The sequence below is a fragment of the Ursus americanus genome, chromosome 28, assembly GCF_024610735.1.
Source record: "Ursus americanus isolate L20-20 chromosome 28, mUrsAme1.1.p, whole genome shotgun sequence".
In the NCBI taxonomy this organism is placed as follows: Eukaryota; Metazoa; Chordata; class Mammalia; order Carnivora; family Ursidae; genus Ursus; species Ursus americanus.
Genome location: NC_142154.1, coordinates 3974039 through 4237535, shown reverse-complemented (window position 1 = coordinate 4237535; position 263497 = coordinate 3974039). Strand labels below are relative to the sequence as shown.

General features: G+C 47.0%; 5 protein-coding genes, 1 long non-coding RNA gene and 1 other non-coding gene across 20 annotated transcripts; 3 read left to right on the top strand and 4 right to left on the bottom strand.

The window, feature by feature from the left end:
- Positions 1-23998: 23998 nt before the first annotated feature.
- RPS17 (ribosomal protein S17) lies at positions 23999-26768 on the bottom strand. Its single transcript, XM_045813146.2, is given in 6 exon segments — positions 23999-24124; positions 25322-25387; positions 25895-26000; positions 26189-26340; positions 26603-26615; positions 26617-26768. Coding segments are annotated over 6 exon segments (570 nt in total). The 3' UTR covers positions 23999-24043.
- Positions 26769-28457: 1689 nt separating this feature from the next.
- CPEB1 (cytoplasmic polyadenylation element binding protein 1) lies at positions 28458-120835 on the bottom strand. Of its 6 annotated transcripts, none has more exons than XM_087856604.1 (12): positions 120736-120835; positions 102799-102973; positions 53440-53631; positions 41595-41821; positions 39597-39849; positions 37647-37760; positions 37247-37351; positions 36219-36355; positions 33200-33398; positions 31895-31989; positions 31278-31358; positions 28458-29908 (listed from the first exon to the last, which is right to left on the bottom strand). In XM_087856604.1, the coding sequence occupies exons 3-12, from the start codon at positions 53591-53593 to the stop codon at positions 29798-29800; spliced, it is 1476 nt and encodes a 491-aa protein (XP_087712730.1). In that variant the 5' UTR covers positions 53594-53631; positions 102799-102973; positions 120736-120835; the 3' UTR covers positions 28458-29797. The 6 variants fall into 6 exon arrangements, with proteins under 6 accessions (XP_087712730.1, XP_087712726.1, XP_087712728.1 ...); XM_087856600.1 differs by lacking the exon at positions 120736-120835 and adding an exon at positions 120306-120412; XM_087856602.1 differs by lacking the exon at positions 120736-120835 and adding an exon at positions 120306-120412 and having other exon boundaries at positions 37262-37351.
- An 8653-nt stretch (positions 120836-129488) lies between these two features.
- Positions 129489-190546, bottom strand: AP3B2 (adaptor related protein complex 3 subunit beta 2). 5 transcript variants are annotated; one of them, XM_045812996.2, is made up of 29 exons: positions 190460-190513; positions 189879-189941; positions 166752-166873; positions 164787-164804; positions 152481-152556; positions 152264-152338; positions 151865-151960; positions 147603-147763; positions 147259-147325; positions 146977-147159; positions 146603-146886; positions 145943-145997; positions 145552-145623; positions 144180-144242; positions 143710-143842; positions 143346-143455; positions 142314-142490; positions 137250-137436; positions 136188-136306; positions 135674-135782; positions 135273-135390; positions 134711-134894; positions 134472-134532; positions 134048-134154; positions 133622-133850; positions 133145-133229; positions 132831-132928; positions 130038-130176; positions 129489-129933 (listed from the first exon to the last, which is right to left on the bottom strand). In XM_045812996.2, the coding sequence occupies exons 5-29, from the start codon at positions 152535-152537 to the stop codon at positions 129783-129785; spliced, it is 3120 nt and encodes a 1039-aa protein (XP_045668952.1). In that variant the 5' UTR covers positions 152538-152556; positions 164787-164804; positions 166752-166873; positions 189879-189941; positions 190460-190513; the 3' UTR covers positions 129489-129782. The 5 variants fall into 5 exon arrangements, with proteins under 5 accessions (XP_045668952.1, XP_087712721.1, XP_045668951.1 ...); XM_087856595.1 differs by lacking the exon at positions 189879-189941 and having other exon boundaries at positions 190460-190546; XM_045812995.2 differs by lacking the exons at positions 164787-164804; positions 166752-166873; positions 189879-189941; positions 190460-190513 and adding an exon at positions 160895-161121.
- On the bottom strand, positions 183399-236743 carry FSD2 (fibronectin type III and SPRY domain containing 2). 4 transcript variants are annotated; one of them, XM_087856596.1, is made up of 16 exons: positions 236586-236743; positions 219831-220477; positions 219599-219694; positions 217810-218040; positions 215664-215686; positions 214550-214671; positions 212318-212473; positions 209933-210067; positions 209118-209268; positions 206581-206714; positions 204356-204485; positions 199943-200119; positions 192977-197967; positions 190460-190872; positions 189828-189941; positions 183399-187670 (listed from the first exon to the last, which is right to left on the bottom strand). In XM_087856596.1, the coding sequence occupies exons 2-13, from the start codon at positions 220419-220421 to the stop codon at positions 197715-197717; spliced, it is 2199 nt and encodes a 732-aa protein (XP_087712722.1). In that variant the 5' UTR covers positions 220422-220477; positions 236586-236743; the 3' UTR covers positions 183399-187670; positions 189828-189941; positions 190460-190872; positions 192977-197714. The 4 variants fall into 4 exon arrangements, with proteins under 4 accessions (XP_087712722.1, XP_087712723.1, XP_087712724.1 ...); XM_087856597.1 differs by having other exon boundaries at positions 189879-189941; XM_087856598.1 differs by having other exon boundaries at positions 183399-185431; positions 189879-189941.
- Positions 190625-195711, top strand: LOC123802362 (uncharacterized). Of its 2 annotated transcripts, XR_015722080.1 has the most exons (4): positions 190625-190753; positions 191688-192231; positions 192987-193132; positions 195389-195711. It is a non-coding gene; the product is annotated as an uncharacterized LOC123802362 (long non-coding RNA). The 2 variants fall into 2 exon arrangements; XR_015722079.1 differs by lacking the exon at positions 190625-190753 and having other exon boundaries at positions 190864-192231.
- Positions 194425-194551, top strand: LOC123802482 (small Cajal body-specific RNA 15). Its single transcript, XR_006782556.1, has one exon.
- A 3831-nt stretch (positions 236744-240574) lies between the features above and the next one.
- Positions 240575-258492, top strand: WHAMM (WASP homolog associated with actin, golgi membranes and microtubules). Its single transcript, XM_045813005.2, has 10 exons — positions 240575-241280; positions 242424-242597; positions 244782-244932; positions 246314-246483; positions 247376-247541; positions 250316-250503; positions 251537-251623; positions 251873-251968; positions 255865-256297; positions 257676-258492. The coding sequence occupies exons 1-10, from the start codon at positions 240681-240683 to the stop codon at positions 257972-257974; spliced, it is 2364 nt and encodes a 787-aa protein (XP_045668961.2). The 5' UTR covers positions 240575-240680; the 3' UTR covers positions 257975-258492.
- The last annotated feature ends 5005 nt before the right edge of the window (positions 258493-263497 follow it).

The following is a 263497-nucleotide window of genomic DNA, read 5'->3' as shown; positions in this document are numbered from 1 at the left end:
ATCCAGTAATTCCAGTACTATTTACCCAAAGAAATAAAAAACACTAATTTGAAAAGATATATGCAGCCTTATGCTTACTGCCGCATCATTTACAAACACCAAGATATGGAAGCAACCTAAGGGTCCATCAGTAGATGAATAAAGAAAAGGTGATACACACGCACACGAATATCAGGCACAAAAAAATCCTGAGTTGGGAGCACCTGGGTGGCTCACTGGTTAAGTGTCTGCCTTCAGCTCAGATCATGATCTCGGTCCTGGGATGGAGCCCCCAAGTGGGGCTCTGTGCTCAGCGGGGAGTCTGCTTCTCCCTCTGCCCCTCCCCTGGCTCCTATTCTCTCTCTCTCGTTCTCTCTCTCTCTCTCGTGTTCTCTCTCTCTCTCGTGTTCTCTCTCTCTCGTGTTCGTTCTCTCTCTCTCCCTCTCTCTCAAATAAATAAAATCTTTAAAAAACACACATTAACAAAATCCTGACCACCGTTTGTGACAACATGGACGGACCTGGAGTGCATCGTGCTAAGTGAAATACGTCAGACAGAGACAAACATCATATGGTTCCATTCTGTGGAATCTCCAAAACCAAACAAGCGAACAGAAACTCCGGGAACGGAGTTCTCTTAAATACGGAGAGCCGGCGGTTGCCAGAGAGGGAGGGGCAAATAGAGTAAAGGCATCAAGAGGTGAAAACTTCCACTCATAAAATAAATAATTCATGGAGATGAAAAGCGGGGCATGGGGAATAGAGACACCAGCACAGCAAGGCCAGTGCCTTGGGCGGTGGGCGCACTCACACCGAGCGCCGTGTAGAACGGCCGGATTAACGTGCTGTGCGCTGAATCCGAGATGACGCTGTACGTTAATTACACTTCAGTTTAAAAATAAAAAAACTAAAATGAACAATAAGCATAGGAATAGAAGAAACCATGAAGAAAGTGTCCTTACCATCTCACAGTGGGAAAGACACAGCGGAAGAGGCAGAGATCATCAAAAGAAAGTGAATTGCCAATTTCACCTGTAAGAGACAAGACAACGTGCCCAGACCCTTACGGGCGGGGGGCGGGGCCTGGGGGAGGGAAAGGGCGAGGCTGGCTGGGTGGGGCACAGGGGCGGGGCTGGCTGGGGAGGGGTGGGGCTAGCAAGGGGCGGGGCCTGGCACACAGCACGAGGCAGCAGGTGGGCGACACGCGGTACTCTCCCAGGCACTCTCTGCCTCCGTGTCTCTGAGGTTGAACAATTAGAAGCCACCAAAAACGCCCACAGCAGGTGACTGTCTTTAAGAAGCAAAGTTTCCTGTGATTCCAAATAGAGTTCTTTGCAGCCACTAAAAATGATTTAGAAAATTATTCGGTGAAACTGGACACCAAGACTGCGTTGTTAAGTGAAAACAGGTTGAAGAACAGTGTACATGGAATGACCCATTTTGGGGGAAAGGGGCAGATTCGCGTGAGACACGTGGGCCACTTACAGCGCGAATCTCCGCATTTCCGGAGGCTAAGGCTCCCCCTGGAGCTTTCGCACCTGCCTGTGCTTCTCCGGCGGTCCCACGAACTTGCCTCATTGGATTGCTTTTGCAATTGCAAAGTCCTGAGGTCTGACATCTGAACAACAGACTAGATTTGAGTCACCGAATTAGAGAAAGGGGAGACGCAGCCGACTGGCCGGGACAGACGACCAGTGCAAATTCTGCCCCGGGTCTGAGGGCCCGTGGACACAGAGCCGGGCAGCCAGCCAGAAACTGACGCAGGACTCCATATGGAGCCCATGCCAGGTTAGCTCCATGGACAGGACACAAGGCTTGAAGTAGTCAAGGGTGAGGTGGGGAGGGGACAGTGGAAGGGCATTAGGGTCCCTGGCTGCTGGGGTTCACGTGGCGGCCGTGGACCAGGACTGGGACCCCTGGGGACGTCTAGGACAGGAGAACAGCAGAGCCAGGCGCATGTTCCAGATCTCCCGCCTCCGGCCTGAGCAGCCTCACAGAGCACAGAGCTCCCCCGGGGAAGGACAGTGAGTGGCCCGCGAGCCTGGCTAGTGTGCCCCTCGGTAAGAGAGAGAGGCCCACCAATTAAATTTTAAATAGAAGCCAAAGTTACCAACCTGGACAAAGACCAAGTTCTGTCTGCCCACCTCACTCGAGCTGAACCTTCCCCTAAGGGAGAGGAAAAGGTCACATGATCGTAGGAAACAGTTTTGCTCTCCCATTTCTTCAAAGAAATCACTGATATGGAAGAAGAGGCTTCTGAGTCACAAGGAAGCCTTTCCCCCAAGGATTGGCATTGGAAACAATGGGGAAAGGAATTATTCAAGCCATCAGCTCACAACGGGCTCAGGAAGAAGCTGAATAAACTTTGAACAGTTTGTCTCATCCTGCTAGAAGAGGAGGAAATTTCAGGAAGCCGAGAACGCTCGTGTGCAGTCACACGCCCTTCCAGTCCGCGGATAGGGTCTCGCGTCACGAGAGAGGAACGTGCCTGCGGGTGGGAGGACAGTGCCCGCAGCCCCTGGCTTCTCCGTGGGCACATGCAGACCCCACCCACCACTGCCCCAGAACCAGCATTCTAGCAGCCTCCAGCGGGTCTGTGTGATGGGGACTTTGCTAATTGCCTATTCTAACTGGAAGCCTTCCTGATAACATCAACAGTTAACACTTATTTTATACATTGTATTCTTACAATAAAGCAAGCTAGAGAAAATATTAAAACAATCCCAAGGAAAAGAAAACACATTTACAGTTCTGTATGGTAAAAATCTCCATATAAGGGGACCCACACTGTTCAAACCTGTGTTGTTGAAGGGTCAACTGTATTTACACTTTAAAAGGGCAAATTTTTGCACTACTGGATATTTACCCCAAAGATACAGATGTAGTGAAGGGCCATACGCACCCCAATGTTCATAGCAGCTCTGTCCACAATAGCTAAATCGTGGAAGGAACCAAGATGACCTTCAACAGATGACTGGATTAAGAAGTTGTGGTCCATATATACAATGGAATATTACTCAGCTATCAGAAAGAATGAGTTCTCAACATTTACTGCAACATGGACGGCACTGGAGGAGATAATGCTAAGTGAAATAAGTCAAGCAGAGAAAGACAATTATAATATGGTTTCTCTCATCTATGGAACATAAGAACTAGGAAGATCGGTAGGGGAAGAAAGGGATAAAGAAAGGGGGGTAATCAGAAGGGGGAATGAAGCATGAGAGACTATGGACTCTGAGAAACAAACTGAGGGCCTCAGAGGGGAGGGGGGTGGGGGAATGGGATAGGCTGGTGATGGGTAGTGAGGAGGGCACGTATTGCATGGTGCACTGGGTGTTATACGCAACTAATGAATCATCGAGCCTTACATCGGAAACCGGGGATGTACTGTATGGTGACTAACATAACAAAAAATAAATAAATAAATAGGCAAATTTTATGGTATGTGAATTTTATCTCCATTAAAAAAAAGTAAGTTGTGCTGGGCTGCAGTCTGCCGGAAGCTTGACTGGGGCTGGGGGTGCACTTCCAAAAGGACTTTCTCACATTGCTCTCACCAGGAGGCCTCAGCTCCTCACCAGAGGGACCTCTCAAAACACTGCTCAAGTGTCTTAGCAACAGGGCAGCTGGCTTCTATCAGAGCCAGTGATTTGAGAGAGAAAGGAGAAAGTCACAAAGCATTTTTACGACCTTGGCACAGAAGTTACAGCGGTCAGGTTCTAGGAGCTCTAAGTGAGCCATCAAGTCCAGCCCATTCTCAAGGGGAGGGAAGCAAGCTCCGGCCCTTGAAGGAAGGGGGTACGACATAACGTAGGGACACACTTTCAAACCCACAACATGTACATGTAACATCTCCAGGCTACACGAGAAACTGACGACAGGGTTCCTCTGTGCAGAAAGGGGGACCAGGGGGCTCAAGGTCAGGAGCTGGAGGGAGGCACGCCCCGCAAGCTCATTTGCATGGTTGGAATGGTGAACCGTGCGAATGTGCGGTTTGTTTGAATGGTTCAAAACAATTCTGAAAGTTAAAAAGAAGCAAATTTGCATTCCTTTAAGAAGGGAAATAGTTTTAACCTGTAACATGCTTTGCTAGCTGAATTTGTTGGGTGAAAGTCCAAAATTGTACTTTAATGAATCCATATAAGTTTTAAGTATTTATATCCATCCATCTGTCCATCCATTCATACATACTTTCTCACTCCTTAGCTCCTAGCAGTCAATTTTTAACCAAAGGAAAAACTGGAATCTTCTTGGGGCTCTAAAAGCTGTTTTTGTATATTCTTATGTACCCATTATGCTTTAGTTTCGAGGTTTGTGAAACCTTGTGATAGAAAATTACAAAATACCCCAAACTCTAGCAAGCATGAAAATTGAGAGATCACAAATTGTATCGCTGAGTGGATGGATTCAGTCCTAAGCTCCGCAGTGTCCTCTCTTGGACCTGATGTTTCCTACAGCTGTTACTTCTACTTCTAACTCCTGGGGGAGAGCATCATTTCACTGTCAGTTTCATTGACAACATCTGTCCACCAGATCCCTGCACCCTAAATTCAATGCGACACGGCTTTGTCTTTTCTTTGACTGTTATTTGCAGCTGGAAGTTTCTGACCGCTTCGCCTCAGAGGCAGTGGTGCCTGCGGGCTAAGCGGGGCTGGGCGTTTGCCGCAGTTCAAGCACCGACTGGTTGTATGGCGACGTAGGAAAACCCCGAGCTCTCGCGGACTCCGCGGACCGAATCTACACTTACTCACAGAGCGAGTTCTCCTGAGGGGCTGTGGGCGGATCGAACAGCTTCTGTACAACAGAGAGACCACACAGAGAACAGCACAAGAGACAGAGACACGGTACCGAAGGGAACACCCCCCCCCACTGCCAGCTGCGGGGGGAGGGACAGGTCTAAGGGACTGTGAGCAGTTTCGTCTGCCCTGAGGCACAGGGGGAAAAAAAAGCCGTGGAAGGGGCACCCGGGTGGCTCTGTCAGTTAAGAGTCTGCCTTCTGCTCAGGTCATGATCTCAGGGTCCTGGGATCAAGTCCCACACTGGGCTCCCTGCTCAGCAGGGAGGCTGCTTCTCCCTCTGCCTGCCGCTCCCCATTTGTGCTCTCTCTTTGACAAATAAATAAAATCTTAAAAATAAAATCCTTAAAAAGCAAACAAAATAAATAGAATAGAAATAATCAAACCCCAACACTCCACCAAATGGCCAGGGAGCTGCTGGAACTCTCCCCTGGCTGGAGGGGCTGGTGAGCACCGTGGTTTATGTCCCCCTCCACTTTGACAGCACAGACACGAGCAGGGTCTGGGAACCCTAACTGGCTTACTGCCTCAGTGAGCCCCAGACACCTAGCCCACACCAGCCACAGCCACCCCGCCGAGGCTGCCCCAGCATGGTACACACCAGGACATCCCTGGTCAGTGCTCACGGCAGCTATATCCCACCAAGGTCACGCAAGCACAAAGTACCCCAGAACACGCCAGGCCCACACCACTTCAGCTCCAGGTGACTTGCCAGGGGCCCCCAAGGCAGAGTGCCCTGGAACAACCCACTTCAGCTTCGGTTGGCCTGCCCGGGTGCCCTCTGTATGAAAAGCCCCGGAATCAACCTGGACCATGCCCACTTCAGCTCCTGCCGTCCCACCAGGGCAGCCCCAGCACAGAATTCCCTGGGCCCTCCAGCCAATACCAGCCACAGCATTAGCAAGCCAGCCGAAGTCACCAGGTACACGCAGTCCATACAGGGGACAACCTTACACAAAACCTTATCTTCAGTTTTAAGGGAAGTAGCTGTTCTGCCTAATTTATAGACACAATAAAGTCAAGCAAAATGAGGAATATCCTCCAAACAAAAGAACATGACAAAACCTCAGAAAAAGATGACATGAAATGGAGATAAGCAATCTACGTGATAAAGAATTCAAAGTCATGGTCATTAAGATGCTCACTGGAGAGAAGAGTGGATGAACCCAGGAAGAATGTCAACAAAGAGGAAATATTTTTAAGAACCAGAGTAGAAGAAATGAAAAATACACTAGAGGGAATCGACAATAGATTAGAGGATGCAGAAGAACAGACCAGCAATCTGAAGGGGAGAGTAATGAAAAGCACCCAAGCTGAACAGCAAAAACTAAAAAGAATTTTTAAAAATGAGGATAGGTTAAGGGAGCTCTTGGACACCATAAAGCAAGCAAACATTCAGAGAGGGGTGGGGTGGGGGGGGGACAGAAAAAACTATTTGAAAAAATAATAGCTGGAAATTTCCCCACGCTGGGGGAGGAAACAGACATTCAGATCCAGGAAGCACAGAGAGCTCCAAACAAGGTAAACCCAAGGAGGTCTCACCATGACACATAATAATTAAACCACCAAAGATTAAAAGATGAAAAAGAGAATTTCCAAAGCACCAGGAGAGAACAACTTATGTACAAGGGTTATGTACAAGGGAAACCCCATACGGTCATCAGCTGATTTTTCACCACAAACTTTGCAGGCCAGACAGGAGTGGCATGATATATTCACAGTGCTGAAAGGGAAAAACCTACAGCCATGAACACTCTACCTGACAAGGTCATCATTCAGAACGGAAGGAGAGATACAGAGCTTCCCAGACAAAAGTTGGAAGAGTTCAACTCTTATAAAAAATGTGAAAGTGACTTCTTTAAAAGGAAAAAGAGAAGGCCATAATTAGATGAAAATTATGAAAGGAAAATACTTTGTGAGTAAAAGCAAACCTACAGTAAAGGGAGCAGATCACTTATAAAGCTAATATAAAGGATAAAATACAAAAGCAGTAAAATCAATTATATCCAAAAAGTTAGTAAAATGATGTAAATTATGAGAACATATACATAAAATGTGGAAGAAGAGGTAAAAATGTAGTTTCTTTACTATGTGTTCAAATTTAAATGACCATCAACTTAATATAGACTGCTGTATACTTAGGCTGTTATTTGGGAACCTCATGGTAACCACAGCCAAAAACCTATAATAGAAACACAAGAAATAGAGAGAGTAAGCCACGCATAACACTAAAGAAAGTCCTCAATCACAAGGAAAGAGAAGAGCTACAAAAACAACAGAGCAGCAGTAAGTGCACCATTCAATCATTACTTTGAATGTAAATGGTCTAAATGCTCCAATCAAAACATAGCTAACTGAATGGATTAAAAACAACAAGAACACAAGACCCATCTGTATGCTGCATACAAGAGACTCGCTTCAGACCTAAAGACATATATAGACCAAGAGTGAAGGGATGGAGAAAGAGATTCTGTGCAAATGGAAGTGGGGGGGAAAAAGCCTTGGTAGCAATACTTGTATCCAACAATATCCACTTTAAAACAGACTGTAACAAGAGACAAAGAAGGGCATTAGGTAATGATGAAGGGATCAACCCTACGAGAGGATATAGCAGTTGCAAATAGCTATGCACCCCACATAGGAGCATCTCAATACATAAAAGGAAATATTAACAAACATAAAATGAGAAATTGACAGTAATACAATTAGGAGAATTTACATACCACCGTACAGAAATACAAGGAGCATTTAATACCACACATGTATCAATGGACAGATCATCCAGATAAAAATTATCAAAAAAAAATATATATATATAGTGCCTTGAGGAGCGCTTGGGTGGCTCAGTCAGTTAATTGTCTGCTGCTCACAAGTGCGCTCCTTAATCCCCATCACCTACCCCCATCCCCCACCCACCTCCCCTCCAGTATCCCTGTTTGGTCTCTATAGTTAAGAGTCATTTCTTAGTTTCTCTCCTTTTTCCCTTGCTTCTTTGTTTTGTTTCTTAAATTTCACATGAGTGAAATCTTATGGTATTTGTCTTTCGCTGACTTATTTCACTTCACATTATAAGCTCCATCCATGTTGTTGCAAATGGTGAGATGATACTCCATTGTACGTATACACCACATCTTCTTCATCCATTCATCAGTCAGTGGATACTTGGGCTGTTTCCATAACTTGACTATTGTAGATATTGCTGCTATAAATGTAGGGGTGCATGTATCCCTTTGAATTAGTGTTTTCGTATTCTTTGGGTAAATACCCACTGTGATTGCTGTATCATGGGGTAGTTCTATTTTTGGCTTTGAGGAACCTCCATACTGTTTTCCAGAGTGGCTGCACAGTTTGTATTCCCACCAACAGTGTAGGAGGGTTTCCCTTTCTTCACATCCTCGCCAACATCGTTGTTTCTTGTGTTGTTGATTTTAGCCATTCTGACAGATATGAGGTGATATCTACCAAACATTTAAAGAAGATTAATAGCTATTCTTCTCAAACTATGCCAAAAATAGAAGGAAAACTTCCAAATTCATTCTATGAGATCAACATCACCCTGATATAAAAACCAAAGACAGCACAGAAAAGACAATTACTGGCCAATAGCTCTGATGAACATAGATGCAAAAATCCTCAAGAAAAGCAAGATAAACTCAACAACACATTAAAAAATCATCTTCAGGGTACCTGGCTGGCTCAGTTGGTAGAACATGTGACTCTTGATCTTGGGGTTGTGAATTCAAGCCCACATTGGGCATAGAGATTACTTACTTACTTACATACATACATAGAATAAAAAATAAAAACCATGATCATCTCAATAGATGCAGAAAAGCACTGGACAAAATTCAACATCTGTTCATGATGAAAACTCTTAAAGTGTATCTAGAGGAAACATACCTCAATGTAATAAAGGTCATATATGTAAACCCACAGCTACCATCATACTCGATGGGCAAAAAACAAAACTTTTCCTCCAAGAACAGGAACAAAACAAGAATGTTCATTCTTACCACTTTTATTCAACATTGTACTAGAAGTCCTAGCCACAGAAATCAGTCAAGAAAAAGAAAAGGCATCCAAATTGGTAAGAAAGAAGTAAAACTGTCACTATTTGCAGATGATATGATACTAGAAATCCTAAAGACTCCACAAAAAACTATTAGAACTGATAAGCGAATTCAGTAAAGTTGCAGAATACAAAATTAGTATACAGAACTTTGTGTTTCTATACATTAATACCAAAGTGGCAGAAAGAAATTGAGAAAACGATGCCATTTATAGCTGCATCAAAAAGAACTAAATACCTAGAAATAAATTTAACCAAGGATGTAATGTACTGTAAAAAATATGAAACACCGATGAAAGAAATTAAGGATGACACAAACAAATGGAAAGAAAAACCGTACTAGAGCAAAACGGTACGGAGCTGGCACAAAAATATAGATCGGTGGAGCAGAGAGTCCAGAAATAAACCATGTTTATATGGTCAATTAATCCACGACAAAGGAGGCAATAATATACAATGGGGAAAAGACAGGCTCTTCAATACATGGTGTTGGGAAAACTGGACAGCTTCATGCAGAATGAGACCAGACCACTTTCTTACACCAACACAGAAATAAACTCAAAATGGATGAAAGATCTAAAGGTGAGACCTGAAACCATAAAACTTCTAAAAACAAAAACACCACAAGCAGCAACTTCTTTGACATCGACCTTAGCAACATATTTATGGATCTGTCTCCTCAGACAAGGGAAACAGAAGCAAAAATAAATTATTGGGGCTACATCAAACCAAACTTTTCACAGTGAAGGAAACCATCAACAAAATGAAAAGACGACCTACTGTATGGGAGAAGATATCTGTAAATGATATATCTGATAAGGGGTTAATATCTGAAATACATAAGGAATTTATACAACTCAACACCAAAAAAGCAAATAATCTGATTAAAAATGGGCAGAGGATCTGAATAGACATTTTCCCAAAGACGACATCCAGATGGCCAACAGACACACGAAAAGATGTCCAACATCACTCATCATCAGGGAAACGCAAATGAAAACTACAAGGAGATATCACCTCACATCAGTCAGAATGGCTAGAAGCAAAAAGATAAGAAACAACAAGCGTGGGCGAGGATGTGGAGAAAAGGGAGCCCTCCTGCACAGTTGGTGGGGATGTGAGTTGGTGCAGCCAGTGTGGAAAACAGTATGGAGGCCCCTCCGAAAATTAAAAACAGAACTACCACACAATCCAGTAATTCCAAAGTATTGGTATTTACCCAAAGAAATCAAACACACTAATTTGAAGAGCTACATGCAGCCTTATGCTTACTGCCGCCTGATTTACAACAGCCAAGATACGGACGCAGCCTAAGGGTCCGTCAATAGCTGACTGGATAAAGAAAATGCGGTACATATACAACGTAGTATTTCTCAGCCATGATGAGATCTTGCCATTTGTGACATGGATGGACCTGGAGAGTATTACGCTAAGTGAGAGAAGTCAGAGAAAGACAAATACCATATGATTTCACTTATATGTGGAATCTAAAGAAACAAATGAACACAGAAAGAAAAGAAACAAAGAAAAATAAATACAGAGAACAAAATGGTAGTTGCCAGAGGGAAGGGGGCCGGGGAAAGCAACGGGTGAAGAGGATCGGGAGGTCCAGGCTCCCAGGTATGGAATGAGTGAGTCGCGGGGTGAGAGGGACAGCACAGGGACTAGGGCCAACGGTATTGTAATAGTGCTGCATGGGGACAGACGGGCGCTGGGCTTGCGGTGAGCTCAGCGTAGCACACACAGTTGTGGGATCGCTATGTGGTGCACCCAACACTCATCTAACATTGTGTGTCCACTATACTTCAGTAAGGAGTAAATACTAGTAGTTTGTGGTGAGGATCAGAGGACAGGAGGTGCAGAGATCACGCGGGAGCAGGCCCAGCATCGTAGCTGCTCGGTAAATACACGCTCGTCGTCAGCCGGACCGCGTTCCCAGGGCCTCGACCTTGGGAAGCAAGAGTTGAATGAATCATCACAGCTTTAGGTAAAATGAAAACGTCTTCTTCGGAGAGGCCTGCCTTGGCTGATACACGAAGAGCCCCCAGGCAGACGCAGAGTCTGACGTGCAAAGTCAGACACCCCTGAGAAACGGCCTTTGACTCCCTCTTCCAGGAAGTCTCCGGGCAAGTACAGGGGTTGTGCAGGGAGAGGGGTCCCGGGAGGGGAGTGAGCAACAAGGGGACGCTCACTCATCGGACACCTGCGTGCACTCAGCGGCTCTTACCCTTGCATCCCACGTGACAATCGGCGCAGCCAGCTCCCAGCCCTTAAACAGGAAAAAATGCACTTGTTCCCTTCGCTGGGGGCACTGCAGTCTTTCAGGCAATCTCTCCTGCTTTAGGACCAGCTTCTAGCTCACTTTCTGAAAACACTCTCACAGCTCTGATGCACACGGAAACAACACAATTCTGGGAGGTTCAGAGACGCTGCGAGGCCATTGTTGCACAGGAAGGTTGTGGGGTCCAAGGACAGCGGGCAGAAAGGAACACTTTGCAAAGATTCTACCAACCCAAGGAAGCGCTGCGCCCTGGAGCTAGAATTCCAAAACACCAGGGACCGTCCTTCAGACGACGACTGGACGGCTACGATGAACGGAGAACAAAAGAACACAGCTATTTTGAGCTAACCCAACAGACTACACGTCATTACAATGAGGAAACTTCAACTTCTATTTACAAAGTATTCACTGTGTTTAGATCGTATTTGAAATATTGAAACCATAGGTCCTGAAACCTAAAGAATGCCCCAGAGGTTTTCAACCAAAAATAAAGTTATTAAACTAAACAAGAGAGGGGCGCCTGGGTGGCTCAGTCGGTGAAGCCTCTGCCTTCACACAGCTCAGGTCATGATCTCAGGGTCCTGGAACCAAGCCCCGAGTCGGGAGGGGCTCCCTGCTCGGCGGGGAGTCTGCTTCTCCCCCTGTCTCTGCCCCTCCCCCCACTCATTTTCTCTCTCTCAAATCAATAAAATCTTTAAAAAAAAGATTGAAAGCTTTTCCTATAATTTCACAAATGAGACAATGATGCCTGCTTTCACCACTGCTTTGTAACACAGCCTGGCGTTCCAGCCAGAACAACTAGACAAGAAATAGAAGGCATCCAAATTGGAAATGAAAAAGTAAAAATCTATTTGCAGGTGACATAATCCTATACATAGAAAATCCCAAGGAATGCACAGGAAAGCTACGAGAGCTAATAAACAAATTCAGGAAAATTGTGGAGTAAAAGATCATCACACAATCAGTTGCATTTCTATAGACCATTTATGAACAGTTTTTTAAAAGAAATTAAGAATGCAATGCTATTTATAGTAACACGTATGTGTGGGTTTTCCACACTCACCAATTCTCCGCAGGTAACGACTGGGTGTTGTACAATTTTATTCAGTCCTGACACGAACCACTCAGAGTTAGCAGACACCACGGGTGAAAAGCTCAGTCCCATAAGGTTTCCCCAACTTCAGATGCCAATCACACGTAGTGGGGTCCCAAGTTACCCACACTTCTGTCTACCTTGGCTATAAATTGGGGCCTCCCACGATCCCCTCCCTAGGTTCAATAATTTGCTGTAACGGTTCCTATAACTTGGAGAAAAAAACCTTTACTAAAACTGGTTTATTATAAAGGGTGCAAATGAACAGCCAGAGGAAGAGGTACATCGGCTGAGGTGTGTAGGGTCCCGAGTAGGGTCCTGGGAGCTTCTGTCCCAGAGTTTGGTATGTGCCACCCTCCCACCACATAGTCACCAAGCTCTTCCAACCACATCACTTAATGTTTATGGCCATTCAATTCTGTAGGCACAGTTGATCAAATCATTGACGGGACTGTTGGTGATAAACACAATCTCCAGTCCCTCTTCCCTCCCCAGAGATCGGGGGTGGGGAGGAATGCTGCAATTTCCAAATCACAGGATTTGTTGCTCTAGCAACCAGCCCCTAACTATCTATGAGCCCAAGAGTGACCTCATCAGCATAAACTCAGGTAAGGGTGAAAGAGGCTTATAATGAATAACAGAATGTGGTCCTTCCACCCCTACCACTCAGGAAATTTCAAGTGTCTTAGAAACTTTTGTACCAAGAATTGGGGACAAAAACCAAATATATATTTCTTATTCCATCACAGTATCACAACCTAAAAGAATAAAATACCTCGGAATAAATATAAACAATGAGTAGAAGACTTGTTGCCTGAAAATTAAAAAAACACTTCTGAAAAAAAATGCTTTTAAAGACTTGAATAAATGGAAAGATATCCCATGCTCATCAATTGGAAGACTTGTGTACTACCCAAATCCATGTACAGATTCAGTGCACTCCTATTAAAATTCCAAAGCCATTTTTTCCCCCAGAAATAGAAAAGCTGATCCTCAAATTCATATGGAATTGCATGGAATCCATGTCTTGGGCTCAGCTGTGTTCCCCAGAATTCGCATGTTGAAGTCCTAAACCCCCAGTACCTCAAAAATGTGACCATATTTGGAGATAGGGCCTTTAAAAAGGTAACTAAATTGCAATGAGGCCTGTAGGGTGGGCCCTAGTCTACTAGGACTGGTGTCCTTATAACAGGTTTGGACAGACGGCAGGACACCAGGGAGGCACAGGCTCAGAGAGAGACTGTGTGAGGACAGTCCTCTGCAAGCCAAGGAGAGAGTTCTTAGGAGAAACCAAACCTGCCAACCCTTGGATCTGGGACTTCCAGCCACCAGATACGCAAGGAAATTAGTATCTGTTTAATCCCCTCCTCCCCAGTCTTTAGTATTTTGTTATGGCAGCCCTAGCAAAGTAATACAACCCAAGCAGCCAATCAATCAATCAGAAAAAAATGAAGCTGGAAGACTCATACTTCAAAGCTTACTACAAAGCTACGGTAATCAAAATACTGTGGTACTAGCCTACAGACAAGTGATAGACCAATGGAATAGAACTGAGAGTTATGAAATAAATCCATACGTTTATGGCCAAATGATTTTTGACAAGGGTGCCAAGTCCACTCAATGGGGAAAGCACAGTTTCTTCAACAGATGATGCTGTCACAATTGGATTTCCACATGCAAGAGAATTAAGTTGATCCCCTACCTCATACACAAAAATTAACAAATGATCAAAGACCTAAATATAAGAGCTAAAAACCATCAAACTCCTGAAAGAAAACATAGGGATGATTCTTCGTGACCTTGGATTTGGCAAAGGATTCTTAGATGTGACACCAAAAGCATAGGCAACAAAAGGAAAAAAATAGGGGCATCTGGGTGGCACAGCAGTTAAGCATCTGCCTTCGGCTCAGGGTGTGATCCCGGCGTTATGGGATCGAGCCCCACATCAGGCTCTTCCACTATGAGCCTGCTTCTTCCTCTCCCACTCCCCCTGCTTGTGTTCCCTCTCTCTAGCTCTGTCGAATAAATAAAATCTTAAAAAAAAAAAAAAACCAACAAACTTCTGTGTATTAAAGGACACAATCGAGAGAGAAAAGGCCACCCACAGAATGGGTGAAAATATGTGTAAATCATATCTGATAAAGGACTAATACCCAGAATATACAAACTACTATAACAAAAAACCAATCCAGTTTAAAAAAATGGACAAAGGACCAAAGAAGATACACAAATGGACAACAGATACATGAAAAGATCCTTGACATCACTAATTATAGAAATGAAAATCAAAACTATAATGAGGGGCATCTGGGTGGCTCGGTCAGTTGAGCAGCGCACCCTTGAGTTCAGCTCAGGTCATGATCTCAGGGTCCTGGGATCCAGTCCTGCACAGGGGCTCCAGGGCTCTGTGCTTAGTGGGAAGTCTGCTGGAGATTCTCTCTCTCTCTCCCTCTGCCACTCTCCTTGCTTGCTCTCTCTCAAATAAATAAATCTCAAACACAACACAACACAACAAAACTAAACTATGAGGGATGCCTGGGTGGTTCAGTCAGCTAAGTGTCTGCCTTTAGCTCAGGTCATGATCCCAGGATCGAGTCTGGCATCGGGCACCTTGCTCAGCGGGGAACCTGCTTCTCCCTCTGTCTAGCACTCCCCCTGCTTATATGCTCCTGCTCTCTGACAAATAAATAAAATCTTAAAAAAACTATAATGAGATACCACTTCAAACCCATGAGAATGGCTATTATAAAAAAACAAAACAAAACCCAGCAACCCAGAAAATCACAAGTGTTGGTAAGGATGTGGAGAAATTAGAACTCGTATGCATTGCTGGTAAGAACGTAAAATGAAGCAGTGGCTACAGAAAACAGTCATGCATTTCCTCAACAGATTAAACAAAGAATTACCACATGATCTCACAATTCCAATCTTTGGTATATACTCAAAAGAATGGAAAGCAGGAGTTTAAACAGATGCCTGTACACCCATGTTCACGGCAGCATTATTCACAATAACCAAAAAGCAGAAGCAACTCAAATGTCCATCAACAAAGAGAAAAAATATATATACACATTCTGTTTATCCATATATCATTTAGATAAATTTAGATAAATCATTTGATGGATAAAGACGATGAGGTACATACACACAGTGGAATATTACGGAGCCATAAAAAATGAAATCTTGCCATTTGCAGCATGGATGGATCTAGTGAGTATAACGCTAAGTGAAATTAATTAAAGAAAGATAGATACCATATGATTTCACTCCTTTGTGGACTTCAAGAAACAACACAAACAAGCAGAGGAGGGAAAAAGAGAGAGAGAGAGAGAGAGAGAGAGATAATCCAAGAACCAGACTCTTAACTATAGAGAACACATGGCTGGTGACCAGAGGGGAGATCAGTGGGGCACAAGGGAAACAAGTGATGGGGATGGAGGAGGGCACTTGTCATGAAGAGCACCGGGTGATGTGTGGAAGTGTGGAATCACAATAGTGCACACCTGAAACTAATATTACACTGTATGCCAACTGGAATTAAAATAAAAACTTAAAAAAAAAAAAAAAGAACCTGCCAAGAGGCTTTTGTAATTGAAGATTCAGCCCTTTTGGTAGGTTCCTACTTACCTGGTTAGGGATAAAATAAATGAGTCTATGATCAGGAACTTCTCCTTAATTCATAAAGTTATTGCACAATCTGCTGTTTCAACTCTCTGACCAAAGCTGTTCTTGAGAATAGAATAGTTCTTGTGCTCATCTTTTAGCTATGCAAGGAGGCATCTGCTGTGGCCGACACCACCTGCCGTACCTGGATTAATTTCCAGGGATGTTGAAACTCAATTATATAAGATTACAAAACAAGCTGCTTGGCTTAAAAAGGGGACTTCTTCCACGTGGACTTTCTTTGACTTATTTGATTTTGATTGATTTGGGTCTTGGGGACGATGGCTTCAAGGTGCACTCCAAACACTGGACATTATCCTGCTTAGACTGATCATAATAATCTCCCTGCTGCCTTATACCCTATGAAAAACCTTAAATGCATGTTTGTAGCCGCTAACCACCAGGCAAACTCCGGAAGACTGGAATGCCAGAAAAGGAAGAAAGAGGATGACTGACCTGAAGCCGTAACCTGTAAATACCACCAAGCGTACAGAAGCATGACCAGCGGCCACCATGCAGAGGATCAGTGCAAGCTGCAAGAACTAGACCCTTCACCCTGCAGGCTGCAACCACAGAACCTAAGAAGGTAGAGAAAATTTCATCTCCCCCACAGTTATCCTGAGGAGGATAGGGTATTGCTGGCTGGGACAGTATACTCACTTCAGAGGCTGCAGCTGAGATCTTGGGGACATTTGAGAAAAGCCAACGAAACATTCCTAAGACACAGGCCCTCTCTACATGGAGGCAGAGCACCCACGAACAAGCCCTATTCACCAGGCCCTCTATCACTGTACATTGTTGTGACACTTTAAATCCCGCCATACTACTACCTCTCCCCGACGAGGGAGAGCCCCACTCCATTCCAAGGCTGCCATGCAACTACAGAAATGGTTTCAAAGCCATAAGATCTCTCACATATCCCTTCAGACAACCCAAACTTACTTCAACTTTATGATGGCTTTTTTTTTTTTTTAAGATTTATTTGAGAGAGAGTGCACACACGAGTGAGCAGGGGGAGGGGCAGAGGGAGAAGCCGACTCCTCGCTGAGCAGGGAGCCCAGTGTGGGGCTCAATCCCAGGACCCTGGGATCTTGACCTGAGCCGAAGGCAGACACTCAACTGACTGAGCTACCAAAGTGCCCCTGATGGCTCTTTCAGACAAAATCCCGGGAAAATGTAACTGTTATACCACAGTTTCCCCACTTGACCCACTGAAGGCGTGCTCTGCATCCACGTAACATCAGCCCAGGCCACTGAACCCACAGCTGCCACTAGAGCTTGCACACTGGCAAAAGGGAACAGTGCCCCCATTTACAATGACACCAGGTATGCCTTTGGAGTCTACCACATTGTGGGCACAACCTGGAAACCCCGAGGATTCTCAACCTCTCTTGAGCTACTGTTGCCGATGAGCACCTGTTACCTTATTACAGTCCAGTCATCTTGCTACCAAAATTACTATTGTTCATGGTGCAGCCCATACTAAGGAGACTGATACTATGTCACTGGGAACAGTAGGGCTGACAAGACTGATAACTGCTCAGCTGCAAATGGGCCCACTCTCCTTTCTCTACCAATTTATGAACATGCTTTTATCCCCAGATGATGTTATTGACTATCAGGCAAATATCTTCCAATCTGAAAAAGACAAACTGATATAAAGAGTGACATTTAAGTCAGAATGGCAAAAATGGACAAGGCAAGAAACAACAAATGTTGGAAAGGATGTGGAGAAAGGGGATCCCTCTTACACTGTTGGTGGGAATAGAGGTTGGTATAGCCACTTTGGAAAACAGTGTGGAGGTCCCTCAAAAAATTAAAAATAGAGCTACCCTATGATACAGCAATTGCACTACTGTGTATTTACCCCAAAGACACAGATGTAGTGAAAAGAAGGGCCATACACACCCCAATGTTCATAGCAGCAATGTCCACAATAGTCAAACTGTGGAAGGAGCTGAGATGCCCTTTAACAGACGAATGGATAAAGAAGATGTGGTCCATATATACAATGGAATATTACTCAGCCATCAGAAAGAACAATTACCCAACATTTGCAGCAACATGGACGGGACTGGAGGAGATAATGCTAAGTGAAATAAGTCAAGCAGAGAAAGACAATTATCTTATGGTTTCACTCATTTGTGGAACATAAGGAATAGCAGGGAGATCGGTAGGAGAAGGAAGGGAAGAATGAAGGGGGGGGGGTAAACAGAAGTGGGAATGAACCATGACAGACTATGGACTCTGGGAAACAAACTGAGGGCTTCAGAGGGGAGGGGGGTGGGGGATTGGGATAGGCCGGTGATGGGTATTAAGGAGGGCACGTATTGCATGGAGCACTGGGTGTTATATGCAAACAATGACTGCTGGAACACTACACCAAAAACTAGTGAAGTACTGTATGGAGACTAACGTAATAAAAAATAAAAAAACAAAAGAGTGGCATTTACCAGATAGAGTGTGCATTGGGCCAAATAAACATCCTGTACCCTCCTTTCGGCTTGCTCTTACCTCCCATTAGATGGGGCATCTGTACAGATGAGAAAACATTAAGGAACCCAAGGACAGTTTGTCCTCCAAGGCTCGCCCTGGGCCCAGCAGCACTCCAAATGGATTTTAAAGATTTCCCACCAGCTTCAGGCTAATTCTACTGAGTGGTTATTGTCTGCACAACTAGTGGACGGATGGAATGCTATGCAACTAGACATCCTGATGCCAAACACTGGTAAAGAAATTAGTATTTTTTGTCTTAACCTTCCTTTATGGACTAAATCAGACCACAGAACTCATTTTATAGCAGGAACAAACTACTTGCTTACAAGAACTCTGAGGTACTCGTTACAATTTCATCCCTCACACCATTCTCCATCATAAAGGCAAGTGCAATGTAAAAATCTAGGACATTAGAAAAACCTGCAAAGAAAGGACTTAAATGGTCAGAAGCAGGACCTCTGTCCTCTGTAAAAATCCAGAATACTCTCAATAGGAGACATGGATTAACCCCTTTTGAAATAGTTTTTCATCATCCTAGGCCTACTGGTATCTCTAAAATTTCTGTTCCTAGATTGAGAGAACATCATAGGGACAACTTAATGCTGTGATCAGCTATATACAAGAACTACAAAGTCATCAACAGGTAAGAAAAAGACATGGCCTCCACTGACAAGCCTTCTATCCCTTTCAACCAGGAGACTGGGTGTACATGAAGATTTTTAGAGGGATGAGCTGTCATCGTCCTGGGAAAGAACTTAAAAACAAACAAACAAACAAAAAACTTGCTAACCTACCCTGCCATTAAATTAAGGAAAAGTCCTCAGGGATTCACATGAGCCACACCAAGCAAGACTCAGATCATTCCTCTCAGCACAAGTGGATGATCGCAAAGTAAGAATGTCCAGAGCCAGTTCCCAGTCTCTGGAAACAGCACCACAAGGTAGATACAACCCAAGATCAGGTCTTAAAAACCTTTGCCTCCACCTACATTTTCCTCCTTTTAAGCGTCTGTTCTCCCTGGCAGAGGGGGGGGATCATTTAAATCACCTCTCTTGCTGTTTACTGAAAGACTGACTGCTGGTTTAACGCCTCGACAGCATTACAGAACCTGAGCTAGTGTTTATGGTTACCAATGTGAGCACCTGGTGGACGAGGAGAAGATGGAAGAAAGCGGAGGACCTCCATGACCAGAAGGACAAGCCCACTCTTCTTCTCCTTGAGGAGTCAACTGGGCTCGGAGAAACCTTTATGGAAACTCAAGGACTGCCCCTTACTCAGGTACAGATATCGGAGGAAACAGACCTAGCTCTCGTTAGCCATACCTAGGTGACATACCAAAATAATACAGCAATCAGACTCTGTGGTTTGATCCTCAACTCCCTTCGCAGAGGTCCTAAGTGTTTCAAGCACAGCCTTTAAGGCACAAATATTTGTCAAGTCATCATGTTTCAGCTGGTTCACAGGCCATCCTCAAAAAACAACCACAAAATTAGTGTGGGTGTACCATGCTTAGTATGGTAAGCCAGTCACCAAAAAGACAAATACTATATGGATCTGCTGATGTGAGGAAGCTAGAATACGCAAATTCATAGAAACAGAAAGCACAATGAAGGTAACCAGGGGCTGGGGCTCAGGAAATGGGAAGTTACTGTTTGATGGGTAGAGTTCCTGCTAGAATCGATGAAAAAGTTTTGGAGACAGTTATGGTGGTCACTGTAACGTTGCAAATGTATTTATGCCACTGATTTGTACACTTTCGAGTGGTTAAAATGATAAATATTATTTGTTACCATAATTAAAAACAAAATTCATGGAACTCATGATGGTCAAGTCTATGAGAGCAAATGAAATGTATTAAGAGTACTGATTCAAGTATTGTAAGATATTTCCTGCAAAATACCTACTGATGAATGAGGTTTTAAACATTTACATTTTTGCAAGCTTTGAAATTTGTCCAAAGAAGCCGTTTTCTGCCCCACATAGATTTCTACCACCACCAGTTTTAACATGAGCTCAGCTGATTCCCACTTTCAGGTTATATTGAATTACTTCTCATCTTTAAAAATATTCTCACCTGTAGTCCTTCTAGAAGGACTATCCCGAGGCTAATCCCTCAGTCTCTTCAAACTCAGCATCGACTCCTGCATGAACACCTGAGTGGTATTGATAAAATTTTTGACTTCTTAAGAGCCAAAGAAAAGCATTCAAAATCATTTGCCTTGTTTTTAAATTCTCTGTCCCTCCCAGTGTTCTCAACTCTTCAAGCTACCATTTGCACTCAAAGGCTAATAGTTAAGTAAGTCTATATTCTCCAGACATATTTCTTCCAGAGAAATTCATTCACCATTGATAAGAACCTTTCCTTGCTTGGCTCACCAATGAGCCCTCATACCTTGAAAGTGCAACACTCAAAGCCCAGTTTTTTCAATGTTGAGTATGCACTAATAATTTTCAGAAAATAACATGTCACGACATGGTGATAGGTATGACCCTCAAAGCACTACTGGTTATAAATGTGTAAGTGCAATTTGTCCCGCAAAGTGCTGAATACCCCGTACTGAGTCACAACGATTTAAATTCAGCCATTATTAACAGGGAAACGGGCATATATATAATATGTAAAGGAATGTGGCTGTGTCCGATAAAACGTACGGACACATGAATTTCATATAGTTTTCAGGGCTCACATTATTGTCCTCCTGTGGTTATTTTCAGCCACTTAGAAATGTAAAAACCACTCCTCACCATTCCTGGCTCACACACAGGCTGCCAGCCACGGTTTGCTGACCCCTGCCGTGGAAAGAGAAAATGGGCTTTGTTCACATCCCTCACAACTGAATCGGGCTGTTTGGGGTCTCCCCCCCCCCATATCTAATGCGAAAAAGACGCAACCTCATCTAAAGTAGGAAGAAGGGTTTTTTTGAAACTATGATAAATAAAATAGTCAAACGTCTGACAAGTTTAACTTAGCAAAGAAGGAAAACACAACATTTAAAATGATATCAGATGGGTTTTTTTTCTAATTTCAAGAGAAAACCATGGACTATATTAATAACTATGGACTATACTAACAAAGTTGAAAGTCCTGATGGCAAAGACGACACAGAAGAAGTATGAGTTTTCAGAAAAAGAGGGGAAATTTCTGTTTCAATGCAAAGCTGCGGGTTGTGAGAAGCAACAACCCTCTGGCTTCTGCCTGGGGTTCCAGGCGCGCTGCCCACTCTTCCTGGCCGTGTGGCTTACGGCTCCCTCACTTGCAAATACCTGAGAGCAAGCCAAGAATCCTTATCTACAGACGCGCAAATACATAAATTCTGTTGGGTTGAGAGTCAGTTGACTTCCTGCGGGAAAAAAAATCAGTTTCGCGTCCATTTATAAATTCATTTCAACATTCCTTGACTCCACATTCGTCCTGTGACTTCTCCTTTGTACTGATAATGACAAGTTCTCAGTTACCTCACTGAGTTTAAGAAAACAAGCCTTAAGTTGTGTTCATTTGATACCTATCTGCAGGAGAGTCATTTCCCTTTTTCGTGCATGCTGTAAATTACCCTCTAACACCCAAGGACGACGTAGAGAAATAAGGAAAAAATTACCTCCAAAGGCTTCTGGAGCACTGTCCAATCGTGAAGGAGCAGAGCCTGCCTGACACGCGAGGCGGAAGGCTGTCCAGCGTGTTTATGCCGACAGCACCGTCGGACCCCAGCCCTGAGGAGACCCGCAGCCAGCCTGGCTCCCGCCGCCCGAGGAGCGCGCGGGTTACACCTGCGTCGGCCCCGCCCTCCTGCGAAAGCGCCAATCCCAGCCCCCGGGGGCGGGGCCCGGCCACCTGCTCCCCACACGTGCCGCACGGAGTTGGGAGAAGCACCTTCCTCCTCCACAGAGGAGGGTACTGAGGCCTAGCAAGCTTCTCGGCGGCGCTGCGGAGCCTCAAGCAGCTTCTGCGAGCCGCCCCGCTCCCCTGTGAGCCCCGAGCGGAGTTACCTAGACTGGCCCCAGGCCTGGGGATGCAGGGACACCGCCTCCCAATGGGGGAGCGCGGCAAGCGTCACAGCGAGCTGCCCGGCTACTGGCTACACGTGTTACCCTTTCCTTAACGACCTCTCCTCCCGCCCCCGCCCCGGGGAGATCCCAACCCTCTCCTGGCCGCTGACCAAAACCAAGGCGCGAGGGGCGGCTCCAGGCTCGGTCGTGTTCAGAAGGCAAGAGTGGCTGAGAACGTCCGACCCCACACCAAAGGATGGAAACAAAAGTTTGCTGTTTAGTAAATGAGACAGAGCTTCTCCGTGGAGTTAAAATACTGATCTCCTCACAAGTTTACAATTACTAAGTGATAAAACTCACAATGGAGAGACTTGACAGGTGCGCCTTAACGTAAACATCACAAATGCGACCAGCTGATGCCCCAAGGACAGTGTCACTTCTGCGGTCTTCACTAAATCTGAGGAAACATGAAACCACCCAACTGCAAGGACATTCTACAACGTCAGACAATCCTTTTCAAAAATGACATGAAAAGACATGGAAAGGAGGCTGGAAGGACATGAGCACACGTGCATCGGATCCTGGACCAGGGAAAAGAACTGACTATAAAACATATTATTGGGAAATGGGCAAAAATTGATAATGGTTTTATCAACGTTAAGTTTCCTGATTTTGAACATTGTACTGTGGTTTTGTAAAAGAATTTCCTTGTTCCTAGGAAACAGACACTGAAATATTTGGGGCAAAAGGGCATGCCTCTAACTTATCTCAATAGACCAGAAATTCATATGCATACGGGCACGTGCACGCGCGCACACAGACACACACTCGAGTATAAAGCGACTAGGGCAAAATTAACAATTGGTAGATCTGAGTATTTGAAGTTTCTTGTATTTGCAACCTTCTCTGAAATGTTTTTCTATCAACATTGTTACGTATTTTTACATTGTTTGCTGTATCTATCTGCCTCACAGCAGCAGACCGGCAAGGCTTCTACCACCTCCTTGCAGAGATCTCAACACCCACGCTTGCCCAGCTCCGCCGGGGACAGAAAAGCAAACCTGTGGACCACCAACTTAGCAACAGCTCCGTCTTCTCATTACTCAAGAGCAGGCACCAGCCCTGCCCTCTCTCTGACCCACAGCCTCAGCAGACAAGCTCAGAGCCATGTATCCAGGATCCAGCCAGCAAGCATCCCAGTTGCATCGACCCTCCTCACCTCCACTCAAACTTGCATCTCCTGTGTTCCAGGTACCGGGCAGACACCACCCATCCTATCTCCCACCCACAAAGCCCAACGCTCAAACAGGTGAGGAGTGTTAGTTACCCTTTCAAGACAGGCTCATTAGCCCAGATTGTATGTAACTGGGAAAGGCTGAGGATCAAACACCCAGGCATGCGGGGCGAGGAGGAAAGCATCTCCCAACTTCCACCTGAAGCCAAGGTGAGAGCTCAGTGCCTGCCAGGATGAGGCAGGGTGGCTCAACTCTCCAACACACCCACTGTCTGTATGGGCACTGCCAAGAGGCCACTTACAATTGCTCACACTGCAGAGCGCTCCTCAGGATCTCTCCCTTGAGAAAGAACTCCTGCCCTTAGCACTACTGGCACCCAACCCACACAGGACACAGGCAAGGTTGTTGTCCAAGGTTTATTGAAGATATTACAGCACAGCAGAAAGATTAAACGGCTCCACGCGGTGTTTTGAAATTCATCCCAACTGTAGGCTGAGTGACCTGCAGGTTGGACAGACTGCCGAAGTCCTAGAAAAACAACAAAATAGGTTCAGTTCAGGAGCTCTGTGATGAAAGTCCCAGGAGCACTGGCAGGCCATGCCTGTCAGCCTCCCCTGGCTTGGGCTCCGGTTGGTGGGACCCTGCAGAAACCCAACAGGGGCCTTCTCCCTGCCCCAGAGCATTAACTCACAAGGGAGCCTACCTGCGATCTGAAGGCACATGCACCCCAACACCCAGGGTGTTGTCCTGCACACTGCAGGATTTGTAGCGGCATCCCTGGCCTCTATCCACTAATGTCTGCTAGTATTCCCCAGCTCTGACAACCTAACGTGTCCAGACAGTACCAAATGCCCTGAAGGTCAAATCTATTCCTTTGAGAATCACTGCTCTAGGCCACATACAGTGCCATTTCCTTTCCAGGGCCTGACACTTAATGTCCCTCTCATTTTATTCTCAAAAACCAATTTTATATTTGAAACTACAAAGTCGCATTCGGGACAGAGGTTATTTCTGGAGAAAATGATCCACGGCAGACTTCAGCTATACTGGTCATGTTTTTCTGAAACTGCCTGGTGGGTACACTGAAGTTCATTACCTTCCTGAATCAAATATTTCATGATCATAAAGAAGAAAAAACGAAGTTGCTTCAGGTCACTGCGTACTGGGCTCTGAAGCCATGCTGCCTTCACCAAACTATGCACAACTACGGAGAGAAGCCACATGAAGACAGCTCAACAATCTGGTGAGTACGGGGAAGGAGAGCACAGTTCTTCAGAGTGGTCAGCATACAGACGCACACGCAGTGAAGTCCCCGAGGGAAGGCACAAAGAATGAAATGAAAAGACAACCAGAGCTGGAACCAGGGAGGCAAATGTGAGCAGCAGCCACAGAGGCAGGCAGGACACACGAACAGGAGAGGAGGGAGGACGGGTGTCCTGAAAGTCCTGGGGGAATGGCCACTGGCTCTAGGAACTCCTCCTGTGGAGGGCCATCTCCACCTTGAATAACAGGGTAACCCCATTTTGGAGGCAGCCTGTCCAATGGTAGCAGTGTAGACAGAACTCCCAACCCTGCCACCCACTAATCTTCAAGTTACCATTTCCTCAGGTAGTAAAGGTAGGTAACAGGATGGGCCTCTTGGGACATGGCGAGGACAGAGGAAAAGCTACGGATGGTCCTCGGCCAGGGATAAAGTCCTCCTTTAGTTAGTCGGCCAACACTTACCAAGAGTTTCAACATTTCCTTAGTGTCAGGATCTACTTCAATGATTTCCTGATCCAGGGCTGAGACCTAGAAGGAACAGGGCAGGCCCCCAAACAATCAGTGGGTCATCATCTCTCACTCTCCCCACCGTTTCTCCAGGATTCTTCAACGAGGGGGGGGGGGGGGTAGGGGCCGGCACCCTCCAAGGTGAGCAGTCTGCTTAAGGATTCCAGGTCCCAGGGATCCGCTTTTCTGCTTCTACCTTTGTAATTCCCTCGCTAACATCCAACCGGTTTGCAGAAAACCTCCGGAGGAGGCAACAGCTCAGGAATGAGATGCTAAGGCAAACCATGAAACGCACAGCATCAAGGGCTCTGCTGGGAAGAAGCCGGAGGGCCTAAAGGGCCCCAGCACGGAAGAACAGGGCTACCACACCGGCACATGACTTTGGGCACCTACAGCTGGCCGGGGGCGGGGGGAGAGGTCTATGGATAAGAGACCCCTTGCTCAGACTCGCCGGAGGACCCCTCTGCAGGTTCTCAGCAACCTGCCCCACCTCTGAGGATGAGCCGGAGGCAGACCCCGCAAGTTTACCTCGGGCACGTAATTATCCCTCCTTTCTCGCTCCTCCTCCTGCAGCTTGATGGAGATGCCCCTGACGGGGCCCCTCTGAATCCGCTTCATCAGGTGTGTGACATAGCTGCGAAGGGACACATGCCCAGCAGCACCGTGAGGCCGCCGACGCCGCAGCGACGAGGGCCGGGGCCCCGCCCGCGCCTTCAGACCCGCCAGCTCGAATCCTCACGACCGCCCGGGGCCCTGCCCCGGACGACCACCCCAAAGCGAAGCCCGCCCGCGCCCCGCCCGCGCTCCTCGCCGCCAGCTCACCCTGCGATCTTGTTGCGGAGCTTCTTGCTGGGGATGATGGCGATCTCCTCGCACACGCGCTTGTTGGTGTGGAAGTCGTTGCCCAAGCGCGTGTAGTACTTCTCAATGATGACCCGGGCCGCCTTCTTCACGGTTTTGGTGCGGACGCGGCCCTGCGAGTGGGAGAACACAGCGTCACCCGCGAGCCAGGACAGCCCTCCGACGGCAGCGGGGTTCGCGGGCTGCGGCAGAGCCCGGGACGGGAGAAGGGCCGGCCGGGCACCGCCGGAGCGCGCGGCTCAGCGCGGAGGCCAGCGGCCCGCGGAGGCTGGGGCCTGGCGGGGCCCCGCGCCCTTCCTCGAGGGCTGGGGGCCGCGGAAAGCAGCGGATGGAGGACGATTGTAGGGAGCCGGGGCCTCGGGCCAAGATACCTACCATGTTGGCGGGTATAGTAAAAGAGGAAACAGGAAGCACAAGCGAGGCCTATAAAGCGCCGGCCAGAAAGGCGCTTCCGGCTAACCCGGGACTCGCAGAGTCGACTCGGATGCTCCACAGCGACCCCCGGCGCGGCGGGGCGGAAATGCAGGCGGCCCGCGGCCATCTGGTGGGCGGGGCGAATGTCTGGCCCGCCCCCTACCCCCCGTGGGCGCGGCTCCCGCTTCCGCTCCCGCTCCCCGCCCCTCCTACGGTTCTGTTCGCCCGCTTCTTCTGCTCCTTGGTTCTGAGATAGGATCGTTTGCTGTGCCCTAGACAGAGGGCGTGCATGTCTTCTGCACGTGCCCACGAGACGGGGGGAGGCTTTAGCATCCTTGGGACGGCATTCGGGAGCGTGGAAAGGTAAGGAGGTAGGGATGGCGCCCCGCCCAGGACCCTCAGCCTCGGGGACTTGCCTTTTCTAGCCTGGGGGAGAGGCGTGCCACGGGGAGAGTCTTGCCACTGGGAGAGGCTTGCCACTGGGAGAGGCTTATCCCGTTTTTTCTAAGTCTTTGGTCAAGCGTCACCTTATCAGAGGGGCTTTCCCCCTTTATCCTTTTGTAGCATCACCGTCCTTTTTAAGCTGCTTGTCATGGTGACTTGTCTTAGTTTCCTCAGCTAAGGGTGAGCTCCACGACAGTAAGGGTCGTTTTGCTTCCCTAGTCCCCAGTGCCCCCCACAAAGCAAGCCCTCAAACGTGGAAGCAGAGGGCCCAGTTCGCCTGCAGTGCTCCCAACCAGACGCACCTCCTCCAACCAGCACGGTTTGCTGCCGACCCGTCCCCAAGCCTGCCCCCTCCCTCCAGCTCTGCTCCCCCCAACGCTGCTGAAGCAAGTCCCAGGCCCCCACCTGACTTCAGGAAAGGCTGGGCTGGCCAGGTTGCAGGAGTTAAGGGGCACCGGGCTGGGCCTCATCCCTCAACTCCCTTCCGGTCACCTTGGCCAGTGCCCGCGGACTTTGGACTGACTGGGAATGGAAGGCCGGAGGACAGGAAGCTCTCTCCCTGAAAGTGGCAGCTGCACAAGACGGGGATGGAGGGGAGAGATGCCTCTTCGGGAAAAGGAGAAAAAGCGGAGACCAAAAGGGCGGTCAGGCTCCTCTGAAGAAGTTGCAGGAGCTTACTTTACCAGCAAACGTCCTGTGAAGCAGCTGCCAGCCGGGCCTCCAAAGACGAGGCCGCTCCTTCTCGCCGAAGGACTCCCCACCCCGTCCGACCGCGAGTTCTTGCCCCTCTCAGCAGACGGATGCTTGGCTGTGTCAGGTTCCCTCTACTTCAGCCTACAGCGGAATCCAAAGATCAGTCCAGGCGCTGGGCCCAGGCACAACCTACCTGGAAAACTCATCCGCGGACCCTCTCACAAATCCCGGAGCCTGGGACAGAGTCCGAATTAACAGGGCTCTCAACAACAGCAGGAGGGAAAGTTCTCCCTCTCCGAAAGGACTGGGCGAGCACCGGTCAGTCCAAGGCGATGGAAAGCCTTCCCGGAAGGCCTGGGAGAGCTTGAGAACACGTGGCCAGAGCAGCCGTGCCTCCGGTTTCTCCAGGCTGGGTCTGGGGCTTTGAGAAGTGTACGCGCGAGGGCTTCTTATGCTTGGACTAAAGCTACCCACCCGCCAGAGAGGCGTCTCCGAGGTGCATTTGACCGCGGAAGTGACCAAGAAGTACTTGCAGGGGCAGGTCTCCCCGTGACCCCACTGCCAACCTGGGCTGGAATCCCATCACAGAAAATCCAAGGAAACACGAAGTTTTACTCTCAAGCCTTATTACCCTATTGCCCCTCGGCTCCCACACCTCAGACACAGAGACAACGAGAACTCTGCTGCAACGTGTTTATTATGTGCCAAAAAAACTACACCACAGCTTACTCCACACATCCGTAGGAGAGTGCAGTCTTGCCTGCATATACTACAATGAGGTAGAGACTTCACACACAGCTTCACAAAACCCACAGAGTAGCTGGGATATGCAGCAACGCAACATCAGCTCAGCAGGAGGGAGGGGTTATGACACTGGTTCTTTGGCACACAGCTTCCCAAAGAGGGGCAAGTAGGTTTTTTGTTTTTTTTTTTTTAAAAAAAGAAGAAAGAAAAAGTCAAGTTTTCAAATTCCAGTAGCATTTCCGTGACTGCAACTGTTGCTTCATACACTTCTCAAATAAAAGAAATAAGGGAAGGGTACTTGTCCCCTCTGAGAGAAAGGGCTCCTGTGAGCCTTCATCTGCCCCCACCAAAAAGCAGCCCTTTTTTAGCTCAGTTACAAAAGAAAAAAGTCCTGTGACTTTGTGATTAAAAACTTCTATCAACCCTCCCCCCACATAAGTGCAACTTAGGAAGGTGCAATAAACCATTTAAAACTATATACAGCAGCCGCTCAAATACCGTTTATCCGGTCCAGTTTCAAATCCAAAAAAAATTTTTTTATTCTTGGTTGCAAATGCCTTGATTTGCAACTGTGAGAAACAGTGACCAGCAGTCCCCCAGACACAAATTTGCTATAATGTTAAAAGCTGCCAGGAAAGAAAAAAAATCTCTTGTTCCAAACGACTTAAAAACTGTTTTAAGGAGTGTAAAAAGGAACCGGTAAAAACCCTCGAGCGTAAAATATGAAATATGATTTTGGTTTAAATGAAGAGCAAAGTCTCCTTGTTGTTTACAGTAAAAAACACCAGCTGAACACTCAGTTTATGCCGTTCAGGTGGGGGTTAAATAAATGGAAAGGCACTGTATGGCAACTGCGAGAATGAAACCAACGAGACCTGCGCATCACCACCATCAGTATTGCAAGGAATGTAAAAAAGCGCTTTTAATAAATAAACCTAGATGTAGGCATCGTGTCAATACCTTCCGGACACGTAGTTCTTTTTTGCTTTTCATCGGCAAAATGAGGAACTAAAATCTGGGAAAACTACAGAGTCGCTTGGAGGGTGAGCCAGAAGGTCCTTGCCCCGGCGCACCCCCTGAAAACAAAACCCGACAGAACTCATTGTGCATTAATTAGTGCAGAAACAAAGACAGATTCAGCAAGTGCAAAGGTGACTACGATTTTCCCTTGTCCTTGGGAAGCCAGCTCCCTGGTCGCCAGGGGCAGGAAGGTGCAGGCAGCTGCCTGACCTGCCAGCCTTGGGCGCCACAGGCCACCGGGCACGGCCAGCCCCTCTAGCTGGCATCTCGGTTCTTCTGGTTCCGCATCAGGGGGCTGTGGTGGCGCAGGCCCTCCATGCTGTGCCGCCAGTGCCAGCAGCTCCGGCAGAAGTATTTGAAGCACACCTGGTGGGGGAGAAGGAGGAGAGACGCCGTGCCCGCGTCAGCACCAGTGAGGGGCTGCTGCGGGAGCTGCCTGCCTGCCCTGCTGGAGAGGGAGCAGGGATTCCTGGTGGCCTCTGTGCGGTTAGAAGACATGGTCTTGGGGAACATTTTCACCCCTAACAGAGGCCTGACCAACTGCGGTAAACCCACTAAGTGCCCAACTCAAGCAAACGTGCTGTGCTCCTACTGTGTGCGGAGAGGGCGCCAGCTCCCCGCAGTCCCTCCCACCCCCGGGGCTGCTCTTCAGGTCCCCTGCCCTTCCCACCTCCTACAGAGCAGCTGCATCATATGGCTGATAATTTGGGAGAACACTCAAAGACAGCGGCTCCATGTCCTAATGCTAGGCAACAGGCCTTCCTCTTCACACTAAGTGGAGAGGCGATGGGGTATGCACCACAGGCCTGGTCCTAGCTCTGGCCAGCCGTGCAACCTCAGCCAACCCACCAACCTCTGAACAGTGACCTGAAGATGGGGGTCAGCTGTGAATGATACGGACATACAGAAGTCTGCTAGAGGAGGCTCCTCAGAGAGATACATGTTCTGACCCTTACTCAATAACCCAAATTTACTCACACCCTCCCTCTGGAGCCTCCGGGTTAACTTTGACCTACCTGGAACCTCTGACCTGAGCAATAAGCACCATGCAAAAACCCAAGCAGGGCTGCCTGCTTGTGTGTGAACAAGCCCCAAACCTCCCCTAACTCCTGTCCAAGTGTGGTACCAGGCCAGCCACACTGACACCACCTGGAAACTTGTCAGAAATAAAGAATCTCACATTCCACTCCAAACCCAAGTCGGAATCTGCATTTAAACAAGATCCTCAAATGTGTGCTCATTAACATAAGAGAAACACTGCCCTAACGCACCCAGAGCCCTGCTCCTGCCACCCAGGAGCATTCAACAGAAAGCTGCCCACTCTGACAACTGTGGATAGAAGCCAGGTACAAATATCAAGAGTCCAGAGGCTCACAAGTGAAGAAGGGGTCCTTGAGCAGGGGAAGATCAATGGAGAAAGGCCTGAGTTAGAACTATTGTACTCGGCTTACAGGTGCTACTGACCATACCCACTCAGGTTCCTTTCATGCACAAAGATGTCCTGTTGGTGGTCGTGCCACAGGCAAGGGGAGGGCCAAGGTGTTAAGACTCAACTCAACAAGCTTTCCCAAGGGCTTGTTTCCCTGGTCTGACCATCAGAGAACATGACCGCTGTCTCCTTTGTGTGTTCTTAGACAACTACAAGAGCACCAACTTTCTAGGGACAAATGTGGCATGACAATTTTTAATTGAGGGCAGGGACTTCCTAGACATCTCAAGTGCCCTGGGGACTCACCTGATCTCGACAGAAGAAGGGACCAGGCTGAGAACTGCAGATATGACACAGAGAATCTTCTAGGTAGGGGTCAATCTGAACCTGCACAAAGCAAGAATGGGAGAGTGAGTGGCTCTTCTCTCCAGGAGGCCAAAGGGGCCAGAAAAGAAGGGGCATTACTGAGCTATACACAGGAGTGCAGGAGGTCTCGTTTTAAAGGAGAGGATTACGGGCAGAGTAAGACCCTAGAGGACAGATCCACACAGCACAGAAGGCCAGGCCGGCAGGCTCCAACACACACCACTGCATCTGCATGGGTTTCTTAGCAAATCTGACGCCACCATTCGATCACCCAGCAAAAAGTAAGTGTTCAGAGGACTCAGGTCAGGTTGGAGAATAGGAAGCCAGGCTGCCCAAGCAACATTGGTCAAACACCCAGTGAGCGGAGACACCTCACATGTTGAAGAGACTCCACGGTCCCAGCTCCCCTCCCTCCGGAGCCTGCCATGGCCAGGCCACGCCCAACCCAAACCTCACTTGGCCCACTCCCTGGGCACCCCAGCACACAAACGGCTCCAGGCTCAGGCCTGCCGTGGGTAGTGAAGACCCAGACTAAAGGTACAGACCAGCACACTCACCTTCTTGGTGAACTTGGTGGTTTTGATTTCCACGAAAGCAGCGCTGACCGCTTTCAGGTAACTACGTTGGTTATTGAAAGTCACACGACCAGACCCTAGGAATAAGAGAACAAACTTACCTTCTAACCAAATTCTCCCAAATGCTACTTGTCAACACTCAGGAAACCCTGTTTCTAGACCAGGGGTGTCAGACAGAAATATAATGTGAGATACTTATGTAATTTTAAGTCTTCAAGTAGCCACGTTTAAGTGAAAAAAAAGTGGTGGAATTAATTTTTATAATATAATTTATTTAACCCAATTTATCCCAGATACTATCATTTGAACACATGACACTGGCCGTATTTTAAGCATTCAGCAACCCCATTTATTGAACAGTGTAGTCATGCAGACTGCTAGCACAGGGGAAGGACGTGCTGCCTGAGACGGGGGCCGGCAGAGACGCCTCTGGTCCTGGCAGAAGCACAGGCAGGGGTAGGAGTGGGAACCAAGATGCAGAGAGAACACATCTCTGAAGGGAGGGCGGCCCGCAAACCCCTCCTGGCCTGGAGGCACTCCGGAGATGGAGCAGGGAAGCCACAAGACGACCCATCCTGCCAAATGCTGCCGCGGCCCCACAGCCTCTCTGGTCCCCGTGCCCCGTGTGCGGTGCAGCAGGGATCAGCAGGCGGTGCTCCCTCCCCGCCAGACTCAGTGTGGGTGGGCAGAGTAAGCATTCGGGGAGGTGGCTTAGCCATGTCTTGATCACAAAGTCCAGGCTCTGCTCCACCTCCAAACCCCACCACCAAGATTACTCTGCTATGGTTGAGAAATGAACCTCCTTTCTCAGGGGGGCTGATAAAAAACTCCCCTCAGCGAGGACAGCACAGGCCATGACTACACTCTGCTGCCTGAGTCACCTGGTATCGTCCTTCATTGGTCTCTGCCCCTGGAGACAAGGCCACTTTTCAAGAACTCTTAAAAAAACAGGCAAGTTCAGGGAGGTCCTGCTTTTTAATATACCTGTTCTTGTCGCAGACTGGTTTGGCTATGAGCTCTGAGCTTCCAACCAAAGTTCTGGTCCCACTTTCACCTCCTATGATCTCCTACCACTCTCCCCCCGTTCGTGGGAGGTGGAGGGAGAGGGGTGGGTGCAAGAGGCAGGACTGATGGCTTCTCTAGAGAACGACGCTATGCTGCTGGTAGGAACTCATCTGCAGACCTGGGTCAGGCCTCCCTCTCCACTCCCGTGGGAAGTATCACAATCTCGGTCTAGCAAGGTCCCAGGGGCCACCAAGCTTTCCCACACAGAAGTGGGACACTTACCAATGGGATACTTGTGCTTATCTGTGTCAATCCCAGCGTACACCACTCCACCAAATAGGTCGTTCAAGATGGCTGCCAGGGCCTCGGCGTTGAGCATCCCGTGCAGAGCACCAACAAACACTGTCCTGCTGGGGTCGAGTCTCTGAGAGGGGCTCCGGACAAAGTTGCTGTCAGCCAAGACCCAGGGGATCACCTGCACCTGGAAACCACCCAAAGATGTGTGAGCCCTGGCAGGGAGCCGGAGACACGGGCCCTCGTGCCGCGAGGCACATGCTCGGGAGGCACTCCAGCTGGGGTTCCGAGGCCCATCCAGTGGGGGCGCAGAGTACCGCCCAGTCCCGGGCACACAGGCACTCAGCAGCCACCTCACCCCCACTAGAGCTGGGTTTCGATGAGTCTGTGTGTCCAAAATGGGGGAAACAAGTGGAACAGCAACCAGTCATCCTGGAGAGCAAGCGAAACAGTCCCAGCTGTCACACCCAGCAACCTAGCCCTCTGTCACTACCGTCAACTGTATGGTTCCAGCAGAGGACCGCAGAGCCACAGAGAGCACGACGTCCCTGGGGCAGAAGGGACTCACACTGAAGGGTAAGACCTGGAAGGACAGAGGGTGGGGATGCTCGCGGTCCCACTATGAGACGGCTGCTGGCCCAATGTGTGCAGGATCGGGCGTGTGCCAGGGACAGGGAGTAACTGGAGAGAGGCAGGGTGGATGGCTTACAGGGCAGGAGGTGACCATGTCCTTTGCCCCTGAGTTCCCTGAGCCTAGAACAAAATCTGGCATAGCAGGCAGAAGACTCCACAGGAAGTGAGCTGACAGATGACTGGTGTTTTTGGAAAGTTAATCTGTGACGATCCAACAACACCAACAGCAAAAAGTCTTGAAGCAGGAAGAGATCTGAGGTGGAAACCACAGCTGAAAGGATGGGTGATGAGGACCTGGAGGTCCTGGTGGCGCTGGGCACAGAACAGGCCAAGGCCAAGAAGATTCTTCCACAGAGGAGGCTGTACAGGTGAGACGCCTGGGCCTGGTGGGAGAATGAGGAGTCGGGGCTGAAGGGGTCCAGGCCTAGAAGACCGTGAGATGAGCGCCTGATGGCAGGTACCGGGACAATCTCATTTCATGGGAAGATGAAAAAGTCTGTTTTGCTTTTTCCACCCCCGTGGAGAAGTATCACCATCTTGGTCTATATCCCAGGGGCCAGCAAGCTTTCCAAGCTTTTTCTTACACTAAGCGCAAGAATCTAGATTACAGGACATCCTCAAGAAAGGCCCCACAGGAAGGCAGGGCTCAAGGAGGATGTGAGGCTGGAGAGGGGAGTGTGGGTCTGAAAGCGAGAGCAGAGCCACAGGAGCGACTGAAGTGACGGGGAGAGAAGAGAGTCCAATTCTGAGTGCACTGGTGGCAGAGAAGAGCCTGAGAGGAAGGAGAACCAGGACAGCCGAGAGTCAGTGCGTCAAAGGCGGGGAATCACTGCAAGGTGACGAGGCGGGGACAGGAGATGGGGAGGTGCCAGCAGGGGCACTGAGGAGGGCCGGGGGTCTGTGGTGTGGCCGTGGCAGCCTCTCGCTGTGAAAGCAGGGAACAGGGACGACGGAGCAGGTTAACCAAGTCCTAGAGTGTAAGGAGGTGGGAGAGCTGTGTGAGCCCCACGCAGCGGGAAAGGGCAGCCGCGAGACCAACTTACCCTGCCACTAAGACAGAATGTGAATTAGCACCAGGAAACATCTATAAAATAAAGAGCCAGCTTTGTTACTTGGATTATTTTATTTTAAACCCAATGTGACCATCTCGGTTTTTTCCCCCTTTACCCTACAGATTTTAACTGACTTGACTTCCTAGAGCAGTTTTAAGTTCACAGAGAAGCTGAGCTAAGAGCAGAGTTCCCATGTTCTCCGTGATCTGAGGCATGCGCCCCCCCCCCACACGGTGCCTGTGCTACGATCGGGGGACCTGCACCAATACCTCGTCACCCCCAAAAGTGGTGGTTTCCCCACGGTTCAGGCTCGGTGTCTGTGTACATTCTGTGAGTCTAGACAAATGTGTAAGGACATGATCCCACCACTGCAGTATCACACCGAGTAGTCTCCCCACCCTAAACCCCCCGTGCTCCAGCTATGCGTCCCTCCCTCCTCCATAACCCCTGGCAACTGCTGATCTTCCTACCACAATAGGCATTTCAAGTCCCCATTTTATAGATGAGGAAATGAAGGTTCAGATATATTATGTAGCTAGTCCAGTATCACAGTGTTCTCTGGAACCAGGTTTTTAAAAAAAACAACACTGATTCCTGAGCGCAGAACTTCCTTTGACAAGCGGTTCTCGAACATCACCCACTAGAACCATTCGTGGAGCTTGGTCCAAAGTGGAGATTCTTACACTCCTCCCAAACTGACTCAGTAAGTCTGAGACGGGACCCAGGAAGGGCCCTGGCAGCCCCAGCAGTGAGGGTCGCAGGTGCAGTAACACTGCTAGAGACCCATGATGCTAAGGGCACAGGCACACGAGGCCGTGAGCAGAGAAGGCGTCAAGACAGAGAAGCATATGGAGGAACGCACATAGTGAGCAAGCCCTGAATGGGAGCCAAGAGGTGCTCCACGGATGGTGTGGGCTAAGGAGGAACTGACCCGCCACAGACTGGGAGGTCGGAGGCACAGCCTGAGGGCAGGACTAGCAAGACACAGCTGCAGATTATCAGTTAATTCCAAGTAGAGAAAGCTGCTGTTTTCAATTTCATTTCTAAGACCAGACGTTTGGGGCAGAGGTGTTGGCTAGAATAAGGGCCGGGACACAGTCTAACCTCTACAGGCAGGAGCACACAGACACGAGGAAGGCCCAGAGGTTTTTTGTTTTTCTACTGTAAGGGAGTATTTTGCTGTCCTTCCCGTAACACAGGAGGAGCAGCCTTCTTGTCTCAGTAGGAACGCTCGCCCGCCGCCCGCGTACTCACCCACCCCAGGAAATCCATGCCTCACACACGAAGCACCCTGACCGAGAGAGGACGTCGTGCTAACTCACCTCCTTGCAGCGCATCCTCCGGCTGGACATCTTGAAATAATATTCACTCAGACCATCTGGGCTCAGTGGATCATGAGAGCAAGCCTGAAGCAAGGCCCGGACAGACTTCTCTAGTTCAAAGACCAGATACACATACCCTATTTCCGATAAAGGGAGAAACAGCATTAACATCCCTGGGGTGGTTACTCCTCAGGCTTGGTTTTGCAGTAGGGGGTTTCTTCCAAGAGAAATGGCTTCATGTGTAAGATACATGTTTGTCCTACTCCTGGAATGTCTTTCTGAATGGAAGCACTTGCCGGGTCAGATGGCTGGACCAAGTGAGGGAGAAGCACACCATCTCCCACCCGAGGGAGGGAAAGGACAAGGTGGGACACAGGATCCCATCATAACCACACAGCTCTTCATCCCAGAACACAGCATGTTCCGGTCAGCAGAGCCAGGCTGTCCTGGGGCAGGGAGGATGGGAGGTCTGTGGCCCGTCTGCTGGGGCACGGAGGTATTGCTTTAAAAGCCTAGTTAGACCACTGGTTCAGTTCATCGGAACATTTTCAGTGAAGATGGAGCAGAGTGAAAATAGCACCTGCTCCTTTCTACAGGGAAGGGATCTCATTTCAGACCAGTGAGGAATCAGATGCTTGGTCCTCATTCCTGCCAACTCCAAAGGGATCTCAGAATTAGGTCAGGCAACAATGTAACTGGGCAAGAAAGGCAGGCAAAGGAAAGCTTTTTGAATGCCTCATTTTGAGAGGAAAGTAGCTGCCAGGGTTCAGGTTTGGAGGGAAGTGCACAAGGAACTGCACACAGCAAGATTCACAGGCACCTCCAACCGCAGTGTAGGTGTAGACAGAGAACATTAGCTCAAGGAAGCCGAGGGACGTGCTGGGCTGGAGGGAGTGCCGACAGCGGAAAGTTCTGTGCTCTCGAGTGCCCAAACCAAGTTACCGGCATGCAGCTGGGACAGCCCAGCACCCTCAGTGCAATTACGTAGTAGGGAGGGGAAAAAAAAGCTCCTACCATGTCTGTATTACCTTTAGGCATATTACCTTTGGGAGGACACCGGGGGTGCTTGCCATCCTTACCAGGCCACTCCACACTCAGAGAGCCAAAAACACGGAAGGTGTTAACCAATCCAGCTGCAGGGAGATGGAAAAGAATGGCAGAAACTGACGGGTCCCCCTCCCCAGGAAGGCGCAAGCACAGGAGCCCAGTGCTCCTCTCCCAGACTTCTCTCCCTTGACAAACAACTCAGAATTGACCTTGGGTCTCTGGTAATAGACACAGAAACAATACGGGTGTCTAAAAATGCACCCCCGCCCTCACTCACTCCTGTACTACCCTGTGCTTGGGCCCAGGTTCAGCCCTGGCCTCGAGTCCAGGTTCAGTGCTCTTGAGAGAGACGCCCCACCTTCAGTGCTCGAAGCAGCTCACCTTCCGTAATATCCCAAGGAACACCTCCTAGGAACACCTTGCAAGAGTAGATGGGGTTCTTGTAGTTCCGGGGAGGAAGCTGGCCACTCCAGGTACAGGTGGCTTCATTCACAGCTTTGGTAGACGACAAAGAGAGAAATGGGTCAGAGGATCAACAAAGTCACTGCTCTTTTTTGGGATGAACTTATCCAGAAAGAACCAGACAGGCCATGGTCCCAGCCTGGCTGCCTGGGAGGACATCCATGAGGATTCCGAAAGGCAAGAAACCTTACACCTCATCAAACCAGTCAGCCCAGTGTGACGAATCCCTAATTCTGTCTCCACTAGAACAGACGGGAAGAGCAAGCAGTTATGCGGGTAAAAGTGATCCCAACCCAAGCTATTTTCAAACATGTGACTGAGAAGCCAACCACAAAGTCGTTTAATCTAGTCATGGCTTACAGTACTAATTAAATTTCTAATTACTTTAAAACCAACAAAGCAATTTTGTATACAATGTCCTACAGGCTAACTGGCCCAAATTGGCCTTCTCCCCAGATGTTCAAACAAGGAACATTCTACTGTTCCCTGGTCTTCACTCTGAACTCAGTCACAGAAGTCAGGACAGTGCCAGTAAAAACCACCAGTAGCAACCCAACAAGACAAGAATGTCCCCACCACTCCCCTATGCAGAACCATGTCCCCTCACTGCCAGAGCTGCCTTCACAGCACCTGCACAGACACGGGCCTTCCTTGATGCCAATACTGTAGGATAAAGGATTTTCCCCCAACCACCCCGCTTTCTATTTATACCAAATGCAAGTTTGTCTAAACCCATTGAAGTTTCTCTGACTCAAACACCTCGTTAAGAAACCCTTCTTGCTGTACAGAGGAGAAACCATCTTGTTTGGCCTGTTCTGAAAAGTTCTAGAGGCCTCTCTGTTCTCGGTGACCACTTTGCCCTTCAACCCGTCTCAGTCTGTGCCTTTCCAGATCAGTGGGGACTGGCTAGTCCTTGCCCGTTTTAGTCCTTCAGCACTGGGGCAGAGAGCCAATGAAACCAACCATCACGTCCGCCCAGGACAATGACATGGAAGCTCATTCCTTAAAAGGCACAGGCCCAATGTGTTGCTACACCAAGAACTTGGGTACTATCAGCAATATTTTGCAAACAAAAACATAAATCAATACAATGGCCTCATCCAAAAGCAAGGTAATGTCATTTCATAGGCAAACAATGGCACTAGTACAAACACGGGTTGCCAAAACCATTAAGTGAACAGGGCAGCAGAAACACCAGGGGAGAATGAGATCAGGTCCAGCTCTGTGGTGGGAAAGATAGACATACTGAAGCCTACAGAAGCAAATGGATGGAGAACTGAACATTCACTTAGTCTCAACTCCAGAACCTTAGAAGAGCGGTCAGTGAGCATCTACCTCCCTGAAGCTTTGGTGAGCAACTTACTGAGACTCCTCTACTTCCAAGTACCGGTGTAAGAGGAGGGACAGATTCAATACGTGTTTGAACTCAGATGACAGAGCCTAAGGGTTCCTGGGAGACGAGGCTGACACATGGACCACCTACCCCACAGTGCATCCCTGAGCATACCCATCAGAAAGCCTCGGGAAGAAAGCTCCAGCATGGGCTATGTCTGACAGGGCTCGGAATTAGAAAGGGGAGAGGTAGACGAAATCCTGGGCATCACTTCCAGGGTTTCTCCTGAACACACCCACCCCTGAAGAGCACGACGGAGAGGTGGGTCCAACCCCACAGGGGCGCAGCCTCCTTCCTCTCTGCTCAGCCTCAGAGAAGTCCCTGAGTTTGTCCCATTCGCACTTACGCCACAAAACACACCAGAGACTTCACCACACAACCAGGGCCCCTTCTGAACAGTTCACCAGTCTGTGAACTAAGGCCACTTACTCCCTGTGCCCAGAACAGGCTCCAGGCCTGGCCACGGCCACACTCACCTGCAGCTTGCCGGTGCAGCCTGGCCTCTCTCTCGATGCTGAAGGGGTCTTTGGGGGCTTCGAGGAGGTCCCAGGACGGCCACACAGAAGCTCCTGGCCATCTCTTGGATGCACTGGTTGGGGAGGGGCTGACCGCAGCGAGAGCAGCTTGCTCTTGGTCCATCCGGGACCCAACCCCCATCTTTAAAGGGTCTCTGGGACCACCCCCCGTCAGAGACAGGAAGGGCAGGGGAGGGGAAATGCGAAGGCTTGACTAGGGGAGGAAAAAGGAAGACACGGGTTTTTAAAGGACAGTTTTGTTATAAAAGTAGTAATCATACTCTATATAGAAATTATACCATTTAGCTCTGATATTTTCTTTTAGACTTTCTTCCTATGCATTTTTTTATTAGTTGTCCTTACACTAAAATTTAAATAAATCCTGTTCTCCCCAACTCAACATTTTTTTCATATCCCCAGGCAAGTCTTCATAGTCATTTTTAATTAATTTATGATAATCTATTTAGGGAAAAAGCTAAATTTCACTAACCTATTCCCCTGTTAAATATTTAGACACATTCCAAGTTTTCAGGATTATGAACACAAACTTTAAGGTATAGCTTCTTCTTGCTTTGTGTGGTTTTTTTTGGGTCCAATTCCTAGATGTAAAATCCCAAAATGCTTTCTAGGAGGGTTCTGCTTTCTATCAAAAACGTATGAGAGTGTGGGTTTCACTCTAAGCTTGTATCAAGGCTCTAAATTTTACTAACTTAAGTGGGTAAAAATGATACCACATTATCAAAAAAACACAAACTAATTACTCAGAATATTTCCTATAAGTATGAATACTGCCTCTATTTCCTCCTTCTGTGGGCTGTCTACCCACAACTCTTCATCAATTAACCCTTGGGATTGGGTATCTGAGAAAGTTCTTTCAACAAAATCCCAAAATATCAAAGCTAGTTATGAGGTAAATTCCCAAGACTGAGCACCATCTGAATTAACATAAGCAGAACCAGAAGCATCTAACCCTATTTTGTAGGGGAGTAAACTACAGCCCAGAGAAATCAAAGGGACCTGCTGTGGTTACCCTTCTGGAAACATGGACTAAACAGAGAAAACCAACAAGCAGGGGGAACACCAATGCCAGCTTTCGTATTCTAGGGCAGGCCAACAGGAGACCAGGTGGGTCTTAAAAGGTCAGGCAATGGATGGGAAACTAACCACATCCAGCGCTACCAGAGCTGGATGGAGAAAAGGGTGGGGAAAGAAGCCTTCGTAGTCACTGAACAGTCAGCTGAGGGGATCTGGCAGTAGAGAAAGTCAGGCTCAGAAAGCACCTGAAATTGTATTTTATCTAAGGATGATTCCTCACTGCCATTCCCATGTATTTACCTCTCACGTCCCCTGTCCCTCATCTACTCTAATCCACCCGCCAATTCTACTTAGCTCAGGTGCCACTCCTGTCACGCACCGCTGTGGAGAAGGGGCATGTGGTACACAGATTAACTCTGAGGCCACAGTTCATAGGTTCATCATGGCCTCACACGGAGGTGGCATGGGTCAGTAACGAGAACAGAGGAGCTACAGTCAGCCTGATCTGGATTAAAATCCTCGCTCTGATAATTACTAACGTGTGACTTTTAAAATCTTCACCTAGAAATTCTGAGATAACATACGTAAAGGTATGTAAACGGTTCTGTTTCAAGGCTCAAGAAAACAACCGAGCAGGTCAAGAAAGAGAACAATGCAGGACCTCTCATATTAACTTTCGAAATTAACTATTTCTCAGAGCCCTTGAAGTAACTTGTAAGAGGAGAGTCCGCTGCTTGGGTCCTGAAATGTGCTGCTCAATGAGTGTACAAGGCATTGTCTCCTCTGTGGAGGATGAAGGTTCTCTACACGTCCACAGTGGCCTCCCCGATTCCGTCATTCCCCCTCCCGCCTGCACGCTGGTGGACACGCTTCCACGGCACGCTCGCTCGCCCTGCCCACCCCACTCCCCGACAAGTGACATACGATCAAGTCTGAGAGATGATCTGATCCCGAACTGAAGCCACTCGTGTCTGAGTCAGAGGGGCTGCTAGAACGGGAGTCCAAGATGGGCCGGGTGTCCAGGCGGGATCCTCTAACTGACGGTGCTGGAAACTTGTCCACCAAGTCAGATCCAAGCGGGTCCAGAGGCAGGAAGCTCAAGGGGGGTTTCCCCAGGACGTTGCCCAGTGGGTTGTGGAGCATGCTCAGTACTAGGAAGAGAACAGAATAAAGAAGTCTTAGGACCTCTTTGTTTCCTTCCTGAACAACAGTCCTTCCCTTTTCTCCCACAGCCGCTGGAGAAGATGCACGAAGGCACAACCACCGAAGCACGGCAGAGCCACGGTGAGCTCAACGAGCAGACAGACATCCAGCACCGACAATGGCCAACAAGGGCCCGTCAGAGGCAGTTCCAGAAGCACGTCAGGACCACGGTGAGAGCAACGAGCAGACAGACGTCCAACACCGACAATGGCCAACAAGGGCCCGTCAGAGGCAGTTCCAGGACGGCTTTCTGAAGACCAGAGTTCTTGCTGCAACAGCGGAAGAACTGCTCTCCGCCGCCCAGACTCAAGGGTCAGTGCCAGTATTTGGGACACTGTGCCAGGAGGAACCCTGGTCACAGCTGCTAGTAATGTCTGGATACACACGTCATGCTGCTGTAGAAGACACCTTTGGCACAATTAGGAAGCCCAAACCACACTCCTTCCTTACTGCCTGCCAACATATTTATTCAAAGAATTCCCACTTTTCTAACACTATATAGCTACATTACTGAATTTTATGCCATGCCCCACAAGTCTGGTTCAACATGAGCACACCATCTCCTCTGCAAAGCCCCCTCATGCAAAGTTCTTGCATGAACAGACTCTCTATTCACCCCTGAACCTCAGACCCTGAGGACGGAAGCAGAAGGACAGTGTGGTTAAGCCCACTCTGGCTTAGGATAAACCTAGGCTAGAACCCTAGGTCCGACACCCCTCCCCGTAGCTGTGTGCTTTGTGAAGCCTGTGGAGTCCCCATGTTCTCATGACATCTTGAGCGGAATATCAATGGTTTCATAGATTTGTTGGGAGGGTTCAATAATTAAGACAGCAGATGGAAAGTGCTCAACGGAGCAGTGCCCAGCACACAATATTTAAATACCAAGCATCAAAAAAGAGTGAAGCAAAGGCCAGAAGAGGTAAAGTGGACAGAAGGGGACATCTTTCCACCCTTAGCCTTGAAGACATAAGGAATCCAAAGGAAAACACGCCTTTTATCCATGAGGATGAGGAATAGAAGGGCTTTGCCACGGAGCACGGTGGCATGAATGCCAGGGACGAAATGTTCATCTGAGAATGTTCTCATCTGAAGACAGGGGAAGTGTCCACCTCAAAATGGTGGGGTTAAACCAAAGTAACGTGTGTGTGTGTCTGTGTGCATGCAGGTGTGCAGGTGTCCAGTAAGTGGTGGCCGTGCCTGGGCCCTCCCCTGGTCACTGGGTGACACACAGGTTGCTAGAGCTGGTCTCCTCTCAGGTTCCACGTCTGTCTGAACGCCGGCTGGGGGCTGTGCTGGGTCCCAAGAAGCAGGAATGAACCTCTCCAGACACACAGTGGCAGTGAAAGCATGTTCTCAGGGCAGCACGCACACAGACCGTTCACGGCAGCACGCGTGAGCCATGGGAGACCAGCCCACTCTCCTGTGGCCCAGAGATGAAGATAAGGTGGGTGTATCTTTAACTTTTTACATGCAGGGGATACTGTGGATGTGTATGTTTATTTTATTCTGGTAAATAGATCCTGAATTCTTAAAGAAACGGTCACACCGGTTTCCCAAGGGGATGTACCACTTTGCATTCCTGCTGGCACTGAAGAGCGTTTCAGTCCCTCCACGTCCCGGCCACCACCTGGCACACCTGGGCTGTTTCATTCTGGCCAGTGTGACGTGCGTGCGCTGGGGTGGGGGCTGCATCACCTACAGTGAGGATTCTGTTAGCTTATTACCTTGTTTTTTAAGAAAACATTCTTTTAACTAGGCCTTTGAAAGCCGTTTCCTAAGCACAGCCCGTAACCGCATGCTCAAAGTAAGCGTCTCTCAGTGCTTGGATTCTGACATCCACCAGAAATAATCCTTGTCAAACTTCTCAAATACTCTTGACAAGCCCCTGCCTCAGTGAAGCACAAAATCCAAGCCCCTGAGCTCATGCCCTGAGAAGCCAGGAGGTGTGAAGATTTATTCCAGGCTCCTTCCTGGTGCTGCAAAACCTGGCGTAACAGCGCCGTGAAAGCTAGCGGATCGCACATATCGGCCTTGAAATGGTACCAATGCCCTGAAGGGCCTCCTCTTTCTTCACATTTTACAGAATAAATGTAGGGTGCCGAACAGCAAGGTAACAACCGAATCCTACAGAGCTGAGAAAACCGAGTTCACTGTGAAGGTACGAGGCCGACACTGAAGAGCTGCTGTGGGGGTGGCAGAGGTGGCTGGCAGGAAGGCCCTCACTGCACCTGGGGCCCGGCGGAGAGAGCCCGTGTCTACACTCGACAGCCCACTCTCTCCACACGGGACCCATACAGGGCTGTGAAGGAGGAACTAGGACAAGAGCTGATGGAGACAGCTGCAGGGGAGGTGAAGGACGGGTCATGCAGCACAGGTGAAGGACAGAAGCGGGTCAACAGGGGATGCAGATGCAAACCAGCCATTTTGATGCGCTGACAGCTGCAAGAGGGACAGAGGAGCAGACAGAAGAAACAGGAGGTGGTGGGACGGTGAACACTGAGCTTTGAGGATGGCAAGACACAGGATGTGTGACCAGCGGTGGGCTGACACGGAATGTCTGAGAGGCTGGACAGGTCATACGTGAGGATATTAAAGGGGCCCATGGTGATAACTGGGCCTGGGGTTAAAACAAACAAACACTGAGAGCTTCAGAGAAGGAACGGGGAAACTGGAAGGAAGAACAAATGGAAAGGCCCTGAGGTAAGTGGTAGACGAGGCTTGGAAGAACATGTATCTCCCGCCTGACAAGGTGGCACCGTCGAGGAAACCCCCCCGGCAAACGCACAAGTTAGAGGGAGCGTTCCCCAGGGAAAGACCAGACACGGGCTGCGTGTCAATCCTAGAAAAAGGTACGGCCCTGTAGGGAGCCCCAGGAGTTGTCATGGGAAACAGCATAAAGCAGCAGAAAAAAGCTCAAGAGAAGATGGGTGGCCCAAGGGGCTTGAATTGGGGGCATCAAGGACCATAAATATGGGCTAGAGTAACTGTGTCTTCACCCAAGGTTTTCAAAAAAAGTGCATTTGGAAGAATCAAAATGCAAAACGGGTGCCCCTGCAGACTACTTTTCTCATTTGCATCAGCTTCTATTCACTACCGTGTTCGTACTTCTATTCTACCAGCCACAAATCCATCTACCTCAACTAACATGTAATTTTTTTTTACCATGCCCACAAAGATATCCTGAGTCTCTGTCAAATTCCTGTGTCAAAACTAAGAATTATGTCTATAGCACTCCTCTCAATGTGATAACAAGCCTATCTAAAAAGAAAATGGCATGACAACCCACGTGGGCCACTAATGAACTCACTTCCTTAAGTGCCCATGGTTCCTGGTCAGTCACCTGTTCTACAGTCTGGACCAGGTTCACTCAAGCTCCTACCATTCAGTAACAGCAGCCTCCACTTACTGCACAGAGAGCAGGTGCCAGACGCTTTGTTAGAAGTACTTTAGGTTAGTAGTAATCTTCACTAAAGCCTAAGCAGTGAGTACCATTACCCCATCTTAACAAAGGAGAACCCAAGGCTCAAAGGGCAAGCGTTGGCAGAAGTAACAGCTAGTGAGAGACAGGATGCAACCCAATTCTTTGTGATTCTGAGCTGTATGTACTGGAAGGCACCGTTCACTAGCGACTTTTTTTTTTTCTTTTAGTACTCAGGACTTTACATCTTTTCATCTTCCTGTTCTTGACACCTCTCTTTTGTTCAAATTCCTTTAAGACCATCAACTCCTGAGGAAGCTGTCTCGCCCACCAAAGGCCAGTGCCCTGGGATCTAAATCATCCAGGCCTTGAAACTTCTCTAGGGCCTTCCCACTGTAGGAACTCATTAAAAATGCATCGTGGGCCCTACTCCAGACCCACTCGATCAGAACCTGCATTTTGAACAAGATCCCCAGGAGGTTTGTGTGAGCATTAAAGTTTGAGAAGCACTCATCTAGAAAAGCCTGAGGCTTGCTACGTCAAGCTTGTCATCAGTTCCCCTCACCACACCCCAAAAACCCTTCATGTCATTATTTCCCTTGACTTAAAAACTGTAGGTTAAACACAGCTCTTACAGCATAATAGCAACTAATACCTAAAATACCAAAAGCACGGTGGTTATACAGGACATTTCCCAAAGAGTGTGATCTCTGAAAACACTGATGGGACGCACCGTGGGGAGTACGGAGGTGAGACGGAGGGTGACAGTAACCAGGAGCAAAGAATACACAAGAGTGGTACACACTGTGGTAACAGTTTTGGGAAAGATGCTGACTGGAGCAAGCTAAATGTCACAAGTATACAAGACAACCGAAAGACTCTAAGCTCATGTGGGCAAAAACAGAGGGAGCTAGGGCCTACTGCTTGGAGCAGACACCTGTTAAGAGAGAAGGAAAAGTGCCACGAAGGACACTACTGGGTCACGTGACAAAACTGGACTACAGACAACAGTTTAATGAAAGTACTGTATCAACTTTACATCGACTGGTACTGAGAACGGCTCTGTTACGTAAGAACATCTCTGTTCTTAACAGTTCAGGAAGAACTTATGTAGAGACAGAGAGAGAGAAGAACATGGAAACGATGAAGGTGAACGTCAACAACAGGAGAGTCCAGATAAAAGAAATACAAGTGTTCCTTGTATAACTTTATAACTTCAGTAAACTGAAATTATTCCCAAACAGAAAGGGTTTTTTTTAAATGACACGAAGGAAAACTAGTCAATTCCCACTGGACTTTCTCTGCCTCTTTCAAGGTAACTGGATCTAGCCTGAAAAGGAGAATCAAGCACAAGTAATAGGGCCTAGAATCCCCAGCGGGGATGGTGGGGGAAGGAGGGGGATGAGAAGTACCTTCCGAGCCTCTGTCTGTAAGAAGAAATAATCTTCTTTTAAACTTTTTAAAACCTCAAAAACATTTATATGAATATTTGCAGGCACACATGTGGACCAAGTTCTGCCTTCTCAACCAAGCATGCCAACCCACTCCAACAGTAATTAGCTCAACATCGGGCAGAGAGCAGGTGATCAGTATCTGCTGAATAATACTGGAAGGAAGGAGACACCAAAACCCTTAGAGCCAGTACTCTCACTGAGGCCACACCCTACTGATCAAGGTTGTTCATCTTAAGGACACAATACTGACCTAGAGGCAACTCGGAACTAGGGGAAAAAATTTTTTAGTTCATCCCAACCCAGCCCATCACCAAAACAGGGGTTGAGAGAAGTAGTTACTTGCCACATCCATTTTGTGACAATACTCCTTCCGCTGGTTTCAAATACTTTCTTCAAAGAGAACTAAACACATACAGGAGGCAGAGAGCTACTCTGCTCGAGGAAGGGCAGAGTATCTGTTGGATACACACTTCCATATTCAAGTACGAAGAGCGGAAAGAGTGCTTCACTGAGCACCATCCCAACCACACAGAGGAACAGGGGCAAGGGGCTTAGACTGATGGCTCAGAAAAGGACAATGCCATCTAGCAGATCAGGGTGTCCCGGGATTAACACGCCTGGGTCACATGAGCACCTCCATGCAGTTTCCTGCAAATACTACAGTGGAAGGGGCCAAGGATACAGGAGGAGTTTGACTAGAAGATACGGGGAAGACAAGAAAATCTAGTATGAACAGGCCTAGAATTTTCCAGGTATTTTGAGATTTCCTTCAACCCACAGAAGGAGCCAGGTTTCTAGAAACTGTCACCCGTGGTCAGATGCCCCAGAGTGATCTCACTGTCCCTATATAGTCAACTCACAAAGGGCCTGGCCAGGTAGTTCTTTGAATAACTACAGATCAAAGGGAACAGCTTCTGGGGAAGGTGGGACCTCATTTCAAGAGTGGAACCTGTCTTGCTCCCGGCTCAGGCCATAAGACCATACTTCCCTTGGCGTAAGGTTGCTGGGTGGCCAGCACTGATTCTTACCAGCTGAGAATCAGGAGGGAAGGAACCAAACAGCCAGCAACTGACAGGTTTCCCTCTTCCTAACTTGAAGTAGGAAGTATATTTACTGGAAAGGCACACTCTTTAAGCTACATAAACTAAATCCAGTGGAAGTGATAGGTCACTTATGCTGCAGGCCAGTAACTAATCTCAAAGTCCACTTCCCATCGCAGGGCACAGAGCTTCACCAAGGCCAGATGTCAAGTATTAACCCAGATGGCTTGGAGTGTGGGAAGTGTGGGAGAGAAGTCCATAGTCACCCTTCAACGGGAGCCAAGGCCCTGACCTCTGTGCTCGATTCCTGAACTCCACAACTCAGGGACCATAGGAAGTCTGAGCTTTACTAAGTCTCTCCAGCCCTGGTGGCCAAGCGTATGGCACTTGTATCTTCCAAAAGTGACTAAGAAAAGCAGTGTGCTCTTCCTGGAGCAGACACACTCATCCCCACTCACATGCTGGCAAGAATCAGCATCAGCTACAGACAGCTCTCAGAGAAGTCACGGGGAGGAGAGGACCTGGCAGAGGGTTCCAGCTCATTAAGGCTACCTCAGAGGGTACAGGAGACCAAATCAGCAGTAATATTTTTAGACCGATTGTTAACTTTCTCCACTTTCACCCTTCTATGCCAGCTCCTGTGGGTTTTACAGCTGAGTCACTGTTCGAATTTTCTGAAACCTTCCCCAAGAGTACAGAGTCACCCAGAGTCTGATGGTGGCAGCAATAATGGCAGCAAGAGCTTGGCACTGGATGTGGGTATTGCAAGACACTGTCTGAGTTTGAGCTCAGCTTGGGGAGAGACTAGGCCCAAGACATCATAGTCAGATGCCTGCTATCCACTGGGAGTACTCACGGAGAAAACCCAGACCAGGGGCCATTATTTCTAGCTTGAGATTTAGGGCCACATACCTGGAACCCTTCCTTCCCTATCCCAACCCTTAGCTCTAGGCTGCTTGCTCAAAATCCATCTGAAGGCATAGAGGTAAGAAGGGGGAGGGCAGCACTCATTCCAGGTGTAACAACAGACTGCTTTTTGCCTGTAACTCCAAAGCTGCAACCCTACACCATAGCTCGACCCCGCACCGTAGCTCGACTCAGGGGCAGTCTTCTGAGTGTCAACTGCCTCCACTGACTACGGATCCCATAGGTCCAAGGTGGTACCCAAGCCTTTCTCCCCTGTCTTGCTCACTGGACAAGTTTCCTTACTTGAAGAAATGACATACCCAAGTCCTATGTAAGGTTGGCACACATGCTCTCCTACCCAAATTCTTTCTCACCTAGGAAGCGCCCTATTGTTCATTGCTTCCCAGGCCCTCCCTTCTCCCTGCACTGCAAGCTATCCCTTAGTAGACTACCTGACTCCATGAGAGCATTCACGTTCCAGTGTACGACAACATTTTCTGTAAATGCATGTTCATGCCTTAGAAAATGTGGAGGTTCAGAGATACTGATCTTTGAAGAAATCTATCCATCCAGCTGATCAAAACAAGTAGGAGGCAGAAGAATGGGAGAGACCCTGACCGAATTCTACAGTTCAACGCTCCCCAGAATTGACAACATGGTGGCTTGGCATTCATCGTTCATTCAATAGATCCTTATAAAAAGCCATGAACCAGGCCCTGTGCTACGTGCTGGGGACAGAGCAGTGGCGAACTGAAGCACGGAGTTAGATTTGCAGAACTTGGTCGGGCCCAGGAAGTGCATGTTCTACAGATGAAGAGCCCAACTCTGTTTTGAATGTCACCTCAGAAAGGCTGTTTGGAAGGACAGCAGCAGCAGAAGCAAAATGGCGAGGGCTCCCCTCTCATCCCAGGCTGATCCAGCCTGCCCACCAATGGGAAGCCTGCAAGTAACACAGTACGGGGAACATACCATTCATAACGTGATTGGTTAGCAGTCAGGGCAGAAACCAGAGAAGGTCGACAGGTTAATCCCTGAGGGACTTCTAAAGACAGTGGGAGAAAACAAGACATGGCCTCCAGAATCCTCAGACTGAACATCTGGTCTACCCGCTGGGCTTCAGTACAATGCATTCATTAGGAGTCCCTGGCTTCCAGGCCTCCCCGAAGCAGATTCTCAGTCACCCCCCATCCTGCTGAGTAACGCTGTATACAAGAGTACCCGGGGGGAGTCAGCAAGACTGATCCATCCGGTGGTGCTGCTGATGAGTGGAGACTCAGGGAGGGGAGTCACAACTGTCCACGGCACACCCTGGCCTTGAGGGGCCTCAGCAAGGGAACACACCACCTCTGGCCGGACAGCCGCAGGGCTGTATGTGGAGATACCTTAACAGAAGGGTTCTTGTCCAACCTGTTTGAGTTCTGCTTACAGGAACACAGGTGCAACAGAAAGCGCAAGAGTTTTGGAATCAAAGAGACCTGGGTAGAAATGTGGCTGGTGTATAATTTCTGGTACTTCACTACTTCTGTGAGCCTATCTCCTCATCTTTACAATAGAAGTAATGCCTGTGCCCACTTCACAGGACTGTGCAAGCATTAAAATCACATGATGGACTTCGCATAGGAGGCAGTCGGTAACTAGTGGTGTTTAGTCATTCCATCCCCCACCCTTAGCTATCAGAGCCCTGCTGCTTTCAGAGACCCGCTGTTCCATTACAGGACTTAAGACACTGCCAGGAAGACAAAGGTAGTGCTGGACACATGTCCTGGGGTCTAAGGGAAACACCCACTTCTAACATTAAAAGGGCTTCCTTCCCAGCAAGAGGTGAGGCTTCAGGGTAGGCACAGTCTAGAGAAAGGGACCCCACAAAGTGCCATATCCAAACCAATACTGGCCTTGTGGCCACTAATCTCAAAACCAGATTCCACTCCAGTGTCTTCCAGCAGGGCTCTGAGGCTAATGGAACCCAAGTAGCAGAAGGACCCTAGTCCCTTGAGAAAGGTCTCCATGTACCAGCCTCATGCTGAGAGCCCAATGAAAGGTTGTCCCTATGCAAAAAAAAAAAAAAAAAAAAAACCAAAACAACAACAACAACAAAACCCGTAGGGGAAGAAATGGAAGCGCCCATCGTAGCGACTATCATGCTGCATTTCGTGTACCTTCTCACCTGTTTTCCCTTGATAGTCATGGAGGTTTTATTCACTGATGAATAACCTAGTACTTGGCACACAGCCAGGGCTCAAGCTTGTTGAATAAATTTAGCCAAGATTTTCAGTCAAGAGCCCCACTATCTCTACCCTTGCCCCAAACATGCTAAATACTTCACAGTGGCAGAAGAGGGTCAAACATAAAGCCATAGCTGCCTGGGGCAACAGATCACCAAGCAGGGCACAAGGAATAAGCTTGCCCCTGGTGTTCTACACAGACCGCCTGGTACCATGCTATCTGCCAGGTCAACTCCCAGACTGTCCAGAGCTGTTTAAATACCTCCTCCCCCTGAAGAAAGTGAGCTAGTTGGTCTTCAGATGGGAAGGCAGTGTAGGCACTGGAATGTGGGCTGCATGTTCCCGCATTGCTGGCAAGGGTGCCCGATCTGGCACTGCAGCTGGCGGGTGGGAGGGCTACACCCTACTCCAGTAGGCAGTACCCTCATGTGGGCTTTCCGAGAAGGGCCCGAGCTCAGAGAAAGAAGAGGGATGGCCATCACTAAAGCTTCAGAAATCGAGGACATCATGGGTGTTAGGGATGAGTGTGTCCTTAACCCTCAGAAAGGAAGACACAGCCACACCAACCCTGCCCATAGCCAGATTGTACCCCTGGGGCAGCCCTGTGGTCCCTGTGAATGCTAGGGCCACAGACTGCAGTACCCTCCCTGATCCACAGAATCATGTAATATTTATCACTACAGTGCCTGAGATGAAAGGTGGAGAAATAAATCCATCCCCACTTTGGAAACAAATAGCTGTAAGCATAGGACATTCAGGTAGCAGGGAAGCCGGAGAAATTTTGGCTGGGTCCAAGCTATGTTTTATAGCCCAATTTCACAGTAACTTTCAGGCCATGTTCTCCAAGGCCCAAGTTGGGTCCTCCTGCAATTCTATGTGCTATAATAGTTTTCTAAAGGACCCTTATAGCTAAGACAGACCAGAGCCAAAGAAGGGCCACGCCCCAACCTGGTGTCAGTGAAAGACAGTGCAGTCAAACATGGATCACACAGATAGGTGCCTACCTCCTCTGTGAGCTCTTCTGTCTTTTGCTCAGATACCGTGGGAGTGAGGACAAGGTCAGCTTCATAGACCATCCAGGTCGACTTCAGGGTACCACATAAAAGAAGCGACCATGGCCTCCTAGCCAAGATCTCCAGGCACAAGGATACCACACTTGCTTGCCCAGGGGAACAGGGCACCTACCAACCTTTCTGGAAAAACCTGAGTCAGCTGAAGTCCAGTACTTCAAGAAATTCTACCCCTTACCCAGAGGTAGTTACTTAGGGCAAATCTCTTCCCCATCTTCAATCAAATTAAAACAAAAAACAAAAAACAAAACCCTACCCCCAATCAAATGGGATTTTGCTGAAACAACTGGCCATTAAAACGCCAACAGACACAACAGTCCCAGGCTCTGCAAAGCATTCTAAAAAAAGACCTGCGCCAAATAGGGTGGAGGCCAGAGAAATCAACAAGACAGTACCTTGCTGCCTTGACTGCCAGTTTCTGGAGCGGGGGAGGCGAGGGAAGGATGGCAGGCTCAGTGAATCCCACGGTCAGCACCAACAGCAAATGGCTGCCCCACCCCCACTACCTTTCCATCTTCCCCAAGTATCTTCTGCTGATACTCTTTTTATTTAGACACAATTTACATAAAGCAAAATACGTGGATTTTAAGTTACTTATCATATTTCCTAAGTTTCCATTTCTTCCTGAATACTCCAAGACCTGGGTCTGGCCAACCCTCCCCCACCGCGTACCACAAGAGGGAGATAAACAGGCACTGGGAAGGTCTCACCAGAAGCAGCTCAAGGGGTTGCCAAGAAGCCCCTTCAATCTGTCCCCATCAAATCCTCCCAAGGCAACAAGGGGTCCTAAAGGGGAGTGGCTCTTCTCCATCCATTTGGTTACCCTTCACACAAAGAAAAACAAAGCCTCCGCAGCTCAGAGTTACTCCACCCCACTGACCCTGCCTACACCTTGCTAGGGTCAATGCTCTTACCCATATGTTAAGCCAATTCCAATACCCTAGTGCCACCCAGCCTCACCTGAGGTTAAAATTATTCCCTTGCCATGATTCAGGGACCACCTATCCTCATATACAGGTCCCTAGTTCTAAAAACCACTTAGAAACAGAATCTGGACATCCAGTGATCAGCCCCTTAGGTCCCCTCCCCCACCTAAAAGTGTTTTGCTTCATCATCTCCAAGACAGGCCTGGGCACTAGGGGGTTAGCGGGATCTTTTCTGCATAAGACTGTCACCTTGGGGACCCTTCTCAGTGCCACCCCAGGTGCAGACTAACAACTCCAGGGAATTTATCAGGGTAAGTGGAAAAGCCATGCCTGCCTTTACGAGCAACCATCTGTTCTGCCACACTCACAGCCAGCATTTCCATCTCTTGCAAAACAGCTCCATGTTGTATGGCGGGGGGGGGGGGGGGGCGGTGATGCAAAGGGGAAGAGAACAACTGTTGCTGTGGATATCTTCGCTCGCCACCCCATGCGTCCCCCCTCCCCCAGCCAACTCATTTTCTGGCACTCACCCGAGTGTGTGCTGCTCTGGGCTGAGGAATCCGAGTCCTGGGTGCTCCAGGGTCGGTCCCAGCCTGTGAGACTGAGGGACTGCAGGCCAAGGCACAAGTCATTTGCATCTGGGAGGCCCCGGGAAGAATCTTGCGCAGAGGTGGGGAAAAGCATCCTGCTTGCAACTGTTTCTTCAGAGTCCTGGAAGTCTGCTTTGGACAGGAGGACAGCAGAAACCCCAGAGTTAAGGGCTGTTTTTGCCAGTATTATCAACGATAAATATTATTAATAGTAGTTTCCCCAAGCCCAAGGAGCAGACATCCAAGCTGGCTGGATGCTGCAGCCGCTGCCTCTGCACTTTTGGGGGCGTTAGAGCAAGAGCAGTTGCCATACAGCCCCCTCCCCACATACACACCCCTATCCCGTCTGCATCACAGACGGGCCAGCATGTGATCAGGCTGCTGATGCCTCCCGCTGCCAGTGACATCAGCCGGCTGAGCCGTGCAACAGAGCGCGGCATCATCCCTCACAGAACGGGGGAGGAGCAGGAGGGGACGACGGGGAGGAGACTTGCCTCCCCGGGAAAAGACAGCACAACAGCTACTTGGAACAGTCCGAGTGCAGGGCCGGTAAGTCAGGGTTCTGAGGCAGCGCCCTCCGGTCTCCAGCAATGGTGGCCAAGCGGCCCTCAGGCACGACTGAAGTCCTCTCTGCTGACAGCAACGCCAAAGCAGCCGACTGCCTGCTTGTGTAGCTCTGCCCTCCTGCCCCTCCCTTCCCCTCCCTCTGCTCTCCACCCCCAAACCCAAAAACACTCTAGTCCTGGACTCTCTCCAGCTGCTTGCTCAAGCCCTGGTTTTGCAGCCCAATGCAAAGCTTCACAATCCTGCTAGCGAAAACCTATGTGCTCCAAGTGGCCCCTGAGCAGCACCCTGACACAGCAGTGTTTACCACGGAGGAACAGGGTCACCTTCAGAAAGACATGCACACTTGCACCTTGGGGAACAACACCTGGTGCCCCGGGCTTGTCTGGAGCAGTTTATCAGACAGAAAAGGGGTCAGCTGTGACAGAGGGAAGGGCATCACTGGGCTGCTCAGGTGTGCCCCACAACCCCCATGCCAGGGTAAGCCCTGCCCTGACCAGGACAATCTCTGTCCCCAGGGTTCCCTCACCCCAACAGGATGGGCAGGAGTCATAGCAGACAGGTCAGGTCCAGCTCCCCTACCCTCCAGCAACCTTAGGGACAGACTGGGGCAACGCTGCTTAAACACAGGCAGAGACACGGAAAGAGGAGAAACGGTCCCAGTCGTATTCTGCCTCATCAGAAATCCCGTGTTCCGGAGCTCCCCCCACCCGGCTCTGTTGACGCTCTTTCTCTGGCCTTCCAGGAGCACTCACAGCTACACTGGCCAGCTGGGAGGCTCACGGATGCCTCACTCAGGGGTGCTGCCCGGGACCCAGGCCCTACTTCTGTGACCACTCACAGCTCCAGCAACAGGGTCCAGCTCTGCCGCGAGATTGTGGAACCTCCGCCATTTCCTCTTTGCCAATGTGCTCTCCCCCATCAGTCCTTTTCTGTCATGACCTGTAGTCACAAGGCTTCCTCCCTCAGAAAAGAAGGTAGAGCCAAGTCCCAGCCTCGGCAGACAGGCCGCTCACACCTAGACCAGGCTGGCAGCACTCCCCCTTGCTTGTTCTCCTGTGTTCCACGAGGAGTAACCAGATACAGGAAGCAGGCCCACCTGGGACTGCCCGTGACAGGGTCCCAGGTGGGCAGAGGCAGGGGTAATGCTGTTAGCCGCAGGAGAAGCCAGCCACAGCCACCTGCATATACCCATACGTCCTCAGCCACTCAGGCATAGCCGATAGGGGAGAAATGACCAGTCCATGGGAGGGACTCCTCCCCTTGGAGGTGGGTTTTTTTTTTCCTTTTTTTTTTTTCTTTTTTTCTTTTCTTTTTCTTTTTTTTTTTTAGAGCTTTGCTGCTGTGTCATCCAACCACGTTATTCCTGTCTGGCTGTAGATACTCTGCTTGCTCCCTGTCTGTGTTTGTTAAAGCCCAGTTCACCACTGCACCATGGTGGTGCTGTCCTCACCCCAGAACACTCCCTCCTGCTTCTCTATGTCCACACGCCACACAACCGAAGGGTATACTTAAAAATAATCTGTATGTACTAATTACAAACATGTAATGCTACCTTTAAAAACATCCATATTTAAGTACCCGTTCCCCCCTAAACCAGCTATCCATATAGTCCCTTCCACACCACGGTGAGCCCACCTATGCCTAGAAGCAACCGTCCCCCCCCCCAACCTCTAAAATGAGGGTTTTGTGTACATGACTACCCCATGCCCTTGGCAAAGAGAACTTAATCACTAACTGTACTCTTGCTGCCCCAAGTCTAGTGTGGCAGACCAGCAGTATCAGTACTACCGGGAGCTTGTCACAAATACAGAATCTCAGCGCCCCCCCTCCCGAGACCTACAGAAGTGATCTACATTTTAACAAGATTCCCAGTTGATATGTATGCACATAAAAGTTTGAGCGATACTATCCATACAACTTCCACAACCTTCCCACCCCAAGCTGACAGACCCAGCCCAAGCAGTGGGGCTGTTAAGGACACTGATGGCTACACGGATCCAGAAGGTCCAGGATCTAAATACACCTGACCTTCACACCCAGCGTCCCCACTACAGGCATCACCTCTATCCTCATCCAGACATTCTCCATTCCACGGTTTCTTTCAGAGAAAGGCTTTCACTACCACTGCAGGATTCCTTCACTAGATCCTAAAATCAATGGAGCCCATACCCATTAAATGCTTAATGTAGCAGGCCAGGAAAAATTAAATAGCTGTAAAAGTCTGATAGATCTTGCTTTGCTCACCAGGTCTGTCACTGTGTGATCTTAGCCAAGTTACTCAGCCTTTCTGAACTTCTTTTTATCTGTAAAGTGGCAATCGCAGGTGCCTTCCAGGACCACATAAAGCGTCTGGTACGCTGCCTGACACAAAGTATTTTATCAGTATTTTATTTTCAGTAGGGTAACCATATAATTTATCATCCAGACCAAAGCATTTTTGATAGAGAAAGGGGGCAAATTTTAATAATCATACCAGGACAAACATCCAGTTTTGAAGTAAGTCACAGAGATGACAAGTACAGCATCAGGTAAACAGTTAATAATACTATAGTAACGTATGGGGACAGACGGTGCCACGACTTAATGTGCTGAACACGGAGTAACATACAGAACTGTCCAATCACTAGGCTGCACACCTGAAACTAACATCATGCTCGATGTTAATGACACTTCAGTTAAAACAAAATCCTACCAGGAGAGCAGGCTTAAAAAGAGACTGTAGGTGAACCGGTAGGCATGGCCTCTATCTGCAGCCCGTTGTGTTCAGAAACATTTTACTCAAGAAACAGACTCTTTTTCTTTTCTTTTCTTTCTTTCTTTTTTTTTTTTTTTTAAGTGATCCCTATACCCAACGTGGAGCTCAAACTCACAACCCCAAGATCAAGAGTCACACGCTAGGGGCGCCTGGGTGGTGCAGTCGTTAGGTGTCTGCCTTTGGCTCAGGGCGTGATCCCGGTGTTATGGGATCGAGCCCCACATCGGGCTCCTCCGTTAGGAGGCTGCTTCTTCCTCTCCCACTCCCCCTGCTTGTGTTCCCTCTCTCGCTGGCTGTCTCTATCTCTCTCAAATAAATAAATAAAATTAAAAAAAAAAAAAAAAAGAGTCACACGCTATACCGACTATACCGGCCAGGTGCCCCTCCAGAAACCTTTTACGCAAAAAGCCTCCTTTCCAATGGCTGCTGAATCCCATCTCTCCAAACTTACCATTCTGCTCCACCTCTTTCCTCTGTATTTAAAGAAAGTTTGAGAAGTACACTGTCAACCAGGCTAACATGCAGTGAGGGAAGAGGTCTGAAAGGCAAAGGCTAATTTCACTGAGCAAAAGCTCTTCTTTGCTTCTCAAACTCACAGCGGATGCTGGATGGGGACTTGCCCCTTTTTACTGGATGCTATTCTTCATAATCTTTTGCCAAACAAGCACCAGCTATGCACTCTGAAGTACTAAAAGCCGGTAACCAGAGCAAGATGAAGTGAAAATTCTCATTCTAAGGCAATCTATTGAACAATGTCTCTCTTAAATTTTTTTTCCTACAATTTCCTTTACCATACCTAGACAAAGCTTCTGATTTAAATTTCTTAATTTGGTTCAAAATTTTATTTATTTTTGAGATTTTATTTATTTATTTGACAGAGAGAGAGAGACAGCCAGTGAGAGAGGGAACACAAGCAGGGGGAGTGGGAGAGGAGAAGCAGGCTCCCAGTGGAGGAGCCTGATGTGGGGCTCGATCCCAGGACACTGGGCTCACACCCTGAGCCGAAGGCAGACGCTTAATAACTGAGCCACCCAGGCACCCCTGGTTCAAAATTTTAAAATCATTTCTCTTTGAAGAAATATCAGTTATCTTCTTTACAGTTAATCTTCCAAATTTCTTAGCAGCCAAACAACTCAGGGAAATAAATAAACTGACCCAAAGTTTAAAGTTTGCCACAATCTAAAATACAGCATCTCCTGGCAGACTCAAAATGCAGAGGTGAACCAGGGACCCTGGCTCCGGGGCTTGGAGTAGCCTCAACTCTGATCTTTTCCATCTTCGTAAGAGCCTGTCTGTTCTCTGATGACTCCTCTGCTGGCAGAACTTAGCACAAAATTGCTCGGCGTCCACTGCAGCCACCATTCCTGACATCTGGTGAGTAGGGGAAGGAAGACGAGAGCAGTGCCAGGAGGCCCTCACTTGTGAAACCATGAAGGCAGGCGCCATAGTACAAAGGCAGATGGTGATTGCAAAAAGTTGGTTGAGGCCCATGGGACACCTGAGTTGGCTTCAGAGAACAGATATATCACAAGATGATCCTAGGAAAGCAGAGACCTAACTTTGAGGAGGTAACAGGGAACAAGGTAAGCAAGGTATGTTAGCATGAGCCGAGCCACGGGAGAACGGAGGCTGGAATGTCAACATGATGCTCAGCCAAGCAGTGAGGAGTGTCTGTGAACTCTTAAACAGGAAGTAATGTGCAAAAGGCCCACGATGAACCAGACATCAGAGCTAGGGAGGCCAGGGATGAGAGGGAGAGGAGGGGGTGGAAGAACCGCTGGATACGAAGAAAATACACCAAATGGCATAAGCAGACTGCAAAGTTGCGTTTAAACCATGACTAGAACAATGTGACAATTCTGCGCACTGATGGAAATTTTGGTTAAAGAACATAGAAAAATACGAACAGCGAATGTGTGAGGTTAGCAGGCTGCTCATGGATTTTCTTTAGGTAACCACACAATTACAACAATGCAAAAATAAGATCTGTCCTCTCCTTTCTTTTCCCTCTTTTGACCTTAAAGCAGCACACTGTTATAGTTTGTTTGGCAACCACAGTTGAGCTCTTTTACAAAAGTCTCAACTTCATCCTCAGATCCCAGTCCCTGGGAACAGCAGAGGACGCTGCGTTTGTCCCCATTAGATTCTTTCAAATGACTAACTTTATAGTCAGCCGGGTCTACTTAAGTCAATGATTTATGATTCTAAGGTTTTAACAAGCCTTACATAAAGTAGCATTTCTAAGAATGTATTTATAAAAAGACTGTCTGAAAGACAAGTTTCTCACCCAAAAATCCAGAAAACCAAAATGATGATTTTGAAAATCCATTTTGGCAACTTAAAGAGAAAGAACAAATGTGCAAGGAGTCAGACGTCCATCGAGATCATTTCAACTCTGCTGTTTGCACTATGGCCCTTAACCCCTCACAAGAGCAGGACCCCTCAAACTTGAACGGGCAGACGAATGACCAGGGAATCTTTCTGAAACACGGATTCAGATTCAGTGGGTCTGCGTCAAGCCCAGAACTTGCAATCCGAACTCCCAAATGATGTCAACACGCCTGGTATGCTGGCCACACTCTGAGGAACACAAGCTTTAAAGGGTTTTTCTGCCCCAGATCCCCTCTTCCAGGTACACCCCATTCTTACTCAACCCCACTTCCTTCACAGTGTTCTTTCCACTAAACAAGTACCTTCTAAGGCTCCCTGTCGCCTCTCCGATCAAAGCCAGTCTTTGGGCCCCGGCTTACTGATTAACTTTCTCTTACACTATTCACCAAGCATGAAAGGTTAAGCTTGAGTGAATCACAACTCCCCGGAAGTTCACACTCTAGAGAATAATTTATTGTTAATCTGCGTGCTGGTAAGTGAAACAATACTTTAGATGAGAGCGCCTGCGTGATGGCTAAGACATTCAGGGAAAGCTTACATATGATGTTAGCTATACGCTGAATCACGTTACAGATTAAGGTAGGAGAGACAAACTGATTCACTTTCTATGTCCCACCGTAAAAGTGGGATCCTTGTATTAACTGCTTTTAATAATCTTCAAATAAAGTCCACAAATTTCCATGTTATAGTGATTTTTATATTTCTTAAAATGAATATTAACAATGTTTAGATTCTAAAGTGTCATACACCATGTTCATACATTGAAGGATTAAATATTGTTAAAAAGTTAATTCCCACCCAATTGATCTATGTGGTCAGTGCAAGCCCAATAATATACCTGGCCTTTGAGCAACACAGTGGGGACAGACCCTTTAACAAACAGTGCTGAAACCACCACATATCCACATGGGGAAAAAAATGCACCTTGACCTCCACTTTCCACCATATAGGAACATTAATTCAATAGGGATCAAAGAGACCTAAAAAGTTAAAACTAAAGCTTCTCTAAGAAAACACAGACTTTCTGTGACTTGGGGTGGGGGAATGCACAGACACAAAGGGTACCTACGGAGGACACAGAAAGATATGATCATTAGAAAAAACTTTTGAGGCACCTGGGTGGCTCAGTCAATTAAACGTCTGCCTTCAGCTCAGGTCATGATCTCAGGGTCCTGGGAATGAGCCCGGCGTTGGGCTCCCTGCTCAATGGAGAGTCTGCTTCTCCCTCTCCCTTTGCCCCTTCCCCCTGTAGAGTTCACTTTGCCCTCTGCCCCATACCTCACTCGCGCTCTCTCTCAGATAAATAAAATCTTTTTAAAAAATCGAAGAAAAAAAACTTTTGATAAACTGAACTTATCAAAGTTAAAAACTTCTGTTCATCAAGACACCATTGAGAAAATAATCGGGCAAGCTACAAAGTGGGAGAAAATATCTGCAACCCTATCTGATAAATGGCTAGTATACAGAGTGTATAAGAAACCTTAATTCAAAAGTAAAAGAAAAAAATATTTTTCAAAAGGGCACAAGATATGGAAAAGGTATTTCACAAAGATATATAACTGGTCAGTAAGCACTTGAAAACATCATTAGTCCAAGAAATGCAAACTGGACCACAAGGAACTACCACGCGCCCAGCAGACGGCCACAATTAGAAACACTGGTTCCACGTTTTGCCAACATTTAGTGCTGCCGATCGGAACTTCCACGCATTATACGCAGTACAATCACTTTCAAAAAAGGTCTGCAAATTTCTTATTCAACTCAACAGAACACGAGTCTATGACCCAGCAAATCCACTCCTAGGTATTCAACCAAGAGGAATGAAGAAAGTGTGGGTTTACAAACAGGTCTGTTCGTGAACAGCGACAGTAGCTTTATTCGTAATCACCAAAACCCAGAGACAGCCCAAGCGACCATCAAGACAGGAATAAAATGCGGCGTATGTATTGACTGGAATAGGACTCAGCGGTCGAAAGGAATAAACTTGATAGACGCAACATGGAGGAATCAAAGTAATTACCGAAAGTAGCTTTACATAAATGGAGTCATGTGTACATACTCTTGCTCGAAGTTCTAGAATAGGAAAGCTAATATATGATGAAAAGAAATCTAGTGGCTGCCTCTGTGGGAGACGGGGTGGGGAGGGGAGGGAGCTAACAGGAAGAGGCAGGAGGAACCTTTCTGAGGGAAGGTAATATGCTGCATTTTGATGGGAACTGGGTTTGGGCGTGCACATCTAGTGATCCACACAGGATTTGTGCCTTTCACTGTGTAGAAACTGTACCTCAAAAATTGTAAGCAAATATTGAATATTAGTTAACGATATGCATACTGAAGTGTTTAGGGGTGAATTACATCCCCGTCTGCAACTCATTTTGAAGCGGATTATGAAAGTAAGATGAACTGATAAATGGTCAAGGGGATAGATAAATGGGTATATGGTAAAGCAAACGGACAACATGTTGACCGTAGAGTTTAGGTGGCAGGTAGGATGGGTGTTCGTACTTCAGCTTTTCTGTATGTTGGGAAACGTTCATAATAAAATGTTGGGGGAAATTTAAGTCAGACTTTTTCTGACAAAACGCAGGTCTGATTGAACTAATTGGTTTGACAGTAAGAACTGACTTCATTAGATTTTATGGTTGACATTTTCCGTAAGTACAGCGAGTTAGAATCTATAGACCCAAGGTTTTGACAGTACATACTTAAAGTGAATGGTAAGATAAAAAGCATTTTAAGATACTTTCTTGGCAAAGATGTATTTTTAAATTAACAGTAATTTTCTCAACCCTTTAGGTAAACAGAGGTAAACAAAGCGTCTAAGTCAAGAAATGATAGACACAGTAGTTATCTAAAACCTTCATAGAACACTCTTGGTACACTTCCAAAAAACTGAGAAATTCAGTAACTGATGACTTAGGTAACAAATCTTTTCACAAATTAGATGGTTTCCAGTTCCTGCTTTGTCACAAATATGAAGGAGTGAATGGAACTGTCAGCAAGTACAAGACTAAAAATAATGACAGATGTCTGATTTTTTGCATAGAACTCGAGGAGTTCAAACAACTGAGAGACGTGGCTGTAACCACTCCTTCATTTCCCATCTATTTATTTATGCGAATAAGTTTACTCAGAGCACGGATCTATAAAAACAAAAAATAGGAATATATTTGGAGTTGAAAACCCTGAGTCATTCCAGCAATAAGTGAGTCATCCAAAATTACATGGGTTTTTAAAATGTCTCATCTATCTCATTAAGAAGCACTTCCAATAAACAATTATTAAAGAAAATTTTATGAAAATTTGTAACACTGAGATTGTCTTAATCAATTGTCATAGCAATCAAAGGCCACAGCAACCCAGAACACTTCCACCCTTTTAGTCACAGAAAATAATTTAAAACTTCAATTTATGTACTGTTTTTGTTGCAGAGAAGTATAACATATGATCAACAAAAGACCCATAAGTGTAAAATATTACACTGGGATAGAGTTCCACGGGAGAAGTAGACTAGAAATATGAGGAAATATGAGGAAAGAAGAGGAACAATGAAAAACAGCCTACTGTTAAAGAATGGGTTTACATATTTTTCAAACAGGTAATAGGTATAAAATTTTTTATTCCACTGGACACATTTTCACTTATGATTATTTAGATATAAAATTAGATATGCAAGAAATACACTATTTTTTTTAAAAAATTTATTGTGGTAAACTATACATAAAATTTTACCATTCTGGCCATTTTTAAGCATACAATTCAGAGGCATTAAGTACATTCACATTTTTGGGCACCTACCGCCACTATGTATGGCCAGAACTTTTTCATCTCAAATTGAAACTCTGTGCCTGTTAGACACTAACTTCCCACAAGCCCCATCTCCAGTCCCCGGTAACCACTTTCTGTCTCTATGAATTCAACTACTTCAGGACCCTCACAGAAGTAGACTCGTACATTATCTGGGCTTTGTGTCCAACTTAGTTCACTTTGTGGGATGTTCCAGGTTCACCCACATGGTAGCTTATATCAGAATGTCCTTCCTGCCTTAAGGCTGAATAATATTCACCGTATGAATACACCACATTTTGTTTACCCACTCAACTGTCAGTAGACATTTGGGTTATTTTTACCTGTTGGCTATTGTGAACAGTACTGCCGTGAACACTGGTGTACAAATATGCGTTCAATTCCTTTGCGTATATACCTAGAAGTAGAACTGATGGTAATTCTACATTTAATGTTTAATTTTTGGGAAACACCATACTGCTTTCCACAGTGACAGCACCATTTTACATTCCGCAATGCACATGTGTTCTAAATCCTCCATGTCCTCACCCACACTCCTTCCTATTGTTTTGACAATGACCATCCTAATGGGTGTGGACTCATTGTGGGTTATATTGGTTTTTTTTTTTTTTTAATCAATGGGATGTATACAAACAAATGTGTGAAGACTGCTGGTGCCCCATTCATGAATCTCCTAGACCTTGTTTTTAAAAATCTTCCACACACCAGGATTTCTTTGAACTGTTATTCTTCTTATGGCATCCAATGGTCCCTAAGTGCAAATGCCATCTTCCTGCAGGATTCTGCTTCACTGATCGCAGTGATAGTCCACAGGTAAATATGGGACCCAACCTGGGCTAGAAGAACCCATTCCTAGGACTACAGAGACCAGTCCAGGTATGGGCACAACTCACACCAAGCTAACTGGGATTCCTCTTTGAGATTTTTCTAATTAGATACAATGGAGGAAGAACCATTTCTTGGTTTCATGATGCTAGAGAATGTGAACATATCCCCTTCCTCAGGTAAGGGGGCAATTGTGCAAAAGGAGAAAATGAAACCCATCCTTGGGGAGAGGCTGCAAAGAGACAAGATCTTGACAAAATTCAAGGCCCTGGATTCAGCATCCTTGCTTAGTTTTCTGGCCATTTCTTCCTGTTCTGTGAAGTATATACCAAGAGCCTTCCAACACATCTTACATTTTGCTAAGGTTAATTCCAATCAGGTGTTTGGTCATTTGCCAATAACAGTGTTCTGCATAATTCAGGCCCTTTAGAAAGGACTGACCAAACAAGTAATCACTACCAGTGGGATGAGAATCTCTGGGACAAAAGTCCCTAATGCCCCGCCGCCAGATGAGTGTCAGCCACAGAGAAAATCAGGAAAGGATCTAAAAGACCACTTAGTTAAATCTTTTTCCTCCCACGAGAGAGCAAACAAGGCCCAGAGAGAGGGCCAAAGTGACAAAGCTACTAAGTGGCAGGGGTGGGATCCAAATCCAGGGACCAAGCTGTTCCTCCTCTCTCCTACCCTGGGGCTCTTCCTTAGGCCAAGTCTGTCTCATACATGTCCCAACTCAGGCTTGTTTTATCAGTAAATTATTAGTGGATTCTCTTTTTCCCACGTAGGTCCCCATGCAGCATTGTACTGAACCCATCCCACCCTACCAAGAGTTCAATTCTTAACACTCGTCTCTCTCCCCTCTTATCTTCCCCCCAGTCTCCCACTTCTTCAGCGAAATGTCAAGTTCACATTCTGGTGTTTCCAAGATTCCAATGCCACGTGCGTGTGTTATTTTTGAAAGTGACAATTTAACTTCTTCCCCATGGAAAGCAAGAGAGGACTGCTGATTGAGCCCAGCTCCACCTAATCCAGGTTTTGAAGACTCTGGTCCAGGGTCCCAGCATACAATATGCTGCCAGAGCTGTGCCTGAGTGCTACGTAAAACCAGTGTGATCTAAACACAATGAAGTGTGAGGCTCTACTCAAATCTGGGATTTGCACAAGTTCCTTACACATGACACCAAATTGGAGACCCCTTACAGTGCCAAACCACAGCAGATCCAGAGAATAGAAAAGCCAGGGATTTTTTAAAAGACTGGGTGCTTTCATATACTATGGAAAGACGAATCTGGTACATTTCTGGAAGGTGATCGGACATTTCCACTCAAAGCTTTGAAAGATACTTATTTGATAAAGAATCTTACTTCTAGAGATTTATTCTATATCCAGATACCACAGATGTAGCCGAAGTTTAACTTTAGGTACTTTCTACTAGTGTTTATTTTATTTTATTTTTTTAAAGATTTATTTATTGACAGAGCGAGAGAGACAGCCAGCGAGAGAGAGAACACAAGCAGGGGGAGTGGGAGAGGAAGAAGCAGGCTCCCAGAAGAGGAGCTTGATGTGGGGCTCGATCCCAGAACGCCGGGATCACGCCCTGAGCCGAAGGCAGACGCTTAACCGCTGTGCCACCCAGGCGCCCCTCTACTAGTGTTTAAAACAGACACCTATGTAAGCATATGATCTCCAATAGTTTGAAATTCTTAACTTTTTAAACTATCAACAATTTGGCAGTCTGCTAAAGCCTATTGATACCTTCTAAGAATAATGTTGTTAAATACGTAAAATAGTGATAATTTGGGTTTTTAAAAAGATTTTATTTGAGAGAGAGCACATGACTGGGGGGTGGTGCAGAGAGAGAGAGGGAGAAGTAGACTCCCTGCTGAGCGGGGGAGCCCAAAGTGGGGCTAGAACCAGGACCCTGGGATCATGACCTGGGCTGAAGGCAGATGCTTAATGGACTGAGCCACCCAGGCTCCCCAAATTTTTAAAGATTTGGGGGGAGCAAACAAGTGAGGGGTAGGAGCAGAGGGAGAGGGACAAGCCGACTTCACACTGAGCAGAGCCAGACACGGAGCTCGATCTCACAACCCTGAGATCACTACCTGAGCCGAAACCAAGAGTCGGACGCTTAACTGACTGCGCCCCCCAGACGCCCCAGTGATAATTTTGAAGTAATGGTGAGTACAGACAACATTTCAAAATACATGCAATGACTGTAAAGAAAGCAGACACAAAATGTCTGACCATCCTACTGACAATGAGGATTATTGCCAAAGTATTAGGCCCTATTATTGTGATTTATTGCCAACATTTACAATAGAAAGAAATGCTACATTTCAGGTAAACATGGGTGAAAATAAAAATCTCTTCACCTGTCTAAGTTCCTAGACTCCCTGAACTCTATCCATGGATCCAGGTTGAGAATACCATACTGTGTCTATTTACACAGTAAAATGCTATGTAACTTTGACAGAGACATAGAAAGTCAATGACTCTAAAAGATAAAAGGAAGAGAAAGAGCCAAATCACTATGTAGCGTATTCAGAAAGCTTTCACTTTAATAAATACGTGTGTGCGTGTGTGTGTGTGTATTAGAAAAATACTGGATATGCTAAAATGTTAGTTATCCCTGAGTAGTGGGACTACATAGGACTCTTTTCCTTTTGTCTGTTTTACAATGAACATATTGAAACAATAAAAACATACAGGTTATTAAACAGGACAACTAAGATTTAATATCCCCTACCATAAACTCGAAAAAATTTCTAAAGATTTTTACAAAGAAAAATCCATATTAAAAGATTTTAATTTGGGGGCACCTGGGTGGCACAGCGGTTAAGCGTCTGCCTTCGGCTCAGGGCGTGATCCCGGCGTTATGGGATCGAGCCCCACGTCAGGCTCCTCCGCTGTGAGCCTGCTTCTTCCTCTCCCACTCCCCCTGCTTGTGTTCCCTCTCTCACTGGCTGTCTCTATCTCTGTCGAATAAATAAATAAAATCTTTAAAAAAAAAGATTTTAATTTGACATTAAGAGTTCAATAATACAAAATTAGGATTATAATTTAATACAATAAACCACAGAATATTAAAAATAGAAGGAACTTTGGAGTCCACTTAGTCCAAGCCCCTCACTTCACAGCAGAATCACCTTCCCTGCTGTGGATTCTGGCTTTAACCCTTGACTTCTGCACGGTTCCCCTCCTCCATTATTGTACTCATTTCTTCAGTCAAAAATAAAAACACCTACATTTAGAAGTTGGAATGCATACACTGCAGAGGGAGTAATCCTACCTGTGATCCAAACATCATCAAGCCTTAGCTCTGAGTGGCAAAGCCCTGACATTCCAGCAGATGGGGATGGTACCACACAGACCAAGGATTTTCGAAATTAAACACCACATTCCCTACTTTATAAAGTGAGAAAAAGAGCAGAGTCCATGGATAGGCTCTAGAATAACCAGATAAGATGCATTTCCTTCCACGGACTGGAGTCTCAGGGTTGGTTCTCCCTCCCACTTTCTACCACAGCTCCTCTACGCTGTACTCTTCTCCTCAAGTCCAAGTGCTTCTGTCGCCCTCTCTAGACACAACCTCACTTGGTGCTGGGCTGAGAAAGTCAAAGAGGATGAGGTCAGCAGAGCTGGACACAGTGAAGGACAGACACGAAGATGCTGGCATCCAGCTCGTGCTTGCCCTCCTCCACTCCACATCTGTGATTCCGCCCTACAACAGGCACTGGAGACAAGAGCAAGCCCAGACCCACCTGCGGGGGCAGGGGCAACAGCTTTGTACAGATTCTCCACTGGCTCCCCTGCAGGCCTGACCCCAGCAGCCAGATACGCCTCACTTCCTAGGGTGCCCTGCGAGCCCCGACTGTCCACCTACACCAGTACTTCAAGAGGGCTGCTTAATGATGCTTCGGATCTTTCCCCTCCCCACCCCTCGCCAACGATGTAACGTAAGTCCTATAATATCTAAGTCCTCTAATAAATCCTTAGTCCATAGTAACCACCGTGGTTCTGCTTCCTGGTCAAACTCTGAGACTGTCTCATAAAGGACAGCCAGAAATTTCACTTCGAGAGCCAAGGACATAAGCAAATTTGGATTAGCTGCCAGGCTCAAGAGTCCTAAGGTGAACCAAAGAGGATGGATGCCACCCCCTGGCCTGCCAGTCTGTTCCACATTCCTCTAGGGCTGCCGTGTCCCATTCAGAACACACCAGCCACATGGGGCCACTGGGCACTTAAAAAGTAGCTGTTCCAAGTAGGGAAGTGAATTAAAATTTAAATTAAAAAACTGGGGCGCCTGGGTGGCTCAGTCGTTAAACGTCTGCCTTTGCTCAGGTCATGATCCCAGGGTCCTGGAATCGAGCCCCACATTGGGCTCCCTGCTCTGTTGGGAGCTTACTTCTTCCTCTCCCACTCCCCCTGCTTGTGTTCCCTCTCTCACTGCCTCTGTCAAATAAATAAAAACTTTAAAAAAAAAAATTAAAAAACTGGCAACTTGGGTCTGTTAGTGGAACACTTTTACTGTGGTTCAGAATGTGAGGATGTGACTGTACATTTTCAACTTCATATTTTATAAGACTTAAATACATATCAACGCTTTCGGATGAAAATTTATAGTTCAAATCAAGACAGGCTGTGAATGTGAAATATAATGCAGATCATTAGAATAAACTGCATATAATCTTGCAATAAATACATGTATCAAATCATGTTATACACCTAATACTAACACAATATTATACATCAAGCGTTTCTCAATGAAAAATTATAAACTATATATTCACCGCATTTTGAAGACTTAGTACGAAAAAAAAATCTATGAAATACTTCCTAATGTTTACATAAATCACATGTTGAATATTTTGGAATAAAATTATTAAAAAGATAAAACACATGGCGAAGGCATTATATCCATTTTGTGAGTATTGACACCAAAGCTCAAACGAGGTGAGGCTGAGTGACCAAGGTGGCTGGGCTGGCTCCCAGATGTCAAAGTGACACACCAGCACTTGGGGTAGACGTACACTTTACGTTAAAGACAAAAAAGGTACTATCTCGAGACAGCACACAAACACAGGGCAGAAAAAGCTCACTTTCACTCCTGCAACACTGCTCATCCTCACTTCTACTCTCCTCTGATTAATAGTTTAAAATAGATTTCTTTTATATCATTTTCTATGCATTTGTGAACACCTTTACCAACACAGGTGTTATCCAACTCTAAGTTCTGTCAATGTGTTAGGTTTAAAAAAAGTGCTTAAATCCCCAAAGGCAAGAGAAACAAAAGATAAAATGAATTTATGGGACTTCATCAAGATTAAAAGTTTCTGCACATCCAAGGAAACAGTCAGAAAAACTAAGAGGCAGCCCACGGAATGGGAGAATATATTTGCAAATGACACTAACAGATAAAGGACTGGTATCCAAGATCTACAAAGAACTTCTCAAACTCAATACACGAGAAACAAATAAACAAATCAAAAAATGGGCAGAAGATATGAACAGACACTTTTCCAATGAAGACATACAAATGGCTAACAGACACATGAAAAAATGTTCAAAATCATTAGCCATCAAGGAAATTCAAATCAAAACCACACTGAGATACCACCTTACGCCAGTTAGAATGGCAAAAATAGACAAGGCAAGAAACAACAATTGTTGGAGAGGATGTGGAGAAAGGGGATCCCTCCTACATTGTTGGTGGGAATGCAAGTTGGTACAGCCACTCTGGAAAACAGTGTGGAGGTCCCTTAAAAAGTTAAAAATTGAGCTACCCTATGATCCAGCCATTGCACTACTGGGTGTTTACCCCAAAGATACAGACGTAGTGAAGAGAAGGGCCATATGCACCCCAATGTTCATAGCAGCAATGTCCACAATAGCTAAATCGTGGAATGAGCCGAGATGCCCTGCAACAGATGACTGGATTAAGAAGTTGTGGTCCATATATACAATGGAATATTACTCAGCTATCAGAAAGAACGAGTTCTCAACATTTGCTACAACATGGACGGCACTGGAGGAGATAATGCTAAGTGAAATAAGTCAAGCAGAGAAAGACAACTATCATATAATTTCTCTCATCTATGGAACATAAGAACTAGAATGATCAGTAGGGGAAGAAAGGGATAAAGAAAGGGGGGGTAATCAGAAGGGGGAATGAAACATGAGAGACTATGGACTATGAGAAACAAACTGAGGGCTACAGAGGGGAGGGGGGTGGGGGAATGGGATAGGCCGGTGATGGGTAGTAAGGAGGGCACATATTGCATGGTGCACTGGGTGTTATACGCAACTAATGAATCATCGAGCCTTACATCGAAAACCGGGGATGTACTGTATGGTGACTAACATAATAAAAAATCATTATTAATAAAAAAAAAAAGTGCTTAAGTGAGATTCTTATGTGTCAGGCGCCAGCTAATATGATAAGGGAGGAAAAACAGCTACAGCGCTTGCCTTCCTAGATCTGCACGTCGAGGGACTCTAGTGTGCGGCAATCCAAAGAACCACACCGGTGACGAGCTGCCAGGTGAGTGAAGAGACACAATGACGGAACGGTACACAAAGGAAGTTCTTGGCCCTGGTGCCTGGCTGGCTCCGTCGTCAGTGGCGCATGCCGCTCCTGATCTCGGGGTTGTGAGTTCAAGCCCCACATTGGGTGAAGAGACTACTTAAAAATAAATGTTAAAAAAAAAAAAAAAAAAAAGAGGTTCCTGGCCCCCTGGGGGAAGATAGGCTAGGATTTCCCTGAGGAAGTATGCTTTCCAAATACCTTGTTAATCTGATTTACATCTCTGATTATTAGATAGCTGAAGCATTTTTTTCCGAACAGAAGAATTAAAAACAGCCAGTAGCTATTAATTTTCAGTTCATAACCCCCGCCCTCCTTTCTGTGAGGATGAGATCAGGTGGCCTTTCCTTTACATTAATAAGCTGGTATTATTTTCTTCTGCGAGGCTACAATAAAAAAACAAAAACAAAAACGACTCTAAAAAAGATTTGACTACATTTTCCTAAGCACTTGGTTAAGATTTAAAGCACTTTAAACTACAACAATGTTTGCAGAGACCCCTACTTTCAAATATCAATTTTCTTTAAGGAGAAAAGGCACATTAAACAAATTTGATCTCTCTCCTGCTCTCTGAATTTTGATCAGAACAAAAAGTTACGTAAGTTATATTTTGTCTGAAACAGATGGACTGTTGGTAAAAACCAGAAACTCAACTGATGGGCCTAAGAATGAACAGTTCCAAGTTAGTCCGTATTCCGTATGCACTGGGGAAGAACCGAAGGACAGAGGTTCAAGGAGGAGTCACAGCTATTCCAAATGTGGATTCACACCTGCACACACACACCTTCCTCCACAGGGATAGGGAGCCACACGGTGTGACTCAGGACACTCACTATTCCTGGCCATCCCGAATTGTCGAAACTGCCTGCGAGGAATTTACCCGTCTAAGCCCATCTTAACAACATTTCCCTCACGGGATTTTATTCACAGGAACTAGGTAACAATGAATTAGAAAGCTACATATTTTCTTTTAACAAAGGAAGGAATCACAATGCTCTTTCAGGCAGTTTGGTTTTCCAGAGCGTCTGGTGGAGCTTCCACTCAAAGAGAAAAAGAAGGTCAGTAGGAAATTCAACAAGGGAAAAGATAAAAGACTAACACTGTTTAAAAAAAAAAAAAGAAAGAAAAAAAGTTGTTCCACTTTAAAACAAATGGGAATTCAACTAAGAATTCTGCTTACCAACCAGAAAAATTAAAGGTATAATACGCAGTGGTGAGAAGTCCTTTTGATAATTTTCTTCTCTGCATAATACATAAGACAAGCACTCTCAAATTGCTGGAGGGACCATAAAAGGGCAGCATTTCCATAAATCATAAGGAGCTTAAAAAATTAAAACTGTTCAACTTAGTAACTGTATTGCTAAGAATCTCTAAGTAAATTCTCATAAAGAGAGAGAAATGCCTACCTATAGAGATGTTTGTCACAAAGCTATTAACGGTAAGAAGCTGAAAATAACTATTTTGCTCATTAAGAGGTAGGAACTTACCATTAATATTCCTGTCTGCACACAGTGACGGAGGAGAATGCTTAAGCAGCCGGGGACCGAGAATGAACTCTGGAAAGCAGGACTACAACTGCAGGAAAACGTCCCGAAGTGCACAGAAAGGGACTAACAGTCTTCCCAACAACCCAAGTAGACTACAGTCAGTAGGATGTATAAATTGGTACTGAATTTTCCAAACCATCTATGGCAAACATAAACCACAAAATGAATTCAGAAAATGGTTTTAAGAATTTAAAATCTAGGTAAGCTCTCTGACAAAGGAACTCATGATATATTAAATTTTATTTATTGATAGAGAATCTTTTTTTTTTTTAAGAACTTATTTATTTGACAGACAGAGAGAGACAGCCAACGAGAGAGGGAACACAAGCAGGGGGAGTGTGAGAGGAAGAAGCTGGCTCCCAGGAGAGGAGCCTGATGTGGGGCTCGATCCCAGGACCCTGGGATCACGCCCTGAGCCGAAGGCAGACGCTTAACGACTGCGCTACCCAGGTGCCCCTGAGAGAGAGAATCTTAAGCAGACTCCATGACCAGTGCGCAGAACCCAATGTGGGGCTCGATCTCATGACCCTGAGATCATAATCTGAGCTGAAATCAAGAGCTGATGCTCAATCGACTAAGCCACCCCAGCTCCCTGCAACTCACGATATATTAAAAAACAGTGTATTTAAATAAAAATGAGCTGTCTTTTAAGAACTTGGTAAGCCTTCTGGGATGCTCTTGGTCGTATGTATCAAGAGGCTCTTTGTGCTTACATCCTTTACAGATGTGAGCAATCCAGTATTTCCAGAATTCTATCATGAGAGTGAAACATGGTCTAAGACTGGCCCACAAGAGGTTCACCACCACAGAGTTAATGACTGTAGTGTGCACAACTTCACTTGATCTTAGCCAAAAGGCCGAGAGGTGATGTGCACGACTTCCAATAGGAAAAGATAAAGGGAGAATAATCTCCTTCCTCAAATCCCCCAGCCTGGAGGAACCTTTAGAAGATTCTTTCATGTGCACAAAGCATGGAAATGCATAGTTTTAAAAAAAAAAAATACACGAAGAATCAAATGTAGTATTTCTCATCTTTCTTCAAACACGGTAGTTGGGAGTCTTGTTTTGCGGCAGTATGGTAGTCCATCCTGTGAGCTTTCGCCATGTCTCCCCTGATGGACATTCAGTCTTCCTAGGAGTTATTTCTTCTTCTACAAACAGTAAGGCAACATACGTCCCTCTATATTTATTTTCACTTTCTTAGGCAAACATTCTTGATAAGTGCGTATTCCTCATGACGCACTACGTTTAAAACTGATAGATATGGCCAAAATTGCCCCAAGAGTAATTCCAGTCTGAATTCCCAACTATGTGTGGACTATTTCTCCACACGCTTACCAAACTTTACTTTGTATGAATAGGTAAAAAATAGAATCCCATTGTTTAAATTAGTGATAAAATGACAACGGTCTGCCCTATAACTTTTATAAGATTTAGCATTCTTTCATTGGTTAATTGTCCCCCTTTCCCTCCTAGTACTTCCCATCTCAGAAAACTGATCCACCTAAGTTTGCCAGACAAATTTGATTCTACTCTCCCTCATCCGCCACAATCAGCAAGTCCTGTTAAACCTACTTCTGAAATTCACACTAGCTCTGTCCACTCACCCTGTCTCCATTGTTACCATGCTAGTCCAAGCCAACACACTCCGCACCCGGACTACTGAAGTCACTTCCTTTTAACTCTGCTTTACCATTTAACACACTTCCCATCCCACTCAGAGCCTTTCCACCCCCTCACCTATACTACCTTCAGACCCATCCTACCTACCCCAGGACTTTCCTGGCTGCTCTGCCCTGGTACTAAATCACTTCCTCTATATGCCTGGCTCCTCTTCACTGGGGTCTTAAGCATAAATGCCACTTCTTCAGAGAGAGGATCTCCCTTACTGCCATGTGGGGAAATCATTCATGCAATCACTAACCCTCCCCACACTGCCATTCTCTATCCTGTCCCCTCAGTTCAGATGCTTTCATGTAACTTAGCATAACCTCAACTCTGTCCCTGTTCCCCACTCGACTCCTGTAGTTACATGCACACAGTTCACGGCTCTTCTATGCAGAGGCACATCTGTTCACATCTATGTTCCCAGCACCGAGAGCAGTTTATTGTATGATGACTGAAAGAACGGTCTCTTCATGTGTGTTCCGGCCATTTTAAAACAGAGTTTAGTCTAATTCATAAGAACACTCTGTAATTTAAGAAAGTTAATCCTCTGCTGCATACTGTAAATATTCCTTTCTCCTTAGTCACATATTCACCCACTAAAAACATACAATTCAATGGTTTTTGTATTTCCACAGAGTTGTGCAATCATGATCACAACCGATTTTAGAATATTCCATCACCACACAAAAAGAAATGAGTACCCTTTAGCACTCAACCCCCATTTCCCTCCAACTTCTCCCAGTCCAAAGAAACCCAATAATTGGGGCACCTGGGTGGCTCAGTCAGTTAAGTGTCCAACCCTTGGTTTTGGCTCAGGTCATGATCTCAGGGTCATGGGACAGAGTCCCATACTGGGCTCTGTGCTCAGCAGGGAGTCTGCTTAACATCCTCTCTCTCCCCCGCTCCCCTTGCTCTTCCCCACCACACATTCAGTTTCTAAAATAAATAAATAAATCTTAAAAAAAAAAAGGCAGCTCAATAATCCACTTTCTATACCTACATTATTTGCTCATTCTGGGCATTTCATAGAAATGAAATGATGTAACACACGGTCTTTAGCTTTTCTCACTTTAGCATATTGTTTCCAAAGTTCATCCATATTTTACCATGAATTAGGCCTTCATTCCTGTCTATCACCAAATGATACTTCATTGTATGAATATACCACATTAGTTTATCCACTCATCAGTTGACAGACATCTAAATCGTCTCCATGTTTGGGATATTATGAATAATATGTTATAAACGTTCATATGCAAGTCTTTGTGCGGACACATTTCCATTTCTCTTAGGTCTACACCCAGGAGTGCATTTCTGAGTCACAGAGTAAACTCTATGTTTATCCTTCAAAACTGCTAAACTGTTTTACAAATCAGCTGTAATATTTTACGATAGCAATGTCTGAGGGCTCTAGTTTTTCTACAACTGTTTTTGCCGGTTTTTTTCTTATAGCCACCCTACTGGGTGTGAGAAGCTCAACTGTCAGAGATCAGACAATCTAAACAAAAAGGGATGACTGCGTGTGTCAAGACACATCAAACACGTCACATCCATGAGCCCACAATGACACTGGAAAACAATTAACGTTTCCGCTTCGGAGAATGCCGGAGACTCAGCTCAGTATTACGAAAGAAAGTAAATGAAGAAAAATAATCAAGCATTTATGTGGCTTTACTGTTTTATTCTTCCACGTAATCAAATAGTTGACGAGTGAAGTTTACTTTTATGGAAGTCTAGCAGCTAATAAACAAGGCATGAGACTTAGAAAGGCTGTCTTTGGCAATCCTACTGCATTACTGCATCCATGAATCTGCTGCGACCAGATTACAGAAGTGCTCACTGTCCCCTATGAAGTGTTCTCCCATCCTGAGCGCGGGCTGGAGTAAACTTAGACGGTATGTGCACACCCGCTCTCAGGCAATCTCAAACGCAAAGGCCATTTTAAAACACAAGTTACAACCAATATTGACCAAATATTTTCAGAAGAGCAACAGAATCATGAGGTAGCAAGCTTAACATGAAACCTACACCTGAGGAAATAAAGGCTAATAGAGCCAAGAACAAGTAATTTTGAAATAAATATGCCCAGATGCTAGAAGATCCACAGAAGACCTTAAAAGTCAAAATCCGATTATGTAAGTAAAACCAGTGAATGGTCTTGGTTGGTGGAACAGAGCTAAAAAACTTAAATGGAAAGATAAAGTTTTCCAAGAGTTATATTAAGCAGGACAAAAAAATGTTAAAAAATAAAAAATTGAAAAAACTACTCACTACCATGCAACTGGATGTGTCCCAACCTCCTTACACGTGCCAAGCGTTAGGCATTTCTTTACAGCAACCATTCACAATAGGCACCAGTACTAGAGAAGAATTAAAGGTTAAATCAAAATTTAAAACCATTCAAGTTTCATTTCCAGTTGTGGCTGACGAGGTTATTCAGAGTAACCTTCCAGAAAATCAACAATGCTGATTAAGACAAACGTTATCTGAAAAGCACCTGAGATCATAGAAGACAGAGAACTACAAGTTTAGTTCTGAAAGGAAGCAGGAACGCAGAAGAGAAAGCAAAACACCAGAGGACCCAAGTCACTGACCCTCTGACGGTACCTGCACTGCTCAGTGACGTTGGGGTTTGGAGCCAAGACCTGAAGGAACAAAGGGAAAGAGGTTAAGATGGCCCTGCCCAGCAGGGAGTCTAACAGGATACCCTGTCACTAAGCTAGGACCCCAAGGGCACCTCAGGGTAAAAATGAACCAGAATGAAGCCAGGGACCAAAACCTCTCACCAAAATACCAGAAATTGGAAACTCTCAGGTAGAGCTTAACAGCAAACAAGGCACCGTACAGGACAAGAAGTGACTAGAACACAGGGCCAAAATGTCCAAAACAAGGGGAAGAGGCAAAAAACCAGAAAATACTAGAGAAAGGACAAGAGAACCAAGAATCGAATAAAGTGGAGTCAGTGTTTAACTGCAGTCACAGCGAAAAAGAGAAAAGTGAAGCAGAGGACATACAGGAAGAGACAATGATTGTGAACTGAGCAGAAAAAACACCCATCCATACATATAAGAAACCCAAGAAAAGCAAGAAAAATAAAGATACCATACGCAGACTCAGAGTGAAAGAGTAAAGAAAACATGGGGACAATGAAAACAAATCGCACAACATTAAATAACCAGAGATTTCAAAAAAGAAAGACAGATTTCTCAACAAAACCTTAAAAGCCTGAAGATAATGAGCATATATGGAGTGGAATGATAAATGCCAACCAAGAATCCTATAACCAATAAGGTATGTCCTAAGAAAGGAAAGTGAAATAAAGACACTTTCAGGGAAAATTTTTAAAAATTGATTGCCAGTACACTAGCTCTGAAGAGAACACTGAACATGTTCCTCTGGGAGCAGGAAAGTGAACCCACATATATTCAGAAAAGGATAAAAAAAGAATATATGTGAGCAAAACTAAATAAATAATATATACAGTAATTCCTTCTGGAGTTTAAAAATATACATACATGTAATTAAAATGCATAGTAACAAAACCACAAAAACTGTGGGGACATGGTAATCGGAACTCTATAAATTTCCTGCATTTTCCAGAAAGGGATGAAAAAACTAGGGTAGAACAGAGGAAGAATGTTTAATCAAACAACAGAAAAGGGAAGTCTGAATAAAAAATACCTGATTAATCTACAAGACAGTCACATAGGACATGAAGGACAAGAGAAGACCCAAAAGCGTTGACAAGTTTAAGCATAAATATGTTAACAGATGTTTAAAAATCCCAAAACTGCAATTAAGACACTTATTGGCAGAATTGATTAAAAAAAAACTAAACTAAATTTCTACTATCTCCTGCTCAAAAGTGTCCATTCTTAAAAATATAAGGTCAATGACAGGTTGAAATATACAGTAAAACGCAGGTCACGCCAGAGCCAATCATAGAAAGCTGGTGTAACTAAACTATCAAAGTAAACTTTTTTTTTTTTTTTAAGATTTTATTTGAGAAAAAGGGAGAGAGCACAAGCAGGAGGGAGAGGCAGGCAGAGGGAGAGAGAGCAGCAGACTCCCCCCGCTGATGAGCAGGGGGCCCAACATGGGCTTGATCCCAGGACCCTGAGACCATGACCTGAGCCAAAGGCAGCCGCTTAACTGACTGAGCCACCCAAGTGCCCCTCAAAGTAAACTTTAAGCAAAAATAAGAGAGATAAAAGCAGGACATTTCATAAGTATAAAGGGATCGATCCATAAAGAGGTCATAGTTCTAAAACTTTATCTACAAAAATCCATAAAACAAACAAAAAATACAGTTCTCTTACTAACTGGTGAGATAAGTGGGCCAAAAATAAAAAAATACAGAAGATGTGAAATGTAAAATCAACACACCGGACCTTCCAGACATAAAAAGAACGAGGCATGAACATGTGCCCCATACACTTTCTTTACAAATGTATGAAGAACATTTAACAAACTAAGGCATATGCTAGACGGTAAAGAAAGCCTCAACAAATTTCAAGATTGAAATCATGCGGAAGATCTTCATCTTATTCCATTATGATTGTAGAACAACTCCATTACAAAAAGACAGGAAGTCCCAAATATTTTGAAGATAAACCACACACTTCGAGGTTAACAAGACATCCAATGCAAATCAGAAAAGATTTTTAAGTAAGTGATAAATTAAAAAGACATCACAAGTCACAGAATGCACTTAAACCCTACTTAGAAGGAAACTTACAGGCTTGGATGCACCTATTAGAAATATTAAAAAATATACATATATCAATGATCAGGATGATGTCAGGTAAATGGCCAAGTAAGTACCTCCAAAAATTCTTTCCTCTATAAAAGCAGTGAAAACACTGGCAAAAACTGTTAGAATGAACTTTTTCAGAACTGTGGAAATTAAACAAAGGCTTACAGTAATTGGGGAACATCAGCTGGATCCTGGTAAAAACAGTATGCTTCCAACTCCTCCTCCCTAGCTCTGCAGTCACCTTGAAAATAAACAGCCCACAATCACAGTCAAAATTAGCAGCCTGGCAGCCACTGGAAGGGGCAGAACAAGGTCAGAGCTCAAATCCCATCCTCAGAGACTGTCATTACTTGACCTTTCTGGTGGTTCCCTGCAAGTTCCCACTTTTATTAAGGCTGTCTTTGCTTGACCTGCTCTGGATCTCACCTAGTATTGGTATCCTTTCTCCAGGGAAAGTCTGTTCAACAATCAAAGGCAACTGTTAAACATCTGGTGCCTCAAGTAGTAAATAATAATTTGGGCATATAATAGATTGCCAAAAAATGCTTACAAGGAAAAGCTAGGGAATGAGTTATCTATAGGGGGATTTTAAAATCTCAATGTAGTTCTGGGAATCTAGAGGGCCACATGCATGCTAAGACCTAAGAAAGCCCTGAGAGCTCATTTGTGGTTAAGGTTAAGGCTCTGCACAAGCAGGGAAGTGAAGGCTACTATTGGTCATAAGCTATATGGCTCACCATGGAAGGTATACTGAGCCCCTTAGCAAAGGCTGGAGACTTATTGGTTCCAAGCACGTAAGGAAATCTCTTTGCAGTCATTAGTTGACCAATAAGATAACTAAGTAGAGATTCTACAGAAATAGCTGAGGAAAGCCAGTGAACAACAAACAGAAAGAACAACAAGCCCTGGGAAAGAGGCTGATTTCTAGACTTGTCATATTAAATTAAGTACCCACTTTTTGACAAAATGTTTACAAGATCTGCAAAGAAACAAGAAAATATGGTCTATCCACAGGGGAAAAAAGGAAATCAAAAGAAATTACCTGACAAAGACTAGACATTCCAAGCACTAGACAAAGACGTCATTCAGCTGTTTTAAATATGTTTACATAGCTAAAAGGAAACCACATCTAAGAGATTAAAGGCAAGTATGAGAACAATGTCTCACCAAACAATTAAGAGTTAATATTATAAAAAGGAAGCAATTAGAAATTCTGTGGCTGAAAAGTACAATAACAAATGAAAAATTCAGTACAGCATCTCAGGATTTAAACAGAACAAAGAATGAGCAAACCAAGAGATAGGTACATTAAGATTATCCAGTTTGAGGAAGAGAAAGAAAAAATAATGAAGTGAAGGGAGTCTTGGATACCCAAGGGATATACTCAAGTGTACTGATACATTAAAAGTCCTGGAAGAAGAAAAAATAGGGGAAGAGAGACTATATAAAGAAAAAATGACAAAAACTTCCCAAATTTGATTAAAAACATCAATCTACACCTCCAAGAAACTCAATAAAGTCTAAGTACAATAAATACAAAGAAAGTTACACTGAGACATCAGAATCAAACTGTCAAAGCAAGAAGTAAAGAGAATCTTGGAATGTGCAAGACCAGAGCAACTCCTCACAAATCATGTACAAGAGGTCCTCAATAAGATTAAAGAAGTGCTTATTTCTCATCAGCAACCCCATGGAAACCAGAAAGCAGTGGTTACATCTGGGTTGAAAGAAATAACCAAGAATTCTATGGCCAAGAAAACAATCCTTCAAAAATGGAAGAATTTAAGACATTCCCAAATTAAACAAAAAAACTGAGCATTTGTCATTAGCAGACCTGCCCTACATAAATATGAAAGGTAGTCCTGCAGGCTAAAATGAAAGGATGCTGGACAGTTACTTTAATCCACACAAAGTAACAAACACCACCACAAAAAGTACACAGGTAAATAAAGAAGACTACAAATGTGTCTATGTTTACATTTTTTTCTATCTTATTAAAAGATAACTAAATGAAAGCAGTAATTATAAATCTGGGTTGATGAGGATACAATGTATAAAGATGTAATCTGTATGACACTATCTGTACAAAAGAGGGAGGGAATGCAGCAATACTGGAGCCAAGTTTTTGTATACTAATGAAAGTAAATTGGTATTAATCTGAACTAGATTGTTACAAATTAAAATGCTTTTTGTAATTTCCAGGGCAGCCTTCAACAAACTCAAAAAATATAGTAAAAGAAGACAGGAAATTAAAATGGTACACTAAAGAATATATACTTGACACAAAAGGCAATTAATGAACAAAAAAGGGACATAAGTATAGTAAACAAATAATAAAATGACATGTATTCTACCTTACCAGTAATTACATTAAATGTAAATGTACTAAACTCTCCAACTAAAACGGCAGAGATCGGTAAAATGGATTTTTAAGACCCATGAACCAAATATACACTATATAAAAGATACACTTGAGAGTCAAAGACACAAATAGGTTGAAAGTAAAAAGATATAAGAAGATATACCCTGAAAGCAGTAATCAAAAGGGAGATGGAGTGGCTATACTAACATCAGACAAAACGTCCTAAAACAAAAATCGTCCCTGGTGAGGCACCTCAGTTGGTTCAGCGTCCAACTCTTGATTTTGGCTCAGATCATGATCTCGGGGTTGTGAGATCAAGTCTCATGTCGGGCACACCCAGTGTAGATCTTGCTCAAGATTCTCTCTCTCCCCCTCCCTCCTCTAAAAAAAAGTCCCTAGAGACAAAGAAGGGAGTTTGATAATGAAAAAAGACTAATCCATGAAGCAGATGTAACAATTATAAACACAGGTGAACCTAAGAACAGAGTACCAAAATATGTGAAGTAAAAAGAGAATTGATGGGATAAAACATATTCCAACAATAGTTGGAAACATAAATACCTCACTTTCAATAATGGACAGAACAAGAAGAAAGAAGATCAACAAAACAGAAGACTTGAGCATTATAAGCCAACAAGAACTAAAGACACCTGTAGAACACTCCATCCAACAAAAACAGAATACACAATCTTAAGTGTGTACTGAATATTCTACAAGCCAGACCATAGGTAATACCACAAAACAAGTCTAAATAAATTTGAAAAGACTGAAATCAAGCGAAGTACGTTCTCTGACCATGATGCGATTAGCAAGACAGAAGGAAAACTGGAAAATTCACAAATATGTGGAAATGAAGCAACATAATCAATGGATCAAAGAAATCACACAAGAATTCAAAAACACTGAGATGAATGAAAATAAAACATAGTAAAATATATGGCATGCAGTGAAAGCAGTACTTGGAAGGAAAGTTACAGCTATATTAAAAAAGACGACCTTAAATCAATAATCTAAGCATTCTGCCTTAACAAACCAGAAAAAAGGCAAAAACAAAAAGCAAGTAGGAAAAAGTTAAAAAGATTAAAGGAGAAATAAATGAAATAAAGACTAGAAAAACTGTAGAGAAAAATCAACAATGGGGTCCCTGAGTGGTGCAGTCAGTTCTTAGTTTCAGCTCAGGTCATGGTCTCAGAGTTCTGGGATCAAGCCCCACACGGGGCTTCCTGCTCAGCGGGGAGCTTGTTCGGGATTCTCTCTCTCTCTCTGTCTCTCCCTCTCTCTCCTCCACCTGCTTGTGCTTTCTCTCAAATAAGTAAATCTTTAAAAAAAAAAAAATATCCAAAGCTGGTTCTTTGCACATGCAAAATTAACAAATCTTGAGCTAGACTGACCATGAAAAAGATCAAACACTCAAATTACTAAAATAAAAAATGAAAGTGTGGACATTACTACTACCAACCTTACAGAAATAAAAAGGGGAAAACTGTATGCCTACAAATTAGAAAACTTAGGTGAAATGAACAAATTCCTACAAAAACAAACTGCCACAAAAACTGACACAAAAAGAAACAGACAATCTGTGTAGCTCCATAATGAGAAAAGAACCTGAACTAGTGATCAAAAACTTCTCACAAAGAAAGTCCATGACCAGATGGCTTCATTGGTGAATTCTACCAAAGGCTTAAAAAAAGAAAGTATACCAATTCTTCATAAAGTTGTACAAAAAAATGCAAGAGACAATACTTTACAACTCAGTCATAAGGCCAGTACTGCCCTGATACCAAAAGCAGACAAAGACATCACAAGAAAGCACAGACATATAGACCTTATCAATATCAATAAAAATCCTCAACGAAATAGTAGCAAACCAAATGCAATGGTGTATAAAAAGAACTGCACACACCATGATCAAATGAGACTTTTCCCAAGAAGGCAAGGTTGGTTCAACATATAAAACTCAATCAGCAAAATACACCGTATTAATAAAAAACAAAAATTACATGATTATCTTAACGGACACATAAAAAGTATTCAACAAAATTGAACACCCTTTCACGATCAAAATAAAATTCAATAAACTAGCAACAGAAGGGAACAACCTCAACTTGATACAGAGCTTCTACAAAACCCCATAGCTAACATTATACTTAATGGTCAAAGACCGAAAGCCTTCCCCATAAGGCTGGAACAAGACAAGAATGTCTACTCTTGTCACTTTTATTCAAAACTGTACAAAGGTTATAGCCAGAGAAACTAGGCAGGAAAAAAAAAAAAGAAAACATCAGATGGAAAAGAAAAAGTTAAATGCTACTCAAAGAAGACATGATCTTGGACATAAAAAAAAAAAAATCCGAAGGAATCCACACACACAAAACAATTAGGGCTAAAGAAGTTCAGTAAAGTAGTAAGGTACAAGATCAACAAACAAAAACCAACGATATTTGTATATTAGGTTATATGAATAATCTGAAAATGAAATTAACAATTTACAACAGAACCAAAATGGAATAAACATACTTATGAATACAATGCAAGACTTGTACAAAGAAAACCACAAAACATTCTTGAAAGAAATTCAATAAATAGACACCTCATGTTCATGGACTAAAAGACTTAGTATTAAGATGACAATAGTTTCTAAATTGATCTACAGATTCAAAGGCCTGACTGTCTTCTTTGCATAAACTGACAAGCTGATCTTAAAATTCATATGCAATTGCGGGTGACCATGAATACCTAAGAAGATTTGTGTTGGAAGACTCACACTCCCTAATTTCAAGACTTACTACACAAAGGTACAATAATCAAGACTGTGTGGTAGAGGCTAAAGGATAGACATAGATCAATGGAACAGAACTGAGAGTTCAGAAATAAATCATTACGTTTATGGTCAACTGATTTTCTATAAGGATGCTAAGACCATTCAAGGAGAATATAATATTCTTTTCAACAAATAGTTCTTGGGCAACTGAATATCTACATGCAAAAAATGAATTTAAACCCACATCTCACACCATATGAAAAATTAACTCAAAATGAATCTTAGAGCTAGATGTAATAACTGAAGCAAGAAAACCCTGTTCTACAGGGAGGACACTATCAAGAAAGCTAAGAGACAACCCACAGAATGTACAAAATATTTGTAAATCATGTTTCTGATAAGGGTCTAACATGTAGAATATATCAAGAACTCTTATAGTTCAACAGTAAAAAAAAAAAAAAAATACCCAATTTTTAGATGAGCAAAAGATTTAAAGAGACATTTGTCCAAAGAAAATATACATGGCCAAAGGTTAATCATCATTAGAGAAATTAACACCACAATGAAATACCACTTTACCACCCACTAGTTTGGCTATCATCTAAAAAATAAAAAGTACTGATAAGGATATTGAAAAAAATCCAAACCCTCATACATTGCTGGTGACAATGTAAAATGGTTGCAGCTGCTTTGGAAAACAGTTCAGCAATTTCTCAAAAAGTTAAACACCGAGATACCACATGATCCAAAAACTCATTCCTAGATATATAACTTCCATAGTAAATGTTCTTAAGAGTATTATTCGTACTAGCCAAAAAACTGTAAACAACCCAAATGTCCATCAACTGATGAATGGATAAAGAAAATGTAACATATCTATATAATGGAATATTATTCCAAGAAAAAGAAAATGTAACATATCTATATAATGGAATATTATTCCAAGAAAAAGAAAATGTAACATATCTATATAATGGAATATTATTCCAAGAAAAAGGAATTATGTACTGATTCATGGTAAATATGGATGCATGTTGAAAATACTATGCTAAGTGAAGAAAGCCAAACATAAAAGACTGCATATTACATCATCATTCCATTTACATGAAATATCTAAGGTAGACAAATCCATAGAGACCAAAAGATTAATAACCCACCAGGGAATGGGGAAATAGTGGAGGGGAGTCATGACTAATGGGTTGTTTCTTTTTGGGATGATGAAAAGATTCTGGAATTAGTGGTGATGATTTCACAATTTTGTGAATATACCGAAACCACTAAATTACAAAAGTTTTAAATGATGGATATATTATATGCAAATTTTATCTTCAAAAAAATATCACTTCTATTTCAAAAAGTTAGAAAAAGAACTGTAAATTAAATCCAAATAAAACTATAGGAAGGAAAAAAATCAACATATAAAAACAAAGTATAATAGAGTGTGGGGGGGGAATAATCAAAGTCAAAAGTTCATCTTTAAAAAAAATTAATAAACCTGAAACAGAAAAAAAAAAGCACAAATTACCAATGTCAAAAAACGTCAATAATTCTATCATCAACAAAATGAAAAGGCAACCTACTAAATGGGAGAAAGTACTTGAAAATCATGTATCTGTAAGGGGTTAATATCCAAAATATATAATAACTTACACAACCCAACAGCAAAAAAACCTGAATAATCCAATTAAAAATAGGCAGAGGATCCGAACAGGTTTTTGTTTTGTTTTTTTTAAAGACATACAGATGGCCAACAGATCATGAAAAGTTACTCAATCATCACTAAATCATTGGGAAAAAGCAAATCAAAACCACAATCAGATTATCTAACCCCATTCTAACCCCACAGCAGTTAGAATGGCTATTACCAAAAAAAAAGAAAGAACGAACGAAAGAACGAACAATTGCTAGCGAGGATGTGAAGAAAAGGGAACCCTTGTGCACTGTTGGTGGGAACGCAAACTGACACAGCCACTATGGAAAATAGTATAAAAGTTCCTCGAAAAATTAAAAATAGAAATACCATATGATCCAGCAATTCCACTTGTTGGTATTTATCTGAAGAAAAGGAAAACACTAACTTAAAAAGATATATGCACTCCCATGTTCACTGCAGCACTATTTACAATAGCCAAGACATGGAAACAATCTCAGTGTCCATCAATGGACGAAGGGATAAAGAAAACAGGCTACACAAAATAATAGAATATCATCTAGCCATAAAAAGTAATGAAATCTTGCTATTTGCAATAACCTGGACAGAACGTGAGGGCATTACGCCAAGTAAGTCAGAGAAAGACAAATATTGTGTGATCTCACTTATATGTGAAATCTAAGAAACAAAAACAAAAACAAAACTCATAAAAATCAGAGAACAGAGCAGTGGTTGCCAGAGGCAGCAGGAGGGGTTAAATGGGTGAAAGGGGTCCAAAGGTACCAACTTCCAGTTATAAAATAAATAAGTCATGGGGATATAATGTACAGCATGCTGACTACAGTTAATACTGCATTGCATATTTGAAAGTTGCTGACTAAATGTTAAAAATTCTCTTCACTAGAAAAAAAATCTCTTTATGTGTGGTAATGGAGATTAACTAGACTTATTGTGATCATTTTGCAGTATGTTCAAATATCAAATCATGTTGTGTGCCTGAAACTAGTATGCTGTACATCAACTGCATCTCAATAAAAAAGAAAAAATATTGATAATTCTAAAACACTGAGAGGCTATAATATGTAAGTTATGCCAATGAATTTCAAATTTTAAATGAAAATGGGAGAAATTCCTATAAAAACTCAAAAGAAGAAACAAAGTATGAATAATTCTGTTATCTATTAAAGAAACTGAAACCATAATTTAAACCCTTTCCTCAAAAAAAAAATACAAAAACTCCAGGCTCAAGTGGCTTAAGCACTAAATTATACCAAAATTTAAAGGAGGCACACTGTAAATTTTATACAGGCTCTTCCAAAGAACAGGAAAAAAATTCCCAGTTTGTTTCAATAGGCTAGTATAACCTTGTTACAAAGGATATTTTAAGGAAGGAAAACTACAAGCTGATCTCTTACCTGCATGGATACAAAAATCGTAAAGGAAACATCTGCAAACCAAATTAAGCAATATACTAAATAAAATATATTATGACCAAATTGGGTTTATTCTGGAAATGCCAAGTTGGTTTTATTTTAGTATTCTTTCCTGATGCTTTCCCCATGTTTATATAATTAATGAGAAAAGTCAAATGAATACCAAAGAAAACTAAATTTAAGACCCATTCATGATTTAAAATACACACACACACACACACACACACACACACACATATCCTCCACCAACTCTGAAAATAAATTTCCTTAATCAGATAAAAAAAATCTCAAAAATTTCAGCTAAAACAATTAATGAAATGCTAAAGATTTCCATTCTTCTAACCCCTTTCACAAAACAAGCAATAACGCACATAGGCTTGTTATTATCATTTCTATACAATGTTCTTCTGTGTAATCTAAACCACTGAAACAAGTCATGGGAAAAAAAGTAGAAGGACTGGAAAGAAAGAAAAAAAACATTCATAATTTGCAGATAACTGTATATGTAGAAAATCCACAGAACTCTAAAATTATTAGTATTTTTAAGTAAATTTAGCAAGGTCACTGAATACATTATCAATATACAAAAAGCTATTCTTTCTATGTGCTAGCAAACAGTCAAGAAATAAAAATTTATAATTCTGTTTGATATTATCCAAAAAATCAACCAAGACAGCTTCTCGAAGATAACACAAAAAATATCATTTCCTCAAAAAAAGAAAAAGATTTCTTAAATACAGCATGAAAATGCTGACAGTAGAGAAAAAGCTCAATAAATTGGAACTATCTTAAAATGAAGAACTTATGTTCATCAAAAGACAACATTAGAAAACTAAAACAAAAGCCTAAAAGTTGGACATATTAGCAGTGCATAGATCTGACAAAGGACTCCACTCCACAATAAATAATGCCCGACAAATCTGATTCTCCCAACTGAAAAAAAGGACACAAAAAACCTGCACAAGCACATTGCAGAATAATATTCAAAAACTCCAATAAAGACCCGAAAATGCTGAACCTCAGTGAAATCAGGAGGATACAAAAGTTAAAAAAACCACATGAGGTATTACACTCCATAAGAACAGCTCCATGGAAAAGAGTGACAATAACAACAGTTGGTTAGGGTGTGAAGCAGCTGGCATGGATATATTCTTTGCTGGTGGGAAAGTAAACTGGTACAACCTCTTTGGGAAAGGCTGAGCACTGCTTATTAATTTTGAAGATACTCATTCCTAGATATTACAGAATTTGGGTCCCACGACTTACCCACAAGAATGTTCATGGAACCACTGTTCAACAGCCAAAAACTAGAAACAACCCAAATGTTGAACATCAGAATTGATAAGTTATGAGATATTTTATAACACTATATATATCCATCAATTTTAACTACAGTTGCATGCAACATAGATCAATTTCATAAACAAGGCAGTCCTAGAAGAATACAGCATGGAGTAAAGTTCAAAATGTAAATCCTTTTTAGGGGTATATGCATGGGGATAAAATATTAGAGAAAAGTCATAGGAAGACAATGGTTCTATCTGGGGAAATAGAGATATGATCATTAAAGAAAACATGGGGAACTTCTGGAGTACTGGTAATGTTCTATTTTTTTAAAGATTTATTTATTTGAGAGAGAGAGAGAGCGCGCACTCGAGCAAGTGAGGGGAGAGGCAGAGGGAGAATCCAGAAGAAGAGCAGACTCCCTGTTGAGCACAAAGCCTGACACAGGGCTCAATCTCAGGACCCTGAGATCATGACCCGAACCGAAATTGAAAGTCAGCTGCTTAACCAACTGAGACACCCAGGCACCCAATAATGTTCTATTTCTTCACCTAAGTAAGGGCTATGTGGGTGTTCACTGTATAATTAATTAGAGTAAAACAACGGTTTTAGCAATTTCCTATACATGTGTGTTATGCTTAATGATTTGAAAAGTCAAGAAAACTAGTCCAAAACAACAACAACAACAGTAATCTAAGAACCAGTAAAAATAAAGTTGAAATAAGTGATGATGTGTAAACATACAAAACTAAAACCCTAGAAGCTAGGAGAATTTTCAGAAGATGGAGGTGTAGAAAGCACCAACACTTATACTAGCACATCCATGTTAAAATACTAGCATATTTTTTTAAATTTTATTTTTTTGAGAGAAAAAAAATATGTGTACACACCAGTGGGGGTGCAGGAGGGCGCGGAGAGGGAGAGAGAATCTTAAGCAGGCTCTAGGCCCAGCCCAGAGCCAAACACGGGGCTTGATCTCATGACCCTCAGATCATGACCTGAGCCAAAACTGAGAGTCAGCCACTTAAATGACTGAGCCACCCAGGCCCCCACATAACTAAGAACTCTGGAGTCTGTTGAAGACTTACAACTTCAAGGGAAAACTTGAGGGTAAACTACATCAATTTGGATCAATTTCAGGTCCTAGCACAGAAGCATCTATACTCACCCCAGCCACCAGCTCTCTGTGCACATGTTCATGGAAAAGCCTGTATACGGTCTGGAGGAGTTAAGGCAGGTGAAAAGAACCCAGATATTTAAATATTGGTGATATGTGCTCTGAACACTGACTGCTGCTCCTGATCACAGAGGTGCTGACACAGAGACAGTCAGCCACTGTTGCTGCCCCACCCCCAGCAGTGCAAGCCCTAGCTCCCCTCCCTCCAGCTGAAATAGCTTCCAGGGGACTTAAAGGGCAGGTGCCATTTCTCCCCCTTCATTTTCCACTTTTTCCCCCTACAGGAGCCAGACACTGGCTAGGACACTCTAAGATAACCACCTATACGGAGAAAATTACAAAGTACCTGCACATGCCCAGGTAAAGGCTCAGGAAAGACCGGAGAAAACACAAGTATAAACATGCCTCAGGCTGATCTTCAACACAGAGACTGCCTATAACAACCAAAAAACAAAAACAAAAATAATAAAACCACAAACCACAGAACAAAAAACAAAAAAATGAAAAAAGTCCTGCAAAAACATTAACAAGAAAAAACAAAAAAACAAAAACAAAAAACAAAACACTGGGAAAGGCAAAGAATCTGTTTTCCAGAGTTACCACGTTATAATCCAGTGTTCACCAAACAAATCGAAAGGCACACAAAGAAACAAGTATGGCCTATTCAAAGGAAAAGAAAGAAATCAACAAGAACTGTCCCTGAAAAGACCCTGGAAGATATGTTACACAAAGACTTGAAAACAGTGGTTTTAAAGATGATAAAGGAATAAAAGGAAGATGTGGAGTAAGTCAAGAAAACAATGTGTAAACAAAATGTAAATATCAATAAAGAGAGAAAACCTACAAAGAAACCAAAAAAAAAAAAATCTGGAGCTGAAAAGTGCAATACCTGAAATGATAATTTCACTAAAGGGATTCAAAGGCAGATTCAAGCAGGCAGAAGAAAGAATCGGTGAACTTTAAGACAGGACAATGGAAATGATCGAGGCCGAAGAAAAAAGATTTCAGAGAATAGCTCCTCAGGGACAGATGTGGGACACCATCAGGAAGACTAACGTATGCATTGTCGGAGTTCCAGAAGAAGAGAGTAAAAGGGGCAGAGAGAATATCTGAAGAAATAATGGCCTAAAACTTCTGAAATATGATGAAAATGAACATGAACACTGAAGCAACACAAAATAACCCCAAGTTGGATGAATTCAGAGACCCACACCGATGTACAGTATAATCATACTTTTGAAAAACAAAGAGAGGGGTGCCTCGGTGGCTCAGTTGTTTAAGTGTCTGCCTTCAGCTCAGGTCATGATCCCAGGGTCCTGGGATCAAGCCCTGCATCGAGCTCCCTGCTCAACAGAGAGTCTGTTTCTCCCTCTCCCTCTGCCTGCTGCTCCCCCTGCTTATGCTCTGTCAAATAAATAAATAAAATGTTAAAAAGACAAAGAGAATCTTGAAGGCAGCAGAGAGAAGCCAATCACCATATTCAAGGATGCTCAGTAAGACTGTTGGCAGAGTTTCATCAAAAACTTTTGATGCCAGGGGCACCTGGGTAGCTCAGTCGTTAAGTGTCTGCCTTCGGCTCAGGGCGTGATCCCAGCGTGCTGAGATCGAGCCCCACATCAGGCTCCTCCACTGGGAGCCTGCTTCTTCCTCTCCCACTCCCCCTGCTTGTGCTCCCTCTCTCGCTTGCTGTCTCTATCTCTGTCAAATAAATAAATAAAATCTTAAAAAAAAAAAAACTTTTGATGCCAGAAAACTATGGGCCCATATGTTCAAAGTGCTCAAAGGAAAAAAAAATACCAACTAAGAATCCTATGTCCACAAACATTGTCCTTCAAAAATGAGAGAGAAATTAAGACATATCCAGACAAACAAAAGCTGAGGAAGTTCATGACCATTAGGTATGAGCAGCAAACATGCTCAAGGGTGTTCTGCACAGTGAAATGAAAGGACACTCAACTGTAACCTGAAGCTACATGGAGAAGTGAACATCTCCACAAGAGTAATCACATGGACAATTACAAAAACAGGTGTCATTGCAATGGAATACTACTTAGCCAAAAAAAAGAATGAAATCTTGTCATTTGCAATAACATGGATGGAAATAGAAGGTATAATGCTAAGCAAAAGGAGTCAGTCAGAGAAAAATACTCTATGATTCCACTCGTATGTGGAATTTAATAAACAATGAAAAAAAAGACTAACAAGAAAACACATTTAAACATAAAGAACATACTGGTGGTTGCCCAATGGGAGGTAGGTGGGAAAATGGAATAGATAAAAAGGGATTAATACCACACTTATCATGATGAGCTCTGAGTAATGCATGGAAGGGCTAAATCATTATATTGTACACCTGAAACTAATACTGTATGTTAACTATAATGGAATTTTTTAAAAAGCAGGTATCACTGTAATAATGGTTTATAACTATCCTTTTTTTTCTGTGTGATTTCAAAGACTACTGCATTTAAAGAAACAAAACAATTATTACTGTGAAAGTTATATGACTGTAACTTTGGTTTGTAATTTGAAATCTTGTTTTCTACATAAAGATGTAAACTTGTCACAACAACTGAAAGGGGTGAGTACAGACTTGTAAAGGCGCAAAGGTTTTGTATGTTCTTGAAATTAAGCTAGTATAAATCCAAATTAGACTGTTATAACTTTATGATGTCAAATGTAACCATCCCATAGTAACCACAAAGAAAAAAAGCCATAGGATACATGAAAAAAAAAAAACAACATGAAAGGGATTTAAACATTTCACTACCAAAAAAAAAAAAAATCATGTAAGAAATGAGGAGCAAAAAAAGCTGTAAGGCATACAGAAAACAACACAATAATAGAAGTCCCTCCTTATAAATAATTAAACATCATCTCTCCAATCAAAAGACAGAGACTGGGGGTGCTTGGGTGGCTCAGTCAGTTAGGTTTCCAACTCTTGATCTCAGCTCAGGTCTTGATCCTAGGGTTGTGAGCTCAAGCCCCATGTTGGGCTCCACACTGGGCATGGAGCCTACTTAGAGAGAGAGAAAGACTGGCAGAATGGATAAAAACACATGACTCAAGATCCAAAGACACAAATACAGACTGAAAGTGAAATGACAGAAAATTGTATTCCATGCAGATCGTAACCCAAAGAGAGGAGGGTGGCTATACTAATACCAGTCAAAACAGATTTAAAACAAAAAAGGTTACAAGAGACAAAGAAGAATGTTATATATTAATATAAGGTTCAATACATCAAAATACAAAAATTATAAACATTTGCCTACGAATGACAGACCATCAAAATGTATGAAGCAAATACAAAATTGAGGAGAAACAGTCTACAAGAGTTCAGCACTTCAATACCCCATTCACAATAACAGATAGAAAAACCAAAAAGAAGATATTTAAGGAAGTACAAGACTTAACACAATAAACCAACCAGATCTATGAGACATATACAGAACATTTTACCTAACAACAACAAATACACATTCTCCTCAAGTGCACATAGGACATTTTCTTGGATAGACTGTATGTTAGACCACAAATCAAGCCTCGATAGATTCAAAAATATATATATCATACAAAGTATCCTCTCTGACTACTACAGATGGTGCTATAAGTCAATAAAAGTAAAACTGGAAAATTCACAAAACTGAAAATTAAACAACTTATTTTTTTAAACAACATATTTTAAGCAATCGATGGATCAAAGTAGAAATCACAAAGGAAATTAGGAAATAGAGACAAATGAAAATGAAAGCACAACATACCTCAACTGTAGGACACAGCAAAAGTGGTGGTAAGAGGGAAATTTATAGCTATAAATGCTTTCATCAAAAAATAAATTTAAAATCAACAACCTAACTTTACAAGGTAAGAAACTAGAAGAACAAACTAAGCCCAAAGCTAGCAGAGGAAGGGAAATAAGAGCAGACATAAACAACATAAAAGACAAAAAAAAATTAATAAAACCAGAAGTTGGTTCTTTGAAAAGATCAACAAAATGGACAAATCTTTAGCTAAAAGAACGAAAAGAGAGAAAATTCAATTACTAAAATCAATAACAAATGTGGGGACAGTACTACCTACCCTACAGAAATAAAAAGGACTGTAAGAGAGTACTATGACCAACTGTACATCAAAAAATTGAATAATCTCTATGAAAAGGGCAAATTCCTAGAAACACAAAACTTACCAAGACTAAAGCACAAAGAAATTGACAATCTGAATAGACCTATAACTAGCAAGGAGATTGAATCAATAACTAAAAATCTCCCAACAAAGAAAAGCCCTGAACATTCACCGGTGAACTCTATCAAACATTTAGAGAAGAATGAATACCAACCCTTCTCAAACTTTCCCAAAAAACTGAAGAGCAGGGAACACTTCTCAACTCGTTCTATGAAAGCAGCATAATCCTGATACCAAAGACCCTATAAGCAAACTACAGACCAACATCCTTTATGAACCTTGATCAAAAACAAAAATTGAACAAAAACACTCAGCAAAATACTAGCAAACAGAATTCCACAGTGCATTGAAAGGATTATACATTGTGGCCAAATAGGATTTGTTCCTGGAATGTAAGGATGGTTCAACATACAAAAAATCTATATGCCACGTCAACAAAATGAAAGAAAAAGAAACACCACATGACCATTTCAATTGATGCAGAGAAATATCTGAGAAGATACTTTCACAATAAAAAATCACTCGGCGAAATAGGAATAAAAGGAAACATACCTTCACATAATAAAAACCTTATATATTAAAAAAAAAAAACAAACCCACAGCAAACATAATACTCAATGGTGGGAGACTAAAAGCTTTTCCTCTAAAATCAGGGGGGAAAAATAAGGATGCCCACTTTTACCACTACTAGTCATCAAAATGTAAGTTCTAACCAGAGTATTTAGTCAAGGAAAAGAAAAAAAAAGCATCCAAATCGGAAAGGAAGAAGTACAATGATCCCTGTTTATAAACGATATGATTATATGCTGAAACCCCTAAGGAGTCCACAAAAAAAACTCCTATTAGAATAAATAAATTCAGCTAAGTATCAGGATACAAAGTCAACACAAAAAAAATCAGTTGCATTTCTATACACAATGAACAATCTGAAAAGGAAATGACAAAAATGATTCCATCTACAACAGCATCAAAAAGAATAAAATCTTTAGGAACTGACTTAAGAAAGTGAAAGACTTGTGCAATGAAAACTAAGAAACGCTGATAAAATAAGTTAAAGACAACATAAATAAATGGTAACACATCCCATGTACATTACATGGACTGAAGGACTTAATACTTTTAAATGTCAATACTATCCAAAGCAAACTACAGATTCAATGCAATATATCAAAATCCCAATGACAGTGTTGCAGAAATAGAAAAACCCCTGACACCAAAAGCAAAGGCAACAAAAGCAAAAAATAACACATGGGAATACATTACTAAAAACCTTCCAACTATCAACAAAATGAAAAGGTAACCTAGCAAATTGGAGAATATTTGAAAATCATGTCTGATAAGGGATTAATACCCAAAATACATAAAGAAAACCCATCCAAAAATCCATATGGAATCTCAAGCGACCCTGAATAACCAAAGCATCTTGGGGGGGGGGGGGAGAACAAAGTTGGAAGACTCACACTTTCTGATTTCAAAACCCATTATAAAGCTACAGTAACCAAAACGGTGTGAAATTGGCCTTAAGACAGACATATAAACAGTGGAGCAGAAATAGCCCAGAAATAAATTCTTACATATACGGTCAGATGATTTTTGACAAGGGTGCAAAGACTATTCAATGTGGAAACGCCAGTCTTTTCAACAAATGGTGCTGGGAACACTGGATATACACATGCAAATAAAGTTGGATATTTATCTAAAATCATATACAAAAATTAACTCAAAAATGGATCAAGGACCTAAATTTAAGACCTTAGAAGAAAACACAGGACAAAAGCTTCATGACACTGGATTTGGCAATGTTTTCCTGGATATGACACCAAAGGCACAAGAAACAAACAAAAAAATAGATTTCATGAAATTTTTAAGTTTTGTACATCAAAAGGCACTCTCCAGAGTAAAAAGGCATCCCACAGAATAGGAGAAAGTATTTGTAAATCACATATCAGATGAGAGATTAATAGCTAGTACAGAGAACTCCTAAAATTCAGCAATAAGAACAAAAAACAACCTGATTCAAAAATGTACAAAGGAATTTGAGTAGATGTTTCTCCAAAGAAGATACAGAATAGGCAATAAGCATGTAAAAAGGTGCTAAACATCTCAAATTGTTAGGGAAATGCAAATCAAAACTAAGTAAGATACCACCTCATGCCCATTAGGATGGTACTATAAAAACAACAACAACAACAAATGTTTGTGAGGGTGTGAAGAAACCAGAAGGCTTGTGCGCTCTTGGTGGGAATGTAAATGGTAGAGCTACTGTGGAAAACAGTACAGTGATGCCTCAAAAAATTAAAAATAGAACTACCATGTGATCCAGCAATTACCTCTCTTGGTATATACCTGAAAGAATCTAAAGCACAGTCTTGAAGAGATGTGTACACTCCTGTTTATAGCAGCATTATTCAAACTGCTAAAACATGGAAGCAACCAAGTATCCATCAATGTAACGAATGGATAAGCAAAATGGGATATATGCAATAACAGAATATTATTCAGACTTAAAAAGGAAGGAAATTCTGACAAATGCTACAACATGGATGAACATGCAAAGGGAGGTCACAAATGACAAATAGTGTATGGCTCCACTTACTTGAGGTACTTAGAATAGTCAAAATCATGAAGACCTAAGGTGCAATGGCGGGTGCCAGCGGGTGGCGGGGAGGGAAGAATGGGAGTTATTCTTCAACACATACAGTGTTTCAGCTTGACAGGATGAAGAATCATAGGGATGAATGGTGGTAACGGTTGCTGAACAATGTGCATGTATTTAATGTCACTGAACTGTGCACTTAAAAATGGTTAAGATGGTAAATTTTCTTTTACCACAATAAAAAAGAAGAAAAATCCTAGGCATTAATCAATATAGGATGTGGGGAGAGTAGAACTTATTTGAACATAAAATTAGGGCCTCTTTCAGCTTCAGTACCCGATTGTGAGACTGTATACTTCAAGCAATTGTATAAGGACACCCACCCTCTGCCAGACCAAGTACTGAGCTCAGGGAACCCAAGGGCGTTTCACACCTGGTCCTTGACATTCTAAACCAGAAACCAGGAATTCAACTTTTAAACATCATGACTCCAAGCACTGCTCTCTCACAGCTGCACTCTTTATATATCCACACCGCCACAACTGGTACCACCACTCTGTGTCTGAGTGCAACCATGGGCATATTCAACACACATACCTTCTTCAAGCTCCCCCAAATCCCATAGACAGTACGGCCATCACTCCTGCGTTACGGTTCAGGAAACGTAATCTCAGAGCATTAGGCAAGATTAGAGCAAGTCCGTAGCACAGTCAGGGTCTGTTCTCAAGTTAATCTGCATCCAAGACTGTGTAGGTTTATTACGAAATGGGCAAACTGAATATGCTTCTTCAAAACTATACCTTATCTTCCCTGTTTTGAGACTACATACGTTTACATTTAGAACACCACACAGTGGGGTCAATGAACAATCTGAAATAGCCAAGAATGATCTCATTACATCTAACAGATGCAGGGGAATGTGAGAAAAAGTTCTCGGAGGTGATAACAGAGCTGTTCTTGAAAAAGAGGATTTTTCTAGGCAGAGAACATTCAATTTAGTATTCTGCTTAACAGTTCAGCTATGTGGCAGAGCAGCATTTCCAACATGATTTTATCTAAACCAGTGATTATTAATTATATATAATGGAATCTCAAGAAACACACCAGGATAAAGGAAAAGAACCCTGAGGCCCAGTTCTAGAGATCTCTCCTGGGTTGATGCCAGATCATATAGGCTACCTCTGTTCTTTTAACTGAAGAAAATATTTCACAATATAGTCAAAAACAAAATTAAGTAGGCTTTACACCCAAGGCTGACTGAAATTCTGAATTATGACAATAATTAAGGTCTACAAAGATGTAGGAAAAAACTCTCATGAAATCCTGGCAGGATTGTAAACTGATAAATTCACTTTGAGAAAGAAGTTAGCAACTTAACAGTTTGAAGACAGTATATACCCAATCACTCTGCAATTCTAGGTACGTAGGCTAAAGAAGTGCTTGTTACGTGCACATAAGGAGATATATACAAGGATGTTCACCAAAATACCATTTATAATAGCAAAAAACATTTACCAACAGAGGATCAGATATTGTAGATATTTATGTACAATATTACTATTATACAGCAATTAAAACACTGATTTGACTTTAAAATATTAATATGGACACAATGTAAATATAACACATGGAAAAAGGCAAATACAGGCATATCTTGTTTTATTGTGTTTTGCAGATCCTGCATTTTTTATAGATTGAAGATTTATGGTGACCCCATCTAGCAAGACTATCAGTGCCATTTTTCCAACAGCATCTGCTCACGTTGTGTCTCTGTGTCACATTTTGGTGATTCTTGCGATATCTCAACCCTTCGCATTATTATTATATTCGTTTTGATGACCTGTGATCTTCGATGTTACTACTCTAATTGTTTAGGGGCACCACAAGCCATGCCCACTCGAGATGGCAAACTTAACTGCTAAATGTTACGTGTGTGCTGTTCCCCTTTTTGTTCCCCCTTCTCCTTGGGCCTCCCCATTCCCTGAGATACAATTATATTGAAATTAGGCCAATTAAAAACCTGACAATGGCCTCTAAGTATCTAAGTGTCCAAGTGTTAAGGAAGAGTCACATCTCTCACTTTAAATCAAAAGCTGGAAATGATTACGCTCAGTGAGGAAAGCATGTTGAAAGTTGAGAGGGGTTGAAAGCCAGGCCTCCTGCCCCAAACAGACAAGTTGTGAATGCAAAGGAAAGGTTCTGGAAGGACATTAAAAGTGCCACTCCAGTGAACGCACGAATGATAACAAAGTGAAACAGGCTTCCTGCTGATACAGAGAAAGTCTTACTGGTCCGGACAGAAGATCCAACAGCCACAACGCTCCCTTGAGCCAAAGCCTCATCCACAGCAAGGCCCTCACGCTCTTCAATTCTGTGGAGGTGGAGAGGGGACGAAGCTGCAGAAGACAAGTCTGAAGCTAGCAGAGTTGGCGCATGAGGTTTAAGGAAAGACACCGTCTCTGTAACATCACACTGCAAGGTGAAGCAGCAAGGGCTGGTGTAGAAGCTGCGGCGAGTTCTCCAGAAGATCGAGCGGAGATCATCCATGAAGTGGCTCCACCACACGACGGATTTTCAGTGTGGACGAAACAGCCTTCTGTAGAAGATGCCATCTAGGACCTTCACAGCTGGAGAGGGGAGGTCCGTGCCTGGCTTCAAAGCCGCAAAGGACAGGCTGGCTGTCTTGTCAGGGGCGAATGCACCTGCTGACTTGAGGCTAAAGCCTGTGCTCACGTGCGGTTCTGAAACTCCTGGGCACCTGAAGAATGATGCCAACTCCACTCTGCCTGTGCTCTATCAGTGCAACAACAAAGCCTGATGACAGCACATCTGTTTATGACACAATTTCCTGAATATTTTAAGCCCATCATTGAGGCCTACTGCTCAGAAGATTCCTGTCAAAATATTACTGCTCATTGACAATGTGCCTGTTCCCCCAAGAGCTCCGACGGAGATGTACAAGGAGACTGATGCTGTTTGCATGCCTGCTGATACAACATCCATTCTGCAGCCCATGGATCTGGAAGTCATTTCGATTTTCAAGTCTTATTCCTGAATACATTTCATAAGGCTATAGTGCCACAGATAGTGATTCGCCTGGTGGATCTGGACAAAGTAAACTGAAACCCTTCTGGAAAGGATTCATCATTCTGGATGCCATGAAGAACATTCATGATTTACGGGAAGAGGTCAAAATATCAGTACATCAGTATTAACAGGAGTTTGGAAGAAGTTGATTCCAACCCTCATGGATGACATCCATGGAGGAGGTCACTGCCCATGTGGCGGAAACGCAAGAGAACTAGAATGAGAAATGGAGCAGAAGATGGGACTGAACTGCTGTGATCTCATAATCCAACCTGAACAGGTGACGAGTTGCTTCTGTGGATGAGCAAACAAAGCAGTTTGAGATGGTGGAGAGGCTGTGAAGACTGTTGGAACGACAACAAAGGATTTAGAATATTACATACGCTTAGTTGCTAATAAGGCAGAGGCAGGTTTGAGAGGATGGTCTCCAAGAGTTTTTTCCACTGCAAATACTTATATTTTATATTAATTTTACATGTCTCAAAATTGAGAACGTGTATATGTGTATATATGTATTAGTATTCTATCTTAATTTCATGTTTATTATGAAGATTTTTATGTACCTGAACATGCAGAGAGCTATTATTCTAATAACTACATAAGACTCCATTACTTGAATATACTAATAAATATTTTCCTCTTAGGAGACTGTTAGGTTTTTTGGGGGTTTTTTTTTCCCCTCTTTCCCAAATTTTCACCACCATAATGATGCTCTAAGTATCCTTCCACGTAAATACTTATTTGCATTGATTATTACTCCTTAGGAGAGATTCTCAGATCTGGACATAGTCAAAGAGCATGATGACTTTTAAAGCAAAAAAAATGATCTTTGCGGCTGAGTTGTACAGAAGCTGCCGCGGCAAACACAGGAGCAATGCCAGGAACCTCTCCCGAGCACAAAGAAAAACGATGAGTCGACACTCGTTTTCTCCATCCTGGGAAGGCAGCCGGCTCAGAGGTGTGGCTTCCATTTTGTCCTCCACCTTTTTGTTGGAGAAATGGGTGATCGGAGTTCGGAGGATAAATCACTCCTTTAATATCACTGGCCACAGACCTCTGACAACTCTTGCAAGAACATCCAGGGGTTTTGCACAGCCCACAACAGCTGCCCGCTCTGGCCCTGCAGCCATCATGCAGGACTCCTCCTTCCCTACTCTTTCTTCAGTGCCTCAAACATGCCAAGCTCTTTCAAAAGCCTTAGTCCAGACTTTTCTGTCCGAAATGTTTTCCCCGCACTCTTTAGTGATCTAGCTCTTTCTCTTTAGGACTCCATTTTAAACATACCTCCTCAGAGAGTTCCTGCCCACGTCACTCAAAATGTTGTTACTTCATAGTACTTACTGAAACTTGCAATCATTTTACTTATTTCTCTGTTTAGTTTGTTTTTGCCTTCTGTTTCATGATGGGAGAGCAGGTCCTGAGGATGCCACATAACATCAGGAATCCCTGGAGCCTAACAACAGTGACTGGCATGAAGGAGGCACTCCCTATCTGCTGTTGAATTTCTGGTGAATTTGGCCAATTGTGGCAGTGGGACCAAGTGTGTAGTGAGAGATGTGGAATCTAAAGCCAGATTTTGCAGGGATGGACCTGAACTACAGGTCCAAGGTTGAGTTGATCTGCATTACTTGATGTGGTAGCTGAATGATGTCTCCCAAAGATGTCCCTGTCTTCATCCCTAGAACCTGTGAATGTCTCAGAGTGAAATACTGATGTCTGCTTGGCCCAACAGCCAACCAAGCCCTCCCAAGGCTGGGGCAGCGTGATCTAGGCGCAAAGGCCGGTGCTCTGTTAGTAAGCGCCTGGTTCAGTGGAAATCTGACCTGCAGGAGTCACAGCATCCACTGGGGCCCACATAAAACCAAGACCAGACACAGAAGTCAGAGCTGCGTGTACACCTGCACGCGCCTGAAGATGCGGAGAGTGGGAGCCGCGCGTTAGGAAGTGGCCTGGTGCCGAACAGCATGCACTGTGACAGCAGACTCGGGTCTGCGTCTGAGATTAGCCACCGACTGACTAGCTGGGTAGCCTCGCACAAGTCCTCTAACCCAGAGGAGATTTGGTTTTCTCATCTGGAACACGGAACTGACTCCAATTTTACAAGAAGTTCTACGGTGGGCAAAATTCTATCAAGTCACACTGGCCGCTGCAGGGAACTCATTCCTGAAAGGGTCGATCGATGGAGCAAATGTCACTGTTGTCTTATTTTAACAAATTGCCACAACCGCCCCCCCTCCTGCAGCCACCACCCTCAACAGTCGGCGCGAGCGACATCACGACAAGGCCCTCCACCAGCAAAAAGACCAGGACTTGCCAAAAGCTCATATGATGGTCAGGATTTTTTAGCAATAAAGTATTTTTTAATTAAAGTATGTACCATTTCTCAGACATGATGCTACTGCACACTTAACAGACTACAGTATGATGTAAGCATAACTTTCATATGCACTGGGAAACCAAAAAGTCCTTTGGCTCGCTTCGTTGCAATATCCGTCTTGCTGCGGTGGTCTGGGACCCAACCCACAATCTCTCTGAGGTGTGCGTAAGTTCCCAGCATGTCTGAGGCAACCCAGTGAGATTTAAGCCATTGTTGGTTGTCATTCATATTGGAATAAAATTCATGCAATTTTCTCAAAGAAAACCAGAACATGGTATGTACAGCCAAGCAGGTTTTCTGAGTTTTTAACTTGGCATAAGCTAACGGACAATCAGGGTCATTAGCTCCTGAGGCAGAGCGACTAACAGAAAATAAATACACATGTCCTTTCCTGGAAGTCTGAAAAGACAAGACCGACCAGTATTCCCAGTTCCCCCCATGCCCTTCTCCCATTTGCCCTCCAGTTAGAACAATTTAATAGAAATAAATTCTACAGTTACCACAAGTCAGTCTTCTTTGTAATGAAATCTCTCCTTCAGACGTTTAACTACTTTATGTTCACAGACAACTGCACCTTTATGGGGATTATTTCCAATGTCAAGTTAGGAAGTAAATCAAAGAATTTATGATGAAAAAAACAGCAATTACCAGTCCTTGTTCCGCAAACCCCACTACTGCCAAATTCCTTCAAGGCACATTTAAAAAATTAAAAACATGTTCACTTTCAACTAAAGTAACTTGAACAAGGAACATTCCATCAACATTCTTACAACATGTTGCAACTTCCACAGAAGATTATGAAACAACACCTGTTAGGACGTTCAAGCCTCCTCGTGAAGTACCATCTTCCTGTATGCTACCTTCTCCCTCTACTATCCTATGGACTAGCCTACATGTCATCAGAACTAAATGCTTGATGACTTGCATTCATGGTTAAAAGCAATTAAAATATTCAAGAGATGCACTGTCCAATACAGCAGCCACTAGTCACACGGCCACCAAGATCCTGAAATGAAGCTAGTTCCAACCAAGCCCCACTGTAAATGTGAAATACACTAATAAAAGAATAAGATATCTCATTAACAGTTTTTATATTGACTGCATGTTAACATACTTTGTGTATGTTAGGTTAAATATTAATATCCTTTTTTTAAAAACCTTCTAAATGTGACTACCAGAAAACCTGTAATTACATCTAGCTCACATTCTAAGTCTCTATATAAGTCGTCCTGCTACCTTTAACCTAGCCTTTTTTATCCAGTCTTTCTCATAAAATAGATTTGTACATTTCAATTCAAAGGTTGTCTTCATCCAGAGGAGAACCCAATCCACAAAGTAAGCTACAAAAAGGGTCCAGTGTTACCAGAGATTCAAGGTCATTTTTCATAGTCTTCATAAGAAAGCTGCCTAGAAACAGGTCTACATACATACGTACATACACAGTGTATGTACAAAAACATACACTAAAGATTTCAAATCTAAGTCACCTGGCAAATGATCATGAATTCCTCGGTTTATGGGTGTAGTGCAGACTCTACTGAAATCCAGAGAATTATCCAATATGGCATTTATCCTTCGAAAGATATTGGCATTACTACATGTGGAGAGTGCGGGTGCTTCCTGGTTGTCCCAGCAATCTTTTATCCTCCCAGCTTCTTCTTCCTAGACACATAAAAAAGATATTTAGGTTCGTCCTAGACAAAAAAAAAAAAAAAGATACTTAGGTTTTTCTACACTCCTTTATGAGAAATAACTCCCCCTTTCTCCAGTCCAACACTGTGAGTTAAAGTAACAAGGACTTGAATTTCATGCCTATATATTAAAATACTTAATGAGTCCTATTATGAGCAAGGTTTCCTGAGAGAACTGTAAAAGGGAGAAAGAAAAACATAGAAATACAAGATATTGCCCCAAGAACCTAGTGTGGGAGTAGCAGGAGTTCTAGAACCAGAAATACCTGATGCAAATTTTGGAGGGAGATCTATATGACAGGATATTATCTGGAAATTTAAAAAATGAAGCACTGGGGCACCTGGATGGCTCAGTTGGTTGAGTGTCTGCCTCTTGGTTTCGGCTCAGGTCATGATCTCAGGGTCCTGGGATCCAGCCCCACATCGGGCTCCCTGCTCAGTGGGAAGACTGCTTCTCCCTCTCCCTCTGCCTCTGCCCCTCCCCCCTGCTCTCTTAAATAGACAACTCTTTTTTAAAAAATGAAGCACTGATGTGTGCTTCAACATGAATAAACCTCCAGTACTTGATGCTAAGTGAGAGAAGCCAGTCACAAAAGACCACCTAGTACGAGCCCATTGATAGGAAATGTCCAAAACAGGCAAATCGAATCTAATCCAATCTAGATGAGCTGCCTTCATCTAGGGGTGGAGAGAGGAGGAGGTTTGGAGATGGTGGCCAAGGGGTACAAGGTTCCTTTTTGAGATAAGAAAATATTCTAAAATTAGATTATGGTGATGATCACAAAACTGTAACTATACTAAAAATCACTGAATTTTATAATAATGTGGATTACAGCTCTATACAGTTGTTTAAAAAGTTTGGCTCTGCCCTTTGTCAGTTACTTAATCTCTTTGCCTCAGTCTTCCCATTTGTGAAATGGGAAGAACGCCTACCACCCTTCTGACAAGATGTATTAAAGCACTTAGCATGGTGTCTGGCATACAGTGGCTGCTATTTCTACACCTGAAGGGACACTTACAGGAGAAGACACGGTAAGCACAAGAGCGGTACAAACACTACTCAAAGGACTTGTACAACTGAACATAGTCATTAAAAGTACAGACAACTCGTGTAAGACCCACTTGCCCTGCCAGATACACAATCATGAATCGAACACCCCTCCCCCAATCAGAGCAATTCTCTTGGTATTCTCTAGCTCAGTAGACAACACCAGCACCCACCAGGCGTCCCAGACAGAAATCTGGTACCATTCTTCACTCTCCCTCACTCAGCTCCTCCAACACCTGACGTAGTAAGCCAGGACACACTGGCTGACAGAGTCATTTCTAGGGGGAGTCTGACTGACCAGCTCTACAACCCCCAATTACCTTGAGGAAAATAAACAAAAATCACGCCAAGTAAGGAAACTAGCACCTAGGATCTCACAGGTGGTCACTTCAAAACTTTAAAAAGTGTCTCTACGTTTAGCCGATTAAAATTCAGGTAAGCGTGAGTATGACCAGAAGCACTTACAGTTTTATCAACTCTGACAAACTTGAGTCCCATATCGTTCTCAAGCTCTTGAAAAGACTGGTATCCTTTGCAAGCTGAGAGGAGGACTAAAATACGCAGTCCTGCAAGGTCGTTTCCCAAGCCCTCCAGCGAGCCACCACTGAGAGCGGTTATACCCACACACACAAGGCCCCTTTCACAACTGCGGATGTCTAAGATGATTCTCAACCTCACTAAGGCAACATCACAAAGGCTAAGAGGCAAGCATGTACAACCAATCTTCAGATCTTAAGGCTACATGCTTCACGCATTTGCTCACTAATCACCATTAACCAACTGCCTGCTATGTACAGTGAGCACCCAAAATGTAGGCAGGTTAGACAGACTCAACCAAAAGAGATTTCTGAAGTCTAGAAAGGGAGCTAAGATCTGATCATGCTGTAAACAGCGACGACACAAGCTACAGTTTGCTGTGATCATACATTGTCCTCTCAGCCAACGGGGCTCAGAGGAAGACAATGTGCCTGAAAGTAAAGGTAGGAAGAAAGTCTGAAACACAAAGAGAACAGAGAGACATTATCAAAAGTGGTCCAGTGTGGCAGGGCACGGGGTATGCAAGAGAGCAAACTGGAAAGAAGGCTTCACGCTAGGTTAAGGAGTTACAATTATCTCCTACATCAGAGGTTTCCAAATTTTAAACTGCCCCTCTTAATACAGAAATACTCCTCTGATTTTTATTTACTAGTACAGACGTGCTACAGGCCTATGGACTCCCAGATCCTGGAAAGCAGGTAAACACTGCAGGTGAGTCTCAGGAGACCTGCAGCAACCACGGAAGAGGACAGGAGGAACCAGTGAGGGACGTGCTGCAGTCGTCCGGGGAAGATGAAGGCCCAGAGGCCCTCTGGAAGAAACCTGCTTCCCCAGGAGAAGGGCAAAGTCTAAGAATCTTACCATCTCAAGCAGCCTGAAAAATAACCCAATTTAGAAATACGTCTGGCCAACGCTACCCCACTCCAAATCCCATTAGGAACACATACCATAACTTCGAACCTCATGGCAAATGCGATCTAGAATGCCTCCCTCTCTCCCTTCCTCTAAGGTATGCCAAACCAGTTATCTAGAAGACTCTGGGTAATTAGGACAAAAGGAAATGGAGGGTTTAATATCCCAAACTGCTTAATCACATCAGTAAGTATGGTTTGCCTTGAATAACCAATTTGGAAGGGGAGCAAAAAAAGATCAGAGCTGTCCGAAGGGAAATCGATCTACCACTTTGCTTACGTGCGCAATAGGGATAAAATACAACGGCTTCATATGCTGTTTGTGAAGTAATACACATAACATGCTTGGCACAGTACCTGGCACATAATTACAGCTGAACAGACAAATGCTGGCTGTCCTAGTATCATTACTATTACACCAAGGGGTCAGAGGCCACCCCAAGGATCCCTGAAGAAAAGAGTATCTGCTTATTAAAGGAGAAAATGTACTGAGGACACAACTATTCTTTTGAAAATCCCAGGCCCTTCCATGCTGAATTTTCCTAATCCTTTCATTTAGAAAGCTTAATTAAAAGGACTAAAGACAGGATACAAATTGAACTGCCTAAAACATGTACCTAACAACACAATTTAGTGATCCTTCAAACTCTCCAGCTAAATGAATTCAGTTTCTCATTTTCAAATCACAGACCTTTTATCCACACCCATTACTCTGTATATTCTATCTTAACTGATCAATGTATAGGTCTGAGTTCATACAAATGTTTTACCATAAAGAAAAAGTCCCCCCCCCCTTGGTTATACCACTGTTGTCTCATAATTTTCATGGTTATTTTTGGCATATTTTGCCTTAAAGTGAGATCATTTGCAAGTTTTTTTTTTTTTTAACCTTTATTTGGTCTTTCACAAGGGACAGGAAAGGAGGCTATAAGAGGATCAGAGACTTGGAATGCAAATCATAATACTATTGAGAACCATGGATCAAAAGAGCAAATTATAATGATAGAACTAGTTGTACCTCCTTATTGTCAGAAAGAATAGTTCATGAGGAATCTCTGCTAATAGAAACTATTTCATAGCAGGTCTCAATGTTCTCCTGTTCAACAGGTAAAAGTGGACATTCCCATCATGACACACTGGTCTCCTACAGCAATAATTCTCAACCAGGAGGGGGAGGGAGACAACAGTCAGAAAAAAGCATTCCCCTTTTCCACAAGGGAAGAATATTCCACAAAACTGAATCACTGTTTCACAAAGCAGAACGAACACAGGCCTTGGAGTATAAATACTAACCCTACCGTAGAAGTATCTTCTGTGAGCCCTGCTTGCCGTGGGTATAAAGTGGAGTACCATCTACTTTGCAGACTGTGCTGCAAATGAGAAATCGATGAAGTGCATGGATAAGCTCATCCCAGTCAAGTTCACCAAGAAGCTCATTCACTTGTTTGCACTTCTAACTGGAGGTTTTTCTGCATTTGTGATTTGAAACTATCACTCAAAACTATTTAAAAATCTGAACCCATCCCACCTACCTATGTTTTCTACTTAAAGACTAAGATCCTCAAATTTTATACTTATTTGTATGCTAGAATTGCCTAATTTGGAAACCCTGGCCTTGCCTTCAGAGACCATACAACCCAGCATTAACATGGTGATGGGATGGCCATTCTTTAGGTCAAAATCCTGGGAGCGCCTGCGTGGCTCAGTCATTGAGCCTCTGCCTTCGGCTCAGGGCGTGATCCCAGGGTCCTCGGATTGAGCCCCGCATCGGGCTCCCTGCTCTGCTGGGAGCCTGCTTCTTCCTCTCCCACTCCCCCTGCTTGTGCTCCCTCTCTCGCTGGCTGTCTCTCTGTCAAATAAATAAAATCTTAAAAAAAAAAAATTCTGGTCTGGGGATATTTAATGGTCATAAATGAATGCCAACTCTACAACCTCTGGGTTGATTATAATTCAGTTTGCCATTAATCAAAAACACAATACCTACACTGCAGACCCTTCAAGACTATTCCTGCTAATCATTTATTATGGCTTCATGACAAGCCACTGGAGAGGCTGATGGATGACTGTCTGAAGGACACACACTTTATTCTTCCAGGGGGAGTTTTAATCTGGGGTCCATAGACTGGAATCTACTAAGCCTCCAGCAAAACTGTGTTCACACTAAAAAATTTTCTGAGAATAAGATTTTCTAATTAGTTAGAGGTTTTTCGGATGAAAACATTAATCTTGAACATTTAGATTTTGTTTTTTAATTAAGATACACCAACAGAGCAGCATCTGGCTGGCTCAGTCAGTAGAGAATTTGACTCTTGGTCTTGGGATTGTGAGGTCAAGCCCTACCGTGGGTGTAGAGATCTCACACACTCACACACACACACACACACACACACACACACACACACACGACACATCAAGAGAAAGCAATATACTTAGATGCCCCCAAAAAATTGGTTCAGAGATGTACTTTGGCAATTTGCCTTTATTTTTATAAGTAATAAAGCTGAACAAAATCTCTATAGCACTTATACTCATGATTTTGAAAATACTATTTAACTACAACTTTGAACAGACCTTCTACAACACCCACTTAGAAAAATGTCATTCAGACAAAGACTAGGAAATGCTACAGTCTCACCTGAGAAACTGTTACGTTTTCTTTATGGAAGAATGTAAATCATCTAGCCAAATTCCCACGTGTGCTTTCGTCACCTGGTCATTCAAAGTCAGTTTCTGGTTGAACTTTACTGACTCTACCGTTGTTAAGAAATGCTTCTCTATGTTTAATTTTCTCCTTGACCCTTACTTGACCATTCTTAACTGAACTTCCACCTCAAGTCTTCCACGCAACACTGTAAGAACTTAAAATTTATTAGGTTGGTCCATAAAAAACTGTCAACATTCTACCTTTTCCAACCAACAAAGCAGCAGTTTCACACAGTTCAATCTAATATTTCATAAATACTAAAAACCTGTTAGGTTAGATGTTGAGATTACAGATAGATAAAACATAATCCTTGACCTGAGGAGAATCAGTCAAGCAGGAGAAGGAAATCTAGTTAGGTAAGTGGAGATCAAGGAAGTACAAAATGCTACATGTACAGGAGAGGACTAAATTAAGGTACCTGGACTGGCTTGACAACTCAGACTTATAAGCTAGAGAATGAAAAATCAGAATTCCTCTAAGTGTGGGAAAGGACAGACAAGCAGAGAACATGCATAGAGTGGATACAGAACACAGTAAATTCAAGAAAAGGAAGTGGCAAAACACGACAGGACAGGGAGGGTCACCAGGAATAAAGGAGAAATGGCTACAGGTCCTTACTTGCAGAAAGACAAAGTAAATCCATCACCAGATACAAGACTCAAGATGCCACCCCTTCTTTCTCCTCCTTCATGATCTGACCTTCCTCTGTCCTCTCCACTGGTTCCTTCCCATCAGACTCTCAGTATGCCCAAAGCTCTCTCATCCTAAAAACACAAACACACCTTCCTTGACTTAAAACTCCTCCCAAGCCACTGCCTTCTTTCTCTTGCTCTACTACCAACCTTCTAGAAAATATGCTACACTTACTTTTTTAACGTCCTGCTTGTCCTCTCAACCCACGATGTCCTGCTAGCATGACCCCCTCCCACCCCCCCAAAAAAGACACTACAGAACTGCTAAATTAATGACTTCATAATTGTCAAACCCAACCAATATTTCAGGTTTATCTTACTTGGTATCTTTGGGGATCTGATCTTTATTCTCCACCCACTGAATTCAGGAACCCTCTTCTCATGATCTCGCTTTACTTTTCTGGTTAGTTTTCAGTTTCTACAGGGTACATTCAATGCGATACATACACACACACACACACTCACTCACTCCGCCCCCCCACCCCAATCAGGAAAAGGAAATACTACAATTCCAAGACAGGTTAATGAGAACATTAAGGGAATATTTAATACCATGACTGCTCAAGAATACTCAGAACACATGGTCACTGTAATTGTGGCTCTTGTCACACTTACCTGTCGAACTGTTAGCTATATGCACTGTCAGCTCTGGGTTTGCTAAACGGTAAGGTCCTCCACAGTCTTCATCTAAGTGGCACTCAGCGTCCTACCTGCGGCCCTTGCAGGGACTCAATACAGACACGACGGGAGAGGCAGACCCACATCACACCGCTTGCACAGGTGTGTTCTACCACCTCGATCACAACCTCCACTGGTGGTAGCGACTCCTTTCTTCAATGTTAAGATCAAAATCAATATTCAGTCACCAACCCTACCTCTTCTGTCAAAGCTCTAAGCCACTCACAGTCACTTCAGGGTTTGGGGTTTTAAACCCCTTGGACCAGAGACAATTCACATGAATGATAAACAAAGAACTCATAAACAACATAACCTGGTGACTGCAGACCCATAGGTTATAATTACATTTACTGACAGTATTTGCCTCAGATGCCAGGAGACATTCTGGAGACAGAGGATAAGTAAGACAATCCACGCACCCAAGCAGTGAGTCTAATGGGAACACAAGCACATAAACAAGCATATGCTGTATTGTAAGTCTAACAATAAATATACAGAGAAATAACAAGAGCAGTAGGAAGGTGACAAGATTAAAAGGTTTTACCAAACAGTCCTAGTAGGAGTGGGGAAGGCATTCTAGGCAAAAAGAACAGGTACAAAGGCAAGGAGGTATGAAACAGGGATGCTTTTAGGCAACTAGAAGTACACTACTGCTAGAATTTTAAGTCCTATGACCCAGCAATTGCACTCAGGCTCCTATAAGCGAGAGAAAAGATGGGACTATAAAAAGGCATGTACAAGAACAGTCACAGCAGTTTTAGTTATACTCAAGCTCTGAAAAAAAAAAAAAAAAAACTACTGTCATTGTGTTAGTGGTCCCCAAGACCACCTCCGGGTTTGATGATTCACTAGGAGGACTCACAGGACTCAGCATATAGTTGTACTGAGCACATTCGGCTAACATTTATCACAGCCAGAAGATACAGAGGAAAACCAGCAAAGGGAAAATGTATATGGGACAAAGTGTGGGGGAAACCGGGTACAAACTTCCAAGGACCCTCTTCTAAGGGAGTCACACAAGATAAGCTTAATGGCTTAGCTCCCCCAGCAATAAGCTGGGAGGACACACAGGAATTGTTGCCAACCAGGGAACCTTGCTAGAGACTTGGCACCCAGGTTTTTATTGAGGGGTGGTCACACAGGCAGCCTCTGCCTGGAATAGGCTCAAATTCCAGACTCCAGGAGGAGAGCAGGTGTTCAGCATCAATCACACTGTTTGCACAGTTTAGGTGTACTAAGTCACTCCATTGGTTCTGGGAATGGTGGGACTACAGCAATAAACTTGGACTTCATTGCAACTTGTAGAAATCTCAGATAATTAAGTGGGCGTGAAAAAGTCAGACCCAGAAGACTACATGCTACAGGGTTTCATTTTAAGTAATGTGTACTGAAAATGTTCTGTATCTTCATCGGTGTGGTAGTTACTTAGGTGTATAAAAATAATATAAATATATAAAAACTGACCACATTATACACTTACAATTAGTGCCTTTTACTATATGGATGTTCTCTCTCAATTTTAAAAAAGTTCCAAGCGGAGACCAATAGGGATTAAACTCGGCCACTAAACTGAAGCCAGATGATGATGGGCTTTGTGTCCTACCACTAAGGGGTTTGGCCTTTACTATATAGGGGTAGTTCTCCAGGGAGGTCTTGGGGACCCACAGAGGTCCCCAAGACCCTTCCAGAGGTCCACAAAGCCAAAACTACTTTCATAATTCTAAGATACCAACTTCTTTTATCACTATGCTGACATTTGCAACGACGGTACAAAATAATGAGAGTGGGTAAAACTGGCACCTTAGCAGGAATCTAGGCAATGCCAATAAACTATAGTAAACAGTTACTGTGCTCTTCGTGCTCTGGAGTCCCAGAAACAGCCAATTCTCTTACAAATGTCCTTGAGAAAGCAGTAAAAACGTATTAAATCCTGACCCTTGAGTACAGGCCTTCAATATTCCTTGAGACAAATGGGAAGTAAGCGCGAAGCCCGATTGCTGCATATTGAAGTATAATCGTGTCTCAAGGGAAAGTATTTATGTGACTGAGTTTCAGAAAGAATTAGCTTTTTTAATGAAACATCTTTTTTACTTGAAAGAACTGACCTACTATGGTTATCAAACTTTGGGTATTTGGCAAACATTCTCTTGAAAACAAAGTAAACGAGATGCTTCAAATAAAATACTAACAGTCAGTATTTGTTGCCAATGATATATAATTTGAGCTTTGAAGGAAAAAACAGAACCCTGGGAAACCTTCATCTGCCCCCTTCCTCAATACTTTAAGACTTTTCTGATGAGACTGGTGGTGTTATTAACTAGTATGTCAGCACAATGTGTATATGTGCATGTATGATATGTTTACTGTGCAATAGTGCATAACAGTGAACCAGTATTTGTGAAATGACTCAAGTATAGTGTTACAAAATCAGGCATGGGAGAATGATCTATCCAAGATACAAGAGGGATCACTGTGTTTTAATGTAACAGAGTAAGGACAGTACACCCATACGACTTCAGATTCCATGTTGCAACTGACTTTTAGGAAGTTAACACTTGTGGAGTTTTGGTGTAGTATCAAAGAGGAACAGCCACAATTAAACGTAAAGGCTATTCAAATATTCCTCCTCTTTCCAACTACATATCTGCGTGAGGCCAAATTTTCTTCATCTATTTCAACCGAAACAACATGTGACAACAGATTAAATACACAGACTGGAAAAGCCAGCTATCTTCTAATAAATCTGATACTAAAGAGATTTGCAAAAATGTAAAAGAATGCTCACTCTTCTCATTTTCCTTTGTTTTCAAAAATCAAATTCTGTTGGGGCGCCTGGGTGGCACAGCGGTTAGGCGTCTGCCTTCCGCTCAGGGCGTGATCCCGGCGTTATGGGATCGAGCCCCACATCAGGCTCTTCTGCTATGAGCCTGCTTCTTTCTCTCCCACTCCCCCTGCTTGTGTTCCCTCTCTCGCTGGCTGTCTCTCTCTCTGTCGAATAAATAAATAAAATCTTAAAAAAAAAAATCAAATTGTTAATATATAATGGATTTATAACTTTAAATGATTTATTTTTCCAGTTTTAATTTCTAACGGGCAAATATCGGTAGATACAATCCACACACAGAAAAGTTCTTGAAGTCCTCAGTGACGGAGTCCTGAGATGAAAATGTCTGTGAACCTCTGCCTTATGGGGTAGGTGATCAAACTGGCACTTTTCAAAGATCTTATCGGAACATCCAGGCAGAAATGCAAATATCCTGAAAGACTGAAGAAATGCTCCTAAGGGCACAGCGAACTCAGGAAAAAGTTTCAGAAATGCATGTGTGAGAAGGAAGAGGAGCTCTGATGTCGGATCTCAAGGATTTAAGAGATGAACAAAGGGTGGGCCAGTCAAGACGGGTAGGGAGCTATTCTGCACAAAAGTTTGATGGGAAAAAGCTAAGCAAAGCCAGGGAGGCTGGCTGCTCGAGGGGAGTGCTGTACTAAGATAGGGTCTAAACACGGGAGTGACGTGATCATGTTTATGGACAGAGGTGAAAGGTGTGGCAGGAACAACGAACCAAAAGGTGTGAGGGTGTGAGAAAGATGGACCCCAATGCACAAACTGCTCTCTGAATAGGGAGGAGGCCACTCCTGCAATAGCTGAAGGTGAAGAATGTAATCGGAGCCAATTCCAATTGGAGAGGGAAAGTCCAACTCTGTGAATAGCCCAGAGTATCTTTTGGTCCACACAAGAATATATGAGCCTGTATCAGTCTCACATTGCAAAGAAAAAGGTATGCTTAGAAAAACTGAAAATCTTGCTCAAAAATCAACCAGTTAACAGAGCACAAGCACTCAAATCAGGATCCCAGACTCCAGATCTCCTGTTTGTCTGCCTCAAGGCAGCATGAGAAAGAGAGAGGAGGAGAGGAAACAGAGCAGGCCAGCGAACTGCTCTGTGGCAACTCTGAAGCTGCGTGGGAGGCTCTCACAAGGGCAGAGAAATACCGCACTGCTTCATGTGAAACATTTGGAAGCCATGGCATTGAGAGACCTCTCCAAACTCAGGCAGGGTAGCAAGTGCAGGAAAAGCAGCATGACAGGAAAGCAGACATAACCTCATGACCAGCAGAGCTAAATTCAGCTTTGTGAAGTCCAAAATCCAAGGCAAGTTCGAGTTTCATCTTAAAACTCCTAGACTAATGGGCCCCTGGGTGGCTCAGTCAGTTGAGCATCTGACTTCTGATATCGGCTCAGGTCTTGATCTCACCATCATGTGTTTGAGACCCATGCTGGGGAGCCTACTTAAAAAAACAAAAACAAAACCTCCTGGACTTAAGGAATACCTCAGTAGTCATTCCTGGAGGCCAGGGGCACAGAGGGATGAGTTTGGGAGACATACCTATCCAACGACCAAGAATCAGAAGGGTAGGTCTGGGGAACAACGAGACCACTAGTGGGATAGAGCTCCACACAGAGTAACACATGTGAATAGGCAAGAACAAGTGAGGAAGAAGGTAGAAAGGGCAGACTGAAAACACTCCTCCAAGGGAGACTTGACCTAGCGGTAGCAATGGAAGGAAGAAGCAATGAAAGGATGCAGGGGCCAAGAGAGACACACAGTTAGACCACATCAAGGCTTTATAGTTACAGAAACTGCGAAAAGGTTTCCAAGCAAAGGCTACAAGTACGTATTAACCTAGCGTCCTTCTGTACTGGGGCCTCCAGTGACTGAAAAAATTAGAAAAATAAAAACCAAAGCACCCCAAACACAGTTCTTTCCCCCAAGAGAACACTAGAGTCTAGTTGGAAAAAAATAGACTAATTGGGTGGAGGGGATAGAATTAGATTAGCCTCAGGAGATGAGTAGAGGGAAGAAATTGGTTCTGTTTTTAAACCTGCTGGGTTTAATATGCCTCTGACAGAACTCCTTCAGTAGGCCAATCAGAACCATGGGTTCTGAGAACAAGCAGGGCTACAACTCAACCTAAAACTTGGTCCCCAAGAGAGAGGACTAGTGCAGCAGGAATACACAGGCCCTCTGTATAAGGGGCAAGAGGAGCCAACAGAATGAACCATAGGGAATGTGGCATTCAGGGGGTGGAGGAAGCCTGTAAGTGCCAGGACAAGAAAGATCTATCAGACGGGAGGAGGGAGCTATAAAGTCTTAGGAGACAAGTGGAAATTTTAAGTAGAAGGAGATAATCAGAGACCAATACAGCAAAGACCAAGATGCTTCAATTCTAGAAATACCAGTATGGAAATGAAGAGACCTGTGTGCCAGTCCTGGTTCTACCATCCACTCACTGCATTAACTTAAAACAATCACTTCTCATACTGAGCTTAGCTCTCTTGTCCGAGAAAATAGACATTAGAATCTGAGTTTGTTGTCAACCCTGAGTTATATCTGGGAGACGGACAGGTCTCTAATATCTTTTGAGCTTCATAACAATTCTAAAACTAGAGTTAAAAAAAAAAAGTCTCAAGAGAAAGGACAGACTCAGGAGACAGATGGTATCAGAGCCAGGAGCACAAAGCCAGAATGCAGAGAGCGCAGGTGTTAAGTAGTAAGAGATTAAGTGTTCTGTCAAAAGACAGAAAACCTAACCAGCCCTTCAAGGTAACTGCTTTCCTCCAACTACTCCCATACCTTTATCCAAGGAGACTTCAGGCCATGATGCTAAACCCGTCAGGATGGTACATATATCTGCATATAATGCTGGCCAAGAATAAAGAAACCAGTAACGCTCTTATAGTTAAATTACTCCCAGAATCAACAGCTAGGTGCAACTGTGACCCATTTTTCAAACACAAATCAATCTTTAGACCTGTCCTCTGGGGATTCTAAAATTACCTCAAGGCAAATCATCACCAAATGCCTTAAAAATCAAAACAAAAGAGTGTTAACTCACTGTAATCTAAAGGTGCTCCAACCGTACAGGAATATTAAAAACAAAGTGGAAATCAAAGGTTATCCATGCCTGAGTGTTCTTCTGCACTTCGAACACAAAGCTCAACCCCACTTAGTCAGGAATTCCCCCCCCCACGCCTGTGTTATTTAAAAACACTCACATTATACATTAAAGAAACAAAATAATCCCCGACGAGACACTTTTTAAATCCCAGTAACAAAACTCGTGAAAATTATGTTTACAATGCAAATTTAACACTGAAATTTGGATACTGACTTTTTATGGGAAGTCAGATAATTTTCCCATGAAAAATACAAAATATTACATACATGATGTACCATTTCATATTTTTAGTCAGTTGACTATAATTGAGATATGCCTTGTTTTGGGGGTCTTATCTTGAACACGAAAACTTACAGCACTTGGGATCTGTGCTTATAGAAAGGGATGAGCTCTCCTGGGCAGGTATAACCAAAACAGGCAGCAACAAAGGCAGGAAAGAAAACAATGAGCATTTCCAAAGCTGCAATGTGGGAGGCCAAGGAGGCGGGGTCGGCAGTACGCAAAAGACTTAATAAACACTGAAAGGGTGCAATCAACATTTCTTGGCTTCAAATCAAATAGACAGAAGCAAAAATTCTTGTAACTTCCTCTACTCCAACCTCTGGGTCCAACCCCCTTCCCTACCCCTCACCCTCTGTCCCCAGGCTTTCTGGCAAGTTCTCCCCAGAGTCAATACAGCTTAGATACTGCCTAGGAAAAGCAGATTTGCAGAACAGGATGGGATTAGCACAGCTCTTCCATAGGAAAGAAAATAATTTGTTATTTGAGCCTATGATTCTTTTACTGACTCCACCACTAGATACTGAAGACAAGAGCCTACACATTAATATCCAGGTTCGGTATGCATTCCTGTCCGAAACTTCACTAATTAATTTCTGCTTTAAATAAATACGTTATTTTAGGGAATGGTCATTTAGCCAAGGGACCTGAAATCAATGAATGAGAAAGTCTGCACAGATATTGCCAACCACATAAACAGTAAATACCAGCAGAGAACTACTTCAGTCACCTCACCCTTCCTCCCCACCCCCAAATTCACAAACACTGAACTCCTAACAGAGTACGTGAACTAAATACATTTGCTAGAGAAGTAGCTGGAGACCAGGTAACCTTCTGAAGTTTCCAACTTTCTAAAAACTTCCCAGACCAGAGGTTTAAAAAAAATAAAATAATAAATTATCTAGTTTGTATTTGAGTCTGCATTTTCACAGAAAAATCCCTTTGGCAAAGGCTCTGAATACGGTCTTCACTGCTTCATGCTTTAAATCTTTTGGGAATAAAACACAGAAATAAAGGTACATATCCCTTTATATCCGCTAGTGCGTCTGTGCACACTGCTGTGAGTCTAAGTTTCACGCAGAATGAAAACCCAGTTTCTCATCCCTGGCATAGGGCTATTTTATGTCCTGGAAGCTTATTCCAGAAGATCTTAGCGCAACACTGCTAAAACCCTTATTAATTTCTCCTGGAAATCTAAGAGGCATGATTATGGGAATTTTAGCTAGGAGAAAAGGTGAGATTTAATAAGCCACACTCTACTTTTAGAGGTCTTGAAACAAGTCTATAATTTCAGATTTGCCTCATCTCAGAAGGAGAAAGTTATTGAAATTTTAAATGTCCTAAAAAAAGAAAGTCTTTTGTGCAGAGGGTTGGGAGGGTCACCCGCACAGTGGGAGGAGCCTGAGTTCTCCAGACCTCCAGCTCTCTCAGGATCAGCTAACCGCTCTGACACACATCGCGGAATGATAGACACAGCACATTCCTCCTGACATCAGTGCTGCTGCACTAATGCTCAGAAGACCCACACTGACTTCCACAGCAACCAGGGGTTCCCTCCCATGCAGTTAAGGTTCACTGCCTATAAATGGGACCAGCCCATAGAGCATCGCATTTCCTATACGATAACTCCTTGACCCCTGACCTACCAGAACACACACAGTATTATACCTTGAGCTATGGCACCGGAAAGACCTCCTATCACACTTGGGTTCTATCCCGTAACAGCCTTGTAACTTGATTTCTGAGCCGGGTCTACCTCATTTGCAAAATAGGGGAAAAATCTAAAAAGAACACTTGAAGACTGAGATCCCGAACTAGCCCTCGGCTTGAATCTCATCTTCAGAGACATGTTACCTTTGATCCTTACACTGTTCATGATTTTTTAAGCGCTACATTTAAAACCTAGACTGGTAGCTTAACTAGGAAAAAAGTCAACGAGCCATCAGCTCTGGGCCCACAGTTTTGTGTGGCAACAAGGAGCTCCTGGCTGCTCCCTTTAGAAACAAACTCTACAGCTGAGTAGCCACTCCTCCTCTCTCCCTGCTTCCCTCATTTATGTTACCTCAGTTCCCTGCAGGGATCTGAGCACACAACCAGTTTTAAGGATTAAAAACAAAGTAAATAGCTTGATGACTCATGAAAATACTTAGTGAGACAGCTAGTATCACAAGCTTACTTGCTAACAGGTTTCGTGTGAAGCCTGGAGTCTTCCTACTTTCACCATCTTCCTCTGCTTTTTGCCTCAAGATCGCTGCCATGGGAGGTGTACCACTGTACAAGACCCTCCCCGTATCGGGGTGCCTGTGGCCCAACCCCAGCTGCAAATGTTTCCATGATCATTCATCACATGCACCAGCTCTGGCTGTGCACACAAGCCTTGGGAGGGGGAAGGCAAGCGTTTTTATATTACCAAGACTGACTTACATATAGGGTAGTCAACTTCCAAATTCTAGTCCTGCAAACTGAACGTGCATGTCCAGGCCACTCAACCGTCAATTCAATCGCTGTGGCAAACACCAAATTCTACAGCAACGTGCCCTGGGAACACAGTGCTGCTCAAAGCCAGCTCCACCAGGAATGACAGAAGACCAGGGGGGAGCCCCTCAGCATTACTCTCCCGAGGGGTTCCCCACAGCCCGGAGCTCCCCTGAGCTCCGGAAGCAGCCTTCACTCCTCTCCTACCCACGACAAAAACCAACCAAGCAGGGAAACAATCACCAATCCGAGGTTTCCAAGGTTTTGTGCTGCCTGTTTGGATTTACTTATTTTTAACCCAGCCTGCATCCCCGGGCTTAAAAGGAGCCTGAGTGTGCAAACTATCCTCACCAGCCGCACTTCCAGCTGGCACACTCTGTCACCTGGGGGGGGGGGGGGATCAGAGGCAGGCGGCACACCTGTGCCTCCCAGAGAGGCAACTGGCCCAATTGCCCCTCGCCCCAACAGATGACGCAGAGCAGCAGTTTACTCAGGTGCCAGAACAGGGAGTGAGGCGGCGGAGCGGTAGCCAGGGAGACCAGAGGCAGTTGCCAGAGAAATGCAGCGCGGAGCACCGGCTGCGGGGTGGAGGGGGGTGCGCGTGGGGGAGGGGAGGGGCTCCCTGCTGGGCCTCCAGAAGCACCCCCTGGCTTCTCAGCGCTCTCACGGAGGCTGTGGTGCTTCGGGGCTTCTTCCCAAGCGCAATGCTGCTGGCGGGCACGTGCAGGGGGCCGAGGCCTGCAAGGTGCACCCTGCCAGCCGCCAGCGCCAGGTGTGCCTCGGCCTCCCGAAGGCCCCTGGGCCCCTCATGAGGCCTCTGGCTTGGCCCGGAGCCCCCTGCGGACGCAGCTACAAATTCAGGGGTGAGTGAACGACAAACAACACCCGCTCCAAAAAGCAGCCCAGGAAGCCACCCAAGTGGCTCAGCCAGAGGTGCGTGACCAGTCCTTGGTCCGGACTGACCCAAGTTCAGGGGTTCAGGACTGGCCCAGGCCTTCCTGGCCAGCTGCCCCCCATCTGCAGCTCCGCCAAACCTGAGGCCAGAGCTGAGTCCGCACCCCCTCCTCCCAAGTTGGTGCACCTGGCCCGGAGCTGGACTGACGAGAGAATGACAAAACCAGGGCCACATGCACGACTGTCCACATGCAGGCCGCCGGGTCACGAAAGCAGAGGCAGGTGTGGCCTACCCTCCCTCCCGGCTGCGCAGCCTCCACGCCTGCAGGTCCGCCTGCCCCAGCCGCAGGACCCACCTCAGGGCCGCCGCCTCAGGCCGCCCCCGCGCGAAGCCCGGGCGCACGTGCCGGCCACCCACCCGCGTGCGACCCTACCTAGCCGACCCCGCCCCCAGAACGCGGCTCCAGCACTCGAACGTGTGAAGCCACGTGACCTCCCGGGCCGGGCAAGCGCGGCCCCGCACGAGGGGCCTGATCCCTCCGCCTTAAAGGAGCCGCGCCAGCTGCCGTCGTGGCGCTCTCCAGGCAGCTTAGGCCCGGCGCGGGGGTCTCCGCCGCCCGCAGCCCCGCCCCACCCGGGCCGCCCACCCCCGCCGCCCACTGGGTACGAACGAGACTCGCCGGGGGCGCTGCGAAGCGCGTGAGCTCCTTGCGCCGGCGGCTTCTGGTCTCACGTGCGACGGCTGCGGGAGAAAGAAGTGTTCCCGGCGCCGAGGCGCCCCTCCGTCCGGTGGGCTCCCGTCTAGACATACACTCGAGGCCACCGGGAGTCCGCAGCGCAGCCTGGAGGCCCCACCGGCCGCCCCCGGAGGGCCGCGGCGCCTTTAAGCCCAAAGGCCCTGAGTCACGAGGAGGCTCCCTGCCCCCCTCGCCACACGCCCCTCCACGAGGCCCCACGCCCGCGGGCACGTGACCCGCGCCCCGCCCGGGACTCGCGCTCACGGGGGGGCGGGGAGGAGGGGGACCGCCGAGCCGGCCGAGGCTGCGCGCGGACCGTTAGCTGCGGCGGCCTGGACCGCGCCCCGCCCAGCCCCGCCCCGGCGGGCGGCAGGCGGCGGGCGGCTCTTACCAGCGGGAACGCCATGGGGCCGGCGTGGCCCTGCGGGACGGGCGGGCCGGCCGGCGGGCGGGCCGGCGCGGCGAGGGACGCGCAGACACGTGGGCACTATTTTTGCAGCGAGCCGCGCACAGCGCTGCGCCCCGGGCCGCTTATAAAGCCCCCGCGGAGCCGCCCCCCCGTCCCGTCCGGATGCGAAGCACCTGTGTCGGCCCCGCCCGGGCCCCCGCCCCCGCCCGCCCCGCCCCTCCCGGCAGGCCTGGCCGAGGGCTCGGCCGCCCACCCGGAGCCGGGCTCCAGGACGGGGGCGGCCGCAGCCAGCGCCTAGGAGGTCGGAGGCCCACGCCCGAGCGCGCCGCTCACCTAGTGACCCTGCTCAAGTCACTTATCTTCTCGGGGGCCTCACTTCCCCCCCCCCCCATACGCACAGGGCGCTACTTACAAGCCCCTGCGACGCGGCGGCGAGGTGTTTTGTCAATAGCGCCCCGTGTCCATGCTCCTGTTCTTCCAAGGACCCTTCCAGGGTGGGAGCCAGCCCTGTGCGCCGAAGCCTTAGCCCTTGCCCCTGCCCCCGGGACTCCTAGATCAGCTGCTCAGCGTGCTGGAAAGGGGAATGCGTCGGGGGGATTCCGGAAAGTTCCAAAGACACCAGGGGTCCTCTTTGGACCGCAGTTTCCTGGGGGAAACCGCTTCCAACGCCCCTGCCGTACTGTAATACGAAGCTTCAGGTAGAAGGGACAAGGGATAGGGCCGGGGCCACGGGACAAGAGACACCACCGTGGTCGTGGCTGCTCTCAGGAAAGGCGACCTGGGGTGGCTGGTGCAGGAGCGGACCGGAAGCCCCAGGCAAGCGCAGAGGCGGAGATGGCATTCCAGGCAGGAGACCAAGCAAAGGCGGGGAGGGAGGATTGAACAGAGCGGCTCAATCTGAACAGGACGAGGATAATGTGTGCTGATACCACAGGAGGGAAGCCTGGGCCCAGTTTGTGAAGGGCCTTTATTTTGCATACAGCAGGGAACTATTAAGAATTGTAAACAGGAGAATGGCAGTATCAGGTCTAGTAAGATGTTGCTAGAGACTTAGTAGAGGCTGGGAAGAAACAAGGGACTGGAGCAAGGAGAACAGGGACCAGCGTTTGTAGAGCATTACTAAGTGTTTTACATGTGTTAGCTCATCGTTGTAGCACTACTTATAAAGCATTTATTATGCACAAGGCTCCTCCTGGCAGTTGGGAAAACAGGACTGCTGTCTTCCTGGCAGGCTGGTGAGGCTGGCCTGGATCTAATGGCTAAGGCGGGGGTGGGCAGGTAGCTGCAGGTTTCTGTGGAAGGAGAGGAAGTCAGTGGTCTAACCTACTGTTTCAGGAGGATTAATGGGAGAAGGTGTAAGAACAGGGTAAGAACAGATGGAGTAGAAGTCCACAGGGGGACTCAGAGTGACAATGAAAGTTGGCCAGTCTCCATTCACAGGTATGTCCTCATGCAGGGAGCTTCCTTGGGTTGTTGGGGTCATGGGCAGAGAGGGTAATCGCTGCAGGGGCAAGGCAAAAGAGGGTCCTGGCACCCCATACCCATCAACTATTCTACCTTCTTCCTGCCTAGCCATCTGCCCCCCTCCTCAAGCTGGCCCATTCCAGCCACCCAGAAAACTATACCTTGTGGTTCAGCTTCACTGGGACTCTCCTTCGGGGGGTCCTTCCTGGGGCCTTTCCTTCTCGGGGAGCAGCCCACCCCCAAGGCTTACTCTGGCCCACAGACAGCATAGGACAGCCGCTCCGAGGTGGTGTATCCTTGCTTGTCTTTTTGGGGGTGCAACCTGGTCACCTATAGCACAGGAGCCAGTGAAGGTGAGAACATGGAGAAGGCCCAGGCACGTGGAAAAGGGCGGTTAGCAGAGAGATACCATGCCCGAATGAGGTCCCAGCGCAGCCAGATCTTTCAAGACAACCTGGGTGGTCTTGGGTTTTTTAAATGTGAAGTCTTCCTCATTTTAAATTTAGTCACTAATTCAAATTAAAACAAAACAAAACAAAGCCCAGTATATTCAGGGGCCCCATGCAACTCTCTTGCTGCCAAGTCGCATACATCCTTCCTCCTCCTTGACCCAAAGCTGAGTAAGATAACAATCTGAAACCTGGAATAGTGCCCAAGGGAGTAGGTATCTGGGAACTCTTTCATATTTTAAAACTCCTAGCGTAAGAAAATGAAGGCATCTTTCAGGTGACTTGGAACAGAAATAGCTGCTGCCTAAAATCCCTCTTCCTAAACTTGCTGTCACAGTAACAGTAGCTGACCTTCCCAGAGCACTTACTACATGCTTGCACAGGTCTAAGTGCTCTACTGTGCTGGATGAGAAAACTGAAGCTCAAAAAAAGCAAAGTACCGAGCCCAAGGCTTCCCAGCTAGAAATGGAAGAGTGGGAACTCAAACACAGTCTTCTTGCTTCAGAGCCTTACTCAGATAAGAATAAAACTTCCAGCTCCCTTATGTGTGCACTTCCTTCAGACTGACCCTAGAGCCCAGTGCAGATGCTGAAGGAAGGAAGGGCTGAATCAAAATACAGTCATGGCCTCAGGTGTGGTCATGCCCCTTTGCTCCCTGCCCTCACTTGGCCATGCCTGTAGGTAGAAGAGGAAGAACGGTACCTCTGACTGGAAGGTGTCCACAATCCACAGGGGATGGTGTGGAAAACAGCGGAGGTGGAGATATTAAAGGACTCGGTCAAGTCCCCACAGCTGGTCACTGGCAGAAGTAGCAGGAACAAATAGGCAGCATTATCCATTCTCAGAGTCAACAAACAGCCTTTGAGCCCAGCTATGCCTGGCACTGTCTCTGCAGTCAAGCTCCAGATTTACAATATAGGTTTTAAGTGTAACGGTAATTGGCTGGACTAAGTTTTAAATGCAGGTACTAGGAGGACGGGAGGAACCCTGAAGTTGATTATGTGCTCAGGTGTTCAGTGCTTCCACAGCAGGCAGAGAGCTGAAAAAAGAAAAGAAAGTGCGGGGAGGAAATAATCTTCCTGGTTGAAAAAGATCAGAAGGGGGATTCACTTAGGAACTCAAGACCACAAGGTAAAGTAGGCACACATTCTCTGCTAGACTTCTCCCAAGCTCTGTGCAGAAGAAACCATGTTCTTTGTTTTGGGTTGTTTTTTTTTTTTTTTAAGTCTTTTAAAGTGGGATTTAAAATGTGAATCAGCCCCACCTTTCATCATACACAAATGTAAATTTAAAGTGGGTTAAAGATATAAACGTGAAAGGCATTACTTGGAAATGTTTTAGAAGAAAACATTAGAATATTTATTACCTCAGTGTGGGGGTGAATTTTGTAAATCAGAAACAAAAAGCACAGGACATAAAGGAAAATTGATAAATTTGGCCACATTGAAATTTAAAACTTTGATTTAACAAAAGATTTTTTAAATTTGAAAAAACAAGTCATAAACTGGAAAAAGATATTTACAATGTGAGATCTATAAAGAACTAGTTTCCAGAATGCATAAGAACTTCTATAATCAATGAGGAAAAAGAGACAACCCTATAGAAAAATGTTCAAAAGATGGGAACAGGCAATTGACAGAAACTGAAAACCCAAATGTCCAACAAACATATCACTAGATATGTACCCTCAGCAATAACTAGGAAAATGCAAACAAAACCACAGTAGAGACAATTCATACTTCTCAGACAAAATGAAAAAGTCTCACTTTCCCAATAGCAGGATCACTGCCAGTGAGGGTATAAACTGGCTCCTCCACTTTAGTTTTTCGCTTTTATTTTCTACATTTTCGAATTGAGGGATAACACATATAGTATGGAATGCACAAATCTTAAGTGTTCAGCCTGATAATTTTTTACCTACATATATACCCAGGTAATTGTCACCCACATCAAGGCATAGAATCTTTCCAGAATCCCATAGGGTTCCGTCATGCCTCTTCCCGCTTTATCCCCCCCCTCCGTGAGTTAAATATTATTCTTACTCATTTCCTGACATTCATTCTGCCTGTTGTAGAACTTCATACAACCATTTGGTCTCTTTCATCCCATATGGTATTTGTGAGCCCCACTGAATGTGGTAGCCAAGTGCTTAAGGCCAGAGCCCTGGGCCCAGGCCCCCTCTGAGGACTCTCCTACCACCGCAGGAGTTGGGTCCAGGGCTGGATTGTATTAATTTGTTGGTGAAAGCTAACCCCAAACTAAATGGCTCAAAAAAAACCATATTGCCTTGCACAATTTCTGCGAGTCAGGAATCCGAGAATGACTATGCCGGGTGGCTCTGGCTTGGGATCCCTCCTGAGGTTGCAGATGAGCTGGCGGCCAGAGCTGTAGTCATTAGAAGCTTTGCCTAGAGCTGCAGATCTGCTTCTTAGCTCACTCAAGTGGCCCCTGGAGAAGCCTCAGTTCTTTGCCACATGGACCTCTCCATAGGGTTGCTGGCTTTAGCTCGAGACACGGCACCCGGCCCTCTCCAGAGCAAATAACCAGACGGAGAAAGAGAGACTGGGGTGGAGGTACAGTGACTTTTATGACATCTCAGAAAGGACATACTTCTTCAACATCCCATTGTTCACACCCATCAAGCCTGATGAACTGTAGGAGGCCGTGGCCCAAGGGCGCAAATGGGAAGAAGCAGGGATCCCTGTGTGCTGTCCTGGAGGTCAGCTGCCACACCCATCACAATCGAAGCTGAGGGCTGGTTGTCCTGAGATGCTGGTAAATGGGGTAGGGATGCCTGGAGACATGAGACCTCAGGAGGCCGTGGCCCTTGTTTCCAGTGAAGGAAACCGACACGTTTCAGAATTTAGTTGAGAGAATGCAGTCCTGGGGTCTCAGTCTTGCCTCGTCCTAGGGAGACCCCCGTCTCCCGACCCCACCTCTCCCTGCCTTCCCCCCACAGGTGCAGATGCTGGGCTTCTGGCACATAAAAGCCTCGATCGAGGTCACCTTGCCCAGGCCTTCAAGAGTTCCTTCTTCCGCAGAGCTGCTCCCTTACATTCTCCCTCAGTTAAAACAAGAAGACAATCCTGCTTATTTCCACGCACCCTGCCTCTGCTATCGGGGTCGCTGGTGCCCTAGTGGCCCCAGAGAGCAGCATATATGCCACCATGCCGCCATTGCCAGACACAAGTCCGTGCTGGCCGCCCGGGATCCCACCGCCAATTGGAGTTGGGTGTCAGATTGTTTCAAAACTCCATGATCTCTGAGCAAAATAAAACACTGCCCCAAACAGGAAGGAAGCGTGAGGAGGGGGTGTCGTCACACTCAGCTTCTTGTTTCCATGGGCGCTTCGTGCTAGGAAACCTCATCAAATTGCACACTTGTGATTTGTACGATTTTCTATATGAATATTATACTCTTTTTTAAAGATGTTATATATTTATCTAAGAGAGAGAGAGCACGAGTGGGGGGCAGGGAGGGGCAGAGGGACAGGGAGAAGCAGACTCCCTGCCAAGCAGGGAGCCCAACACAGGGCTCTATCCCAGGACCCTGAGATCATGACCTGAGCCGAAGGCAGATGTTTAACCAACTGAGCCACCCAGGCGCCCCTAAAACAGTCTTTTAAAGATAAAGACAGGGATGTAGGTGTCTGGGATCTTCCCAGAAGATAAGACAAGCATTCTTTCTGAGCTATTGCCAACCTCTGTTCTCCAGGTACCACAGGGAAACCGTGGAGTCTTTCTTTTCAAGAGGCATCTTACAGTGGTAGATCTGAAAAGGGACTAAAGCTGGAGGACTCCTGGCACCAGGATAAGAAGCAGTGAGAAGTTCAGGGGGTACGGGCACCCCCAGCATTGCTCACCCTCCTCAGCACAGCTCCAGGCCCTTCACTGAGGCCTCAGTGATGCCACAGCTTCCTCTACGGTAACGGGGCAGTAAGGATGGGAGCACCTAATGATCAGGGTCCAACAGTGCGGCCCTGAGTGCTTCCTTAATACGTGAGTGGGGTGGGCGATGGGGGAGATAATGGGCTCAAACCACCTTCTAGTAGAAAATCCAAGACGGCATGTTCTGCTTTTACCCCCTTGTTCTCCATACCCCACCCTGGGCTTTGCCCTTCCAGGTACTCATTCACTGTCCTTCTTTTGACCCCGGGAGATAGAACTGAGCAGGCAGTCACAGAAGGAAGACCCAGCTCACCTCCTTGAGGACCCCAGTCCATGAGCACCCTGTCCCCACTCTCCTGCCCACACCCTGAGCTGGGGCTCTCCCAGCCCAGCCAGCTCTGCCGCTGGTGGCAGGCTGGTGGAAGGAGATGGGACCTTTGGGGCTGAGCAGGACTTCTGTGGTTCACAGCCCCGTCCTGGCGGTCATTGGTTCCTAGCTTTGTCACCACAGTGCCTAGGACAGGTTGGCTGCTCAGTCACGGAGGAGGAAGGGGGGATCCAGGCCGGCCTTCCCTCCGCCCCAAGCCCCATCATGTTGAGCTAGAGCAGAGATGGGAGTGACTGAGCAGGGCATGAAGCTGGCTCAGCAAGTTTCAGGCAAGAAACTGGTGGTGAGGATCCTGGCTGTCCAGAGGCCAGGCCCTCCTGTGGGTCATAGTTTTTCTACTGTCCCTGCCTTGCCCAGTCAGATCAGGGAACGCCCTGTCACACTGAGTTACACACACAATACCCATCCTTTTTATCTGCAGGCTATGCTAGGAGGAGGTGACCCCAAAATGCCCAGAAGAAGATGCAAGACAAGCACAGGGGCTCACCCTAGTGCTTGGGTGGGTGGGGGTCCTGGTATGGGCACAGCCTCATAGTGGCTTCCTTAATGTCCCTGGATAGATCTGTTCCCCAGCCACGGAGGCTAACCAGTTGCTGCAGCCTGGCCAGAACCTGAAGCCTTTGTCGGGGGCGCGACTTGGAAGCAACACTGGACTGGGCTCCGGTGCCCAGCCCCTCTCTGTGTTCATTGTCCTCCAGCCTATGGAGGCCCATGGTCAGGCTCGGGCCACACTCAGACCTCCTGGGTCTGCAGGAATGCTCTGCCCCGTTTCTGTCCACCTCCACCGCCTCCCCCCAGCTGTCCCTATGCACTAGCAGAGCCCTAAGAGTGCTGCCTAGTCTGCGCTGCGGTCCGGGGCCCCACGTGACTCCCCAGCCCCGGGCCAGCTTCCTGGCCACCCCATCGACACTGCTAATGGAACAGCGTGAAATCCAGGAAGCCTGAGCCCAGGCCCCTGAGGCCCTGGGGACAAAGCGGCACCACAGTTGCAAAGACTTGGGTCAGTGACAAAAAACAGAATATGATATGGGTTGGAAGAGAGTGATGTCCCCCATGCAGGGAGCCCCTGCCTGTCTGATCGGCTCCCCCCAGTGTGTGCTGGGCGGGCCCGTTCTTCCCCTTGCAGAGACTCGCTCGGATGCTAATGCGGCAGGGCTCGGGGAAGTATGGCCGGGGACCTAGAGTCTTGGGAGACATGAGCTGGGCTGAGGCCTGGGCCAGCTACTCCCTTCCCCTGGCAAAGGTCTGCTCCCCCTAGACCATTAACTCGGCACAGACCAGGCCCCTTCCCCCTCCTGGCTTGGAGGCAGCTGCATCTGCCAGCTCCAGCCGGCACAGCCTGCCCACTGGGGTTCTTCCTTCTCCTGGCCGGCTGCCCAGTCCTACTCTCTGGTCACACCTCACTCTCCTGATCCCCGCCTCTCCCCCAAGCCCAGCACAAGACCATTTTCTCATGAAGGTTTGCGATTGCTAAGCCCACAGCCTGGGACACACTCCAGAGAAACCAGCACAGGGCTGGGACCGAAGTTCCAGCACGCAGGGTTCTCACTCAGGGTTGGAGATCCCAGTGCCTGAGAGGCTGTGGGAATCTGGGCTGTGAGGTCCTGGAGGGAGGTTGGGGGAGATGCCTTACGCACTTCTGGTTCCAAAGGGCGGGGGGGCGTTCTGGGGCCTTTGTTGCACAAATGCTTTGGAAAACCGCTCTCACCATCTTACGCTGTGGGAACTGCTGATTCAGAGACAGGAGAGAGAGCAAGTTGACTACTCCGTCTGCCCTTAACTGGCCGATCAGTCCCATCGCCAAACCTGCAGTGACAAAAACAGTGATCCCAGGGGACTGTGGGGCTCCAGGGTTCTCCAAGAAGCCGCGGCTCTAGCTGCCGTCTGGTGCCACGGAGCCCAGCATGTCCCCAGAGGCAGAGACAGGGTGTCCCCTGGCACTGCTTTGTCCTCCTTCCCCGAGAGGGGGACACACCTGCTACACCTGTCTCTCCCCTGCAGAGACTTGCTCAGGGATGCCTCAGTGGGGAGGTATGGCCAAGGGTCTAGAGCCTCAGTCACGGAGGATAGGAAGCTGAGGCATCACCTCTCAAACCATCGTTTGAGCGTTTTCCTTGTAACCCAGGCAGTCAACATGTTCTGGGCGGGGGAAAGTGTTCCAAAGTCAAAACCAAGTTTGGGTAACACTACTTCAGCCCTTTTGGGGCAGGGACAGGTCACAATGCAAACTGGCATAGTAAAGGCTCTGAGAAGGCCTGTGGGAAATAAACTTGTTTCACTTAAATCCATTATTCCTAAACTTGTTGACCATACTTTTTTTTTTTTTTTGGTAGAACACGTGCTGATGTGTTACTTTTTATACCTTTTGGAACCACTACTCACTCAGCCTCTTTCCTCACGGGGAAAGGCATCAAGGAGGGCCCTGACCCTCACTGCCCCGTCCAGAAGGCTTGTCCCAGCTGCAGAGGCCCTCCCTCTCCACTGCTCAAGTGTGTCCACAAAGCAAGAGCACCTGCCACCGGGACTTTGTGAGAAATGCAGGATCTCAGGCCCCACTGCAGACGCTGACTGGAATTTGCACGGTAATAAAATCCCCAGCTGATCTGATGCAGGGCTGTCTGAGAACACTGCTCTACCTCTCCTGCCACCCCCTCCACGACGGCTGGTTGGGTTGTCTCCTCAGAGGGGGACGGATAGTGACTGAAGAGGCCTCACTTTCGCAGAGCCTCATAACAAGGACCGGGGACCTCTTCCAGCTTGGCCTCCCCGTCCCTGCCTGGATGTCTCTTCCACAGACAGGCCCGGAGACTCGGGGAGGCTCACCTTGGAGTCCAGCCAGAGTCACCCATGAGAGTCAGTCACAGCCTTCCCTAGAAAGTCAGTAATGATCATTCACAAGGGTCACACGGTCACTCTGAGCAGCTTCTCCCGCCCCCCTCAGACAGAACCCAGAAGGAAAGAAAGCTGAGCCAGCATGTAGGGAGAAGACTTTTTATTGGGATTTTGCTACACAAACAGCAGCAGAAAGCCGGGGAGACAAGGGCGCAGCCGCCGGCTCCCTCTGCACGGTCACTATGGAACCCATGGGGGGGGTGCGGGGGGAGCCTGGTAATGACCCAGAGGGCAAGAGGCCCCTGGATGCTATCTGGCATGAGGAATCTGCTAGGAGAGAGAGAAAGAGGAAAAAAAGAGAGAGAGAAGGGGGGGCTAACCGCCCAGATGCCACGAGGGACAGACAAGCAGGGGTCAAAGAGGTCACAACCCTCGGGAGTCACTGGGTCAGAGCCTGCACCACATCCTTCACCAGCATGGTGCCAATCACCATCTTCTCACTGTTGACGGTCAGCTGGGCCGCTCCCGTGGGCCGCGCATCCAGGGTCAGCAGGACCAGGCTCCCACTGGTCAGCGTCCTGCCTGCAAATCTGAGGTGAGGGCAGAGGAAGGGGCTCAGCCTCGGGGCATGGGGCCCTCCTGCAGGGCAGGCCTCCCCAGAGCCCATCGCTTCCCCTCTGCTGGTGGCCGCTACCTGTACTCATCAGATGCCCCACAAGGGACACGACCCAGGTTGGCAACGGTGGTCACTTTCTGCACCACGATGTGGTCACTCCGACAGCCGTCTGGCAGCGTGAGCTTCTCTGTGATCTCGCTCATGCCTGTCAGCTTTCCTGGGGGAGAGGTCACGATGAGGGCAAAGGCCATGTTGGGTCCAGAGGCTGGCACCTGGGTCTGCCCACCGAGCATCCTCAAGCAAGTTCCCCTCAGGCTGGACAGGTCTCGTGCTAAGAGCAGATCTGAATCTCTTGGTCTCAAGAAGGGGCTACTTCCCTCCCGGACCACACCCTCCTTCAGGAAGCCAGCCTCTCCACCCTCCCCCACCTGCCCCCACCCCGAACTCTATCCATGCTGTTGACCAAAGACTGATCTGGCCCTTCCCCACCATCAGACTTCTGGCCCCTTGGGAGGGAGGGACCGTGGACATGGTGGCCAGTCAGCTCGAAGCGGTGTCCTCCACCCCAGCTCCACACGCTCTGGTCTTTGCTGGCTGGCCCTCCAACCCAAGTTCAAAACCCTCCCAGCTCCTGGAAGCTGCGTCCTCACCAACAGATCACTGGGGGCCCTTACACTACTGGTCAAGGCACTGGTCCTCACCAGACAGGCAGAGTGCAGTGGTCACACGAGGCTCTCAGAGGTGGACCTCTCGTTTCACCTGCGGCACGAGCTCCAAACCTGGCCAGGGTTCCTGAAGCCCCCAGGGCATTCACAGCATCCCCACAACCCCTCACTCTGCGGGCCTGAGCTGTCTTCTCCACTCACACACCGGAGGCCAGCCGTGTGACCTCCTCCGTCTGCCCTCCTGCCACCTTCCTTGCAGCCCCTCTGTCCTCCCCCTGCTGCTTCCCCCATTCTTCTCCTTTTGAGAACCGACCTCCCTCCCCTGCTGCTCCCATCCCCTCATTCCTGACTAGTGACATTTCCTTGCCCCTGTACCTTTACTTTCCCCAGGGCCAAGTCTCCAAGTCCTTAAAAAGTCCTCTCCGGAAACAAGACTCTCATCGTGCTCATGCTGTGTCTCCCTCCCCATTCATGGCCCAAGTCCTCCAAAGAGGGCTCCATTGCCTCAAAGCCCGGTCTCCTCCCACCTACTGCAGTTGGCCTCTGTCCCCCCTTTGCAATGACCTGCTCTCTGATGTGGGCAGCAGCCTCCTATCTGCGGGAGCAAAAGGTCTTGGGTCATCCTGGCCTGTAGCCACCCCACCCCAGAGAAGTCTTCTGCCCTCTCTTCTCTCCGGGGTCTCCTTCCGCCTCTCACTCTGTTCCTTCTCTTATCCCTCCCCTCTTGCTCCTGAAGAATGCAGGTTTTCCTCAAGGACACTCCCTGGCCTCACCCTCCCACCCGTCTCTCTCCCAGGGGAATGACTCATTCACAGCTCCAGCTCTCACCTCTGTGCTCATGACTCCAGCCTAGAGGTGTTTCCGGGGCACAGACCCACATCTGCACTTGCTTACTGAAGGCCTCCTGACCTTCCCACATGCACCTCAGTCAGCTTGTCCCTCCTCCCCTGCCTGGCCCATTCCTCCTTCTCCCGCATCAGGAGTTCGGCAAATCACACGCTGCAAGCCAAATCCAGCCCCCTGGCTGTACGGCCCACCATGAATTTTATATTTTTTAAGTGTTGGGGGGAAAAAAATAAAAAGATTAGTATTTCATGACATATGGAAATTATGTGAAATTCAAATCTCAGTGTCCATAAATAGAATTTTATTGGAACGTAGCCACACTCATTCATTTACACGTTATCTGTGGCTGTTTTGTGTTAACAGCAGAGTTGAATAATTGTAGCAGAGACCACACGGTCCACAAAGCCTAACACATTTGCTTTCTGGCCCATCACGGGGAAAGGCCGCCGACTCCTGATCTAGGTGAAGGGCATTGCCGTTCTCCCTGCCACCCTGCCATCCTTGTACACCTCCCTCTCCTCCTTCTCAGGGCAGTGAGTGGCCCACGGCTGCCCCCTTCCCAGCACCACAACCGCCCCAGCCCTGCAATGCCTTTGCTGGGGCGCTCATCCCAGTCCTCACCATCTCTCACCAGGTCCACTGGAACAGCCTTATACGTAGTCACAGGATTTAGGCCAAGGTCACACACCGAGTGAGTGGCGGGGTCAGAATTTTGAGCCAGGACTCATGAAGCCCCATGCTTCTCCCACCTAAGCCGCCCTGCCTCTGCCTGCTGCAGGCTCTCCCAGTGCAGTCCTAGCTGTGGGTGCTGCCGGATTCCCCTTGCTGAAGCCGAGGTCTGAACCTGGCCCCTTCCTCAGACACCTGCAGGGACCCCTCCACTGCTAGGAAACTGAGGTCTACAGTCCCAATCTCCCTCACAGTGCTGGTGGACCCGATAACTTTGGCGACCCCTTCCAGCTCTCAAATTCTGGGATTGAAATCCTTTAGCACAGCAATCAGGGCTTCCAGAAACTAGACATCTCATTTGCAGCTTTATTCTGACTACCCCTCTGTGCTGCGGACTCCTGAGCTCCAAACCAAACTCTCTTCTCTTCCTGGAAACTTTCCCTGACACGTACTCATGATATTTCCCCAAGCGGGAATCTGGTCTAGACTTTTCTGCCTGGCTGAGTCCCACTCTCTCCAAAGCCTCACTGAAGCGCCCCGCCCTCTGTGAAGCTTCTGCTGCAGGCACAAGCACGAGGCCTCCCTCTGTCTGAATGTGGTGAGGTTCCTGCAGCATGACGGCACCGTGAGTTGACTGAGCCCCAGTGGACGGTACTGAGCCCCCTCCCTGTCAACCCCAGGGAGCACTCACCCTGTTCCTTCTTGAACTCATTCTCGCTCATGAACACGGGAGCCATCAGCTCCCCAACGGGTGGCTGAATGGAGACATAGAACTGCCGGGTTTGGGTACTGGGAAGGGTGGGAGGAGACAGAGGAATAGGAAATGAGGCCAGCATCTTGCCCCTCACCTCCCACTTTGCCTGGAGGCAACGGGAGAGCAAGAGAGAAGACCTGAGGGCCTGGGATGGCTTCCAGACCCAGCAGCTCATAATGTGTCCCTGCCATTCTGCTCCCTCCCCTCCCCAGCCCACCCTCCCCCCAGCCCACCATGAGTTGGATACACACCACAGCTGGAAGTTGGCCGCCTGGGTTGAGTCACAGAAATTAATGCCCATTACAGCAGTGGTAGATTCTCCGGGTGCCAAGGACTCTGTGGGTATGAGGCAGGGAAGGGGGGGCACCATCACCTGATAAGTCTGGAACCCACCACTGCCAGAGCCGACCACCCCTCCATGCACTCCCGGATTTCCGGGCCCCTGGAGATGGTTCCTGGTTTTCTCCTTAAATCTAAACACCCTCCCCCGCCCCCGGCCCCTCACCCCATATAAGTCAGTCCTGAAATCACCAAGGCCTCAAGCACCTTCTGCCCTGATACAGACTTGCTTGCTTCCTAGTCTGTCTTGTCTCCCAGGGCATGGTCATATCGGAGGCCCTCTCTGTGCCCTCACAGCCTGGCCCAGCACAGAGAGGGCATTAGCAGCCACAGAAAGACCGACTCTACCCAGAACCCTCCTTCTCCACCATGTCCAGGGTTCTCCATACCGATTTCAGGGAATTCCTGGATGCTGATGCCGGCAGGCAGTTTGGGGGTGCCCACGTGCAGACCCTTGATGGGGGTATCAGAGCTGTTGGAGAAGTGGATGTGCACAGATACCATGTGGGGGTCCCCTGAGAAAGGCTGGCGGCTGAAGGTGTAGTCCACAGCCAGCCCCTCGCCAGCGACACGGTGCAGCAGCTCCTGCCTCCCAGCACCTGACCCTGGGCTCAGCAGCTGCAGGGGAGGAGGGGGGCCAGTATGGAAATGAGCAAGGAGAGAGCCTGTCCCCGCCTTGTCCTCAGCTAGGGTCATCAAGCAACGGGGACTCAATGCTCTCCCCTACATCACACCCCCCCCACACAAGTCCACACTTTAGGATGCACCACAGAGATGTGTCCCTGCCCCAGCAGTCCCTCCCCCATCCCACTCACCGAGGGCACCAGTGGGGAGTCTGTGAGTGTCAGTCCCTCCAGGTCAGTAGCCAGACTGGTGGACACAATTGTGGGGGGAGACACAGGCTGGACACTGGGCGGGGTGACTGTGGGGGTGGATGAGGAAGGCTATGATGAGGGAGAGGCAATGTAGAATTGGCTTGGGTTGAGCAGGGAGCCCAGAGCTCAGGGAGCACACAATTCAGCACCATGGACAGCGAAGCACATCCAGGCGGATCTCAGTCCTTGATCCCAACCCCACACCTGGGGAGGTTGTCCTGCTGCCCTCTCAACCCAGAAATGTGTTCTGTCTGCCCCTCCTACCCCGGAGTCCTGGAGAACCTAATCCAGAGCTCCCACAGACCTTCTTAAGCCACCCTCCTGAGATCTCCTTCCCCTTGTGACTTCTACCATCCCAACTCACAGTCCTCTAGGTCAAGCAGGGAGATCTCCTTGGCTACCGGGGCACTCTTCCCACTGGGAGGCTGAAAGAGAAAAATGGGATGCAGGTGCAGGAGGAGAGCACCCGGCCTGTTCTGGGTTGGGTAGATGATACCACGGTCTATTCTAGATGGTGGGGAGATGAGCCGCCTCACCCAGGACATGGGAAAGGCCCTGGCCCATGAGCCCACCACCACCCCCCTCCTGCCCCAAGGCTCTCACTGTTTTTTTCCTCCAAGAGGCAGGTTCCACCTGCTCCTCCTCTGTCTCCGATGTCCTCTCAGACTCTGATGAGCTACTGCTGGAATCACTGCCCTCGTCTGAGGATGAAGCGTCTCCTTGTGCCTCGGTGACCTTCTTCCTCTTCTTCATCTTCCTCTTCCCACCTTCCTCCTCACTCTGTTCACTGGAGGAGATGGGGCAAATGGGGCTCAGGCCCAGCCTGGACACCTCTCCTTGCCTCACAGAAGAACAGGAGAAGCCAGGAAAGTAGGAGGGAGGAGAGGGAGTCAGCCAGAGGAGCCCCCATGTGGGCTCCGATGCCTGGGCCCCTGGCCCCAGACTGCTTCTCCACACTGCCCCCATGAGGAGGCAGGCCCACCACAGAGACCCGTGCAGCCAGCCAAAGCAGCCATCATGGGAGTGGGCTGGGGGTCTGCAGGACCCACCAGATCATGAGGAAGCTCAGGGGCTCTTAAGAGAGTGGCTTAGGCTGAGCATTCCCCCTTCTTTTCCAGGGGAGACCCTGGAACCCCACCAGCCACCTGGCTGGCTCCCCTCTTACCTCTCACTGCTCCTCCCTTTCTCTTCCTCCTGGTCTTCACTGTCAGACTCACTGCTGGACTCCCCAGAGCCACTCTCGCTGCTGCTCTTACTGTCCGAGGCACTCTCGGACTCAGGGTCTGTGGAGGGACTGTCTCAGGGCCCCTCCCTGTGTACAGACCGCCTTGGGTCTAGAGCAGGGGCTCTGGGACCCCGCCCTGACTCAGCATGGAAGCCGCACCCCCCAGATGCCACCCGCATCAACCAGGACACAGATGGACTCGTATGGGACATGCAATCCCTCAGGCCCACCCCCACACGAAGAGGTCCACAGAAGCAGGTGCACAACCTCGTGCACATGTGAAACCATGTGAAACACACACGTAGGCAGGGGCACAGAGTCCCCAGCTCTGCTGATCTCACCACTGTCCGCAGACTCTGTGGGGCCTGACTCCCCCTCAGAGTCCGAGTAGAAGGGTTTCTCCTTCTCCTTCCTCTTCTCTCGATTTGAGCACTTGGTCCATTCAGGTACCTGGAAATGGGGGTGGGGCAAGAGGAGCATCGAATCATGGTTGGGGCGCAGGAAGGACAGCACGGAGCTTCCACCCTGCACCCGGCCCTACTTGGTCCAGTCTCCAAGAGAGAATAATGGGGGAGGAGATGCTGCTGACACAGGGAGCACGCTAACCGAAGAAGAAGCAGGGTGCAGCACTCAAGGGGAAGGGGAGGGGAAGCACGCAGTGCAGAGAGAAAGCACGGCACACGGGCAGGGGGACCTCCGTGTATTCGCCCAACAGGCCCACGTGGGTCTCGATAAGGGAGAGATCTTCTTCCTGCATGTGGGGAGGCTGTTAGGAGGGCTGGGCCGGCACTGGCCGGGCTCTCTACTATCTGCCCCTCACGCACACACACAGTTCAACCTTTCACCCCCGCTGACCTCCACGTTTCGCACAGATGGGTCTGGAGCTTCCTCTGGCCAGTCTGGGAGCTCCTGGTAGCCTGTGGCTTTGGCATTGAGCAGGTGGGACAGTGAGCCCAGCTGGAAGTGGTCCCGGTCTGGGGGTAGGGTTAGAAGTCAGGCCGGGAGGAGGTGTTAGGAAGTGCCCTGGGAGAGTTATCTTCTAGGTGGGGTGGAGACTCTGGTCTGGGTCCGGGGGAGGCTGGGTCCGGGGGAGGAAGACATGGCTGGTCAGCCTCTGGACCCCACGGGGAGGGGTGCAGAGTCTGAATAGGAGTGGGAAGGAGTCTGGGCTAGAGGTCCAGCCTGCGGTATCGAGGGCAACACAGAGTGGGGATGGTGTCGGGAAGGAGAAAGGGACTTCCTCCTTCCTGGGAGATTTTCATATCTGTCCCATCCCTCAGAATCTCCTTATTCCTGAGGTCCAGGGAAGAGAAAAAGCAGAACAAAAAGACACCCAGGAAAAACGAGCTTTGTGGAGGTTCCCCTCCTATGTAGATTCCGAGGTCCAGAGAGCCAGCCGGAGGACCTTCCCCCACCCGACCTCTCTCCAGGCTCCTGTCACAGGAGATGAGCCCAAGGACAAAGGCAAGGCTGAAGGCCCAGCATTTGGGCTGAGCTCCAGGGACAGCTCAGAGTGCCGGCAACTTCTTTCTCAGGACCCTTACAAACAGACACCTCTCCTCTGAATGCTGTTTGATTTCCTGCCTTCCTGGGCCCTTGGTATTTACATCTCGCTATCTAGTGCTGGCTCAGGGAGGGAGGTGGACGGGGGAGCCCAACAGGAGAGGAGCCAGGAGCCCATGCTGGCAGGGAGGGCAGGGGCTCAGGCAAGATGACGCTGGTGCTGGTTGTGGCTGAGTGGGTGAGTAAGCCCCAGGAGCTGCAGGACAGGCAAAAGGGGTGGGCTGGGGGGGAGGCATTTCTCCAGTAGTCCTGATGTCTGGCTAAGACTGGGACCTCAGGGTCACAGTCTGGCTCTGGGGTCCTGGCCAATTCCTCCCCCTCCCCCAGGAGGTCACCCTTGATTTCAGCTCCCACCTTTGAAGGATGACTCCAAGACGGGGGCTGGTTTGGGTGCCAGGAAGAGCTTCTTGGCATGGCGGCTGAGGGCTCCCCCCTGCTCTGAAGGGACAATCAGCTGCCGGGTGAAGCGTGCTCGGTCACGGATGTCATAGTTCTGGTCGTACTTGGCCAGACTCAGCACGTACTGGGTCAGCAGCTTGGTCTGGGGGACGAGAGGTGGGGACACGGGGGGGCCCTGCAGCAGATTCCATAAACTGACACTTGCCGGCCAGCTGCCTTCACCACTCCCCCTCCCACCTGCGGTCATACCACTCTGCGTTTCCCCTCCCATCCCCGGCCCTGCTCCTGACCCCAGCTCCGACAACTGCTGTGCCCCCAGCAGAAGTCACCCTTTTGGCATCTCCTCCCTCTTGGCCATGGCCTCCATTCTTCCTCAGGCTGGGGTCCCCACTGTCCCAGGCCCGGCTCCTACCTCCCCTACTCCAGGCTGGGCCAGCCTCGTTACTGTAGGGTGCCAGGGTGAGCAGAGGTCTGGAACATTCTACTGGAAATCTCACAGTTCCCAGCCTCCACCACACAGAGGAAAAGTAGATAACAGAAGAGGTGGGGACACATGGGAATCCCCTTGGCAGGGGCTGTCCTCATGCCCATTGACCCACATGGTACATTCTGAGCAGCCCAGCATCTCAGAGGCTGTGACCTCTCCTAGAAGGTTCTAATGAGATCAGAGCAAACTGCAGTTGCCTATGGGTTTGCAGGACTCCTGTGGGGTCCACTGTCTACAATGGAGGCAGCCACATCCCCGGACCCAAAATCTTGATTTCTGCCTTGATCCTGGCCTACTCTGCCCCGAGTCCACAGCCTGACAGGCAGCAGACGTCACTTATGGAGGCCTGCTAGCACCGTGTGCTGTGTAAGGGGCTTCACGCGATCTCCCGTAACGTCACAGCCCTTCTGAGGGTAGGCGCCGCTGCCCCCACTTCCAGAGGAGAAGCAGAGTTGGAAGTGACTTCCCTCAGGCTAAGAAGTCAGTCAGCGCAGCTTCTAGGCCTGGGCCCGCCAGAGCCGGCCGTCCGCCTGCTCCCCGGCACCGCCTCCCTGCTGACGGAAGACAGTTGCCCCTGTCCGGCTCTCCACCTCTTGTGAGCGAGACAGTCGGAGCCACCAAGTACACAGACCTCACGTCCCCACAGCCAGAGTGCCTGGGGCGGCTGGAATGAGCACAGGGAGTCCAGAACCCACCCTGGTGTTTCCTGAGGTTTATGGACATCGGCCAAGGACACGGCTGACTCAGGTAACCCTGGGGGAGCTGCTGATTTCCCTTCTATAGACTTCCCAGCTGGCTGATCAGACTCTCCTTCCCCCAAGTCCCTGCCTAGTTCTGGAAAGAAGTGTTAAGGATTTGGAGCCATCTGTCCGCAGTCTTAACTGCGTATCAACAATCAACACAGGAAGGGGCTGGTTCACCACCCTTGTCACCGCAGGATTTGCTTATAATGATTCATTACCCTTCTCCATCCCAAGGACCCATTCACCAGAAATCATAGCATCCAGTCTGCACCACCAAGACCCTCACCTTGCTCAGCCAGGATGTGCAGGCTTTACGGGCGGCTCAAGAGGGCCTAAGAGACCTGCGTCAGGGCACCGAGAATGGAACAAGGTTCCCATGGACCCGTGGGCTCCAGCTTCCAGGGGGGACTTTGAAGTGGAGAACATGGAGTCCTTTTCAAGAACCGATGTCAACATATCCGCTACCTTGCAACCACCTGTTAAATCACACTGGGCCACTGGCTCTTCAAAACACGAAAACAAAATATCCTGACCTCACGTATAAAAATAAGCTCTAGATGGACGTGCCACACAGAGTTTAAGGTCCTCCCCCACAATCCCTGCCTCCTGGTGCTTATGCTTTTATGTAATCCTCTCTCCGTGAGTGTGGGCAAGCCCTGAAACTCGCTCTGACCAATAGGCTATGGCAAAGGTGACGGGGGTGAAACGTAAACCCATGATTAAGTTTCATTATGTAAGACTTGCTCTAGAGACCTTTTTCCCTGTTTCTTTGAAGAAATAAACAGCTGTGTTGGGAGCCCCCCTTGGCGAGGAACTGGGGGCGGTCTCTCGAACTAAGGGCAGTCTCCAGCAAGAAGCCAGGGCCTCGGTCCCACCATCCCAAGGAACTGCATCCAAGCACCAACCATGCCAACTTGGAAGTGAACCCTTCCCCGCAGAGCCCCAGATGGGAACCCAGATTTCACCAACATCTCAATGGTAGCCTTGCATGCGACCCAATGAAGTCATGCCTTGACTCTCAACCCACAGAAATTGTGAGAAAATAAGCACATTGTTTTAAGCCCCTAAGTTTACGGTAACTTGTTAGACATCAAGAGAAAACTACTATGATGGATTAAAAAATACAAAAATTGAAATCTAGAGGAAATTATAGGTGCAATTCTTAATTGATCTATGAATGGGAAACCCCTTTCTCAATACAAAGGCATTGGAAGGAAAGAGAAATGAAAAAGTTAAAATATTGAACAAGACACCGATGTGTAACTTTTGAATGACCATATACAGGCACCAGAAATGCTTTTTTAAAAGCTAAAAAAAATATAAGATTAATGGTGATCTTTTCTAAGTGGTAGACCTATGGTTACTTTAAATTTTAATTATTATTTTTCTGGGTTTTTCCAAATATGTTATGACAATCATGCATGACCATTAAGATATAAAAAAAAAGTTCCTTTTTTTTTTTAATTCTGCAGAACTTTATCAAAAGCTCCCATCTACTGTAGAAGCCAGATTTGAGCTCCCACCATGCTCCGAGCTGACCCTCCTCCCACCCGTCTCAGCGGGCATACAAAAAGCAAACGCACTGCCCGCACTGCCGAAAGTTGCCCAGGGTGTCAGACCCCAGGTGCTGTGAGGCCCACCTTCCCTGCTGCTGCCGCCCCAAGCCCTCTGTCAGCACATTATTATCAGAGCTTTTGTGGCCTCTGGCCTGGACCCTGACTCCCCGCCGAGCCTTAGCAGGCAGAGCTACGGCCATCCCCTCGGCCCGGGCCACGATCCGGCACGTGCTGGGCGCCAGTAAGCTGGGAATGGCTGGGATTGCTGTGGCCCTTAGCAGGCCCAGAATGTCCCCCATGGAACCAGGAGGGGGAAGCATCACCACTATTTTGCACACACATCCATATGCACAACCAAACCTCCCCCTTCCTGATATGCCAACGATTCCCTTTTTTCCACCTCTCTGAGAACAGGCTGGGAAGGAAAAAAAAAATGGAAAAAGGGAGGATCGGAGGGAGGAGAAAATCTCTATTGAATCAAAGAACCATCCTAAAGGGCCTGTGCCTGGGAGGACCCACGTTCAGGTGAAGGGCGCCTGGAGTCAGGGTCCATTTGCCTGAACAGCCTACGCGGTTGCCCTGCGGGGGGGGGGGCAGGCCCCCGTGTCCTGTCCAGGAGAGGGGTTCCGCTGGCCGTACCCACACTCCTGTGCCAGCCCGTTCTTACTGCTCTGTGCCTTGTACTGCTTCCCCTACTTGGCTGCGAGCATTTGGAGGCCAGTACACGTGTCCCGTTCACTGTCACTATCCCAGGACACACCACAGCGCCAGGCATTGTGAGCACTCAGGAAACCTCTGTTAAACGAAGCAACGAGCAAATGCACGTGCAGCTAACAGTGACAGCTGGGGGCAATGCCGTGGGGACACACCCGGGCTTATGAGAACGTGCCGACATCAGACACCACACGTCACCATCCAGGGGCTCAGGAGTCCTGCTCGGTCCTCAGCCCATCTGGGTGGCTCCCCACCCACGTGCTTCATCTTTTCAAATGTTCCTCCCACCTGTTCCTTCCTCCCCTCTGAACAAAGGAGGCACACAAATATTTGTTCAGCGAGTGTTCTAACTTCTCTTTCCAACCTGCTTCTCCCACGATTCTGTCACTCACAGACCCCGTCCCTCATTGCTCCCATGTGTGACTGCTGCCTGTTTCGACTCCTGATGAGCGGCCCAGGCCCTGATGGCCCTGCCTCCCCAGCTTAAGTCCCTGGGGCCCACCAGAGCCACCAGGGATCAAAGGAGCTGCTGAAGAAACACAAGTGCCACCATCCAAAGACTCGATGGGATGGCAAAGAGGCCACTTGCAGGCAGGGACGTCACCATCTCCAGGGCACAGCCACGCTGCTGACCCCAGCCACCCGCCCAGATACTCAGCCCTACAGGTCACCAAACTTTTTCCAGAAAGGGCAGAGAGTAACTATTTCAGACTTTGTGGACCCTATGCGCCCTCACAACGAGGAAACTCTGCTGTTGTGGCACAAAATCTACAATAAACAAATGAACATGCCTGTGTCCCAATAAAACTTTATTTACAAACACAGGCAGCAGGCCGGATTTGGTCCACGGGTGATAGTTTGCCGATCCCTACCTCACGTAACTGAGAGGGGCAGTGAGTGTGGAACGGTCATAGTGCTTGGCCTCTCCAACACCTTGAAAACTCTGCACGTTACACATTATTCTTAGGACAATCTCCTGGACACTCAATAAACTTTTAATATCCTGATATCCAGCAAGAGCCATACCCTTGCCTATGGTACCTCTCATAACCTTTAACCTTGAGAACGACAGTGGACGCCAGTACCACCCCAGCCCGAGCACAGACTGGCCAAACACTGCTATGCTTTGGGAGGAAGGACAGACCACATCTCCTAGGACTCATGTTCTCCCACCAGTGACCATCATCACTGGCCCCTCCCTCAGTCCCACTCCACTGTGGTTCTTTACGGCCCTATTGTCCCAAAGGCAGCAAGCAGGAACGCTCACATAAGCAGACTGGTCACAGCCCCATAGGAGAGCCTCTTCAACTACGGCCACCATCCCTAGCGGCCCTTGGGTCCTCAGAGTAGTTGTGGACACTGGGAGGACACTGGTTACCTAGATACACTAGACACTTGCCCTGAACTCTCTTTAGAAAGAGATGCTGGAGTCCACACCTGCCTGGTGAGGGCCCACGACTTACTGCTTGGGCCATTCCTGGGGCCCAGCACGTGTCAGGGGGCATCTCTCAATCCTTACCTGCTTGGAGTTGGTCAGGTAGAGCTTGGCTGCCAGATTGATGACCTGCAGCTTGACAATGTCCTCTTCTGCCGTGAAGGACTTGGCCATTTTTCTCAAGACGTCAGGTGCAATCTTGGGGACGTGCTCACAGTACTCGCCGATGAGCCACAGGATGCTGGCTCGGGCCATGGGCACCTGCAGGTATGTGAGAGGGGTCAGGACTGGGGTACGTGCGGACGTGTGCGTGGGTGTGTGGCCTGCCAGGGAAATGGCTTTCCTTCCATCTGTGCTAGCCCATGAACAGTGGCGTTCTCTGGAAATGGGCCAGGGAGTTGGTGGGGGAGAGATTAAAAGGTGAGGGGCGCCTGGGTGGCACAGCAGTTAAGCGTCTGCCTTCGGCTCAGGGCGTGATCCCGGCGTTCTGGGATCGAGCCCCACATCAGGCTCCTCCGCTGGGAGCCTGCTTCTTCCTCTCCCACTCCCCCTGCTTGTGTTCCCTCTCTCGCTGGCTGTCTCTATCTCTGTCAAATAAATAAAATAAATAAAATCTTAAAAAATAAATAAATAAATAAATAAATAAATAAATAAATAAATAAATAGAAGGTGAGCATTTCCTGGGCAGCGTCTCCCCTCTTCTCTAGGGGTTCCCTAGCCTGGGCACAGCTTTCAAGCCCCAAAGTCAGTCCTGGTTTGGTTTAGAAGACTGATTTTCTGGTGTTTTACTTCCATGTTATTCTTCCTGAAGCTTCAAGGACTGCCTCATTTGAATGTTTCAACCTAGCAATGCAACAGAAAACCACGAGGTCTGTCAATCAGCCCCGTTCGGCCACAGCTTCAGAGAAAACACAAGCGGTAGGTGGTACAGGCCCTGGAGCTCAGCGAGAGATCCTCAAGGGGAAAGCGAATCTTGGCCTCCTCTTTCCCCCTTTCCGCCTGCAGACCTTTTGGAGCCAGTATGGAAGGTGTGGAAGGCTAGAGTGTTTAAGGACGGGGTTTTGAAATCCCAGGGAGGATGCTGGGATGGGAGGGAAAGCGGGGTTACTGCCTCACCTGGATGCTGTCTGTGAGCTTGGCCAGGTGTTTGATGATCTCTCCGTGCTGTGCGGGCTGCATCTGCAGCAGCTTCTTGATGACGACCACGGACTCTGCCACCACGAGCTCTGGGCGCCGGGAAATGAGTGTGTGGGCCCCAGGGCGGTCAGACGGCCACACGCGGGGGGACGTGCACGCCTGCAATGCCCCTGGACCTTTGGCTCTCTTCCACACCCCCCCTGCACTCCTCCAGTGGCCCTCAGAGACATAGCAACACTTAGACGCTAACTGAGGTGGACCGACAGATGAACACGAATTGTGGCCGGACAGACAGGTGGATACCCTCTGCTCATCACAGGTGGACACGCAGATAAACACTGACCGTCACGGTTGGACAGCAGCTGCACCAGGCCGTTGAGGCAGGTGTCACGGACTCGGCCTATGTTAGTTGCACAGCGTCCGATGGCCTGGATCGTGGCTGCTACAAAGTCCTTGTCCATGCTGCGGATGTAGGTCTGTGGGACACCACGACAGAGTGACCTCTGCTGGCAGTGACCCTCTGTGATTCTGCAGGCCTGAGGGTGACCTTCGGGGAAGCCTGTCACCCCTCATTCAATGACTCGTCATGACAGAAATTAAACTCTGGGAGAGGGAGTGACACCCTTACCCATCATGCAGTGATTTCCTGGCCCAAAGCCAGCAGAAGACCCTGGGAGGGGGTCTAAGACAACCGTTTCTCTGCTTCCGGCTCTTAAGAGAAGGGTGGCCCATCAGGACGATTGTCACTGAGCACAAGGAGCTGCAGGGCAACTCCTTGGGTCCCTCTCGTGGGAGCTGGGCTCTGACCCGTACCTGGAATTCCCGTAGGACGGTAGGGATGTTGGTCTCACTGGCCAGGTTGGTCAACACTTCCAGCTGCAGGGAGGCAGAAAACGGGCAGGGTGGCCAGTGGGCTTTCTGTGCTTTCATAACCCCTCATTCCAAACACACTTCACAGACCGGAAAACAAGCCTACGGACAGCCCTGCATCATCCTTAAACTGATGAAGGAAATGACAGATTGTGAAACTTGTCCAAAATGCAGGAGCACCAGTTTGCCTCTTACACGGATTCCCTGACAGAGAGGGCTAGGAGATAGCATGAGCATGCCACCGCTCCGCCTCCACTGAGAACAATGCCTCCTGTTGCTTTTAGGATAAAGAGCAACATCCTTGCCATGGTCTATAAATCCCCGAATGAGCTGACTGCTCTCTACCTCTGTTCTCACACTGCTCTCCCCCTTGCCCTAAACACCGCAGTCACACTGGCAGTCATACTGGCTTTTCGTCAGACCTCTTCCTGCCTCAGGGCCTTTGCATCTATTGTTTCTTCTGTGTGAAGCAGTTCTTGCCATTCCTGTCCCTGCATTCACCTAGACAATTCACGTTCGTTTCTCAGGCCTCAGCTCAAGCCTCACCTCCTGGAGGAAAGCTTCCCTGACGCCAGACTAGATCAGGGCCTCCTACTCTATGCTCTGACAGCCCTCTGCACTTCTCTTTCTTACCCCATTTCTCAAGTGGATTTTCACATTTGTTTTGTGATTAGCTGCTCAGTGTCTCCTCCTCACCCCACTAGACTGTGAGCTCCAAAGGGCAAGGTGTCTGATGAGTTTGCCATCTCTCATATCCCCTAGATCCAGCTGTGACTGATGCATAGATGTTCAGAGAGTCAGGGTTAACTGCTGCTGAATGAAGTTACTCAGCAATGAGGAGGCAGAGCAGGAATGGAATGTGGGTACGGGCTCCTGACACTTCTTCTGTGGGTGTATGTTTTCGTGAAAGCCGGAGGGGGTAGATGTGTGGGGAAAGGAACACTGTGGGTGGAAGACAGGAGACCACAGTGGGGGCAAAGGAGGAATTCTGGAGTCAGCAGGACTGACTCTGCGCTAGTGACCTTGGGTCTACATTTTTATAAGATGGAGAAAATGTATGTTTCCTGAGTTTACTATGAAAATCAGCCTACTTTACATGCGGAAAGTGGCAGATGTCTAACAGGTGATAGGCCAAGGGCAGTTCCCTTCCCACTCTCAGCAGCCTGGCTTCCTGAGCAAACACTTCTGGCTGGAGCAGCCATGGGCCCAGCCCCAGAAACAGGCAGGCACCACGGTGGCCATGTGGATATCTGAGTGGGTCAGCGGGGGTGGGAGTGAGGCGGAAAGGCGGTGTGCACGTCTGTCCATCACTCACCTTCAGGATCTTGATCTGGGTAGGGTCGGTGGATCTGATGTAGAAGCTCTTCAGGTAGGGCTCGAACATACCCTGGCGCGAGAGAGGCGGCCCCGGGGAGCTCCATCGCAGCCCTAGACCTGCCCCACCTCTCCTGACCCCAGGCGCAGGATCCTTCCTGCCGCAGCTCTGTCCTTCCCACCTCCCTCTCAGATCTGACCGCGTCTTTCTTCTCCAGGCTTTCCTCCCCCAGCGGCCCTCAGGATCCAGGCCCTGCTCATCCTCCTGCGCTTGGGGGGTCTCCCCTTCGCCATGCTCTGCACAGCTAAGGCATCCCCCAGCCTGCCCTTCCCCGTGGCCGCCCACACCCACGCGCGCCGCTCGTCGGACTGCGCGCGCAGGACATGCTCACCCGGCGCTTGATGGACATGGTGGCCACGTTCTGGAGCACCACGTACTGCACCTCACTACGGAGAGAACAGGTCAAGGGTACCTGGGCCCCTCCCCCGGACAAGGGCCAGGGAGTGGAGGGAAGGGAGGTGGGCCAAATAGGAGGGAGGGGAGGGCACCAGTGGGGGGAGAGCAAGAATGGGGTCAGCACGGGGTGGGGGCGGGGGCTGTGGGCGAAGGTGTGGGGAATGATGTGTGCACCCAGGGTCCGAGAAAAGCTGGGGGGGCCTGCCCACCCCTCCCCAGTAGGCGGCGCCGGCCGAGGCTGGTCAGCCCCCAGGGTGGGCGGGGCGGGCCAGCCCACCCACCCATCCCCCGTGTGGGCGGGGCAGGGGCGGGGCAGTCTGCGGTGTGGGCGGGGCGGGCCGGCCCACCCACCCATCCCCCCGTGTGGGCGGGGCAGGGGCGGGGCAGTCTGCGGTGTGGGCGGGGCGGGCCGGCCCACCCACCCATCCCCCCGTGTGGGCGGGGCAGAGGCAGGTCAGCCCCTAGTGTGGGCGGGGGCGGGCCAGCCCACCCACCCATCCATCCCGTGTGGGCGGGGCAGGGGCGGGACAGTCCGCGGTGTGGGCGGGGGCGGGCCGGCCCACCACCCCTCCCCGCGTGGGCGGGCAGCACGCACCTGTGGCTGCGCAGCAGGCGCACGAGCGCCTTGGCGATGACGCCCACCTCTGCCTTGGGCGCCAGGTGGAAGTAGAGCTGCGCCACCGCCATGACCACAGCGGCGCTGCGGCTCTGCAGCAGCGGCTTCGTGTTGCGCAGCAGCAGCCGGTGGTCGGGGTCCATGACGTAGGGCTTGCGGGCAGGCAGCGCTGTGGTGGCCGCCTCCTCCGAACCCGGGCCTTTGGCCTCATCCTCTTCGGAGCCGTAGAAGGCTTTCTCGGGGTTCTCCTCCAGCAGCGATTCCTAGGCGGAGACGGGGAGGTGGGCGGAGGCGGTGGGCGCCTCCTCCCGGCCGCCCTCCTACCCACGCTGCTGGGGCCCGGGCTCACTCACGTTCTGGGTGGGGCTCAGGAACTGCGTGCGCGCGTAGCGGGTGAGCATGCTGATGATGACCACCTGGCCCCACTCCTCCACGTCGATGAGCAGGTTGCAGAGTTTCCGGTAGTTCTTGTGAATCAGGTCGATGCGCTCCGGGCACACCTCCTCAAAGGCCATCACCACGCTGCCCGCCACCAGCTGGGGAACGGACAGTGGCAAGAGAGGGTGAACAAGAAGGGCAGAGGGCCTCCGTCCCGCTCCTTTCCACCACCCATCCGTGCGTGCCCATGTACACACCGTGGTCTTGTCGGCCAGAAGCTTCTCAATGACCTCGATCAGCTGGTCCTTCTGGTCAGAATCCAAACTGAAGGAGAAACGGTCGAGAGGGATTTGTCTCTCCCCCCATCTCCAGTCTTCCCAATGTCTGCCCAAACTGTGCTCACCTCCCCCACCCCAACCTTACTGGTAGAGGTGTGACCTGCCACCACCACTGTTCTCCATCGCTATCAGTTCCCCCAAACCATCTTAAACCATCCAAAGTGTAAAAGAAGAGCAATCTGCAAGGCTTGGGAGAGCCCAGGGGTGGGCTGGGGGCTTGGGAACCACTCCCCTGAGGAGGAAAGGGCTGGGTTGGGGCATACCTGTAGAGTTTAGGGATGGCATGAGCAGCTGTTTTCCGCACGTAGGGTGACATGTCCGAGGCAGCTTCCTTGATGGCCAGCATCATGATGGGCACGATGATGGGCACCCGGATGCTAGAGAGGACGCGGAGGGCACTGGCACGAATCAACTGGTTGGGGTCCTAGGAACAGAGGTGGAGGCAGAGCCCTGAGAGAGCACAAAGGCCACACCTATGGAACTCACTGTCCCTAGCTGCCAGAGGTTCTTGCCTCCCTGACTCCCTGAACAATGTGCCAGTGCTAGGGACCTGGGGGGGGGGGGGGGCATCACTTGAGATAACTGACTCTTGGACCCACTGCAGAAATCTGACACTGTTAACAGTCGTGGAGACGGGTTGCTTCACTTTCAGGAAGACAAAAAGTCTTTTAGAATGCCTAAAGTTCCTGAAACACCTGCTGGTCCTTGGGTGGGAGTTGGGGGGGGGGGTGTCTTTGTATTTATGCCAGAGGTGACTGCCAGCAAGTTCACACTGGCCTCCTTTCCAGAGTTCATCATTAGCACTCCTTCCCCCCAGCAACCTCCCAAAAGTTGCTCTTCTTCCTCTTTCTCCAGTGTTTAAAATAGGTGCATAGGCCCCTCCTCTTTGCTCCTGTTGCATCCAATACACACCCGAGAAGAGCCTTAGACACAGTGCATTGCGATCATGCGAGAGCAACAGCAGCAGCACTAGCTGTAAATTGCTGTGAATTTTAGAGAATGGTGGACAACGGGAGAGGTGCCAGCACAGTAATGGGCAGATGCCTCCCTGATGTTCTAAAATGGAGAAAGAGAAGATCCATGGGCACAGTGATGGTAATCCCTGTCAAAATTCTAGAACTGATTTTTAAACACATGGTTTAGAAGTACTTATTTAAAAAGCAGGAGTCTGTATTTTCTTAGAGTCAAATTATATCCTATCTACTGCTCTAACCTATTTTTTCCCTTTTATTTGGAAATCATTATGGATTCACAGGAAGTTACTTAAAAAAAAAACATTTTCCTTTTTGATAGAGTAACGAGGCTGGTCGATATTAACACTGTGGGTCTCAATTTTAGAAAGGCATTGGTGTAGCGTTTCCTGGCTGGCTATTTTTGATGCAGGCCTTTTGTTTCACTTAATATGCAAGCATTTTAAGAGCAGAATTGATGTCTATTTTGTCTCTGTAGCTCCACAGCCCTTTGCAAGTAAAAGGTGTTAAGAAATTTTTCTGCTATTGAATAAGATCCTTTCTAACAAGATAGGAAAACGCCAGCTGACTGTACAGTTAGGTGGATCCACAACTTGGTAAAACATCGTACTTGGGGAAGGTTTATTAACAGATTGGCGTCATCCTGGAAACATGATACACCATGGGACCCAATCTATTGCCCTGGTTTGTGCAGCGACTCAACATCTTGGAGGAAGACACAAAATCAAGAGGACAAGAACTAAGATTCAGAATCACCCTGAACTGGGCGCTGTGCTAAACCAATAAAATGAACTGTGATAGGGTTTCACAGGGGATTCAAGGGACCAACTGCATCAAGACAGGCTGTAGGGAGACCTAGATTATCTACCCACTGGAATTTTGTCTGAATTGAGCCAACCACATACGTGGGCTGCTAAGAAAGCAAACACAGTCTCAGCCTGGATTGATAGAAAGAAGGGAGAATCCTCAATGGAAGTGAATGGTTCTAATATATAGGAGAGCCCAGAGTTATTAACAACAATAGAAGGAAAATGAGTTTCAGAGGAACACAGATATCATGTGATATGATTTACAAAACAATAGTATGCTATTTAGGAATGCATAAATGAGTAGTAAGAGAATAGAAACAGGCACATGAATGATAAACAAGAGAAGATACATAGGGGGCTTTTGCTGTTGATAAATTTTCCATTTCTTATGCTTGGCATATAGATATTCATTATATTATTCTTTGTGCCTTTTGGGAGTCTGAAATAAATTTTAAAAAATTATAGCTATGGAGGTTTTGACAGAATATAACGGTTTAAAAAAGAAGTTATAGTTGTCTTAAGATGCAGCGAGTTGCCTTATGAAGGAGTGACATCTCTGTCGCTGGAGAGGACCTGTCAGACATAGGTTCTAGAGCAAAGGTTGGGACACTACAGCCCTCAGGCCAAATCTGTCTCCTGCCTTTTTTATCAATAAAAATTTATTGGAACCCGGCCAGGCCCACTCATTTATGGCTTCTTACACACTTCAAGGGCAGAGTTGAGTGGTTGCAGGGTTTAGGCTATGTGGCCTACAAAGCCTAAATTACTGTCTGGCGGCACACAGAAAAAGTTTGCTGACCACTGTTCTAGGGAAATCATTGCATTGAGTGGACTAAGGGGGCTCTGGTTTTCTCAAAGGGGAAAAGGGCCAGACTGTAAAGCCTGCAGATCGATGTGCAAAACTCCTAGAATGGTTCTTATAAAATGATTTAACCCTGATTCAAATCAAAAGATCAGTTGCCAATCTAGATAGATCGATCCTATGGTTTTGACTTTGAATATTAACCTAGCACGATGCACAGCATAGAGATACCCAGGTATTGTGGTCTGAATGAACGGTATGTGCCCGTGGCCATGCTTGCTACCCCGTCTCAGAGGAGCAGACGCGGTCAGCCTCTCCTGCTGGCCACAGCACAGTGACCCAGGGCTGAGCCCGGATCCGGGGAGTCAGTCCTCAGGCTGCCCAGCGACCTACAGAACCAGGGGACATGACGAGGTGAGCTGGACCCTTCAGAGACGCTCTCACTGGAATGTGAACTAAATGTGTGGGAAGACTACGGGAATTAGTGGTTATAATCAGTGCCGGAAACGCTGAAGTAGAGAGAGAACAGAATGGCAGTGATACTGGCTTCTGGACCCTTGAGATGTACCGGCCAGAAAAGCACACAGTGGATGCTAGCACGTGTGCGTGTCATATGCAAAACAAAAGGTGATAATATTCAGTTAAAATAGTATGAGGGGATTCAGCCCCCCGGCCATTCCTACGCCCCTTCCCTTAGGTGATTTCTTTTTTTTTTTTTTTCCTAGGGAGGGGAGAAGGCAGGGGAGGGACAGAGAGAGGGAGGGACAGAGAGAGAGAGAGAGAGAATCCCAAGCAGGCTCCCCTCTGAGTGCAGAGACCGATGAGGGGCTCCATCCCATGACCCTGAGATCATGACCTGAGCCAAAATCAAGTCAGATGCTCAACCCACTGAGCCACGCAGGTGCCCCAGGTAATTTCAATTTCTACATGCCTCCAAGAGCCTTTCATTTCAACAGACGTGATCCAGTCTTTAAAAGCGGGTGTTTTGCATCCACTGGGGCATCTAAGGCAAGTCAACCACTTCTGATGCTAAACAGAAGATCCATCCCCTTGGGACGCCTGGGTGGTGCAGTGGGTTAAGCCTCGGACTCTTGGTTTCTGCTCAGGTCATAATCTAAGGGTCCTGGAGTCTAGCCCCGCATTGGGCTCCATGCTCAGTGGGGAGTCTGCTGGGGACTCTCTCTCTCTCCCTCTGCCCCTCCCGCCCATGCTCTCTCTCTAGAAAATAAATAAGTTAAAAAAAAAGAAGAAAGAAGAACGATCACCTTGTTTCAACTCTAGAGGAATAATCGGTTGAACTGAACTCACTGGAAATGGACGGTCATGTGTTTATGGCGTCTGCGCTGACTTTTGAACCCAACCCCCGTGTCTGAGGCCGCTCTCCTACAGGGTAAACTTCGTTGTTTTCCTCTGGGTAGAGCTTATTTGTTTTCAGTAACCCCTTCTACCCTCCTTCCCAAGTTCCAAAGTCATTGTTCTCCACAGAAGCCCAGACTAGGAACCCCTGCCGGTGCCAAGGCTCTGACACACAGAGGCCGGGAGCCAGGTCAGCCGCCCCCTCACAGAATCCTGTCTTAAGGAGGTTCACTTCTGCCTGGTTGTGGGCCGTAATTCCCTTACACCAACGGGGGAGGGAGCCCAGGGCTCTCCACCTTCAGGGGCTCAAGTGGATCCTATTTGTGGCAGCCATTATCACAGGCTCCTCAGAGGAGGAGCGCCACGGTCTCTGGGCACCCACTCCGTGTCTCATGCCCCTTCTGAGCTGGCCTCCACCCTCTGAGGGTCCCGCTGGTCCTCTTCTGACGTGGACCCTCCCCACGCTAGGCAGGTAGGAATGGGCCTCCAGGCTGTTCCCCCAGGCACCGGCCTCTCCCTGGGCCTGCTCCTGGAACACAGCGTCCACAAGACCCAGGGCGCCGGGGAGGCAAACTGAGACCTCTGACCTTGAGGCCGCGTTGGAAGGTGGAGATGGACAGCAGGGCCAGGTCCTGTTGCTCCTCGGCGTAGCGCACCAGGTACACGTAGACAAGCTTCTTCACCTGGGGAGAGCGGGTTTCTCAGCGGGACTGCACCCCCTACCCCGTGAGATGTCGTTGCCTGGCGGCTGTGGTCGCGTGGATACGTTCTTCCAGTGGGGGGAGAGCGTCCCCAGTGTGCCCCGGGTCCTTCACTTGGACCCACATCTGGTTCAGGGACATATAAACAGTGTCTTCTCCTGAATCGGGGCATTCTGAGCCAGTCAGACCCCCAGGGGCTGGATTGCTCTCCTCCTCACCCCAACCAGCAGGAGTTTATTCCGGATGTCAGTGGGCGTGAGAGGACCCTCCCTGGGGGGTGCTCACCTCTATGTTCTTGCAGGCCACGTTCTTCACCACAGCGGGAAACAGGTCTGAGGCATTCTTTCCCCGGGCGATCATCTGGGTGGTGGGGTCCAGGGATGGGGAGGAAAAGGCAGGAGGCCCACACTTATTAGGGGAAGGTCCACAAGGAGCCAAGGAGAGCTGCTCTTTGATCCCTGCCTGCCAGCCCCCCGCCCCGAGGACGTCCTTCCCCACTCACGGCCACGATCCTCTTCATGGCCTCCAGCTTGAGGGAATCTTTGTTGGTGTCCAGCATCTCCTTCAGGTCGTCATGCCTGAGGGGTGGGGAGGCACAGGAGGTCAGCAGAGGGTACGAGGGTGGGGGCGGGGATAACCGTCAGGAGGATCCTGGCAGAAAGAAGCGACATGGGCAGGGGCCTTGGGGTCGGGAGAAACGTGGGCCAGCCCATGGTTCGGGTTGAATTGGGTCTCCCTTAAAAAGGATATGTTGAAGTCCTAACCCCCAGCACTCCAGGATGTGGCCCTTTTGGAAACAGAGTGGCGGCGCTTCTAACGAGGATGGAGTCACACCGGTATGGCTGACACGGTGTTTCTGGTGTTCTTCTAAGAAGATAGTCATGCGGAGAGGGAGACACAGGGAGAATGCCAGGTGAAGACAGAGGACTGGGGTGATCCACTTACAAGTCAAGGACGACCAAGGATTGCCAGGAACCCACCAGAAGCCAGGAAGGGGCGAGGAAGGATCCCCCTACAGGTTTCAGAGGGAGCATGGCCCTGCCGACACCTTGATTTTGGACTTCTAGGCTCTGGCTCCATGAGACAATACATTTGTTGTTCTAAACCACCTGCGGCACTTTGTTCCAGCAGGCCTAGGAAACCCATACAGCCAGGGACCTAGAGCCAGAAGCCAAGAGGAACGGTCTGGGGTGGGAAAGGTACAGAACCCGCCCAGAAAATGGCCAGTCAGAGATAGGAAGGATCTGGAGCTAGTGGAAAGGAGTTGGTGTCAAAACAGGAAGAGGATGTTCTTGCCCCGGCCCAGGTGTGTTCCCAGGCCCAGACTCCATAGACAGATCTCACTCCAAGGACTGGGTGGGTCCCAGGAGCTCCAGAATCTACGGAGATGGCCTCACAACAAAAGCCAGTGCTGTCACTTAACATTCAACAGTGATTCCAGGATGTTATAAAACCCTCCTGGGAGAAATATATGAATATTTGATAAATGCTCCCTTGGCACGCAGCTGAAGGGAATAGAGGCAGTCCTCGGGCCAATACATAAATTCCATGCAATGTCCATTGAAATTTCAATGAAGGCATTTTGTCAAACTTCCTGAAGTGGCAGCAAAATTTGCCTGGAGAAAAAAAAAATTAATAGATTAAGAACTCCAGAATAGTTTGGGGAAAGAAGAGAACAATGGAGCACTGACAGACAACTCACCCTCCAGGAATTCCAAACGCAAAACATGGCCATGACAAAAACTCCATGATACCAGGTTAAAAATAGAAAGTCAAAGGTCATGGGGGCAAGTTCATAAATGGATCTAGATCGATACATTAGGAACGAGTAACTGGACAGTGGAAGGAAGAACCTTTTCTTCCCATACGTAGATGCTGCTGGGAGAACTGCTACGCAGCAAGGATTGGACTTGTACACGAGTCTCGGACCAAAATAAACCCCACATCTGTGGCTAATTGTGAAATGATTTTTAAATATGGAAGTAGAAGGGGAAATTTTTATTTTCAAGGTCATAAAGTGGTCAGTAACCAAATGGCTAAGGTTTAATTTTTTTTTAACTTTGGTATATAAAACTAAATTTAAGAAAAGAAACAAACAGGGCAACTGTATTTGTTTGCTGGGGTTGCTGTGACAAAATGCCACACACCAGGTGGCTTTCACAACCTAAATTTATTCTCTCACAATTTTAGAGGCTAGAAGTCTGCCATGGTGTCAGTTCTGAGACATCTCTCCTTGGCTTGTAGATGGCTGTCTTCCTGTATCTGCACCTGGTCTTACCTCTACGTGTCCCTGTGTTCAAATTTCCTCCTCTTATAAGGACACCAATCAGATTAGATTAGGGCCCTAATGACCTCATTTTAACATAATCACCTCTTTAAAGACCCCTTCTCCAAATACAATCATTTTCTGAGGTACTGGGGGTTAGGACTTCAACATAGGAATTTGAAGGGGACACCATCCAGCCTATAATACCAACAAAAGGAAAATATTTGGGATATGGCAAATAAAAATTTAATATCCAAAATAAAGTACTGATATCAATTTAAGGTCTATATCAGCATTCATTGTCAGGGCTGCTGCAAGCATATCCACCATCCAAGCAGACGTAGCCCTGGGCTGTTGCTCCCCATTCCATGAGTGGAGTATAGTCTGGTATTCCTTGGCCAGGTGCCCTTGTGCAGTGAACAACCTGCCCAACCATACTCAGAGGTCTAGAGGCTGGCAGTCGAAGAAGTGAACAGAGAACTATTAATAAACTCATCGAAAAAAAATGTGTCTATACAGAGCTGATACAGCTGTGGGACAACTGATGGGCTCATGTGTTGCCAAAACAGCTCCAAAATGTGGTGAGCAGCTGTGTGTGTGTCCTGCACAGTTCTCTCATCTCCTGGACGATACTCTGATAACCCACAGCTGTTGACCCAGGCAGGAGAACCCAGTCTAGAAAGGTATCACCAACAGTAGAGATCAAAAAGCAGTGAAACATTTAGAAACAACAAAAAATCAGAAATCGGAGGGAGCAGTGATAGCAGGGCAGAGCGTGACGATAGTCACAGACAGGCACACGTGAGGCTGGTGCTGAGAGACGAGGAAGCGACGAAGGCTCAGAGGAAGAGAAGAACTGACATGACACACGCCTGGTCCTCGGGCTGCATTCTACAGAAGAGCCTGCGTGCCCACATACATTCAGAAAGGACGGAAGTTGTGCTAGGAAATGGATGTTCCTCCAAGGGTTCTAGAAAGTGTCTTTCCTGAACAGATTTTTTGACGGAAAGCGGAGGAGAAAGATGATGCTTTCCAGAACACAGAGGCCTGGCTAGCTGTCGTGTGAAGGCAGACGATCTCCAGCCCCAGCCCTGTTGATCCACAATTCCCTCACTTGGGGGATGCCCCCCAAATCAGAGGATCTTCTCACTCTCCCAGACACAAACTAAGTGGTCAAATCCTAAGGGCCAGAGCTCAGGACAACCGGAGTAGAGAAAGAGGGACAAACTGTTCAGCCGGGCCTGGGCAGCACTGGGGCTGCGGGGAGAATGAAAGCCGGGCACCACCATCCCCAGTGGACAAACGCACACCACTGAACTGCCAGGTTCCTCCATACATACACCTCACGGTCAGCTCACACCCCACAAACACCTACGCACCCCAACACCCAACACGGACCCCAGACACTCCCATATCTCCCCCACAGATACACCTCAGTCCACAGACATCCCCACACCCCCAGACACACCTGTGCCCCCCACAGACACACTGCACCCCAGACATTCCCACATCCCCACAGACACACCTATACCCCAGACATCCCCGCAGACATACCTGTATCCTCCAGACACAACTGTGCCCCTCACAGACACACTGCACCCCAGACATCCCCACATCCCCACAGACACACCTGTACCCCAGACATCCCCGCAGACATACCTGTATCCCCCAGACACACCAGCACCCCACAGACACTCCCATACCCACACAGACCAGTACCCCACCGACACACCTGCACCCCAGATATCCCCACAGACATACCTATACCCCACAGACTCACCTGTACCCCACAGACATACCTATACCCCACAGACTCACCTGTACCCCACAGACACACGTGTACCTCCACAGACACACCTATACCCCAGACATCCCCACAACCTCCCACAAACACACCAGCACCCTACAGACACACCAGCACCCCACAGACATACCTGCACCCCCACAGACACATCTGTACCCCCACAGACACAGCTCTACCCCCACAGACACAGCTGTACCCTACAGACTCACCTGTATCCCACAGACATACCCACACTCCCAGACAAACCTGCACCCCACAGACATAACCATATCCCCAGAGAAATGCCTACACCCCACAAACACAACAATGTCCCAAAGACATACCTACACCCTCACGCCTACACCCCATAGATATATCCACATACCCCAGACACACTTGCACCCCCAGACACATACAATTCATACATAAACCCACACACACCCACAAAAACTCCCTGCAGACACACACCTGCAACCCCCCCCAGAAACCCAGTCGCAGACACATACCTCACATTCCAACACTTCCTACAAAATCACTCTCCACACAAAAGCCCACATATCCACCGATACACACCTCACCCACCATCCCCAGACACCCGCAAACACACACGCATCCCCACGAGCCCCCTCCGTCCTCCCCCACGCCCTCATCGGACACGCACAGCCCACGCAGTGCCCCCCCATGTGCCCCCCAACACACACCACGGACACAGACACCCTCCGGACTAAACTGTCGCTCTGGTCTCATTCCCCAGTGTCCACCCGTCTCCTGGGTGAACTCAGGCTTCTAGGATCAAATACACGCGGCCTCACGGATCCTCCGAGGCCTCCTTCTGACGGGTCTGCCTGGGGCGACCTCGCCGGGAGCAGTCGGGGTTTGCCCGGCCCCCTTTCACTCTGGGTGTTCCCTAAAGCCGACTTGCTCACGGCGGTGTCCTCACCCCTCCTAGAAATGCCACAGGCCCCTGTCAAGTGCCCCGCCCCGGGGCTGCGCCGCATCGCCCACACCCCGCCCCCGATCCCGGCCTCGTGCCTGCTCTCGGGGCCCCGGAGCAGGGGGGACTGGGGGAGCGGAGGGGTTGTGGGTACACAGCACCCGGAGCCCAGGCAGGCCCATCACATGCTACCCCGGGTCCCCCATCTTCGCGGCACCAGCTTGTGTGCCCTAGAGGGAGAGGAGGCGAGGGACAGACAGCCGCGCTCTGAAGCCAGGAAACAGGAGCGTCCGGAGCTCGGATCCCCTTACACCGCGTTCACTCTGCCCTGACCCCTGGCCTGGCCTGAGGGACGCTCCAGGGGCCCAGCCAGGGAGCGGAACGCGGCCCTGAGGCCGGACGTGCTCGTCTCCCCTGATACACACCTTCCTCTTCCTCCTTCTCCTCACCACCAGAACCCCAATCCACTAAACGGGGGAGGGGGGGACTGTGCGGTAGTCCTCTCTGAACCTCCCCCAGAGCGCACTTCAGCCAGGACCTGGGAGGGGGAGGCCAAGGTGGGACCACTACACTATCCTGCTCCCCAGAGAGCTGCTGGAGTTAAGTTCACCCCCCTCATACCCTCAGCCCCCACGTTGTGCCCCGACAACCCCCCCCCGCCCCGCCCCTAAATCCCAGCCCCCTTCCTCCTGAGGAGGCGGGGCTTGGAAGAGCTGAGCTGAGAGCAGCAGCTGCCCACCGCTAGCCTGCCTGACGTCGGGGTGAGGGTCCCCGGGAGTTCTTCTGTACCTTAGCGGCTGGCTCTGGCTCTGGCTCTGGCCAGGCTCTGGGCAAGGGCCTTCCAGGGACGCTTCCGGGGCTGTGTCTTCCTCTGGGGCCTGCAGCCACCGCAGCTCCTCAGGCTGCAAGGCCTGGTACCAGGGTGGGGGGCCGCCTTCAGGGGCCAGCACGGGGCTGGCAGCCTCCTGGTCCGCCCCGCAGGCCCCTCTGCCCCCTGGCCTCCCCACGGCCCCAGGGAGCTGCAGGAGTCGCTGCATTGGGCACCAGGTCCTGCTCTGAGAGGAGACTGAGCTGACCGGGGAGCCAGGGACGCCTGTCGCTGTCCTAGACGGCCCGCCCCCGAAACTCAGAAACCAGACACTGGCAGGGAAGGAGGCTCTGGTTTCCTTTTCACTGCTCGGAGACAGGACTCAAGAGGGGGGAGGAAGGTAGGGACTGGGGACTAAGCCACCCCGGTCTCCGGCCAGGGGGCACGGGGGTCAGGGGAGAGCTGATCCAGACAGAGGTGAGGGCTGCCCTCCTCACCTCCACTGTCCTGTCACATCTGGACCTCTGCCGCCCCAGAACTGTTCTTCCTCAGAAATCCTGTACACCTCCTTCCCACTCTGACCCAAACCCAGAACCAGTTCCTTGATTCCTTCCTTCCTATCAGCCTTCTCTGATCGCTACTTCCTCCCTCCCTGGCCCAGCACCCCCCCCCCCCCGCCTTCCCTTCAGCCACTCTCTCACTCACACCCCTGGCCCTCCTGTCCGTGCTGCCCCTACCCTGCCAGGAGTAGTTGGCTTTATTCGCTGCATTTCAAACCCCCTCGATGTGCCTCAAATCCCCACCCACAGCCTTGCTCTCTTGCTCTTAGAGCTTCACCACCTGCTTCTCACAGAAAACGAAAGGCCTCAGATAAAATCCCCTACAGCTTCCAAACACCTGCCTCTCCTCTCCTCCTGCCCTCCTCCCCCTGAGCAGCGATCCTCCCCAAGCCAGCACAGTCCTCCCACCCAGCTCTGTACGCCTCCCCTCCCATCACCCAGGGGTCCCTGCACCTTCAGTTCCCTTCAGCCTCTCCCACACTACTGGCTCCTTCCCATCAGCAGTTAGACTTGCTCTCCCATCCTGATAATAAACAAAAATAACAACACAAATAACATAAACCTTCTTGATCTCCTCCAGCAACTCTTTTTTCTCTCCCCCTTACAGACTTCCGGAAAGCAAATTTCCCATTCCCTGTGTTTTATTTATTCACATCTGATTTTCTCCTCTACTCATTTTAACCTGGTTTTAGACACTGATAAGAATTTAGGGCTGAGGGGCCATGATGTCTGGAACTTACATGGTTCAGCCGAAACTATTTATGGCTAGAGGGTTATATAAATTTAGCAAATATGGCACATGTCAACAGTGGTTGAATCTAGATGGAGGGTATTCATGTATTCCTTGTATTATGCACTCAACTTTTTTGTATGTTTAACATTGCTCATAATAGAATATTGGGGAAAAATAATCTAGCTCCCTCTCTTCTGATGTTGCCAGACTTGTCCCCCAGGACAGGAGTTGGGGAGTAGAGCAGGGCAGCGTTGACCTGCTCTTTGTCAAACTAACGGTCATGATTTCTTTCCCTTGTTTGAGTTGACCTTGCTGATTGCCTCCTCCTTCTTGAAATCACATTTTGTTTTCCTCCTGTCTTTGGTTTACTTTTTCTCAGTTACCTTGAAACATTTTCTCCCTGTATTCTGGTCATCCCTAATGTCTGTGTCTTTAAGGTTCATCTCTGTGCACTGTCTGAACTCTTTCATCTACTCCCCTGGGTTATCTTAACTTCCTTCTGTGGCTTTGATTAATACATACATGTTAGTAATCTCTCCTGGTATCCAAATCCTAAAATCCAGCTACCTCCTAGGCTTGAATATCCCTCAGAGTTTACAGTCTCAGCCTGTCAAAAGCTGGGCTCAACATTATTTTCACCAATTGGCTTGTAACGTCTTTATTTCCAGTCACACTGTATGGCACTACCATATATCCAGTTGCAAGAAATAGTAGCCTGAGTATTACCCTTATCTTCTCCCCCCAGTTAATCATCAGGTCTGTGACTTCTACCACCTCAATAGCCCTCAAATCCTCTGCCCCTCTCAGAGTCTAGACCACCCTCATGTCCCCCACTCCCAACTTCAACACCCGCCCCCTCCCTTGTCTCCTGCTCAAACCAGCACAACCCCATCTCTTCTCCACAATCCAGCCTAGAATCCTTCTAAAATGCAAATGTGATATCACCTGCTCAGAACCCTTCAGCGCCTTGGCATCTTCCCACCCTCATTTCTGGTCACACCAGGGGCTTGCACAGCGATTTGGGCCATACCATACTAGCACCCACAAAACCTGTGACCTGGCTCTCCATCTCCCCACCTCCCTACAAGCTCCTTCCTCTGCATGGAACATCCTTCCCTCTCCCCTGACCCTGTCCTCCAGGGCCAGGGACCAGCTCCTCTAATCCCTCCGACACTCCCACAACACGGATTCTTCCTCTGTGCTCCCCCCTAGAGCAACTAGAGGACGATCAGGTTCACGCCTGTATTCACAGTGACTAGTATGAGAATGGATACAGCAGCCCCTTACAGATGCTTGTTTCAGGATTTACAAATAAACGAAAGAACCAACGAGTGAGCCAAAGGTGGAGGAGAAGAGTGGGAAGTCCAGGTGGGGCTGAACTCTAGGGGCAAGGTGGGAAGCAGGAGTGTGTGAGCGCCGGCCAGATGGGAGATGGGGGCGCAAGCGTGGGGCCAGAATGAGGAAAATGGGGAGGGGCCGGGCCTGGGAGGTTCCGAGGGCACAGGCAGGGCCGGCCTTCCCAGACAGGCCCCAGGCTCGAGCTCACGGACGCTGACCCCTCCCCCGCGATCTTCTGGAGCCAGCTCGCCCGGCGCGAAGAAGGCGGGAACCTGTAGTGCAAACCCACAGACTGCAGGCACGCCCGGGCCGAGAGGGTCGGGCCCTCCCCCGCCGGCCTGCAGCCCCTCCCCGGGTCCCGGCTGGGCCATGGCGCGGGGCGCCGGAGCGGGGGACTGGGGGCGCCCGGCTCGGCCACCGCGGGAGGGGGCAGGGCTTCCGGTCCGCGAGCCGGGGCGCTGTCCATGGTGCCGGCGCACCGCGGGCTCCCTCACCGCTTGTAGTCGGAGGAGAAGATGCCGCCGCTCGCCGGGTCGTGGCCATACTCGGGCTCCCCGGGGCCGGCGGAGCCGCCCTTGTCCTCGCCGTAGGCCGGAGCGGCCGACATGGGGCGGCAGGGGAGAGCTCTTCGCCGGGGCGGAGGCTGGGGCCGAGGAAGCGAGCGCAGGCCGGGCCCCGCAGAGGCCGCAATCCGCGCGAGCCGAGGCAGCGTGCGGATTTATCAATCAGGGCCGCGCCGTGAGGCTCTTAAAGGCACCGGCGCCTGCGGAGCGGAGGGCGTGTCCGCGGAGAGGGCGGGGCTTGCCGCAGGATCTGGCCCCGCCCGCATCCCGCGGAGATCCCCGTCCCCTTCCCCCTACCGGTTGGGGAGCCTCCAGTCCTAGAGAGGAGCTTGATGCACCTCCGGGTCCGGGGGTGGGTGGTGGCCTCTGGACTGAGGGTGGGACAACCTTCTGGGAGAAGCAGAGCGCCTTCCCTCACCCTCCCGACCACAAAGTCTCCATGGAAGGGCTTCTAGGGGCTCCTCTCATTCCAGACACAGCCACGGATGCTCCCCCGCGCCGTGGAAGGAAAACAGGGGACTGAAGAGGAGGCTGTGTCACATCGCTGGGGTTCCTAGAGCGGGAAGGAGGCGCAGCACCTGGAGACCCAATTCAGAGACCAAGGATGGTCCCTCCCCCAGCTCCATCTTTCCTACAAAGTCTGGGCCCCTTGGATGGTGTCTTGGTTTCTCACCAGGAAGCCAGGGGGCTTCCTGGACGTGACAGAATGTAAGGACGTCTGGTCCAAGGGAGGAGCCTACAGCAGGCTGCAGGCAGATAAATGGAGACCAAATAGAAGGGATAGTGAACCCCGAATTCATCTTTGTAAAACAGTTTAATGACCATTTCTGAAGCCCCCATGCCCACTCAGGAGGGCCTAAGATCACACCTAGTCCACAGTTAAGTTCACATCCACCTACACCTATGAAGGAGAGAGGGAAGAGAGAGGCTGGGTTAAGGTCTGGTGTGACAGCCAGGACTCCTAGATCACGTGAGGCCTCCAGCTCAGCTCCCAAGGCTCGAAGTACTCCCAAGGAAGGACGGCCTGATCTAGAGAGAAAGTAGTGAGCAGGTTTGGGGAAAGGGGTGGGATCTAGTTGGGCCCGAGTTTGGGGCATCAGGTTGGATGGCTGAAGTCTCTTGGCTGGGCATGGATTAGGAGGTGAGGAGGGCTTGACTTGGAGAGCCAGAGTTCATAGAGCTGAGTCTTGATCTATAGACTAGGATCCCAATATCTCCAGAACCAGAATTTGTGGGCCTGGGTGTAAACGGACAGGGCCCAGAAAGATGGCTCCATACGTAGGTTCCACTGGGGGAATGGGAATGGGGGTTAACAAGGACCAGGGCAGCGCCTGGGTTTGGAAGTTCATAGGCTGAAGGAAAGAGACGTGCTCAAGATCTGTGAACTGGGGCCTTCCTGGAGGAGGCCGGAAAGAGTTTCAGAGAAGTGCAACCTCGACAAGTCGGCAGGCCTAGTTTGCTTCTGGTTGCTTTGGGTCTTGCAGGGTAAAGTGGATCTTGAGTTTGAGGAACAAGGCCTGAGCGGGGAGGGAACGTATGAATTTTGCAGCACATTGGCTAGCTGCATTTGTTAACTGGCTCCCAAGGCGGAGACGGAGTGGGAGGTGGGGTGGGGTTGTGCGTGGGTAACTGAGCCGCACTCACCAAACTAATAGGACTGCTGTCTATTCGTAGGGGGGGTCCAGGGTGGGCCCGTGGCCCAGCAGATGCAGCGCAAAGTGCACGCAGTTGCTGCGCGCGGGGTGATAGGGGGGTGGGTCTGCGTCCATGGCCTCGTGCACGCGGCGCTCTAGCGCCGCGCGGTCAACGCCGCCACGTCTACGCAGCACACGCCACAGCGAGCGAGAGCGCAGCAGCAGTCGCTGCCCGTTTGGATACAATGCCTTCGCAGGAGCGCAGACACGCGTGAGGCCCTTGGCTGGCGACATTCCTGCTTGCAGGGATTGCCCAACGGGTGCAGATCAGAGCCGGGTTAGGTCCTGTGACCCTGGCCTGGTCATCCTGCACCCAAATCTCCCAGGACCTGGGGGCCCTGAGCCCCCTACCCTGCGTGCCCAAGCGCCCTTCTTCAGAGACCCTCACCTCCAGCCTGGGACCTGCAGTTTTCATTCTCGTGTGCCCTACCCACTGGGCTCGGATGGGCAGCCTCTCTTTGCAGACTAGGGCCGGTGTTTCAGCCGGAGATGCTCACCTTCAAAGTGGATTATCTCCCCATGGCCACAGTACATGCCCACGTGGGCCCCGCACCAGCATCCAGTGGGGGACAACAGCCTGAACAGAAAGAGGTCTCCGGGCTCAGGCTCCTTGCCCTCCAACTCCACGGCCTTGAAGTGCCCACCCAGGAAAGCCTCAGAGGGGAAGAACTTAATGGTGCTGACTGCCCCCGTCAGGGCCTAAGAGGAAACAGGGACCAGACCGCTGGGCCTTTGCGCAGGCCGGGATGAAGGGGGAGCCGGCTTCTTCCCCTGGGCATCAGGTCACCTGGGCCTCCCCAGGCTCAAGGAGACCTGGCCTGGGGCTAGGCTTCACTCACCCACCTGTGCCTCTGTGTGATGAACTCCAGAGGCCAGGACATCAGGGATAAATCCTGCCCCGAGCCACCACTAAGAACCCCTCAGTTCCCAGCAACTGGGACTGCCTCCTCAACCAACGTTTTCTTCTTATCCTAAATTCCAGCCTTTCCATTCTCTTGCCCCCACCCCCAGCAACCCCTTCCTCAACCATCTCCCATCTTGCCATTCCTTGGAGGCAACCCTGGGGACTTGCATGTACCCGAGTTGAGCAGAGTCCTGAAGAAACAGAAACCCGAGTGACATCTGGGCCTACTACAGTCATCTCCTCCCAAGACTGAGTGCTCTCCAATGGCCTGGGCAGCAAGCATCTATGGAGCAGCTGCACATTTTATGCTTAGTACAGCTCCACAAGAGACGCACAGTGACCCTGCTTGCAGGTTAAGGAAACCGAGGCTGAGGTTCTATGTTGCCAGAGTGCACACAGCTCTGTGTCTGGTCACCTTTACCTCCCTTTCCTCTATAAGGAATTAAGAAGCCCCTTCAGTTCCGGTTTGTCCTGTCTCCTGGGAACAGATCGCTCTGGGGACTTGGAAAGACAGCCTGGGCGGTGCTGGAGATGTGGTCTGAGACAGTTCCCCATGGAAAGAGGGTGAAAATAGGGCCTGTTCAGCACTGATCAATCCCAGGCTGGCAGAGGACCTGGGAGAAGGAAGTGCCCCCCCCTCAGGTCTCTGGGTATCTTTGTTGGAAGGGAGGGGCTTGACGCCAGCGGACTTGACTGGGATGGGAAGAATCCACGTGTAATGAGGAGTGGGGCTGCCCAAGCTCGAGCTGCAGAGGCCAACCACTCTGTGGCTGTGTCTCTCCCATCCCTGACACTCTTTCCTTCCCAGCCCTCGTCTCTAGTCTCCTCTCTTATTCCTGGGTGAGTCTCATTTTACCAGACTGGACACTGTGGAAGACTCAGGTGACCAGCCCATCCCAGTTCGCCTGGAACTTTCCAGGTTTTAAAACTGGAAGTTGCACATCCTGAACCCAGGAAAACCTGGGTGTTCACCCTAGACTCAGGTCTCTCCCCTTCCACATCCTCTGACTTCAGGAGACCACAGTCATGTGCACAGCCCTGTGGCCTTTGGTCATGCTCTCTGGCAATGCACCAAGTAGGGAGGGCACCTTGGTTCCTGCTTCCCTTCCCCCTTCCCTTTATCATTAGGCCAAGTCGTGGTCACAGCTGTACCCTGGGCCTGTTGGGGCAGCAGGCATCACCTGGGGAGAAGATAAGACAAGCTGGGGACTTCTGCTCCAGTTACCTGAGATGTGAAGCTCATCTAGAGAGAGGAAAAACAAAAACAAAACAGCTATCACCACCAGGCTGCTGACAAGGGGGGTTCCGGCCATTGCCCCTCCACCTGTATCCCCCCAGGCTGTGCGCTATAGTGTGGGGGGCTGTCGATGCATGGCTGTGAATTTGTTGTGCCTGTGAGTGTGTAGTCCTGGACGCAGGAGTGGGAGACCGAATCCTGACTGAGACACTTCCCTATATGGGACATCATATATACCGTTTCCTCCCTATGGGCCCCAACTTCCTCATTTGTGAACTGGGGACAATAAACTCAGGAGGCTGGGCATCACAGCCCATTGTGAGACACTGAGAGCTCTTTGTGAGCTGAGCAAGGAGAGATGGGCAGGGTTTGTTGATCTCTGGTCTGCTCCTGAGCATGCAGAGTTAGGCATCAGGGGAAGAGAGGTGGGGAGAAGCCATCTTTCCCAGCTCAGAGGAGAAGAACAATGGGCCCTCAGAGGCTGGCTGCCTCCCTGTGACCCCTGCCCCAGAGCTCTCCGAGAATCACCCAGCTGGAAAGGCCCTGGTGAGCAGGGCCCCACCCCTGACTCTCCCTGTGAAAGTTCCCAGTGGTGGTGGGAGTCATGGGGCACTGTGGCCATTGTCAGCCAGGCCCTGGAATTTGAGTCAGGGTGTGGTTGAGTTGTCCCTTCGGATAGAGGATCTAGGTCTATCTGTGTGCTCTGCCCATAATAATATCTACTGCCAAAAAACTGTGCTAGAGCCCCGTTGAGTCCCAACAACAATGGTCATAAAATAGATGCTGTTATCTTTCCCATCTTACAGACGGGGGAACCAAGGCGTGGAGAGATTACCAAGGTTACAAGCTCATAGGTGGAGAAACCAGGATTCAACCCCAGACGGTATGGTCTAGTGCCCTTGACCTTAACCACTGTACAGTATTGCCTCTCTCATGCTGCCAGCACACGAGTGTCCCCTCTCCCCTAAACCCCACCACCAGGAAGTACTGACCCCTTGTATCCACCCTGACCTAGAGAAAGAGCTGCCCTTCCCTTTGACTTTCATTGAACCAAGCCACCATTTTCTTTGTAAGAAAGGAAAAGGAGGGGCACCTGGGTGGCTCAGTCGGCTAAGTATCTGCCTTCTACTCAGGTCATGATCCCAGGGTCCTGGGATCAAGCCCTGTGTTGGGTTCCCTGCTCAGCTGGGGGCCTGCTGCTCCTCCTGCTTGTGCTTTCTCTCTCTGGCTTAAATAAAATACAAATCTTAAAAACAACAACGGAGAGGAGAGGGGAGGGGAGGGGAGGGGAGGGGAGGGGAGGGGAGGGGAGGGGAGGGGAGGGGAAGGGAGGGGAAGAAGGAAGGAAGGAAGGGAGGGAGGGAGGGAGGGAGGGAGGGAGGGAGGGAAAGGAGCAGGGCCCTGGAGTTGAAAGAGTCCGGGGCACAAAGCATCTGTCTCTTGTCACTGTCCTGACAATGCTGCCTACTCTACTCCACTAGGGCTTTGCTGGGGGCCTGAGCTTTTCCTCCTTTCGCCCTGAGGATTTTGGGGGAACAGAATGATGAGGGCAGCCCTGCAACTGGGTGTCAGGCAGTCTCTCTGAGGTCCCTGCAGGACCTCAACCCCATGGGGTCCTGTCACTGAGTACAGATGTTGCGGGGCCATTGTGGTGGCCCTTGGTTCTGTGGCTGTAGTCTGACCTGAACTTCCAGCCCCTCCCATCCCCCTTCAGTCTAGCCCACGACAGAGTTCCTCTGTGGGAAGCAAGGTTTTGGGGTCACTGTCCTCGGCTGTCACCTATAGTCAGATCCAGGATTGGGGCTCCCTATTGGGGCAGAGCAGGCCCTTCCCTTGAGCCCCCAGGACATTCTGCTGTGGCCCTTCCTGCCCTTACAAAGGGTTTGGTCACCCCCTCCCTCTTGGCACAGAGTAACCCTACCTGAATCCCAGCCCCCAACCCAAGCAGCTTACCTTGCAGTGGCTGCACTCCACACTTTGCTAGGTGCTCTCCTTCTGTGGCCAGAGCAGGGAGGACAAGCTGTCCACTCCTCAGGTAGACAAGGAAGGCAAGCAGGAAGCCCTGGGGCCCCGTCCTGAAAATTAAGGTCTAGGTCAGTTTGATAGCCGCACTCTCTCCTGCCAGCTCTGGGGGCAGGTGGCAGCCAATGACTATGAGGCTTGGTTCTGGGGTGGGTTATTGGTGCCCTCACCCACCCTCTCTCTCTCTCTTCTTCCTAATGTTCTGCCCCTACCCCCACATCTGCTTGTGCTTGCTCTCTGAATCCATACTTACCCCCTCACTGGCCCTCTAGGGTACCCAAGTGCCACATCCCCACCCTATTGTGGTCTGAGAAACTCTGTATTCCCTTTAAAGGTATTGAGACTTGCTTTATTGACTAACGTATGGTCTATTTAGGTGAATATACTGTGCCTTTAAAAATATTTATTTTGCACATTTAGTGTTCTAGAAATATCAATTGGGTTAACATGGTTGATAATGTTCAGATCATCTATGTCTTTACTGATTTTTTGTGTAGTTTTTCTATCAGTTGTTAAGAGAGGAGTATTAAAACTTCCAACTATGATCGCAAGATGGTCTATTTCTCCCTTTAATTCTGTTGAGTTTTGCTCTGTGGATTTTGAAACTCTATTATTAGAAACATAAACATTTTATGAGTGTGATGTCTTTCTGATGAGTTGACCTTGTATCGTTATGAAAATGTCCTTCCTTGTCTTTGCTACTACATTTTGCGTTGAAGTCTATTTCATCTGATGTTATGCTCATTTGCAGGTTCTATCTTTTACCATCCTATTACTTTCAATCTATCTCTATATTTAAAGTGCAGCTTTTGTAGACAGAATATAGTTAGGTCTTATTTTGTTCATTCTGGCAATCTCTGCCTTTAAGTTAAACTGTTTAGCCCACAGATATTTAATACAATAATTGATATGGTTGGACTTAGGTCTACCATTTTTTTAAATTCTCCTTTTGATTTTTGTTCTTTGTTCTTCCTGTCTTCTTTTAACATATTCAAGTATTTTTTAAGAATTCCATTTTCTCTACTGATAATTAGCTCTACCTCTGTCTTAATTTTGAGTAGTATCTAGAAGTATTGCAATATACCTACTAAACTTTTCACAGTCTACTTAGAGATAATGTCGTACAACTTCACATAAAATGTAGATGACTTGTAAACATACAGGTCATTTGCCACTATCCCCTGCTCTATCCTTTATGCTGTATTTGTTATATATGTTATAACTACATATTTTATAAACCAGAAGGTAATGTTATAATTTTTGCTTTAAAGTGTTCTTTCTTTTAGAGAAAATAAGAAGACAAAAATAGTCTATTTACCATTTCTGATCCTCTTCATTCATTTTTTTTAAATTGAAGTATACTTAATATACAGTGCTATATTAGTTTCAGGTATACAATAAAAGGATTCAAGAATTCTGTGCATTTCACAGTGCTCGTCAAGGTAAGTGTACTCTTAATCCTCTTTATCTATTTCATCCATCCCTCCATCCCCCTGTTCTCTGGCAACCACCAGTTTGTTGTATTTGTCTGTTTGTCCTCTTCATTCATTTGTGAAGGTCTATTTCCCTTTAGCCTGAAGAATTTCCTTCAGCATTTCTTGTGCAGGTCTGCTGGCAATAAATTCTCTTAGATGATTTTATTTATCTGAAAATATGTTATTTCATCTTCATTCATCCTATTGGATGTAGAATTCTGTATTAATGATTTTTTTCAGCACTTTAAAGATCCCCCCCCCCAACACACACACACAATCATCTGACCTTCATGGTTTCAGGTGAGAAGTCAATGACAACTCCAATCATTGTTCTCCAGTATGTCATTTGTTGATCATCTTTGGCTGCTTTCAATATTTTCTCTTTCTCTCTCTTTTCAGTAGTTTGATTGTGATGTGACTCAGAATGGTTTTGTTCATATTTACCTTCTTGTGGTTTCCTGAGATTTTGAATCTGAATTTTTTTGTCTTTACAAAATGTAGGTGATGTGGTTTTGGAATATCGGTGTGGTTCAGTGGGGTGGAGTCCAAAGCCGATGACCAAGAAAGAATTCTTGAGACGCAAAATGGTGGTTTATTAAAGCACTGGGACAGGACCCGTGGGCAGAAGGAGCTATTGCCAGGGGGTAGTGAGGGCTGGCTGATTATATACTATGGGGTTGGGGGATGTAAGGAAACAGGGAGGTTGAGAAAGTACTTTCATATGTTAAAGACTCACGGATACCGGAAGCCTTGCCATTTTCAAGTTAAGGTTGTTTTTCTCTCTAGCAAGGAATTAACCTGAAGATAGTTGGGAACTTCCTGGAGGAACATCACTTATCCCACCCAGGAGCTGGGGGTGGGGGAGGTTGCAGGGTGTCAGATTCTGCTTTGTCCTCAGCTTGTCTTCCGTTCCCTCATCATAGGGATTTTTGTTGTTGTTGTTGCCATTAATTAATCACATTTTTCCTACCCTGTTTTCTCTCTCCTCTCCTTCTGGAACTCCAATTACTTACATCACCTGAATATTGTTTGATAAGTCTTTTTTTTTTTTTTCCAATATTTTTTTCTCAGTCCCTTGACTGAGCTGTCTCTTGATATTTGATTTCACTGACCCTTTGTTTGGACACTGTCAATTTGTTGTTAAACTCACTCATTGAATTTTTTATTTTATTTTCAGTTCTAGAATTTCTATTTTTTAAAATAATTTTCTTTTCTAAGATTCCTCATTCATGCATCTATTTTCCTTAAACTCTTTTTGTAGATATTTATAATAGCTGCTTCAAATTCTGCCCCCCCCCCGCCATTTGGGTGGTGTTGGTATTTACTGCCATTGTTTGACTTCTCTATTAATACTGAGTTACATTTGGGGCTGAGGTGTGTCTAGTATTTTTAAAACTCTATAATGGACATTGGGGATGACATATGATACAGATTCTGGATTCTTTTATCCTCTGAAGAATGTTGATTTTTGTATTAGCAGGCAGTCAAATTAATAGCTTGAACTTGACCTTGTATTTGTGTAGTTTTGGTTCAACCTTTGTTATGGTGAGTTTAAGTTTCCCCATTATTATTAGAGTGTCCCAGCATTGTATTCTAAGGTACGGCCCCATGGGATTTCAGTGGACAGTCTAAGACATTTACCAACCCCCTCTGAGTTTGTGAAAATCAAACTACAAATCTCGTCTCTCTTGAAGCAGGCGAGGCAGCAGCTGAAATATCTGCGCTTCGCTTCCTGCCTTTGAGCTGTTGCTTTCCACTGGACTCCTTGGAGTCTCACCCAGTAGACGCGCAGTTAGGGGTCATCCAAGGATTGGAGGGGATTTCATAGGCAGATTTAGGGGATTTCCTCTCTGCAGATGCCTCCTTTCTGGGTATATTCTCCCACAATATCCAGCTGCTCTGGCAGCACTGAACTTTATCCACTGGTATCTTTTTTTTTTTTAAACTATAGTTACCATGATGTATATTACATTCCCAGGACTTATTTATAACTGGGAGTTTGTGCCTTCTGACCACATTTACCCATTTAATTATATAATCCATGATAGTTTGTGTCTGGCTTCTTTCACTTGGCACAACATTTTCAAGATTCATCCATATGTATAGCATTTGTTTTTGTGGTCAAATAATGTTGCATTGTATGAGTATACCATATTTTGTTCATCCATGCATCAGCTGATGGGCATTTGGGTTGTTCCCACTGTTTGAGTATTATGAGTAACTGTTATGAATATTCATGTACCAGTTTTTGTTGGAACTTATATTTTCAGTTCTCTTAGATATATATCTAGGAGTGGAATTGCTGGGTCATGTGGTAATTCTATGTTTAACTTTGTGAGGAACCATCCAACTGCTTTCCAAAGCAAATTCACCATATTACATTCTTATCAGCAATGTTCCAGTTTCTCCACATTCTTACTTACACTTGTATTGTCTGTCTTTTTTATTACAGCAGTCCTAGTAGGTATGAGGTTGTATCTCATTGTGGTTTTGATTCGAATTTCTCTAATGACTAATGATGTTGAGTATCTTTTCATGGGCTTACTGGCCATTTGCATGTCTTCACTGGAGAAATGTCTATTTACTACCTTTGTCCATTTTTAATTGGGTTGTTTTTATTTTTAGGTTATAAGAATTCTTTATGTATTCTGGCTACTAGACCTTTATCAAATTATAGTCTATAAATATTTTCTTCCACTCTGTGAATTTTTTCACTCTTTTGATATATACATTGACACATAAAAGTTTTCCACTTTGGTATAGTTCAAATTATCTATTTTTTATTTTGTTGCTTGTGCTTTTGGGGTCATATCTAAGAAACTATGGCATAATATGGAGTCACAAAGATTTACACCTGTGTTTTAAGAGTTTTCTAATTTAAACTCTTACATTTAGGGTCTTTATCCACTTTGAGTTAATTCTTGCATACGGTGTAAGGCAAGGATCCAACTTCATTCTTTTGCATGGGGATTTCCAGTTTTCCTAGCACAATTTGTGGAAATGGTCTTTTCCCCACTGAATAATCTTGGGACTTTTGTTGAAAATCAATTGGCCATAGTTGTATGAGTTTATTTATGAACTCTTAATTCTATTCCATTGGTCTATATGTTTATTCTTATGCTAGTACCACACTATCTCGATTATTGTAGATTTGCAGTAGGCTTGAAATACGGAAATGTGACTCCCCCACCCTTATTTTTTTAAAGACTGTCCATATGAATTTTAGAATCAGCTTGTCCATTTCTTAAAAAACAAACAAACACAAGGCAGTTGGGATTTTGATTGGGACTGCGTTGAACTTGAAGATCAATCTGGGGGAGTACTGCCATCTTGTCTTCCAATCCATGAAAATGGGATGTCTTTCCATTTATTTGTCTTCCTTAATTTCTTTCAACGTTTTGTGGTTTATAGTGTACAAGTCATGCACTTCTCTGTAAAAAATAATTCCTAAGTATTCTTTTTTGATACTATTGTAAATGAAACTGTTTTCTAAATTTCATTTTCAGGTTGTTCCTTGTTAGTGTAAAGAAATACAAGTGGTTTTGATGCATTGATCTTATCTTCTGAAACCATCCTGAATTTATTAGCTCTGTTAGGTAGGGGTATGTGTGTGTGTGTGTATTCTTTAGGATTTCCTATATATAAGATCATGTCATCTTTAAATAGAGGCAGTTTCATTTTTTCTTTCCAATCTGGATGCCTTTTATGTTTTCTTTCATAATTGCCCTGCCTAGAACCTCCAGTACAATATTGAACAGGGATGGCAAGAACAAACATCCTTGTTTTGTCCCTGATCTTAAGAGGAAAGCTTTTAGTCTTTCATCCCTGAGCATGATGTTAGCTGTGGGTTTGGTTTGTGTGTGTGTGTGTGTGTGTGTGTGTGTGTGTGTGTGTGTGTGGTAAAACATACATGACATAAAATTTACCATTTTAACCATCTTTAAGTGTATTCATTCAGTGGCATTAAGTACAATCATACTGTTGTGCAACCATCACCACCAACCATCTCCAGAACATTTTCATCATCCCAAACTGAAACAACCAACGATCTCTGTTATAGTTCCCACCTTACTATATGAGGCTATTCTAACAATATAAAAAGCAAAGACAGTCCAATAACAATAACAACAAACTGTATAGACCAATCTTTTTTATGAGCAAAGATGCAGAAACTATCTTCTAAAATATTAGCAGACTGAATATAGGAATGTATTAAAAATCATGATCAATTTGGGTTTATTCTGAAAATTTAGGCATGGACTAAAATGGAAAAGCTATTAGAATAAATCACCCACGATCAAATTAAAGAAGAAAAGCCATATATTAAATCTTATTAAGTATATAAAAACATTGAATAAAGGTTAACGTCTAAGATAACAGCTTTTAAGCAAGCTGGAAATGGAAAAGAACTTAATAAAGGTTATCATGGCAAACATATTTAATAGCAAAGTGTCAGAGCTGCTCATGAGTTGAACTGTGTCCCACAAATATTAACATGTTGAAGTCCTAACCAGTATCTCAGAATGTGACCTTATTTGGAAATGGGGTCACTGTAGATGTAATTAGTTAATATGAGGCCATTAGAGTGAGTCCTAATCCAATGTAACTGGTGTCCTTAGAAAAAAAGGGAAATGTGGATACAGAGGAAGACACACAGTGAGAACACCATATGAACATGAAGGCAGAGGTCAGGGTGATGGGTCTAGAGCCTAGTAACACCAAAGGTTGCCAGTAAACCACCAGAAGCTACAGGAGAGGCATGGAGCAGTTTCCCCACACAATCTCAGGAGGAACCAATCCTGCTGGCACTTTGATCTTGGACTTCTAGCCTCCAGAACTGTGAGACAATAAATTCCTATTATTTAAGCCACCCAATTTGTGGTACCTTCTTACAGAGCCTAGTGAATTAATAGAGCTTCCTTTCAAAATTAGAACAAGACCAGGATGTCTGCTATCATTGCTTCTAGTCAACACTGTACTGAAGATGTTAGTGTAAGGGAAGAAAAAACCCTCCTTTACCCTCTTAGGGTCTCTGGCTGGACTGAAGAATTATCGATAGAAGATTAGCAGGAGAAAAGCATAAAAATGTTACAACATTTCTACATGTACACGGGGTGGGGCTTCACAAAAGGATGAAGACCTGAAAAAGTGACCAGAGAAGGAAGTTTTTATACCTTTTAGACAAAGAAATAGTAAGTCTGCCAAGAATTAATAATACAGGGATTTAAGTGTAGTAAATGATGAATGTGAGGATAGAAAAGTATATATTGGTCTCTGTCCCTAGTTCCTGACACAGCGCTCCTAAAATCCTTTTCAATTCCTAAGTGATAAAAGCACTAGAAGCATCCTTGTTTTAATATTTGGCCTTTGACCCTGGTTTCGAACGGAGTTCCTAAATCCCTTGGATTCCTTCTTAGGTGATAGCAATGTTCTAAGAGGTGACTCTTCGTGGGCTTCTGGGGGGGGTGGGGGGTCACCAGAAAGACCAAGCCATGCTTAGAAGCTTGGAATTTTCAGTCCCATCTCTTATTCTTCACAGAGAGGAAAGGGGCTATAAATGGAGATATATAAAAAATGTTATATATATTATTTAAAATATTTATATTTAATATAATGTATATACAGTCTACATATTTATAATTATAACATTACTACTATTATATAAATCATTACACTAGATATATTAAATCCTATGTGTCAGGCATTATACAAACTTAGTGCTTATATTTGCTGGGAGGTAGACTGGAAGAAGCCTTATATACCACGGAGAGAATGTGATTCATCTTGTAGTCCCCTAAGGAGCTACTGGAACAGGAATTTTGTAATTAAATTCTGGAGAATAACTGGTGGCCAGTGTGAAAGATAATGGAAACTGGGAAAGCAAATTTTTAGGGGGTGGCTGGATGAGAGCAAATGAATCAAGAGATGAATGTGTTAACTAAGGCCATGGCAGGCACAATAAAAAGACAGGGACATAAAGGAGAGATTGAAGTGACTTGACACTTGAGAATCCTTTTAATTGGGTTGTGACCAGACATCCTTTCAAATCTCCCTTCCTAACTGAAGTAGGTTAAGGGTTAAAGCTTCTTCTACTGTAGCTCTTGATTCATGTCCACTGGTAAATAATACCACTTTATACTCTTTCAAAGGGCTAGAACATTAACTTACTTGATCCTTTCAAAGTTCAGACAAGCATGTTAGAGAGAATGATTTTAAAGAGTCTTTTTCAAGGTTCAAAGGGCATAAGCAGGACCAAACCCCAGATGTTCTGACAGTTGAACCCCACGGGTAACAACACAGAGCAACTACAGTCTATTTGGCTGATAGCGCTGTTGAGAGAGAACATGCGTCTTCACGAGGCTTCAGTCCTGGCTTGTTAAAGATAAAGCTTCATTTCCATCTGTATTCAGGATCATTCCAAGAGAATACATTCAGAGGTCTTCAAATCAGTAAGTTCACAACCAATATCCTTGCCTTTCATAATTATATTAATCTTCAATAGAAGTCAGACCCTTATAGCATCCAAACAAAACTGTAGAGTTTATTTTTGTTTTTACCAACTAACCCTTCTCACAGCCTAGAAAAAGCACCGAGGAGCTGTCTGTCCCCTGATCTTATGTTACTCTCCTCACCCCACAGTTGGTTCCTGCCTCCAGTGGAATGCCAGGAACACCCCACTGCCCAGCCAAGGAATAGGCTAATGCAAATCCAAACCATCTTTCCTGTAAAACAGTGTTTTACCACAGATAATTGCCATCATCTGGTCTCTTCAAAAGAGAATGAGTTTTTATACGTAACCATGAATGTATGTGTATCTGAACGGACTGATTCATCTGTGTTGAATTCGGGAAAACCTTCAGGGTACTTCTGTGGAATTCTTGCGTTTCTTTTTATTTGTGGTTCTGAGATCCCAGGGGGATAGAGAACTCATTACCATCCTGGATCTTATCTGCATACATGTATGAGAGCATCTGAAGGCTCAGTCAAATTTTGAAATTTAGGATTTGGGTGAAGAGAATAAGGATCCTGGAATCTGAGAGGATTCCAGGTCTCATCGACTTATACTCTTTATCTATTATCCACCAGGCTTTACTGGCCAATTCACTGGAGGGAGGAACAAGGGGAGGGGAGTGACCCACTACAATCCCCAGAGGACACAGTCAGCATGAGCTGCTGATACAACAGACTCTGACCATCTTTTCCCTGGAGACAGTCTCCACAGGAAACAGCTGGGACTTACCTGAGCATGTGTGGGTTACACTCTGCATGATTTAAAGCCTTAGACATCTTTGCCACCCCATCATGCTCCAAGGTACTTTGGGCCACGTTTGTATTTGTCAGATTTTTCTTTGTGATTAAGAGCAGAGGCAAAACTGTCACAACAATCAAATGAAAAACATCCCTCAAATAAACAATGAAGACACATACAGGTGACCCCAACTAAAGTTTTGAAAGTAATCAGAAAAACCATGTGAACCTGAAATTAAGAACCCTGTGAAAATCTTGAAAAAGACAAACTTAGGATAAAGAAGCTAATAGTACACATACACTATTTATTTGCACCTAAGAAGTAGCTTAAGCAGACATTTTTGCCTCCACTCTTATGTGAGGATTATACAACTCATAAACCACAAATTCACCTTTATTTTGCAGAAACTTTCAGACTCTAAAATGTGTATAGAACAGCAATGGGCCAAGAGCAGCTAAGACACTCCTGAAGAATAAGGTGGCAGGACTCATCCTACCAGATCCCAAGTCTTACTACAAACTGAGGGTTTTAGAGGGGAGAGTGGCAGGGGGATGGGCTAGCCCAGTGAAGGGTATTAAGGAGGGCACGTATTGCACGGAGCACTGGGTATTATACGCAAACAATGATCACGGAACACTACGTCAAACTAGTGATGCACTGTATGGTGACTAACATAACAATTAAAAAAAAAAAAGCTATAGTAATCAAGACAGTGTGGTACTGGTACAAGATTAGACAAAATGACTAACAGAACAGACTGGTGGTCCCAGAAACTTGGTGAACCAGTATTTTAAAGTTTGTATCTTGAAGTGAAGAGATAATGTGTCCATTTCAAAATCACAGAAACAAGTTAGCGACAACAAAAAAGATTAAGAAAATGCGCTTCCCACCACTATACTCCAGGTCCGTGAAGGGGTGCAAATCACTAACAAACTGGTGGTGAAAGTCACAGAAATGACTTTCTAGATGTTTTTGTTAAGGAGGCAATACCACGGGATGCAATGATCCTTATCTTATTCCAAGCAGAAACCAGGAAAAATCGTATCTTAACTCTACCACAGTTTTGTAGTGTCATAAGAACAGCCTGGCTCTAAAAAATGACAGGCTGTTTTGTTTGGGGAAAAAAAAATGCATATGCAGTTGTCACTGCTGTGCTCTACATTTCTCCAGCCGATCCGGGTTTCCACGTGGTCCTATTTTCCTTGTGCTTGAATGACTTCCTTTAATATTTCTTGTAGGGAGGGGATGCTGCTGATGAATTTTCAGCTTTAGTATGTTTCAAAAAGTCTGTATTTCACCTTGGTTTTTGATATAAGGACAGAACTGGTACAGCATTCTAGCTTGACAGGTTTTTTTTGGGGGGGGGGTTAGTGTTTAAAGATGTTACTCCAGTACTTCTTACTTGCCTTGTCTCTACCAAGTTATCTGCCATCACCTTTATCCCTGTTCTGTAACATCTCCTCCTACCGCACCCCCCGCCATACGATTGCTTTTAGTTTTCACTGGTTTAAAAAATTTTTATTAGGATGTGCCTGGTATATTTTTTTTCGTATTTCCTGTTCTTGGCTGTTCACTGAGCTTCAGTCTGTGCATTTATAGTATTCATCCACTTGGGAAAATTTTGGTCGTTAATTTTTTCAAATATATCCTCCCATCTCTTTTAGGAATTCAAATTACAAGTATATTAGGCCACTTGAAATTCTGATAGATCACTGATACTGTTCATTTGAAAACAAAATTTCCCTGTTTCATGTTGGATAGTTTCTATTACTATGCTTCAAATTCACTAATCTTCTGCAATGTCTAATCTGCCATGGAACCAAACCAGTTTCTCATTCCAGATGCTGTATTTTTCAACTCAAAAAGTTAAATTGGGATTTTAGATCTTCCATTTCTCTACTTAACTTTTTGAATCTATGGCATACATTAGCTTTTAATATCCTTCTCTGCTAATTCTAACATCTTTCTTCTGGGTTGGTTTCAATGATTATTCACCCCATTTGAATTGCATTTTTTTCTTTTTTCATGCCTGGTAATCATTGATTAGATGCTAGACATTGTGAATTTTACATCGTAAATTGCTGGATATTTTCGTATTCCAACAAAATTTTTGGAGCTTTGATGTAGTTCTAAGATGTAATTATTTGGAAACTGGTCCTTTCTGGTCTTATTTTTAACATTTGTTTGGTGGGACTAGAACTGTATTTAGGCTAGGGATAATTATTCCCCACTAATGAAGCATGACTTTTTTAGTACTCTCCCCAACGCCTAATGAATTATGTGTTTTTCCAGTCTTGGTGGTGGGAACAGGCACTACTTTTGGTGTAAAATTCTTTCAGGTGGTTCTTTTTCTGGCATCAGGTTTCCTCACACAGGAGCTGATCAGTACTCTGGTGAACAGTCCCTGTGAACCCAATTTCTGTATTGACCTGTTCAGCCCTCTCCTCGATGGTACACTGTCCTGTAAACTCTAGCTGCCGTGGTTTCCCTGGACTCTCACCTCCGTGTCTTAGTTGAGTGATTCCACTTTAGTCCCCCCTCCCTCTGTAAATATTTTACATTGCTTTTATTTCTATCAATACTTTAGTTTGATACACTAGTAGATAGATCTATTGACTTTTATATGAGGAATTATCTCCCAACTTTTGTGCACCTCTTTTATCCTAATTGGTTACATTACTTTGAACTTTACACAGTTTAGTCATTGTTTTCTGTATTTTACACATAGATTCTAAAATTTCAAAATGAGTATCTAGCACTTACAAAATTATATTTCTATAAATATCATTCACTGTGGGACCAAGGAATAAGAGTACATCCAAAGAGTAAGAAATGTAATCCTATCACCAGACTTGTGCCACTTCAAGGGTCAAGGTCAAATCAAATCCTTTTACACTCTGGTAGTTGCTTACAATCATGCTACATTTTAGTTTTTGTATTTGGATTACCGTGTTCTTATAAAACTTCACTTTCCCTGGTGTTTCTAATAACTGCTTTTATTTGACAAAACGAAGCATATACCATTACCTCTTTTGGTGAGGATCATCCAGCCTCTTAATTATCCTGTTTAAAAGGAATCTCCTTTTGCTTTCAAGGAATTCTTCTGATCCTTTGGCATCCTGTTCTAATGCAGGATGTCTAATGTTTTTCATGCAGAGCTAACATCCGAGGATTTTTTTTCTCATTGCATTCCTAGGCTGTAATCCTTACTAGATGTTTTATTCTCTCCAAAGAATACTAAGTAATTTCATAAAAATGTAGAGGTTAAGTACAAGTAAATTGTTCCATAACTGAAATATCTATTTCCATTTTCTATTTGTTTGGATACAGAATTCTGTATTCAAAAACCTTTCTATTCAGACCTTTGAAGGTCTGCTTCAGTATCTTCTAACATACATTTTTGCTGAGGACAAAATAGATGCCAATCTAATTCTCATTCCTTCTTAGGTAGCTTCAGTTTTCCTTCTCTGGAAGCTTTTAGGCTATTATCTTTAGTATTCAAAATCTTTCAAGGGTTTGTAGTGTTCATGTGAGAGACACAGACACTTGTTTAAATTCACTACGCTTAGTATTTTTTCAGTAAAAAGACATGTACCTCTGAGTTACCTGAACTATCATTCTTCTATAATTTCGTTTTCCTCCATTTTTTCCCTGATTTTTTCCTTCTTAAATTCTTTCAGGTATTTAGATTTTTCTAGACTAACACTGTATCTTTTTTCTAATGATCTTTTTAGGGAAAATGTGTTACTTATTCCAATACTATTAAATTTTTATTTTGACAACCATTTTAATTCCTAAGAACTTTCTCATTCTCTCCTTCCTTTTCCATACTAGGCTATTCTTGATTTATGATGCAGATCTTCAAATCTTTCCATAGACACTAAAGTTTTCAGTTACCCTCTCAGGCCAGCTGTTTCCGTGCAAGGGCTTTTTGTTGCCTGCTGTTGGTTTTCTTCACAAGTAGTAAATCTTGGTTGAACATTTAAGATAATTTACATAAAAACAAAGGAGCTGGCCTCTGGTGGCTGGCGGAGTTTCCTCTGCGGCTGGGAGTTTGAAATCTCAGCAGACTTTTTATGGAATGGGAGGGACGATGTGAACTTCGCACACACAGAGAGCATATCAAGTGGGAGACTTCACTTTAGGGTACACAGGCAGAGGGCAGGAAGGAGGACCCTTCCAAATGCCCAAGTGAGAAGGGTTTTCCTACACTGGAAGTGGGAGCCCTCCCGAAGCAGAAACAGTTCTCCAGCTTTTGTTTCCAGTTTAGTTTTCATTTAGCGATGGCTGCAGCTAACCCACGCATGCAGGGTTGAGGAGAGCCACAGCAAGAACCCGCACAGCGGTCCTCCGTCTTGTCCTTCCGTTTTCTGCTCTCAGCCTGCGGCCTCTTGGAGATAGATACTTGTGGGAAGACTCCATGCCTGCTAAGTCCTCACTTGTAAGAATTCCAGGCTATTGTTTTCTTTACTCCCATTTATCTGCTAGTAAGTTCCCAGCTCATTACCACTGTGGGATAAACGATCCGTCCAGGAGGTAGTTAAGAATACTGGTGAACATCTCGGGGAGCAGGTCTCTCATCAACAGTCTTCATAACAAGTGTTTGTATGTTGCAGTTTTATGGCCTATGTTTAAAATCATCCACCTCCCTCCCTGTTATAAGTAAATGATCATCCAGTTACTCAAAGTTCCAGGTAGGTTTTCCTTCCAGAAGAAAATGACTTCACAGAATACTCAAATACTCGTTCCAGAGGAAAATGACTTTAATCAGACTTTAATCAATAACCCCTACATACCAAATGCCAATTCCAAATCTCCTCTCCCTTCTATTTACATTCATTTATATTCTAAAATTTTCATGCCTCTCTTGCCAAATCGTTTAATTACAATCAATTTCTCAAAAATCCTCTCTAAAGATTGTAAACCTTGAGCTTATTACCCTAAAAATGAAGTCTGGACCTTACACTTTGGTGGACAAATCATATTCTCTTTTGGGCCCTGGTCTGAGTGGTCAGACTGGCATCCACTGGCCATACATAACTGCGTATTACCAATACCTTTTCAGAGATAATGTGGTTCTAAGGAATACTATATGGATATTTTAAACAAACAGCAATACTGAAATGAGTCACTGAAATAATATTAAGTGAATAAACAAGTGTACAAATTTGTTCATATATAGAATAAACAAATAAACCTTAAAACAGTTCGTATTAATTTAATGAAGTTGTGGATTGAAATATTTTAATTCCTTTCACAATATCCTAATACCGATCTAGTAACGAAAACGAGGACAAAAAAAGCACTTTTTACACAAAAGGAAAACTTTAAGAATCAATGGGACTTTGGGGAAGAAAAACTTGTATTGTAATGATTATAATGAGATAAAAGACTTACTCAGAACTCCACTAGAAAAAAACCGAGTCATTTAGAACTCAACTTTTTCTTAGTAGATACAGTTTCCAGGGTTCTCATCCATAACCAGAATCCCTACATACCAAATGCAATATAGAAGGAAAGCTGCAGAACACAGTCTGCACTGTAGTCTGCATTTTATAGTCAGAATGACTCAAAGCCTCACACAGAAACTTCATTCCATAATCTTCCACAAAATTAGCCCTCAAATTCAGGTGAATCAAAGACTTGTTGCTTGCGAAAACACTTAGCAGTTCGCAGCTACGGTTTTTCCATGATAAACAGTCTAAACGGTAAACAGATAGATACAAGCAAAGGATGGATGTCAGTCACTATGTATTCTGTACTTCTCTCCCTGCATCCCAAACCCATCTCATAGTCTATCATCACTGCTTCCCTTTTATTTCTCATCTAGGACTCCAGGCCTCATGCTCAATGATAACAAAATGGTTATGTTGTTGTTTTCAATAAACTTCCGGGTTGTTGTTTTTTTTTAAGATTTTATTTATTTATTTGACAGAGAGCACAAGCAGGGGGAGTGGCAGGCAGAGGGAAAGGGAGAAACAGGCTCCCTGCTGAGCAAGGAGCCCAATACGGGGCTCCATTCCAGGACCGTGGGATCATGACGTGAGCCGAAGGCAGACACTTAACTGAGCCACCCAGGTGCCCCAAAACTGTATGTTTTAATCAGCTCAGGGTACTATAACAAAATACCAACAAACTGTTGGCTTCTCATGGTTCTGGAGTTTAAGGCTTAAGATCAGAGCGCCAGCATTAGTTGAGTTTGCTGAAGGCTTTCTTCCTGGCTTGCAAACAGCTACCTTCTTGCTGAAAGCAAGGTGGGGAGGAGAGAGTTCTGGTGTCTCTTCTTATAAAGGCACTAATCCCATCATAAGGTCCCCACTCTCCTGACCTCATTTAAACGGAAATATCTCCCAAAGGTCCCATCTCCAAATACTATCACATTCAGGGTTAGAGCTTAAACTATACTTTTTTTTAATAACATATAAATTTTTTAGAGGAAGTGAATCACTACATTGTACACCTGAGGTCAATGTAGAATTGTCAACTATACTCAAATAAAAAAAATTTTTTTTTAAACATACACATTTTCAAGGGAGAGGGCACATTTCAGTCCACAGCACTGTACCTACTCAGGAGTGTCCCTTCTTATGGTAGTAATGATCAAACTCATAAACCTAATTTGAGAGTTTGTTATGTGCCAGCATCGTGTCATATGCTTATATGGGAAGGTTTGCTTACTATATAGGTGAGGGAACTGGCTCTAGCTCATTAGCTAGACTAGGGTTACAGCCGGTACACTGTCGTAGAGCTAAGATTTTTAGCTCAGGCAGCTTAACTATAAAGCTCAAACTCCTAATTCTCTCCCTACCCTGCCTTACCTTGAGGAAAAATCATACTGAGAACCGAGGAACTGAGTTCAGGAATTTACTATTTCAGTTGCCACACTTTTGGAACTGGGTAGAGAAGAGCTCCAAATATCAAAGTGATTCTTTTGATAACTGCTCATAAGAAAATAAACCAGACAGACCCCCCCCCCCAAATGCTGACTACAGAAAGAGCTAAGAGAAAAGCACAACTTTGGAGAGTATACAAACACCTGTTTGAAAGGGGTGACTCTGAATGCCAACCGATGAGACACACCTTCCAGAAAGCACCTGGAAGTGATGACCATCCAACGGGCCCTGCAGGAACCGAGTAATGATGGATCACTCCCTGGCTCCAGTGAGGGCCTAGGCAACCAGCACTGAGTCAAATACTGCTGCTCAATAGATGTCTGCATCCCTTTGGAGAGGAAATTTGAAAAGACATATTTAAAGCTTCATATGATGTTCTCTTCACCACTTAACTTAAAAAAGTCAAGATGTACACAAAAGTTTATGTACAAGGACAGTCATGATATTATTTCACAAATCAACATAAATGTATTCTGGTTACTAAAAACACATTAATTTTTAAAAAGTTCAGAAGATACAGAGATGTTTAAAAAAACTGAAACAAAGAACTTTGGCTATTACTGCTCAGATTTAACCACTGTTATAACTGGGCTCTTCCCTCAGTCATGTGTATGAATCTAGTTTATATTTTTATAACTCACTGCTTTGTAACTTTTTAAAAAACATACTCATCTTGGCGAGTTACTGATGCCAAAAATAGATTCACGTCACTTTTAATGAATGCTTAGTATTTGTTGCATGTATACAGCCTAATTTAATCAACTCTTGATGGACTTTTAGTTGTTTTTAATGGTGGAAGTCAGAAAGCAGCAGTACCTGGCTGGCTCAGTAAGTACAGCATGCGACTCTTGACCTTGGGTCATGAGTCCAAGCCCCACGGTGTAGAGATTACTTAAATAAATAAATAAATAAATAAATAAATAAATAAATAAATAAATAAAAAGAAAGAAAATCAGAAAGCAGCGATATAGAATTATTATATTTGCAAGACTGAAAACACTTGTCTTATCTCACCCTCCTAAGATTTCATTAAAACAATACTTAAGAGATAGAAAGAGACATAAAGATCAAGACAAGAAAATGGAAAAGAAAAGGACCATCAGTGGATTGGAGATTTCAAAAACACTCGTGAACACAGGAAGTTGATGAGAAATGACCACAGCTAGGGGGAAGTAGCAGAAACCATGGAGGGTGTGAGATAAAGCCAAGGAAGAAACCAATGCGCTCTACAAAGATTGCTAGAAGGGTCCAGAACCAGGAACCACGGAGTGTGGGGATGAGAGGCAGGGCAAGAAACCACACGTGAAATAGGTGTCCCTCCCTCCAACCCAGCACACAGAGTGCCTCACAGCTGCAATCTACCCCCAGGGTAGGAGGAGGAACGGAGAACACCCAGAACTTCCCGACACAGATACGCAGAAAACACCGAAATGTTATTCTTTACATACATTTAATGGCTCCCCAGAAAATACCCTGCATTCTGCCACTTAGGTCAGCACTCCTACCCCATCATCTTAGCAGATGACCAGTCTCACCTGAGTACAGAGAGGCGATAATCCATTTATTACCTCATTCTTAAATATAAACAGTCAAGATCCTCAGACATTTGAGGAAGTTTCCAGGATGAGAAGACAGAAATATCACCTTCCAGTAGAAAGATTAAAAAATAGATAAACAAGAAACCACCCTGTGAAGGAAAGAATTAATTCAGGAAACAGGGGAAAACACATGTACACATGGAAGAAGTTTCACCCTTAAGCCAGTAACAGGATGCTGCGAAGGAGTACGAAGAACAAAAACCCCTGAAAGGTAAAAGCAGGGCTGAAATGAAGTCAAGAGAAGGGCGTGAAGATAAAAACTGACGCAATCTTCAACTAAACAGCTGAACACACAAATGGAAAGAGAGACAAGAGACAGAAAATCAATCTGGAACTTCAACCCTCAATTAATAGAAATTCCAGGAAGAACATAAGTCATAAAGTGAGGCAGAGAATTTCTCACAATTGAAGGGCAAGAGCCTTCAGACTGAAAGGCCTTACTGATCACTTGGGACCCGGCGCTGGAGAGAGGGGACCCCTGTGCATGCCACGAGGAGCCACCGTGCTGCCACTGCCGAGGAAGAGCGCCGAGCGGTCCCTCCAAAGGTCAGACATACAACCACCACAGGCCCATCAACACCACTCCCAGGTATTGTCCCGGAAGGACAGAAGCTGGCATTCGAATGAAAACTTGAACATGAATGTTCACAGCAGCACTATCCACAATAGCCAGAAGTAGAAACAACTCGAGTGCCTATCAACTGATAGACATATCCATATAGTGGAGTTACCTTCTGGCCATTAAAAGCATTGAAGTACTGATAGATGCTGGCACACGAGTGAACCCTGAGAAGCCAGCAGCAAAGGAACGCTCCACGTACGTGAAATGTCCAGAAGATGCAAATCTCCAGCAACAGAATCCTCTGCCTACAAAGTATTCCGATCAGTGTTGCTTAGGTTGTGAGGAATGGGGACGACAGCTAAAGGGTATGGAGCTTCTGTTTGTGGAGATGGAAATGTTCTAAAATTGGCGGTGGTAATGGTTGCATGTATCTGAATACGCCGAAAACCCCTGAATCAATCGTACACTTTAGTGGCTAAGTTGTACTGTTGTTAATTATATCTCAATGAAATTTTTTAAAAGGAGGAATTAATCACTTCAAATGCCTAAAAGAAATCTAGAGATAAGTATGCTTTGGATGGGGCTCAGAAGACAAGAAAATGTGTATTAGGTGAGGAAGCAAAGTCCAATGAGTATGCGAAGGGGAGGTGTGGCATCTGTGAGTCCCGGACGGCAGAAGACCTCTTCCCTGACAGGGTGGAGGTAAGGGTGTGTGCGGAAGCAATGTAGACAGCAGGTGCTCTCCTGACAACGGAGGGGAGACAGAGGCTGCCGCTGGCGGTCCGCTGAGGGTGCAGGAGACACTTGCAGGGAATCACGCATTCTTCAACGTCGCTGGAATGCAGGACACAACGTGTAAGTGACTTGCCTGAGTGCTCTTCCGATGCACTGGCCGCAAGCACCTGCTGTCGAACTGGGTCTCCTTTCTCTTGTCTCCCTAATGCTCCTAGGTTCACACAAGTGTCCTGAATTCATTCAAAAAACGTCTTCACCCACTGAGCATCCAGGCATTGTACCCAGCATTCCTCACACAGGGAACCTGTTTTCACCACCTTTAATCAGCCAGGTGTCACTCTCACTCTGAGATTCAACTTAGCACTGAGAGAAATCAGAGTCCAAACACTGAATAAAATTTAAAGGTAGGAGATTATGAGAACATTTTTCACAAAGCTCACACAGTAACAGGGTAGAGGTCACTCTGTCCCTGCTCTGCTACCAAGTCTTCTGGCCTTGATGCCAAGGCTGCCTTCACAACTCCACGAGTCTATCGGTTATAGAGGAAGAGGGGGGGCTGTATTACAGGAACTCAAGTCTGACCGTTTGATTAGGGAAGGAGGCAGGGAAGTGGAACAAGAAAAGCAGGGGAAGCAAGGTAAGCAGCGTTGGTCCTAACCTGGAGCCCCTTCAGTGGGAAATTGAGGGAAGCTGTGAACAGGGCCCGTGTGCTTTTGGTCCCAAAATCCCATCTTGAACTGGCTATTGTTGGGAGGACCCAGGGACTATCATGAATGGAGATGTTTTGCTTCCTATTCTCAAGCCTTCCTGTGTTCACCCTCTCCCCTCCTGGCTTTGAGTAAAAAGAACACCCTTCTCCCCTATACTGCAAGAGCCCTAGCAGGACCTTCTGATAACTCAGAACCAGGTGGGCAGCATAGAGGCAGGATGTGAGGAGGCAGGCTGATTTCCGGCAGGAAAAAAAGGGAAAGCAAGGAGATAGTGGGTCTGGGTTTTAGTCACCTCAGAACCTTTCCAGGACCTTTGAAATACTTATAAAAGGAAAATAATCTTTACTAATGCAAAGTCTAGTCCATGCAAATCTGCTTGTGATTCCTTAGAATAAAATTAATGATAATTGACAATAGTGATATCACAGTATTGTGAACTACTGTTTAACATCACATAACATTCAGGGTTTTTTGTTTTTTTTTTTTCAACATAAAACTATCCAAGCTCTAGGCCCCCATCAGCTGCAGATCCCCTCAGCACAACAGCTGGCTTCTGCCTGGTTACTGTTAAACTTCCAGGTGAAAAACTAAACCCAGACTGCTCATTTGATATCTATAACTTTTTCTTTTACAGATGAAACTTAAAGTAATATAACAGATTTAAAATAAAGAGGTGAGCTATGAGAAACCAGACAGAGATAAACAAAATAAGGAATGGTAACATTAACATCAGATAAGGGGATATAGGTTAGACATAAGTTAAAAGCATTAAACAGGATAAAAAGGAACTTACAAAGAAGACAGGGCATAGTCTTGTGTGAACCACTGACACAGCAGTTAAATACATAAAGGAAACCTTTTAGAAATGCAAGAAAAACTTGTTTCAAAATAAGTTGGAAATTTTAATCACACCTCTTCTAGAAATAGACTGATCTAGGAAATATAGCAGAGAATTGAACTTTAAAATCAATGAACGTGAATTCTAAAACCAGTAGACCTGATGGAACAGAGGCATAGAACTTTTTAATTCCAAGTAGAAAATACACATATTTTAATACCCACAGAATGTGTAATCCTTGTGGACTTGCCAAAGAGGAAATGCTTAGTTAAAACATACAGAATCTTATTCTCTGATTACGATAAAACTGGAAAATAATACAAGCATGACTGCCATCATGCAGTGCACTTGAACTTCCAGAGTGATGTATGTCAATACATCTATCTCCCAGTAAAACTGAGGAAAGAAAATGATTGAAAAACTTAAGTATTTAAAAAAATTATATCCGACTCTAATTCTTGGATCACAGAAAAAAATGACAAAATTACAACATATGTAAAAAGCAATGAAAAAGAGAACTCTTTATACCAAAAACTATGTAACATAAAGACAAGTTGTATTCAGAGGCCAACTACTTCTTTAAAATGTCTTCATCAAAAATGAAAGATTAAAAATAAAAGCCCTTAAAAAAATAAAGGCTTAGATTAATATTAAGAAACTGGAGAAGAACAAAAGAGTAGGAAAAGGAACTACCACCAAAACCCAAATTAGAAAACAGTAAGTAAGGGCAGAAAAACTCCAAAGCCGGTTCTTTGAAGCATTCAACAAAAGAGACAAATCCTCTGTGAGTCTGATTCAAGAAAAAAGAAAACAAAAATATGTAAGGTTAGGAATGAGAAAGTAAAACAACTCATGTATAGAACAGATTTTAAGAATCACAAGAGAATTCAATACACAATACAATGGACAACTAATTTGGAAAACCTATTGAAAATGGAAGACTTTCAAGCAAAATATAAATTATAGTTGATCCCCCACAAAAGAGAAGAGTTGACTTTTTAAATGATCACAGAGGAGTGTGGACACATCATTTAAAACCCACCATATAATACTGCATCATATAATAGTCTCACAGTTGATTTTTCTCCTCGGCCTTAAAAGAGTGAATAATTCTGAAGTCACTTAAATTATTTCAGACCATTACTAAAATATGAAATGCCCCCTAAAGTTATTTTAAGGGATCTAGTATAATCTTAAATACTAACATCTGATTAATACAGTAGCAAAAAAGCTCTCCTATATATCAGTCTAACTAATAAGAGATACGTTCTAAATAAAATACCAGTAAATGGCAACCAAGAGCGTATCAAAAGAATATACTTCAACCAAAGAGAATTACTTGGAGACCCTATCAATATTTTAGTAGGCACTGTATCAAAACTGTTTATTAATTTATGATAAGCTGATATATTGAAAACACTGAATTTCCCATACTGGCACATGAAATCTCCATTTACTTGTCTTTAATGTTTTCATAATTCTTCATATTTCTCATAAAAAGTCTCTTTGTGCAGAGCATTTATATTGGGTTCCTTTTCCCCCTATTTTATAACTGGTGTATAAGAAAAACTTCAGTGCCTATATGTAATTTATTTAGCCACCTTACTGAACCATTTAATTCTAATAATGTAATTTCATTCTTTTCCATTTTCTAGAAATAAAATCACATCATCTAAAAATAATATCTTCACTTCTTCCTTTTCTAACATTTTTGTCCTTTTCCTGTTTTATTGTTTTAGCTAGAAAAGCTAGCACCATGTTGAGTATTAGTAGTGAAGGTAAATATTCCATTTCTTTCTGAGTTTACTGGAATGTTTCCACTGTTTTATCATTAAGTATGAAATTTACTACCAGTTTCTTTAAAGTGCCTTTTATCAAGTTGCTATTTGTCTATTCCCATTTTGCTAAGTGTTTGCTTTTCAACCAAAGGAGGTATTGAATATTTTCAAAAAAGGCTTTATCAATTGAGATGATCATATAGCTTTAAACCTCATGCAGATTTGAACTACTAATACAGTGATTTATAGAAACAGGTTTTTAGTGTTGAATCATTTCTGGGCTAAAACCTTTCTGTTCCAGAGGGAGGACACAACTGAATTTGCTAATATTTTATTTTAGGGCTTTGTATTTATGGGAGTTTGATAGTTTTTTCTTCTTGTGCTATCTTTGAAAGGTTTTGGCATTATGGGGATGCAAACATTATAAAATGAGTTGAACAACTCTCCTTGATGGCAGCACTCCAGGAATAAGGGACAGCATGAGCAGAGACACCAGGATGAAAAATAACAGGATACGCTCAGAGAATAGGATTTAAGACTTCTTAAAATGGACTAAGTAACACAAAGTAGGTTTGACTCAAGTTGCTCATTAATCTTCAAAGCACAATTCCTCTGCCAAAACACTTTTACTGCTCATTTTACATAAAGAATAGGGTCCAAACTTTTCAGCTTGTATTCAAGATCCTTCCTGCTTTAAACTTACTTCACATTTCAACCTGTGCTTTCTTGTCTGTGATATCTGTTTGCCTAGAATGCTGGGTATGAGCCATGATGACACATCCAAATTCTATCCACCTATGAAGGCAATAGCTCAAATGTCCATGAAAACTTCTTGGATCCAATTGAACTATGTTTGAATTCCTGTGTACTACAGCAAATTGTCAGCTTTTAACTTGCCAACTTCTTAGCTCTTTGACAGCTTTACAAGGTTAGCCAGTGTCACCCCCCCCCCCCAAATTTCATGTCTTTCCCAGAACCTTAGAATGTGACTTGATTTGGAAACCGTCATTGCAAATCTAATTAGTTAAGATCAGCTTATACTGGAGTAGCGTGGTCCTTTGTCCAGGAGGACTTTGTCCTTTTAAAGAAAGAGACAGATACACAGAGAAAACACCATAGTGGAACAGTGAGGAGATCCGAGTGATGAAGCTACAAGCCAAAGAACTCACAGGATGGCTGACATCACCAGAAACTAGGAAAAGGCAAGGAAGCCTTTTTACCGAGAGTTTCAGAGAAAGCATGATCCTGCTGACATCTTCATTTCGGACTTCTTGGTTCCAGAACTTTAAGAGAATAAACACGTTGTTTTAAGCCACTCAGCCTGTGACACTTCGTTGCAACAGCCCTAGTTAACTAAAACAAGGGCAATTTTAGTTTGTAATTTATCTTCCTAATCTCAACAGCGCTATGTCACTAGTCCAGCTGAAACCTATGTAGGTACTCAGGCCCTTTCACGAGTGGGATTCCAGCAGCAGTAGTCAGGAATTACCAGACGCTTATGAGCTCCTGCTCTGAGACGACGGACAGCCAATGCTCACTAAGTGGTAACCATTATGAGTGCAAGGTATGCGGCTACGCAAATAAACGGAAGGCAGAAACTAAGTAGAATACGGGGCAGCTGGCGGGGGAGGGTTTCGATCCCCCGAAGGGACGCTCAGGGAGGAAGGAGGGAGTTCTTGAGGAGACAGGAGTCTCCAAGCCGCTCTCCCAGGCCCCGCTGAACAGCTCAGCCCTCTCCCCACTCTCCCGCGGGGACCCAAAACAGCGACCTCCAGTCCAGCAATAATCCCCATCCACCTACCCCGCCACCGACTGGCATCCGCAAGCGCATCCGTGCCGCGTCGGCGGGTCCAGCTAAAATCCACTGTTGCGTGGGGCGGGACTTCCTCCCCACGCCCGGAAACCGGAAAGGGCTCTTTACCACCGGAAGGAGAGAGGAGGAGTTGGCGCGATCGGATGTGGGAGGGCTGGGTTCGTCTGTGGCGTAGGGAGGCTGCTTTCTGGCCACCGGCGGGGCGGGCGACAACAGCGTTTTAGTAGGCAGGCTGGCTGGTGTGTCGGGGTTCAGGGAATATGGCGGGGAACCGGCGTAGAGGTGAGAGGTCGGCGTGTCTGTCGCGGGGTCCGCATCACCTGCGAGCTGGGTCTCGTTCCTAACTCGAGCTTAGCTTTCTCGACTTCGTCTAAAAAAACTAAGCTCGGTCGTTCAGGGAGCTGTGGTGGGGATAATATGTAGAAGGGAGAAATGCCAGAGTAAGGGTTAAAGGAAAAATAATGCAGTAGGTGAGTTTCACGTAAGTGGTGGCCCGTGTCGCTTAAAGGATGTGACGCAAGGGCCTGTACGGAACCAGACGGTTTGAATCAATTACTCCTACTCCTGCCTGAGGCAGCAGCACCTGTTGCATTAATTTGAAAACATAAAGGCACGGCCGGTCATTTTTAAGCTTCCTAAATCCGCTGGGAACGTCATTTGGTGTCGGACGAGGAACAGCCATTGGGTCATCGCCCCTTGGTTCAGTTTATATTAAAAGCTTCGAAACTTTTCGGCCTCAGGATCCTCTAATAATTAAATTATTGAGGATTCCAAATATATCTATCTATCTGTCTAAGTCTTTTTGGTGTTAGAGGTTAAAACTGAGAACTGTTTTAAACCCAAGAGTGTACAAGCATACACTGTTGTCAGAGTGTTGAATGTCTCACAAGTAGCTTCTGGTTAAATTCTGCTCTGTATGTTCATGGAATAAGAGTGAAAAGGGCAAATGTCTCAGTGTTGTTATGAAAGTAGTTTTTACCTGACTAACCCTTGAAAGGGTCTCAGGGGCCCCCACAAGAACCACACCACAACCCTCTGTGCAAATGTTCCAAATAAACTTGAGATGATTGCTGTTACAAGTGATGGTGACATGAGCAGAAGTATTACCTTTAAAATGCAGTAACAGTCTTTTGTTTACAGGACATGTATAAATAATTCAAGGCACAAGAAACACATTTTCCAGTTTGTTTTCCTTTCCTCCTGTTGATTTGTATAGCACTTGAAACAGCAGTTCAGACTAACTTCTAGAGAGTCAGGGCTAAGGAGAGAAGACCACCCCGTGAGTGGATTTGGACATGGATAGGCTGTAAGTAGTTTCTGTTCCACTCACTCCCCTGGCTATTTAACTCTTGCTCACCTTCTCCACCAGTGACCACAGCAGGTTACAGTCTGCATCTCCCTTCGCTCACATGCTAAACTCGAGACTTGTAGGAACTGCACAGAAACGTACCCGCTACTGAGTTCATAATGATTACCGTAAGTAGGTAATCAGTGTTTAAAATGCCTTTTGCTTTACAGAAATCCTTGGTAGACAGTTACATGTGGTTATTTTGGGGAGATTGGCTTGAGATTCTTTGGAGGGCTGGCAACATAGTTTTCCAATGTAAAGATTTTTATTTATTTATTTTTGGAGAGAGCACAGAGGGAGACAGAGAAGCAGACTCCCCACTGAGCAGGGAGCCCGACACTGGGCTCCATCTCACAACCTGGAAATCATGACCTAAGCGGAAGGCAGACCCTTAACGGACTGAGCCACCCAGGTATCCCCAGAGTTTTTCAATTTAAAATTATGAAACCTAGGACCTGAAAATTCCATAAACTTTCTAGGAAAGGATGAGATTTCAAGAATGAGAGGTGCCTCAATATATGTAGGATTTTTCACCCTACATCTGATATATAAATTTGGCTACAATTTTTGGGGGGTGAGGAAGTCTCTCCCATAAAATAATTTTTAAAAGACACTTGACATTTGAGAAGGTATTATTACCTTTGGTCTTTATATGTCCCTGGGGGGGGGGTCATTACCTTTACAGCATGGCATTTCTCCATGAAAGTCTTAGATTCTAAGGCCAGCAGAGAGTCGTGGTGTGGTGTGCTATGAGATCAGGCTCTGTCAGGGCCTTCACTCCACTCATCAGCCTCCAAACATACAAACCGAATTGATGTTTCAGAACATTTAAAATATATATGTTGTGGACTCTGGGCTCTCTTAAGAATGGTCAAAACTGCAATAAATCTTAAATGTGGGTGTTAGAGATCTCTTGCAGGGATGGGGAGGAAGCATTCTAAACGACCTACGTCTTCCTCACGTGTCATTCTTGTTAGCCTCCTCCCACTCCTCCCAGGTCAGAAGTCGAGGTTACTAATGGGATCATGTGGTAGATCCTTCTGGTGTATTGGGACAGAAGAAAGATTGAGAATCACTCTTATTTTTTCTCTCCCTCTCCTCACCCCACGCAATTTGATATAGAGATTTGATTTGTAAGACAATTTGATGTCTCTTACCTCTTTTCAGGTATACGAGCTCTTCGAAAGCAGACTGTCATTGCTTCCGTGTTCTGATCATTCAGAGATTAGGAGATACAGTTCCTGCCTTTGGTTTACATACAGCCAAGTGGAGCAGACACAGGTCAATAGTTGCTGTATGCCACTAAAAAAGAGGTGAGTGTGTGGCACTGAACTCAGCCTGGGAGAGGGAGGATTTAGGGGGAACTGCTTCCAGGAAGTGACCTTTGAGCTCACAGGCATTAGGTGGGCAAGAAAGGGTAAGTCGTTCCAGGTGCCTAGGGATCTATGGCTTGTTCGTATCTTCTACCTTTCTTCAGAGGTCTGTCCTTCTTTTGGACAGTGCTTCTCTTGTTTTCCTTCTCCCTCCCTGTCCGTTTCCCCCTTCATTGGGTGTGTTTGGGACATAAAAGAAGTCAGAGGGTAGGAAACTTTCTGAGTGGTAGAATAAGATGACAGGCTTACCGGGAAGCAGTGTATGTACTCAGGAAATCCATCTCCAAGAACTAAGTTCCTGCTTTGTTAAAATGCATAGCTGGGAAAGCTCAGTTTTGTTGATCGAGTGCTTTCCTGTCAAATGGATTATGTTCTGTCTCCAGTCTTGAATTTAAGGGCATCTCTTAAGCCCACATCTAGGCCTAGGAATGAGCATGGGGGAGACAGCAAAATTAGAATCCAAGGTCATACTACAAAAGCATTTTTATCGGCTCTGTGTGCATGACTGCATGTTGTTTGAGCTGCATGCTGTGTAACTGAATTGTCACAATTCAAATCAATGATAGTTTTAATTCCACCAGGATTTGAGTAAGGTGGAAATAGAGAAGAACCTGATACTGTCAAAGTCTGGGAGAATGAAGAGAAAGCAGTCAGTCTGTGAATGGGGCTTAATTATTTTCCTGGGATTGGGGGTTACAGGAAACAAGCAGAGAAGTAGTAGGGCGTGATCTATGTGACAAGAAGCACCTGTGCCATAGCTACTCTAAAATAATTACTGCCCAGGGGCGCCTGGGTGGCACAGCGGTTAAGCGTCTGCCTTCGGCTCAGGGCGTGATCCCGGCATTATGGGATCGAGCCCCACATCAGGCTCCTCCGCTGGGAGCCTGCTTCTTCCTCTCCACTCCCCCTGCTTGTGTTCCCTCTCTCGCTGCCTGTCTCTATCTCTGTCAAATAAATAAATAAAATCTTTAAAAATAAATAAATAAATAAAATAAAATAATTACTGCCCAGCTCATTGTCACGCTCCTTCTAGGAGACGTGCTGACTGGCTGGAGTCTTCTTCCCAAATCACTGACTCTCATCTTGCATTTAGATTCCTTAACCATTGATTGCAGTGAGGAAAAATCTCTGAAAACTTGAAAAGTAATCAGTTACCTAAAAGTGACCAATTACCATTCCTTTCGTGTGATGACACGCTAGAGGACGGTGCTTTAAAAGCTGGACTTGGTCTTCTGGAGACTAAGAAAACAGAGTCCTTGAAGTCAAGCCGACTCTGCTGTTAGCCTCCTAAAGGAAAAGGTAGATAGAACAGGTCTTGTTTGCAAAATTAATTCAAGACCTACTTATCTACCAACAGCAACTACACACTTCGAGTCGTCTTTCTGTGGAAAATAGGAACAGTAAATTAAGAGATTAGAAAGGGTGGGAGAAGGTAGTGAGCCCACGAGACTCTTACTGTACTGTTCGGAAGGCGGCCGGAAATTGGAGAAGTTGTTCAGGAAAGTGGAGGACAGGACCCCTCCCGTGGTGCAGCCTGCAGAGGGTCCAGCAAGTTTTCTGGGAGCTGAGCCTCCTTGGATGGAGACCAGCACAGTCTCAGTTACAGAATGTCGTGTCAGAGTGACTTGCGCTGCGGGCAGCTGCCAGTGTGTAAGCCGTGTGAGCTGCTGCTTCTGTCAAATACTGGAGGATGGGAAGTAGTGAGGAAAAGGCCTCATTGCCCATATAATTGCTCTGCGTGATACTGACCACCAAGCACATGCTTCTGAAATATTTTATTGGGTGTGTATAAGTGACCGCATATCATTGTCTGAACCAGCAGGAAGTCAATTATCAAACATACACGTTTCCAAATAAAAGGCAATTTAATTACCAGAAACCAATGTCATTTTATATCGCAAGTCTCTCACCAACTTTCTAGTCCCATCTCAGGGTGCCTTCAAATTGGACTATTCTGAATTGCTAAGCCTGGGTTAGTTTACACTAAGATTTTGTGGTTATTTTACATATTCTCTCTCCCCTTTGTTGAGGGAAGCCAAAGCTTATGTTAAGAACTCGCTCAAGGCTTATAAACTGATAGAGGTGAAGCTCGGAAAAGAACAGACTGACCTGTTTTGTTTTAACTGTACGGAGTCAGGGATTGTGGCCTCAATCGTCTTTTTAAAAATCGCTTTCTTTGTTTTGTTTTTTCAACAGATTTATCAGCAGGTTGCAGGTGAACATGGCCTTGAGGTAAATCCTGCCCCTTGTTGAAATTCAGTTTCAGCAGATTATTCATGATATTTTGGGAACTGGAATATTTCACAGAAAAAAAAAATGTTTTGTTTGGTTCTGTTCTAGACTTGTTTTTTCTTCTTGTAGAAGAAACATGTTTAAACAAAAGTTCTTTATGCTGAATAATTGTGATGCTTTTAGCTGGTCATCTGTCTTATTTAAATTAAATAGATTTTAAATGCCAATGTTCAGTGCCAATTCTGCATGATTTTTCTTGGTCAAATAAAAATTTCACTCAAACCTTATAGGTGTCGAGTTTTTATCATTTTATCCATGTTTTTATTACGTGTGAAATATTCCATAAAGCCTGTTAGAATCCTGAATTCAGACTTGCCTTACCTGTGATATCCTTAGTTTCTATCTCAGTAGCTGAGAACAGTGTTGAATACACGCGTGTGTCTATTTTGTCTATAACCTGAACCATCTCTGTGCTTACATTGGCTGTACCTTCCTTACTTCAGGGTAGTGATCCAGCTGGGCAGGGCAGTGTTGTGTGTGTGTGTGTGTGTGTGTGTGTGTGTGTGGAGCTGGAAGACTGTCAAGGTGAGTTGTTAATTCAGGAATCGGACCTGCTGTTAATATCAACAGGCCGAGTTAGGAGACAGAGGAAGCGTTCACTGTGTCAGGCTCAGAGTGTGCTGGAAAACATGAAGGTTTTAGAGTTACGGAGCTTTCAGTTCACCCAGAACCTTAAGTGAGGAGATGAGGGGCATGTCTGTTTAGAGAGGCATCCCTGGGGCAGAATATAAACGGTCTCTGAGAATTGCTTCACGGATGGAGTCATTACTCCGCATCTTGCATCTTGACTTGCAGGCTGGAAGGTGCCGTGTGCAGAGCTTTAAAGGACAACCGGAGACCTGGGCCGCAGGACCGGGAACGCAGCCAGCGGGGCCGCGTGCCGTGGTGGCAGGCTGGCGCGAGAGCAGCCGGGCAGGAGGTCCCAGAGCTGCTGATGGGGAGACCACTTCGCCCACCAGTGCTGAGCTTGGGCCTTGGTGGGCTGTGTCTTCTTTTCAGAAACTGCCGTGCATTTGCTGCATGCCCTGTACCGTGCGCGCTCGTGTTCGTCGTTAAATCTCCCAGTCCCATGAGACGAGCCTATTTTTTCTTTGTTTAAAGGGAAACAGGAGCTCTTGAAGATGGTGGGACTTGTCTAGGGTTGAGGGCAAAGCAGCTACAGAGAAGCCATCAAGCGCAGGTCTTCTGATTGCAAATCTGGTTCTCTCTATGGGACAGTTCCTGGGGTCAGTTGCCGCTGATGCCTGTTTTTCCTGGTTTATTCCCCCGCCCCCTCTCTGATGCAGTGGAAGTGCCACATTTACGTGGAGGCTGCTTGGTGACAGGACGTGTGCAGTAGTACGGAGTGTTCCCTTTCTCCAGTCTTGCCATCGAGCTCCAGGGGCCCTTCTGTGCCTTGATACCGCCTGCCCTCCATGTTGTCTCCATCTCCTGGCCGCTCGTCCTTCACTGCAGTTTTGAAAGAGCCCCGCCGTCCCTCCCCGGAGAGCCGGGAGAGCCCAGGAGCGGTGGCTGGATGAGGAAGATACGAATTTGTTCTGTGTGTGGCGTGTACCTGTTTGTTATGTGTTAGCCCTTAGGGACTGGATGATGAATGAGACAGACACCGTCCCAGCCGTCATGGAATTGGGCATAGGCAGGGGTCATTCCAAAGTTGGAGTGGGCTAAGTTCTGTGAAGGAGAGGGACAGGGTGCCACGGAGTGCTCAGTGGGAGACCCCTCATCACAGTGCCATTAACTGCTGGGAAAACGGGAGAGGGGGAGGCACGTGGCTTCCCTGCTTCTCTTTGTGGACGGCACCTCGCCGTCTCAGGTCTGTTCCCGGCTGCTGGCGATGCGGCACTGGTGTGCCACCAACACATCCTCTCCTCCCTGTCCCCTGCCCCTCATCCCAAGCTCTGTAGGCCTCGGAGAGTCAGATACTTTGCCTATAAACAAATAGACCAGTGCAGTTTGACCACTTGACAACCTCTGAGTTCATGTTGGCCGAGCCCTCATGCGACAGTCGGGCCTAGAAATGTCTAACCTAACATCACAGAGGCGGCAGTGCACAGGGCTAGACTCCAGGTCCGGTGAAACAAGCGTCAGCACACCAGGCCACCAGAGGAGAACGTGAGCCGTGAACTGTGCCGGGTGCGTGGTGCTCGAATGCCGGTCTGACCGGCTGAGGGGTGAGTGGCCGAGAGGGGTGGGTACGGAAGAGAGACACGAAGCTGGGTATCAGAAGGGTCTAATAGAAAGTGACGTGCTTTGGCATTGCAATGCCATTACGTATCTTCAGACACCCAGGCTTTTCCAAAGAAAAACAGGGATGCACGAATCCGTGGAGCTGGCAGCTGAACGTGTAGAGGTGCTGAGAAATGTCCACGTTGAAAAATGACAGTTTGGCATTTTCATAGTCTAACAGAATGCCAATCTGCCTTGGGGCCACTGTTATTCTTATATCTGGAGTCCTCTTACTGTGCAGGAACTCATACTTATGCCTGAAAATTAAATGTTGATATGACAAAGCTTCAGAAATTCTGTAAATGGGTTCTTTACAGAACATTCATATTCATTTATTCAAATACTCCTATGATGGTGTTATTTTTTTTTATTAACTACCAAAACAGGCCATTTCCAAAATTATATATCTCTTTTTTAAAATTTGGCCTAAGAGACTTACATTTTTAAACTCCATTTGTTTTTGAGCAATCTCTTAACCTAAAAAAATTACGTACAGTATCATAAACTCTTATTGCATCAAAATTTGTATAGAAAATAGAGGTTTTAAAATTTTGGATTTTAAGGATAAGCTGTATAAAGCCTTTGTAATAAAGGCATTTGAAACAGTCAGCCTCCTGATGTTTCATGTAGTAAAATGGGCCTTTTGGGAGAGTCTGTGCACAAGTACTCAGGCACAATTGTTAAACCTTCAGCCTTAGCAGGGCCGCCCAGGGGCCTGTCACTGTTCACCGCGGTGTAGCCCGGCACCCTCTCGCCACGCTCTGTAGCGCGTGCTTTGAAAAACAGCTGGCACCGAAACCAGCCCCAGGGACTTCCTACCCCTGCTACCCACAGACGTTTGCAGAGCTCAGTGCCAGCACGCTGGTCCACGCGTCTGGGAGGAGCACTTGGAATAGTCTCCGAGTGTGAGAGCAAGCCAGCCTGTCTCCGGCCCGGCTCGCCTCATCTTCCCCTCAGCTGCTTTTCTTAGCTAAGCAGCCACCAGAAGCTTCCCTTTCCTCTACCTTCCTCCACCACAGTAGAGTCAAGACTAAAGCAGGAAATAATGAGTCAGCTGCGATACCCAACCCTCACCCTCCACTCGTAACAGTCTCTCGCTCACACATCTTTCCAAGATGGGACCGCAAGGAACTGCTCCAGCCCTGGTGCTTGGCCTCTGGCTTCCTTCTTCCTGCTGTCTCATGTTCCCATGCTCTTCTGTCTTCTGACCTCCCGCAGACCCCCTACTCTTCCTTTTTATTCTCCCTCTGTCTTTCTCTGCCCTTCGTTCTTACCTTTCTGGGAGAGGTCACTGACTTTTAGTCTTACTTCAAGCAGAATCCAAATAAACCATTTGGCTCAGTGCCTAGTATTTCTTGTATTCCTCAAACTGGATCTGAGGTTTAGTAGAGTCAATTCTAGTCCAAATATCTTTCAGGGGGAAGGTTGGTTCCCACGTATGTGTGGGCATGACAGATAGTGTTTAACCATGACGGAGGCTCACGAGCAGAGAACACTGGATCAAACATTGACAGGATTCAGCAAGCCAGTGACGGTCAGAGGCCCTACAAAGAGGTGCTGGGAAAATGGTGTGAAGTTTTACAATTTTTGAGGTGAAGGGAGGTTGCAACAGTGGCTTTCTAAGTCACGATATCCACTGGCCTGGGGGCCTCATGGGGTTTTCCCAGCTTTTTAGGACTAGCCCATGTGTAGAGGACAGAGTGATTAGCAGCAGAAGCAAACCAGAATGAGCCATAACTATTAAGCCTCTGCCCCCTTACAACGACAGAATTGGGGTTTCAAATCAAACTGTATGTGTATTTAATAACACAGGTTGAACATGAAAAGTCAACACTTGGTGGTTAAGAATGCTGTCTTTGGAGCCGGGCTGCCTGGGTTTGATTCCAAGCTCTGAAAACCCATGTTGGATGGATTACCCAAATGCCGTGAGGCATACCTTTCTTATTTTTAAAATGGGATAACAGAATTGTGAGAAGTAAATAGGATAATACATCTAAGAGCGTGGAACACTGCTTGGCACAGAGCAAGCTCTTCATGAATTTTAGTTAATTTTATCCCAAAGCTGCTCTTTCTCTTCTTATCTGGACTTTAGGGAAAAGGACTAGAAAAGAGCCCTGAAATACCCTAAAATATTTTATAAAACATACTGTAGGCCTTAATTATTCCAGTGAAACCTCCTGATCTCTTCTTCCAAAGCGAATTTTCACGCTGCATGTCCAGATGTTACTTTACCTTGATGATGCGAACTTGTGCCTCATGCACCAAGACAGGCAGTTTGCTCCCAGGTCCTCCTGCTTAGGGACATCTTCAAAGGCCACACCCACCGTGTAGTCGGCAAGCTCGTCCACCTCCACCTCCCAGTAGTGGCGCCCTCGGATCGGAATTAGAGTCCCCATGACAGCAACACACCTGGGTTTAGAAAGTGGGAGAGTATGTGTGATTTGGGGGCGACCCCAGCCTGGCCGTGCCGGTGAGTGATGCCAACTGTTGGGGCCGGTCAGCGGGTGGTCTGTAAGCATGGAGAGGAGTGTTCTGAGCACCTCCTGTGTGAAGCGGCCGCCCTCAGCTCGCAGGGCTCATCTGATCGATGCTGAAGATCACAAGAGGACTATCACGCTTCTGGTGGAAAAGGCTCTGTTTGCATTTTTAACTTATTGACCTTTGGAGTAACAAAAATAAAGGTTTGGTTCACTTGTCGATAAAAAAAAAAGAAAGGGAGTGAAACCTCATGGAACTCAGCATCGTCAGGAGAACCATGTGCTCGAGGGTCAGAACCAGCTCGCGGGTCTTTGAGGTGATGCCTGTCTTGGGGGCGGCCACGGGCAGAAGACGGGGAGTCGCATCACAGAGGCAGATCCGAGAAGAGTGAAGAGCAAATTCCTCACAGCTGATCAGAATCTACCTGCAAGATGCCACCGGAACAACTGCACTTACAAAGGTCAGAGTTACGTTTTGTTTTACAAGACCGCATTCTGCAGAGAAAGGTTCTCGTGGGAAATCAGACCACATCAGTATCTCCAAAATGAATACTCACTCCACCTCCGGCAGGAAATTCCTGCATTAGCCAAACTCTAGGTGGCCCCCCCCCAATCCCTAGGCCTATTTGTTGGGCTGTCATTAAGACATGATCTCTACTCTCAAACCCCAGGTTCTATTTAGTTAATTAATTACTATGTGAAGAAAGGCAGACGGCCACCTGCAGGGCCTCGCCTGGATGTGCCTGGAGTCTTGGAAGCCCGACTACCCTAAAGTCTCCCACAAATGGACCTTCAGAGCTTGTCTGGAGGTTCTAGCAGGGGAGTGCAGCTACTCCTCTACCCCTGACCGAATGGTACTTCTATCCGGAAGGTCGTCCTCTTTGACCCTGTGTGCGGCTTTGGGAGGGATACACATGGAGCAGTGAGGGAGGAAGGGGACCCCCGCCTAGCCAGCCAGATCAGCCGCATCAACCCTGGCGATCCCTGGGGTGACAGATGTCACAGGCAGATCACCCTCACATCCTCAAACCCCAAGTTCTGAAGGCCACGCAAAGCTTGGGAAGGAGACCACACGTGAAGCCTCTCCTCTGTAACATGAAGCCGTCTCGACTCCCATGATCCAGACCCTCATCTCCACTCACCTGCTGTCTCTCATTCAGAGTGTCCCAAACAGAACTTACGCCTTCCTACCCCTCCTGCCAGCCAAACTGGGTTTTGCTTGTGGTGCGGAGGGGTATTTACTCCTCATGTTTTCTCCATTTTGGTTAACAGACTCACTATCTACCTAGTAACCCAAGGCAGCAAAGGAAGACAGGAATAATGTAGTGGTACCGGCTCAGCTTCTGGTTGAATTCTGACCCCAACCCTTACTAGCAGTGTGCCATTGGGCAAATTCCTTTACTTCTCTGTGCCTCAATTTTCTCATCTGTCAGATTGGACTGGTGATGGTTCGGACCTCACAGGCTGTCGTGATGATTCAGCGAGATCACCCATGTAAAGCACTTGGGAGTGTGTCTGGCACTTGGTCAGCGCTCCACAGATTACAGCCCCTGACCCTTCCCTCCCCCGCCTGCCCCGTAACCAGCCGGCCGCTCTCCCTGCTGTTGTTCCGTGCTGAGGATCTGCTGAGTCCGTGGGCTCCCCTCATCCGCCCTCCTGCTGATTTTGTGGGGGGGGGGCCTCCACCATCCTCTCAGGTCTCCTTGCCCCCCTCCCCCCAACTTCCCCAGCTCCCACTTCTCCGCCAGTGTGATCCTTTTGGAATGTAAATCTGACCCTGTCGCTCGCTCGCCTACTTGAATTCTCCACAACTGGAAGGGTAAGATCCAAACCTGTGTTGCACTGGAACGTGTCCATCTTTCCTGCCTCATCTTCCACCTCCCCCCGCTACGGACCCTACACCGCTGACACGCTCAACTGCTCGTAGTTCTCCAAACAGACGGACGGTCTCTCTGACTTCTGCTGTTTGTACGTGTGGAAGGCTCTTAATCGGCCTTATTGGCCTGGAGGACTCCCATTTATCCTTCCAGCCGTTCCCCGTGCAGGAAGCCTTCCTCCTTGGGGCTCCTACAATGCCTCATCCATACTGCTACTTATCTTCCGTAGGTGTGTCTCTGACACCTGCATCTCCCCCACTTGCCAGTCTGAGTCAGGTGGGCGGGGACAGTATCTTCATCTCTTTACCCCCAGCACCCAGCATAGTGTTTCACAGAGAGACTCGTAACAGGATCCTGAAATGGGACTAACTCAGCTTGGCTGGACCCCAGAAAGCCAAGAACAGAACAATAGACGGGGAGCTCTCCCCTATTTCCACGTGAGGTGCTAGACCTCCTGTGCAGGACTCGGTGGCCAAAAACTGTTCTGCAACTTTCAGTGCATCACCAAAGGGCTGGAACTGAAGGTGCTTGAGGCTCTGTCTGCCCAGGGAGCTTGCCTGTGGTTCACACGCACAGTGAAGGAGCAGTGGCCCGGTCAGAGGTGGGTGCTTTCAGGGGACCAGGTGTGAAGGGAACCCACTGCAGGAAAGCTGTATCCACGTTGTTCTTGAGAAGATCCTGTCCAAGAGAGCTTCCTGTGAGGGCCCAGGAGACCTCGGCAGACCTCGAGCTGTAGCACTGGGTGCGGGGGTTGATGGGTTGTGAGGGGCCACCGTGGGGAGGGGACTGCCAGCAGAGGGGCCTCACTGGGAACTGCCTGAGAGAGACACACACATCACACTGGTACCAGCCAGGTACCAAACGGGTTGAAAACAGGACAACAGGCCCAAAATGGAGTCCATCATACTAAGCCCCAGGTCACCAAACCAAGACAAGTCTGTTATAGCTCAGCTCCCTCAGATATGGAGTCTTAAACCAGTCAAGCAGCCATCGCCTGATGAGCACTAGTGAGGGGACGTGCCTGGTAGACCCTGTTGTCCCCTGAAGGATATTAACCTGCCACAACCACCCATTTCTTTGCCTACTATCACCTCCTTGCTCCTGCTCGCTCGGCCCATGGAAGTCTTCCACCTTGTACAGCTCCTTGGAGCTCCTCTCTGCCTGCTGGACCGAATGCTCCCCAGTTCTTCCATCAACGAATAAAGCCAATAAGATCTTTAAAATCTACTCGGTTGAATTTTTTTTAGAACACAGGTAAGACCTTTATTGCTTCCTACCCCGCTCCATGCCCCCCCACCCTGGGCTAAACGGGCAGAGGTGGGCAAGGATAAAGTCGCTTCCCACTGTACCCTGTGCACACTGACACCTACACACAGTAGGTGCTTAACACACACACAGTAGAAACGCCAGCAGGGAGCCAACATCAGAGGAAGAGCCAGCCCCGGGAGAGTCGACCCAGGCAGGGAGGCTGGGTACGGTTTGCATCAGTGGCCCTTGCGGCCCCCAGAGGAGAGCCATTTTCCTCCTTAGGAGATCGTCCTGACTGTAGATCTAACCCACCACGACCTCTTCTGTTCCTGACTGCTGGGAAGCTGAGAACCACGTTTCATGTGCAATCCTGGAAGTGGAATTCACTCCTGAATGTACCGATCTGTGTTCTTTCTCTCCCACTGCTTTGACTTTTCTATTTCAGTGGTGCGTATTTGCGCCTGAGTTCAAGTCCACTTTAAGTATTTGGAAAGAAGTAAGACATAAAGAAATGGTTTCAACGTGAATGGAGCGCTCAGGCCTGGAAACAGCTACAGATCTAGACAGACGGCGCCCATCTTTGGGGGACCGCCCCTCCCTCAGATCAGGCACTAGTGCAATCCCCGTCTTCCCCACAGACTCTGGCTCAGGCTCCATTGTGGGTTTTCATCAGTTTTAAAATAAGGTTTCACTGTATAGGGGAGGGAGCTCGGGGACCAGCCCTGGGAGACGGATGTCCTCATTTCTGCTCTCCCGCTGCCTGCCAGCGTGACCCTTGGCCTGTCTTCATGGTCGGACTCCTCCCGCTAGGCCACCCAGGGCCAACCTCCGCGGCCACACATGTGTCTTCGGCCCACACCGGCCAGACCCTTCCCCTCCACCTCCCCAGCCTCCCCGCCCCACCGGACCCCTCGGCCCCCATCCATTTCTGGGACCTCTTTCCCTCTGCAAGGTGGCATCTGTCATCCCCCACTTTCACCTGAACCACAACGAGTATTAGAGAGGTTCACAGAACGTTCCAGTGAGCGGCTGATAAAAAGTACCTGGTAAACCGTGTGTTGCTAGGGAGCGGCTCCTTCTCGGTTTTCCTTCCGCTGCGCGTGACTGTAAACCCATCTTCGGAAATGGTCAGCCAGGGATGGCGGGTGTGCTGGTTCAGGTGAAAGCAGCTGCCTGCGAAGGCGGAAACACACGGGGACCCAGCCCGTCACTGCTGCCGCCTCTCAGCAGCCTGGGCCTCTCGGGGTCCCGCCCTCCTGCCCCCCCCACAGTCTCCCACGAGCGGTTTACAAGTCTTCAGGCCTCACAATCACCCTCAGAAACAGCTGTGATCTCTCTCCCTTGTAGAAGAGAGCACGAAGCCATGGGTGGTTAAAAACTCAACCGGCAAATGACAGAACTCCAGTTTGCACCCCCAGGGCCCTTTGATTCCAGAGGCTTTGCTCTGAACCCAGAGGCTGTAAACGCCGGCTCCTCGCGGACAGGGACCTCTAACCCACCTGCCCGGGGAAACAGGAATGGAGATTCTGAATGCTCCCCCTGACAAAGGGAAGTGAAAGTCAACATTCCCATTAGGGCCCTCGGAGAGAGGGAAGACCCTCCCCCCCCCAAGCCTCCTCTCCCCACCAAACCCCTCGGTCCTCATCCATTTCTGGAACCCCTTTCCCTCTGCAAGGCGGCATCTGTCATCCCCCAAGTCATGGTTAAAACAAAGCTCAGCACAACGTGGCACAAAAGAGATTTAAGAACAAACTGTTGAGTAAAAAAATCCATCATTTGAGAGCGCAGTGACTCATTCTCCACTCCTGTGTCTTAGCCAAGTTGTTTTTCCCAAGTTCCTATCCTGTCACTTCTCTTCATCTCAAACCCGGGTTCAGGCGTCACCGTCTCAGCTCGGGACCCTCAGCCCAAGACCTGAGCTGAGATCAAGAGCCAGGCACTGGGGCGCCTGGGTGGCGCAGTCGTTAAGCGTCTGCCTTCGGCTCAGGGCGTGATCCCAGCGTTCTGGGATCGAGCCCCACATCAGGCTCCTCCGCTAAGAGCCTGCTTCTTCCTCTCCCACTCCCCCTGCTTGTGTTCCCTCTCTTGCTGGCTGTCTCTCTCTGTCAAATAAATAAATAAAATCTTAAAAAAAAAAAAAAAAAGAGCCAGGCGCTTACTGACTGAGCTGCCCAGGAACCTCTTTCACAAATAAACTCTGAAAAAAGTGGTCTGAACAAACTCAGTGGGAGACGACTGAACAACCTAGAACTGCCTTACCTTTCACTCTGTTCTCACCGGCACAGCCAGAGTCTGACATTTCAAAACACCAGCTTGGCACAGGAAGGGAGGAGGGCCAGCCAAGTAAAGGCAGGGCCGGGTGAACAGAACAGAAACACCTGAGTCCCCACGCCAGCACGAGCCCGCACCAGCTCCGGGGTCTCCAGGGGCCCCTCGGCTGGTTCCTCCCCATCCGTGTGGAAGACACACGTGGGAACTGATCACACAGCTCTCCTCCTGGCGTTGGGAAGGACGACAGTATGACACGACATCCCTCCGGGAATGCTCCCAGTCAGGGGGCGGGTCCGGCTCCCTGCTTCCTACCTGCCCGCCGCCCCATCAGCCGCCCGAGCGGGACTGGCTCTGTGGGCTCCCGGGCACGGTGACAAAGCTCAGAACCCACAGCTGAGCAGCACCGGGAAAGCAGAGTTACGGAGCGTTGCTAGTGATGTCTCTGCTTGCTCAAGACCTAGACGGGACATGACAGTATGACAGTTGTGTGACAGGAGGACGACAAGTGAGGAGGGGAGGGGAGGGTGCCGGGCTTGGTGGTGTGGGCACCCCGCAGGGCCAGACAGGGCCTAGGAAGAGGCTCAGCAGCCCGGGCCAAGCTGGGCCTGTGGGCGGGTGGGACAGTCTGGGGCTGACAGCAGACACAGGAGACCGGCCAAGGGCAACAGCTCCTGCTGGGGATAATGATGCCCTCCCAAGGGTGGCGTGCGGCCTGTGTGAGTGATGAGGCGTCTGGCCACCCAGGTCCGGGGTGACAAGCCTCTAGCCTACCTGAGGGCATGGAAAAAACCCCTGAGTTGTAATGTTTGCTCTGCCACCAAACTGCTCTATGACTTGGGCCTCCAGTCTCCTGTCTATAAAATGGGACCCCAGGGCCTTGATGTCCCCAAACCCCTTCTGGCCTGACTTGCCGTATTTTCCAGCAAAGTCATGCAGCTCTGGGCTGCCACACGGTGGCTCCCGTAGGCCCCTGGCAGCGTGTGGCCCGGGCACTTACCTGTGGTGCGGACTGTCACAGGGTCGCTCCTTGCGCTGGGGCCCCCCACGTTGAGGGCTCGCACGTAGATTGTGTAGCTCTGTCTGGGCTGCAGCTGCACCAGGGCCTCGCAGGCTGGGATGCCCACAACCGACCTAGGCAAGAAGCAGAGCTGCGGTCACCGCACGGTGGAGCCAGGCGGCCAGGCCCCAGCACCAGGCCTCCCTTCAAAGCTGGGAATTGAAACCCAGCCTCGCACTCCCGTCCAACAGTGGCACAGCCAGGAGCGTGACCTCCCAGTCCACTTTCCTCGTTCCTTTGTGACTCCTGCTGTGTGTGGACCTCTTCCCTCCGGGTTCCCCATCCTGGGGACCTAGCGCCACACCTGGCATTTAATTCTACTAGACACGAATACAGGCCCATAACTGCCACTGTCTATTCCTGCAACTGCTAGAGCCATTTCAGTTCAGGGGAAAAGAGAAGCCTCCGGGGTGACGCCCGTTTCCGGATACAACGCCCCTACCCGGCAAGGTCTGGCTGTTCAGGTCACCCTGAGGGCTGCAGCTCCAGGCCAGACGGGCACTTTCCCACTTTGTTCAATAAGTATTAACCATGAACCTTAGATTCCCGGCGCTGTAGAAAAGAGGCTCGGGGGGAAACTAACGTAGTCCCTGGCCTCACTGAGCTCACAGTCTAGATGGGAAGAGAGGCGCTCCTCAAGCCATCGCTGGAGGAAACGGAAGGTGGTAACCATGACATGGTGATGGCGTACTACAGAGTGCCCGATGCTGCAGAGGGGACTTCTGAGCTGAGCTCTGAAGAATGACTTGGGGGGCGCCTGGGTGGCTCAGTGGGTTGGGCGTCTACCTTCGGCTCGGGTCATGATCCCAGGGTCCTGGGATCGAGTCCCGCATCCGGCTCCTGCTCAGCAGGGAGGCTGCTTCTCCCTCTCCCTCTGCTGCTCCCCCTGCTTGTGCTCTCTCTCTCTCTCTCTCTCTCGCCCTCTCTCTCTGTCAAATAAATAAATAAAATCTTTAAGAAAAAAAAAAAAGAATGACTTGGAAGTCCCTGGATGAAACAGGGACAGCAGTCTCCTCCGTAGAGGAGGCACATGGCAGGAAGGAGCACAGGAAGTAGGAGAACTAAAACATGACAGTGCGGCTGGAGCCAGACAGGGGAGAGAAGCCGGTATGGCATGAACTAGCAGGAAAGGGCTAGTCTGTGCGAAGGAATTCTATCTTTTCTTCAAGATGATTAGATTTGTACTAGGCGAGCGGGCACTACCCCAGACCTAGGTCACAGGCCACACACCGTTACGGGCTGGTCCTAGGGGTCAGGTGCTCCTAATGTGTCAGCACAAATTGCAAAGGAAATCTGGATCGTTCTGGTGTCCAGAGCCACCAGGCCCCTTCTGCCCCCCTCCTGAGTACTTCTAGAACTACCTAGGTCAGCCTGATACAGCTGTGGACACATGGATTCTAATGGAACAGAGGATGTGTGGGACAGATGGCCAGGCTCCAAGCCCGGCATCCAGCAGAGAAGAACCCGTCTTCCCTACCAGTTGACACCCACCCTGCCTCCTCCATTTCTTCCGAGCCAGGTGGACACACTCCACGCCCCATAGCGGGGCATCCCCTGGACATCCTGGTTCATCCTGGCTGCCTGGCCGGGTCACTCCTCTTGTGTAAACTCCGGGGCTGCCTAGTTGTAAACCAGCGGAGCGTTCCATGTGTCCTTGGCTGCACACAGCTGCACACTCGCGGGACCCGCGGGCCGCTGGGGTTGCTGACTCCAGCCCTCACCCACCTGTGAACGCCTTCGCTCCGCCAACAGGTGTGGGCGTGAGCCTCCAGACCCTTCCACCACGGGCACAAAGTTCTTTGCACACTGAACTCTAACCTCTTTTGTTTTGCCTCATGATGCTCTCCCTCCCCTCAAATTCCAGCCGGTGGGTCTTTCGGTCCATCCAGCACCTCGAGCATTTGTTTGTTTTCTTGGGTTCTATTTGCCCCCACTCGCTGGTCAGCTCCGTAGGGGAGGGAATGTGTCTGTCTAGTCTCCCAGAGCCCAGGCACAGGACTCAGCACCGCCGAGGCCGGCAATACTTGATGAATGAATGAACGGTAAACCGTCGTCGGGCTGAGAAAGCCACCCCGAGGTTTAACCCATTTATTCACTCGTCATGCGTCTTCAGTAATAGCGTTCCAGCAACTTCTTTTTTTAAAGATTTGATTTGAGAGAGAGCACGAGCAGGGTGGGAGAGGCAGAGGGAGAGGGAGAGGGAGAAACAGACCCCCCGCTGAGCAGGGAGCCCAATGTGGGGCTCGATCCCAGGACCCTGGATCATGACCTGCGCCGCAGGCAGACGCTTAACCGACTGAGCCACCCAAGCGCCCTATGTTCCAGCAACTTCTCATGAAAACGAAGCAGCCCCAGATTAAGGTTCCCATGTGTCCCAAACTCTGACCTTCCCTCCGGACCCCATGGATTTCCTGAGCTGTGTCACCGTGTCAGGTGTCAAGGCCTCTTGCACCCAGCAAACGCCCCCCGTGACTCACTCAGTTACGCCCGACGCTTCGGGTGTTTCGGCCTGGGTCAGCTCCACCGTGTACGAGTCCACGGGATTCAGGTTTCCAGACTCCCAGCAGATGAGCGCGGCCTCTTCGCAGCTTCGTATCTCTTTGCTTTTTATAACGGGAGGGGAAGGCGCTAGGTGCAGGACAAAGGGAGAGATGAACAGCCATTCTGCTCACACCCAGCCAGTGTGCCCAGAGCCTGGCCAGACAGCACGACCACTGTCTTTGCACAAAAGAGATTCAGTGCAAGAAGAAGCAAACCAGTATCTCTGTCTCCCCAACCCCCGGCTGAATTCCCCAGTGTGATGGTATGTGGGGTCTCTGGGAGATAAGGAGCAGGACATCTCTATGACAGCGAGCCCAAAGAGCTCTGTGGCCCCTTTCTGCCGTGTGAGGTCTCCGAACCAGGAAGGCTTCTCATTAGACACTGAATATGCTGGCACCGTGACCTTGGACCCTCCAGCCTCTATAACCGTGAGCAATAAACTTCTGTCGTTTACGAGCCCCTGGGTCTGTGCTGTTCTGTGATGGCCACCCAGGCGGACCAAGACACGGGGCATCCCGCTCCCATGTTCCTCGAGCAGAAGGGGGTTGAGAGCTGCTACGGTACTGTGACTGTGCGCAGGGCTTCCCGATATTTTGAGACCAACTCTGAGCAAATGTTCCTTCCACACTAGGACTACAGATTTGGTGTTTTCAGTGAAAGAAAACTATACAGCTATCCCTGCCCTGCCAAATCGAGGGCCCTGCCACATCTAGAAAGCCATGACTCCTGCGTCCCAAGTGGGCCCCATTACCTGTCATGTACACCGCACGCTCACTGGCGGGGCTGGGGCCAGCCCTGTTCTGAGCTGTGACCCAAAATTCATACTGGGTATTTGGCACAAGATCTGTCACTGAGCAGTAGGTTTCTTTGACAGTCATTGTAAACTCTGGAAAAAAAGAAAAAAGACAAGAATTCAACTCCAAAAATAGGCCAAGTAGCTCCCCATGAGTTGTGCTGACTCTCCCTGTAGCAGGTAACAAAACTGGCCGCAAACCCCTCCCATCCCTGGAGGTGCACTCCTCCGCAATGTGGTTCGGTTTTCCCTCCATCCCTTGGTGGGCTCAGCCGTGGGACTTGCTGTGGCCAACGGGACAGCAGCAAGCAGGATGCTGGCAGGGGCTCAGGAAAAGCCAGCGCACAGGGGCTTGTCTTCTTGCTGCTGGGAACACGTCCAGTTCCGTGTGAACCAGCCTGAGCCAGCTCCTGGACAATGAGACCAGATGCCATCCAAGTCATCCCATCCATCGCAGCCGTGTCCCCAGATCAGTAAGGAGGCCATCCCCGACCATCCAGCCCGACCCAAGCTGGCCCAGACCAGAAGGATAGCCAGCCAGCTCACAGAATTAGATGAAATAACAAATGTTTGTCATTTTAAGCATCAAGTTGTGTATATATGTGTGTGGTGGGGTGGGGTAGGGTATTGTTACACAGCAAAAGCTAACTGATACACCTTCCAGCCTCCTGGAAGGCAGCGATAACTCACGAATCCACCGTCTGACAACAGTTCCTTTATTACAAAGTGGCCTGTTTAAAAGATCTTCACAGATTTGCCAGGACACAGCCCACACACACTGGCTTCTTCCGTGAGTCTGCCAGGAGTAGCAACGGAGTGGATTCATGACAAGAGCTGGGCTTAATCAGCTCTGGCTTCTTGGTCCCTGACCTCCCTTCTAAAATCTTCCTCTCTCCCCACTGTGTCCTCTCACCCTCACTGTCTGCTCCCCTTATTCTGACCTCCCTCAGCATCACTTAAACTTACCTTTCCTAAGAATTCCCCTTCCTGGTATGATGCCAAGTGAAATAAGTCAATCAGAGAAAGACAATTATCATATGATCTCACTCATATGTAGAATTTAAGAAACAAAACAGAGGATCACAGGGGAAGGGAGGGAAAAATAAAACAAGATGAAATCAGAGAGGGAGACAAACCATAAGAGACTCTTGAATCAGGGAAATAAACTGAGGGTTGCTGGAGGGGAGAGGGGAGTGGGGATGGGGTCACTGGGTGATGGACATTAAGGAGGGCATGTGATGGAATGAGCACGGGGTGTTATAGGCAACTGATGAATCCTTGAACTCTACCTCTGAAAGTAATAATACAGTATATGTTAATTAATTGAATTTAAATTAAAAAAGAATTCCCCTTCTTTCCTGGTCCCTGGGCAGAAAAACCGTCCTTGCTTTCAGCACCTAGAACCCTCCACCTGCCTGGCCTGGTACAAGGAGCACAGCTCTGTGCCAGGTGCCTGCAGACTTGACTCTTGTCCTGCTTCTGCCAACACCCAATGTGTCCCCACAGACAGCTCGTTTCCCCCCGGGGTCTCTGTCTCCACGTCCATAAAGTGGAAATCCCCAAGGCCCTCTCCCCCAACCTCACTCTGCCTCCATGCACACAGGACAGGCCCTGCCAGGCTAGCCTTGGTTCTCTGATTCCTCCAGGGGCTCAGCTGGGGCTCCTCTACTGTCTGACCCTCTCTTCTCAACAGATAAATGGCTTATCTGCTATGTGGGGCGGGGGGAGCAGCTACCCCAGGCCTAGCCCCATACCAGCCAGCTCCATTTCCCCAGGAAGAGGATGGGCCGCTCACAGTGGAGGTGAGGGTCCGTTCCCAGGAATCTGCTCAACCTGGGGACGTGGGTCTGACAGCAGTGGCCCGTCCAAGCTGCAGAGGCCCCCTCACCCCTCACAGGGGGGTGCAGGCTACCCTTCCGGTCTCTACCAACACAGGGTTGCTCTGAGAAGAGCCAGCCAACCCTCCCGTCGCATGCTAGGCCCATTAGAACCCAGACAGCCCAGCTGGGCCTCCTCAAGGTAGGACGTCCCCACCCTTCCTGCACACAGTGCAGCCAGGGACTCATCCCAGTGGCAACACTGACCTGATAGCTCTGTCTACACTCCAGACACCTTAGCCTGGTCTTGTGACTCTCTCCAGCCAACTTGCCTTTCTCGCCCTTTCTGCCATGCTCCCCTGCCTGCATCAGCTCTCTAGGTAGTTCCCAGATCATGACGGCTCCAAGGAGCTGGATGCGCCGATTCACCCACCTCTGCCCTTCTGACTGCTGGGAAGGCAGGGCCCTGGCCTCTGAAGGCCCTCAGCCATTGCAGAGCACGAGTGTGCTCTTGGCAGAGCCTCACCTGCTTGGTCCTTCCCAGGCGAGCTGTCCTGCACTGGCCGGTAGGACAGCTGATAGCTCTCCACGGTGTCATCGGAGTACAGACTCCAGCACACTCGGACGGAGGACCCCGTGGCAGAGTTGGGGGCCTGGGGGTTTATCACTGGAGCAGAAGGAGCTAGACAAGGAAAAGGGAGAGGAACAAACACAAGTGAGGAGGCTGACGTAGACGTGTGGGATGGGAGTGGCCCCGGTCACAGAACTACTGGTCCCCTGGCCCATCTACGGGCTTTGGAGGTGGAAGCGGCAGCCCAGGTTGGACAAGGTCAGGAAGGTCAACCCTCCCAAACTTGAACCTGCGAGCAACTACCAGCTTGTCCATTCCTGCTCTGGAAAACCCACACAAGTGTGGGGGCGGAGGGCTCAGTGACAGGGACTAGGGCTGGGGTGTGGTCTGCCAGACCTGCCTTAGGTCTGGGTCCTTTGACCCCTTCCACGCCATGCAAAGAGGCAAGACAGCCAGGACCACAGTGGTGTGGCTACAGCCCTGAAGTGAGCCATGGAGGGAGAGAAGTCTTTGACAGGGAAGCTCTGCTTTCTTTAGGGACCCATCCAACAGCCACGTCTTCGTTATAACGAGAGAAGACTGGGTTGGGTGCCATTGTGCTTTTGAGAACCACTGTCTTTAGAGTCCATCTACTGAGTCAATTTGTTTATTCTCTGCAGGTTAGGACTTCTGCCTCCCTACTCCCCCGACTCACACATAACTAGGAGACACTCCTGGTTTTTCCTCCCTGACTCTTCTCCCACGGCAGCACCTCCCTCCAACCCGGGCTTGGTGCAACAACCTTCACTTCTGATTTTGACACTGCTCAGTCCGGGTAAGAGCACAACCAAACTCCAAGGAGTTTACTTAGCCACAGCTCAGCCCTTCCTCTCTGGAAAGTCCTAACATGACAAAGGAGGGGAGGAAGAGAAAGAACCCGTATCCCCAACTGACCAAGTTCGGGAGGGACAGCAGATGTCCTTCTATACCCTGCAAGGAACAGCCCCGCAGCAAGAAGAGCAGGAGCTGCAGTGAGAAGGGGGGCGGCCCGGGGCTTGGGACCCGCTCGGGAGGCTCCATGCAGGCAGGAGGGGGATGGTCTGCACGGAACCTGGACTAGGGGGGGAGGTGTCCGCGTGTCTCAAGCACTGACTTGAGTGACAGTGCCTGTCCTTCCAAATTCCGGGGCCTGAATATTTGGGCAGCACCATCCCTAGAAGGGGAAGGGATCATCCCATAGACGTCATAGCTCAGTGAAATCACTGCTTGAGCCATGAGTCTAAGAATGGCCTCCAAGTTTTATAATTAAGGATGTCCATTACAGTGTGGTTTCTAGGGAAAAAACCTAGAAACATCCCAGCATCCAATCCAGTTGAGGATTAAATAAACAAACAAAGGTATAGACCCACTAAAACGATGTCATAGAAGACCTTATCGGTGCAAGAAAATATTAACCATAATTGGTTTGATTAAAAAACAAGGTTACAAAACAGAATAATTCCCTTTTTATTTTAAAAAATCTGGGTAAAGGAAAAACCTAAAATGATATATACAACATTTTGACAATGGAGTTGGGTGCTGGTGAGAAAGAGAAGGTGAGCAGTCAAAACAAAAACAGCTGAATTACAGTATTATTGTTAGAAATAAGTAATCGCAACAATATGTTTAAGAGTTATCTTGTACCATGTAACGTGTTATACATATATCACCTCACGTAACTCTCACCGTATCGCCGGGAGGCATTATGATGTTCATTTTGCGGAAAAGGAAACCAAGACTCAGAGAAGTTAGGCAAGTTGTCCAGAGTCACACAGCTAGGAAGTGGCAGGCCTGGGACTCTCACCAGCTCCATGGGATTCTGGAGCTCATCTCCTAGCCACTGTGCTACTCAAGTGAATAAAATTCAGGCTACTTACTTGGAGTAACTCAGGCAGGCGAACAGGTGTTTATGAATCTGGACAGGCTATAAACAAAAGGTATTTCAAGGCTGCCCGGGGCCTGATGTTGGCTCCCTGGAAAGTGAGGTAGGCACTTATCCCGGGGGAGGTCAGCCTCTGCTGTCCCCCTTACAAGCCATAAAGATGTGAAATTAGAGTGAAAGAATACTTGCTTCTAAATCTTTATGATTTTTTTAGCCATCACAATGGCTAACTCAAAGCTCAGGGAACTGGAACTTTGTGCGGGGTGTACACACAGGTGAATGCGCACCTGGGATGGTGTTAATGGAGCCCATTAGCTGTTCCACATCAGAGAAGTCCAGAGTCTGGTCTTCAAAGTCAGGCTGTGTAGAGATCTCCACATCTGTTTCTGTATTCAAGAACTTCCCAAGTCTGTTGGTATAAACAGACACACCAATGAGGATGAAGGGACACACTCCTTAGGGTGGGTCTACTGCGCTGGGTCACTAGCAATACACGAGAAGGGCCTCTTTGCTGAATTTTTACTTCTTTATTTTAACATGCTGCTGGTTGCCTTGGGCTATCTGCTTTCGTGACTGACCCAGGACATCTCCAGTGGGGATGGGTGGGACTGATCTGTGCGTCGGAGGGGAGGGGAAGGGAGGGGGTTCAGCTGGGGGCATGCACAGGTGCTGATCTGGAAGTTCCCATCCCCACGTCACCGCAGGCCCCAAGATGTACAGACTCTGAGGTTTCTTTTCCATGGGGCCAAGCATACTCAACCTGCTGACGGTGGATGGGGGCTCTGAGTGCTCTTGACCCTGGCAGTCACAGGGTTTGTGAGTGGCAGGGGCAGAATCTGAAACCGGGTCTGTCCTTTGCCAGAACCTGTTCTTTTAACCCTTATGTTATCAAGCTTCACCATTCATGTTGCTTTACAGACATTGTCTCATTTAATTCCCATAAAACTATTCCTGTCTGCAGATAAGGAAGGTGGGTCCTAGGCTGGCTGGCCTTGCCCAGGGTCATGGGCAGGGGGGTAGCAGGATTTGAACTCCTGTCTGACTCCACGATGTGCATACTTTCTGCAGTGCATAGTCTGGGTTCTGGCACAGCTAGGGGATGCTAGGGACACTGGATCCTGGTTCCTCCTGGTGAACGGAGGGGCTCATGGAGGAGACCCGACCACGCGTTTGCTGGCTGGGCCTCGCCATACACTCCCTTCCAGCCCTGGGATCCTGAGATTCAATACTAGTGGGTCCTTGTGACCCCCATCTTCCCTCCAAAGCCAGTGCTATTTGATCTTAGGGGCAGACACGAAAGCTGAAACCGGGACCATATACCCAAGGGGAACTGAGTCTATTTGGAAAACTAGAGGAAAAAGGAACAGAAGAAGAAAATATGTTTCAGTACAAAAGTATTACCTGTCAGCCATAGCCACGGCATCCTAAAAAGGAGGAGGAAAAGGAGAAAATATCAAACTGATTTTGGAAACAAATTTCTTGCTTGCGTATAACACCCAGTGCTCCATGCAATACGTGCCCTCCTTACTACCCATCACCGGCCTATCCCATTCCCCCACCCCCTCCCCTCTGAAACCCTGTTTGTTTCCCAGAGTCCATAGTGTCTCGTGGTTCATTCCCCCTTCTGTTTACCCCCCCTTCATTTTTCTCTTCCTTCTCCTACTGATCTCCCTGCTATTCCTTATGTTCCACAAATGAGTGAAACCATATGATAATTGTTTTTCTCTGCTTGACTTATTTCACTTAGCATTATCTCCTCCAGTCCCGTCCATGTTGCTGCAAATGTTGGGTAATCATTCTCTCTGATGGCTGAGTAATATTCCATTGTATATATGGACCACATCTTTATCCATTCGTCTGTTGAAGGGCATCTCGGCTCCTTCCACAATTTAGCTATTGTGGACAATGCTGCTATGAACATTGGGGTCATATGGCCCTTCTCTTCACTACATCTGTGTCTCTGGGGTAAATACCCAGTAGTGCAACTGCTGGATCATAGGGTAGCTCTAGTTTTAACTTTCTGAGGAACCTCCACACGGTTTTCCAGAGTGGCTGTATCAACTTGCATTCCCACCAACAGTGTAAGAGGGATCCCCTTTCTCCACATCCTCTCCAACATTTGTTGTTTTTTGCCTTGTCGATTTTTGCCATTCTAACTGGCATAAGGTGGTATCTCAGTGTGGTTTTGACTTGAATTTCCCTGATGGCTAAGCACTGGCTGTTACACGCAAACAATGAATCATGGACACTACGTCAAAACCTAATGATGTACTGTATGGTCACTAACATATCATAATAAAAAATAATAAAAATTTCTTTTTCGAACTATATAATGATATAAACACATTTTAAAACTTGGAAATGAGGAAAAAGAAAAGCGGCAGCCATGCCCCCCACTCTAACGAGACCCCCCCCGCCGAGGCCCACGCTCTGGCTCCGAACTGGACTGGGCGTGAGCACCCGGGGAACTGGACTCGGCGTGAGCACCCGGGGAACTGGACTCAGCATGAGCACCCGGGGAACTGGACTCGGCGTGAGCACCCGGGGAACAGATGCTCTTCCGCACGGCCGGCCTGAGACCGCGTGACAGCTCCTTGAAGGGGAACGCCATTGTCTACGAAGCCGTCCCTCTGCTAGCGGACACTTCATCTGTTTCCGAGGCTTCATCGCCACAGATATCAGTGAGGACGCTCTCGCACACACCGCGTTCCGCACATCGGGATCACGTCTCAGATTCAGCGATACTGTGAGACCAGTGGGTCACGAGGTCTGCGTCTCGGGGGTTCTCACGGTGCCTGCCGACTTGCCTTCCAGCTTCTGTCGCGGGCCCCTTGCCCCGAGCAGGAGCACCAGCAGGGCAGGAGCGGGAAGGAAGTGCTGCTGGCTTGGAGGGGCGGCCACGGGGCCCGGGGTCAGGGTGAGGCCGTATTTGGCAACTGGGAAGCTCTGGCAGCTGAAGGCCCCTCCCTCACAACCCCGACACCACAACGACCCGAGAGTCCTGTGGGACCTTGTGAAGAAAGGGGACCCCACCTCTGACCGAGGCTGAAATTCCCATCGCCTGGCGGCATGGGGCCTTGAGGTCAGAGTTAACTGGATTTCGAGGAAATTAAAAAATGGATTTATTTTTTTTGCATGTTTGAATTTATAAAGATTTAAAATTGCTCCCCTTGTAACTGGAGAGTGAGAGGTGGCTTTTAGCCTGGACAAGCTCCTCCCCGGGGCTCCAAGAGGCCACCTGAGGTGATGAGAAAACTCTCAGAGCGCTGAGTTGCTCGGCTCCCGGCGACGGGATGGGTCTCTGGGAGAGAGGAACTGAGGCTGGTGGAGGCCTGAGCAACGGCGGAGGGAAGGGGTGAGCCAGCCTCTCACGGCAAAGCTGCGCGGAGACATGCGTGACCAACTCGTCATCATGAACATCCAGGAACCAAATGGAGGCTGACCGCAGAGGTCAACAGTAACACCTCCAGGCAGAGAAGAGACACTCTAACCTGCCCCAGCCATACTGTCACGTGGGTTCATGATCTCGTGTCACCTCATGACTGACCTTGATGAAGTCAACCTTCTCCTCATGGCACATCTCCTCTATGGTTTCCATGAGTTCCTTACAGGTGTCGAGGTTTTCCCCACAGCTGACAAGCTGTCCATACAAGGCTTCCAACTTTGCTTTCTTTTTCTCCCCTAGAGCTTGTATCTTTTCTTCATATTTCTGAGCGAGTGTTTCCAAGATCTCGTTGTAATGTGACTCAAAGTTCTGTTCTTGTCTTCCGAAGTTCTCCTGTAAGAGGGGTTGACCTCAGCCATCATCTCAGTGAATGTGGTGTGTCGGCTGCAGAGCCATTGGGGGCATGGAAATGTATCCAGCCAGAGATGTTTAATCACCTTCCCTGGGTCTTATCACCTCTTGCCACGATGCTGGGGTGGGTGCAGTGGGAGCTAGGACCAGGAGTCTGCGGCTAGAACCCCTGGGATAATCTCAATGAGGAGCATGGCTTTCTCTCCTGGCAGCATTTTGCACCCCTCCCCCCTCCCCCCTCGCCCCTCCCCCCTCCCCCCACGCCACCCCACCTCTGCTGTGGCCGCTGCATCCTTGGAAGATGGTCAGTGAGGAGTCAGCCTGCCACTGCATCCTTGGACCTTAACACGGAGATGTTTGCCCTGGGATATGCCCACTAGCTTTCCCTCCTGAGCCCCGAACATCTCGCAACACTCACCTCTGCACCCTGATGCTCGCATCACACAAACACCAGAATCACACAAATCCTCACATCCGCTAAGAGAACAATGACAGGGAAGGGGAGGGAGGGTTGTGGCCAGATGGCACTGTCTAGTAGACGAGGACGCACAGGAGGACAGAGGAAGGCTCGCAGCAGTATTAGCCCTGGGGCACAGCAGATGAGTCCTATTCACTCAAGCCTGCCAACTACCGGGCCTCTCACTTAGGCTGGAAGGCCAAGCGAGCTCTGCGGCTTCTGACTGATGCCAGCCTCACAGACAACAGAAACACTTCCAAAGAAGAGGCTCTTACGAATGACTCGGGGAACAGTTGTCGAGCATCTTCTAAGCGCACAAGACTTGCTCACGATGGCACCGGTGCTGGTGTGAAAGGGAAAACTCAGAGTCCTCACTGGGGGTGACTGCCTTTGATCTGACAGAGAGCTGCCAGTGCGGGTGTAGGGAGTTCTGTCCAGGGGGCTGCACACGTCTCCCTCCTACCACTACCTTACGCTCGTGCCTTCCCTGTGCCCTGCATCGGGGATTAGTGCAATAGTCCCCCTCCCTCGTAAGTTCCAGCTTCATGGGAGAGGGGCCTGGGACTGAGCTAATTCATATGAGGTGCTCCCGCGGATACAGTCCGAGGCTGTATTTATTCACAGAAGCAGAGCATCCGCAGGGAGAGAAGGGGGTGGAGAGTCCCCTGATCTCGGTCCTGGCGAACCTTAGCTGGATGGTGAGGCTGAGTGCCGGCAACACCGCGGTGCACCGTATACCTAACAGGCTCACCCAGGGGACTGTGACATGTCAGTGACGGACATGGATGGGTATGGATCTTACGAGACACAGATAACAGCTGGGGACTCGAACAAGGAAGGATGGGTGTCTTGCAACGCCTGGTCAAGGCTGGGCCACGCAAGAGCCCCACCCTGCAGCAGGGCTGAGGCTAGAAAGACAGAGGGGAGCTTCCCGTTCAGGAGAGAACGCGGACAGGCAATGGTCCTCTGGGAGGGTGTAGTCAGGGCAGATTCTCTCACACCTGTCCCAGCCGCTGACCCGGGGAACCTGTGGCTGGGGTGTGGGTCTGACGTGTGTGACGGGTTCACCACGCCTGCTCTTACCTCCACCGTGATGAAAACTTCCTCCAAGTGATTTGCAAAATTCTCCATCTCGATAATCTGCTTTTCCAGTTTGAACATGTTTTTGTGGATTTCATCCTAGCGAACAGAGGAACCCAAGGAGACGTTAGCACACTTCTCTCTCTTCTGTAGAGGGCCTTTGACGCTCATTCCCTGCCTGCCTACCTGAGACGTGCACGCACTACCCACAGAACGACCGAGGACACCTGCTTACCTTGGCGCTCTCCAGTGCCTTGCTCAGTGGGGTCACCTCGTGCTCTCTGTGTTCGTCAGAAACCTCCACCGCCCTTACTGGAGCTTTGCAAGTGACGCAGAAGGCCAGGGCGGCTTCGTCCTCGTCCTCCTCCTCGGGGATGACGTAGCACTCGTATTCCTCGCTGGCTCGGCCATGCGCGTACCTGTAGGCCTCTCGCAGCTCCCGGCTGGGGCCGGCGGCGCCCCAGCCCGCATAGCCGTGGTCCTCGGCCTCGACCCCCAGTCGCCAGTCCCTCTGCGCCCCGGCCGCCAGCCGCGGCCGATGGTCCAAAACCTCCATGTGGGGCGCGTTTCCGTCCGCGAGCTCGGCGCCCCACTCGCCAGCACCTCCGAGCGCGTACAAATGGACAAGCTCGTCCACCTCCTCCTCCAGGTCCCTCTGGGCCTTACCTGGGGCCGCCCCCCCGGGCTCGCCGCTCATCTCGGCGTGCACGTCTCTTCCCGTCCGCGTGTGTTCTTCTGGGAAGAGGTCCAGCCGGTCTTCGGAGTCATACAGATCCATGGGGTAGAAGTGGAAGTCCGGGGGAGCCCCCGCGGCCTCCTGGTCCATGGCGCCTCTGCACCTGCCGAGTTCCTCCCACGCGGCTCCTACAGGGCGTCCGGGGCCTAGGACACACGAAGAGGGAGGAAGCCCGTTTATGAGGCCACCCCAGTGAATGGTCATTGCATTGGGCTCCACTCACTCACAATTAAAAAAAAAAAACAACATCATCTGAGCAGCTCCGCTGTGGTTTTACTTTGAGCCATCTACAAAGAGAGGTTTACTTTCTCCAGGGAGGGGCTTTCTAAGCTTAAAGGGGACCAGAAATGACCAGAGAAATGTCACTAGGTTCCTCTCCATTAAAACAGAGGACAAATAATGGGAAGTGTCTCAGGCAAGTATTACTAAACAAATAGTATACATTGATAGAAAAACTAAGATCTCAATAAATTAGTGTGCAAGGACAATTCACTAAGTAATCACTTGTGCAAAAGCGTCTGGGAAATGGTGCATCCTTATGAGTAACAGAGAACCAATAAGTAAGATGCCACTTTGCCTTTCCAGTAAGCAGATATTTGAGAGGATAAGAAGGTTCCCCACGCCTGGGTAGGGTACAGCCAAGTGGGTACTCTCCCATACTTCGGGTTGGAAGGTACACTAGCCCCACCTTCCTGGAGAGCAAACTGAATAACGTGGATCAGGAGCCTTAAAGATGTTCCCACTCTTTAAGCTAGTAATCCCCATCAGGACCCTGAAGGGAAATATCCAGTGCAGGGGGAGACTGTTCCTATACAAAAATATCCATCACAGATTTTTTTGGGGGGGGAGGGAGCCCAACTCGGGGCTCGATCTCACAACTCTGAGATCATGACCTGAGCCAAAATCAAGAGTCGGACACTCAACTGACTTAGCCATCCAGGTGCCCACAAAAATTTTAATGACAGCAAACAAACAAACAAACAAACAAACAAACAACAAATTGTAAAGCCCTAATGATTAGGAGAACAGTTAAGTACACTAGGATATGCGTGCTCCATAGAATATAATGCAGACTTTAAGATATTAGGAAGAGCAAATGATGACTTGGAAAAGACTTACAGCATGATGTTAAGTAAAATAAACAGAATACTCATTATACAGAGACTATGATGTTTACTCTTTAATGGAGGTACATAAATTCTAGAAAGAAATAATAAATGGTAGAAGTAAATACAACAAAGGAGCAGCTATTACTTACTGAGCACTTTTACTGTGTGCTTTTTCTGTGCTCAGCGGTTTATAGGCATACCCCTGTGTGGTAGGCACTGCAATTATCCCCATTCTGCAGATGACAAAACTGTGGCTGGGATGGGGTATTTGGAGCAGGGTTGTATGGTGAGGAAGTCGCTGTGCTGGGATTTGAACCTTAGTCTGTGTGGTGGGCATGAGACTGCACCTGACAGATGTCCAGCTACAGGGAGCTTAGGTGACCAGCTGTTCGGCTGCGCTCTGAAAGCCGTCATCACATCGCATGGAGGACACACTTCCCACGGGCATCTCCGTCCAATGACAGAGTACACCAGGGCTGCGAAAGCAGATCCATTTCTGCTTGACACAGAACTCCTCTGATGGCGGATTTTGGCTGGAGGACTCCTGGACAGCCTTCCCAAACCTTCCTTAGGGTGCAAGGCACACTGGGGTGACTCCTCCACACCATCCTTCCCTCCCTCACATGCGGCCGGAGTTGCATCACGGGCTGACAGCTCTCTCAGCCTCTCCTATCTTCCTCCCCATTTTATCTCAGACCAGGGCTTCCCCTACTAAAACCCTGGTGTATCGAATCCTGTTTGGTGCCTGCTTCTTGCAGGACCTGGATCACACAGTCTGTTGGACTCCAAAGTCCCTGCTTTCTTCTTGGCACATAACTGCCATTATGTTAGATTACTTTTTATAATAGTTTTACTGATACAGAATTGACATACCATACAATTCTCCTGTCAGAAGAGTATAATTCAAGAGTTTTTAGTATATTCACGAAAACGAGCAACAATTACCACAGTCCATTTTAGACCATTTTCATCCCGTCACAAAGAAACTCTGTACTCTTCAGCTATCACCACCCACATTCCCTCCTTTCCACCAGCTCTGAGCAACCATTAATCCACTTTCTGTCTCTGTTGATTTATAAATGGAATCATATAATATACTGGATTCATATAATAGAATCATCTATTTGGAATCATATAATATACTGTCTTTTGTAACTGGCTTCTTTCATAGCATAATGTTTTCAAGATTTGTCCGTGTCACGGCATGTGTCAGCACTCATTGCTTTGTAGAGCTAGATAATATTCCATTGTACGGGTATACTGTATTTTATTTATCCATTTATCAGCTAATTGGCATATTTCCCTTTTTTTAAAGATTTCTTTATTTGAGAGCGAGAGAGAGTGTGTGGCAGGAAGAGGCAGAGGGCAGAAGGAGACAGAAACTTCAGCAGACTCCCCACTGAGCGTGGAGCCCAACGTGAGCCTTGATCTCACGACCCTGAGATCACAACCTGAGCCGAAACCAAGAGCTGGATGTTCAACCGTCAGCACCATCCAGGCGGCCCTGCATATCTCCCTTTTCATGTGGCTTGTTCTCACCTTTCAACTATTATAAGTAATGCTGCTAAAATGTCTGTGCACAAGTTTTTGTGCGGATATGTTTTCATCTCTGTTGGGTATATACCTAGAAGAGGGGTTGCTGGATCATAGGGTAACTGTGTTTAGCTGAGGAACTACCTGTTTTCCAAAGTGGCTCCACCATTTTACATTCCTACCAGCAGTGTATGAAGGCTCCGATTTCACCACATCCTTGCTAACACTTGTTATTATCTGAATTTTTTATTATAGCCATCCTGGTGGGTGTAAAATAGTATGTCATTGCGGTCTGCCCACTTTTAACTGGGCTATCTGTAAGATTTCTTTACACATTCGAGAGACTAGTCTATTATCAGATAAATAATTTGCAAATATTTTCTCCCATCTTGTAGGTTGTCTTTCTACTTTATTATTATTATTTTTCAAAGACTACTTATTTATTTGACAGAGACAGAGAGCACAAGCAGGTGGGGTAGCAGGCAGAGGGAGAGGGAGAAGCAGTCTCCCCACGGAGCAGAGAGCCCCATGTGCGGCTTGATCTCAGGACCCTGGGATCACGCCCTGAGCCAAAGGTAGATGCTTAACCAACTGAGCCACCCAGGGGCCACCTTTTTAAAAACTGTTTTTTAGGGGGTGCCTGCGTGGCTCAGTCGTTAAGTGTCTGCCTTTGGCTCGGGGCATGATCCCAGGGTCCTGGGATCGAGCCCCACATCGGGCTCCTCCACTGGGAGCCTGCTTCTTTCTCTCCCACTCCCCCCGCTTGTGTTCCCTCTCTCACCGGCTGTCTCTCTCTCTCTGTCAAATCAATAAATAAAATCTTAAAAAAAAAAACACCTGTTTTTTAAAAATTTAAGTAGTCTCCACACTCAACATGGGGCTCAAACTCATGACCCCGAGATCAAGAATCACACTCTACCAAATGAGCCAGCCAGGCACTCCCATCTTTATTGATGGTGTCCTTTGAAGCACAAAAGTTTTTAATTTTGATGAAGTCTAATTTATTTTTTCTTTCGTTACTTGTGCTTTTGGTGTTGTATCGAAGAACTTTTTGCCAACTCTGAGGTTAAGCCAATCTTGCATTTCTGGGATAAATCCCACTTGGTCATGGTGTTTAACACACACACACACACACACACACACACACACACACACACACACGTTACTGGATTCAGTTTGCCGGTATTTTTTGATGAATTCTGCATTCATATTCCTAAGAAATATTAGCCTATAGTTTTCTTCTTTTGTAATGTCTTTGTTTGGTTTTGGTGTCAGAGAGATACTGGCCTCACAGAATAAGTTGGGAAATATTCCTTCTCTTCTATTTTTTGGAAGAACTTGTGAAGGATTGGCATTAATTCTTCTTTAAATGTTCGGAAACTCACTAGTGAAGCTCTCTGGGCTTTTCTTCATGAGTTGGTTTTTTTTTTCCCTTTATTATTAATTCAGTCCCTTTATTTTTTATAGTCCTATTCACATTGTCAATTTCTTCTTGAGTCTTTTGATAGTTTGTGTCCTTCCAAGAATTTGTCCATTTCATTTAAGTTACCTAATTTATTGGAATACAATTGTTCATGGTATTCTTTTTTTTTTTTAAGATTTTTTTTTTTTTTTTATTCAACAGAGATAGAGACAGCCAGCGAGAGAGGGAACACAAGCAGGGGGAGTGGGAGAGGAAGAAGCAGGCTCACAGCGGAGGAGCCCGATATGGGGCTCGATCCCACAACACCAGGATCACGCCCTGAGCCGAAGGCAGACGCTCAGCCGCTGTGCCACCCAGGCGCCCCTCTGTTATTGATTTCTAATAGCGTTCCATTGTGGTCAGAGAAAATATTTTTGTACTATTTCTATCCTGTTAAATTTATGGAGGCTTGTTTTAGCATTTGGGTTATCCTGGAGAATGCTCTATATGTCTTGAGAAGCATGTGTAATCTGCTGTTGTTGGGTGGAGTGTTCTCTAGATGTCTGTGAAGTCTAGCTGGTTTAAAGTATTATTCGAGTCCCCTATTTCCCTGTTGATCTTCTTCTTCGTTCTTCTGTTATCGAAAGTGGAGTACTGAGGTCTCCGACGGTCTCTTTCTCCATTTATGTCACTTTTTGCTTCATGTATTTTGGTGCCCTGTTGTTAGGTGCATATACATTTATTTTTTTAAAAAAGGATTCATTTATTTATTTTAGAGAGAGGTAGGGCAGAGGGAGAAGGAGAGAGAGTCTTAAGCAGACTCTGTGCTGAGCACGGAGCCGGACATGGGGCTTGATCTCACAACCTTGAGATCACGACCTGAGCTGAAACCAAGAGTCAGATGCTCAATCGCCTGTGGCACCCAGGTGCCCTGCATATACATTTATAGTTGTCATATATTCTTGATGGATTGGCCCCTTTTATCGTTATAAAATCCTCCTCTTTATCTCTAGTAACATTGATACCAATACTTCAAATTGTCCTTCCATTTAGCCCACTGTAGGTTATTTATTTTCTAAAAGACTTATCTATTTATGAGAGAGAGAGCGAGAGAGCGTGAAAGAGGCTGAGAGCTGGGGGAGGGGCAGAGGGAGAGAGAGAGAATCCCAAGCAGGCTCATGGGGGCTTGACGCCAGGACCCTGAGATCATGACCTGAGCCCAAACCAAAAGTTGAATGCTCCACCAAGTGAGTCACCCAGATGTCCCCCACTGGGGTTTTTAAAATTCCAAGGCCATGAAATCTTACAGGGCAATGTAACATTCAGGATAAGTGAGAGGTGCAGTTTTACTTTTGAAACAAAGAGAGGAAAGAATATTGTGAACATGAACCTGCATGAAGTCTCAACTGCTGGCCCATTTCAAGAGAGAGAGCAGCTCTGGGAAAGAATAAATATTATGTTAAGCATCTGGAATCCAATACTCTTAAAATGATCCCTGTCCATGTATCCCTTGGAAAGTCTTTATGTACAGATGCTGTAGTCTGAAGATCAATGGTGTAAAGGCTACCCCTTGAAGGAGCCCAAATGTGAAAAAAGGAGTGGGAGGGGATGGCCAGGTGGAGAGAAGGAACAGTGTATTATTTGCTGCACAGCAAATAATAACTACTTATCATCCTGCATGGTTTGCAAGGGTCAGGACAGCAGCTAAGGGATGGGTAAGAAACATTCTCTTTAAGCAAGGTGCTTTCCAATTCTTTGCGTTCAACAAAACTGAAAGAGGATCTAATCAAGTGTCAGCTGACATATGATTAAAAATTATTTTTCATAATAGATCACTATGTAATTTTTGGCATACATTTCAGAAAGAGCTCAAAGAGTTGAATGACATTGCTATAATAATTTGTAATATATATAATAATTCATACATGAAAACATGAATTAACTTTTAAAAAAAGAAAAGCCCTATCCACCTCATTAAGAGATGCATTTCCATTTCACTTTTGCTTTGTTTAATAATTATTTGTCAAAATTTGTAACGTATGTTGTTTTGCTCACATGCGACTACAAATTCTATTGATAAATTAATCCAGAAGAAAAAAGAGGTTACCATTTAGGGCCTTATGATTCCAGAAAAATAAAAAAATTTAAATTGCATGCATATATGTGTGTTTGTTTTTTTTGTAGAGAAGTCTCATAGGTGATCAATAAGACTTCCTAAGTATAAAAAAAAAACAATACATTAGGACAAAACTCTGAAATTTCTCTTCTGAGAAGTTAAATGTAAACACAAGCTCAAGGAGAAAAAAAGAACAAGGTAAAATTTCTAATGTTATGGGAGAGTTTTTTAAGGTTTATATATTTGAGAGAGAGAGAGAGAGAAATGAGGGGGAGGGGCAGCGGGAGAGGGAGAGAGAATCCTAAGCAAACTCCATGCTGAGCATGGTGCCTGATGTGGGGCTCAATCTCACGACCCTGAGATCACAACCTGAGCTGAGCCAAGAGTTGGACGGTCAACTGACTGAGCCACCAGGCGCCCTGTAAGAGCTTCTTGTTGCATTTTTTAGCATACTTGATGAAGGGCATCACAGTGCAATAGTATTTAAGAGTCCATTAAATAAATTCAAGAGTGATAAAATAATTTTACTTGGAAATGTAAACATTTATAGCATGCCCGAAAGTCCGTCTTTTGAAACTATTTGTACTTTTTAAAATAAAGGCTTAAGATATAATTTACACACTGTAAGGTTCAGCTTTTAAAGCATACAATTTAGAGGTGCCTGGATGGCTCAGTTGGTTAAGTGTCAGACTCTTGGTTTTGGCTCAGGTCATCATGATCTCAGGGTTGTGAGATCAAGCCCTGCATTGGGCTCTGTGCTCAGCGGGGAGTCGGCTTGAAGATTCTCTCTCTCTGCCCTTCCCCATTTGCGTGCTCCCTCTCTTCTCCCTCTCTCTCTCAAATACATCTTTTTAAAAAAGTGTATAATTTAGTATTTTCAATAAACTTAGAGTTATGTGCTCATCACTGCTATCCAATTCCAGAACCCTTTCATCACCTCCTAAAAAACCACATACTCATTGGCAGTCACTCCCCATAACCTGCTCCCCCAGCCCCTGATGACTGCCATCTACTTTTTGTCTCCATTTGCCCATTCTGGACATTTCATATAAATGGAATCATAACATGTGGTCTTTGGTGTTTAGCTTTTTGCCACTGAACATAATATTTTCAAGGTTCATCCATGTTGCACAATGTATCCTTTTTACAGCTGAATAATATTCCAGTGTAGGAAGATAACATATTTTGTTTATGTTACAGATAACATATCCACTTGATGGATACCCAGGCTGTTTCCACTTTTTGACTATTATGAAGAATGCTGCTGTGAATGTTCATGTACAAGTTTCTGTGTGGTCATATGTCCTCATTTCTCTTGGGTACATTCTGATGAGTGGAATTGCTGGGCCATGAGGTAACTATGTTTAACCTTTTGAGCAACTGGCAAATTCTTGTCCAAAGTGGCTGCACCATGTCTGCATTCCCACTGGTTGAGTAGGAGGGTTCCAATTTCTCCATGTCCCAGTCAACACTCGTTATTGTCCATCTTTTTGACGGGAGCCATCCTAGTAGACGTGACGTGATAGCTCATGGTGGTCTTGATTTGTATTTTCCACATGGATAATGACGTCTGCATCTTTTCATGCACTCATTGGCATTTGTTTATTATCTCTGAAGAAATGTGTATTCAAAAGCCTTTGTCCACTGTGATGGCTAATTGTATGTGTCAATTTGGCTGGGCCACGGTGTTCAAGTATCTAGTCAAATATTATTTCCAATGTTTCTGTGAAGGTGTTGTTTGGATGAGGTTGACTTTTAACTTGGTGGGCTTTGAGTAAATCGGATTGGCCCTCCATAATGTGACGGGGTCCTATCCAATCAGTTGTACAGCTTAACAGAACAAAGGTGGCCCTTCCCCAAGCAAGAAGGAGTTCTACCAGCAGATGGCCTTCAGATCGAACTGCAACATGGGCTCTTGCCTGGGTCTCCAGACAGCTGACCCACCCTGCAGATTTTTCACTTGCCAGCATCCATAACTGCATGAGCCAATTCCTTAAAATAAATGTCTCTCTGACATTCTTTACACACATACACGTAGCCCCGCCCCCAGTGGATTTGGTTTCTCTGGAAAACCTTAATACACCCATTTTCAAATTGGGTCATCTATTTATTTATTGTTGAGTTTTTAAAATTTACTTGAGAGAGAGAGTGAGCAAACATGAGCAGGGGAAGGGGCAGACAGAGAGGGAGAAGCAGGCTCCTTGCTGAGTGCGGAGCCTGATGCAGGGCTCGATTCCAGGATGCCAGGACCATGATCTCGGCCAGAGCCAGATGTTTAACCGACTGAGCCACCCAGGCACCCCTGTTGTTGAATTGTAAGGGTTCTTTACATATTCTGGATACAAGTCCTTTATCAGATGTATGATTTGCAAGTATTTTTCTCCTACTCTGTAAATTATCTTTTCACTTTCTTGAAGGTGTCCTTTGAAGCACAAAAGTTTTTAATTTGGATGTAGTCCAATTTATCATTTTTTCCTTTGAGCTTGTATTTCTGATATCATGTCTGAGAAACCATCACCTAATACAAGGTTATTTAAACTTTTGATAAAAATTTTTAGTAAATGTTCTAAGGGAGGTCATGAGCAAAAGAATTTGAAGACCACTAATCACACACAAAACACAATGACTTTTTTTTGTTTTAAAGATTTATTTATTTATTAGAGAGAGAGAGTGCGTGCACAAGCGGGGAGAGGGGCAAAGGGAGAAGGAGAGAGAGCATCTCAAGCAGACTCCCCACTGAGCACAGAGCCTGACACAGAGCTTGCTCTCAGAACCCCAAGATCATGACCTGAGCCGAAATCAAGAGTCAGACGCCCAACCGACTGAGCCATCCAGGTGCCCCATAGAATGACATTTTGGTTTAGAGAAGCAGTTTTTGTTCTTGTTTTTTCATTTAACTGTATAAGTCACAAACAGATGTAGCTGATGTCCAAATATTGGCCAAAATTTCTACCCACTGAACTGTTCCACCATTCTGATTAACCTGCCGAAGTACTTTATCAACCACTTATTCCTACATAAAACCAGGAATCCTGTGAGCTGTTTAACTTACTCACTAATCTATTTTGAAAATAACTTTATTGAAATATAATTTATATACCATAAAATTCACCTATTTTAAGTACATGATTCAATGGTTTTTAGTAAATTTCTCAAGTTGTGTAATCATCCCCACAATCCAGTTCCTAATGTCCCCTTTAACAATGAATTGTGGTAAGCCTAATACCTTTCTAAAAAAACTACTATCACTGGGGCGCCTGGGTGGCTCAGTCAAAGCATCTGTCTTTGGCTCAGGTCATGATCCTGGGGTCCTGGGATCGAGTCCCACGTTGTCAGACTCCCTACTCAGCGGGGAGTCTGCTTGTGCTTCTCCCTCTGCCCCTCTCCCCTGCTTTCTCTGTCTCTCTTTCTCAAATAAATAAATAAAATCTTTAAAAAAATAAAAAATAAGAAAACTACTATTACCAAACTATTCCAACATGGTATATACAATAAATTTTGGGGGGAAATAACAAAATAAAAAAAAATTAAAGATACGGTTTAGCACTCCCCGCCCCCCGCCCTGTCATAATGTTTATTATGATCCAAACAGCCCCTGTTAATTTCCACTGCGGGATCAGAGCCAGCGGCCAGCTGTCTGTGTAAGTTCCCGCGCTGCAGCTGCGCCCGGGAGTCAGGCTCAGCGGCCCCCCGACCCGCAGCACTGCTCTTTCTGCAGCGAGGGCCTCTGCGACCTCTGCTGAGACACTGTCCTTTTAGTAACTACCCCAAAGCTACATAAAAAATGCCATTCGTTTTTCTTTCCATTTTCTCTGTTTTTGATTGCCTTTGAAAAAATACAGCATTTTCTGCTGGCCTAATTGTGAAATCCATGGACACCGGCCCGTGCTCTGCTGGCTGTTCTGTGACATTCGATCCTGTTGACCGCGCTCAGCCTGCCAGCTTCTCTTGGAGGCTCGAACTCTTTCCCTTTCCGAGTCCCCCGCTGGGCTGCTCTTAATGCCAGCCTTCCCTAGGCTTCCATCCCTGTTCCTCTTCTCCCTCCCCACCTGCCCCAGGTGATCTCGTCCACTCTCATGGCTCTGTGTCCCCTTCTCTGCCAGTGGCTCCAAATCCTTGTCTCTGGCCCTGACCTCTGCTCCAAGCAGAGGCAGAAGTTTAGAGAAGCCGGAGCCTGAACATTCCCATTCTCCCCAAATTCGACACCGCCAGATGGAGCTCATTGCCTCTCACTTTCTCCACTCCAATGTGTGGTGTGACAACTCGGATCCTGTCTCCTGAGCTGCAAGCCTGTGATCACCCCCACGGGCCACGCTAGCAGATGCCTCAAGTCCCAGGGACTTGGCTCCCTTCTGGAGAACCCACTCTTCAGCCTCGCTATGCTCTGGCCTCTAATGCCTGTGATGTCCTGAACGGACTGTGTGGGTCCTGACCCCCTTCCTGCATTTTCTGCTATAGGCCTTCAGTTTCATCTGTTCCTCTGCTCTGTCTGAAGAGACCACCAATCACTCAGCTTTTCTACCCATTCTCTCGGGGAAAAGAACCTGGCCCGTGTTCAAGGCTGGTCAGAGAGGACCCTTTGCCCTCGTGGCCCAGGCCTCCCTCCTCACTCTTGGAGACAGCCGCCAGGCTCCTCTTGCTGCCTGCCCCGTGCCCTCCCAGTTCTGTCCTGTGAGCACGGGAATCGCTAAGGGGGGCGATGAGGAGCACAGAGGACTGACCCAGTACCCTATCTGGCCTTACTTCAGGAAGACCCATAGTAGACTCTGGATCCCAGGGATGGAGACCTGCTCTGCCCTTAACCTGGGGAAGCCCCCGGCCACCTCTTTTCATCTGGGCTCTGTCCCAAATGTCACTCTTCCAACTTAATCCAATAACCCTCCTTGGAGGTCCCTCACACACCCCCATGGGCTCACCTCAGCTTGTGCTAATGGCAAGACAAAACACAGCAGCTGACTGGCCTTCTCTGAGCGTGGGGGGACAGTGGGGATGGACCACACAGGCCCTGCCCTGGTGAGCCCCTGGGAATCTAGCCTCTTCCCTGTTCTGCTCTGAAGTTCACATAGGATGCTCCTGTTTCACTTCCTCCATCAGCACCACCCAGAGGGGCTGACGTCCAGCAGCCAGGGGCTCCCCTCACCGCATACCACGCATGCAACCGGTTTCTGGGGTCCGGGCCACATAAGGAAACTTTACTCCCCAGACTCCAAGACCGGGCACGTCACATTAGGGTTCAGGAAAGCTTCAGTCCTGTTCTCTAAGGCTCCAAAACCCTTACACGGAAGACAGTGAGCTTCAGTACTATGTGCTGAGGCCGAGTACCATGACCACGCAGGACTGATGCATGAGGTACTAGCTCCGCCGTGTCCTGGACCACCAACGGGTCCACGGAGACCTGGTGTACCCCCTGGGTGGGGGAGGGGATGGATGAAGGCTGCTCCCAGAGGCAGAATCACAAAGCAAGAGGCTTTGGGGCCAGTGCTTTGCCTCCTTAGTGTTTGCAATTTATGAGGATCCCAGAGCCTGGGTGTTCTTTGGGGCTGCTCGTAAGAACCCTGCCCACAATTAGACTCTGGCTGGGGCAGTCCTGGCATCTCCGCGCAACAGAGCTTGCTTTAGGGATGGGGAAGTGTGGCTTCAGGTGAAGTAGGACACAGCTCCCTATGATGGGTCTGCATCCCCTCACAACTAGCATTGAGATGGACCAAGACACCTTCCCTCCACACCCCCACATACGTGCCAGACCCAAAGGCCATTCCCGAGCACCACGTGCATCACCCCGAGTTTCCCTCACGTCTCTCCTCCGTGGTTCCCAAGGCCAAAGAGGCCATCAGCTATGGAGACGACACTTTGCCTTCTCCCCTGCTCTGATCCATCCTACGACCCCACATACCTTACTTGTCAACAAACCAGTCACAGCCTTCCATCCTAAGGGGCTCTGAATGCTGCCTTTGCTCTCCTGCCTGTCTGGCCACCTAGCTAATCAGAATTACCCTGTGCTGGGAAAGGACAGTCTCTTCAGTAAATAGCACTGGGGAAACTGGGTAATCACATGCAAAAAAATAAAATCGGACCCCTATTTTATACCACTTACCAAAATTAACCCAAGATATAGATTAAAGGCTTATATGTAAGGCGTGAAACCATAAAACTCCTAGAAGAAAACAAGGGAAAAAGGTCCTCGACATCGGTCTTGGCAACAATTTTTTGGATGTGACACCAAAAGCACAAGCAAGAAGAGCAAAAATAAACAAGCAGGACGACATCGAACTAAAAATAACTTCCACTGCAATAGAAACAATCAACAAAATGAAAAGGCAACCTATGGAATAGGAGAAAATACCTGCAAACCACGTATATGACAGCTGCTATCCAAAATATGTAAGGAACTCATTCAGCTCAATAGCAAAAACGCCCTAATAACCTGATTAAAAAATGGACAGAGTACATAACTCAACATTTTTATGAAGAAGACATCCAGATGGCCAACAGACACATGAAAAGATGGCTAACATCACTCATCATCAGGGAAACACAAATCAAAACCACAGTGACGGGGCGCCTGGGTCGCTCAGTTGGTCAAGAGACCAACTCTTGATCTCAGCTTAGGTTTCCATCTCAGGGTCCTCGGGGTCGTGAGTTCAAGCCCCATGTTGGGCTCCATGCTGGGCATGGAACCTACCTAAAAACAAACAAACGAACAAACAAACCAAAACAACCCACCCCCCAAACTCACAATGAGATAGCATCTCACAGCTGTTAAAATGGCAGACCCAGAAAGACAAGAGATAACAAGTGTTGGCGAAGATGTGGGAAAAGGGAACTCTCGTTCACTGTTGGTGGGAATATAAATTGGTACTGCCATTATGGGAAATAGCATGGAAGTTCTTTAAAAAATTGAGACCAGAACTACCATATGCTCCAGCAATCCCACTTCTGGGTATACATCCAAAGGAAATGAAATCAGGATCTTAAAGAGAGATCTCTACTCCTATGTTCATTGCAGCATTATTCACAGTAGCCAAGACACAGAAACAACCGAAGTGTCCATCAACAAATGAATGGATAAAGAAGATAAACAATGGAATATTGCTCAGCCACAAAAAAGAAGGAAATCCTGCCATTTCCAATAACCTGGATGGACTTTGAGGGCATTACGCTAAGTGAGATGAATCAGCAGAGAAATGATCTCACTGTATGATCTCACTATGGACGTGGACTCCAAACAAGGTGAACTCAGACGCTGGAACGTGGTTGCAGGGGCTGGCGAGTGGGGGGCACGGGGAGATGCTGGTCAAAGGGAACAGACGTCCAGTTATGAGTCAGTGCGGTGACTGTGGTCAACAAGACCGCACTGTGTACTTCATGTTCTCACCGCATGCCAAAAAGTAATTATGTGAGGTGAGGGACCCTCCGGTGAATACCCTCGTTGGGGTCACCATCTCACGGTGTAGACGTGTATCACCTCATCGCAGGATAGATCCTACACCCGCCCGGTGTCGGATGTCAAGTGTATCTCAGTAAAGCTGCGCAAACATAGGAAATGTCTGTCGCTCCAGGACACGGAGGTCTGGGGGTGTTGGATACGCAGCCTCACCGGGCAGAAACTGGACGAGTGAACGTCCAGCCCCGCTCCCGGCAGGGGAAGCGCTTCAAGGCGGGGACAGCTTTGCCAGAGGCAGCGTGGCGCAAAGAAGAGCACGGCTTCTGGGGCCAATGACGTTCTCACTATATGACCTTGACCACTCTATGACCTTGACCACGTGTCGTAGCAGCTCTGAGCCAGCTTCTTCCCATGTGAGCGGAGGGTATTTGTTGCGAGGATTAGCTAAGCTAACACAGCTACAGCGCTTGGGGCCACACCTGCGTGTCACCTTGCAGGCAGACATTTCTTAAAACCATCTTGTTTCTACAGTCTGCTGGCCGTGAGCCCCAGGAGCCCCTTGGAGTGTCCCTGATTCCGGTTCTATCAATTCAATCTCCAGATAACATCCCCCAGCCCAGCGTTCGCCCTTCTCTAAGGCCGCTGCCCTCTGGATTCAGAGAGCTCTACGCTTGCGTTCTGTTCCGGCTACTTCTTAGCGGTGTGGCCTTGGCAACATCACCTCTCTGGGCCTTACTTTCAGGAGCCCATGAGACGGGCTTTTTGCCAGTTCCCGCCTCATGAAGTTAGCATCTAGATGAAATAACCTGATGTATGTAAAAATTTTTAGATGCTATAATATAATATTGTGTAAAATGCTCAGCGCAGCACGTGGCTCGAAGTCGGTCCTCAGTCCATGTTGGCTGTTGTCATGAATGTGGGGTGGCTGCTAGTATCGTTATCTGGGCCTCGGCGTCTCCCACCGGGCCACTCATGAAGGGTGAGGACCAGGGTCAGAAAGTGAAGACGCACAGTGGCCATTGTGGGGTGGAGCCACCCATGGCTGCTGTGGGATCATTCTGTCCCTTGAAAGCAACTGAAGATGGGAGAAGGCCCCAGAGCAGAAGAGCCTCACATCCAGGCACAGACATTGGCTGTGAGGTCGCCAGTCCTCATGGCGAGCGCTCCCAGGGGGCCCAGGCAGAGGTGTGGAACTCTAGGGATGGAAGGGCCCTGGGACAGCATCTAATTTAACGTCCTGATTTTAGGATGGTGAAACTGAGTTTCTGTGCAGAGAAAGGACCTGCCACGCCCAATCTCATGTAACAAGGGGTGATCTGGGGCTACTCTGTGTGCGGCCCTGTGCTGCATGCTGGACACGCAGCCCCGCAGGTAAACACTTGCTGGATCCAGACCCAGTGTTCCACTAAACCGTATCACCTACAGACCCCGGAGCAGCCTGCTAAAAATAACACACTTCTGTGCTACCAAAAGGGAGAAAACCAGAATTGGGTATTACCAATAAATCATGCTGACAAGTTCTTTCAACCGGAAGCTGGAGAGTGAAACACCAAATTGAACTGTTACACAATCAAGGAGACTGGAAAACATTAAGAATAAATCTAACGAGCACAAATTCTTCCAGGCCTGCGTTTCCCCTTTGGACAGATAAACTGGTCTGGGAGGTCGGCCCCGAAGTAGGAGGTTTGCAACACACCCCACAGCTGCCACGCACTTTCCCCCTCCGCCCGGACTCGACCAGTGTCTTAGCAAAGTATTCAGAATTGAGGGAGAAAGGAACATTAACAATAAACTGTCATTTTGTAAGTGATGCAACTGAACCTAAGAGAAATAAACAGGTCACAGCCTATAAAGAACACAGTAGCTAGATCGCTTCTACTCCAGGCCACAGGGCTGCAGTAAAAAAAAACAAAAAAACAAAAAAACTTTTGCTTAAGTCTTACATGGGAGGTGTGTCCCAGTACATTAATTAGAAAAGTCCCCCACAAAAATGATTTTTAGCCTTCTATGGGGCACAAGCACCTCTGGGAATCTACTGAAAGCTGTGAATTCTCTCCCTAAAAGTGAGCCCATAATGGCACAAACATAATTTTGCCTATAATTTCAGAAGCTCACCCATGTAGCCCTTGGCAATTCCTGAGCGGCAGCTAAAGACACTTGCTTTAAAGCGTTGGCTATACAGTGACGCAAAATAGCTCAAATCAGCTTTTACAAACAGTCCAAACCTGAAAGCTTTCTGCGGGAGGAGGGGTTTGTATAACAGGTGAAAAATGATTGTAATCCAGTTTTTCCATATTTCAATCAAAACATGAAATCATGATTTGTCGGGAGGCACATGCAGATTAAAATAAAATGTATTTATCAGCCCAGCACCGTAGCCAGAGGATAACACTATGTAGGGTTCCGAACTGTTCTAGCAATTGGGCCCCTGCACTAAAAATACTCTAAGGGCACATTGCGAGAATCACCAGCCTCCATCTGCACAGAGGCTTTCACACCCTGTACCAACACCACATTCCACCAAGGCGAGTCCGCGCTACAAGACGGCACAGAAAACATTCCCACTGTTGACTGCCATTTACACGTCTGCAGTTTAAGACCATACCTCTTTCCCTAAAGGAACGGTTTTGCATTAACACTGTGGCAGTAAGTAACTGAGTTTCTAGTAATACCCTTTGCATTAGAAGAATAGGATTATCCAAAAACTTGCCTGCTGATTTAAGGGTCCACAGGTTCTTCTTCTACTCCGAGGCCTCTGGAGAACGCTAGAGAACTGAGGATTTCCCTCCAGGTTACCTGTGCGAGCCCCGAAAGCTGCCCCTGCCTGACTTACAGCAGGGGCTCTGCCACTGGGGCGCGGAAGGTGACGGTAATATGAGCCGGCGCCCGCTGCAAATAGCAACAGGCCTGCCACATGTGAAAGTCCAAATATAGACCTGCCTAGGCTGTCTTGCACTTCTTACCGCTCAAGTGTCACCAGGAGGGGTCACATGCTGTCCCCCGAGTTTCTTCATTTACTGGGAGGATTTGAGGCCGGTAGCTCCACCGAGCTGCTCGGAAGGCCGGTTGTGTGCAGAGGGCAGAAGGGCAGATGCAGGCCATGCAGAGAGAGAGGGCACGGAGAGTCCTCAAGCCAGGCAGTTTCCACCTGCGCTGACGGTCTTTTCCCAAAGTGTTTTGAACCAGCACAGCTCTGACGGTAATCAAATGCAACTTCATTTTTTTTCCTTCCACCACTCCTTTCATATGTACTCACAGTGGGAATCATTCCCCTCTCTGGATAAAAAACACAACCCAGCAGACCCATGACTTTCTGCTCCCTCTTAGGTGACGTTCAGTCCTAGGGTCATTTGAAGACGGTCTCCATTCAGTAACTGAAAGTACCCTCCAGAATATTAATGCAAAAGTCAAAGTTAGCTTAGCCAGTATCAAAATCTTCTCCCCTCCCCAGCCTGGGCCTCTTTAGCTGGAAGTCTGCCCTGGCAAAGGAGGAATGAGGTTGGCCTCTTCTCCCCACACCTCCTCCCTGAGCTGCTGGTGGAACGCCAGGGCAGGAGGCGCCAAGGTGATAAGACAGCTCGTAATGGAGTGGATGCCACAGTGGGTGCTAGCTTCAGGCTCTCTGGGCTGGCAGGTGCTTAGAGCTCTCTATTGTGCACCCTTCCTCTTTTTCTTCCTCCCTCTCTCATGGGAGTTTTTGTACGACTCTGGAGTTTCCCATTATGGAGACCTTTCCCCTGAGTTCCCACAACCAGGCTGAGAACCGCTCTGTTCCAGGGGGTCACTTGCATTCCCCTCATCGGCCCTGGTGGGCCACCTCCAAGATCTCTCAAATGAGGTCTCCTTACCCACACAGTTGGCTCTCGTAGGCAGGATCTGATGATTCCTTGCTGACTGTCTTCCTGCTGGCTCACATCTGGGTCTTAGGAGGCAGGCCCATCCTTGGTCCCTGCAAACTCTGGGAGGTGGTCAGACCCAATGCAGCCACATCTCCTAGCTCTGCCATCGAAACAGCCAATCCGTTCACCTCAGGCCACCACTGGCCCACCTGCAGGAGATACAGCAAGCTCTCTGAAGGGTCTCTTTGAAGATCCCTCACTGGGGTTGGGGATAGAGGACAGGACTTCCAACTCTCCCTCCCTGCAGCCCACCAACAGCGTTCTCCAGAGAAACTGCTCCACCAGTTTCCCTCCTGAGAGCATGAACCGGGTTCTGGGCCATTCCTTGAAAAGTCTGCTTATGGTGATTTGATCTCAGAATTTTACTCCTATTGCTTTTTAAATCTTAATCAAAATGTCATTTGAAAAATATCATTACTGCCAGGTATTTATAAAATAAAAATATTAGAAGCACAATAAAATATCAAAAGAAAAAAATTGAAAGAAAAAATTTATGCAAAGATGTATCTACAAGAATCTTGTTTACCACGGCATTACGTATGTTCACAGAAAATTGAGATTAATCTATGTCTGTCAATATAGAATTTGTTAAATCACAATACAGTCAGCTCAATATTGGCAAGTATTAAAAATAATCATGTAGATGCCTATTTTTCATGTGGAAAATACCCACAATATATCTGTAAGTAGAAGAGAAGTGTAAAATATCAATACAGCATAATCATATATATTGGATGACATATAAATATACAATATAGATATATAAACATACTGCATATAACATAACATATAATGTAAGTATATAATATATAGTATAACATATAATATAAATATATAAAAATATACAACATTATATATAATAGTACATATAAACTGAGAGCAGGGTTTAACTCTTTCAAGTTATTTTACTTTTTTCTTTATATCTTTGATGGTACCTATTTTAATAACAATTATATTTACACCTTTTATTAATTTTTAAAAATATTTTTCATTGAAAAATAATATATGGTATTTGGTTTAGAAAAAGGCAAGTATTACAAAAGAACCATAAAGTGAATATAAAGCAGGCATGTATGCTGGTAGCAGCAATTACTATGTTTGGTGGGTACTTGCCCTTATTTTTTTCTAAGAATGTACAAGCATCCATCCCTCACACAAAAATAGAAATTACTTTTATAATTAGAAAGCCTGCTAGTGTCATTTTTTAAAAAAAGTTTTTAGTTATTTATTTGTCAGAGAGAGAGAGCACAAGCAGGGGAGGCGCTGAGGGAGAAGCAAACTCCCCACTGAGCAGGGACACCCCCCCCCCCCCCCGCCAATGACCCTGGGATCATGACCTGAGCTGAAGGCAGACCCTTAACTGACTGAGCCACCTAGGCGCCCCTGCTAGTGTCATTTTGATAAAGCAAATAAATTAGGAAGACTACCAAAAATGATAAAATAGTATAAAACAAATAAAGTAAAAAGACATACTGTAAAGAATACACAAAAAAGATAGTAAAACAGACTTAAAGAATTATAACTAAATCATATTAGCTACTATAATATATTAAAAAATGGTTTCAGAAAAAATAAATCCCTTCAACTAACAGGTTCTCACCAAGAGGACTGCCAAGAGCAGCTGTTCTGAGTCGAAGGCCCCATAGCCCCACACAGGCATTAAAGGGGATGGGGGGAGCTGGAGAGCTCACACAAGCAACTTTAGACCTTAAAGCTACATTCCATGGAGGTTTCTAGATACCCCGGGATCATCTTCAGGGGGACAGATGCCCTAACCATTGCTCCAGGCTGGCCCTGTTTTTTTGTTGTTTTCCCTGGGGCATAACAGCAACCCCAGCTGCAAACCTTTAAAAGCTCTTTCACTGGTTCCTGAATCTAATCCCAGGAGCCTAGTCTCGGAGAAGGGCTCTTTCTCTCGGCTTCTGGGGTATCTCCCCCCTCCTCCTTTTCCCGAACCCCCTTCCCCACCCCTCCCAGTGCGCTCAGGAAGGAAGCTGACCTGCACTTGTTTCTCGGTGCACGCTGTGCTTTTCCCGGACACAGACTAGGGCTGTCTTATTCCCTTCAAGTCACATCCCATGCCCACGTTCAAATTAGATTTCCCCATCTCCTTCAACAGGTCTTGGGGATCCAGGTGGTCTTCTTAGCCTGCGTGTGTGTTAGGACAAGGTTCTTTGCAGGTCTCCGTCTCCCTGGCTGTAACATGAAGAGTAGGAACACACTGAATGTAAACATTCGGTCTAGGAGCTGGGATGCTTTGCAGACAGCGACACAGGTTTTGTGTCCGCCTCTCTTGCACCGCCCCGCCCCCAAACCTGCACACAGCAGACACTCCATGAAAGCTTGTGGGATCAGTAACAATAAATGTGTGACTTTTACCCACATATTTAACCCGCTTAGAGGCACTCAGCCAATAACTCCTACGTTTGATTTATCGTTTGGTCTCCAGAAACTTTGCACCGTCCCCGGGCGCAGGAACCCTCCGGTATTCACTGGCGCCCTGCTGAGCAAGGACCGAATCAGCCGGTCCCCGTCCTCGAGAGGTTCGCAGTTTAGCGCAGGAGGCTAAGACGATAACTCTTTCATGTAACGAACACTTTTCCTACGTCAGTAGGTACAAAGGTGGAAAAGGTGAGGCAAGGATGCAAGTTCTCGGGCTCCGGGACACGGTTGCGACAGGGACCACTTCCCAGGGCCCAGACGCCGACAGCCTTCTGACCTTCTCATTGGCTGCCGAGAACCCCCCCACGCGCGGACAGCCAATCAGAGGCGCCGCGGGGGTGAGCCCGACGGGCGCTGACGCGAGCGCAGTCTGGCGAGAATGCCGCGATCCGAGGCCGGCCACTGCGGGTGCGGGGAGGCCGGGCGCGCGCGAGCCGGGTCCGCGGGCCGCTGAGCCGCCGGCCATGGAGGACGAGCAGCCCGACAGCTTGGAGGGCTGGGTGCCGGTCCGCGAGGACCTCTTCGCCGAGCCCGAGCAACACCAGTTGCGCTTCCTTGTGGCCTGGAACGACACGGAGGGCAAGTTCGCGGTGACCTGTCACGACCGCACGGCGCAGCGGCGGCGGCGCGAGGGGAGCCGGCCCGAGCCAGAGTCCGAGCCCGAGCCGGCCGCGTCACCCCCGAGCTGGGCGGGCCTGCTCTCGGCCGCCGGGCTCCGCGGCGCTCACCGGCAGCTGGCGGCGCTGTGGCCGCCGCTGGAACGCTGCTTCCCGCCGCTGCCGCCGGAGCTGGACGCGAGCGCCGGCGGGGCCTGGGGCCTGGGGCTCGGGCTGTGGGCGCTGGTGTGGCCGGCGCGCGCGGGCCCCGGGGACGCGGCGCTGCAGGAGCTGTGCTGGCGCCTGGAGCGCTACCTGGGCGAGGCAGCGAGCGGCTGCGGCGGCGCGGCGGTGCGCGACGCGCTCTTCCCGGCCGACGGCGGCGCGCCCGACTGCGAGAGCTTGCGCGACTTCCGGGAGCGGGCCCTGCGCGCGCGGTGGACCGCGGCGGACGCGCGGCTGCACCAGGTACGCGCCGGCCCTCTCCTGCCGGGTCTGCCCGGGCCGCCGCAGGGGTGCGGGAGCTGTGGGTGAGTGTGCGTGTGTAGCGTCCGCTAGAGCCGGGCTGCCGGCGGGCCAGGTGACGGTGGGCGTGGACAGGGCGCGCGCAGGTGCACAGGTGTGCAGGTGCCTGTCACCTGGAGGGGAGCGGGGCGGGGGGTGGGAGGGCGTGCCCAGGCGGGTCAGCGTGCATTCGCCGTCTGGAGCCAGCCTCTGACCACTTTCTCTGAAGACGCTGGCAGAGCCGGCTGTCCTAACAGGATTTGCTAGAGAATAACGAAAGCAGAACCGGAAACAGCCGTAGTACATGTGGGAAACAACAACACCGACTGGATGTAAACACTTCCCGCTTCTGCGAATGGGGGGACAGGAACAATGGAGACCTCTGCTTTAGAAGATAAAGGGGCCTCTAGGAGAAAGGTTTGGAAAGTTACGCAGAGTCGGTCAGATGGAAAGCCGACGAGGAGTGAGCTTTATTTATCGATTTGGAATAGCGACAGGAGTGTAATTTTAAGCTCAAAAGAGGTCATTTGGGAAGCCGAACAATTTATTCTTTGAGTGATAAATTTATAGAATTTAAGGAGAGGGGGAACGCAAGTTCACAGAAGGGTTTGGGAGAAAAAATACGGCATGTGTATCCACAATTTACTACGGGTGGCCAAGATTTAGTGCTTTAACTCCCTGGACATGTCCTCTTGCTTGCTTGTTCTCATTATAGGCCGTTCTTAATCTGGATGGTTTTTCTGTGCCTTCTTTTGAGGAAGGGGGGTGTGGGAGAAGAATTCAGCCACGTTTCAAAATCTTAATTACATCTCCTTAAGCTGCATAAAAAATGAGCTTTTTAAATTAAAATGGCTTTATAAAAGGAGTTTGTTAGGCCTGTCACACCATTGAATGATTACAGCAATAACAGTCTACCATGGATATACCATGATTTAATTTGACCATTCTTGTTTTATTGGGCCTTTTGGTTGGAGGACAATAGCATTTTCATATTTAATCAGTATTTTTAATTTTAAAGTTTAGGGCATTAAAGTGTCTTTACTTTGGTTTGGTATGAGCTGATAAACACTGGCCTTACTTGAGCTCTGTTTACATTCTGTCGTCTAGGTTCTTCAGGGGCATGATAAAGCCCACACGATGGTAGCACTAATGAACGCTTATCGAGAGGAAGACGAAGCATACCAGGAATTAGTTACTGGGGCAACTATGTTCTTCCAGTACTTACTGAAGCCATTTAGGGATATGAGAGAAGTTGCAACTTTATGTAAGCTTGGTATTTTGGTATGTTTTCTTTACATTTTTTATTTTATCAAATTTACTATTTGTCACATATTTCTTTAGTCCCATTTAAGATTCGGTCTGTGTTTGCACCTTGGGTTCACCCTTATGTTAGATGGTAGTGTATATATGGGTGTGTGTGTGTGTGTGTGTGAATGTGTGTATAAATTTATTTTTAAAAACTCATTTTAAAATGAAGGCACTTTACATCGGTCATCTGAATACCTTAAGATTTCTGCAGATTTTTAAGGGTTAAACATGTTCTTTGCTGATGACTTGTTTTTGATGTAATGCTTATTTACTTTAGCCTATTTTCAGCCTCTAAGGACATATGCAGATTTCCAAGAAACAGGATGAAAATATAAATAGCAAGGCCTTGGATCATAATTCAGTAATTGAAGCTTTAGTAAATGTTGCCATCGTTCTTATTTCCTTGAGCTATGGAACAACCCAGTGACCCTAGTTAGAATAGGCATTCTTGTCAGTGTTGCAAAGGAACCTAGAGCCAGAGGGGTTAAATAGCTTTCCCTGGGTCTCAACTAGCTGGAGTCAGAAGACATCAGAGAGATCTCTTGATCTCTGCCCCCTGCACCGGGCCACCCTTCCACACACTTACTCACAGCCCCTGCTAAGCTGTCATACTGTAGAAATGGCATTCCGTTTAGATAAAACTCATGCCACTCGAATTTCCAGAGAAAGTTGTTCTGCTCATTATTCTGAAAGTTTATTATTTGGATAGTCTTTTCTTCCTGTATATATTTTTTTCTTTAACAGCTTCACTGAGATATAATTCACAGACTATACCATTCACCTGTTTAAGGTACCATTCAGTGGTTTTTAGTATATTCATTTGAGCAACTATCACCACTGTCTAGCTCCAGAACATTTTCATCACCCCCAAAAGAAACCCCATGCCCATTAGCAGTCACTCTCTGTTCCCCCCCACCTCTGACCCTAGGCAACCACCAGTCTACTTTCTGCTTCTAGGCATTTCATCTTGTATGGGACCATACAAGATGTGGTCCTTTGTGTCTGGCTCTTTTCATGTTGCATAATGTTTCCAAGGTCCATCCATGTTGATGTACCAGAAGTTCCTTTCTTCCTATGGCCCTATAGTATTCACTACGTGGATATAGCACATTTTACTTCTCCACTTAGCAGCTGATGGACATTTGGGTTGTTTGATGGACTTTTAGTTTGTTTCCACGTTTTGATATTAGGAACAATGCTGCTGTCAACATCTGTGTACAAGTGTCTATGTGGACATATGTTTTCATTTCTCTTGGATATATACCTAGCAGTGGAACTGCTGGGTCATATGGTAACTATATTTAGCCTTTCCAAAGAACTGTCAGACTGTTTTCCAATGCAAACATACCATTTTGCATTCCTACCCGCAGTAAATGAGGGTTCCAGTTTGTCTATATTATTGTCAACACTTGTTATTGTCTTTTTGGTTTTAGCCATCCTAGTGGATGTAAAGTCATTTCCTATGGTTTTGATTTACATTTCCCTGATGGCTAACCTGTATTTCTTATATTAATGGCTTTGTAGAATTGGATGCCGAATGACTACTAGTATATGTTGTAATTATGAATAGATTTTACTATCTTTTAGGTTATTGTATTATTTTTGCCCTTCAGAGAAGAGTTATTGTATTGAAAAAGCTTCCTGCCATATCCCTAGAAGAAACTGTAGCAACAGCTAACACTTGAATGCTGTGTACCAGGCCCTGTGCTGAATGTTTAACAGAGGTGTCATTTAAACAATTGCGGGGTTAAAAATTTTTTTAAAAATTTTTTATGTAATCTCTATACCCAATGTGGGGCTTGAACTCACAACCCAAGATCAAGAGTCGCACGCTCCACTGACTGAGGCAGCCTGAAGCCCCTACACAATTGTATATTAATAGAGAAACATGAGAGCATTCCTGTCTAGAAAATGTTATTCTAGTAATGCAGGGTGAAAGTAGGTTTTTATTTTTCTTCATGCCCCAGAGTATCTCTTTGTCTTCCAGGTGGTGCCTAGCTTAGAGCTTCATTCATACTCAGTAAGGAATTGCTGAATGAATGAAATGTAATTAACTAAGTAGTAGTAATAAAAGTAGTTGAAATAATCCGTGTACCCAGTTTCCTGTGGCTCTTGCATTACTATTTTCTCTTACTGATACAATTTTCCCTTTTGTAGAAATCCTTGGATGAGGATGATTTGGGTCCTAAGAGGATAGTTGCCTTGCAGAAGGAAGCCAAACAATGGACCAGACAGGCTGAAGAAGCTGTAGTCTCTATTCAGGACATTACAGTGAATTATTTTAAAGAAACAGTAAAAGCATTAGCAGGTAACAATTTAAAATTCTGTATTAGATGCGTGTCATTTTCATTAATCAACAACTATTTGAGTGCCTCTTGAACACAAGGCACTGTGTCTCCTGGGAGCTGGGGATTCAGTATAAGAATAAGCATAACCGACACAGTGCAGTCCGGTGAGGGGAGAGATCTCATGTATTGCTTCAAACACATGCAAGATGGCAGTAGTAGCTGGCCACATGGAGAAGAGAAGCATGGGGCTCTGAGAGCCACCGAGAGGCGTGAGGCTCCTTCACTAGGTCAGTGAAGGCCTCTGGGAAGTGGCGTCTGCCCCGATCTCGATCTCTGAAGGGTCAGAGGGAGTTGAGAGAGCATCAAAGTGAGGGAACAGGGTTCCAGGCAGAGGAAATGCCTCTCACCAAGCTCTCTGGCTGGAGGGAGCTTGGCCAGTGTGAGGAACTTAAGGAAAGCCTGGGGGCTGGAGCAGAGACGAAAGGGGTGTGAGAGAATGCCGCAGACAGGCCGGGGTGGGTGGGGCGGGCGAAGGACTTCTGTCTGATGGAGTAAGTAAGTCACCGTAGATGATGGCCCCAAACAGGAAACCCAACACCGGCAAGTTTAAGTTCCGTTCATAAAGTGAAACGTCACGTGGCTCTGAAGTGTGATTCTCTGTATCTGTTTTTATAAATGGTGAGAGTTCCATGGTACATTAAGTGAAATAAACAAGCTACAGAGAAGAATGATGATCTTGTAGTGGTTTTTTTTTTCCTAAAGATTTTATTCACCTATTTGAGAGAGAGCAGAAGCAGGGAGAGGGGCAGTGGGAAGGAGAGAAGCAGACTCCCCGCTAAGCAGGGAGCCTGACATAGGGCTTGATCCCAGGACCCTGGGATCATGACCTGAGCCCAAGGCAGACGCTCAACAGACTGAGCCACCCAGGCGTCCCTGTGGGGTTTTTAATTTATTTTTTGTTTTTGGTTCAAACTGTCTAGCTTGACATAGAAACAGTCTGGATGTATATGTGCCAAAATGTAAGAAACGTTGCCTCAGGTGAGATTCATGATTTATTATTTTTATTTTTTAAATGAAGTATCTAAAATTTTTTTTAAGATTTTATTTTTAAGTAATCTCTACACGCAACGTGGGGCTCGAACTCACAACCCCTAGATCAAGAGTCCCATGCTCCACCGACTGAGCCAGCCAGGTGCCCCAAAGTATCTAAAATTTTTATACTGATGTCCATGTATTATTTTGCAACAATAAAAAAATCATTAAAATAAAACAATTTTTCTTTTAGAAAGGATGTTTTGCAAGTAACGTAAAAGGCAGTAAACAAAGAATTAGCTCGGGATATATTTTTCCTTTTTCATTGAGTTGTAATTATGTTTTATTTTATTAATTACAATCCAACAGGAATGCAGAAACAAATGGAACAGGACAAGAAGAGATTTGGCCAGGCTGCCTGGGCCACAGCAGCTCCCAGGTTAGAAAAACTCAAGTTGATGTTAGCCCGAGAGTCTCTGCAGCTCATGAGAGCCAGAGAGTTGTGTTTAAATCACAAAAGAGCTGAAATTCAGAGAAAGGTAAGACAAAGATAAGTGAAACTTGGTTGAAAAAAAAAAACAACAACCCACATTTTTAGGGCACCTAGGTGGCTCAGTCCGTTGAACATCCAACTCTTGATTTCGGCTCAGGTCATGATCTCAGGGTTGCGAGATCGAGCCTACGTCAGGCTCCACACTGGTTGTGGAGCCTGCTTAAGAGTCCCTCTCCCTCTGTCCCCGTCACCCCCCTGCCTCACACACATGCATGCATGGAAGGAAGGAAGGAAGGAAAGAAGGGAGGGAGGGAGGGAAGGAAGGAAGAAAAGGAAGAAAGAAAGGAGGAAGGAAAGAAAGCCAGCCAGCCTACACTTCTAGGTGGCACCTTTCTTTCCAAGCACTGTTAACAGACCTTCCTTGCTTCACTCGTTCCGACAGCCTCGACTAGCTGAGAATTTAGACTGTGGAAGGTTGGCCACACAGCTTCCCTTTGGTCAAGATGCTTTTGAAATATTCTAGTGTAAGATGCTTCTGGTAATAACGCTGAGCTCAGTACTGAAGTGGGTAATACACTTAAATCAATCAAGCAGTGTTTCAGCACAACCCGAGAGTAATACAAATGTCCTTCATCCTAGGATCACAGCCACTTAAATTTCTCCCTGTAATGTTAAGAGTTTGAAGCAGGAAACACTGCAAATGCCTCACTGCCATTGATCTTTCTCTAAACTTAAATGTTTTTGTATGTTTCAAAGATTATTTGTTAACAAACATTGAATAAGGCATTTTTGTTTTGTTACTTGAAATGGAAAAATGTTTCTCTTCTGTTTTCTGTTTGGTCCTAAGCAGAGAATAGAAAATTGTTCAAATGCATCTAACATTAGCTTTCAATGTACTGATTATTTTTACTTGCTCTTACTTTTTTCATGAAAACAAGATGGAAGATCTTCCAGAACAAGAAAAAAATATAGATGTTGTAGATGAATTAGAAATACAATATTATGAAGTCCAATTAGAGCTGTATGAGGTTAAATTCGAGATACTAAAATATGAAGAAATACTGCTTATAACACAGTTGGACTCAATCAAAAGGCTTATCAAAGGTAAGATTTATATTTAAATGTAAACATTAAAATGTTTAAATCACACCTCCAAGGAGATAGAGGCCGTGTTATTACTTCCTATAAATTGACTAAAACATCTACTGAAATTTCCTAAAATTTTCTTTTAGCATTTTTGTTATTGCTGTGGTATATTCGCAGTTAAACAGGCAGCAAAACAAAGAAAGGAAAACCGTTATCTCCCAGGTCCATCACCTACAGATAGGGAGTGAGGATAGTGCGCTGGGGAGCCTTGTCTGTATTCTGATGTACACAAGTAAATACCGATTTTTAAACGAAAACTGTATATCCTGTTTAGTAAACTCTTCTCATTTAGTGCATGATAACCGCCTTTCCATTTCAGTAAGAAAAACATCAGACATTTTAATGGCTGCACAGTATTTGATTATATGGACCTAAAGTGATTTCCAGTCTTTCACTATTGCAAATGGCAGTGTGGCGAAGAACCTTCCTTTACCTGTCCTTGCGTGTAGGAGAGATTCATTTTTTTTTTAATTAATTTATTTGAGAGAGGGACACAAGCAGGGGGAGCAACAGGCAGAGGAAGAGGGAGAGGCAGACTCCCCGCTGAGCAGGGAGCCCGTTGTGGGACTCGATCCCAGGACCCTGGGATCATGACCTGAGTGGAAGGCAGATGCTTAACCGACTGAGCCACTGAGGCGCCCCAGATTGTTTCCTTGGAATAAGTTTCCAGAGGCGGGATCGTTGGGTCAAGGACAGTGCAGACTTTGCATGCTGACACACACCTGCTAACACTACAATCATCACCCGATGCACATATTTCCTCGCCTCTGTTATCTTCTGATTCCCAAATTCCGTGCTGCATAACGGCCTTCTAGATTGAGGTGGTGCAAAAAGACACGGCCAACGATGAAAATAGCTGTTGCCCCGCACTGACACCATTCTTTTACGTTCTTGCCTACTTGATTGAAGACAACGGCATCCTGTACTTTTCATGTTATTTAATTACAAGCTTGGCGGGCACGATTCTGCGTGTCGACTGGCCGTCTGTATTTCTTTTATTAACTGTCTATCCTTGGTCTTTGCCCATTTTTCTTTGGAACGTTCCCTTTCCATACTAAGGCTGTTACTCTATTATCTGTCCTGTGTTGCAAAGAATTTCTCCCCGCCATTCGCTTTTTCTTGCCTTGCAGAAATACTTCATGTTTAGGAAGTCCCGTCTGCTTTCAGTGACGTGTTCCTGCGTTTGTGGTGACACCTGGCAAAAGTGCTCCTCCTCCCCAAACTGTATCAATATTTTACCGATGTTTTCTTTTAGTATGTTTGTGACTTAAAAAAACAACATTCAGCTCTTTAATCCAGGTTAATTTTGATGTGAGGTAGGAATCTAACCTCCCCACCAAATTGTGAGGTAGTTCCAGTCACTGATTTTGAAAACGTTTTCCCCAAGTGCTTTGACTGGCTTCCTGTCTCATGTCCAGAATTATCACATTTATTTTCGTCTAATTATGCATCATTCTTTCTCTAGTTTGTGAGTGGCTCCTGGGGCTGGTCCCACACGTTCCCGTTACTGTACTTGGATGTACATCTTAGTGTCTGGTACGGCAAGCACCTCCCTCAGTGCTCTGCTTTTCCACAGGTTTTCTGACTCTTCTCACTCCTTTAATCTTCCAGAAGAACTTTAGAATCATTTTCCCAAGTTCTAAACCAAAAACAAAACCAAAAACAAAATCTTCCTGGAATTTTTCTTGGGATTGTGCTTAAAATTAGAGATTAATTAGGGGAGAATTATCATCTTCGCAATTTTGAATCTTCCCGTCCAAGAACATGGTATGTCTCTCCTTTAACTTAAGGCTCCCCCCCCCCAAGTTCCCCAAGCATAATGATTTTCTACATACTGAATCTAAATATCTAATTTAATCCTCGGTATTCAAAAAACTTTACGGTAATTTCAGGTTATAAGCATGTTACATATTTAGGGGAAAATCCTATTTAAAAAGTTAATCTGGAAAGAGGCATGCCAAATTGTTCATGTTTTCCTCCAGGAATGGGATTTCAAAGGTTTGGGAAAGGAAGGAGAAAATTTCACTTTCTATTTTACTTAGTTCTGTAGGGCTGGGATTTGTTACAAGTAGCATGTATTTTTTAACAATACATATGTAATCAAGATTAAATATCTTTAGGGCACCTTAATGCCACACCACGGGTAGAATGTAGTTGCCTTTCTGGAGGGCCACTGAACGCTATCAAGAGCCCTGACTATTCATCGTCTAAAGAAGTAATAAACATGTACAGAGAGATTTTATGTTCAGATGTTCATCACCATGAAACTGGTAATAATGGGACCCTGGAATATTCTAACAATACAGACTGCTCAAATTAGAGAATACTGTGTTGCCATTAAAATTCTGCTTCCATCACATGAAAAATGTCCTCTTGGCACTGTGTTGTTGATATGTGTGGCTGTGTGTACGTGTGTGTAGCTGTGTGTACGTGTGTGTAGCTGTGTGTGTACATGTGTGTAGCTGTGTGTGTATATGTGTGTAGCTGTGTGGCTGTGTAGCTGTGTGTGTATGTGTGTAGCTGTGTACATGTGTGTAACTGTATGTGTATATGTGTGTAGCCGTGTGTGTGTGTGTGTGTGCGTAGCTGTGTACGTGTACACACGTTGATAGCAGCTCTCCCTGGGTGGTAGGGTTACAAGACATCTTTACTTTCTTACACTTAAAGTATTTTTGTGGTTTTTTTTTTTCTATCCAACCATGTTTTAAAAAACGTCCTCAATATGTTTCTAGATAAAGAGGAGGAAGTTGTCTATTACGACCCGTGTGAAAGTCCAGAGGAGCTGGGAGCCCTGGATGGTGTGACGGGGCTGCCGGGGGACCGGAGCGTGGAGGTGAGAAGGCTGAGCCGGCAGTGCCAGCGCCTGGAGTCCCAGCGGGGCAGGATCTGCGCCCGGAGAGCCTGTCTCAGGAACAGACAGGTAGGTGTGCCGGGCAGGCTGCTGTCTTGTCCTTCTCCTTCCAGGGACTCCTCCTGTGGAAAATTAGAGGTTTTGAAAGGAAGGCTTTCTACCAATACAGTGATTAATTTTTTGTCTGTTTACATAGCTATCAGTGGCTACAAATAAAATATATTTACATTTTTTAAAAAAGGATTCTGTTTCTTTTGGGATCTAACCATTTACCATAATCTCTAGATTTTGATTGATCCATTCAACAACTGTTTGTGGAATGCCTGTTACATACACAGGTATTCTAAAAATCATGGTAGGTAGAAACTTATAATCAGCTATAGTCATTCTAAAATTTATTTTATCATAAATTATTGATTATAGAATATTAGAAATAACAGGGCGTGGGCTGGCTCAGTCAGAGGAGCGTGCAACTCTTGATCTTGGGGTTGTGAGTTTGAGGCCCACGCTGGGTGTAGAAATGACTTTAAAAAATTTTTTTTTAATCTTAGAATATTCAGTTCATTTCAATCCTTATGTTTGGTGAGTGATTTTTTTCTTAATTTTTAAAAACTCCATGATTACATGAAAGGTAATATACTAAGAATGGTTATGCACAGTTAAAATACAGTTTTTAATACAATTTTCCAGGTATTTGTGGGTTGGATATGATCATATAGGTATGTTTGGAAATGTAATTACTATTGTAATATTGTGGGGAGATGTGTTTAAAACAAGTACATGGAAACAGATCCTTAGGACACATGCCATTTCAGCGTGGGGACTGCCTGTGTTCCCTCATTTCCACTTGGGAGTTTCCTTTTCCATCTTTCACGGCACGGAATCAGCCGTGGTCCTTACCACTGGGTCGATCCCCGTAAGTAGCCCGTCAGCACAGGCCCTATGCCCGAGGGGAGGCAGGACCACGGAGCCACGCCAGGAACTCCTGAGAATGAATGCCTCACGCAACAGCACAAACACAGCACCGCCTTCTGCTGAGCTTCTCCGCTAGAGCCCGCGGTGACACTGACAACTGTGCAGGTGACTTGTGTTGTCCTCCCAGGATCAATGCAGACAGAATCATCGGCTCCGACTGCAGCTGGCTGAAGAAAGTGTGAAACGTTTTCATCAGCATCACAGTATCCAGGTGGTAAGTGGTTGAAGAGAAAATGCCTTCGGTTTGCATCATGTGACACACTGCCTTAAATCCTTGGAGAGTGGAGCTCCTGCCCAGACAGGCGGCTGGCGTGATCCTGGGGAGCCTGCAGTCCCGCCCTGCGGCTTGGGGAGGGGGCGCGGGAGGCGGGCTGGGGGAGGTGCCAGCATCGGGTCACCGACCCGTTCTTCCTCAAGACTTCTACTTTGAGAAATGTACAAACATACGTTTCTTTAAATATAGAAAAGAGACAAGATGAAAGAAGAAGAGCAAAAGAAAAAAGAATGGATAGACCAGGAGCGCAAAAAAACACTCCAGCGGTTGAGAGCATTTAAAGAGGTAAGTTCTAGAAATAGTCACCTCACCTGCATTCTCTGGAGACATAAATGAAGATCACCCGTGCTGGGAGCCAAGTGTCAAGTATCATGAACAGATCATTGGGAACACAAAATCTTCCCCAAACGCCATTATTTTTAGTGTAGAAATAAAAAACGAAAATATTAGAATATTTTTTAAAAGATTTTATATATTTATTTGAGAGAGAGAGTGAGCGCACACGAACGACTGGGGAGAGGGGCAGAGGGAGAGCGAGAAGCAGGCTCCCTGTTGAGCAGGGAGCCCAATGTGGGGCTTGAGCCCAGGACCCCGAGATTGTGACCTGAGCCGAAGGCAGACGCTTCAACCAACTGAGCCCCCCAGGAGCCCCGAAAATATGAGAATATTAAGTGGTTTTTGATATTGCTCTACACCAGGGCTCCTGCTCTCCCCCCCGACCCAGTGGTGCTGACTGTCCGCCGTGGTGCTGCCCAGCCAGTTAGATGGGCCTCAACTTTAGCTCGCTTTTTCCTCACCTGTAATAAAGAATTCCAGTCAAGGGAGCACAGTGACATAGTATATAGTTAAGGGCTCTGTGGAAAGTGAATAGGTTTATAAAGAAAGTAAATAGCTACTTATTTAGAAACAGTGTTAAACTAGTGGAATATAAAACATAAACTCATTTTCATCACACACCTACAGCACGCCTTCACAAAGACCCAAGTCTGTAGCTGCCCCCAAAAGGAGAGACCGCCCACGCCCAGACAAAATTCTCGAATAAAGTATTGAAGGTGTGCTGTGATGCCAACGAGAAAAGGGGCCACTGGAGACCACACCAGGACACAATGACTTCAGCTTGCTTTCTGATGTGCTTACTACTCTGATCATTAATGAGCACCTACTGTATACTAGCCTGGTGCTAGACACGTACATTCATTCTCATTTACTTCTTAACCCTGTGGCCCCAAGCGGTTACACAGCTTAGCTCAGGCTTATGTGCAGTCACTTGTCTCTAACTCCGGAGCCACAACAGGCCTTCTCCTGCCTGGGCAGCGTATCAGGATCAGCTGGGGAGCTTCTAAAAGTTACGAATCCCAGACCCTACGTCCGGAAGTGGGAAGACTTGTTGGAGGGATGTTGTGGGAAAACCAGATGAAGGCAGGCAAATGTGTGCAGGATGACCGGTCGGTCAGCTGTCGCCGGAGGGCACGGTGAATGGAGCAGTCAGGGTGGAGGAAGGGTCTGGGGGTGCAAGTCCGACTCTTTAGCCTCAAACCAGCTGATCAGGAATCAGTTTTTCAAATGTGGAGATGGGAGGCACAGACTGATGGAGGGTGACAGAACCAGGCCACCTACGCTCTCAACAGACTGGAACAGGGAGTTAAAAAATGTAGCCCACTGACTTCCCATTGGTTTAGAGTGCAGGTTTTTTGGTCGTTGGAGGTGTATCCTTCTCTAGAGGTTGGCAGGAAGGAACGTGGAGTGCTTGGGGTCTCAATGCAGGGGGAAGAACCTTGAGAATTTAGTTTCTTTCAGCCTCCCACCAGTCACTTGTGATGAAGCTCCAGAAAAGCCCGTGCATTTTTAAGATGCATGAACAGAAGCAGCCTCTGGTGACCAAGGGGATCCTGTGTTTGCCAAGAAGTGCCACCCTCCAAGGGGGCAAAGCCAATTTGAGCACAGTTGGCAGGAAGGAAGTAGGAGCAGCAGAAGACAGGAAGTGAATCCCGTGCTGAGCCCAGACAGGTTGTTTTTAAACATCTGAGGGGCTGCTAGGAGGTTGAGGGTTTAATTTGTCTTGGGTGAGCCCTGGGGAGACACACTTCCCAGCAACGTAAGGCAGAACTCAACAGGCCAGAGTCACAGGGACATGCAGCCACAGGGATGCCGAGGGGGTCTCAGGGGGTTTGGCCTCCCTGCCATCAGGACGGTTGGACGACCCCTGGAGGCTGGTCCGGAGTTTCCGGGACTCCAGTTCTGTCTATGTGACTACGTCACACAGTCACTATGTGACTGGCAGCCGCATTGGTGAGGTCTGGGGCTTGCTGCCGTCGCTTTCCTGTTTGCTGTGGAAAGACTTAGAAAAACGTGGCAGGGAGACCGTGCAGGTGTGGTTCCAGACCACCCTAGTAAAGCAAGGCAAGTGAATTTTTTGGTGTCCCAGTGCATGTAAAAGCAATGTTTATACTATACTGTATGTAGTCTGTTAAGTGTGCAATAGCACGATGTCTACCGAAAACGTACATACCTTCATTTAAAAACACTTCATTGCTCAAAATGTGATCATCTGAGCTTTCAGCTAGTTGTAGTCTTTCTGCTGGTGGAGGGTCTTGCCTGCATGTCGCTGGCTGCTGGCGGGTCAGGGCGGCAGGTGCTGAAGGCGGGCTGGCTGTGGCAGTCTCCTAGAATAAGACAATGATGAAGTTGACTCTCTTACACGGGCACAGTTTGGGCACCCCAAAACGGTTGTTTTTAAAGATTTTATTTGTTTGAGAGAGAGTGTGTGAAAGAGCACGAGCAGGGGGAGCGGCAGGCAGAGGGAGAAGCAGGCTCCCCCGCTGAGCAGGAAGCCTGACTCAGGGCTTAATCCCAGGACCCCGGGATCATGACCTGAGCCCAAAGCAGATGTTTAACATCTGAGCCACCCAGACACCCCGCCCAAAACAACTATAACAGTAACATCACAGATCACCGATCACAGATCACCGTAACACACGTAATGATGAAAACATCTGAAATATTGCAAGATTTGCCAAAATGTGACACAGAGACACGAAATGAGCAAATCCTGTTGGAAAAATGGCCCCAACAGACTTGTCTGACACAGGGTTGCCACAACCTTCAATTTATAAAAAATGCCGTATTTGCAAAGCGAAATAAAGCAAAGTGCAATAAGATGAGGTATGCCTGTGCTCTTTATCATGGATTGTACTTTTGGTATATTACTAAATTTACATCAGCATTATTACGTTACATACATCCTCTGCCAGTTTGGTTTTTTTCACTTAAATTACATTTTTGAGATGTGTTCATGTTCATATATATAGATCTAGTTCATTCTAATGGTTTCATAGTATTTACATTTTCTGTGTTTCATTGGCTGGTCAGAGCCTTCATCAGGGACCACCCTCCCACCACTCAAGATTCGTTTTCTTTATATGAGGTTGTGTTTTTCATTTATCTAAGTAATACCCGAGAGACCAGAATGTTTTAAATTTACATTTTTAGAAGGATCTGGGTGGCTCAGTCTATTAAGCATCTGCCTTTGGCTCAGGTCATGATCTCAGGGTTCTGGGATTGAGCCCCGCATTGGGCTCCCTGCTCAATGGGGAAACTTCTTCTCCCTCTGCCCCTCCCCTGCTGTGCTCTCTCTAAATCTCTCAAATAAAAATAAAATAAATTTACATTTTTAAATTATAAAATTTACTCTAAACTTAAAAATTAGAGGAGAGACATGTTACACCTGTCACTCTGAGGTCCACTCTGGGGGAATTTTTCATACTGCTGTGTTTTACATGGTTATAAATTTAACACTGTTTCACCTATTTTTTTAGAATGTTTCACTGACTTTGTGTCCTGTTTGGTTTTTTGTCGCTGCCTAATATTTTAAATAGATTCACCATCATTTTCTCAGCTAACTTCCTATTATTTCAAGTCTTACTTTTTATACTAAAACTATTACGTTTTCATCTATGTGTATACTGTCATATATTTACTTTATTGCAGAGAAAGTATTATATATCAAAGGAATACTTATTCCTTAGTTACAGATTTAGTAGCAAGGGCGGCTGTCCAGAGTGAGAAGGACAAATGAGAACCCCCCAGGCAGAGGCCCGTCAGCGTTTACGTACTGCCCGCCCGTTTCAGCATCCTGACCGTGTGCGTGGCGGCAAGTTTCTCAGGCACCATTTCCTTTTCAGAGATGTCCCGGTGGGTCTGCACTAAAGACCCCTCGCTCAGCACCTGCAGCTCCTCGCTTGCCAGATGCGTCTTCTCCGCAGACCTCCCCGACGGCCGCCGAGAGCCATCCGTCCTCCGCGCCCTTCTCTGAAGTCAGTAACACGCAGACCCCTGAGGAGCCGCAGGGCTCTGGAAATGCTGTCCAGAGCTCCGTTCTGGTTGGTGACCAAACACACTGCAGATCCAGCGCGGAACTGTCACCGCCTCCACCCCCGCCGCCACCGCCACCGCCCCTCCCTGCTCGGCCCTTTGCTTATTCTCAGTCCACGAATGGCCAGAATTCACACTCTCAGACTTCGGTAACCGCCGATGGGCCACTCCCGCTGGTGTGCGAATTGCCCGAGTCATCGGCTGGAAGAGCGTGTTATGCCTCAGCCGGTTTCGGAGGCCCAGGTAATGGCTGGGGTCCTGTCCCCGCTCAGTTCTTGCGCGGCTGGCTGGAGCAATCGCCCTCAAACCAGATCTTTTGCAGAATTCTCTACGGTCCTAAAATTCTCCAGCATTTGCTGCCTTAAGTTATCGCTCTCACTGCAAAGTTAGCACAGCCCGAATCTGAGTTGGCTAAACGCTAACTCATCTTGAAGAAACGATCTCTACATGGTTAACGGTCCCATGACCTGGGGTCGCTGTTAAAGGATCCCGTTTCACGTTCTTAAGACTTGAGTGTGCGTTTGATTTCTGCCACTGGAATTTTTCTCAGTGTTGCTTTGAATTAAGCTGCTGGCGCCTCTTGAGTCATTTACAGAATTTAATTATTGCAACTTAAGCTGAATATTGGTGGGAATTATTGTAGAGGAACATTTGAATTCAGAAGGTTCTTACAGACTGGTGGACTGAGAAACCGTATTTTGGGAGATCTTTCTAAAATGAAGTGGTCAAAGAAAACCCAGCAGACCCCATTTTGCCTTTGCACATACAGTACACTGAATACACATGAATGTTCTTTGTTGAGCGAGGGCTGTCGCTCTGACTTGTAGTTCTACTTATGGCTGATACGTTGACTGTTGAGGAATCTGGCTTATATCCCGTCTGCCCAGCCTCAGAGCCTGCTGCTTTGGGCGGGTGTGTGTGTGTGTGTGTGTGTGTGTGCGTGTGTGTTAGATAAATCCCAGAAGAATTCTGTGTACCTTTGTTACAAAGACTACGCCTGAGCCCCTCCAGCTGGAATGGGCAAGGGGGCGGCAGTAGGCAACCTGTAAACGGAACTGTTCCAAACTGCACCGCCTCCTCCAGGTTCACTGTCTCCGATGAGTCTCCTTTCAGCCTCTTCCTGTGTGCAAACCTCCTCCTGTCACCGTCACAGAACGAGTCACCACTGACACACCCCAGAGTGAAGTTAGAGAAACACGGCGGGGACACGGTAGAACAAGATTTTCTTAGAGTGGGAGGCAAAATGGAGGAGATACAATTTCGTGATCCGGGCACCCCCGTCACACACACTGGGTCAGGATCTCCCAGGCTTCAGGATCACACACAAAGATAACCTGTGTCTTGAAAAACAGCCATTGTGAGGACAGGTGCGCATGACCGTGCCTCGGAGCTGCCGTGGCTTCGAGGATGTCGTGGACGGGGAGTGGTCGGGGGAAACAGGAGTACTTACCCTGCCCTCACACAGGGAGCCTGGGGTTGACCTTTCTAGTGCGAATCAAAGCATCTGAGATCCTGTTATTAAGCCGTGTGTGACCAATCACGTAAGCAGGACCCAAACACCCTGGCATCTTGGAGGAGAGCACGGTTTCCTGATCGTACCTGCTCTGTTTGCTTCTTTCAGGATCTATGGATGAAGTGCTGGCCTCCCTAAGGAGTGGCAACAGCCCCCTGCAGAGGGTGGACTTGGCCGCTCCAAGCCCTCCCCACACCTCCTTCAACGAGCAGCTTCTGGCTGCCATAAGGCGGGGGGTCACGCTGAAGAAAGTTCACTCTGGCGTCGGCCTGAGCCCCAGCAACAAGCCGACCAGCGACCTGGAGAGAAGCATCAAGGCGGCACTCCAAAGGATCAAGAGAGTGTCCGCGGACTCGGAGGAGGAGGACAGCGAGGAGCCGGGCCCGGGCGGTGAGTGGGACCGCTGAGCGCTCTGCCCTGCCACGGGCTCCCCGCACTCGAATGAGGTGACGCAGGCCCAGCGCCCCTGCTCGAGAAGCCTGTGAGCAGGTCCATCAGCCAGGTGACAGCCTGAGAGCCGAGCAGGGCTTTGCGAGATGTTGGCAGCTTTTCTGGAATGCCGTGGCTCTTAAATTCAGGGCAGGAAGTCAAGGGGTGGTGACTTCCACACACCAAAGTGCAGTTGGGATCTAAGAACCCACAGTGTTACTGGTGTAAGAGAATAGTATTTATTTTTCACCAAGGATTACCTAGAATCATTCCCTTATTCCGAAAAGAAGTCGCAGCACCATTCAACTACTGACCGTGTCTCCCTGTTCGTGTGGATTCGTGGTCTCCTCACAGCCAAGGGTTGGAATGTGAACACGATTTTAGCAAGAATCAGAATAAGCTGCTTATAGCCAGGAAATATTTTAAATATTTTAAATGAAATATATTTTATGTATCAAGCACTATATAAACTCATAATAAAGAACTATTTATGATGTATCAGTGTCACTCATGAGGACACAAAACGTAATATCTGAACACAGCTGTCCCTGCCTGGCGGGGGGCAGGGGTGGTTTAAAGTTTTTAACAAGATTTCGGATAATAATATTCCCCTCAGGAACTGAAGTCTCATGTGGGGATCTTTCCTCCTTGCTTTGAGGTGAATGCAGGACGGGGAAGGGGTCAACACAAGGCAGTCTGCTCATTTCTCAGACTGTCCACAGTATCCCCACTAACCTCAGAAGCCTCAAGCTTGCCGTGGCAATCCTGAGTTTCCACAGAACAGGATGCATCGACCTTCCTTTGTTTCCAAAGAAAAGTTATTTATCAAAACCCCTCCTACTTCCAGATTCTTCTTAACTCCATCCTCATAGACTCAGTCCTGAGGGGCCTCCGCTGGGAGGGGTCTGGGACCTTCCTCCGTGTGTGGCCACTGTCAGGTTGCCCATGGGTCTGTCCCGTGTCCTGCCTTCCCCGACCTCGAGATGCCAACCTGAACCCAGCTCCTGGGCATGAACATGCGTGCTCTGCATGCAGGCTCTGCTGCCCCGGCCCCACTGCTCCCGCACAGGTCCCCAGGGGCGCCACACAGGGGACACTCGCCCAGCCACCTGCTGGCCCTCAGTCCCAAACCCGAGGCAGGTCCGGTGCCTGTGCCTCAGGCCTCCTGCCCCAGCACACATGGACCGAGCTTATTAGCACGTTTCTCTGGAAGGAATCTGATATTTTAAAAAATGGCGAAGTCAGAGCTTTGTTGGACTTCCCTATGCTTACTTTGCAATTTGATATTGTTTTTATTTTAATTATTGTAATTTCAGTATTCTGAGACTTACTCAAGCTTGGATAATTCTCAGAATGTGCTTTGCAAGGGTTGCCAAAGACAAGAAGCCTTCGGAAATAGGATCCTTTACAAAAGAGAGTTCTCCCAGTTAAAACCCCTCACCCAACTGTGCTCTGTGCATCAAAACTTCCCCTTCTCCGGAGCCTCCTCTCCCTCATTTCCCCCCTCACCCCTTTCTTCCAGCCAAACGTTGAATTCAGCCCAGACTCTGGTCCAAGGAGACGGACAAGTGTGCCCTCCCACTACCTAACTTCCAACCTCCCAAACTCCCACCCTGCTCTCCCAAGGACCCCGGTCACTCTCCAGCCGCCTTCCCAGCTCCCCAGCCCCTCAGCGGCCCATGGGGGACTGAGTCCTCGGGGACCTTGCTGCTGTCCCCTGGGCAGCCCCGCCCCTCCTGCAGTCTGTACTCGGCATCAAGTTGCCCCAGCTGAAGCCTAAGTGCCTGGGATGGCACCTGCCTCCACGTCCTGGCAAACCCACACCCATTGTTCAGCATCAGTCCCACATGTCTTTCTGCCCCCTCCCCCCTCTCCGACAACTGCACCTGTCCCCTGGCACCACTCATGCTGCCTCCCACAGCCCTAGCTCCACAGGCAGCCCCTCGAGGCCATGTTTTCTACCTGGGGTGGGCCCTCTGCCCAAAGCTGGTCCAGGAGAGCAGTCCATACTGGCAGCATCCTTGGGGTGTCCTGTGGTGAAAAAGGAGACGTTGAGCCAATCAGACTTCCCTGTTCAAGTGCTCATTCATTCCCTCTCCAGAATTTGAGTAGGGGAACCAAGCACGTGATAGCAGGTGCTAGAATCAAGGGGTTTTCCATTCATGAGCCCCCAGCACGGGAAACCATGTAGGCGAATGAATTCATACAGCAGAGCTTCGCGATTCTTAGGTATGTAAACTCACGGGAGGAGTGTACTGGTTTTCTGCTGCTGCCGTGACAAACCCCCACAAACCAGGGCCTTCACACACACTCCACATCTCACGGCTCTGTAAGTCCAAAGTCCGCCATGGGCCCCACGGGGCTGACCTCCGGGTGCAGGGCCGTGTTCCTTTCCGGAGGCTGTTTGCTTGCCTCTTCTGTTTCTAGAGGCCACCTGCGTTCACTGGCTGTGGCCTTCATGCCTCCTCAAAGCCAGCAGTCGCTCATCTCTCAGACTCTTCTTCCGCCATCATATCTCCTTCTGACCCCAGCTGGGAAAGTGCCCTGCGTTGAAGAACTCATGTGATTAGACTGGGCCCCCACCCAGGTAATCCAGGATCATGTCCCCACCTGGAGTTCTGTAACCTAAGTCACAGCTGCAAGTTTCCTGCTGCCACCAAAGATCACGTATTCCCAGGTTGCAGGGATTGGGACGTGGACATCTTTGGGGAGCCACCGTCTTGTCCAGCACGAGGAGCTTGCTGGGAGGCACACCGCCAGGCCCGGTCTGCAGACCACCCTCCAAAGACTGCGTGCACACACAGGCAGGCCGCCAACTCGGGGCTGTGGTGAGGGACTCGCGAGGCAGGCAGAGTCACTGCGGGCTCCTTCCCGGGGCGGGGGCCCTGAAACCTGATGTCTCACAGGTCTGAGGATCTTCAGAGTGGCCTGGGCTCCCCCAGTTCTGGGGAAGCTGGCTGTGCTCTGGCCCCCGTTCGGGGCCTCACAGACCCCCCCCCATCAGCTGGGTTCCACTAGCACCTAAACATACCGTCTCACCTCACCCCTGGAGGTACATACCTGTGGAAACTGGGAACCTCACCTTTGCGTCCCCAGGCTGGCACAGCGGAAGGGTTCCAGGCAGCAGGAGGGGAGCAGGAGGAGCCCTGTGAGACTGGGCAGTGGGAGGTGCCCTGGGAGGCCTTGCGGGAGTGAGCAGGTGGGGCTAGAATCTGATGTCTCCAGCCTTGGGAAGAGGCCTCTGGGCAGCTTCACATAAGAGGAACCGGAGGCTGGAGGAGCCCTGGACAATGGAGGCCGGGAGCAGGCCGGGTGGTCCGTCTGCAGAGTGTGGCAGGGGTGAAGAGACCGGACAGCCTGAGGGAGGACCCAACATCACGAGTTGCCAAACAGGCAGCAAAGATGGGCCGGCGCAGAGGGCAGGATGGTGGCTCTGCAGGATGGGAGCTGGACTGTGTGGGGGCCGCTGGGACGCAAGCCAGGGGCATGGGCGGCTGCTGATGGAATCAACCATGGAGGTCCTGAGACGGCCGGGGTTGAGGGGAGAGTGTCAAGGGAAGTGGCCAAGGCTGGATCCTTGGAGACCCCAACACTCCAAAGCAGGAGGAGGAGTGGATGGAGGAGGGACAGTCAGAAGTAAGACAGGATTGGGAAGGAAAACTTCAGCGTCTGGGGAGGATTATTTCAAGAGCCAGGTCAACGTGGCCCAATGCCCTGGAGAGGTAAAGCACAGGACCGTATGTGGTGTTAGGAGGCCCCTCGGGGAGGTGGCTCTCGCAGTGGGCAGGGTCACAGGCTAACCCACAAGGTGGCTGCGGGCCTGCGGATGGGAGCCGTCTGCAAACAAGCAGGCGTTGGTGGCCACAGAACCCACTTCCGCTCAGCAGTGAGCTCCTGCGCAAACGCATCTGGCCTACCCAGCAGTCCCTTCAGGTTAAATCACTCTCCACCCGAGACCTTGGCTGTCAAACGGGACGGCCACAGAGAGAGCTCTGGAGCACGGGAACACCTGAGTAATTCTCGTACTCCCAAGCACGCAAGCAGGACACAGAGCGGGAGACAGAGCAGGGCAGGGGCAGGAACAGAGGACACCTCAGCAGGCACTAGACCCCTCCTCCCAAAACCTCGAAAGATATGTAACCCCCACCCCGAACCTCTGAAGACTCACACCGGAGAAAAGGGGGTCCCAGAACTGACCAAGATCAAATTGCACGGGGCTGGTAGAATGGGGACTCAAAACAGAAACTAACTTGAATGAGAGGAAAAGAGAGAAAGTCTTATTTCTTCCACTCCTGAGCTGTGGGTTGAGATTCACACTTCCTACGTGTGTTTGGGAAGAGTTGGTTCTCTGCCTGACGCAGATTTTGTCAAGTGAATATCTGTTCAAACAGCTCTGGAAAAGCTATCTTTTCTGGTAGAATGAGTCTCTGAGATTAACTTTCCCCCCAACAGCCAAGAACACAAGCATACACTCTGCTGCCTTCCGCTCAGAACGCTAGACTTGCAGAAGAAACAGGCCTCTTGGGTTGAGAACAGCTCTGGTACTGGCCCCATCAAGGCAAAATGTCACCACCTGAAGGGCAGGTGTCCCCTAAGCATACCCACGCATGGGGTTGCCCCAAAGAAGGAATTGGAATGTTGGCATACTCAAAAACTCTCGCTCCATTCCACCAAAAGCGTATGGACCTCAGCCCACACCGCCATCCTTGCTTCAGCTCAGGAAGTGACCCCAGAGAACATCAACCTATCCTTGGGGAGATCAAGAGCTTCCAAAATACCTTAAGACACAAAGGATTTTTGAAATCCTGAAAGATTTTTGTTGACTTAAAACCAGACACCAACATTTTACTGAACTATGTATTTCTACATAAACAACAACAAACATTTACAACAAAATCAGGTAAAATTCACAAAGGTTTACAAGTCTTCAAAGGGACATTATTTTTGCCTTAAATATAAAAAGATAATTTGCCAAATGACATCATACTGAAACACATAAAGCAAAAACCATTAGAAACACGAGAGAAACAAATTCAACAGTAGTGGAAGACTCGCACACTTTCCTTAGTATTTAACGGATCAAGTAAAAAATTAATGGTCCATAATATTATAATTAATAAAGTTAAATTAATACAGACTGAATTTTGTTCTCTTTAGAGAATATATGTTCTTTTCTAGTTTCCTGGGAATATTTACTAAAAGTGACAAGTTGTTAGGTTCCAAGACGATAGCAATAAACTCCAAAATCCAGAAACTGTACAGGCCAGACCCTCTTTGACAGCAATGCAGTTAAACTCAAAATGTGTAACAAATGTTGAAAACAACCACAAATGTCAAAATATCTGGAAATTTAAAAGCATAATTTCAAATAACTCTTCAGTGAAAAATGAAGTTAAATCTGAAATTACAAATTATTTATAGCTTAGAACACCCTACTTAAAAATTTGAGGGATATGGATAAAGCAGTATTCAGAAGTGAAGTCACAGCCTTACAATTGCTA

Bases quoted from the DNA above. Each gene is read 5' to 3' on its own strand.
- CPEB1 (XM_087856605.1), bottom strand. From the start codon at position 119,986: ATGTCTAGACGGGAGCCCACCGGACGGAGGGGCGCCTCGGCGCCGGGA. The intron at 31,990-33,199 runs GTAAGTGTCCCA...TCTTATTCCTAG, and splicing joins TAAGCACAAGTATCCCATTG to GGTCTGGTCGTGTGACTTTC. The intron at 31,359-31,894 runs GTGAGTGTGCTG...TGCTTTGTGCAG, and splicing joins CCACCAAGTTCACCAAGAAG to GTTCAGATTGACCCCTACCT.
- FSD2 (XM_045812999.2), bottom strand. From the start codon at position 220,421: ATGGACCAGGAGGCCGCGGGGGCTCCCCCGGACTTCCACTTCTACCCC. The intron at 210,068-212,317 runs GTGAGGCTCTGC...CTTTTTTTCCAG, and splicing joins GCCTGGGAAGGACCAAGCAG to AGTTTACAATGACTGTCAAA. The intron at 206,715-209,117 runs GTGAGTCACGGG...CTTCTTGCCTAG, and splicing joins GAAGCGTCGGGCGTAACTGA to GTCGGTTGTGGGCATCCCAG.
- WHAMM (XM_045813005.2), top strand. From the start codon at position 240,681: ATGGAGGACGAGCAGCCCGACAGCTTGGAGGGCTGGGTGCCGGTCCGC. The intron at 242,598-244,781 runs GTATGTTTTCTT...TCCCTTTTGTAG, and splicing joins TATGTAAGCTTGGTATTTTG to AAATCCTTGGATGAGGATGA. The intron at 251,969-255,864 runs GTAAGTTCTAGA...TTTCCTTTTCAG, and splicing joins GGTTGAGAGCATTTAAAGAG to AGATGTCCCGGTGGGTCTGC.
- AP3B2 (XM_045812993.2), bottom strand. From the start codon at position 157,998: ATGCAGCGACTCCTGCAGCTCCCTGGGGCCGTGGGGAGGCCAGGGGGC. The intron at 143,843-144,179 runs GTACGGGTCAGA...GGTGTCCCACAG, and splicing joins CCGTCCTACGGGAATTCCAG to ACCTACATCCGCAGCATGGA. The intron at 134,533-134,710 runs GTGAGAGCCTTG...TTTCTCTTTCAG, and splicing joins CCTCTTGGAGGAAAAAAACA to CCTCCCAGTGGGAAGAGTGC.